Source organism: Ovis canadensis, chromosome 3 (genome assembly GCF_042477335.2).
Source record: "Ovis canadensis isolate MfBH-ARS-UI-01 breed Bighorn chromosome 3, ARS-UI_OviCan_v2, whole genome shotgun sequence".
Taxonomy (NCBI): Eukaryota; Metazoa; Chordata; class Mammalia; order Artiodactyla; family Bovidae; genus Ovis; species Ovis canadensis.
Genome location: NC_091247.1, coordinates 10,829,563 through 11,071,352, shown reverse-complemented (window position 1 = coordinate 11,071,352; position 241,790 = coordinate 10,829,563). Strand labels below are relative to the sequence as shown.

Here is a 241,790-nt window from a genome sequence, read left to right as displayed (position 1 = left end):
TGGACCAAGCATCACTGTTTACACTTTACAAAGGGAAAATAGGGTTCAGAGGAGAAGTCACTAGAAGGACACCCACCCCTAAACTGTTCACAACCAATCCTTGTAAGAAGTGAGGCGGACACTTATGTCTTATACATATACATACCCATATTTTGCAGTCAGCATGTATTTTAAAGCATTTTAAAAAATTAAAAACATTGGTTCGTGTGCTAGGAATAAAGCTGATTAGAGATGTAACAGGGCCCAGCAAAGGCGTAGAGAAGTCAGACCCAGGTTCAATGTACTGTGTCTGCCTCATGACCTAGGCCTGCCCCTTCCACCTCAGCAACAACTCTGGAGTCGTGGTGGAACCACGTGCCACCCCAAATCGGCGTAATTGCAAGCACAGGCCTCACCTGAGGAGTAACCGCGGCTGCAACACTGGAGGCTTGGGAGAATGAGTGGCTGTCCTGTCCTCAGTCGAGTCCTTTTAACACTGTTGTGTCCAGGATGTTTTAAGAATTAAAAGAAAAATGAAAAAGAAATTAAAGAAATGAAATACCATAAAACTGTTCTTTGGCTAGGCTGTGGCCCAGACTCGACAAGCCAGGAGGGCTTGTCACTGAGGCCCTGCTGGCTACATTCCGTTCTTGTCTGGGTCTGGCATCAGGAGGGTGGTGAGTTCGAGACCTCTCTGGGGCTCGTCCCAGGGTCCCAGAGGTTTCTCCCTCTCTGTGAGAGTCACTGGACTCTCTGTGAGAGTCACTGGAATGTGGGAGAGGCCCACAGGGCCTGGGGGTAAGCGTCCTTGAACCTGAGAGCTTGGAAAGCAGGCATGAGGTCACAGTCCACACTGGGGACAGTGGGTGGTGGTCAGGCCCCCTGAGATTCTTGGGTTCCTTCTGGCGCCTGGGTCACGTTGCTACCCAAATGGAAAAAAGTCTTAGAAAATCCACACTAAAAATATTACAAAGTAAATAAATAAGACCAAGTCTCTAGGTCTAGCAAACTACCCCAAGAGAGCCCCAGTGGAAGGTGTGACTGACACTATAGAGGCAAGAAGTCAGGAAAAAGAAGTCCCACTTTTCTAGGAAGGGTGAGTCCCCAATCACAGGCCAGTTAGCCCATCATTAATTGCCAAACACTTCTGGACAGATCATTTGGTAGTGCTTTGAGAGGGCTCAGAAAAGGAAGTGTGACCAGAAATGCCAGCAAGGGTCACCAGGAATTCAATCAAATTGCTCTTGCCTCTCTGCTTTAATAACAGGATGCTTTAATAACCCAATCCAGATACACCCGGGTTTCTGTAAGGCCTGACAGCTCATCACCTATCTTTGGGACTACAGCGGGAAAATGTGGACTCATGACGCAATACTGCTTTAGTAACACAGCTGACCAACTCAGAGCACTTACTGTACACAAGGTGCTATGCCAAGCACTTTGCATGTGTGAACACAAATGCGTGCAATACATGCAAAGGGTCTGCCTCAAAGCAAACCCTACAAGACGAGCATTAACCATCTTCCTAAGTGTGGGGAAAAGGAAACACCGAGCCGTTAGGCAACTTGCCTGAGGTCACAGCTGGTAGGTTGCGAAGTCAGATTTGAAAGCAGCTGTCTGACCCCTGAGCCTATAGGTGCATAGCTGGTTTTAAACCAATCTGGAGACCCCCTTACTGATTAACAGGGAAGGGTGGAGGTGGGGATGGAAGTCCAAATCTTGTGGGGATTGACAGTTAAGATGCCCCGCACTGGCAGAGGAGCGGGCACGCTGGGTCAGTCACTTTCTCCAAAGACCTGGAAGCATCCAGGATTCACCCTGAATTCTTAGCCCTGGTTCCTATCCTTTCCCTCTGATTTACCACTCCCCCCAACCTTGCCATTCATTCCGTTCTCCTATGGTCCCTTTTGGTAGTTGATGGTTCTTGTTATTTACAACCAGAGAACTTTGGTAGAGGTAGGATCACATCACTCCCCTCTCCACTCAAATCTACCTTTAAGGAAAGTGGGTTCTCCCCCATTAGTGATGGGTGTGGATGGGTGCCAGAAAAGTGAGAATCCAGGGATAGACCACAGGGCTCTGTCCTTATCCTTATCTCGCTGACCATCATGTTCACAGTTTGGACTCAGAACACAGAAGGCCTACTCATAAAGCTCGCAGCTGCCACAGTGGCAGAATTAATGCTTTGTGCAGTGGCAGCCAGACTTACAATGCTTTCAAGACCAGACTGCTGGATGAGATCCAGAAAGATGACATTTAGCCAGCGTAACGTAAGGTCTTTCGTGTTTCCGAAGAATCCATTGTGCAAGTAGCACATCAGGGAGGGAGAGTTGATTGGAGAGTTGTTCATGGGAAAAAGCTCCCACTGAAAACACAGTGAGTCACCAGATTAGAGTAGCTGTTGAAAACAAGTGACTCTAGTAAGGCAGGCTGCGTTACGAGAGTTTGAGAAAACTGGAGATGACAGTATATTTCAACTTGGCACTTGTCAGCCCCGCCAAAGAGCATGTTTCCTGTTCTGGCCTTCACACTTTAGGAGGGACAATGACAAGTACGGTGTATTCCAGCAAGGGTGGTCCAGGTTGTGGGGAAAGGACTGAGACTGGAAGGTGTTGATCTCCCCTAGGTGATCCCCATGTGCAAGGGAGTCCCAGAAAGGAGGTCCCAAAGGCATAACATCGGGGCACCAGCTGTGAAAATTCCAGAGATATTTTAATCAAAGCCCTTCAGGTGGCAAATAACCTAAACCACACTGGTGCTCACTCAGCAAAAAAAAAAAAAGGAATGTACTTTAAGGAAACAGGTGTATTTTAGGACAAGGCAGCCTTGAGACTGGAGCTAGGAGTTGGAAAGCTTGCAGGAAGCAGGGCTTCTGACTCTCCACCTCTCTCTCCTGACTGCTACAAAAGTTTTCTCTGCTTGCTGGGGCACTGTCTGAAAGTTCATACTAGCCCTGACACCGCATAATCCACCAAACTGCTCAGGACTGGGGGTGATGGGGACAAGAAGTGAGGGAGAAGGTGAGGAAGCCGGGAGAAGGCAGGAGAGGCGGTGGTTGCTGTTTAGTCTCTAAGTTGTGTCCGACTCTGCGACCCCATGGACTGCAGCCCGCCGTGCTCCTCTGTCTATGGGATTTCCCAGGCAAGAATACTGAAGTGGGTTGCTATTTCCTTTTCCATGGGATCTTCCTGACCCAGGGATCAAAACCGCAATGTTTCCGGTATTGACAGACAGATTCCTCACCACTGAGCCACCAGGGAAGCCAGGAAAGGAGGGCAGGGTCAAATAGGCAGAGCCAGTTATTAAAGAATAATCCAAAGGACACCTGGGTGCCCGCTGCCCAGCTTCAATGCCAGATATTACAGGAGCAAGTGCTCTCCAAGGCGGCTGAGTCCCTCCCGCCTCCTCTCCACAGCCGACCCCTCTGGAGGGCTAGGAGTTGCCCACTCCTGCTTTTCTTTATGGCTCCAGTGCATATGGATGTGTGCCTGAGAAACGGAAGGCAGTCTTTGGTGTGTCGATTTTTATATGAGGGGGATTCTCCTTGTAGTGCCTTCTGCCGTGTTGCTTTTTCGCTGGGCGTTTTGTCAGATGACCCTTCAGGTCGTTTCCAGCCTTCCAGAACGACAGTACCAACAGCACTGGATGTGTCCCTGGGAGTAGAAATGCAGAGAGGCAGCCCGGGCCTATCTTCCACTCTGTTAGACGGTACAAGGCAGATTCTGACTCACTGAGGATTTTCTAACACCACGATGGGAGAGGTTGTCCTGCAGGATAGTGAGATCTCATTCACAGGGGGTGAGGGCTGGGTGTTGGGGCAGAGGCTCATACCCCAGGCTCCCCAAACTTTATTGAGTGCCTGGTGCCAGAAATGAGCTGGGGGCTTAGGGGCTATTGGACATGGGTTTGAATCTCAGCTCTACTACTCTCCAGCTGTGTGATCTTGAGCAAGTCATTTTCCTTTCAGAATCTCCAGTTTTCTCTTTAAAATGACTGTGTATCTACAGCAGGTTCAGAAGGAACTAAGGAGCCTGGGAAGGCTGGTACTTGGAGGAAATGAAGAGAAGTAAATCTGGTCCCAGAACTGTGGGTTATTTTCAGGAGATGGGGTGAGAGTGCAGAAGCTAAGCACAGAGCCCCCTGCCCCAGGCAGTTGGGGCTGAGGGAGAAGAAAACGTGGCAGGCTCTCGGAGAAGGAAGAGACAGCCAAAGGGTGGAAAGTGGCCCCCAAGACTCTCCTGGAGAGGCTGGATTCTGAGTTACTCAATCCCACTGAGCCAGTGAGATATGAAATACTTCTGCTGCCGCCATAACTGTGACCCCCTCATGCCCGCCCCTTTCCCATGCTGCCACAGACCACATCCTGCAAGCTCAGCCCCTGCCCAAAGCCAGGGTTTGCCACACCTTCAGCCCCTGCTGCGCATGAAGCCAGACAGCTCCTGATTACAAGGTCTTCCCTACATCATGAGGTGTACCTGGGCTGTGGGCCCTTCAGGTGATGACTGAGGGCATTGGGAGCATGACAAAGGGCATTCGGAGCTTTAGCCTGAAATGACAAAGATGGATATCAAGTCCCCCTCCCCTTCTCTGAGCACTTTCTGCACACCAGGCACCCTTAACAGGTACCGTGTCACCAACTCCCGACAAGGTAACCACTGTCAGCACTCCCATTTTACAGATGAGGAAATCAAGGCACCGAGTGACCAGTTAGCTTACCCAAGGTTGCAGAGCCAGTAGCTGGCGGAACCTGGATTTAACCCAGAATCATGGCTTTAGTGCCCCATCTTTGGGGCAGGAGCTCTGACTTAGTCTGGGAACTGGGCAAAGGACGTCCATCCAGGGGAAGCATCAGGCCAAGAGGGTGGGAAACCCCGTGTGCACAGGCCTAGGGTGGGATGCAGGGAAGGAGAAGGGCCCCCTGTGGATAAGTTCAGGGAGTTAGATGGGCCAGGGGGGTCGGGGAACAGGGGCAGAATGAAGCAGGAGAGGTGGATATGATGCTTGGTCCAAGGGCCCTGGAATTCTCTGTGGGTGATTCCAACCACAGACTCCTGGGTTAAGCAGAAATGTTTTAACCCCAGCCACACTGCTACAGGCTGAGTGGTTGCAGGGCCTGGTGGACAAGGTCTATCCAGAGCGCTCTGGGAGTGACGGGCTGAGCTCAGGAACATGTGCTTCTGGGTACTTCGGGTAAAGCAGGAGCAACTAGGTGGCTGTGGCATGGGCTGCAGGGTGCCTAAGCAGAGAGAGGGAGGAGAGGGTCTGGGGAGTCAGTGATGGGGGAGCCGTGTTCAGGACCCAAGTCTGGAGCTGGGGCGGGGCTGGGCCAGAGGTGGCCCTATGGGACCAGAGGAGTCCCTGGGGAGCCAATTCACTGACCTGGGTCCTTTGGGAGTTAGAGTGGGGGTGGGGTAGCCTCAAAGCCACCATTGTCGCCCCCTTGTCCGCCTGACTGTCTAGGACCTAAAATAGAGCAGGAGAACAGCAGATCTCCGTGAGAAGAATTTCTGGCAAAGAGGTCTGGGGGGAGGGGTGTGAATCACCACTGGGAACACTTCACTTGAGTTTGAAACTCCCAAAGCCCAGCTGCCCCAGCCGCACCCTCAGGGAGCCACTGGAAAGTGGGAGAGTGGGGTATCTTAGTCCCACCCCTGTCCAACCGTGGGGAGAGGGCTGGGTTCTGCCCCCAGCTCTGCCAGGGAAATGCTGGATGACTGGACCTAGTTTGTCCCCCCAAGGCCAGTTTCCCAGATGTACCAGGAGTCAGATGCTTCATCTGCTGTGAGGCCACTGGAGTTCATGGCAGGTGATCCTAATATAGGCCTCAGGGTCAGAGAGACATGAGATGAGGTCCCAATTCCTTTCCTATTGGCTGAGTGACCTTGAGCAAGTCCCCCCACCTCCTGGAGCTTCAGTTTCTTCATCTGAAAAATGCACATTGAAACCAAGTCCTGTTCTTTCTGGTTTCAGCTGAGCTATCCAACAAGGATCTTGACAACTCCTGGGGCCTCCCTCCACGTCCTCAGTTGGAACACTTCGTGCTGCTAGGAATGTCATCAGAGACTTCACTTTTTAATGTCCTGTGCTTTGCATACTGCCTCTGGCTCTCCACATCCTGGAGGGCCCAGATGAATATCTAAATATCATATCGTTTCCAGCGGTTACATGGGAGCATTTCAGCCCCGGTACTCGCCACTCCTGGAGGAAAAGGGTCTTTGGTCCAGAGTGGGCCCTCATCGGCACCTATCTTGTGTCATGCCTGGATCCCTGGGGGGCAGGGATGGGACTCCCCATTGGGCAGATGGGGAAACAGGATCCTCTCCAACAGGCTTGTGTGCCCTCAGCACTGTGCCTGGGTTCGGTGCAGCCGCAGAGGCTGACGCGGTATGTGGTGCTGGCGTGCCCTCTAGCGGCCGCCGGGCGCCATCCCGCCCCGCGGCCAGAGCTGCCCAAAGTCCGACTGCCCGCGGTTAGGGCACGGAAGTTCCTTCCTGGAGCCATCCGCGGTCCAGCCTGCTGCTGTCCCACTTCCCCCGGGCTGGGAACAGTCTCTCCCAGACTCCCTTCTCATGGCTTCCCAGAGACCCCAGAGCGGCTGCGTGCCCCGCCCCGATTGCCATGGAGACCGCTTGTACACAGTTTCCCCCTTCCCCTCCACCTTGTCCTAAGTCAGGTCCGCAGGCCGGATCAGCGCCCGCCTAGGAGGGAGCCCGCCAGGGCAGGAGGCCTCAGGTCCATGAACAGCAAGCCCCGAGGGAAGCTGGCCGTGGGGAGAGTGAAATTCTTCGGCCGGCACCGTGGGGAGGTGAGGTTCTGTCGACCTTTCCCCAGACAGACCTTGGGCTTCTTGGCTTTCGAGTAGTTTCTGGTTCTGCGTGGTTCGGGAGCTCGAGTGTTCCCCGAGCTCCGGTTGCAGAATGGGGTCTAGAATTCTAAGCTGTGGTTCCAGAGAGGGTTCAAACTCCTAGCTGATTCCAGTGTTCTCTGGACTCTGGCTTAAGAGGGAACTCGGCACAGAGCAGATTTTAAGCTAGTTCTGGACTCCAGTTCTAAAACGGGATCTTGGCTTCTAAAGAAGGCTAGCTCTGAGCCTCAGGCTCTGGTTTTACAAGACAGCAGAGAAGGCTCCAAGCTCTTGACTCGACTGCAGAGTGGTTCCTGGGTTCTGGTTGTTGAGAGGCTTGAAGTCCAAGCTCCGACCCAAGCTCTTGGGGCAGTGTTTAGGGCTGGCTCAGGAGTCTGGAGTTAGGCATGAGCAGAAAGTGTTTCTTGCCCCACGATAGGCCTTTTGTACTTTCCTTCCAGGTCAACTCTTCTGCCTTCTCTCCTGATGGCCAGAGGCTGCTCACAGCCTCCGAGGACGGCTGTGTATATGGCTGGGAGACCCAGAGCGGGAGGCTGCTGTGGAGACTGCGTGGCCACAAAGGTGAGGCTCTTCAGCCCAGATTGGGAGACTGAGGCTCATTGACCTGTTCTGCATTCCGCAGAGTCTACCAGCATTTGAGCTGGGCGTCCCAGCAAGAAGCACCAGTAGGGCTGGGGTGGGAGGGCAAGGAGATGGGAGCTGGTCCCTTGGGTCCGAGCCTGACTGACAGACCTGGACTCAAATCCTACCACTTAAATCTAGGTAATACCACATTCAGTTCAGTGCAGTCGCTCAGTCGTGTCCGACTCTTTGTGACCCCATGAACCGCAGCACGCCAGGCCTCCCTGTCCATCACCAACTCCCAGAGTCCACCCAAACCCATGTCCATTGAGTTGGTGATGCCATCCAACCATCTCATCCTCTGTTGTCCCCTTTCTCCTCCTGCCCTCAATCTTTCCCAGCATCAGGGTCTTCTCCAGTGAGTCAGCTCTTCTCATCAGGTGGCCAAAGTATTGGGGTTTCAGCTTCAACATCAGTCCTTCCAATGAATACCCAGGACTGATCTCCTTTAGGATGGACTGGTTGGATCTCCTTGCAGTCCAAGGGACTCTCAAGTCTTCTCCAACACCACAGTTCAAAAGCATCAATTTTTTGTTCAGCTTTCTTTATAGTCCAACTCTCACATCCACACAGGACCACTGGAAAAACCATAGCCTTGACTAGACGGACCTTTGTTGGCAAAGTAATGTCTCTGCTTTTTAATATGCTGTCTAGGTTGGGCATAACTTTCCTTCCAAGGAGTAAGCGTCTTTTAAGTTCATGGCTGCAGTCACTTTCTGCAGTGATTTTGGAGCCCAGAAAATAAAGTCAGCCACTGTTTCAACCATTTTTAAGTGTACAGCTCAGTAGCATTATGTTCACTTTCTTGTGCAACTGGTCTCCACAACTCTGTACCCCTCGAACTCATTTCTCCCTTCCTCAGCCCCTGGCAACCGCTGTCCTGGCTTCTGTCTCCAGTTTAACTAAGTACCTGGTGTAAGTGGAATCATAACAATATTTCTTTTGCTGACTTACTTCACTTGGCGTAACGTCCCTTATATTCGTTTACCCACTTTTTTGACTATGATCGAAGTCGTCTTGTCTCTTTCTCTGTGCCTCTTATTTCTTTAGAATGGGGATAATAGTCACTATCCTATAGAATGAGATTCATGTAAAGTGCCTGGCTCCCAATAACTCAGTAAATTATAAAGACAAGGAAAATCTGATAGTTATAGGGCAAATTGGTTCATGTTATACTAGGCAAAGTCCAGGGGCTGGGGAGCTCAAAGAGGATAATGTAGAACCTAGGTTGGACTGAAAGGAGTTTCTGGGAGGTGCTTTTATTTGTTCTTCCAGATGGGCAAACCAAGTTGGCCATTTCAGGCCAAAGGCACGGAAGCCCAGGAATTTTTCAGCTGGTTGGAGGATAAGGGTTAGAAGGGTGAAGGGAGGCAGGCAGTGAAACTGAAGAAATCAGCAGGGGTTTAGACTGCAAGGGCTGGAGGTGGAGGGTAGTACCCTATTCCTTGACCATGTCTCCCCGCCCCAGGCCCCGTGAGGTTCTGCCGCTTCTCCCCTGATGGCCGCCTCTTTGCCAGCACCTCCTGTGACCGCACTGTCCGCCTGTGGGATGCCGCAGATGCCAAGTGTCTGCAGGTCCTAAAGGGTAAGTGGGCTGGGGGGAGACTGGGAGCCAAGCAGCCAGGCCTGGGTTCCCTTTCAGACCTTGCTGTGTCCTGTGCCACCTCGACTCTCCTTGACACTTGGCGGGTGTCTACAGGTCACCAGCGGAGTGTGGAGACCGTCAGCTTCAGCCATGACTCAAAGCAGCTGGCCTCCGGTGGCTGGGACAAGAGGGTGATGCTTTGGGAGGTGCAGGTATGTGGAGGGGCAGCCAGTGAGGCCTGGGATCCCGAGGCCCTTCACACTGGTCACCCTTTCCCAATTGGGAAAGGTGGTTCCATCTTCACCACTGTCCATGTGCACACCTGGTGTTCCACTCCCTTGCACCTAGCTGCAGCCACCTCCCCAGATGCCCTCCCAACCACCCTTGTACCTCCTCTGCCATGAAGTCCCCTCTCTTCTGTCAAGGCCTTGGAAGCCCCTCCAACCCCTATACGGCATGACACTACCCAGGCAGGCCTGCACAGGGTCTGACCCATCCAAGGTGGAGCTCTTGGAAGCTCAGGGCTCTCTTCTCCAGTCAGGCCAGGTGCTGCGTCACTTTGTGGGACACCGAGATTCTGTCCAGAGCAGTGACTTCGCACCCAGCTCAGACTGCCTGGTGAGCCATCTCTGCCCCGGCCCCAACAAGATGAGGCAACCGGGAGCCCAGCCCCATTTCCCGACTTGGGCCAGAGTGGTTAAAATCCCACAACTTGACTTAGCTTTTCTGAGCCTGTCCCCTCCCTAAAATGGGGATTCTGCAGGTGAGATGGTGCCTGCTTCCTGTGGGCGTGGCCAGCTGAGGAAGCAGGCTCCACACTCAGGGCAGCTGTCTGCAGGCCACTGGCTCCTGGGATTCTACCATCCGCATGTGGGACCTCCGGGCAAGGACCCCTGGGATCTTCCACCAGGAGCTGGAGGGTCACAGAGGCAACATCAGCTGCCTGTGCTACTCACCATCTGGCCTACTGGTGAGCTGGGCTGCCTGAGTTCCAGGGTGGCTGCCAACTGCAACTCTGAGGGTCATGGGCCACTTAGGGGGCAGAGGATGCAGTCCCCAAACCTGTATGCTTAGAGCTGTCTGCTGTCCAGGCATCTGGCTCCTGGGACAAGACCATTCACATCTGGAAGCCCTCAACCAGAAGCCTGCTCATCCAGCTCAAGGGCCACATCACCTGGGTGAAGAGCATAGCTTTCTCCCCCGATGGGCAGCAGCTGGCCAGCGCTGGCTACTCCCACATGGTAACCCCTCCAGGCCTGCCTTCCTGCCAACCCCTACCCCACACCCTCCCAGAGCCCTGAGCAGGTCCAGAAATGTCCACTTCCCTATCTGCCCTCAGTAGGCTACCAGGGGTAGAACCCAGATACCAACCACTTCTGTACCTAATGCCTGGCACTCATGTCTGCACTGGCCCAAATATTAGTACTGCTGACATTTCGGACTCAACTTCAGGGCAAAGAAAATACTGCACTGAATGTCTGTGTATTACGCAGCCCTTGTTAAACACACCTCACGGACAACAAAATTTTGTCAAAGACACCAGCCTGTAAGACTTCCCTACCCTTCACCTTTTTATTTCCAGGTCAAAGTCTGGGACTGCAACACAGGAAAGTGCACCGAGACTCTGAAGGTAAGGTCCATGGCCGAAGCAAACAAGGGTGCAGTGGAAGGTCTGCTGGGGAGGCCTGCACCCCCAGAGCCCAACATTATGCTTTTGGCAGGGGGTTCTGAAAGTGGCCCATGCCTGTGCCTTTATGCCAGACGGGAAACTCTTAGTGTCTGGAGCTGTTGATTAGACAAAATGTCAAGTCCACCACAGATCACCTTGACTTGCTCAAACAGAACATCACCATCTACAGCCCTCACACCTTCTACCCCTGCCTCTCCATGCCCAGGGGCACAGGCCCAAAGTAACCATAATAGAGCACCCAACAGATCCCTATGGCCAGGGCAGCAAGCCTCCTGGAATCCATCGGGCACCTGGTAACCACAGCCACTTCCCCAACAACTGAAGCCCCTATAAACACAAAGCAACGCCAGCCAGTGGTCTGTTTTATTGACAGCTGGATGCTCAAGCCTTAACTGCATACTTCCGGAGGGGGTACAGCCGCTCCTTCCGCTGCTGCTTCTTGGTCTTCAGGTTCTCTTCATGCTTGTTGAGCCGGCGGCGCATGGCACGTGTTTTCTTGGGCCGCAGATCCAGGGGCTTGTACTTCTTGCCCTGGGTGAAGAAAAGCAAGGGGAACCTGAGGACCAGGGTTTGGGAGCTACTGCAATACCTAAGTAAGCCCTGGAGGTTGGAACTGAGGTGCCAGGAAGTGACTTGAGCAAAATGTGTGTTGGGGAGATGTCTGCTAGGTACCTGTGGTGACAGTAACACTGAAAACATGCATCTAAGGAGAAGATCTGGCTTGGCCAAGGCCATCCTGCTATGAGGGGCAAAGCTCCCCACCCTGGCTCCTGTTCTCAGGCCTTTAACAGGAGATGGGTCATCTCTCCATCTCTGCTCTCACTCCACTCCCTCCCCTGTCAGTCTAGGCTAAGGCAGCTGTGATGGTCCCCTTTGTTCTGCAAAGGCCCCTTGGGGCCTCTTTCATCTGAAGCACTGTCCTGTGTGCTGGCTTAGCCACAAATGAGACCTGCTCCCTGCTCAAGGAGTTCCCAGCCCACCAGAAAACAAGTGGTGCGTTGGTGTGGAGAAGGAAAGAGATTGTGGAAGGTTTCACCTCACGACTGACAACAGCTTCAAAAGCGAGAAGCCAGAGTGGCCATAAAAGCCCTGGAGAGTGATAGCTCAGGCTGGGAACTGCCAACAGCCTGGAGGGGTAGGCACAGGGCAGGTGGGTGTGAGTTAACAGGGTTCAGTTTATGAACAGCCTTGGGGCAGAGAACTGCAGGGAAAAAGCTACACAGGAGATGAGGGCAAGCTCTGAGGAAAACCTGAAGTCTGCCCATCCACACCCCTCATACCAGCTGATACAGGTCAGGGCTTCTTGCTTTCAATCTGCTAAGCACCTAGAGGTCTGCTTGTCCAAGAAAGCAGCCATAGCCACACACGCTGTTTAAATCCTCCAGTCACTATAACCATGTAACAGGCACAGGGGCCAGAGGTTAATGCATCAAAAAGTGCTGACACAGAGACCTCATCTCTACCCTCCGGAGCCCTGCCTGGCTTGTATGGTGGAGTGTACTCACTGGATGTTCATGGAGGCAGTTCTTCCAGGCCATACCTCTACACAGTTCCCTCAGAGCCTGATAAACATTCCAGACCCAATTCTCAGAAACACCCCCCCCAACACGCACAAATGTACACAGGTCCAGGGATGGCAGCAAGCCTAGCACACAGTGGCAACTTTGACATGTCAAACCCTCCAGTCATTCAAACACTAATTGGGTGTTGATGTGAAGCCATTTTGCAGTCAAAGCCCCCTAATCAGTATTCTTTAAGAGATTATAGAATAATCTGTGTGGGCCTGCTTTAACCAGCGGAAAGGCCTTAATGGCAGGGATGTGGCTTTCTCCAAGAAATCCCACCTGAGGGCAGCAGCTTCAACCAAATCTTTAGCTCTGCTTGCTCAGGATCATCTCTTCCGGACAGAGGGCACCTCCTCCTCAAGCAAACAAGTCATTCCCTTGTAGTAAACCAATGTGTGCATGAAGTGAAAGTGAAAGCCACTCAATTGTGTTCAACTCTTTGCGACCCCATGGACTATACAGTTCATGGAATTCTCCAGGCCAGACTACTGGAATGGGTAGCCTGTCCCTTCTCCAGGGGATCTTCCCAACCCAGGGATTGAACCCAGGTCTCCTGCATTGCAGGCAGATTCTCTACCAGCAGAGCCACAAGGGGAGCCCAAGAATACCAGAGTGGGTAGCCTATCCCTTCTCTAGCTGATCTTTTGGACTCAGGAATTGAATCAGGGTCTCCTGCATTGCAGGCGGATTCTTTACTAGGTTCAGCTTTGTAGTTTAGTTTTAGGCACAAGCCCCAGAAAACAGTTGTTAAAAACTCCAGGCTGTGAGGGACAGGTACCTGTGGCAATCTCCCAGAAGCACTCAATCCACCCCCACCCTATGGGTTGGAATCTCAATCACTCCATCTATTGCATGTCAGTGATGCCAGGCAACTTAACCCAAGTCTTGAGGTCCTCATTTGAAAAATGAGAATGCCAGATACTTGATGGTGACTGACACACCAAGACAAGCAAAACATTTAAACAGTCAATCCTCATAGACTCCCCAAACTCACCCAGCTGGTGAGGTTTTATTCAAAATCCAACTCTACCCAGACTCCCACACCTTTGATTCCTTGACAACTGCAGCCGCATGCAGTCTGCATGCCATGTGCTAGAAGGCTCTAGAAAGCCCAGTCCCAAGCACCCCAGCCAGAGCTCACCATACCACCTCTCGGGCCTAGGGAGAGCTGGAATTTTGCTCCCTGTAGCCAAGCACCATTATCCTTTCTCCACTAACCTTATAGAATTTCCTGAGGTTCTCTTTCTGAGTCTGGTTAATGACGGTCAGTACACGGGCAATGGATTTACGAACCACTCGGCTACAAAACAAGAGACAATCAATGAAGATGTGTAAGACACACAGCACTCCCCAAGGTATCTATTTCAGGGCCTGACCCAGATGTCACAGGGCAGGGGCATTCCCCATCAGCTCACCCACATTCACCCAGGAGGTGCCTAACCCAGCCCAGGAGGGTGTTCTGGAGGCAAGAGAAACAATACATGAACATCCAAAGAGAGGGGACATGAAGCAGCTGGCACAAACAGTGTTTTCCAAGAGCTGTGAGGTTTTCAGTGAGGCTTAATGAGGGGAAGTGAAGGAAGACCTTTCATCCCTGGCCATATATCCTAAGGGCTACAAAGAAGACCTAAGCAATGTGGATCTGAATAATCTCACTGGAGGGAACCATGCCACAAGCTGGGCCGCTGGGGGGGGGACAAGGCTGAAGATAAGAAAAAGCTGGGGATAAGTGAAACATGTCCTCAGGCTGAACAGGGCTGATCAGTAAATGGTTGTAAACATCGTCTTGATTCAGCATGCACCACCGGAAAATTACTGGGGGCCAATTTTATAGGAAAGGAGAAAAACATGGGTGGTGTGCCAATCTGCACATGAGGTAAAATGTGGCCGAAGTGGAGTTTATGCCCCAGCTGACTAACTCCAAACTAATGTCCCTTTCTCAAGTTTTGATTCTTGACCCCCATACACCAGTAAGTTACACTACAACTAAAATAAAGGACGCAAGGGATGCCTCAACCAAGTGAAAGAGGCTTGGGAAAAACCTCAAGTGTTGGTGGGAGATAGAGGAATGGGGTCAATTAGACATTCAGAGGAGGCGTTAAAACGGGACTTCGGGGGCACTTAATTCTTCCTCTAGACAGTCAAACCGTTACATCAGGAAAAAGGACCACAGATCAAAAGCAGGTAAGGGCAACTGGTCACCAGCGCCTCGCCGTGAGAAAGAGGCACCTAAAGAGGCTGAATAGAAACGGCGCCACGTTGTGACCCACGGAGCCATGGAAAGGGCAGTTAAACGGACAACTCCTCAAGGCCCGTACGTGTGTCCCCGTACTCTGGCCGCCAGTTCACTTACATCTTCGAGAGTTTGGAAGCCGCGCCGCCTGTCACTTTGGCCACGCGCAGCTGGGACAGCTCCACCTTCAGGTCTTCCAGCTGTTTCAGCAGCTCCTCCTTCTTCTTGCCGCGAAGGTCTCGAGCCTTAATCTTGGCCTGCCCGACAGAGCAGGTCTGCGTCAAACACCTCCCCTCCACCTGCATCGTAATCCGCCTCTCGAGGCCAAGTGCCTTGCCCCGGGCCAAGGGGGCTCTGGAGACCCAGCACTACCCGCCTCGGGCACGGCAACCCAGACCCCAGCAGACGCGCCCTCGCCCAGTCCTGCTGCGAGGCTGGTCCCCTACTCCCATTCCGCAGACGGAAAGACGGAGGCCCCGGGAGCGCGCGCATACCTCTCGGGGCCCGGGCCTGAGGTGGGGAGAAGACTGAGGTGGCGCTAGGCCACTTCTCAACGCGTCCCACAGGTCAGGCTGGCAGATGGGGTCTCAGGTCTTGCCACACGCCCTCCATCCCGGCCCCTGAGCCCCACAGTACGCGGATGGCGGCCGATTTTTCCACACTCACCATGGCTGTAGAGTCTGCCTCCGCTGCCTTCTTGGCGGGAAAGAGGAAGGGGCGGGGCTGACCTCCGCAACTACTGCCGGGTGGCGGCGGGCGTGGTCAATAGAGCGGCGGCTGGGGAGCCCTGGCTCCGCCCCTACCATCCCGCGCGGGCCCAGCCTCCCCACCCCCCGCCGTCTGGAGCGCTTTGGTACCGCCCACTCAGCCCCCGCACAGCCCTGAGGAGCCGAGTCCCGCCCTGGGGAGCCGAGTCCCCGCCCCGAGGAGCCGGAGTCGCGCCCTCCAATGAGCCTGTCTCTCCTGCGCGCTGAAAATTACTTTGTTGTAGTTCAGTCGCAAAATCCTATCAGACTCTTTGCGACCCCATGAAGTGCAGTTACGGCACTCTTTCCTGTGCTTCCCTATCCCCCGAGTTTGCTCACTCATGTTCACTGAGTCGGTGATGCTATCCAACCATCTCATCCTCTATCATCCCCTTCTCCTACTCAACCTTTCCCAGCATTAGGGCCTTTTCCAGTGAGTCGGCTCTTGGCATCAGGTGGACAAATATTGTAGCTTCAGCTTCAGCATCAGTCCTTTCAATGGATATTAAGTGTTGATTTCCTTTAGGATTGACTGGTTTGATCTTCTTGCTGTCCAAGGGACTCTCAACCATCTTCTCTAGCACAATTCAAAAGCATCAATTCTTCGGTGTTCAGCCGTCTTTATGGTCCAACTCTTACATCCATACATGACTACTGGAAAAACCACAGCTTTGACTATATGGACCTTTGTTGGCAAAGTGTGTGCTCTGCTTTTTAATATGCTGTCTAGGTTTGTCTTGGCTTTCCTTGCAAGGAGCAAGCATCTTTTAATTTCATAACTGCACTCACCATCCGCAGTGATTTTGGAGCCCAAGAAAATAAAATTCTGTCACTGCTTCTACTTTTTCCCCATCTATTTGCCATGAAGTGATGGTACTGGATGACATGATCTTTGTTTTTTGATTGTTGAATTTTAAGCAAGCTTTTTCACTGTCCTCTTTCACTGCCATCATAAAGGCTCTTTAGCTCCTCTTCACTTTCTGCCATTAGAGTGGTATCATCTTCATATCTGAGGTTGTTGATGTTTCTCCTGGAAAATTACTGAGATTTGGTCTGTTTCCTGCAGGGCAGTGGGGAAATTTCACCCTGGGGTGAGAGGCAACCTATTTGACCAATAAGACTGGAGTTCATCCACTCGTTGGTTCGTTCACTCATTCGGTACTTTTGCAGGCTGCCCAGTCTGGGCTACTCCGAGCTGGGTGCCACTGTTCTGGAGGGGTCCAGGGGGTGAAGGTTGAGGGTTTTAGAAGGTGAATTAACATGGCCTCTGCCTTGGAGGAATTTAAAGGCTATGGTGGGTGGGGAGTGGTGGGGTAGACAGCTATAATGACAGCATGTGTTATTTAGGGGGAAAGGCATTCATGGCCTTTTGTTAGTGAACCTGATCCGGTTTCAAATTCTTACTCTGTTGCTTAGTGCTAGCTGACTCTCAGCAAATCCCTTCCCCTGAGTCTCAGTTTTCTCACCTGTGAAATGTAGTGTTTAGGAAGATCAGGAAGATAACATGTAAAACTCTTTGCACATGACCTGATGCATAACTGCTCAGTATCATTGATATTAATGTTCCCAGTTGAAATGAACACATAAATTGGCCCTGAAAGTTAAAGGGGGGACTTCACAAGGCAAAGTGCTCAGGTTTTCTGACTGAACAGTTGCATTTTTTGCCCCCAGCAGCAAGCATGAATCAGTGCCCTAGTGTCACTCCACTGCCACTAACAAAGGCACACCCACGCCTTAGAGCTCTATTTAAAGCCAGGTTGCCCCCTTGTTGCTGTCAGATGTCACCTCCAGGAAGCCTTCTCTCAGCCTCTTATGGGTTTCTGTTAATGAATCTTTAGCATTGGAGTAAATTGGGACAAAACCTCCCCTTGTTGATCTCTGTGCAATCAAACCTCTCTCTAACCCCAAATATATTGAATTAGAATGAAATTTATACATCTGCCTCCACATTCAACCTGGAAGTTCCCCAAGCAGAACCATAGCTGACAACTAGTTTGGTTTTTCTCGCCTCCAGACCCAGCACATGGATACTTGTTGGATGAATTGAAGTGAGCTTTGTCTCAGATCACAGTGAGGCAGGCTTCTAGGAAATGGAGGGAAGTGGGGAAGAGAAAGCAGAGGGCATTCTTGGCATGGATTAGTCATAAATGGAGGTTGAATGGGGCACAGGGACTTGGCTATCATAGTTTCCAAATGCTTATAGTTCTATTAAAGTTAATAATTGTGTACAGCTTTTCTGAACTTTATCTATTGTTCTTGTTCAATCGCTCAGTTGTATCCAACTCTTTTCGACTCCATGGACTATGTCTGTCCTTCACTATCTCCCAGAGTTGCTCAAACTCATGTTCACTGAGTCAATGATACCACCCAACCATCTCATACTCTCTTGCCCCTTCTATGACTGCCCTGTTTCTCTTACATGCCACATTCAACCCACCCCCAAATTTTATAGCTTCTGTCAGTGGCTCAGACGGTAAAGAATCTGCCTGCAATGCGGGAGACCTTGGTTCAATTCCTGAGTTGGGACGATCCCCTGGAGGAGGGCATGGCAACCCACTCCAGTATTCTTGCCTGGAGAATCGCCATGGACAGAGGAGCCTGGCAGGCTACAGTCCATGGGGTCACAGAGTTGGACACGACTGAGCAACTAAGCACAGCACATCTTCAAAATACCCAGCCTCTTCCTACCACTGTTATTGGCACCTGATAGACATTGAGCCACCGTTGCCTGTCTCCTGGACCATTATTGTCACCTCATAAATCACCTCAGTTTGCTCTGGTTTCCATTCTCAGTAGAGCTGCCAAAAGGACCTTTTTCAAACTGAAGTTAGATCATGTCTCTTCTCTGCCCAGAATTTCCAGGGCTGTCCTGAGTTAAGACCACATCCTTTTCTCACCTTCAAAGTCCCACAGCACCCGCCACTCCCTCTTCCCTCTTCCACGTTGTGTTGTTTCTTCTCCTAGGTTAAGATTTCTTTGCATTTCATAAAGTGAAGTGAAAGTTGCTCAGTCCTGTCTGACTCTTTGCAATCCCATGGACTATACAGTCCATGGAATTCTCCAAGCCAGAATACTGGAGTGGGTAGCCTTTCCCTTCTCCAGGGGATCTTCCCAACCCAGGGATAGAACCCAGGTCTCCCACATTGCGGGTGGATTCTTTACCATTTGAGCCACAAGGGAAGCCCCATCTTGTTTCTTTTTACTCTTCTGCTCCAGTATGGCCTTGCTTTTTCTGGAACACACCAAGCCTGCTCTGTGTTTGAGCCTTTGCTTGGCTCCATCCCTCACTTCCTTCAGATCCACTTCAGCATCACCTCCTCAGGGACACTTCTCTTAACCACTTTATCCAAGGTGCTCTCAGAAACTGCATGTTTTTGTTTTTTTTTCCCCCTCCTCAAAATGCAGTCATCCCTGACATAGTGTGGATTTTTAAATTTCTGCCTCACTGACTGGAAGGCAGATCGACGGTCATAAACAGTGATATTATTTACTAGTTTACTTGGGAGCTATTTCCTTACTTGTAAAATGAGCATTTCTGGTTTGAAACTCCTTCTGATCAGAATGTTCTGGGGATATGAATTTCTGTTAGCTTGTTGCCTGCCTTGGTCACAGATTTCTTCCAAGGTATGGAGCTGATAGGCAGGTCTCCCAAGACCCTTGAGACTTTTATTCAGCACCTGTTTCCCTGTAGGAATCTATCTTTAGCACCCAATATTAGGTAGCACCTTAGCTGGGCAATATTTTTTGATCTGTAGAGAGTTCAATGAGAAATATTTGAAAAAATGAAAACCCAGGCACATTTCATTAACTACTGGTCTTTATGAAAAGGAATACCATTATATGAAAACAAAGACCCAATGTAGTCTCAGGCTAAGGCTATTGTGACTTCCCTCATAGCTCAATTGGTAAAGAATCCGCCTGTAATGCAGGAAACCCCCGGTTCTATCCCTGGGTTAAGATCTCCTGGAGAAGGGATAAGCTACCCACTCCAGTATTCTGGCCTGGAGAATTCCGTGGACTGTACAGTCCATGGGGTTGCAGAGCTGGACACAACTGAGCGACTTTCACTTTCACTTTGTGGCTCAGCTGGTAAAGAATCACCCCGCCCCCCTCCACCTCGGCCCCAGGCAATGCGGGGAACCTGGGTTCGAGCCTTGGGTTGGGAAGATCCCCTGGAGAAGGGAAAGGCTACCCTGGGATAGTGGGTGGGAGCCTATCCCTTCTGGCCTGGAGAATTCCACAGACTGCATAGTCCATGGCGTCGCAAAGAGTCGGACACGACTGAGCAAGAGCCCCTCAAGCAACAGCCCAGGCACCTAATCTTGACACCACAAAGTTGTCCTTGACTCTGCCCTATTTCTCCCCACCCTCACTTCCCCCACTTCAGATTCTCCGGATTCCTTTCCTTCCAGGATATGCCTTTCCAGCCAGTCAAGATTTCTCAGTCCCCAGGACCTCTTCCTGCCAGGATGGTGGTCACAGGGTCATCCCCCTATCCCTGCCCTCTACACTGCGGGTCAAGGAGACTGCTACACACGCGGGACGCCGCACTCAAATCTAAATGTCTTCACTGTCTTGTCAGCACCCTCGATACATTTTAAACGTCTTGAAAGTCTCCCAGTCCATTAACAATAGGGTCACTACAACAATAAGGTCAGATGCAACCTCCTCTGAGCTCCGTGCGGTGGCGTCCTAAAGTCTTCAAATTCGAGACTTAGGCTCTCCCACTCAACATCACTCTCGGGGCATAAGAACTACTACTCATCCCTCAGGCCTCAGCTCGAAGCTGTCTTCTCCCAGAAGCCTGCCCAGCACTCGACAAGCAGAGCAGGGCTCCTTCTTCTGGAGGCCCCGTGCCCCCTCAGTCTGGGCAGAGATGACTCCCGGAATCCGCGACTGTGCCGGCCCCGGGCCCTTCCAGCGCCAGGGGTTGCCCGGGTGCAGGAGGGAAGCCGAAGAGCGCAGCTGTGGCATCCAGGTGCTGGGCCTGCGGAGGACTGGCCGCCGCTTCTCAGAAGGGGAAACTGAGATTCCATGAAGATTACTAGCTCCGCGGTGGTCCACAGGTTAGCCTTCCACGTCCGTCTCTCAGTGCTTCCCGAAGCGACACACCCCATCCCTCCCTCCCTCCTACCAGCACTTCCGGTTCCGGCGAGAACCGGAAGTGGGCGGGCGGCAGCGGCTGCGCGCGGAGGAGGTGGAGGAGGTGCCGGGCTGCCGCTTCCCGCCCCCGAGCCGGAGCCGGTTCTGAGCGGAGTAGAGTGGAGGTCCGCTCCGGAGTATAGCCGGTTCAGCGGGCGCTGAGTCCCCGCCATGGCCCGGAACACGCTGTCCTCGCGCTTCCGTCGGGTGGACATCGATGAATTTGATGAGAACAAATTCGTGGACGAGCAGGAGGAGGCGGCGGCGGCGGCGGGCGAGCCAGGCCCGGACCCTAGCGAGGTGGACGGGCTCCTGCGGCAATATCCTTCCCCCGCGCGGCGGCCCGGGCTTCCCTGTGGCCCGGCCTTCCTACTTAACTCATCCCTGGCTCTGGCCCCTCAGGCCGGCCTCTCCGCTCCTCTCATCCCCGGACCCCCCAGGTCAGTCTCTTAACTCCCTTCTGATCTGGCTCTCCTCGGGCAGGCATCCTCAGTTCCCTTTCAGGAACTCCCTACTCCCCTTGTCCTGGTCTCGGGCCCCCTTGTCCTGGTCCCGGGCCCCTGGACCTTCCCTCAGCAGTGCGGCCCCACGCGGCTCCTGGATCCTGGTGGGCTGGCTGGCTCGGCGGCCCCAAGAGCATGCCGGACGGACCTCCAGCCCCGCAGGCCCTTCACTGCCCCGGGAGGCCTCTCCTCTTTTCCTCCCTCCGTCCCCTCAGGCTGGCGCTTGCCTGGGCTCCCGATCACTCCATCTCTCTCATGCAGGAAACGGGGCCTTACTCGGGCTTGATCGGCGGGAGGGGCCAAGGTGAGCCACCGCTGAGTAATTGAGCAGCCAGGGCGGCTCCCAGGCACAGTCCTTTCGGGCTGGATTGCAGCACCACTTGAAAATAGGTGGTAGATGGCAGTTCTTGGGAAGAAAGGACCCAAGGGGGAGCGAAGGCTGCAGCCTTAGTCCAGCCCTGAGGTCTGAGATTTCACCTCGCACCTCAGAATCGTTCTGACCCTTCAGCTTAATGCCACTCTTCCTCACCTGTTCTTAGTTTCCTGTGACCATTGGGTTTCGGACCTCAGTGGTCTCAGTCACGTTCAACAAGTGAGTTTTGGCTCCCTCCCCCCGATAGCCTTCTTGTGCAGGAAGCAGTGGAAAAAAACTAGTTGTTTAGAGCTAAGAAAAACCAAGCAGCATAAAGTGAGATATAAAAGTAGAGCCCCACGATTGGAAATGACTGTTTGTGGTCACAGAAAACAAGCATTTAGAAAACAAGATTAAAAATAGAGGTGGTTGTCACAGCCTGCTTGGTCCTGTAGCACTTTGAGCACAGGAAACTGACTTATTCTCACAGGAAGGATTTTTCTTTATTCAAATGGTGTTACAGGAAGTGCCTCCACCTCCCCCTTACTGGCCAGGACAGGGTTGGAGGCTCAGGCTGTACTGTATATAAATCAGGTTCTGGGTGTTTTATCAGTTGACTCAGCTTGGGAAGTCGAACCCATTCACTGCCTTTGGGAGGAGTCCTGCAGTGTTCCTCCAATGTGCCTTTGAAACAAATGTCTTCAGCTTTTCTTTGTTTGAACAGAAATGTATTTTCAAAGGTGGGGATTCGAGCTTGTTATTTCCTGCCCCGTCAGGATCACCACGCTTTCCCCATTGGTGAAGTGAGGTCATGAGAATGGCCCCCATGAGGGAAGGTTGATTCTGCAGTGTGGTGCAGAACCCGGCTCATGGGCAGGTACTGGCAAAAAGACTCCAGCATCAGACCTGTGGCCCAGATCATCCACTGAAGGGGAGCGCGGGGTCTGGTGGTCTGCTGTCTTGGTCCCAGTGCTGCAGGGACTTGTTGAAGGTCACCTCTTGGTACGCTCCTGACATGATAGGTTCCTTGAGGCTGCTTGGAAGCCTAGGCTTAGCACACCGGGATGGTAGTTTCTCCACTAATGGCAGTGTCAGAAACCTTGTTACCATGGAGCGTGTACCTTTTGGGATTTGGGAAAGAGAGGTTAGCAAATGAGAACTGAGCAGGGCCCAGGAAGGGAGGAAGAAGGAGCTAATATTTGCTGAGTCCCTACCGTGTGCCAGGTATTGGATCTAGATTAGATTATAGAACTGTGGAGCAGGCTTCTAGGAGTCTTGGAACAGAGGTGGGGGGAGTAGGGATAGGGGTTGGTTGATTGGAGTGGGAGAATGTAGGGAGTAGGCCCATCCTAGTTCTGTTACAGGGAGGCTAGTCATGGATGAAATAGAGCATGAGCTGTGCACCCACACAGACCCAACTCAGTCATGCTATAGCTGTGTGACTTTGAGTAGGTCAGTTACCCTCCCTGAACCTTGGTAGCCTCCTTTGTTAAAAGGAGAACCAAGCTGGGCTTACAGGTTCCATGGGAGCATTACTAGATAGCATCCCAGAAGGCTTCAGAATGGTACTGGACCCACAGCAAGCATCCTGGGCATGCCAGTTGGGTCTGGGGTGGGGGGAGGGGAGTGGCTGCAGAGGGTTGTAGAAAGAGCTTGACTTTGGACTCAGGCATGCTTGGGTTTGAAGGCCATCTGGACAGCTTAGCTTTGTGACTTTGAGCAGGTCATTTTCCTTCTCTGAGCCTTAGATTCATTGCCTTTAAAATCAGAATAATGATTCTTGTCACAAAGAACTGTTAGCAGTAATGAGATGACATGTGAAAACACCTGGGTACATATCTGAGACTTGGTTCCTTTTCTTCCTGCTGAGACCCCTTCTGGTCCTCTGAAGCGAGGATCTGTCCAGAGCAGAGTTTTGAGTGATTGTGCAGTCTCCTCCCCCTGAGGAAATTTGTCCATGTTTGGAGATACTTTGTGGGGTGTGCGACTAGAATCTAGTCCGTGGAGGCCAGAGGTGCTGCTCAATATTGTAAGATGCACAGGACAGACCCCACATCAGTCATCTGGTCTAAAATGTCATTAGTGCTGTGGTTGAGAAACCCTGATCTAGAGGAGACCTGGAGCTGGGCACCGTTCCCCAGCTTCCGCAGCTGGTTTTCTGGAAGGGGCTAAAGCTGTCCTAGACAGAGGCCAGCTTGATAGATGGTATGCTCCTCCCTGCTCCCTAGTTGCCTCAGCTCCTGAAGGCCCCTACCTTTCAACACTACAGTGAATGATAGGCAGAGGGATGCTGCAGAGATGAACGCCAGGGCCATGGGTCTTTTTGCCTCTGTGGACTGGTTACCCTACCCTTACCTATTCATCTTCTGAAGTACTGTTTCCCAGCCATGCTTGGTTAGTGGAGAGTGCCAGTTGCGCTCCTCTGAAGCTTACTGGGACTCTGCTTACTGCTCTGGGATGCCAAATTCACAAAGAGTTCTGAGGTAGAAGTTTTATCAGTGACTGATAATCAGACTGGCCCGCGCCTGGCTGGGCGAAAGGATTCCAAAGCTGACAGGTACAGGGTGTGAGAGAGTGGACCACAGCCCTGCAAGGTGCTAGGGGGCTCCACCTTGGGGGTGTGGGCCCAACTCACTGAAGATGGAGGCCACAGTGGGGCAGACTGGGCACTCGGCTCTGCTCAGGAGGTTCTGGCTGTTCACACGTGGGTATCACTGCATGAACAGGAGTAGAGACCCGATTGGGCAGAAGCCACCTCTTGTTCTATTTTTGAAGCTTTTTGGCTGAAGCTGATGTTTCGGATGAGGAAATGAAAGTCAGCTGATGTAATTCAGTTTAAAATAGGTGTCACCTTTAGGGACCTAACCCAGATTGTAATTTTCTTTTGCGTGCTGGATATTCAGAGCTCAGCAAAGAGTGTGTCAGGACTCCAGCTAAGGTTTGGGGAACAGGGAGGGGAAGCTTGGTTCGTTTCCTTGGCAGACGGTTCTTTGAGATTGTTAAATTTCCCTCCGTTGGGACCGCACTGACTTGGGTAGGTTTTGGAAGATAAAAGTTTTAGCACATCTTAATTTCTTTAATAGTTTAACACACTGGATTAAGAATTAGGGACCTCCATCTGTGCCTTCGTTCTTCCCTTTGGAGAATGAGAAGATGAAAATGATAACCTCACACAGTGGTCATGAGGGTCTAGCAGGGCAGATACGGGGCCCGGTGCCAAGTAGGTGTCAACCAGCTTTGTCAGATATTGCTGCAAGTCACCCTGCTGGGGCAGCAACTTCATTCCTCCTCCTGGGAGGGAGCGAGTCCATGTCCAAACTTGCTTTGAAGGGGAAGGTTAGGGGCCGCAGAAGGAGAGGCTTGGCAGAGGTGCCCCTCCCGCCTTCCTTGTGGCTAAGGAGAGCTATAGACTGCCCTCTAAACAGGTGGTGCCCACGGGGAAGCCACAGTGGGTGGGGGCTGGATGTGGATAAGATGGCACTTGTCACTACTCCCTTGAGCTCTTCCTGAAATGAGTTTGTTAAGAAAAGCGCGGACACGCTGAGGCGAGTTGTCCTTAACCACCAGTGCACAGGGGACATGCTTCGGGCGTTTCACGCAGCCTTGCGGAACTCTCCCGTCAACACCAAGAATCAAGCCGTGAAGGTAAAGGGGGTCGAGCTGCTGGGCGGTGTTGGGACCAGGGCATGAGCTTCCCGGGGCTCTGGACAGCAGGTGTCTCATCTCTTCATCAGTGGACCTCTACCAGGGAAGCGAGCTGGCTCCGCGCAGTGTTTCCTCAGAAGCTGCCTGGCGCCCCTGACACCAAAGCTGTCAGTGTTCGTAGTAAACACTCCCCAAAGAAATGTTCATTCCTCCCCAAGGCCTCATGGGGTGAGAAGTCAGCCCAGCCCTTCCTGATGAACAAAGTTATAAATTAGCTTGCCTCATGGGACTTAGTGGTTATGCTTTTATAAGCTATTGAATAGGCTTTATTTGCATAAGGATTTTCAGTGCTTTTATGATTTCTGCCTCTTAAAAACTAGGTGAGATGAGACACTTGGGCAGACCGCATCGGTTAGGCTGCCTAAAATCTCATCAGTGAGGCTATCTAAAATTTGGTCCGGGAAAAGGGGTCTCTTTAGAGCTGGGGTTTTTTCTGTGTTGTGATGGTATCTTGATTTAATCAATGACTGCACCTCTCAAAAGTGGAGGGGAGTGGCCCCTTTGTTCCACTGGGCGTGAGCACAGAAGGTACAGCCAAGGAAACTTGCTTTTTGCTATGTGGGGGTTTGTTGTTTGTTTTTTAAATATGGGAGTTGAATTTAAGGCCTTGCTGGCGTCATCAGAAATAGTGATTCTTTTCCCAGTAAACTGCTTATTTCCCCTCAGATAAGTGGAATAAATCATTGGCTTTGAATACTTTGGGATACTTTGAAACTTAATAAAAAAAAATTTCACTATATATATATATATTTTTTTTTTTTTAAGCATTGCAAATGAATTAGAAATTGGGCAATGTTCCTAATGAGTTCTGACTACTTGGTTTGCTGTTTCAGAGCCTGCAGTGCGGGACGTGGGTACGCCTGGGCCATGGCTCTAGACCCCATTCCCTCTCTCTTTCCCCTGTAGGAGCGGGCCCAGGGCGTGGTGCTGAAAGTGCTTACAAACTTTAAGAGCAGCGAAATCGAGCAGGCTGTGCAGTCACTGGACAGAAACGGCATTGACTTGCTAATGAAGTACATTTATAAAGGGTTTGAGAAGCCCACAGAGAATAGCAGCGCAGTGTTACTCCAGTGGCATGAAAAGGTACGTGAACACATTGCCCGCTGGCTCACCCCAGCCCAGGGTTCAGATCAACAGGCCAGGCAGTCCCAAACACAGACAGGATGGTCTGATAGGCCGTTGAGAATGAGGGCCACGCCTCAAGCAACCTGGAACATCTGAGCACTTTCCTCTCCCAAGGAAGCACTGGTAGGGGTCCACCATCTCTGGTCATTGCCATTGCTTTAGCTGAGTTTGTGCCGGGGAGGCCTTGGGGCCTGTAACTTGGCTGGTGAGGTTCAGGTAGGCTTGCTAGTGGCAGGGCTTTGACATACTTTCTTTGGGCTGGCGGAGGTGGTGATCCTGGGCCTTAGATGCAGGCTGAGCCCTCCGGTTAGCTCTGAGGGCTTCCTGCTCCAGCCTTACCTCACCAGCCCACATAGAAACAGTGGTAGATACCTTGGCAGTCTCTTAATAGGACCTTCATCCTCCTGAAGCTGGAAAAGCTGGGCCTGTCCTTTGTTTTAGTACAAGGTGTTGGGGGGTGGAGGGGGGTGGAGGGAGGGCCACCTCTTGTCAAGCCAGTGTCCCTCATGAAAGGCTCTGCCGAGTACTAAGGGAGTGGCCCTTAACTGAGGGGTCAGTCACATGGCCAGCCTCAGGCCTGGGCTGAATTGTGGCCTTTGGTCCTGCTGGTGGGTGTTCTGCCTGCCCTGCCAGAAGGTGAGCTCCTGGGCTTCGTAATGGAGGTGGCCATGGTGCTTGGGAGCTGAGCAAAGCCCTTGGAGTCGTCTGAGGGGCCACGCTCTCTGGTCCCTTCATGGCAGCCGGATGCATGAGCCTGTGGACATTTCCACTGCAGTGGGCTAGTGTCTGTTTTAGGGCCTAGGGCTGTTTCTGGATACAGTGAGCTTGTCAAAGGGAAACTGGGGGGCTCTGTGAGCTTGGTGACAGTGTTGCAAGCCCAGTTCTCCTGCCTTAAAGAGCCAACAGCTTTTGGGGACCCTTTGTTCCAGGAAAGGGCTCGATCCGTCGAATGCAGGCCCTGTTGACACCTCTTCTGTGCTCTCGCAGGAATGCTTTTTCAGAAGATCTGTGACATGGTCAGGAGTGTAGTCCTGTCTCCCCTGGCAAGAAGCTAGGAGCCCCTTGGCCAGCCAGGTCTCAATTGACACCTTTTCTTTTGCTGCCCCTACAGGCATTAGCAGTAGGAGGACTAGGCTCCATTATAAGAGTTCTTACAGCAAGAAAGACTGTTTAAAAAAAAAAGAGAGAGACTCATGTTACCTCGAGAAGAATTTTGGATGCACAGGCTGTCGAAGAAGGGATTGACAATGGGCCGCCTGTCTCGGAACTCCCAAGTCAACTATTTCACGACCTGCATCCGCTGAAGTGTTTTATTTTCAAGGTGGAGGGAGAGATCGTCTTACTGTTTTCATAAATCCTTTGCAGGATCTGATAGTCTATGCCTTTGTCCACGAGTAACGCAGAACTGACATTGTGACTCTACCAGAGTGGCTGGCCCGCCTTGGTCCGGGGTACCTGTGTGCACTGCCTGTTTAAAAGGAGGGAGGGGTGGTTTGGGCAGGTGCAGATCCAAGGGCTGCGGTAAAAGGGAGAGCTAGGTTTTTTTTTGAAGCGGAAACCCCCGAGGGTTTGTACAGACACCCCGACCTCCCAGAGAAGGCGGGCTCTTTTGGGTTCATTGTAAAGTGCCTGCTGCATCAATAAAGCTCTTGGCTTATTAGTATATACTCTGCCGTGTGTTTCATGTGTATAAAAGGAACGGGAAATAAATGGGATGGTCATGGATCAGAGGTGGCCTGTTCTGGAAACTGGACGTGGAGTGGTAGACAGACAAAACTCCCTGCAGAGCTGCCTGGGAGCGAGCGTGGTGTTCTCACTCTGGCTGCAGCGGTCCCTCGAGCCTGGGCCACAGTGCTGCTGGCTGCTACACAGACATGTTTTGCTGAACAACTATTGTTTTTACTCCTCTGATTTGTATGTAGTTTTGGAGCTTATTTAATAAAGTCTTCAGTTTGTGTGATTGCACTTGGGAGTCCTGGGAGTGGGCTCAGGTGTGCCCATCAACCCCTCCGGACGCTGGGCTTGGCTGTTCGCCAGGAAGACTGTGATGCTGAGGGGTTTTCTTTACAGGAGGGAGAGACAAACAGGTAGGAACAAGCCTGTACACAGACAAGGCACATTTTGTTCCCTGTAACCGCTGACAGTGGGCCTGTCTGAAGAGCAGATGCTTTTGTTTCCTTTTTAGCAAGCACATGGAGCTGTAGTCTGCATTCTGTTATGGGTTAGGACCCCATTCGTATTCCTGAAGCTCTTCCCAGTCATGCGGGCCTTGGAGATGGATGTTGACCAAAGTGACAATCCTCCCAACTCCTCTGCAGGACCCCCACCCTTCCTGGGAGGTAGGACTAGGCTGCTGGCTTCATTAAATTACAAATATATTTACTCACCCAAACCTAACCTGGGAAGGTTCTTTCTGAAAGACAAATGCTCTAAGGTCCTTGAAGCTAGCCTTGAAGTTTTCAAGTAAGACACAATGTACTAAATTTAACAAGTCAAAAAGGAGATGCTGACACACCAACCGATGACAAGTAAAATGCACTGCATCTGGGTTGAAGGGCTTTAATCAAGTGTATTGCACCACAAATGAATTTTCTACAGCAGTTTTAGATAATACGATCCCTATTTACAACATGGAGGGTGAGATCAAGATCCGATGCTCATATAAAGGGCTCTATGTACTGTCTAGCACAGAATGTTCTATACAAGTGAAAGTGCATTAAATCACTTGAGTACTCCACTCTTCCTCTTAAAGCTGAAGGAAATTCAACATGCAGGAGGAAAGCCTAATCAGAACGAATCCTCCCTGTGCAAGTACAGACCAAATAGGGGGCCCCACAACTGTGTCTAAAACTGCTGGCGGGTGGGGGGTGGGGGGCGGCGAGACCAGCTCAAGGGCTGGGGAGGCCACAGAAGAGTTGGTGGGGGCTCCCACGGCTGTGCTGGGATCGCCTCTGGCAGCCCTAACTACCCAATTTAAGGAATTGTTTAGCTGGAAGAGCTACTTCCTACTTGTCAAAATGATGGAACAGAAGGGACTCCTGGTTTGTGTCCCCACCAGATAACGGGAAACGGCCTCCTAGGCACGGGTCGCATCTGCCAGGGGAGCTGCAGGAGGAGGCAGGTAACAAGTGTCACTGGGCAGCAGAGTCCGAGCTGGGTGTGGGTAATGCTGCCCTTGCCTGGTACTTCGAGGGCCATGGAACTGTCTTACGTTAACTGCATATCCTTGCTTTCCTGTGAGATATATTTTATATATATTTTAGCCCTAAACATAATTGAGAAACCTAACATCATTGGGTAACTGATGATAAATCTAGGAGCTCCAGTTATTAACTCAGTTTTTTATTTAACCAATAAAACTTTCATCAAACTATAAATATACAGTTTCCCTTTAGATCTGAAAGTGTGCCTTATCCAAGGCAAGTATTTCCCTTTTCTTTAATGATGATGAATACGAGTTTTCATCAGTCACTTCCAGAGCCATCTGCATGTCGTCAAGTACTGCAGCCAGGCAGGGGCCACCTGGACGCCACACGTGAATGTAGTGTCATCTTAAATATCCAGGGTGGGGGGGATGCGGTGATGGGGAGATGGTGGCTCCACTTACAGGGCAGTCCACCTCCACCATTTTGGTCAAGGCTGGGGAGAGGCAAGGAGCAGCTGCGGCTTCCTTTGAATGCAGCAGACTGTCCTCAGTAGTAGAAAACATTGATTAGCATTTGCTCAGTGTTATAACAACAGAATTAAGATCTAAGCAAGTGAAACACCACCACTGCTTCAGAGGGAGGCAGATTGGGACACGGATCCCAATCTTAGAAATGATTTCCTCTTGATGCTCTGATTTTCCTTTAAGAACACAAGTTAAATGGATTTTGTAATACAGAAGACATGTTTATAATAGTGAGGAACTTTAGCTATAAAAAATAGTTTAAAATGGTTTACCAGCAACCTATCCACCACAAGTACATTCATTAAAAAGGCAATTGAGTGTATTTGGTACTAAGAATCTTTTTACACATTTGCTAGTTTTCTTCAGTAAAATGAGATACTGTCAGAAAGGTGCACATATTCATTAATCCACACTGGCCCCGGAGTACCTTAGAGATGGACACATCTGAAGTTCCAGGATGTTTGAGTACCAAGGTGCAATAACGTTTCCTTGGGTGGAAGTGTTTAAAAGCCTCTTCTAACTCACCTGAACCCAAACATACGAACAGGGAAAGGGAGTTGAAAAAAGCCAGCCTCACTGAGTTGGCTCTTTGTGGCAGAAGCAGGTGGGTCTGCCCTGCTGGGCACCATGTCGAAGGCCTGTCTGTCCAGCGTCATCACCACATGATGGATTGGCTGCCTCCTCTCTGACACAGGCTGAGGGCTTCAGCTTTAAGTGGTAACGTTGAAAGAGGATTCAGGTGCAGGTGGGTGCTGGCCAGAGCTGGGATTTTAGCAGCACTGTGGCAATGTGGGTTGTGCCAGGGCTCTCCGGAAACTAGGATGTCAGGATCAGCGACCTCCTGAGATTCGTATCAGTCTGTAGGAGTGGGCCTTAAGTCTTGTAAACAATGTTCAGACGCTTGTACAAAATACTGCAGTTACAGTGATTAAAAACCCACTAGGACTGGGGTGTGTCAGTGTTCTTTTCACAGAAAAAGTGTCAGCCCTTGGAGCCCCCATCCCTGGGTAGTGCCACCTAGGACCACGGTGTCCGAGGGTTGGAGATGGATGGCCGGATGCTGCCCTTGGGAGCTGGCTTGGACCCAAACCACGACATCTGTGTTTGAAACAAAAAAGGCTCCTGAGATGAGGAGCCAGGACTGGGTGCAGAAGGAGCTGAAAGAGGCCCCCTCCCATCCTGCCCTTCTGGCCCCTCCTGCCCTCCACGCATCCTGACTCTGGCTGGGAGCAGCTCAGTGTTTTCTATTACAGCTTTTATGCAGGTACTTTATGAGTATTTTTTACTTTTTTAAAAAGTCTGGGTGCCAACCAGACCTGGGGCTGTTGATGAAGTGATACCAATGAAAGTGCTGTCACAGGCCTGTTAGTCAAATATAGCAGAGACCTGTGGGCACAGAGCGGCTTCTCAGTCAGCACTGCCCCAGTCAAGTTCATCATCCAGAGGCACCTTCCAAGGTTAACAAGGCAGCCGTGCACTGCTCCCATCTGCCAGGGCTGGGATGACTGACTAGTTTTTGGAAGGCAGACAGCAGACCAGGAAACCCTACCTTATACTCCAGGGTTTCTTTGAGCATGTTCTCCTCCTCTTGTGAAAAGTTGAGCAACACTGACACAGCTTTTATAAGATGAAAAGCCTGAAACAAATAAGTTTGGTTGCCATGGGCCTCGGTGGGAGTTAGCAGGCGGCCAGCAGCCAACTGGCAGCCATCTCCCAGTCCTGCTCCTCTGGGCACTCCCAGCTTGGTCAGCAAGGACCACGCAGAGGGTGGAGGTGGGCATTCTGAGGGCTGCTGGCTCTTCTCCCCTCCCTCTTACTCGGGGACTGGCAAGATCACCAGGACAGCCACGGCAGCTCCCTGCTCTTTGGCAGGAGGCAGGACCGCTGGGCAGAGGCAGCACCGCTGGGCAGAGGCAGCTCCCTGGACTCTGGCCTCAGCATCCAACCCACATCTCCTCCCAGGAGCCAGCTCCCTACTTGGAGTCCCCTGCGGGCTGCTCAATCAGCGGGTCAATGCCAGCTGGAGACATGACTAAGTGTCCATACTTGTGGTCAAAGTGGCTCGTGGAAGAGGAAGAAAGAAATGGAACTGGTGGGAAGCCAGGTGAAGCCTGGACAATGAACCAGGCAGGCCTGGGGGTGGAACTCAGTACCCAAAGGGCAATTCAAAAGCCCTTTACCTCAGATTCGCGACAGGACATGAATTTTAAAACCACGTGTTTGAGGTACTCGAAGTTGATCTCGCGAGCGTCAGTCAGGTCAGCATTATTCGTGACTGAAGGTGCCATGTTTGACATCTCAGGCCCAGGCTTCTCTCGGACTTCAAAAAGCTCATTATCAGGTCTGATTTTCTGAAAAAACAAAAGATGCTACATTGAGCCCTTCAAGACAGGTCTGAAAATGACATGGGAAAGTCACCCGGCCTAGGCTGTCATCACCGGAAGCTCTTTGCCACACGCTGCACACAGCAGGGTGACGAGGGCTCAGCTGGGAAGGAAGCGCCAGCACTTGAGAAGGTAGGGTGCTGGCTGGGAGGAGGCACGAGGGCCATGGGGAAGTCCGGCCATCTCCTTTATCCGGCTCAGGACTCGTCTCCTGGGGGTGAGCACCCGACCTGGCCTTGCGCACGCGTGTGTGCTGCGCACGCCGCCTCACTGACCTCACTGGCTCACAGAAGGAGGGCTTGTGCCAGGGCTCACAGAGCCACTTTCCAGAAGCACGGTCAAGCTGGCAGGACCACTGTTCCGCCAGCCCACATCTGGCTTCCCAGAGGTCTGTGGTTCCGGGCAGGAAGGGAGCACCCTCAGGCAGCGAGGGCCCTGGGGAGGACCACGCAGCCAGCAGGGCTCGGGCGGCGGGGAGCAGGGCCACTCACCAGCTCCTTTTGCAGAGTCTTCTTGAGCTCCAGCATCCTTTGCTGCATCTGCTTTATGGTCTGTGATCAAAGTCCCACCCCGACAGAAAGCCATCCATTAAATGCACATTCCACCATCTCTAAGGTGCCAAGGACCACAGCACAGACAGAAACCCCGTGGGTCCCCATACACCTGTCAGACGCCCCTGCCTCATCTCCTGCGAGGCTCGTGCTGACGACACACCTGCCGCCTCTCCCCCCCACCCGCTTCTGCTCTGCACACACGTGCTCTCTGGGCCCTGCCAGGGCCACCGCCCCAGCGCCGCCCCCACCATGGCCTGGGTCCTCAGGACTGCTTCAGGCACTTGCCCCTGTAGGTGGCAGAGCTCGAGATGCCTCTGCACAGTACGTTCTGTCCTTTAGAATTATATTTACGTGCTATCACCCCCAAGGAGGATACCTGGGCCAAAACTTAACAGGTCTCACCACTACCACTGATCTCCTGGAATACCCTAAGAATTCTCAATGCTGATCTGGAACAGTGTAAGAGATCATGGCTTTTTGGCATAACCTACCAACGTTGGGTTTTATAGCTTTCATTTATTTTCCTATTTTTGGTGAGTTTAATTATTAGTATTACAGGCCTTAAATATAATTTATTACACATTCCATTAATAACCAGAAAGGCTGAACTTTGTTTTCCAATTAAAACATTTACTGTATAAACAATACAGGGAAGAATTTTAAATAAAAATTTCTCTAAAACCTCACAACTCTAACATATCAGAGATTTTCCTGTGAACTTCTAGTCCATATCACCATTCTTGCACTGAATAGCTAGAACTCTGAATAGTATTTTGCATTTATCAGAGTTTCCACAGCTTTAGTTTTCCTCATAGTAACTTTTAATGTGACAGTAATTCTAGGGGATGCCCCATGTTGTCTTATATAGCCAAATTTCCTTTTTTTTTTTGACCACACTGCCTGGTCTGTGGAATCTTAGTTCCCTGACCAGGGACTGAATCCACTGGCACGGCAGTGAAACCGCCAAGTCCTAACCACTGGACTGCCAGGGAGTTCCCTGAGCTTCCATGTTTAAACAAAGCTGTAATAAGCTTCATTTTCTCAAGAGTGGTATGTCCACAGTCCTCTAGGGGAACAAGATGGCTGGGTTGGGGGATGTGAAAGCGCCTCCAGCTCCCGTGAAGCACGGTACACTGCCTCCAACACCTCGCTGACAGAAGGGTGACATTCAGTTTCACTGTGTATTCTCCGGTTGACCATGAGGCTGGGCATTCCCCCAAAAGTACACTTGCTATTTTATGTTACTTGATTTTCTAGGTTTTTGACTCATTCATTAATTTACCCAACAAATACTGAGTCTCTACACTGGCCTAGAGACTGAGGAAACAGCAAAAAAAAAAAAAGGAAGAAAAAGGAAGAAAAAATGTCTGCCCTCTGGAGGGAAAAAGTTAACCAGCAAATCTACAGTATATCACAAGGTATAAGAGGCTGGAGAAAAAGAGGAAGGTGAGGGGACAGGAGTTTTGGTGGGGAGGGCCGGCAGAACAGCAGGGGAAGCCTCACCGAGAAAATGACACCACATAAGAGGCCAGGGAACTGGGGAGGGCCTTCCAGACAGAAGGCTCAGCAAGTGCAAGGGCCTGAAGGCGGGAGGGCGCTTGGGCTTCACAGAAAGGCAAGGCTGCTGCAGCGGGAGCGGAGGGTGCAGGGTAAAGGGCAGTAAGGAGCCAGACCACTCAGAGGGTGCGGGTGAAGGGCAGTAAGGAGCCAGACCACTGAGGCTTTGTGGCCACTGTAAGGACTTGGGCTTTTATGGGGACAGTGAGTCATCAGAGGGCTGGAAAAGACAAGTACAGGGGAACCAGTTAGAAGCCCACTCCTGTCCTCCAGGGAAGACAGGGGGTCACTGGGTCGCAGTTGGCAGCAGGGGCGGGAGGAGAAGCAGCTCATTCCGCGTATAGTTTAAAAGGAGAGCCCGAGGGATTTTCTAATGATCTGGACGTTGGCTGTGAGAGAAACAAGGGGGTCAGGGATGGCTGCAAGGTTCTGGCCATTTCCTGAGATAGGAAAGATGGCAGCAGATGCTAGAAAGTGCGGTCAGTCTGAAGTCGGGCTCTGAATGTTTCCAGTTTCAGCTGCCTTTCAAGACACTGACACAGAGAAATATGGTAGATACAGAAGTCTTGAGTTCATGGGTACTGTCTGGACTTGAAGCGGGGGTAAGGTGCCAGCAGCGCACAGGACGGGTGAGATCGCCAAGGATGCGAGTGTGATCTGGAGAAGCCGAGTGAGGGCAGGGCCTGGGGACACACAGAGTGCGTGCCTGTATTTCCCCACAAGAGATGAGTGGGTGTGGGGGAGGGGAAAGGCAAGACAGGGAGGGAGGGAGGCGGGGGTGGGGAAGAGAAAGAAGGAACACCTTTTCCCGTGTTAAAGAGCAACCACACAATTTGCACGCAGAATTTCAGGCCAGAGCACTAACCAGGCCATACATTAACTTCACAGGACACAGTAAACCCAGGCTCAAATGAGCCCCTGCATTTACAGGTACAGAGGCCAGGCAGGGTGGGTAGAATCATGACATTTATTAAGCCTCTATCAAATACCAGAAAATTTACAGGAAACTAACAGTTTCATTTCATCACCCAATACCCGCCCCCTAAAACCCCCAAACCGCTTCAAGGCAAGCATCAGCGCTCTCATTTCACAGCTGGAGAAGAAGGTGCAGAGGCCAGGGGACTGGCTAGGACCGGCTGGCGAGGGCAGAGGGGGCAGGGACACCAAGGCCTCCTACTGTCCCAGCCCTGACACTCGGGATGCCACCTCAGGTCAGCGCTGGGAGAAGACTTGGGGAGTGTGAAACGAGAGGGCCATGCACGAGGCAAGCAAGCAGAGAAGAATCAGAAGGAAGCCCTTTTAATGGAAGAGGTAGGCAATGGCACCCCACTCCAGTACTCTTGCCTGGAAAATCCATGGATGGAGGAGCCTGGTGGGCTGCAGTCCATGGGGTCATTAAGAGTCAGACATGACTGAGCGACTTCACTTTCACTTTTCTCTTTCATGCATTGGAGAAGGAAATGGCAACCCACTCCAGTATTCTTGCCTGGAGAATCCCAGGGTCGGGGAAGCCTGGTGGGCTGCCGTCTATGGGGTCACACAGAGTCGGACACGACTGAAGCGACTTAGCAGTAGCAGCAGCAGCAGCAAAGCCGCCCCCAAGAGGGGCCCAGGGCATCAGCACAAAGCCTGAAGAAGGGACTAGAGGGTTTTAGGCACAAAGACGGGAAAGGAGACATAAACAGCTGAGGTGGGGAGCATCCTCACCTTATTTTTCTCTAGAAGTTGCTGCTCCAAGTCCTGTTTTTCCTTCTGTAGCTGCCCCAGATCCATGGCTGCCCCCATCTCTCCGTTTGGTATTCCCTCCACAGCTGAAAGCTGGTACTCGGGGTCTTGCCCGGCCCTCGAGGTCACCTACAGGGTGGTGGCAGCACAGGTGATGGTCAAGCTAAGCCACCGACCTCACTGCAAAGGGGACGACTGACGTGTCCGCCAGGCACCCAGCAGGAACCAGACTGTGGAGATCCCTGCAGGGCCCTCTGGGGGGCAATCAACCTCCCACACAAGGAGCCGGCTGGGAAGGAGGGCTTCAGCACTTGAACGCAGACAGGTGTCGTCACATTAGATGGGCTCCTCAATGCTCACAAATCCCTCGTCAGGGAGGTACCCTCCTGTTGAAGAGGAACCCAAAGCTGCCCAGCGCCCCCCAGGCCTGCCCACTGCCTCTGCCCATTGGTGACATGCTGCCCCTCCCACTGCCCCGCACCCTGAGCAGCTTAGGCGGGACTCACATGGGGCTTGCTGGCTGACAGCAGCAGGGGCCGCTCCTGGCCCGTCAGCCTCAGCAGGTCCTCCCGCGTGGCTGCGGCCTCCGCCTCCTCGGCCCTCAGGCCCTGCAGGGCCTCCAGCTCGCTCTGCAGCTGGCGTGTCTGCAGCAGTGCAGAGTCGTGACCTAGGCCAGGCACAGGAGCAGTGAGCACCCTGCCTGGGCCCCTCCAGGCTGGGGTCCCCAGCAAGAACAGGCAAGAAGGCTCAGCCAGGGGCAGGGGCCTCACCTTTCTTCAGCTGGAGAATCTCCTGCTCTTTCTGGAGAATCACTTCCATTTTCTCCTGCAGACTCTGCTCCTTCTCGCCCACCACGGCTGTCAGGTCAGCGGCCTTGGAGAGAAAACCCAACATGAGAGAAGGCTAGGAGTAGCAATCACGTCTTTCATAAAGGAGTCTCCACTTTTCCATTACCCAGGGTCCTCCATGAATCCCTCCCTGAAGGCCACAGCCTAGAACATTTCCCAAGCTAACCTCTGCACCTATTAACAGAAAAAAGCACAGGTCAGTTCTCTTCGGCAGGCACAGGGGCAACTGCCCCCACGGCTCCCTGCCTGCAGTGGGCCCACCACAGACATGGTCATTATGCCCAGCCTTCCCACAAGCTGTCACGACTGTAACTTCATGTCCTGCGTGCCTGTGACGTGCCCAGCATGGGATGCACACAACTTCACTGTTGTGGTATTCATGAAGGTGTGATTATCACAGGGTCTTTTCAGAGGCAACTCCAACAGACCTGTTAAGAACCTACCACAGCCTTAGAGCCAGTTACCCAGACCTGGGGCCTGAGCCTGATCCTGTCCTCAGAAGACGGCTTCTCCCACCCATCTGGCTGAAAGCTCAACTGTGGTCTCTGGGGCCTGCAGCCAGTGGGGCCCACCTCCTAGAATCAGAACCTGGGGGTGGACTTGCCTCCAGGTAACGTTTATAACAGTAACCAACTATCAAAATTTTAAAAGGTTATCCCATGGGGTGAGAGTTTCTTTCCTCTTGTCTTTTCTTGGCCACACCACACAACATGTGGGATCCAGTTCCCTGACCAGCGGTCAAGCCCACACCCCCCGCACTGGAAGCACAGGGTCCTAACCACGGGACCACCAGAGAAGGCGGGAGGGTTTCTAACGGTTTCTCCTACCTTCCTAGAGACATCAGGAAACCAAGCAGCTGACAGCATCCCTAGACCTGTGTCCGCCCCCTGCTCCCAAGAGGCGGGAGGGAGGTCAGTCCTGGCTGGGGCTGATGCGGGTCGCATCCCACGGGGCCTACCTGCTGCTGCAGCTCTTCCCTCTGCTTCCGCACCTCCTCCAGGGCTTGAGCCATCGCCACACTCACGATTTCTCTTTGGCTACATTCTTCCTACAATCCAGAAAACGGGTAGGAGATTTGAGTCCCAAAACCCAGTTCCCACTTTCTTTGCTGCACACATCACATGACGCCCACAGAGAGGACTGTCTCACAGGAACAGACAAGCGTGTCTCCTGCTCCCGAGGTTCCCAGGCTACCTTCTGGCCTCACGGCCTTCCGTTCCTCTGTGAGAATTGTCCCAGTGCACAGCCCACTAACCCCTCTGGGCACAGGCACACCGCTGAGGGCTGTCATCCCCTGAGTACGCCAGTCAGTACTCAGGCCAAAGGCTAGGGGACCCAGACTTGAAAAGCTGCTCTAATAAAATCAACACAGAACCAGATGACTCAGGCCCATGTGAACAGAGCAGCAGACTGGAACAATTTGATTACAGAAATGATAACAAGCAATTACTAAATTTTAATAGAGCAAATGTCAGATTCATCAAAATCATCCATAGTACAGGAAAGAAAACACAGACTCTGAGAGGTCATGTAATTTGCATGAGGTCTGAGAGTGAGTAGGTGGCAGGGCCAGGTTTTAAGCCAGTGCCTGAGCTCAGAACCAAGCCTCTGGCTGCTACACTCTACCACCCAGGCCCTTCTACCTCAAGCAGGGCTGCTCCACTGGCCCTTCCCAGATCACGGCGCCTCTTTCCTGACAAACACATCAGTCCTCTTCCCTGACATGATGCCGGGCTCACTGATCAACCCCCAGATGAATAATAATATGACTTCTCAGGTGCCTGCACACGGGTCAGGAATGTCTACTGTTTCTATCTACCCACAACCACCCCTTTTGGGGGTAAGAGCCTCATCACTGCTATTCCCCACTCCCACCCTGCAATTCCACATGGTTCTTGTAGGGCTGCCAATAATGATGCCCCCCGTTTTGTGGCTATAGGAATAAGCATGTTATTCAGGCCTGGTCAATCATAGTACCTCATCCCTGTGGCCAAATCAATTTGTCCAAGGGTGGCTCTGCCATCCAAGATGAACCAATCAAATCCTTTTTTATATCAAAATCCATTTTTAGTATGGTAAAGTTGAGCGGGACATGTCTTCATTACCCTGGGGTTGCTAAGTTGGAATGTTATCAGTGTGGAGTTGCTGAAGTGATGTCCTATCAACCATCATGGAGGAATGCAAGGACAAGCTGGGTGACTGACAGGGTAAGTCAGGTGAGGCAAGCAAGGAGGAGACCCGAGGCCGTGTTCTAGTCGGACAAGTCTTTCTGGTTCTGTGAACTACTCAGCTCCACCTGTGGAATCTCCTTTTCCAATTACACAAGCCAGGGGGTGAATGGAGGGAGATGCCAACCTCACGGCCTGTCCCTTCTGACTTCTACCGGGGAGCTGTCTGAATTGACTTTCCATGAGTCCACCTCTAGTAGAGAAGGTAAATTGGTGCTGGAACTCAAGAGGCTGACAATGGGACCTTGAACTAACCCAGACAATCCCCTGCATAGGAGAAGCTCTGCTGATACAGGAGAAAGAACAAGGGGTTTCAGGCTGAGCCGAGCTATGAGATCCTGGCCCTGCAGGCCCAGGTGCTGGGACGGGTGACAAGAACGTCCTATGTCTACAGGTGCCTTTTCTGGGGAAGTTCAGGAGAGACACTATGACTGACGCTGTCTTAAGGGACAGGAGGCGGGCTGTGAGCAAGAAAACAGCAAAGCGTGTCAGGGCAGGAAGCAGAGGCTCAAAGCACCTCCATGCCAGGAACTGCACCTGGCACTTTTCATCCACGGTCACGCTTTATCCTCACGGTATCATCCTCTTGAGGTCAAGGGTCAACACCTTCAGTGTGAAAAAAGGAAACTAGATTCCCTCAAGGGTCAGCTCGTGAGGGGCCAGGGTGGCACCCAGAACTGAATCTACGTGGTTCTAAAGTCTGTGCTAGTGCTACAGAAACACACGACCCAGGAGCTGAGGCTGAGCTCAGGGCCACTGAGCAAGTCAGCAGGCCACCCACACGCACAGTTCTCTGTCCCTGGAAATGACTTTCCCAGAGGACTGCTCTGAAAAATATGGGTCCAAACAATACCAAAAAAAAAAAAAGTGTGCACCTAAAAATAGTGTTTCAAAACACCTGAAGCAAAGATTGACAGAGGGAGAGAGAGACAAATCCACGGTCATAGCTGAAGATCCAGCACCCCTCTCAGTAAGTGATGAGACCCACAGACAAACAAACAAACAAACAAAAGCAGAAGACCTACAGAAATCTGAACAATACTGTTGACCAATTTGACCTATCTCGCACTTACAGAACGCCCTCCCCAAGAGCGGACTATGTATATTTTTTCAAGTGCATTCCGTTACTTACCAAGATAGACTATAAGTTGGGTCATAAAGTAAGTCGAAATAAATATCAAGCACTGAAATCATTCAGAATATTATCTGACCATAATGATACTAAGCCAGAAATCCAAGACATTGAGAAAATTCACCCAAACATTTGAAAATTAACCACACTCCGAAAAAGCCTGTGTGTGCTGTTTTTCAGTTACTGCCTCAGCCCACACCCAACATTTCATATTCTGCTTTTAGATGCTGAACCTGGGATTCCGCAAACCATGTTTCTCTCTCCGGGTCCAGCTGGCTCCATATTTAGATACTGATACATACTCATCTCTGCCAGCAGGGGGAGCTCCAGGGAGACTGGAATGCAGGAGGAGGGAGGAAAAGACTGCTCCTTTTGGTCAGATTGCAGTTTCTGTGAGCAATGCAGCTTGGCCCTGGCAGCAAGTTCTTCCTGAAACAGCAGCTGCATCCACTCTGCAGTCTTCTGACACCTGCAGCTGAATTCATTCATGGCCCTACTGCCCGGCACACACACCAGCACCACTGCAGTACAGAGCCCCCTCTTCAGAGGTCTGACTGGCAAATCTGTGGAGCTCCTCTTAATTCCTAAATTTAGTAATTCCAACTTCTTCACTTTCTTCTCTTAGTCCTACAGTTGGAAAGCTGAGTCCTACAGTTGCTACCTTTGTGATATCTTTTAACTGTTTCAGCGCTGGAGAAGAAACTACCTTAGAACATAAATTCTCACTCAAATATCTGGGGTGGTTCTTCTCTCCTAGCTGGGCCGTGAACAATGTGCTGTGCATCAGATCTTCTTCCTGGTCACATACTTGCAATAAGCCCTGCTATCCATTCGTTCCTCCCTCTTTACCTTTTCTGTACATCTAGAATTTTCCTCCCAGTACTTCCTTTAGTGCAAGTCTGTTATCAACTAATTCTTTGTGTTTTGTTGCTTTTCTTTTTGTGCTACTACAATGCGGTGTCTGGGTATGGATTTGAAAACTTGTGCTGTTTGGATCCGTAACAACTCTTATACCTGTCCCTGTGACTCGACAGCTTTCATCAGTCTGAAAAATTCTCACCCATCATCTCTTTAATGCTTCTCAGTTTTTTTCATTGCCTCTGAGCTTCCACTGACACATAATAAAACATCTCACAGTATCCTGTCTTTTATCATTTTTTCCCTGCATTTCATTCTGCCCTTTCTCCCATTACTTATCTCTTTAGTTCCACTCTGCTGTTAAGCTTATTATTTGTTTTTTAGGAGCTTTACTTAAGTATAATTGACAATAATAAACTGCACATATTCAAAGTGTACAACTGATGAATTAAGATGAAACCAATACCAAAATAAACAGTGAAAATATCTATTCCTCCAGAAAGTTTCCTCAGGTCCTTTGGAAATCTACTGCATTTTTACTTTCAGCTATTGCACTTTTCAGTTTTGAAATTATTTGATTCCTTTTCAAAACTACTGTCTTTTATAATAATTTCTGAATCCCTGCTAAAATGTTCACTTTTGCCTTTATATTCTTAAACAGAGCAAGCACAGCGATATACAAGCCTCCTCAAAGGTCTTCCTGCTTCTGTACTTGCCTCCTTTACAGAGCATTCTTCATACAGAGCCAGAGTAATCCTGTTAAAACTTCTCACATGTTCCCTCGGCTTAAAACTTCCAGTTGCCCCCTTGACAACCCCCTATCATCCACAAACGCTAGTTCCACTCCTTCTCTACTCACAGTATAGAACTTTCCCTTGGCTACTCCACATGCACACATAAAGACATGGCACCTGGACTTCCCTCATGGGCCAGGGGTTAAGAATCTGCCTGCTAATGCAGGGGATGCGGGTTTGATCCCTGGTCTGGGAAGATTCCACACGCAGCACGGTGGCTGAACCCATGTGCTGCAACTACTGAGCGTGCACACCTAGAACCTGCGCTCTGCAGCAGGAGAGCTCATTGCAATGAGAGACTCTTGCACCGCAATGACAAGTAGCCATCACTCACTGCCTGCATGCAGCAACAGAGGCCCAGCACTGCTGAAATCAGACATGACATGGAAGTGACACAATTAGATAAATACCTTCAGCTTCTTTAGCTCAAGCTGGTGATGCTGTAAAGAGCACTCACATTCATTCTTACTTTCTTTAAGGGCTGCATTTTCTTGCTCCAGCTTTCTCTGCAAATTGAGGAAAGTATGCATAAAAGAAAAGGTCTTTACGCTATTTCCCCTGGGTGTAGGCCTCTTTGACATGTAACCTTTAAAACTGCCCCTTTCCCTTTTGTTGCCACTGCAGGGGTGGGACAGGAGGATAGGGTTTGGGATCAGAAAGGGAGAGTCACCTGACACTCTCCTCACAAGAACTAAGGCACTCGATTCTGAAGCCTATGGAACAAGGAGGGAGGCCAGGGAAAGGCGGAAGCCATTAGGGATGGGCAGTACACATTTTAGGAAGACAGGAAAGCAGCTGATGGGACTGGTCAGGAAGTCGACATGCAGCTCAAGAAAAACCATCTGCTTGGGGTTTTTGTAAAAAGCAGTCTTTTTACAACTAGTCTCATGAGCAGGTGTGCTGTTAAAATAGAAAAACTCCTCTAAAAAGTGGTGCCCGAGTTCAGAGGCAGGCTGGTCTTCTTCCTGTCAAATGGCCTGGCTGCGTGTGAGCGGGGTGCTCCCAGCCCCTTTCCTTCCCTCGCTCACCAGCTCCCGCTCTGCGGCTGTCAGGTCAGCCACTCGCGCTCTCCCCAGGCCTGCGAGCTGGGCCTCCAGCGCGTGGATCTGCTCCGTGCGCTGCTGCTCCAGCGCGAGGGCCTGCTGCTGGGCGCGGCTGCTCTCTGTGTTCGCGGCGGCCTGAGGGGGCAGCAGAGGACAGCTACTCCTGGTGACACGGGCCCTACCCTGTCTTCCAAAGATGAGTGTCCCATAGAAACAACTCTCCTTTCTGACCTTCTCCAGCATGGGTGCTGCTGAGGTCCCCTGGCCTGCTCACGAGCTGGGGCTAGGGGACAGCTTTAGGCACCAGTCCTAAGACACAGCCCTCCTTCACTCTACTCAGTGCTGCCCTCTGTGGCTGAGGCGCTTCCCTGGGGAGGCACACAACACAGGGATGAAGAGCAGGGGCTGTGACCTCCGGAGGGTGCGGGTTCAGCCATTTCCTAGTGGGGAGACCCTGGGCTGGTGGCCTGGTCATCTTCCTGAGCCTGCTTCCTCTAGTGAATGAGGACAGCAGTGCACGGCTCTGAGGTCTGCTGCCAGGACTAAATGGAAACACATGTGGGAAAGAGGCAACCAATGTCTTCACTTCTCTAGTTTCTAGCTCCACACCCAACCTGGGGCTGTGACTATGGGCTGAGCCCTTGCTGTCTTCTCCCCAGGGCCTGGAGCTGTTCTCCATAGCCCCCAGCTGCAAGATGAGGTTTGACCACCAGTGGTCACACAATACTTAACAGTTCCAGAATTAGGCCGGGCCCTGCAGCCAGCTGTTAGGTGGGAACTAGCCAGTCACCACCTCTCCCGGTAACTCAGACCCTCCAGCAGGTCCTGACTCCCTCTCTCTGCAACTGCCTGTCTGCCCACAACTGTATCTAAGGTCCAGATGCCATTCCAGGAGCTGGGAATGAGTCTGGGGACTTCAAGGGCACAAAGGAAAGAATCAGGGGCCTAGAACACAGCAGAGCATGATCACCACTTACAAGCTCTTGAATTTGAGCTTCCTGAGCTGCCACCACGTCACTGCTCTGCTTCAGCTTCTGCTCAGAGGCCTGCAGGCTCTGCTCTAGTTCTTTCACCTAAGAAGGAAAGAGAAGTATCCTTTTGTTCAAAACAAGCTGAATAGTAACAAATGGCTTTTAAAATAAAATTTATTTAAATCATAAAGCAGGTACACTAAAGAAAAAATTTTAATTAGAAAAAAAGATGCTCATAAGGCAACCATTATAAAGCACTATCATTCTAACACAGTTTCATTGTTTTCACTTTTTTTTTTACAACTCTGTATACAATTCTAGTAAAACTGTGTATTTTTCCTCCGTGCTCAAATTTCCTTCTATGTTTCCATGTAGTCTTCAAACCTTAGATTATTTCCTCCAAGGATGTTGTATAATTTCCTGAACTGCTGTCTACTGTCCAGGTAACTCAGCTGTTTTCCGTTTTGCAGATAGAATGAGGCAGCAGTTGACATCTTCATGTAAATATTGTTGATCTGGTTTGAATCACTTGCTTAGGTAGGATACATTTCCAGAAGTGGGATTATTGCCCGTGAGACAAACTTAGGTCTCCCTTGCTCCACACATGCCGACCAAGTCTGACTGTGTCTCTGGCACTGCCCCAGGACACGAGGCCCGCAGGGGGTACAGGATGACACAGCACCCAGTGCTGAGAGAGACTCGGCCTCCAGCACGATCTTTCTGTCTGACTCAAGCGGACTTTGCCAATTTCTCCTACAAAGATTCTGCTGAGTCAGGTCTTCCCTAGGGGAACTTTATTATTAAAATACAAGCACATAGAAGGTTGCAGCTTTGTCAAGGAGAGGGAGGTACCAAATGAGAAAAGAATGTTTTTAGGCCTCACGGTTCCTCATATATGTTCAGAAGTAAGTTTTCATGGAAACAACCCCACAAGAACAGTGTGAGCCTTCCACAGAGGAAAACAGTTATGTCATTTGCTCATGATCACAAATTTTATCAGTGCAGAGCCAGGACTGAAACTTGCCTTTTTAAACTCCTGGATTTAGCAAATATCTATGCAAGTTCCAGTTTGCAGGCAGAACTCAAGAAAGATTCAGATCCTCAAAAAGCTATGCATGGAGTTATCATATGACCCAGCAACTCTACTCCTAGGAATATGCCCAAGAGAAATGAGAGCATAAGCCCACACAAAAACCTTGTTCATACACTAACACTCACTGCAACAGTATTCACAATAGCCACAAGGAGGAAACAACCGAAACATCTACGGGCAAATGAATGGATAAATAACATGCTATATCTAGAATGGAATTAAGGTCTGAAAAAGGCTTGTTCAGTCTTAAAAAGTAATGAAATTCTGACATATGCTATAACATGAATGAACTTTGAAGACATTACGCTAAGTGAAGTAAGCCAGACCCAAAAAGACAAAAACTGTATGATCCCAGTTTTTGAGGTGCCTAGAGTCATCACATTCATAAAAACAGAAGGTAGAATGGTGGGCGCCAGGAGCTGGACAGAGGAGAGAACCGGGAGTTACTGTTTTAATTGGCACACAGTCATAGTTTGAGAAGATGAAAAAGTTCTACGAATGGATGGTGGTGATGGTGTGCAAAACATAAATGTACTTAATGCCACTGTACACCTAGAAATGGCTGAAATGGTAAATTTTACATTTATGTGTATTTTACCGTAATAAAAAAGATGATTGAGAAATAGAGCTGAATTACAATAAAGCTAACAAAGCTGTAGTTAGGAAAAAATATAGCTTTACATATATTAATACTGACCAAGAAACAAGAAAGACTTTAAAAATGAGTTAAGCATTTGCTATGGCCTGAATATTTGTGCCCCCCAATTCCTATGTTGAAGTCTTAACATCTGACGAGATGGTGTTAGCATGTGAGGTGCCTGGGAGGTACTTGGGTCATGAGAGTGGAGCCCTCATGAACACGATTAGTGTTCTTATACGAGGCCTCACGGAGATCCCCTGATACTTCTACCACTTCACACTTGTGAAACTGGCAAGAAAACGAAAAGGCTGAGGAATGCCAGTGCTGGAAAAGACAGAGATGCATCGATAGGAACTCTCTCGCATCCTGGGCAGCCCTCTGGGAGCATTCCTGTCCTACCGAGTCACGTTAAGTCACACACACTCACTATCCTTCTTAAGGCAACAGAAATGAGGATGTTCACTGCAGGGTAATCTGCAGTGACAGAAAGAAGGTGGCAGTCTGGATATCTAGCAGGAGGTGAGAACAATGAAGTGGATATAGAAGATGGAGCAGTGCAAAGTAACGAGGAAAATTCATGTACAGCAGTATCATTTACCTAAATTAACACACACATAAAACAATGTTAGCTGTTTTAAGGTTATCCAGCAATAAAAGGGTCTCTATTTACCACACTAGAATGGTTTCCTATGGGAGGAAGGGGAAAGAAGATAAAAGGGAAGAAACAGAGAAGAGAACAATCGTCTGTGGAAGAACGATGCTAATGTGGCAAGAATGGAGAAGACGACTACCTCAGTTCTCTACAAGTAAAACCCCAAAGAGAAACCCTTTGGAAGAAAATCTCTGACGCAGGGGAATTCTCAGTCACAGCCATGTCATCTAAGGGCACCAGGGAGCCACCCAGACACAGGAGTGAGGTCAGTACCCGAGTCTCCAGGTTGTTGATGGTCTTGGCCTGGCTGCTTCTGGCTGCCAAGAGCTGCTGCCTGGTATCCTCCAAATTCTGCTCAGCAAGTGTTTTCTGTAAGTTGAAAGAAGAGAAAAAGGAAACAGTCATTTCTCCATTGCATATACATTTACTGATATCTACAACACATTATTATTTGTGCAAGGCATGAAGGACATGAATATGCACAAAAAACTTCAAAATAGTAGAGAGAAAATTCACATATTGTAAAGTATACAAAGATAAACTTGACAGGTTTTTGACTTTGAGGCCGCGGCAAAGACTAACCCAAGAGAGTATATAACAGAGTGCAACAGTGCGCACAAAGCGGCAGCAGAGAGCAGGGGATGCTCGCTGCCTCAGGAAAGGAAGAGGCTTTACTCTCCAAGCTGACCAGGGCCGAACCAGAGCACCTGGGCAGAGGCAGGACACACAGCTCAGTTCAGTTGTGCATGACTCTTTGCGATCCCATGACTGCAGCACGCCAGGCTCCCCTGTCCATTACCAACACCTGGAACCTGCTCAAACTCATTTCCATCGAGTTGGTGATGCCATACAACCTAACCATCTCATCCTCTGTTGCCCCCTTCACCTCCTGCCTTCAATCCTTCCCGGCTTCAAGGCCTTTTCCAAGTAGTTAGTTCTTTGTATCAGCTGGCCAAAGTACTGGAGTTTCAGGTTCAGCATCAGTCCTTCCAATGAATATTCAGGACTGATTTCCTTTAGGATTGACTGGTTTGATCTCTTTGCAGTCCAAAGGACTCTCAAGAGTCTTCTCCAACACCACAGTTCGAAAGTATCAATTCTTTGGTGCTCAGCTTTCTTTATAGTCCAAAACTCACATCAATTCATGATTAATGGAAAAACCATAGCATTGACCAGACGGATCTTCGTTGGCACAGTAATGTCTCTGCTTTTTAATATGCTGTCTAGGTTGGTCATAGCTTTTCTTCCAAGATGCTTGTCTTTTAATTTCATAGCTTTGCAGTCACCATCTGCAGTGATTTTGGAGTGCAAGAAAATAAAGTCTGTCACTGTTTCCACATCTATTTGCAATGAAATGATGGGACCGAATGCCATGATCTTAGTTTCCTGAATACTGAGTTTTAAGCCAGCTTTTTCACTCTCCTCTTTCACTTTCATCAAGAGGCTCCTCCATTCCTCTTTGCTTTCTGCCATAGGGGTGGTATCATCTGCATATCTGAGGTTATTGACATTTCTTCAGGCAAACTTGATTTCAGCTTCAGCTTCATCCAGCCCGGCATTTCACGTGATATACTCTGCATGTAAGTTAAATAAGCAGGGTGACAATCTACAGCCTTGACGTTCTCCTTTTCCAATTTGGAACCAGTCTGTTGTTCCATGTCTGTTGCTTCTTGACCTGCATGCAGATTTCTCAGGAGGTAGGTAAGGTGGTCTGGAATTCCCATCTCTTGAAGAATTTTCCCGTTTGTTGTGATCCACACAGTCAAAGGCTTTGATGTAGTCAATAAAGCAGATGTAGACATTTGTCTGGAACTCTCATGCTTATTCAATGATTCAGCAGATATTGGCAATTTGATCTCTGGTTCTTCTGCCTTTTCTAGTTCTGGCTTGAACATCTTAAAGTTCATGGTTCATGTACTGCTGAAGCCTTGCTTGGAGAACTGTGAGCATTACTTTGCTAGCGTGTGAGATGAGTGCAATTGTGCAGCAGTTTGAACTTTCTTTGGCATTGCCTTTCTTTGGGATTGGAATGAAAACTGACCTTTCCCAGTCCTGTGGCCACTGCTGAGTTTTCCAAATTTGCTGGCATATTGAGTGCAGCATTGGACTTTACTTCCATCACCAGTCACAACCACAAATGGGCGTTTTTGCTTTGGCTCTATCTCTTCAATCTTTCTGGAGTTATTTCTCCACTCTTCTCCAGTAGAATATTGGACACCTACCAACCTAGGGAGTTCATCTTTCAGTGTCATATCTTTTTGCCTTTTCACACTGTTCATGGGTTCTCAAGGCAAGAATATGGAAGTGGTTTTCCATTCCCTTCTCCAGTAGACCATGTTTTGTCAGAACTCTCCACCATGACCTGTCCAACTTGGGTGGCCCTACACAGCATGGCTCATAGTTTCATTGAGTTAGACAAGCCTGTTCCAAAAAATAGCAAGGAGAGATAAGAAATCCTTCCTCAGTGATCAATGCAAAGAAATAGAGGAAAACAACAAAATGGGAAAGACTAGAGATCGCTTCAACAAAATTAGAGATACCAAGGGAACATTTCACGCAAAGATGGGTTTAATAAAGGACAGAAATGGTATGGACCTAACAGAAGCAGAAGATATTAAGAAGAGGTGGCAAGAATACACAGAAGAACCATACAAAAAAGATCTTCATGACCCAGAAAACCATGATGGTGTGATCACTCACCTAGAGCCAGACACCCTGGAATGTCAAGTCAAGTGGGCGTTAGGAAGCATCACTATGAACAAAGCTAGTGGAGGTGATGGAATTCCAGTTGAGCTATTTCAATCCTAAAGATGATGCTGTGAAAGTACTGCACTCAATATGCCAGCAAATTTGGAAAACTCAGCAGTGGCCATAGGACTGGAAAAGGTCAGTTTTCACTCCAATCCCAAAGAAAGGCAATGCCAAAGAATGCTCAAACTACTGCACGATTGTACTCATCTCACATGCTAGCAAAGTAATGCTCAAAATTCTCCAAGCCACACTTCCACAGTACATGAACCATGAGATTCCAGATGTTCAAGCTGCATTTATTAAAGACAGAGGAACCAGAGATCAAATTGCCAGCATCTGCTGGATCATGGAAAAAGCAAGAGAGTTCCAGAAAAACATCTACTTCTGCTTTATTGACTATGCTAAAGCCTTTGCGTGGATCATAACAAACTGTGGAAAGTTCTTCAAGATATGGAAATACCAGACCACCTTACCTGCCTCCTGAGAAATCTGCATGCAGGTCAAGAAGCAATAGTTAGAACCAGACATGAACAACAGACTGGTTCCAAATTGGGAAAGGAGTACGTCAGGGCTGCATACTGTTACCCTGCTTATTTAACTTATATGCAGGGTACATCATGCGAACTGCTGGGATGGATGAAGCACAAGCTGGAATCAAGATTGCTGGGAGAAATATCAATAACCTCAGATATGCAGATGACACCACCCTTATGGCAAAAAGTGAAGGAGAACTAAAGAGCTTCTTGTTGAAAGCGAAAGAAGAGAGTGAAAAAGTAGGCTTAAAGCTCAACATTCAGAAAACTAAGATCATGGCATCTGGTCCCATCACTTGATAGCAAACAGATGGGGAAACAATGGTAACAGTGACAGATTTTATTTTCTTGCACCCCCAAATCACTGCAGATGGTGACTGCAGCCAAGAAATTAAAAGATGCTTGCCTCTTGGAAGAAAAGCTTTGACCAACCTAGACAGCATATTGAAAAGCAGAGAAATTACTTTGCCAATAAAGCTATGGTTTTTCCAGTAGTCATGTATGAATGCTGAGAGCTGGACTATAAAGAAAGCTGAGCACCGAAGAATTGATGCTTTTCAACTGTGGTGTTGGAGAAGACTCTTGAGGGTCCCTTGGATTGCAAGGGGATGAAACTAGTCAATCCTAAAGGAAATCAGTCCTGAATATTCATTGGAAGGACTGATGCTGAAGCCAAAACTCCAGTATTTTGGCCACCTGATGCGAAGAACTGACTCACTGTGAAAGACCCTGATGCTGGGAATGATTGAAGGCAGGAGAAGGGGACGATGAAGAGGATGAGATGGTTGGATGGCATCACCGACTTGGATATGAGTTTGGGGAAGCCCCAGGAGTTGGTGATGGACAGGGAAGCCTGGCATGCTGCAGTCCATGGGGTCGCAAAGAGTCGGACACGACTGAGCGACTGAACTGAACTGAACTGAGTGTAGCACTTTCACAGCATAATCTTTTAGGACTTGAAATAGTTCAGCTGGAATTCCATCACCTCCACTAGCTTTGTTAACAGTGATGCTTCCTAAGGCCCAGTTGACTTCGGACTGCAGGAGGTCTGGCTTTAGGTGAGTCTGGCTCTAGATGAACCAGCCAGGATGTCTGGCTCTAGGGAAGACACTAGAGGTGTGAAACAGCAGGAGACATCTGGGGAACTACAGCTTCTTGAAAGTCACAGTGATGATGGGTTCAGGTCATGAAACAAGACTGGAAAGTTAGACAAAGGGCAGATCATGAGAAAAGCCTTTTATGTTACAGAAGGAAGCTTGAACTTAATTCTGTAGGCAGTATTTTCCAGAATGGAGTCATTCAGACAGCGGCATTTGACTTTTCTGGGTTGGGGTGGGGGATTTAGGTTTGAGGTTTACTCCAGACTAGTTACCTCTTTCAGAAGTTCCTGCACGTGTTCTTCCCCTGAGAGATTCTGCTCTAGTCTCTTCTCCAGGGAGGCAACCTTCTCCTGCAAATGTGTGATGAGTTTTTCTTTCTCCTGAGTTTCAGCAGTGACCTGCAGGTGAAAGCAGAGGTTATGTTACACTCTGCGTCCCTCCCTAACCATGTCCTCTAGAATCATCATGTTTCTCTGAAATTCTGTTTCCAACTGCATCCTAGGAGAACCATACAGCCAAGAAATCTTCCCTGAAAATGGACCAGAAAAGATACAAGATCAGAACCCAACACCACTTGGGTATCTGTTTCAGGCCTAGTGCAGTAAACAGCAAATGCTCCAATTTAAACAACTGACAAATGGGAAGGGAGGATGCTATTGCCTCTGTGAAATCTAGCCAGGACCCTGCAAAGATGTTCCTCCTCTCTAAAATAACCTTTGTATTGTCATGATTTTCCAGCTAAAGGAATGCTCCTCCCACTCCCATCAAGCATAGGTTTAATTCTATTAATCCAGAGTCTAACAGGACCTACAACTTTATACCAGATGCCAAGAACCAGCAGAGCTAATTCCACTCAAGCTCCTAGCCAATCCTATAATGACCTACAGAAGAATATGCTTGGAAACAGGGGGCTAGATGAAGCCTTATAATGACAGTCTTATAATGACAGCTGTCTTCAGGTTGAAGAGAGAATTGAAACAAATGATGGTATTCACCCTGGCTCACAACACAGGAATCACAGGTGAACCACACACAGCAGCACCTTACACCACGGCCCCAGGTACACAGCTGCCCACATATTTATTTCAGTCTACCTCTTTAGCAATGGTGGTAGTGGTGGCGGTGGTAGGTTGGGACTAACTTTGTTCCTTTCACTACTGCCAATCTTTGATGCTGCGCAACATCAAAACTGAGGATCCAGGAAGCTTTCATTGTATCATTTCTCAGCTCCTCACTGGTCCTTACATCCGCTGAAGATGCCCATTCTTCACTCCAAAATAAGGTCGTACAGCATCGACATTACACTGCGAAGACTAGAACCTCCTCACATATAATTCACTTCCTCAAATTCCCTCACTTTATGCTCTGCTGCTCCAACTCAAGCCACAAACTTTAGACTGCAACTCAGCCAATTCTCTCCTCAGAATACGATGCAGCTACTTGGATCCAAGGTTTTAGAAAGAAGCTTTTGCCATTCTGATTTCTCACAGGGGCGACAACATATATAGTAGAGCAGAAGTTTGAAGAATGGTTTCATTCTGCATCATTCAATAAACTTTGATCAAGCCTATACTCTTTGTGCTGTCTCCCACGGATATAATCAGCTACAGCTACTGACCCAAAGAAGCATGGAGGCTGGTGGCAGAGATATACACGTAATTAATTATAAAACAATACAATCGTGCTCCAACAGAGGGACATACCAGGTGCCATGAGACATCAGAGGCAGAAGGGATTAACCCAGCAATCTGATCAGGCCTCCTAAGCAGGCAAGTCCAGGTGGAAGGTGGGGAAGAGAAACAAGCTTTCTGTGTAAAAGGCAGTAGGTGTAAAGGGGTAAACAGACAAGTTCAACATGACCAGGAGGCTGGGTGGAGAGGAAGAAAGAAGTGAAGACAACTCCTAAGTCTGTGGCTCAGATGCCTGGTTGAATGGTAATATTACGCAAGGCAGAGAAAACACGGCTAAGAGGGAGTTTGACAGGAAAGAAACGCAGTTTTGGCCAGGCTGACCTACCTTTAATGGGTCTCTTACTAATAATGTTGACAACAGGAATAAGAAACAGGATGGTGCAGGAGCAACTACAGTTTGCAGAGCATGTGCAGGCACTTTCCACTCCTCTAGTCCTTACAACCACCCTTTACTTGACCATTTACAGGGCAACTGAAGCTTAGGAACTAGCCCAACAGCACACACCGTGCTGACAGAATAAGGGTTCAAAACCCAAGCCTTCCTATTCCAAAGCTTGTACTACATCCACCACACATCAATATGAACTTGAGAGATACAGCTGACCCTTTCTAGTAAAAACCAAAAGAACAAGTCAGTCTCATATAAGTCACTGTGTAGGGCAGAGTCAGGGAAAGAAGAAAGAATCAGTTGCCAATTTCCAGTTAGTTTTCTTGTGCCCTATATCCCACAAGGAGTGATTCCCCACCTCTGGATTTTCTACTTCAAGCCCTCAGCACTTAATGTGCTACAGCTAACACCACACTTAATGGTGAGAAACTCAAAGGTTTCCCACTAAGATCAGATACAAAGATAGGATGTCCCCTCTTCCCACTTCTTTTTAACATCATCTGGAAGTCTTTGCTAATGCAATGAGGCGAGAAAAAGAAACAAAAGGAATGGAGATAAGAAGGAAAACATAAAGCTGCTTTTGTCTGCAGATGATACGATCATCTGTGTAGGAAATCCACATGAACCAACAACAACAACAAAAACCCTGGAACTTAAAAGTGATTATATCAAGATGGCAGGAAACATGGTTCAGTCAGTTCAGTTCAACTGCTCAGTCATGTCCGACTCTGTGATGCCACGGACTGTAGCATGCCAGGCTTCCCTGTCCATCACGAGCTCCCGGAACTTGCTCAAACTTAGGTCCACTGAGTCGGTGTTGCAATCCAACCATCTCATCCTCTTGTCTCCTTCTCCTTCTGCCTTCAATCTTGCCCAGCATCAGGGTCTTTTCCAATGAGTCAGTTCTTGCATCAGGTGGCCAAAGTACTAGAGCTTCAGCTTCAACATCAGTCCTTCCAATGAATTCTCAGGACTGATTTATTTTAGGATGGACTGGTTTGATCTCCTTGCAGTCCGAGGGACTCTCAAGAGTCTTCTCCAACACCACATTTCAAAAGCATCGGTTCTTTGGCGCTCAGCTTTCTTTATAGTCCAACTCTCACATCCATACATGACTACTGGAAAAACCACAGCACTGACCAGATGGACTTTTGTTGGCAAAGTAATGTCTCTGCTTTTTAATATGCTGCCTAGGTTGGTCATAGCTTTTCTTCCAAAACACTTGTCTTTTAATTCCATGGCTGCAGCTACCATCTGCAGTGATTTTGGAGCCTAAGAAAATAAAGTCTGTCATTGTTTCCACTGTTTCCCCATCTATATAAAATTCAATTGTATTCCTATATACCAACAATGAACAAGTAAAATTTGAAATAAAAACACTTACTATTTATAGTAAGACTCCAAAAATGAAGTATTTAGGTATAAATCTAACAAAATATGTATAAGATATACATGGGGAAAACTAAAACTCTGATCAATGCAATTAAAAAAAACTAAATAAATGGAGTGATATTCCATGTTCATGGATAGGAAAGACTCAATACTGTCAATGAATCAGTTCTTAACAAGATCAGTTCTTTTTTTAATTTTTATTTTTACTTTATTTTGCTTTACAATACTGTATTGGTTTTGCCATACATTGACATGAATCAGCCACGGGTGTACATGAGTTCCCAATCCTGAACCCCCTTCCCACCTCTGTGGATCATCTCTCTGGATCATCCCCGTGCACCAGCCCCAAGCATGCTGTATCCTGTATTGAACATAGACTGGTGATTCGTTTCTTACATGATCTGATACATGTTTCAATGCCATTCTCCCAAATCATCCCACCCTCTCCCTCTCCCACAGAGTCCAAAAGTCCATTCTAAACATCTGTGTCTCTTTTGCTGTCTTGCATACAGGGTTATCATTACCATCTTTCTAAATTCCATATATGTGTGTTAGTATACTGTATTGGTGTTTTTCTTTCTGGCTTACTTCACTCTGTATAATAGGTTACAGTTTCATCCACCTCATTAGAACTGATTCAAATGTATTCTTTTTAATGGCTGAGTAATACTCCATTGTGTATATGTACCACAGCTTTCTTATCCATTCATCTGCTGATGGACATCTAGGTTGTTTCCATGTCCTGGCCATTATAAACAGTGCTGCGATGAACACTGGGGTACACGTGCCTCTTTCAATTCTGGTTTCCTTGGTGTGTATGCCCAGCAGTGGGATTGCTGGGTCATAAGGCAGTTTTATTTGCAAGTTTTTAAGGAATCTCCACACTGTTCTCCATAGTGGCTGTACTAGTTTGCATTCCCACTAACAGTGTAAGAGGGTTCCTTTTTCTCCACACCCTCTCCAGCATTTATTGCTTGTAGACTTTTGGATCGCTGCCATTCTGACTGGTGTGAAATGGTACCTCATTGTGGTTTTGATTTGCATTTCTCTGATAATGAGTGATGTTGAGCATCTTTTCATGTGTTTGTTAGCCATCCTTATGTCTTCTTTGGAGAAATGTCTATTTAGTTCTTTGGCCCATTTTTTGATTGGGTTGTTTATTTTTCTGGAATTGAGCTGCATAAGTTGCTTGTATATTTTTGAGATTAGTTGTCTGTCAGTTGCTTCATTTGCTATTATTTTCTCCCACTCAGAAGGCTGTCTTTTCACCTTGCTTATAGTTTCCTTTGTTGTGCAGAAGCTTTTAATTTTAATTAGGTCCCATTTGTTTATTTTTGCTTTTATTTCCAGTATTCTGGGAGGTGGATCATAGAGGATCCTGCTGTGATTTATGTCAGAGAGTGTTTTGCCTATGTTCTCCTCTAGGATTTTTATAGTTTCTGGTCTTACATTTAGATCTTTAATCCATTTTGAGTTTATTTTTGTGTATGGTGTTAGAAAGTGATCTAGTTTCATTCTTTTACAAGTGGTTGACTAGTTTTCCCAGCACCACTTGTTAAAGAGATTGTCTTTAAACCATTGTATATTCTTGCCTCCTTTGTCGAAGATAAGGTGTCCATAGGTGTGTGGATTTATCTCTGGGCTTTCTGTTTTGTTCCACTGAAGATCAGTTCTTGATCTATAAATTCAGTGCAATCAAAATTAAAATCCCAGCAAGTTATTTTACGGATATCAACAAACTTATTTTATATGGAGGGGCAAAAGACCCAGAACAGCCAACACAATGCTAAAGAAGCATAATGTCAGGACTGCCACTATTTGACTTTAAGACTTACTACAGCTACAGTAATTATGACAGTATAGTATTGGCGAAAGAACAGACAACTAGATCAATGGAACTGAGTAGAGCACCCACAAATACAGTCAACTGATCTTTGACAAAAGAGCAAAAGAATACTATGGAGCAAAGTCAGCTCCTTCAACAAAAGGTGTTGGAAGAGCTGGATACCCACATGCAAAAAAAAAAAAAATGTAGACACAGACCTTACACTTTTCATAAAAATTAACTGAAAGTGGATCACAGGCCTAAATATAGAACTCAAAACTATAGAACTCCTAGAAGATAACATAGAAGAAAATCTAGGTGGTGTTGGATATGACAATGATTTGTTAATTGTAACACCAAAGCCGTGATCCATGAAAGAAATAACTGACAAGTTGATTTCATCAAAATTAGAAGCTTCTGCTCTGCAAAAGACAATGTCAAGAGAATGAGAAGACAAGGACAAACCAAAGACTAGGAGAAAATATTTGCAAGAGACACATGTGACAAAGGCCTTTATCTAAAACATATTAAAAAAAACTCTATGATTCAACAATAAAAAAAAACCCTCAAAAATAAGAAAACAAACAGCTCAAGGCAAAGACAAAGAAGGTACAGGAAAGAAAGAAAGAAAGAATCTTTATTTGCAGATGAAATGATTGCTAGACTCTATAGGGCTTCCCTGGTGGCTCAGAGGGTAAAGTATCTGCCTGCAATGCGGGAGACCTGGGTTCAATCCCTGGGTCTCCCACTCCAGTACTCTTGACTGGAGAATCCCATGGATGGAGAAGCCTGGTGGGCTACAGTCCACAGGGTCGCAAAGAGTCGGACATGACTGAGTGACTTCAGTAGCAGCAGTAGCAGTATAGATCCACTGTTAAGCTTAATAAGAGTTAATAAGTGGTGAAAAATTAATACATAAATATTTCTATATGCCAGCAACCAATACAAAAAATACTTTTTAAAATTCAGGTTTGGTGTAAAAAATAAAGCACCTAGGAATGAATTTAATGCTAACAAACCTTTATGGGAAAAATGAGAGAACGTTGTTGAAAGTCATTTTTAAAGAAACAACAACACTGAATATCTAGAGTCACAGAGGCCATGTTCTTGGATAAGAAAACTCACATGATAAAGTAATCAATGCTCCCCAAATGCATCTTCAGATTCAATGTACTTCCAATCAATATCCCACTGGGTTTCTTTAAAGAGCCTGACAGCTTGTTCTGTGGGAGAGCAGTGGGCCAAGGATATTCAAAATATCCCTAAAAGAGAACTGAGTTGGGAGGCTTATCTCGTCTGTAGCTAGTAAGGCAATGCATGAAAGAAAAGTGAAGTTGCTTAGTCGTGTCTGACTCTTTGTGACCCCATGGACTGTAGCCTACCAGGCTCCTCGGTCTATGAGATTTTCCAGGCAAGAATACTGGAGTGGGTTGCCATTTCCTTCTTCAGGGGATCTTTCTGACTCAGGGACTGAACCCGGGTCTCGCGCATTGTAGGCAGACGCTTTACCGTCTGAGCCACCGGGAAAGCCCTGCACTGCCAGGAAGGCAATGCACAGCATTGTGGAAATACCACAGTGGCATACACCCCAAAGTCCAGCAGTGGTTCCATACAACCGACAAAGGAGCATGGTAGCCAGTATATATATAAAGAATTCCAACAATTAATGAGAGAAAGACATAAATGCAATAGAAAATGGGCAAAAGATTTGAACCAGCACTTCACAGAAGAGTGAAAACGATAGATAAACACATAAAAAGATGCTCAACTTCATTAATAATCTGAGAAAAGCAAATTAAAATCATGGTGAGAGGGAATTCTCTGGTGGTCCAGTGGTGAGGACTCCTTGCTTTCACTGCTGAGGGCCTGGGTTCAATCCTGAACTAAGATCCTATAAGACGTACAGTGCGGCCAAAAAACAATCATGGTAAGAAAATCTGAAGATGCATTTCATGTTCACCAGACTGGCAAAAATTAAAAGTCTGACAATATCCCACCTTGTCAAGGAAGCAGAGCAACCCAAATTTTCATACTCCATTGGTACAAGTTTGTAAATAACTACCACTACTATGGTAGTTATCTAATAGAGTTGACCCAAACTTTTAACATCTTAAATAGACCCCAGAGTTAACTCTTTTTAAAGAAAAATTTTTTTAATTTATTTGGCTGTGCCAGGTTTTAGTTGTGGCATGTGGGATCTAGTTCCCTGACCAGGGATTAAACCTGGGCCCCCAGCATTGGGAATGTGGAGTCTTAGCCACTGGACTACTAGGGAAGTTCCCAGAGTTAACTCTTTCACAGGCAGACAAAAGTTCACAACAGCCTTGTTTGTGAAAGTAAAGAAGCTGAAAAAATGTTCATATCAATAGAACAGATAAATAAACTCTAGTAATTTCACACTATACAGTTGAGAGAAGATTAAATTATAGTGGCATGTGTCCATATGAATGTGTCTCAGGAATATAATCTTGAGCACAGAAAGCTAGTGTTAGAAAAATACCTACAGCATTTTATTTAAGCCTGGTGAGCTGCAGTCCATGGGGTTGCAAAGAGTTGGACATGACTTGGGGACTGAACAACAAGCATGATACAGGAAAGAAGATGATGTTTAGGGATAAAATTATAAAGCAAAGCAAAGAAGTGGAATAATTTCTGGATAGGCTGACTTAAGAAAGAAATGGGATAGAACAGACAGGGCACACTGAGAATCTCAAAGGTAAACATTCCTTTTCTTAACATGGCAGGCGGGAATAGTAGCTACGTGGGGGTTCATTAGCTTGTTACACTTTTGATCTTACTTACGTGTCATAAATACTATTTTGTATCTACTCAGTGTTAACAAGGACAACACAGAAACTGACTCTAAACTCATTTTTATGAGAAAACTGCCCTTCCTCTAGTGCTCTCTTAGCCTGATAACTGACAACATTGGCCACTTAGCTGATTAGGCTAGAAACCCAGTAATCACCCCAACCTTTACTCTCGCTCTTCTCCTATATTTACCACGTACCAAGTAGGTCCGTCTCTTCACTATTTCTTAAATTTGTCTTCTCTCCCATTATTTCCAACCCCCACTCTTGTCAAAGCCACCATGTTATGCCTGGACAATGCAAGAGCTTCCAGCTGGAAACCCTTTCAGTGTTTCCTCTAACAGCCAAGCAACTCCCTCCCTTGCTGTGTTACCCTTCCAGCCTTCTTCCACTTCCCTGAAGGTGCCACTCAATTTACGGCCTCCAGATGTCTGGGTTCATGGTTTGTGCTATTCTCTATTTAAAATTCTCAGCCATCACCGCCCCCACCACCCCGCCTGCCTGCTTCAGCAGGTCATCTCAGTTCAAGCATCACTTCCTTAAAGGAAGTGTTCCGTGACTTCAACGCTAGACCTGATTTGATGCCCTCTTAAAAGATCTCACAGCATCCTGCAGTTTTCCTTCACAGCAGGCATTATAGTTTGCAATTATCTATGTGATTATTGATTAATGTCTCACTGCTCCTCTAGACTAAGTTCCGCAAGGGCAAGGGTGATTGATATCTGTTTTTCTCAGCCTAGTATTTATAACACCTAGCACAGAGCACAGTGCTTGACACATAATAAAGCTCAAATTATAGTTTTAGAATAAATGAGTTAACTTAGTAGGACCAGAGTCTGGAAAGTTAGTTTTTCCAATTATGAAATGAGTGGATGGTTCTAACTGATACCAAACAGTTCCACAAACCGCAAAGCTTTATGTCTGTTATCCTCTCCACTCTCAAAGTCCCAAATGTATTCTGTACCCTTCTGTCTTTTTTGCTTTCGGCCTGTTCTACCCATCCTTGAAATTCCAATTACGCCAGGAAGAGTTCCTTGATTACTGCACTGGAAATGCACTCTCCCTATGGCATACATCCTGCATTTGAAAAACCTAATTCACTTATTTGGGACTTCTTGAGATGTGAATTTTTTTCTTGTCAAACAGAAAGTTTTGACTTCTATAAGGAAACAGTAAGCTTCTGAGACAAAACACTATAGGTATCTAGATTTTCTGTTTGATGTAGAGATGAACCTTGTATCACAGACATTCATTTATGTAAGATCTATTCATTGGGTCCTCCTTGTTGTGAGGCAACTAAGCCCATGTGGAGGCAGACTTGTTACACCGGGAACTAGGGCACTGTGGGTTGCACGAGAAACAGAAGCTTCACCAGACACTCTGGTGCAGAAATTTTTGCAGGTTTAGTTTTTACCCCATTCATGAATCCTAGGAACTCGGGTCCATTCCTGGTACTCTTACCTTTTGCAAATCAGTGGAAAGGTGCTGAATGAATGCTTGGAGCTCCTGTTCCTTTTGCTCCAGGACTGTGATCTTATTTTCTGCACCTGTTTTCGAAGCTGTCACATGATCTCTTCATTGAAAGAAAGCAGATAATGAACAAATTTGAATATCTCATCTAAGACACATTCTTCCACAGGAAAAACACACATGGTTCTTTACATGTCAGGGCTGCAAACATTAGCCATGTGAAGATTATCCATGGATAAGACTCCCTGACTCTCTCTGAAGCAGAAGTCCCAAGAGAAAAATTCCACCCAGGTTTGAACAAGAAATCCTGATCTGCCTTTAGCTACTCAACAGTTTAGCAACTAAAACAATCTAAATTGCTTGGCAGGGTTGGAGGTGTTCTGAGCTTGGCAGGGTTGGAGGTGTTCTGAGCTTGGCAGGGTTGGAGGTGTTCTGAGCTTGGCAGGTTAGAGGAGTGAGGGGTTTGGGAATGGACAAACCCCGAAGACTGTGCAGAAACTAAGATCAGAAAGTGCCACAGTGAGCAATGGGGAAAGACAGGTAGGCTCAAGCCAGAGCTACACTAACACCGCTTCCCATGGGCCCCACAGACCAAGCAAGAACCTCTGCTCTTCCAGCGCTGAGTAGTGTCTCTGCAGTTCTTCCAGCTTCTGGCTTAAGTCTAATGAAATCTGACTGGACGTCACCAATTCCTCCTGGGTGCGACTAAGTTCTCTGGTTCGTGCCTCCAATTCTTGCTCCATTTTCCCCAAGCTTTCTTCTTTTTTTAAAAGCTGATACAAAGACAGAAAGTTTCACTGGGGTACTACTAAGAAATACCCTTGCAAAAAAATCTGGACCAAGGACTTCCCTGGTGGTCCAGAGGCTAAGACTGTGCTTCCTATACGGGAAGCGCCCAGGTTTGATCCTTGGTCAGGGAATTAGATCCCACATGCTGCAACTAAGAGTTCACAAGCCACAGCTAAGACCCAGTGCAGGCAAATAAATAAATAAAAACTGAAATTAAAAAAAAATCTGGACCAGTAAGGCAAGTTTTTGTAACATTTTTGTGAGCTTAGAAGGGATCTTGTAGGCCCAGCAGTTTAAAAAGAAAAAGGAAAGACATATCAAACAGAACTTCTCCATTTTAATAAGTTGAAAGACATACAAATATGATAAATATCAAAGACAACTAAGGTATGTTTATCAGCAGTTAGAGTCACGACTAGCAAAGTCAGAGTAACTAATCATCTACTGAGGGTTTAGCTTCTAAGACAGAAATGCGCACCATGTGCTTTACTTTACTTAGCTCCTGTTGCTGGAATCCCTCTAATTCATCCATTTCATCTCTTCTTTGGAAAAGATTCAAACTCTGATTCTTCATTTCCTGTAACTGAGCTGTCAGAAACCTTTTATCCTATCCAGAAGAAGAAGACATCAGCTCAGGCAACCAGGACATGAGAAATTTGTATTATATAACCAGAATTCTTAACAATGGAAAACATTAAGGCAATTTCTTGTCAGTAGCAATAATACATGGATAATGGGAAGCTTTACAGTAATTATTTACAAAATTACCTACAAATTTTTTAAGGTAGAAATAGATTTTTTTTTAAAAATGATAGTTGTGCAAAGAGGAAGAAGAGCTATAAAAGCTTAACATTTGAAAAGTGCTTCCATTTGGTTAGCAGTTCCAGATATCCATTTGACAAGTCTATCTCAGTGACATACTGAACTGGTTGAATAACATGCGTAACTGGAATAAGACTGATTCTCTTAAAACATTAGATGCATTTACGTAGAACTAGTTTCAGTTAGTACATTCAGACAGCAAGTCAACAAAAACTAGACATGACTAGAGTTGGGAGGTTACAATTTACTAAAGAATAGCTTCCCAAGATGAATTCTCTTCAGAACAAACTCTGGCTATTGCAGTTTCCAATTCTTGATTGAAAAGACTTTAAAACACTCTAAAAGTAACATTTCCAAAGATCACTATGGCTTAAAAGACCTACATAGATGTCTGATTCTTCTTTCCTGGTCTGAAATCTTTCCCAACTCCTCCTGTGGCGGTGGGGGAGCGGGGAGAAAAAAGCTCTTAGGGAACCGAAGTAGATTTTATTTACTTCAGTCCTATATGCATCCCCCTTTACCATAATCTTAAAAGATGAAAAAATAGTTCAATGAGAATTTAACTGCTACAATCTTAAGAGCTTCCTTTAAGACAAGAAAATTTTAACCTAACCCATACCTTTATATTTAAGAAGACCATCATTAACACCACATTTATACATATGTATGTGTGTGTATATATACATATTTCTTTTAAACACAAGTTTCTTTGGGAGATAGCTTGATTTTTCTATAATTCTTCCCTTACATAAATATGTTAAGACATTCTGATAGCTTGCATAATCAGATTTCTTTAGAACACACAAAGAAAACTGCTGGTTTAATTGGTGTTTTATCCCAAGAATGGTGCAATAATAAAACTCATTATTTTAATAAAATTAATAGTAAATATATTATATAGTTGAATATATCAATCTGAGAAATCATTTTCTATCATAAAGAATAAGTACTGAATGAAAAGAAGGAATGAATTAGGAAGCAGCATATAATTTGGGTTGAGCAAACTGACAATTGATTATTTTAAATTAAAATGTGTTTCTAATTGTAGGTGTGAAATTTCATTTTCCTGTTCATGTCTCAGAGCCAGGAACACATTACATAAGGCACCTACACAGTGTCATGGTGCTGGAATAATCAATTCTTCTCATCTATGTCTAGCTAAGAAGTTCTCTTATCTGCTCAGCATTAAGCCTTCAGAAATGCTCTCCTTCCCCACTGCATCCTCAAAAAGTATTCCCAGTGTTAACACCGTGTCAATCTGGGCTCTAGCAGGAAGCAGACTCAAATTAGGGATTTTGGAGAGTCTCATAGCGACTTTTCAAAGCTGTGGGTGGGGTAAGAAAATCCAAAAGAGATAATGTGCTAGTAGCATTGGGCATAAAGGGGGCAAAGGCATAAAGAAGAAACACAAGAAAGAGACAAGAAACACAGAAAGAGAAACTATATAGCTGAGGGTGAACCACAGGTAAAACTGAAGCTGTGACCTTTGGCCATGGGATGCAATCAAATAGAAGGGACCTCACGTGGAGATGGCTGGGGGAATAAACTTCTGATCACACTCTTCCACCTAGTTCTTTTGGTGTTCCCCACTGGCGCCCTCAATTACAAGCCAGAGGGCAACGGAGCCCTGCTGATGCAGTCCCTATGGGCCTTCAGACACACAGAGAAAGGCAGGAGATGGGTAGAGAGTACACCAAGAGGGGCAAACAACAGATCACAACTATAAACGAAGACAAGAGCTTTCCAAGTCAGTGTCTAATCACCTGGCACCCTGCTGCCAAGAAGTGGTACCAGTGGACTAGGTACTGGAGAAAGCATTTTCCAAGCCCCAGAGAAGAGGCCAATATTCACAAGGAGACAAAAATAAGATGAACTAACCTTTTCAAGCTGATCCACTTTTTCTGACCATTCCTAAAACAAAACAATAAAGAAGTACAGTTTCCAGGCAAGAGTATCAACAAAATCAAGATTTTCAGAAAACAAAATAACCCTCCCACCTCACCCAAAGCAACATATCAATCAAACAAAATAGCACATTAAAAAAGCCACGATGTTGGCTTAACAGTAAGAAAGCCAAGAGTCCTAAAAGGAGAAGAAAATGAATTTTATATAAAATTCTAGAGCACAAATATAAGCCAGAAAACTTTTACAAAGCAGAGCACATAAAGCTATATAGCTCTTCTGATGCAGCTTTCACCTTCTTTCTGAGTCTCTGTCTCTGAGTACTGTTATTATTTCTTAGGAGTGGGTAGCAGGGAGCAGCTGAGTTGGTAACTCTGCAGTTGACACTTAAAAATTAATTTACTGAAAAAGAGGTGAACAGGGTGGTCTTCAGGAGTCCCTGATCATTATTTTCCTTCTCATTTTAATTTTTACCAATATCCTTCATGCCATCTGATAAAAGTTAAAGAAGAAAGGATTATGCCTCTTATTCACCAATCACAGAAGAGGGTAAAAAATAACCACTGGGACAAAAGGCTATATCCTAATTGCCTACAATCAAGTCCACCAATGCTAGATTATTTCTTCATTTACATTCACACCACAGTTATTCACTAAATATTGGTGAATGATGTTTTTTCCTAGCTGGTTAATGTCTGAGATGACTAATACACACTGTAAAACAAGTGTTATCATTATAATGCAAGCATGCTAAGTCGCTTCAGTTGTGTCTGACTCTGTGCGACCCCATAGATGGCAGCCCCCCAGGCTTCCCTGTCCCTGGGATTCTCCAGGCAAGAATACAGGAGTGGGTTGCCATTTCCTTCTCCACAATCATTACAATATTTGATGTTTATCCTAAATTTAAAATGCCACTGAACAAAATAAACTTTATAATTACTGTAATAACCAGTAATAGTATTATTTTCCTTTTCTACTGTCATTTATTCAGCATCTTTCAATGGATGGTTCTATTGAGGTTACAGAAATTCCTCTCAGTCTAGCTGGCTGGGGAAGAAGAAACTTGGGACAAAGGTTGTAAGAACTATGTACATCATGGATGATCGCTAGCTTAATAGCACCTTCTCCACTATATCAAGGTAAGTGCTTTGGGACAGGCTTTCAGACAGGTTTTTGGAGGGCAGAGATTCTTTTTTCCCTCATCTTGGGGGGAGCTCATCACCAGATTATGGACATACTACTTCTTTTCCTTCTCTATTTTACACAGCTACACAGTTGGAAAAGGATACTCACATATGGACACATTCTACGATCACAACTATAAAGTTTCTGGATAATTTCCCACCCTACAGCCAAATGAACTTTCAAAGAACTTACAAAGCACAATCCTTTTCTCCTAGATTGTACATATTTCCTACCAGGTTTATGGCATGAGTTTTGAAAGCATGTCGCCAAGTGAGACTTTCCCCCCAGTCTGGGCAGTGCCACACGTTAAATACCTGGTCCTTTCTGGCCAATGCCAAAGCCAGCCCTTCTGCCATTCTGGCTCTGTTGGCCTGGAACGTCTCATTCTGCTCTTGGAATTTCCTCATGGAAGCTGTTAATAAAGAGGCTCTCTTTGAGATATGGAGATATTTCAGAAACAGCGTGACAAACAGCCCATGTGATTGTAACACCTAACAAAAAAGGCCACGGTCACAAAAGTGGATTATGAGACTGGGAAAAACCTGACCCATCTTGACTTTCCCAGAAGCTTTCGGCCTTAGTAATAGACCTCGTTCTGTTTTAGCTTGTTTCCTATTGGTTGCTGTTGTTGCTGTTGTTATAGTCAAGTATACACATTTAGGAAGATGTCAAAGGGTACTTTTAAAATGATACAGTGATAGAACACTGAGTCAGGTAGCCTGCCAGAAAACACCAGTGCTATTGCTAAGTGATGGCTACTACTATTTAATAGAATTAAAACAAAAGTCAGAACAAAGCAAAACAAACCTTTCTTTCACTTTATTTTCCTTAAAAAATTATTTTTTTTAGCACATATTATACCCATAAAAAATAACTTTCTACTTCTACTAGCATCTTTCTTGGACTGAACCCAAAGGAAAACATATAACTTAGGGTAAACTAAACAAAATGTATGTCCATTGTTGGAGGAGTGATGACAGAGATTTCCCCCAGTTATTGAACATAGCAGATACGGAGCTATGGCTAGAACCAAAGTTTCTTAATCTAGGCCCATGGACAGGCCCTAGATTTTCCTAAAATCTAAGGGCAGCCCACAAACCAGTTAACTGGATGATACACATAATATCCTTCTCCTAAGAAACATGCTCATAAGACAACATAAGTATGAATTATATGCTTATAGCTATCAGATAAATGTTATATCAACTCAATTAAGAAGTGTGCTGCTGCTGCTGCTGCTAAGTCGCTTCAGTCGTGTCCGACTCTGTGCGACCCCAGAGACGGTAGCCCACCAGGCTCCCCTGTCCCTGGGATTCTCCAGGCAAGAACACTGGAGTGGGTTGCCATTTCTACTCATATTATAAAGACTTGAGCTATGATGAAAGGCAAAGTTAACCATACACTACTGTTTTGTTTCAAAAAATTAAACCCTGGAAAGATTGAAAAAAGCAGGAAAAAAAATACGTACAATCCTGGTGTTTTTCTAAGGCAATTTCAAGCTTCTCTTTTATCTTCTGCAAGGTGCGGACCTGTTCAGCATAGTCTTGGGTGAGGAGTGTGACGCACATACCAGGCATGGACAAACATCAGGAAAGGAAGTTAATTAAACAAAACAAACAAAAAAAATGAATGAAAATGATGATGATTTTCTCAACCTGAAAACCATTCCTGTTAAGGAAAGCTGGGCAGACAGCCTCCCATTAACAATGAACAACACAGGCAAACAAGTATAGTACAAACTACCCACAGTGTAAATGTTAACTACAATCAGGCAGATTTGTTTAGCCTGGAGAAAAAATAAGAATTGGGCCTGGTCTGGTCATCACAGATGCCCTGCCACAAAAACCACTATTATCTCATTACTGAAATTCAAATCTCAGTTTACACCGACCTTCCCACTCTTGGCAGTAGGACAGATCAAAGGGAATTCATTGAACAGCTCACTTACAGTCCACACAACTGAGTGACAGTGGTCAGGACAACAGCAAAAACCTTACCACAGCAGTGCCTCTGCAATAAAAGCACTGAACTCTCTAGAATAAAGTCAGCCACAGAACTGAGTGGCCTATGCCATATTAAAGGTGAAAGTCAGAATTAATTACCTGGGTAGCCAAAGAAGATAGTATGGTGTAGTGGAAAAGTAGGCAGGCTCTAGTTCAAATCCCAACTGAGTCAGTCCTTAGCTGAGAGACCTTAAGCAAATGACTGATCCTAAGTATTAGTTTCTTCATTTATGAAATTATGGTATTAACTGTATCTACCAGAAAGGATGTATTAGATAATAAATGGAATGTTCTATTGCCTTAATTAGATAATAAACTAAGTGCTTTAGGCAAGTGGGACACAATGCCCAATAAAGGGTAGCTGCTACTGTGGTTGTTCTTCTTATTCATACTGAGCCTAGGACGTAAATGCACTTAATTAATGTCAGTCTTCTTGCCTGTCCCTTCTCTAACATCAGTCAAGCCCAAACAATTTAGGGAAGATGCATATTACCTTACAGCTTCCTCCCCAACATTGAACAAGTGTAAAGTTATTTCACCTCTGTTACTGATACTGCTTACAGGCAGAGGTCACAGGATAATAACACTTGAGTTTCAAGCAGACTGTAGTGAAAAGCAGGGACTCTAGCATCAAGCAAATCTGTGTTTGGATTCCAGCTCTATCACCTACTACTTGTGTGACCTTAATCTCACTAAGTCTTGTTAGGCTAGAGTGAGAACAAAATGAGATAATGGGTTGTCTAGCAGCTGTGAGTTACACTACGGGCCTTGATAACTACACACACACAAATACCTCACATATAACTTGGCGAATTCTGTAGTCTGTTGCTTTCTTTCCAGTAAAATGGGCATAAGGCCAAGGGACAAAAACAAACAGAAACCACTGACCACTTCACAGGCTGAAGCTTTCAAAATGTATCCACTGGCAGAAACCAAAATAAGAACTCACAACTCTATTACAGACATGCCCTGCTCAGGCAAAGAATATAATGGGAGTTGTGTAAACTGTAAACTGCACACAAAAGACATAATGAGAGTTACAGCTTCTATAAAGGCGCTGAAGTTTGAAATACCGCTAAAAAGTAGCCCCAAGACCCAGAATGATATTACACAGGTGATATGCGTCTGAGCAAGTGGCAATGTAGCACCAAACCGCGTCGGGTGCTGAAGAATCCAGTATCTATAGACCAACCCATGAAAATGCTATCTTTAGCCCTTTCCGCCTGAAGCAAGCTCGGCCAATGGGAGAAAGGGGGCTAAATCTACATACAATTTTTAATACATTTATATCCACAGCTAGAAATCTCAGGAGCAGAAAAACGTAAGTTATTTTAACTTTAAAACTTCAGTTTTGGATTTACACTATTCAATACACTAACAAAAGAAGGGAATAAGGAGGGTACAAGTTGCTCCTTTTTGACTAAGAAGATCAAAATATGTCAGAATAACTGTAAGGTTATGCCATGTGGCTTTTAAATAGGGAGAGAGGGTCAGGTGCAAGGCAATTTTCCCTTGGTTGCTTCTTATAAGTTCCTGGACATACCAGAAAGTCTGGCCTCTAGTTTCCGTATCTGTTCATTCCTTCTCAAAAGCTGGGATGAAAGATCTTCTCTGGAGCTGCTTCCGTCAGAAGCCTGTTGAGACAGAGACACTGTATTCATATATGGATTTTCAGCAGCGTGAGACCACATAACCAGAAACAGACATCTCTTATTTCAGGTTTGGTTACCCTTTAAGGAATCACCTAAAAGCTTCTCTACCTATAAAGAAGCAGCAACAGTCTCTCCATCTATAAAGTGAGGAGATACAAGATGCAAGACAGAGAAACTGTGTCTGTGTGTGTACATGGTATTGGAATACCCGGTGGGAACAAATCCATTATCTTCCCGACCCAGGAATTGAACTGGGGTCTCTTGCACTGTGGGCAGATTCTTTACCAGCTGAGCTACCAGGGAAGCCCATGATCACATTGTACCAAGTACGTAATACAAAAAACATATTTTCAGATAAAAAAGTAAATCACTTTATTTTCCCAAAGGTAAAATCCTGGGGTAAAGGGAGGAAGGTTCTTTAGCAAGGGATTGAAGGCTGGATGGTCTGGCACTGGGACTTTACTGGTGGTCCAGTGGCTGAGAATCCGCCTTCCAATGCAGAGGATGTGGGTTTGATCCCTGGTCCAGGAACTAAGATTCCACATGCCCCAGGGCAACTAAGCCTGTGTGACAAAATGAAAGATCCCAAACACCACAACAAAGATCCTGCATCAGACAACTAAGAATCAATGCAGCCATAAATGAATCAATATTTTAAAAAAGAATCTATCACTGACATTGATAAAGTTTCAGTATCTTCATCTATAAAACAAAGGGATATCAATCTATGGTTCTAAAATGAGTCAAAACCTTTAGCAGATAATATATATTCAGTTAATTATTATATTAATGAGACATCAAATTTTCCCAATAATCTAGACTATTAAAACATATGGGTACTATTATTACTTTGGGCAATGTTTACTACTGCTAATAAGTAAATCACTTTATCTTCCTACATTTGATTATGAAATTTTAAAAATACAGAAGAATAGGGAGAGTTGTTTACTTAACATTCTCTACTTTAACAACTGCTGATTTTTCCCATATTTGCTTCATCAAATTTATATATAGTACTTTAAATCACTTTTGACAAACACTTATAAAACATAAGAACATTTTCCTTTATAGCCACAATACATTATACCTAAAAAAATTAAAAATAATAGTATCTAATATCCAGTCCTCAGTCTTCCCCATTTATTGCCAAAATAATGAGTGGTTCAAAAATTCATTTAAAATATTTATTTATCCATCTACCCATTTGCTCATCCAACATTTATGGAGACCCAGTCACAGGAAGGGTTAAAGGGGCTTTCAGGAGGTGGCAGGCCCAGGCTGGAAGTCACATCATCACCACTTATAATCTATAAGAACTTGGACCAGTTGGTCAACTTCTCTGTGGACTGGGTTCTTCACATGTAAAATGTGGTTAACAGACATAATCGGCATCACAGAGCTGTAATGAGGAGGTAAACAAATCAAAACCTGTCAGGCCTAAAACAGAGCCTGGCACATAATTAGCTTTAATACACAGTAGTAGAAATTATTATCGGTACTGAGACACCTATTCTTAGTATTGTTTTCAGCACTGCGAATAGTGATGAAAAGCAGTCCCTGTCTAAAACAGCAGCACTTGCAGCAGCTACTAATTACTAAGTGCTTAAGAGCCAGGCACTACTAAGTATTTTATACACTATGCAGAAGAGTTCATGTCGTAGGCCCGAGACTGCTATCCTTGGCAAAGCCGGCTTGTAAGGGGAGCCCCTGGCTAGCCCATGGGAACTTAGATTTTGCAAGGGTTCCCACCATTCCTGATAAGAATGGCTCATGGTACCTAAACCAATTGTGCAAAAAATGTGATTTATGCCTAACATGTGAAAGGTTGCTGCTACGAGCCGTGAACAACACTGGGATTCATGGCCTCCAGAGGAGATGAATTTGATCTGGGACCAGAGACGAGGCTTGATCACTCAGAGCTTTTGTGCAGCAAAGTTTTATTAAAGTATAAAAAGAGATAGGGAAAGCTTCTGACATAGACATCAGAAGGGAACAGAAAGAGTGCCCCCATGTTAGTTTTCAGCATGAAGTTATATATCTGTTAGCAAGCTGCAGAGTTGCACCAGGGCCCCTCACCCCCTCACTCCAGCATGCATTTTGAGATAGCACTGAAACAGGTGAGTCACCCCCACCCCCCATAAAACAATTGACATGAATCTTGAAGAAAGGCAGATTTCCAAGCAAATACAAAATTCATTAACATGGCTTAGGAAAGACATTTCCATGAGAAAAAAAGCATTGGTTAGCTCAAGGTTTGAGATAAAGTTAAGTTCAGGCAGAACCAGCTGTCGCCATGATGACACAGGATTAAAAGAGAAAAGAAAACGGAAAAAAAACGTTTGCCACTGGTAGTTTATTTCCTCCTGCCACTTGGGGACCTCTGGCCTCCCTACTGAGGCTATTAACCCTCTCAAGTGTCCTCCTTCTAGAAGTCTGGAATTGTGGTAAATGCTAGGCAGAAGGTGCCTATATGACTAGCCTCCAGTAAAATTCCTGAGCACTGAGTCTCTACTGAGCTTCCCTGATAGACAACATCTTATCCTGTCCTGTCACAGTTCCTTGCTGGGGGAAGTAAGTGTGTCCTAGGCAACTCCCCTGGAAAGGACTCCTGGAAGCCTGTGCCTGCGTCCCTCCAGATTCTGCCCATGCACATTTTCCCTTTGCTAATTATGCTTTGTTATAAATGTTTTCACTGTGATAAATGATAGCAGTGAATAAAACTATATGCTGAGTCCTGTCAGCTCTTCTAATGAATAACTGAACTTAGGGGAGAACCCTCCCCCCACGACTCTGCAACACACTTACTTTAATAAAGATGGGTATTGTTCTTATTTTATAGATGAGGAAACTAAGGCATAGGAAAGTGAAAAAGACTCGCCCAAGGTCACACAATGACAGGAGAGCCATCAAACCCAGGTCTGCCTCCCTAACCTGACCTGGGCTCCCAACCGCTACTCTATTGCCTCTCAAGAAGCTCCCAGTTTAGTGGAAGAGACAAAGAAGCAGATCATCAGGAACAATGCAGTGTAATAGGTGCTATTACAGAGGATGAAAGGGTCAAGAGACTAGATTCAGCCAGGAGGGATGAAGGTTAGAGGGGGTGAGGGGGCAGGTCAGGGCTTCCTGGAAGCAACATGTGAGCCAAGTCTTGAAGGATGAACAAAATCTGCCAGAAAAATGCAGGAGTGAGAAGATGGGATAGGAGAAATTCCAGAGAGGAGACAGCATATGTGAACATTTGTAGGCATGATGGGAAGTTGTCTGTTCCATAAAGTACAGTAAGTTCAGTATGGAGGGAGCACAGGGTGTAGAAAAGTAGAGTGAGATAAGGTGGATGGGTGAGCTGTATCACAACCACAGGGGTTAACCATTATACGTAACAATGACTTTGCACTTCATCCCGAAGATGATGGGAAGCCACAGAGAAGTTTTAAGCATCGGAGAGACATGAACAGATCTGTTTTGGGGAGTTAATAGAGGCAGGGAACCCAGATAGCCTAACACATTTGTCCAATTAAGAAAGACAGCTTAAAATAAAAAGAAAGTAAAACTTCCTTGGTGGCTCAGCTGTAAAGAATCCACCTGCCAATGCAGAAAATACAGGTTCGATCCCTGAGTCAGGAAGATCTCCTGGAGAAGGAAATGGCAACCCACTCCGGTATTCTTGACTGGGAAATCCCACGGAGAGAGGAGCCTGATGGGCTACAGTCCATGGGACTGCAAAGAGTCAGACACGGCTCAGCAATTAAACAACAACAAATGGACTACCAGTAAGTGGAGTACAAAGGGTAAGTTTGAGACAGGAGATGGAAACCAAAATACTTGCTGACAGAAGAGACACCAAGAAGTGAAGAAGAGTCTACAACGTTGCCAAGCTTTCTTGCTGGTGACCTGGGGGACAAAGGTACACAGGTGGAAAGAGAGTTAATGAACTCAGGACTTGAGATACCAGAGGAAAGGTGCCTGGTTGGAGAGAGATATGTAATGGAAATCAAGGGTCTGGAGACAGGGAGTGAGGATCAGAATCAGAATCTGAATAAATTGAAACAGATAACTTCAGAAGTCACACAGCAAAGTATTTCCTGGATTCAAGCCAATCTCTATACCTGGAATACGTTTGAGATGAGAGACTTCATTTAGAGAGTCAGCATGATGCCAAGGCAAGTACCTCTGCCAGAGAACTCAGCATTAAAACTACATCCTCAAATGTGCATTTATGTTTCCTGTTGAATACAGGAGCCAATGATAACTTAGATCTGGTAATCTATTGTTCCACCCCAATAACCTAATAGCTTCTGCCATGTAACCTGACCTCAACAGGTAGCACCAGAGAGGAGGTCGATTCATCTGACCATGGAAACAACTCAAGTATCTATCACCAGTAGAAGACAGAGACAAAGGCCAGAGTGTTACACAGCAGTAAAACTAAATGAACCATGGGCAGTGCATTGTTCTTATAAAGTCTGAAAATAAGCAACAGGTTGTTTATGAATATACATGTATCTGGCAGGATACTTTAAAAAGCAAGGGAACGACATACACAAACTGTAGGACGGGTTATCTGAAGGGGAGGCAAGGGAAGGGAACCAGGAAGGAGGAGCACACAGCACTGATAAAAACCTAGTTCTCTGCCTAAGTGACAGACTTACAAACCATCCATTTTATTTTTATGCCTTATACAATATATTTACATTATCTACATTCTTTTACATATATCAAGCATTATAAATAACTTGTTTTAACTTATCTGACTTTAAGAAGATCCTGTCATATGCCACAGACACAATTTTAATCCTAAGGCATGATACTTACTTAACACAGCATTCTCAAATCTTTCCAACTACAAAGGTACTTTACAAATAAGGGACAACGTGCAGCCATCGGTGCCATCTTTTCATCAATTTTCCCATAAAAACAGTGGTAATTCCCTGGCTAATTCCATGCCAAATGCACAGACTTCATTAAGTAACAATGACTTAAAGTATATATATATGTGCAGAGACAACAGGCCAAGTACTCTGAGAAACAAAATACAAAAGATGATGCACAAGGCTTTATATAGATGGAAAAAAGAGTACAAGAGGAGAAAGTAGAGAACATGGAAAGAGACCAGTGGAAAAAAAATAGAAAAGCACCTCAGAGTAAGAAGAATCAGATATAAACTACAAATCATCTTTGCAATTTTAAAAGAAAATACTTACTGGAATGATTTTGTGAAATACTATTTTTTAAATATAATGAGGCTGTACCAAATATTAAGAACTACGAAAGGTACTTACAAAGTCATCTCCTGAGTCAGCTCCCATGGAGGCAACGGACTCTTTGCTCACTGATCGTGGGATCCTAGTAGCACCTCCTGGCCTCTGAGTGACAGCAGTCTCTTCCGCAATTTTCTTCTTCAGTTTTGCAAACATTTTGCTGTGTGGCTATCCTGCACTTATGACCAGTGCTTGAACCGCTACAACAATCGTTAGGCCAGCAACCAGGAATTCCGAGACAGGTGCCTAAAAAGGTCCAGTTATCCAGACTAGCTGCATTCCCACTGAAATGTGGGCCAAAGGCTTGTGGCACAGGAGTATCTATAAATCAGATGAAAGAGAGCTCTAAATTAAACATCAGAGAAATTTCTTATCTGGGTTGCTTTGTTAAGCTTAGGTTTCAAAATTAAGTTTCACAATTTCACATGCACACTTACTAGGACTCAATTACTAAACATTTACAAAGCACTCAGGTGCGACAGGCGCATATACAGATAAGAAAATCCAGTTTTAGGGAGGTGAAGTAATATGCCAAAGACTGTGTGGCTAAAGTGCAGTGCTTTGGAACCCAGGAACCCACAAGTCCTTACTCTTTTTTTAAATTACATCACATTGGCTGTGGCACACAAAACATTAAGTAAAATTTCCCAGGGGAAACATTAACATAATGTTTTTGAATTCTTCCCCTAATAATATTAAGTATGACTACAGTTTAGACAAAAACATGTAACTCAACACAGGGAAAAGATGTAATGTTCTGATGTTCCAAGATGGTGTGGAATCAGCTGTTCACTAGAAAATGTTGACAACTTTTTTCTAAAAAAATATAGGAAAGCCAGCCAACTACACTGTATCAGGAAACATCCTTAAATGTTTCCTGGAAACGTTGTGTGGTTTTCTTAAAGAGTGATTAAAATTACCTCAAGTTAGTTTCTTTTTTGTACGATGTTTACTATGATACTACACACCAGATTCAAACATCTTTTCCTCCTATTATGCATGAAACATTAACATTCTGGTTCCAACCTTATGTATTCTGGCGGATATCTAAGCTCTACTCTAAGACCTCTAATGATGAAGCTCTAAGAGCTACAAATGACTGCTTACCACTTGTGAGCATCCATTTAAGTCTGTACAATTCTTCAAAAGTTTACCGTCAATGTCTGTAAACCACCTACTCACCTGGCTTATCTATTAGATTTAAAACAGCTTGGAGGTCAAAGCTTTCTGTCCTGCATGAAGACAAAGATAAAATGCATTGGATATTTCCTCTCAAGTGTAAGGTCAAAATGTTGGGGGGAGGGGCAGAGTGGAAGAAGAGGGAGAAAGGATCAAGGCGGGGGGTGGGGGGAGAGAAAACCTGTTATTACCATAATCCTCAGTGGTCTACGTACTCTCTCACTCTGGTTTTTGCATTTGTGATTTGCCTAAGAGTTTCACTTAAAGGCACAAAGAACAGAATCTCTCATTGTAGTAAGCGGGTAAACTCATTTCGCCTTGGGAGCCGTGAGCACAACAACTTCAATGAGATTAAGGTTTTCCCAGGGCCAGTATTTATTTCAGTTGATTCTGACAGTCACACACTGTTTACCTGGCCAGAACCCCAGAGCCTTGACTCACATTCAGAAAATCGCTGATTAAAAGGACGGCAAAGTTGGAAGACGGCTGCCAAATGCTCGGGGGGCCAGACACCTGCCACGGCAGTTTGGATCCCACTCACTCAGGCTCCTCCCAGACCCGCCCGTACGTGGACTGTCAAAGCCAGGAGGAACCCAATGTCTCTCCCACTTGACAGCAGGGAAACTGAGACCCAGAAAGGAAGAGTGACTTGTCTAAGGTCGCGCAGGTGGCGGGGGGCAGTTCTGGGACCCCAGGTTCCAGATTCCCAGGCCGAAGAGCCCGCCTCTGCCCCCACCCTCGCCCTGTCCGGCACCCTGGCACTGCCCACCCCCCCTCCTCCACGCCTTGGGTCTTGGGCAACCCAGTCGGCGCCGCTTTGGGGGCACACCGAGGCCACCGAGGGAAATAGAGGCCTGCTCCCGTCTCCGGCCCCCACCCCCGCCCACCTGCCGCTCTCTGGGCAGCCGGCAGAGCCCCGCCTCCGGGGCCTCTCGTGAGCGCCGGCCCGCGTCACCAGCCCCCACTGCCGGCCGGCGAGCAGAGCAGCGACCCGGAACCGCACTTCCACCAGCGCGCCGGAAGTGGCTGCGCGCGGGGCCGGCCCATCGCGCGCATGCGCCTGAGCGCGGCCTCCGCCAGCTTCGGGAAGGCGGTTGGACCGGAACCGCTGGAGGGCGCGGGCACAGGCGCGGGGCTGGCCGCTCCCTGAGGCCGGCCGGCCACGTCAGCAAGCGGCCAGACCCGCGTAGGAACAGTGGGTACCAGAAGCCTTTCTTTTCCTTTTGTTTCCAAAATAGGGGACGGTGCGGAGCAGGGGGAGTGGTAAGAGCCTGGTGGCAAAAGGGAAAGAACCGATGGCTGCGGTGGCGCCAACTTGTTTCATAGAAACCTCAGGCCGTGGCTGCGTTGGGCCGACCCAGAGTTTCATTTCCTTTCTGCACCCCAGTCTGCACCCTGCATGTCCCTGTCACCCTCCTCACTCGGGAGCCTGTGGCTCCATACATCAGTGTGGGGAGCTCGCCCTTTGTCTCTTGTGTTTTGTGCCTGTGGTCTACTGTAGGCTACACATTTTATATTGCAATCCAAGTCATTGAAAGAAAAGTTTTCAGAATCTTCAGTCAGTTCAGTCGCTCAGTCGTATCCGACTCTTTGCCACCCCATGAACCGCAGCATGCCAGGCCTCCCTGTCCATCACCAACGCCCGGAGTTTACCCAAACCCATGTCCATTGAGTCGGTGATGCCATCCAACCTCTCATCCTCTGCCGTCCCCTTCTCCTTCTGCCCTCAATCTTTCCCAGCCTCAGGGTCTTTTCAAATGAGTCAGCCCTCTGCATCAGGTGGCCAAAGTATTGGAGTTTCAGCTTCAACATTAGTCCCTTCAATGAACACCCAGGACTGATCTCTTTTAGGAAGGACTGGTTGGATCTCCTTGCAGTCCAAGGGACTCTCAAGAGTCTTCTCCAACACCACAGTTCAAAAGCATCAATTCTTCTGCACTCAGCTTTCTTTATAGTCCAACTCTCACATCCAAACATGACCACTGAAAAAACCATAGCCTTGACTAGATCAACCTTTGTTGGCAAAGTAATGTCTCTGCTTTTTAATATGCTGTCTAGGTTGGTCATAACTTTCTTTCCAAGGAGCAAGCGTCTTTTAATTTCATGGCTGCGATCACCATCCGCAGTGATTTTGGAGCCCAGAAAAATAAAGTCAGTCACTGTTTCCCTATCTATTTGCCATCAAGTGGCATGACCAGATGCCATGATCTTCGTTTTCTGAATGTTGAGCTTTAAGCCAACTTTTTCACTCTCCTCTTTCACTGTCATCAAGAGGCTCTTTTACCATTGTTATTAGCACACTCAATCACTAGAAAAACCACACTAGTGTCAGCACACTACTGCGTTCATTTCACTAGTCACGAATGAGCCTCCAACTTTTGACAGATGAAGGAAGTCCAGACAGGTAAAACTGCCTTGTACAAAGTTATAGTACAAACTGGTAGCCTACATCGGGTCTCCGGACTCAACGCCAACTGAGGCAGACATTCCACACTGAAGCTCTATGTGTTTCTGCCCAAACCCAACTCCAGCCAGAGCGCCAGCAGCTTCATCTCAATCCCCTGAAACAATCCCGCCCTCAGCATGTCCTAGTTCTGACCACGAGGAGCTGGGCAGGGAAAAAACCAAGACTAGGACTCAGAAGAAATTTACAGATTGCAACAATACCAACGAATCCTAAACCTCAAATTTTTCAAGTGTCTGAAGAATTATCTGAAAGAAGCAAACCTTGTCCAGTTTACCACTTACGTTGTCAGCAATTCTGAAGTAACAAAAACTTTTAAGCAAATAATTTTAATGTTTATTTTTATATCGATGATACACTTAATATATATGTGAATTCAAGATACAAAATTCATTTACAAGAGTTCACACCTGATGAATGTAATCACATTCCTAGAGAGAACATTTATCAATGCAAAAATGTCTTCAATACACTGACAACAAAAATCAAATCTTCTGCAATCCTGTTATTCAATAAACATCAAAACAATGTTTAACTCTTCATCCTCTAGTATTTAAGTGCCCTCAAGGTGGTAGGCACCATGTAACAGAAGAAAACATTGGAAACTCAAGGGCCTACTGAATCCTCTGCAGAATCACAGTGTTTACTCTGAAATTCATTTAGTGAAGTAGTAGAAGGCTTGCTATCCTTTATGACAAATCACATATCACACAAGAGTCAAAAGTGATGATCAGGAAAATAAACTGTTCTGGTAACTTCTTAATTTCTAAAATCTATGACATATTAACCATAACAGACATAGCAGAAAAAGGCTGCTGAAAAGGAACACAATAAAAAAATCCTTAAGAGTATGTATGGCTTAAGCAATTTAGAAATACAACAGGTAAGACTTTTACAATACCACAATTGTTCAAGTCAAATGATATTGACAATATAATTTTCCCCCTTAGTCACTGATAGTAAATAGCCCCTTCAAATTTAATTCTATTGAGAACACATATAAAACTAGTGAATCCAAATGGTTAGTTGGGCTCACCGAGCTGAGATGATGGATTTTGTTCTAAAGTATTAACCCACAATACCCAAAATTTAATATAGATGAGCAACAAGACTACATTTCAAGGATTACAGTGATTTGTGAATAGCTAGATAGGCAACCAAATAGTTTCATCATTTGCACAACAGATTAGCAGCACTTGGTTTAAGTACGGTTACGTGAAAATTATTGTGCTTCAATCTCTCAAAGAGAGCTAATAAATATAACTCTAGAATCCTTATAGTGTTACAATTCTATAACATTTCAGTTACAGACAAGCACAATTTTTAAAAAGTATTTCACACCACTAGAAAATCAAATAATTATATTTTCCAAATGTAATTTCTTCTATGATCGAAACAAGTGCATTTCTGCCTAATATCCATAATATAGACAATAGGTTCACCATTATTTTCAGGGAAAATAGATCAAGTATAACTTATTTTAATTCCTATTTGATTATCTTAACCCTTAGTGATGATATAAATAAAAAGATATTCAACCTTACAATGGAAAACTACTTGGAGAAAATAATGTCATTTTGGCCTGAAATGACAAAATTCTTTAGAGCTAAGTAGGAAATGACTTAAAACTGCTTCATCACATTCAATGATTAATGAAACCACTACTTTTACTGGTGCTACACAGTGAAGATAAGCTATTTGAATAAATCCTTTCACTTGTAAGCTCTACTATGAAAATGTAGGACATTGCATCTGCCTTTCTTATTACCTAAAACCTTTCTACTTTGACAGGAAGAAGCCTGCAAAATATATCTGACTGTTGAGTGGCAAGGTTTATTAAAAACAATAAATAAAAATCAGCTGGAGAACTAGCCATATGATCTATGGGACAAAAGGAATGTAACCACGTAACTATAAAAAGCCACAAACACAAAATTCTAAGATATTTTACCGAACCATTGAGTTCTTTTAAATAAAAGGTAAATAAAAGAGTTTTTTCTTAAAAAAAAAAAAACCTCATTCTGCAAGAAACAGGAATAAAAATTATTGCCCTAAAACATTTTAAGCAATTTTTCCTGCAGATTTTTGATGCATCACAACACATAATCTAGAAAAGAGTAACATGCAAAGAAGTGTAGGAATAAGATTTTTGTATTTAGAGTGTTTATTTTGATATGGTTTGGAAATGATTACTTTGGGTTAACATATATGACCATTTTGTATTTTACAATGGTTGATCTTACTGATTTGATGTTTGAGAAGACTTAGGGGTCAAATCGTAATGTTTACAAATCTTAATTTTCAATCATAGATAAGTGGACATTCACGACAGTGTCAAAAGAGAAAAGAATATTAGTGATATAACACAAGATTTCAAATGTTTACTGCACGCCTAAAGGAAGGCTAGCTATAATTTACCATCTCATTCCGAAAAGTGACATAAACCCTCAGGCTATTAACTATTTCATAAGCCTATCAGAAAAGTAAAATAAAATTTGAACCCTGAAATTACCAACATCTCAATAAACAATACTACATCTAAAAAGATGATTGTCTTAGGATATAGACAGGAATTAACCACCAAAATAGGAAAATATTCCCAATTTATAGTTTGTTCTATGACCAAATTCAACCTTGATGATTAAGTGAATCTGGAGTGCAGAATTACTATATCTCAAACTACTAAACATCTCTGAAGTCTTGTTCAAATATGTTTTAAAAAAAAATCATACTGCTTAGAATAGTTTGATAATTAAAAAAATTTTTAAAAACACAAATTAACAAAAATATTTTTAAATTAAGAAATGGTGCTTCAGTTATTAAGGAACAATGTTATATGAAATGGAATTTTTCTCAAAAGTCAATATTACACCAAACCAATAAAGTGAAAAATATCAATTTTAGCTTAAGAAAACAATTCGTATCTACAGAATTCCAAAGGAAATATTTCTATGGCATCAACAAACTAATTCCACTTAATACATTTGTCTTTATACTCATTTAAGGGCATGTCCCTCCAGCATCATTCTGACATCCTTCCCTTCAAAAGGTGATTGTTTCCATTCACACATCAGTTATTCTTCCTTAAACACAAGGCATGTTTAATAAATCTCTGTGTTCAAAAATTCAGTGAAGCTGGAACACAGTATAATACTATGTTTTGAAATTCTAGTTTGAGTAAGATGAATTGCCTTAAAAAAAACTTTTTTTAAGGTAAAGTGGTCATGGTATCCAGTGACAGACTGGAGGCACAGCGTGAGCAGGTATAAAGTATCAATGTCTAAGACAGCAGGAGAACGGGGAGAGGGCGTGGTTTTCTAAGCAATTTTTTATTTAACTGCAAAGTGACTGGCTTGACAACTGTCAGAGCCAGAGGTCACAGTCACAATGTCAACCTCATCTACTACACTTTCTGTTGCTGCTCTCCTCAAATCAATGTCCACGTTAAGCTGAGTCAGTTCCATGAATTTTAAATAGCATAACATCTGCTCTGCTACTCTCCAGTTGCAATAAATGACTTGGTTACTAAAACATCAGACACTATGAATGTTTTCACTGATTTTCTCAGAAATAGTACACTGCCAAATTTTATGTGTTTAAGAAAAAAGCTATTATAACTATTTAAAATGTAATATTTTAATTGAGAAATGTTATGAGTACTTGGCTGTTATATTAAAACTACAGTGAAGAGGCAAATGTAACATATTGGGGGATGGCAGAATTGATTCCTGACTTTTTAAGATAATTTCAAGTTGGATCAGATGGACTTAATCTTCTGAAGAAAAATAGGGTAAACAGTTTTTTGCAGTTATACTTTATCATGCAAAAAAAAACCCCACTTAATTTTTGTGGTGAATATATTCAAGTGTATATTAAAACATCTCCTACACTCTTCCATGCAAATGAACATGCCCAGTGAAGACAGGAGGAGCTGAGCGCTGATCTCTGTGATTTTCCATAGGTTTACATATTGGCGGCACATACCAACTATCCTCTTAGCCTCCCCTACCTGTCATTCTTGGGAGAGGCTTGAAGGCCCTGCTTTTACATATAGCATGCCACACACCTACTGTTAAGAATCCTGCTTCACGTGTGAATATATCAATTTGCAGAACACAGTGGTCTCACAGAGACAAAGAAATACATCTGGAGGCATTTTATTCACTGGAAGCATTTTCGCAGATGAGTGGACTCACCTTTGATATGCAATTCCAATTAAGAAAAATCTATAGCTAGAAATGCCAAGACAGAATTTAATTAATCACAGCTGCTGCAAATATACAGGTTTATTAACCTCCTGTTCCTCATTAAATTCAACCCCACCTAAGTAAAGCCTTCTCCTACTTAATGCCCCCTTTTTTGCCTCATAGAGACATATAAAATGAGACACACTAGTGAAAAAAAAATTCTTCCAAAATTAAACTGTGGTAGCAGGTATTAAAATGGCAATTAGGAACATTTCCCTATTAGGACATTTTCCTATTTATTTTGAAATGTAATCAAAGTAATTTTTTCCATTGCCCCTTGATTCTCAATATAAATACATATGTTACTAAGTAATAATACCCAACTACAGTCAAGAAAATAAAGGACTAATATAGCTTAAGAACCTGCTGGTGTCTCAGTTTCACATACTTAGGTTTTTCACGTTTATATCACTAATTTATCATTAGTTTAAATGAAAACTGGCAGATGATTTTTAAAGCTAAGAATATCCAGCTTTCTCTTAAGATCTTCATATCCTAATTTCAATTCCAAAATAGCCCATTTTACGCAAACACAAGCCCCTCAAAATAGAGGCTCATGATTGAGATACAACCACAACCTAATACAGCAGCATGAACAATGCCACTATGATGTCCTCACAGAACTTAAATAAATTCAGCCCACAATGGGTATGGGTATATAATATACACATACTGTATCATTGCATACCATATATTTACAGCTATGTACATATATACAAAAAGTATACACAGAGATTGCATTCAGCATCACCAAAATATATACATGCCATTGCAAATAAAATAAGAATTTCAAATAAATAAGGACAACGAAAGAGCCCTCAATGTAAATATCCTTAATACTCTCCAAACACACATACAGGAACATAAACACCCAAAATATCACCAGGAGATTCATAACATTCATATTCATATCAAATCTATTTACTCACTTAGGGTGGGGAGGTGGTACTGAATCACAGGCAGTAGCCAAGTTTGCAGACCTTGGTACCTTACTACATTTCCTGTCTACAATGTTCTCTATCAGACTGATTACAAGTCTCTGTGGATAACTAAGTACAAGATTTTTCAACTGAGTCCAAAACCCTTCGAAGACACAGAAAGTTACTAACTCACACAGGTCAGAGATTAAACTGGGAAAAGAATACCAACAAAAGCTCCCCTAATTGATATATAAATCAGATTTGTTGCTTTTCCCTTTACCACAAAGAAATTCAGTTCAATAACCACCTAATGTCTTACAGGGAATTCTATTACAAGAAGAAAACAAAGCATAGTAGCCACAGTGAAGAAAAAAATAAAACTCAGATCCTTTACTAGGAAAATTTCAGTCATGACTAGATTGCACTTTCCTTTTATAATCTCAAAACATTTCAACTTGGTAAAAATATAAAGAGAACAATAAATTCTATGTGCTTTGAGAGGTTTTTGAGAGCACCACTTCCTAGGAAGAAATCACACACATAAACATACACAACAAATATATCCTGGCTAAAATCAAAGATAAAATGTCCGACTTGTCGATTTTTAAAAAATAATTAATAAATAAAATTTTGCTAGGGCTGACTGATTTACTGGTTTCAATATTTGATATATTAAACAAATACCATAACTTTTGTGCCAAGATCTAAATCTCTAATTCTTTCTTTCTTGTTTGTCATAGAAAGTAACCTGAGCTACCGGGAAAGACTGGGCTGAGAATAGGAGATCTGAGTTTTAGTTCTGGCTCCATCTTTATGGAAAAAACTGACAGCTTTTGAGGGTCTCAGTTTTCTCTTCTGTAAAACAGAGAAGACAGCTGCTTTACCGACTTCAGAAACATATGGATAAAGAAAGATTGTTTTGTATTTAATTTTCATTTTGTTTGTACATAACTTACTTCTTGTACTTTTACACTACTTTGTTTATAGTGATTCTTAAGTGAGGTGAGAGTCTGTATCAGAATCTCCAGGAGGGGAGTTTGTGTGATTTGAAAGCAAAAGAAGTGTTCTTTCCTATTGCTTTGCTTTTCATTCCAAAATTTAAATTTCTATGAATTCTAAAAATAAATAAAGGATTTACCATTTTAATATTCATAAAGGGGGGCAGGACACATTGAAAAAAAATGAGATTCTTCTCTGTCACTGCCATCTTGCCCTTACCATTAAGTGATTGTCCTTTTTCATTTCTTCTTCCTTGATTAAAGTAAGGCCTTAAAATGTGGACTTCCCTGGTGGCTCACACGGTAAAGCATCTGTCTACAATGTGGGAGACCTGGGTTTGATCCCTGGGTTGGGAAGTTCCTTGGAGAAGGAAATGGCAACCCACTCCAGTACTCTTGCCTAGAAAATGCCATGGACGGAAGAGCCTGGTAGGCTGCAGTCCATGGGGTCACTAAGAGTCAGACACGACTAAGTGACTTCACTTTCACTTTAAAATGTAAAGGCTGGGTAATGAATCCAAGAGCATTCATTAAACAGTGTGTATGTTTCAAAATTTCATGATTAAAAAAAAAAAAAGATAAGACAAAGGAATATGACATGTTTGCACAAATGTAATCTTTCCAAGAAGGCCTACCCTGATCAGTCTTTGAAACTTTATTCTCTCTCTAAAAACAAACAAAAAAAATTTTCCTTAGCACACTCTTGAATTTTCTTCATCCTGTTTAAAACTTTCTAACATAAATTATGTATTGTATTTATTGCCTGATTTCTTCTACTAGAATATAAGCTCCATGAAGACAAGGATGTTTAAGTCTACTTTGTTTGACTAACGCCTAGGACAAAATCTGGAAAACAGTTGTTGCTCAGTACATGTGAATGAAACAATAGTTTAGAATTTTCTAGTATAGCTTTGCTCTCAAGATCAGTTCACTTTAAATTTTTAACCACTGGTAAGGAATTACAGTACTATTAGCTTAAGGAGGAATGTCATCATCTAAACACTGGCTGTGATTTCTAAGATCCCTTGTTCTTAGACAAACGTGTTTCTACTAACATAGCTTCTAATTTTTTCCAGAAAGTCTCTCTGAACTACTTTCTACAACAAATAAGTGGGACCCAGATATTTTCTTGAACAAAAACTAGGTAAAAATGATCTAGGAAAGGAAATATTGTGTACATCAAAATAAAGGAAACCAATTTTCCAAGCGGCAGGGGCGGGAAAATCAGTCTTTCAGAACCAAGAATTCAAATTATAGAACCAGAGAACTGGATTGAATCTTGGGCCAAGGCCTTCATTTTATAGGCAAGAGTGCTAAAAAGCAGACATGAAGACATTTATCAAAGGACAAGCAGCTAGTTACCAGGAAAGCCAGGATTACAACTCAGATCTCCCAGTTCTCAGGCCACTGTTCTTTATGTTAATCAGGTGAGGATAAAGCTCAGGGTGATAAATATTATTTTAAGCATCAGAGAACAGGACAATATGTGTTGTTAGGAACGTTACTGGCACAGAACTTCAGGGGAATTGAAACAAGAGGTCAGATAACTATTGCTGTAGTCCAGGTGAACAGTTTTGAAAAGAAAGCTATGAAGTTTAGTAAGGTACTTGGGGAAAAAACAGGAAAGTAGTCTTTATCCGACAATGAAAACCCACTTGCAAAGAAAATCTCTCTTTGGGGCTTTTCCAAAGACTTCTGAAATAATGTTTAAAATAACAAACAAAAACGACTTTTAAAAAGTTAATTAAAAAACCCACAAAGTCCCCCCAACCCAAGAACAATAGCTTTAAGACTTCAGATGAAAAACCAACAAATTGGAACAGGTATATGCATAACTTAGATCCAAATAATTCTCTATGTCAGAAATAAAAACCAAGCTTAAAATATTACAGTAAAATTTCCCTAGGAACATAGGAAAGAGGCACCAACAGCAAACACCTCATTTCCCCTGGGACTGCCAGAGGTAGACTGTGAGCCTGTATGGAAAATTAGGTAGAAGGGATTTTGATTCATAGATTTCTCAATCTGAAAGCTGTGGAGTCAAAAGAGGGGTAAGAAATCATAGCTAGTGCCTGTGAATTTTATGAAGGGGATAAAAAGGAAGACAATAACTAAAATATCTTTATAAATATTATACACTGAGTCCTATATAAAATAATTAAAAAAACTTGTGCATGAAGTAGAAAATAGTGAATATAAGGAGTTTCTAAAATCCTCAGTTCCAAATTGCCAATGCAAAAGCAACTTCCATTTTAGGTTAAATAATAAATTCAGTTACCCTCAACTAATATTAATAACATCTCTGACTTACTTTGAAGTTTCATCACTCTGAACCAGGCAAAAAGATGACCAACTCTGCAGTGTATGCCACAAACTTCAATCTATATAGCCTTCCAACTTGATCTCATTAATAAGAGTTTAAATGGAATTCCTAAGGAAACACTGGATCATGAAACCAACAATCTGATTTTTTGACGGAAAGATTTAAAAGCTGCTCTTTTTCACTTCCTTTTTACTTCCAGCATTCAAAAACTACAAAGAAAACAAAATATGCAAATATATCTCATGATAGCACAGGACTCACACATTCCAAATGATATTTATCATCTAAAGACCCCAATTAAAGATTTAGCTTTTCAGATACAAATCAATGTTTTACAGTTTCTGAAATTTTGACGGCATTTAAACGAATTAAATACTTTCAAGAACTATAACTTGATTATGCTTCAAAGAATCACACATTTTTCTACCTATTGATACTAACTTGGAATGAAAAGAAATATTATGGAAGGGCTATGATCTTGATTTTGAGTAGTCCATGCTGGCTAGTTTCACCTCTGTGAACAATTATATATTTTCCAAATCCACACATTTAAGGTCCAAGTATAAGAGTTGGATCTTCCTCATTATACAAAAATAAATGATTTACTCTTCTCAGGGTGAGAATAGTAACTATTTGAGTGCAGGATTAGATGTTAGAGGTAAGTACCCATACCTCAACACCAAAAAATAAAAATTCCAAGATTAATCGAGGTTTTAATAAAACACCTGAAAGACTGTATTTTAAAAGTTACCCTAAAAGTTTGAACGATTTTTTTTTTCAGTTTGTTTTTAAAATGGTGGTCCTAAATTGAAAAATAAAAACTAAATAACACCACTATGTATCTGTCATCACATTAGAAAACTGCACCATTTAAAATCTGTGGCAAATGAAAACGTGTTTCAACAAGAGGATTTTTGCTTTAATAGTCATCTATGGTATTCTCAAGGAATACGTTTCGCACATCCAGAATGGATGCTAATTCCAAAATGTGCTTCTGGAGATGAGGGTTCTCCACTGTTTCATCCCTTGGCAGTTGTGGATATGATTCTGGATAATTCCGTGTTTCCTGGTAAACAAATAAGAGAAAAGTCAAGTTACATAGTTTGAAGAAAGAGAAATTTTACACATTAATATTACTGTTAGCATTAATTATACACATTAATATTACTGTACACATCTTAAGTTAACATACTTGTACTTGAACTGTTAACATACTTGAACTTGTCATTAAGTTACTATTTAAGGAGTAACTTAATATGTATTTTTCTCCTTCATATCAGAAATATTTTTGTTGAGTATGCAAAATTGTTGACATTTGACCATTTTGACCCTAGAAAAACAATAATTTCTTATGGTTCAACCCAATATTTTCATTTAGTGAGTTATTTCACAAGTATTTAATGGGACCTATCATTTCTATGTTATATTATGGAAACTACATAATTCCTACTTGTTGGGGGGCAGAAATGCTAGCACATATAGAATTTAAACAAGTATTTATTTAATGAATAAATAACTGAATGTTATAGTGGAAATCTGAATGAGAGAAAAGACATGAGAAAGCTTGAAAAGGTCAAATTAACAGACCTCTGCATTTTAATTATAGGAGAAGGAGGAGTCAAAAATGACAAAGATTTCAGGAAAGGATGGCTCAAAAGAAGAGTTGAGAGTTACTCAGAGAAAAAGAGATGTAAAGGAGGAGATATTTTGGGGATAATATATAACTTTCAGGTTTTAGGTATATTTTATTTAAGATAATGGGCCATAAAAGAGAACTACCCATCAACCAGAATTTGAAAATTCAGGGCTGTATCTCAGAAGACAGGTTTGAGCAGTCTGTCATACTATTTTTATATACTATTCTATATGCATATATATTATTCCATATGCACATATATGTATGCATATACTATATGTATACATTAATAAAAACACTGATATAATCTGTATAAAGATAAATACTAGAGCTATGGAAATGGCTGGGATTTCTGAGCATATTAGCAAAGAGAGTGGAAAAAAAAAAAAAAGAGTCCCTGGAAAGAGAGATGAAAGATCATGGGGGAAAAAAAAAGGACAGAAAAGGACCAATGTAGTTTTTGTAATTACATGGAAGCAAAAGGAAATAATTTCAAGAATCAAGTGATTCTCACTTGGAAATTCATCTTCATTTGGTACTTTATATAGACTACAATTTTGTCAAACATTTAAAATTTACTGAAAAACTGAATAACTACTTTTCTATACATCTAATATGACAGTCCATATATTCTAATGTCATTTATATTTCTCTTCTATCGGTAGCCATCAGTAATTACATGTTACAGAGACCAAATTTTCATTTTACCACACTAAATACTGTGAGGAGTAACAATAATGAAAAGTTCAAAATTCCTAAAAAAACAAAAAACAAGAAAACAAGAAAACCAGGAACTGGTAGGGAATTACTGTACTCTGAACAATTCTCCCAGCTTGCACAAGGCTCAGACACATCTAAATTCTGACCACACACCTCTAGAGTGGAGAATATGTGTTGAAACAGGGATATATGAAAGAGAACGCAGAAAAATAATAGGCTGAAATAAGCCTGCACCTGTATGCTAAACATCACTTTACTAAAGTTCCCCTTAAAAAGCTTAAAAACAAGCCATGGAAACATCAAAGAAATGTTCAAGTAATTTAACTCTTGCCAGAACCAAAGCCCAACACTCTTTAAAGAAAAACAACAAAATCCAGAATTCAACATTAGAAAATTTACAGTGCTCACAGTCTAACAAAAATTACTAAACATACAATTATAAATGGGACTCCTGACTAATTAAAAAAATGATAAAAACAAACCTATAAATGATAGAAAATATAGTATTAGTAGGTAAAAACTTAAGCTATTCCCATTCATTTAGAGAACAAAAGAAAAGATAAATATGAAGAGGAGAAAAATGGAAAATATTGTAAGAACACAAAGAACTACAGATGAGAAAAATATAATCGCTGAAATGAAAAACTCAAGGGTTAGAGGATTAAAACCACATTAGTTACTGCAGAAGAAAACATCGGTAAAGTTGAAGATAGCAGCAGTAACTTAGACAGAAAATAGACATTTTTTAAAAAATGAAAAGCATCTAAATAAACCTTTCACTTTAAAACAGAAAAACTGAAGTGAAAATCAGGACCTGAAGGACAATATTAGGTCATTTGACATGTATGTAACTGATGTCCCAGAAAGAAAGAAAGAGAGGAGTGAAGAAAAAAGTTTGAATAAATTATGGCTGAAAATATTCCAAATATCTTAAATAGGTTGATATTTAGACAGCTTCAAGATGCTAAACAAACCCCAAGCAGGAAGAAAACAACAAAGAAATGCATATCCAGGTAGTACATCATAATCAAACTGTAGGAGACTAATATAAAACCTTAAAAATAGCCAGAGGAAAATACACATTGTACGTTGCAATAATAGAACAATCATTCAGAAAATCAGTAAGGATATAAATAATTCAAATAACATAAACCACTGTGATCTAACAGATATTTATAGAACTCCTCATACAACAGTAGCAGCATATATATTCATTTCAAGTATCCCTAGGGAGGTGATTGGGGACTTCACTGGCAGTCCACTGGTTAAAATTCTGCTTCCAATGCAGGGGCCGTGGGTTTCATACCTGGTCAGGGAACTAAGACTGCACATGCTGTGCAGCCCTCCCCCCACAAAAAAAGAGTAGGTGCTTGCATTAAAAGAGAAAAAAGATTATAGATCTAAGTTTTAAAACACAGAAATTAACAGAGCAAATTAAAATCGAAGTAATCAAAAAGAAGAAAACATAAAGTATTAATAGAAATAAATTAAATAGAAAAGAGACAAATAGCAGTAAAAAAAAATCAATGAAAGCAAAGCTCTTTATTTACAAAGATCATTAAAATAAAAATCCTTTAGCTAGACTGAAAAAGAAAAAAGAAACTTAAGAAACACTACCAATACAAGGCATGAAAGGTCACTAGAGACTCTACAGAAACTAAAAGGATAATAAAATATTACCAAAAACTTTTTGGCAATAAACTAGAAAAATGACTTGCAAGACATAAGAGATTAAAATTGACTATGAAGAAAAGAGAAAACATGAATAGTCTTTGAAATTGAATTCATAATTTAAAACATCCCCCAAAAGAAAACTCCAGATCCAGATGGTTTTACTGATGAATTCTATCAATCGTTCTAGGAAGAAATAATGTCAGTCACAAACTCTTTAAGAAAGACAAGAGAATCAAACACATCCCAACTGAATTTATGAAGTCAGCACTACCTTGATAACAAAATCACATTAAGACATCACAGGAAAAGAAAATTAAATACCATAATTATTCATAAAAACAGACACAAAAATCCACAATGAAGTATTACCGAATTGAATTCAGCAATGCAAAAGGATACATGACCACAAAATATGTTTAGCTCAAATATACAATGATGGTTACTGTTAGAAAATCAATCAATGCTATTCACTATGTTAACAGAATTAATATATATCAGAGTAATGCAGAAAAAAGTATCTGACAACCTTTCATACCCATTCCTGGTAAAAAAACAAAAACTCTCAGCAATAGGAACAGAAGTGGAAAGAGTGACAGATTTTCTCAGGCCTCAAAATCACTGCGGATGGTGACTGCAGCCACTGCAACTAAAAGACACTTGTTCCTTTAAGAAAGCTATGACAAACCTAGACAGTATATTAAAAACCAGAGACATCACTTTGCAAACAGAGGTCCATATGGTCAAAGCTATGGTTTTTCCAGTAGTTGTATATGGATGTGAGAGATGAACCATAAAGAAGGCTGAGCATCGAAAAAATGATGTTTTTGAATTATGCTGGAGAAGACTCTTCGGAGAAGGCAGTGGCAACCCACTCCAGTACTCTTGCCTGGAAAATCCCATGGACAGAGGAGCTTGGTAGGCTGCAGTCCATGGTGTCGCTAAGAGTCGGACACGACTGAGTTACTTCACTTTCACTTTTCACTTTCCTGCATTGGAGAAGGAAATGGCAACCCACTCCATTGTTCTTGCCTGGAGAATTCCAGGCACAGGGGAGCCTGGTGGGCTGCCGTCTATGGGGTCGCACAGAGTCGGACACGACTGGAGCGACTTAGCAGCAGCAGCAGCAGAAGACTCTTGGGAGTCCCTCGGACAGTAAAGAGATAAAACCTGTCGATACTAAAGGAAATCAACCCTGAATATTCATTCGAAGGACTGATCCTGAAGCTGAAGCTCCAATACTTTGGCTACCTGATCCAAAGAGCTGACTCACTGGAAAAGACCCTGATGCTGCGTAAGATTGAAGGTGGGAGGAGAGGGGGACAACAAAGGATGAGATGGTTGGATGGCATCACCAACTCAATGGACATGAGTTTGAGCAAACTCTGGGAGACACTGTAGAACAGGGAAGCCTGGCATGCTGCAGTCCATGGGGTTGCAAAGAGTCAGACATGACTTAGCGACTAAACAACAACAGTCAATCTGAAAAAGGATATCTATGAAAAACTAACAATTAACATTATAATTCATGGTATATGATTAATCTTCTCTTAAAATCAAGAACAATGCAAAGCTAATTATTCTCATTACTTCTATTAGCCATTTCACTGTAACACTGAAATAAATAAAGCACATGTATATATAAAATAAAACACAAACAGATTGGAAAGGAAGAAGTAAAACTGCTTTCGTCTGAAGATGACATGATCATGTACATAGAAAAATCTTAAGGAATACATTAATACTTCAATTTAGCAAGACACAGGATACAAGGTTAATTTACAAGACATCAGTATGTCTATGTCTTAGCAACAAAAATTGGAAAGTGAAATAAAATATATAATTCTACTTACAAATCATCCCCAAACTTAAAATACTTCAGAATAAATTTAATGAAACATATATAAGACCTATATGATAAGACTCACAAAATATTGCTGAGAAACTAAAGAAGACCTAGATAAATAGGGAGATATACCATATTTACTAACTGGAAGACTTAATATTATTAAAATACAACTCTCCAGAGATTGATTACATAGAATAAATGCGATCTCAATCAAAATGTAAACCTGATGCTAAAATTCACATGGATATGCAAAGGATCTAGAACTATTAAAACACTTAAGGTGTTTTGGTGGTATCAGGGCCTTAGAGTATAAGGATTTCAGCACTTACTGTAAAGCTGCAATTATCAAGGAAGTAGTAAACAGGAGAAAAAAAATGCTAGTGGCCAATGGAACAGAATTTAGAATCTAGAAATAACGCTATACATACATGGTTGAATGATTTTCAAAAAACAACAAAATTATCTCAATGAAAAATGGATAATCTTTTCAACAAGGGACACTAGAACAACTCCACATACATACTGAAAAAAAATTTTAACCCTTACTTCACATTGTAAACAAAAGTTAACTCAGAACTAAATATAAAAGCTAAGACTATAAAACTCCGAGAAAACATAGGAGAAAAATCTTTGTGACTTGGAGCTAAGCAGAGATTTCTCAGATAAAACACACCACAAAAGGAAGAAAAAACAAGATCAGTTCAAATTTCATCAGAATTTTAAAAGTTTGGTCTTCAGAAGCCACTGTTAAGAAAACAAAAAGGCATACCACAGAACAGGATAAAATATAACTAATAAGCACCTGAAAAGATGTCCAATAGCCTCATTCATCAGTGAAATGTAAGTTTAAACTACACTGAGATACCACTATAAATCCACCAAACTGGTTAAAATTTAAGACTGACCAGAAAGAGAAAAACAAATATCATATACTAATGCATATATATGGAATCTAGAAAGATGGTACTGATGAACCTATCTGCAGAGTAGCAAAGGAGACACCCTGCTTATTTAACTTATAAGCAGAGTACATCATGAAAAACGCTGAGCTGGAGGAAGCACAAGCTGGAATCAAGATTGCTGGGAGAAATATCAATAACCTCAGATATGCAGATGACACCACCCTTATGGCAGAAAGTGAAGAGGAACTAAAAAGCCTCTTGATGAAAGTGAAAGAGGACAGTGAAAAAGTTGGCTTAAAGCTCAACATTCAGAAAACAAAGATCATGGCATCTGGTCCCATCACTTCATGGCAAATAGATGGGGAAACAGTGGAAACAGTGTCAGACTTTATTTTTGGGGGCTCCAAAATCACTGCAGATGGTGACTGCAGCCATGAAATTAAAAGACGCTTACTCCTTGGAAGAAAAGTTATGACCAACCTAGATAGCATATTGAAAAGCAGAGACATTACTTTGCCAACAAATGTCCATCTAGTCAAGGCTATGGTTTTTCCAGTGGTCATGTATGGATTGAGAATTGGATTATAAAGAAAGCTGAGCACCGAAGAATTGATGCATTTGAACTGTGGTGTTGAAAAAGACTCTTGAGAGTCCCTTGGATTAGGAGATCCAACCAGTCCATCCTAAAGGAGATCAGTCCTAGGTGTTCATTGACGGGACTGATGTTGAAGCTGAAACTCCAATACTTTGGCCACCTCATGTGAAGAGCTGACTCATTTGAAAAGACCCTGATGCTAGGAAAGATTGAGGGCAGGAGGAGAAGGGGATGACAGAGGATGAGATGGTTGGATGGCATCACTGACTCAATGGATATGGGTTTGGGTGGACTCTGGGAGTTGGTGATGGACAGGGAGGCCTGGCATGCTGCGGTTCATGGGGTCACAAAGAGTTGGACAAGACTGAGCGACTGAACTGAAAGGAGACATAGACATAGAGAACAGATTTATGGACAATTCTGGGTTGGGGAGGAAGGAGAGGGTGGGGATGTATAGAGAGTAACACGGAAACATAACATACATTACCATATGTAAAATAGATAGCCAATAGGAATTTGCTGTATGACTCAGGGTTCTCAAACCCAGCTGGGTAACAACCTATAGGAGTGGGATTGGGAGGGATGGTCAAGTGGGAGGGGACACGAGTAAACCTACTGCTGACTCATGCTGATGTTTGGTAAAAACCAACACAGTACTGTAGAGTAATCATCCTTCAGTTAAAAATAAATAAATTAAAAAAATTTTAAGGCTGACAACATCATGTGTTGACAAGGGTACAAAGCAACTTTCATATGTAGTTGCTGGGAAAAGAAAGCTAGTTTGAGGAAAAGGTCTGGCAGTTTCTTATAAAACTAAAGACATACATATCCTATGGCCAAGAAAATTCAAAACAGAAGTCTTTGGAAAAAAAAGATTCCTTTGGGAATATTCGTGGCCTCTTTATCTATAAAAGTCAAAAGTTTATATCTGTCCCAGTATTCATCAAAAAGAGAAGGCTTAAATAAACTGTGACATATTCAGAAAATGGAACTACTCAAAAGAATGAGTTACTTCTGCATGAAACAACACAGATGAATCTTAAGAATACACTTGATCAAAGAAGGTTTACACAGTGTAATTCAAGTACACTGTAAATAGCTGATACTAATCTGAAATGAAAATTTTAAAAAAAGCATTGCCTCTGGGATAATGGGTAGCAGGCTAACTAGAGAGGGATATGGAGAAAGTTTTCTGGAATGATGCTATTGTAAAACTTGACTGAGGTTTGAGTTACAAAGGTGTATGTAGTTTAAAAATTTTATTTATTTTTATTGAAGTCCCAAGATATATCTATTTGTTAAAACTCACCTAATGGTACACTTTAGTTCTGTGTATTTCATTATATGTAAAGTTTACATTAAAAAAAAGAAGTAAAAAAATAAATACATAACTATAAAATCCAGTTATTTATTTGCATGATGAAGTGTTGAGGGGTAAAGTCCACAGTTTACTTCAAAATGCATCAAAAACTGAGATGAACTGATGACTGAAAAAAGAGATTGATAAATGTTACATGTTAATAGTTACATGACTACACAGAAACCAAACTACTTAGAGCAAAATAGACCAAAATCTTGAACACACTCTTCATAAAGAACACATATGAAAAGTTGTTCAACTTCAACAGTCATTCTAGAAATGACACTTGGAACCACAAGGACCTACTACTTAACACCCACCAGATTCACATGAAACATAAGGAATAACAGCAACAGGTGTTGGCAAGGATTGTTGTTATTTAGTTGCTCAGTCGTGTCTGATTCTTTGCAATCCCGTGGACTGCATAACACCAGGCTTCCCTGTCCTTCACCATCTCCTGGAGCTTGCTCAAACTCATGTCCATTGAGTTGGTGATGCCATTCAACCATCTCTTCCTCTTTCGTCCCCTTCTCCTTTTGCCTTCAATCTTTCCCAGCATCAAGGTCTTTTCCAATGAGTTGGCTCTTCGTATCAGGTGGCCAGTTTTGGAGCTTAAGCTTCAGCATTAGTCTTTCCAATGAATATTCAGGGTTGATTTCCTTTAGGATTGGCTGGTAGGATCTCCCTGCAGTTCAAGGGACTCTCAAAGTCTTCTCCAGCACCACAGTTCGAAAGCATCAATTCTTCAGTGCTCAGCCTTCTGTACGGCTCAACTCTCATGTCCATACGTGACCACTGGAAACAGCAACTCTTACACACGGCTAGTGCAAGCGTGGACTGTACAGCCAGGCCTTTAACTAGTAAGGCTGAATACACCTGTACTGTCTGACCCTGTAATCTACTCCTAGGTACGTTCCCCAGAGAAAATCTGTATGTGTGCCAGGTAACTGATGGAAGATTTCACAGTGGCATCATTTTTAACAATAACAAACCAGACACAACCCAAAGGGCCATTATCAGAAGATAATGAGTGACATGTGACAAAACTATAATGACAATTACAAAATTCAGGGTTTTAGCTTCATTTGAGAGGGAGATAAGATCAGGAAGGCCCATTGAGGGGCCTCAAAAGTAACGAAAACTTTCTGCTTCTTAAACTGAGTGGCAGATACTCAGATGTGCCTGATACTGTTCATCTTCATACCTTACATATTAATGTATGAATATTATTTTGGATCTATTCAAAGTTTACTTAATGCAGGTAAAACATGATTCTTAAACACCTAAAATGGCAAGATTGATCTTGTTTGCCTACCCGAAAAATCTTGTGCATCCTCATGGTGGCTGAACAAAAGATAAACCTTGTGAGAAGCAAGCGAAGAAATTCATCTCCAAAAAACTGGAGAAATGCCTGATCTGCAAAGAGGAGAAAAGTGATAGTAAAAGGATACTTAAGTGGAAAATACATTTCAAAAGGGAAGACACGTTCAGGAAAACCTTCTCAACTTTCCTACCTTCAACAAATACCATTACATCAAACAATTTAAACAATTTTAAACCAGGATAGTACATTTTGTTAAGTGTGCAGTTATAGTAGTAGGGTACCTATTGAACGTGAATGGGTCAGTAGCTGGGCAATGTCGCGGTTGATTTTTCGAAGATATTCTTGACACTTTTCCCATAGGCCTCTACGCATGCTTGACAGTCCAGAGACAAATAGGAAGGCCATTAGAGGATTGTTCAAAAAGAGAGTGAACAGGCTACCTCGTTGAGATTGATCTGCAATAACAAACATGTTAAATATATAGAAAACAGTTTCACAAAAGAGAGGCATTTGAGGAACATGTTAATATATATGTATAAGATTAATGTTAATTATAATAATGTTAACATTAATAATGTTATATATAACATTCATAATATATATATGAATATCATTAAATTATAATTCAGCCAGGTAGATTTGGCTTAGAACTACAAAAGCAAAACCCAGGTATATTGCTTTCTGCTGAACAAACTTAAGATAGAGCCTCATTAACTTAAGAGAAATGGAAAATAAACATATTCCTTTGCTTTTTGCCCTCCAGCTAACAACTTCCATGCAAATATGGTAAGCGCTGGATCATGGGCAGCTCCTGATGGAACCCTCTGAGGAGCACTAGAGCTGCCAGCCACCTTCATTCTCCTTTGTTAGTTGCTCTTTCTTTACCTATCCCATAAACATCAGTATTTTCTCTCTCCACATTGTTGATGTCCCCTATGCACATGACTTTGGTTATCACTTATGTGCCTACTAAGTCAGAGTTCTCTAGCTGCAGCCTAACTGAGCTCCTTAGGTCCAGAATGGCACTGTTCCACAGCAGCCACCAGGCACTTCAAAACAGTGTCCAAACTGACACACACTGTGAAGTGTAAAATATACATGGGATTTCAAAGCCTCAGTACAAAAAGATTCATCGTTAACCTTAATTTCACCTGTTTGTCTCTAAAGACTTTAAAAAAAGGTATTTCTAGTAGCTACTAGAAAACTTAAAATCATACGTGTGATTCCTATATTTCTACTGGACTCAGTAGCCCCTGATTATGACATTTAATGTAACTCTCAAAGGTAACCTCAAACTCAACACGTTAAACTTGAGACTTGGAAGCAGATTCTTTCCCCCTATTTGTTCTCTTACAAATCTTATCCAGGATCATCATTGCTACCATCACCTAAGCCAGAAACCTGGAAGTCCATGCTTCCCTCCTCTCCTTGATTCCCTCATCCTGTCCATCACCAAGTCCTCTTGGTTCTCTGGAACGATTACCTTCTGGAGCCAGCTAATAAGCCATTGTCTTTAATCTGGCCACCATCATCTCCCCATTTTCATCAAACCTCCTCTCCAATTCATTATTCACATGCTCACATGCTATTTCTTTGCTAGAACACTCTTATTCAACCATATTTCACTCCTATCTACCTGTCTAATTTTACACATCCTTCAACTCCACTTGAGACATCATTTCAACCACTTTCATAGTACAAAAGATAGGATTCTGGACTAAGACACGTTAAGGGCACATATTTAAATTAAGCACATTATAATAACGACAATAGTTAACACATATTGACTACTTACTGTGTACTCAGAATTCTTTAAGGAGGTAGGTACTATTATTATCTCCATTTATTAGGAAAGACACTGAGGCACAGAATGCCTGAGGAACTTCCCAAGGTCACACAGCTTGTAGGGGGCAGAGTTGGGATTCAAATATGATCAATTTGCCTCTAGAATCTGTGTTTTTACCCTCTTCACAATAAAACCTTTCTGATTAAATAATCATGGTATTAACCCATTTGTTCATGCAATTTAAAATAAAGCTGTTTCATCATAGGAAAAAACTGACAGCAAAAAGTACTCGCCATTGGAAGGGGCTTACATTTCTTCAGAAATGGTAAGAAACAGGTTAACCAAGTCCTCAAAGCGGGAGAGCTTTACCGTTGTTTGAAGGTAAGTTCTATCCCTTAGTGATCTGTCTTCTAGATACATGAACTTAGTGTTTCTACACGCTCTTCTCTGTGAAATAGCAGAACTTACCTTAAAACAACGGTGAAAAGTCTCCAGCTTCTCTCGGGCATTCAAATGCTGACCATCACCTCCTGTGTCAAACTATATCAGCAGACAGGACTTCTGGCTGGGAAGTAGCAGTAAAATGCCATCCCCCACAGAGACACCAGCACTGTTCACGGTTAGGAAGATAGTGAAACAGTGACAAGTACTGCTAAAACAGGAGTAAGGTTTGTTTAGTATTTTACCTAGTTTAATGACTAGGCGTTAGAATCAGATTTTGTGTGTTGCTTACTGAGGACAAATTATTCAAGACAAAAAAATTTTCATTTCTCAGCCACTTGAGAAACCGCACAACACTGACCTGTCTCTCTGGCACACTGAGAAGAGGTTTTTTTAATGTTAAAAATACAGTGACGTAAAAATGTGAATAAAAGAAACCTTTTAAGTTGTGCCAGCTAGGTTATCCTAATCCCTTGGGCATGGATTAAGAGGTGTCCTAGACCAGATTTCTCATGGTCTTAAAAGATACTTAAAATATAGAGCCAGACATAGAAGAAATCATACTATGTGGATGAAGACAAGCACACCTATAAAACAAATTTTAATATTCACAAATCTTAAGTTCCCCAATAGCAAGGGAACCAAAACCACTCTCTTCTCAAGGACGTTTTATCATTTCTTTTAGACCTATCTCAAGGCCTAACTGGAGCCCATTCAGGAAGTCTGATTGTTGGCAAGTCTTCGTGGTTTATTTCAGACTGATACTTGCCACATTAAACACTATAAACCTAAACCTGACCACTATAGATGGGGGAGACAAAGATCAGATCAGTATTATTCAAAATGAAGACATAATTGATTTGTGACCTATGGATATAACAGGGAATGAAAGAACATACCTTGTAAAGCTTTTGGATAGGCTGTAGGAGAAAGCAAGCAGACTAGTGGCTGTCCAAATAAGTTTGTGAAATTCTGTAATGTACAAGAATTTAAAACTTTCATTAAAGATTTGACCAATGACAGTTACTCAGTAATTTTCCAAAGCATATCACTAGTGTATAGATCAGGTTCTTTTACTCATAAGTAGATGCAGAAATATCAGTAATGGCTCAAGAGGCTGTCATTCAAGTATAACTAACATGCATAATAGGCTTTCTTAAAATGGTGACATTCATTAAGTGAACTATTGATTTTTAAAGGCACATACATGGTTGCAGTGTTACAAGGAGAGGTCGCTTGGCTGTTTAAGAGGCCACTCCACTGAGCAGCACACCTAGGATTTACAAGGGCAGATTTGCCAAGATCTAGGAACTGGCTCTCAGCCTCACAGGCTGTAAAACCTGACTTACAGGTATGTGAAGGCTGGGTTCGTCTCTCGCTGTGAATCATGTTAATAGATCGTACAGAATGATGCATAAAACCAGAAGGTCAATGGGTTAATTTATGGTGAGAATTAAACTGACGCTCACTACTCCTGCATGATTAATACTGTCCTTTCCATAAAGGCAGAGCTACATGAGAAGTAAAATCATAAACTGTGTGGTAAAGCAACAGAGATAAAACTCCTAGGAGTAAACTTAAGAAGTGAAAAAACACCAAAACAACTAAAAAACTACTTCTGAATGATAAACATGAAGACTTGAACAAACAGGAAGACATACTATGTTCTTAGAGGGAAACCCATTCTAAAGATATCATTATACTAATTTATTAAAATTTAAATCAACCTTAACAAAAATGGCCACAGATTTTTTTTTTCCCCTGTACAATTCAAAGAAATTAGAAAGTGCATTTGGATAAGACACATTAGCCAGGAAATTTCTGAAAAAGAAGAGCAGGGGGACTTGCTTGGTGGTCCAGTGGTTAAGAATTCCTGAATAATGTGCTTCCATTGCTGGGGACACAAGATCAATCCCTGGCTGAAGAACTAAGATCCCATGTGCAATGTGATGTGGTCAAAAAATAAGTAAAAATGAAGCTAAAAAGAGTAAAGGGGGGAAACTAGACTTATCAGATATTAAAACATATTTTAAAACCTCAGTAATTAAAAATAAGTGCCTTAGCATAAAAAGGAGGCAGAAAAACCAATGGAAGAAAATGAAGAGTTCAGAATTAGACCCCGAAATAGATGAGGCTTAAGGATATATTATAAGGATGATGGTTTGGCACTGGCAGGAAAAACTGACATCTATCTAGAAAACTCCATACTTCATGCCAAAATCAAGGATGAATTTCTAATATAATCAATTTAAATATAAAAAATTAAATAGCAACAGTGCTGAAAGAGAATATAAGAAAATAAGGGTAATTTCTCTAATCTAGAATATCTTCCTGACGGTTGTAGTTAAGACTGACAAACCCATTACAAAAACCAAAGGCTTGTGAATTGTAAAATACAGCATAAACTAAAGCAAAAGCCAGAAGATGAACTGGGGAAAATATCTGCAACTCACTTTGCAAAGGATTGATCTCCTTAATATAGAAAGAGCTTTTCCAAATCCGTAAGAAAAAGACCACTGTTTCAACAGAAAAATGGGTACAAGGTAACAGGGAATACAATATTGACTGATTTTCATATATGTAATCTCCTTTTTCAGATAAACTCTTTTGGCAGATGATTCTATTAGTAGGTGTATTTGCTGCTGTTCAGTTGCTCAAGGTCATATAAATGTCTTCTGGCCTGTTATAAATAGGGTATTTCTGACATTTTACACTGCTCTAGAATTGTATAGATTATAAAAGTTTAAAAGAGCTTATTGGTGAACTCAACTTTACAACTTTAAAATAGTAAGTACATAGTACCTTTTCAAAGATCTCTTTTCTTCAATAGATACTCATTGAACCTACAAATTAGATACTGTTGTAGGTGCTAGGGGTATTGCAGTATGAAAAAACAAACCAAAACAAACAAAAAACAGATTAAAAAAAAATCCTGTCTTTCTGGAGCTGACATTTAGATGGGGGTGGAGGTGGCAGGTAGCGACCTGCAGTAAACAAAATAAATAAAGTTATATAACATTACGGAGGTTGACAAGTGCTACATATGCAAAGACAGCAGAGTACACCTGGCAGTAAAGCAAAGATTCATAATCAGAATGTATTTCAATTCCAAATCAGCCATCTTCTGCCCTGGTTTTATCAGTAAAACGGGGTTAACAGAAATAACACATTGGGTTACAAGGGTTAAATGTATTAATATTTGTAAAGTGCTTAAAATAGCACATGGTAACAGAAGCTAACTGTTATGATTATGAGAAAAATAAAGATAGGTGACTAGAGTGCTGGGGAGGCATATAATTTTAAATAAGTGAAAGTGAAGTTGCTCAGTCGTGTCCGACTCTTTGCAACCCCATGGACTGCAGCCTACCAGGTTCCTCTGTCCATGGGATTTTCCAGGCAAGAATGGGTTGGGGCAATCACAAAAAAGTGAACTAAAGTGGATAGGAAATGGGTGAATTTAATTCAGATGATCATTATATATACTACTGTAGGCAAGAATCTCTTAGAAGAAATGGAGTAGCCCTCATAGAGTCTGAAATGTAGTACTTGGGTGCAATCTCAAAAACAACAGAATGATCTTGATTTGTTTCCAAGGCAAACCATTCAATATCACAGTAATCCAAGTCTATTCCCCAACCACAAATGCAAAAAGCTGAAGTTGAATGGTTCTACGAAGACCTATTAAGACCTTCAAGAACTAACACCCAAAATATATGTCCTTTTCATCATAGGGGACTGGAATGCAAAAGTAGGAAGTCAAGAGATACCTGGAGTAACAGGCAAGTTTGGCCTTGCAATACAAAATGAAGCAAGGCAAAGGCTAACAGTTTTGCCAAGAGAACGCACTGGTCATAACAAACACCCTCTTCCAACAATACAAGAGACAACTCTACACATGGACATCACCAGATAGTCAACACTGAAGTCAGATTGATTATATTCTTCACAGCCAAAGGTCAAGAAGCTCTACAAAGTCAGCAAAAACAAGACTGGGAGCTGACTGTAGCTCAGATCATGAATTCCTTATTGTGAAGTCAAGTGGGCCTTAGGAAGCATCATTATGAACAAAGCTAGTGAAGATGACAGAATTCCAGCTGAACTATTTCAAATACTAAAAGATGTTGTTGTTCAACTGTTGCACTCAATATGCCAGCAAGTATGGAAAACTTGGTAGTGGCCACAAGACTGAAAAAGGTCAGTTTTCATTCCAATCCCAAAGAAGGGCTATGCCAAAGAATGTTCACACTACCACCCAATAGACTCATTTCGCAGGCTAGCAAGGTCATGCTCAAATTTCTCCAAGTGAGACGTCAACAGTTCATAAACTTAGAACTTTCAGATTTAGAAAAGGGAGAGGAACCAGAAATCAAATTGCCAACATCCACTGGATGACAGAAAAAGCAAGGGAATTCCAGAAAAACATACACTTCCGCTTCATTGACTACACTAAAGCCTTTGACTGTGTTGACAAACTGGTGAAAATTCTAAAGAGATAGGAATACCAGATCACCATATTTACCTTCTGAGAAGCAAAAGTTAAAACTGGGCATGAACAACTGACTCGTTCAAAATTGGGAAAGGAGTATATCAAGGCTGTATATTGTCATCCTGCTTATTTAACTTATATGCAGAGTACATCATGTGAAATGCCAGGCTGGGTGAAGCTCAAGCTGGAATCAAGATTGCTGGGAGAAATATAAATAACCTCAGATATGTAGATAACACCATCCTAATGACAGAAAGCAAAGAGGGAACTAAAGAGTTTCTTGTTGAAGGTGAAAGAGGAGCGTGAAAAAGCTGGATTAAAACTCAAACCTTCAAAAAACAAAGATCATGGCATCTGGTACCATCACTTCATGGCAAATAGATGGGGAAACAGTGGCAGACTTTATTTTCTTGGGCTCCAAATTCACTGCAGATGGTGACTGCAGCCATGAAATTAAAAGACCCTTGCTCCTTGAAAGAAAAGCTATGATGAAATAGACAATGTATTAAAAAGCAGAGACATCACTTTGCTGACAAAGGTCTATACAGTCAAAACTATGGTTTTTCCAGTAGTCATGTACAGATGTGAGAGTTGGACCATATAGAAGGATGAGCACCAAAGAATTAATGCTTTCGAACTGCGGTGTTGGAGAAGACTCTTGAGAGTCCCTTGGACTGCAAGGAGATCAAATCAGTCAATCCTAAAGGAAATCAACCCTGAATATTCACTGGAAGGACTGATGCTGAAGCTGAAGCTCCAATACTTTGGCCACCTGATGCAAAGAACTGATTCACTGGAAAAGACCCTGATGCTGGGAAAAATTGAAGGCAGGAGGAGAAGGGGACAAGAAAGGACAAGATGGTTGGATGGCATCACTGGCTCAATGGACATCAGTTTGAGCAACTCCAGAAGATGGTGAAGGACAGGGAAGCCTGGCGTGCTGTCGTTCATGGGGTCACAAAGAGTTGGACACAACTGAGCAACTGAACAACAACAAAATTACGGAAAGCTCTATTAAGAGGCTTCAGCCTTTGCACAGGTGTTTGACCCCCTCCCCCATTGCTGGCACCCGAAATAACAAACTTTCCTTTCCACACCTGAATTCTTTTTTGGCTTTTGAGCAGCAAGCAGCCAGACCCCACTTTCAGTTACAATAGCCTTCTTATCCTGTATAGATTGAACCAGAAGAACTGGTAGAAAAAGGGCAAATCATTTGTAATAAGCTTTTAAACAAAAAGAGTGGATTTTGGTGGGGGAGGAATGTGTGTTATTTAGAGATGGAAGAAGAGCCAGGAATTCCAACAATTAAAATGATTTCCTTTAAATACTCTGGTTAACTGTGTTTTACTGCATGTGGCCTGTATCTTTCAAAGCATAAAATATTTCTTTAAATTACTGAAGTAGTAGTTAGAGGGAATGGCGTTTGAGTCTTTCATCACGTTTTAGACATCGACAAGTTGTGATCTGTCTGGTATATAACATGAGAAGGAGGAACATTGCTGGCAGTATTCTCCTGTTCAGGCTATTCTCTCTTTCACAGTGAACAAACTGCTTAAGAAACTCATGGTTTAAAGAGGAAAGAGAAATATGTCTTATAAGAAGATGGGGATAAAGAAAATGGCATCTTACTGTGTCCTAAAAAATAAGACAAAATTATTTGGAGTAATTAAACACATAGAGAAAGAGAAGATGAAGACGTATGGGCCAGGCAAAAAAAAAAAGAGGCTTCAGTTAATTAAACGCCTGGAAAACAAAAAGTGTTCTTTGGAAGAGGATTCACAGTTGAAGGAACAGAATACAAAGATCCTAAGCAGAAGACTGCCAGGTATGTTTGAGGAAGAGCAAGGTCTGTGTGGCTGAAGAGAACTGTGATAAGGAGACCACAAGAGAAGATCAGAGATGCATTTGGGGGGTGGGGGAGAAGCATGAGAGCAAAAAGTATGAAGCCTTTACCCTTAGTGAGATGAGGAGCCTTCAGAGTAGATAAGTGACATAATCTGATTTACAGGCACACCCTGCAGGGGAACAAGGGCAGGAGGAGGAAGCCTAGTTATGAGGCTACTGCATTAATTCAGGGGAGAGATGGTGGTGGCAGTGAAGGTAGTAAGATTCTGGGCATATTAGTTATAACCAAGAAACCATTCTGAAGTGGATGTGGGTGTGAGGCAAGGAAAAGTTCAGAATGAAACTAAGGATTTGGGCTCAGTTCAGTTCAGTTGCTCAGGTGTGTCCGACTCTTTGCAACCCCATGAATCGCAGCATGCCAGGCCTCCCTGTCCATCACCAACCCCCGGAGTTCACTCAGACTCACATCCATCAAGTCAGTGATACCATCCAGCCATCTCATCCTCTGTCGTCCCCTTCTCCTCCTGCCCACAATCCCTCCCAGCATCAGAGTCTTCTCCAATGAGTCAACTCTTCGCATGAGGTGGCCAAAGTACTGGAGTTCCAGCTTTAGCATCATTCCTTCCAAAGAAATCCCAGGGTTGATCTCCTTCAGAATGGACTGGTTGGATCTTCTTGCAGTCCAAGGGACCCTCAAGAGTCTTCTCCAACACCACAGTTTAAAAGCATCAACTCTTCGGTGCTCAGCCATCTTCACAGTCCAACTCTCACATCCATACATGACCACAGGAAAAACCATAGCCTTGACTAGACGGTCCTTAGTCGGCAAAGTAATGTCTCTGCTTTTCAATATGCTATCTAGGTTGGTCATAACTTTTCTTCCAAGGAGTAAGCATCTTTTAATTTCATGGCTGCAGTCACCATCTGCAGTGATTTTGGAGCCCACTGTTTCTACTGTTTCCCCATCTATTTCCCATGAAGTGATGTGACCAGATGCCATGATCTTCGTTTTCTGAATGTTGAGCTTTAAGCCAACTTTTTCACTCTCCACTTCCACTTTCATCAAGAGGCTTTTTAGTTCCTCTTCACTTTTTGCCATAAGGGTGGTGTCATCTGCATATCTGAGGTTATTGATATTTCTCCCGGCAATCTTGATTCCAGCTTGTGCTTCTTCCAGTCCAGCGTTTCTCATGATGTACTCTGCATAGAAGTTAAATAAGCAGGGTGACAATATACAGCCTTGACGCACTCCTTTTCCTATTTGGAACCAGTCTGCTGTTCCATGTCCAGTTCTAACTGTTGCTTCCTGACCTGCATACAGATTTCTCAAGAGGCAGGTCAGGTGGTCTGGTATTCCCATCTCTTGAAGAATTTTCCACAGTTTATTGTGATCCACACAATCAAAGGCTTTGGCATAGTCAATAAGGACTATAGTCATTAACTGGTATGGGGAAGCTGGACACAGAAGAGGTCTAGAAACTGTCCTGGGCATGTCAGCTTTGCAATCTCTATTGGAGTCACCAATGAGACATGTGGAGTATGTAGATTATATTCGAGTCTGGGGTTAACTGAGAAAGATTTGGGCTGGTGATAGAAATGTGGAAATTGTCAGCAGAGAGATAGTAATTAAAGTCATGAAACTACTAAGGGCATCTAAGGAGTCAGCTGTAGCTAGAAAAGAAGAACAAGGATGGGGCCCAGGGATACTCCAGTGATAGGTCAGAAAGATGAGGAAAAACCTGTAGAGGAGACTGAGAAAATAAGCTTGACACCAGGCCTTTAGGATTGATGCTCAAACTGAAGCTCCAATGCTTGGGCCACCTGATGTGAAGAGCCAACTCTTTGGGAAAGTTCCTGACGCTGGGAAAGATTGAAGGTAAGAGATGGGGGCAGCAGAGGATGAAATGGTTAGGTAACATCACTGACTCAATGGACATGAGTTTGAGCAAATTCCAGGAGATGGTGAACAACAGGGAAGCCTGGTGCGCTGCAGTCCATAGGGTCGCAGAGTCAGACACAACTTAGCAACTAAAGAACAACAAGGCCTCACCTGCCCTAAGGCAACTGAACCACTTGAACTTAGATTTTGAAGGCCTTACAGAGAAGGGGATAGAAGTCAGAGCTCAGGGTCTGTCTAAAATGAGAGTCTAATAGAAAACCAGCCTTGCTAAACTGGAATCCCAAAGGGCTATACTCTTAGTCTATGTATGTATGTGAACGTCGCTCAGTCGTGCCTGACTCTTTTTGACCCCATGGACTATAAAGTCCACGGAATTCACTGTTAGGGTGAGCGAAATCCAAATTTCACACTTTCCCTAACTGCCATGACCATGCCTCAACAGATCACAAGGAAAATTTTCCTGGTGCTGAGCAGAATAGAGAAAGAGCAAGCAAAGGAACCAAACAGCCCTAAGGGTTTTAACTACAAGCCAGCCCTCTTGCATGTTTGCAGCCCAAATTTATACCACCTAGGTAATCCCAAACACATAGTCCCCGGGCAGCGCCTCTGTAGCAGAAGCACATGCAGATCCTCTCTGGATGAAAATATCATCATTCTAGGGTTCAGCGAATTTATCACAGAGAATTTTAAGGATACAAGAATAATCTAATCAAAGATAATCAAGCATACTGGGATACAGAAACAGCAATGGGCATCTTTGGGCAGCAAAAGCAGATTTCAGGTGTAAGAATTACCAGATGGATAACAAATAATATGATAAGTAGGCCTATTAAGTTTAAAGAAATAAAGAAGAAACTTGAAAACAGAAAACAGGGAACTATAAAAAGGGCAATGAATCACTTGAAAAAAGAACCAACTAAAACTTTCTGAAATGAAAAATACCACAACTAATATAAAACTCAATAAATGAGTTTAATATCCAAGTTAGTCACAGCTGAAAAAAAAGGAATTTGTGAACTGAAAGCTAAATTGAAAGAAATCATCCAAGTTTCAGCCAGAGAAATGAAAAGATGGAAAATACAGAAGAGAGGTCAAGAGACGTGGATGACACAGTGAGAATGATGTATGTAAAATCAGGTCCAGAAAGAGATGAGAGAGAAGCCGAGCATGGCCAAGGTCTGAAGAGATAATGGCTAAGACTTTTCCAGCAGTAATGAAAAACTCTAACCTACAAATTCAAGAAGTCCAGCAACTCCCAACAGGTTAAATATAAAAGAAACAAAACCTAGATAACCACACAACACAAATGAGGCGATGGTCACACACAACACAAATGAGGTGATGTGGTAGCAAGGAGGAAATGGAGTGTGGCTGACTGTCAGTAGAACTCTTATGTAATTTTGTGTGTATGCCTTCATAGACCACAGCAACGTACAGCTATCAAACACTTTAGGACAAAAACTGCTGAGATAAATATGACTGTTTTGACAAATGTATAAGTCATGCTCACTGGCAGGCATCCAGCTCTGTCATAAATAATTAAATACTCAAAGGATTTTCTTCTTCCAAAGTGGGGGAAAAAAAGCAGAACTGAAAGAAATGTTGGCCAAAATGATAGATGTTGTTTTTTTAACCCCACTAGTACTACATCACTACAGATGAGGCCTAGACCCTGATGGAAATTTGAGAGTCAACATGTGGGATACACTTGTTCTGTTAAGAGATCTTGGCGTTTCAATCCATCTCCTCTGAAACGAGACTCAGACTAGCATGAAAAGCACCTCTCTTTCTAAATGCAGAAACAGCCTGAGCGCTGAAATGAGCAAGACTGCTGGAGTCAATCAGGCGAGATATTTAAGCTCCATGGGCAGTTTCCTCAACTGTAAAATAAGGATAATGGTGCCTATCTTCAAATAATCATTCAACATACATTTACGAAGAATTTTTAAAGTATGAGGCACTGGGTATATAAAGATACATGTATAAGCAGATATTAATACAAACTCACACAGACTTCAAGGAGAACAGAGCATAACGCTAATAGATCTTTACATTCTGGGCAGAACAGTTGAGTCTGCTCCAGTGAGTATGACCCGATCAGGAAGAAAGACCTAAACATACTGACACCCGAAATGATTCAACGAAAAGGCCCAGCTAGATCAGCGGTCTCCAACCTTTTTGGCACCAGGGACCGATTTCGTGGAAGACCAGGGGTGCAGGGATAGTCTGGGGATAATTCAAGAGCATTACATTTATTGTGAAATTTATTTATAATTTTAATGCTGCTGATGATCTGACAGGAGGTACTGGTCCATGGCTCCTGAGCTAGATTGTCACACTGAGCAGCTCACTGTGATGACCCTGCCCACAACCTCAGAGATTCCAACCATTTTGCTAGCTTCCATTCTTAAATCTGATCAGAAAAGCAAAAATTGAGTCTCTAAAATGAAATGTGAAGGAAGAGCACTAGAAGCAAATCATAATGGAGGAGAGAGATACCATGCAGAGAGAACTTTTAAAATGATCCTTGACATTCTCAAAGGAAAGACAGCGTATTTCAACCAGGATAAAAACCAATTATATATGTGCATGTATATGTTTCACACACACCCGTCCATGTCTTCATGAAAGAAACATCCAGAAAACAAATGAAAAGCTCAATAAAAGGTTTAGAAGATAAAGGCGAAGGAATTTCCTAAAGAGCAAGACTGGAAGTTGGAAAATAACAGGCAAAAAAAATCTAAGGACTAGACCAGAAGGTCCAAAACTTGAATGACAGAAATTCTCAAAAGAAGAAAACAGAGGGGAGGAAATCACTGAAAAACTCAAGAAAATGCGCAGAATTTCCAGACTGAAAGGACTCATGAACTACATGCCAAGTACCACAGTTAAAAGTAAAGCCAGACCAGGGCACTCTGTTAAGTTCAAAACACTAGTGACAAAGAGAAGAGCCTGTATGTTTCCAGGGACTGAACAAAGGTCAGATGAAAGATCCAGAATTAGAATGCTTTGTACTTCTTAAGAAATATTAGGGGAAAAAAAGAAAGAAATACTAGAAATATTGAAGATAGAAAACAATGCAACAATGCTTCCCAGATTCTGAAGGGAAATAACTTCTGACACCAAAACCATCATTCAGGTGTGAGGGTAAATCAAAGACATTTGCAGAAGTATGAGACTTCGATTGTTTTATCTCATATTCATCCTTTCCCAGAAGGCTAGATTTTGCTAGAGATGCTGCACCAAAATGAAAGAATAAACCAAATGAGACAGTAATAGAGTGTCCAAGAGGAAGATAGGGGATTCAGGAAACAGGGGATCCAATATAAAAGAGAGAGAAAGAATTCCCAGAATAATAATGAGAGATTCTGGAATGAGAGCTGTATAGTATGTGTAGAGGGCACCAGTCCAGAGGCTCTGGGAGGTAATTTGTCCCAGAGATAAAATGATGCATCTGAACAACAGGAAAGATTAGACGACTGGTGAGGAGCTTGGGGTTGAATTTGTGATAAGTTCAGGGGGAAAAAAAAAACAATAAGGAGCAAAGATAATATTATTTGCTCCAGGCAAAGTAGAAAGTTGCACAGGAAAGAAAAACTTTACTGTGTGGCTTAGCTGTTAAAACCATTGTACAGGACTTTCCAGGCAGTCCATTGGTTAAGACTCTGATTTGCCCACCGCATACGGGCTCCCCATTTCATTTCTAATGATCAGTTTGTTCTCAATAATTTAATTTTTTAGAGGAGTAATAGTGCATGTGCCATCAACACCAAACAAACACAAAAATCTTTCCATTATTCCACTGTTATCCTGAGGCTCAGGGTATAGAAATCTAGAATTAAATCATGATATATAATTCCAATTATGCGCAGTGGTGTTTTTTAACAATCAACATCCCATACTCATTCTACATCCAAACGACACTGGAAAGAACAGGTACATAACATGAATGACATTCATGAGATTATAAAAGACGGTATCAAATAATGTCCAATTAAATTAAGTAGAAATTAACAGACTGCTAAAATACTTGTAATGCACACTAAATCATAGTAAGCAATTCACTTGATCTGGTGCATCAACATACTGTGTTACATCATTAAACAGAAGCAAATGACTCCTTTTCATTGACAAAGACACAGAACACTTTTCTGAACACTGTGAAGACACAAAATGCCTGGACTCCTCTGGCTTATATGTTTAATTGGGGTAGCGAATAAACCTTTTCCTTCAGCAACTTACCGCTCTCTCAAAAAGATTAAAAAAATGACAACAGCATACACAGGATTTAAGAAAGTACACAGCTAAGTTTCCTAAAAATCAAAAGCTGTAATGTTAAACTGGACAAAATGGGTGGCAGGAAACATGCTGAACAACTTAGGGTGGATTGGATGCTCCTGGAATTCAGACTTTAGAAAGTGAAACTAAGCATGAAAATTCGATGGAAACATATGCATTGGGCCAGTTTTCTTGGCTAGCAGACATTTCTACTGCTCTTCTGATATAAACCTATTAATGTTTGCGTCTCCATTTATTTATATGAACACCCACAAAAGAAATAACTTTAATTGGCTTATCAGTGTTTCTAGCATATTTCTGAGCATACTGACCACTAATGAAATATTTGAACTACATAGACTCCAAAAACTCTTGTTTTCATTTTCCTATAAAATACTATAGTTTGAATTATAACATCCAACTTTAAAGGGTCTTGCTGCTGCCATTCTTTACACAACCACTGAAAATCTGTTTCAATAGCAAAATATAAAACATGGAATTTTCACATTTGGTCCCTCTACTTATTTCAGCATCATTTCAGGGTCATCATTTTTCACTTACTGTCACAAATTTAAAAAAAAAATTAAGTGCATCTAAAACAATTTGTGTAGATATTCAATGACTGTAACTACATTACATGGGATAGAAATTTCATTTAAACTAGAGTAGCTCAGTGTGTAGAGGGGAAAAAGTATGAAAACTGGAAAAGAAAATTTGCCCATATACTTCCACCTCTATAAAAGAAAATATTCTGCGTTATATAACAAAAATAAACCTCCCACCAGAGATCTTGGAAATCTTGAATATTTTTTTCCTGCAGGAGGATTTATTATTTTCCACTGAGTGTCCATTCATGCGTTTTCTTCTTGTTTCTAGTCATAGCACCAGATCCTGACTAGCATGCACAACCTCAAAAGAAAAGAAAGACTAAATACAAATTGTGTAAAATTAAATAAAATAAAGCAAAATAAAAAGGCACACGTTCAGGTTGGTTACCTCGGGGTGGTGCTGTAGCGTCTAATGTGCGATGGAGTGCGCAGAACTTACCTTGTAAGCAACACTGTTGGATGAATCCACAATGATGAATAGCGGCTTCCTTGTGAAGGGGTAGAGATCTCCAGGATGGAGGCTGGGAAAACAACAACGACGGTAACAATGAATGACTGTATAACTCTATCGGCCGAGCCTCAGAAATCTTATTCTTCAGTTTGGTCTACTCACATCTCTTTTTCATCACAGCACTGAGAGAAAAACAAAGGTTAACTAAGCAGAAGACCAAAAAAGTCTGTATTTATTGGGGTAGACAAGTGAGCAGTTTTATTTTGGGGGAAAAAGAAAAAAAAAAAACCAAGACATAATAATTATTCAAGAATATTCAAGCTAGGGACTTCCCTGGTGGTCCATTGGTTAAGAATCTGCCTTCCCATGCAGAGGACGTGGCTTTGACCCCTGGTCAAAGAACTAAAATCCCACATGCCACAGGTCAGCTAAGCCCTTGTGCTACAACTGCTGAGCCTGCCCGCTAGAGCCCATGAGCCATGACCAGGGAGACACCTAAGTCTCACAATGAACACTTCGGCATGCTGTAAGAAGACCTGGCACCGCCAAATGAGTAATAAATAAATGTTTTTTGGAAGAGAATATGCAAGCTGAAGAGAAGTCTATATATTTAGAGATGGATTAAACACACATGAAAATCTCAGAGGGCAGCATTTAGGGACTTATCTAGTATTTTAAAAGGCTCCTCCTAAGAACAGGTGAAAGTGAAAGTGAAGTCGCTCAGTTGTGTCCTACTCTTTGCGACCCCATGGACTGTAGCCTATCAGGCTCCTCAGTCCATGGAATTTTCCAGGCAAGAGTACTGGAGTGGGTTGCCATTTAACACAACCAGATTTCTATTTCAATGAGTCTTTTAAAATCCATATCCAATTTAAATATTTTTCATGTTTTAAGCCACCGGTCCCCAAACTCTGGGATCTAATGCCTAATGATCTGAGTTGGAGCTGATATAATAATAATAGAAATAAAGTGTACAATGCATGTAATACGCTTGAATCATCCAAAAACCATCTCCTCCACCTCGTGCCATGGAAAAATTGTCTTCCACAAAACCTGTCCCTAGTGCTGAAAAGGTTTGGGACGGCTATTTTAAGCTATATCTCAATTTTGCAGACGGTAAGTGAGGGCTCCCCTCTTATTGTTGCCTACATTTCCTCTGAACATCTGCATAGGAATCAGCTGGGGTGCTTGTTATAGATACAGATTCACTGGTCCACAGAAGAACTACTGGACCCAAAGTCCAGTAACATGCATTTGAGGATCACTTCTTAAGATCACAATATTGGTGTGCATGCTCTTTCCCAGGGTTAGTGGACAATGCATGTATGTGAATAAATATTAATGTAAATATACAAAATGATGTGTCAATGAGCAGTAACATCAAACCCCAAGATATCTCAAATACAGGTTTTTCTAATATATATCACTTACAAGTAAGGTCAACTATAGCACTAACACATGGCTTGGGGAATCTTTCACTATTACATGTATAATAATTGAAACATTTCCTTCCTCTGCCCTTTAATTTGAAGAGCTATGTTTTTATGTAAAGTGTTATTAGAAATGCAGTTTCAAGCAAGGTAGTTTCCTCTATAATAAAATTGCTATCTCTCAGCTAGAGAAATCCTAGAGCTACAAACAGCCCAAGCAGTGAATGTGTTGAGCAAACTTTCATGGATGAAATTTACCTGAAATCATACAGCTAACTTCAGTTTTGTTGTATTATACCAACAGAACCTTGTATTAAAATGTTTATGTTGATATTAACATGCATCATGTCCTGAGTTATTATTTATGTACTTATCTATTGCCTCCTCCAACTTGAATGAACAGATCTCCAGGGACATAATGGTGCCTGACATGTAACAGATACTCAATAAAAATTTTTTAAGTATAAGCCAACAATTCTAAACATCTAAGGTAGTCAGAGCCTGAAATATTGCTGGAATCCAGATAAGTGTTATGAACAGTTGTCTCAGGGGACATTTCTAGTACTAGAAAATAGTCCCCACTTCACTTAACATAAGATATAACTTTAATTTTTATAATAGGAAAGACACCAGAATACATACCAATGCATTTCCTTGTGGGACTGATTTCGTTTGTGGATGGCATCTCCATTTATAATATCTCGGTTACTATTAGTAAGTACCCCTCCAAAATCATAAGGACCTATAAAAACAGAAGGGAAGAATCCTAGACTTCAGTTGAAGAGTAACACTAACATGATGTTCAAATACAAAGGTACCAGGTGAATTTCTCACTGATACAAGTGGAAGATAATTTAAAAATTTTTTTATTAATTTAAAATTGAACACTTCAGTTAACACAGAATTTAAATATTTCAGCATGTTGCCTGTTTCAGCATTTTAAAAGATCATTGTCATTAGTTCTTCAGATAATAATGAGAAACAAAACAAAAATCTACTGTATCCCATTATTCTGGGTTAAAAAAAAGGGGGGATGGAGATCTGGGATGTTCAAAATGATCTTTTCATTTTAAGCAAAATTAAAATCTCAAGTTCAACAAATAAAATTACTTAGATAAAAGAGTTGCAGAATGAAGTCCTAATGATTTTTTAAAATATAATTTTAGGGCTTCCCTGGTGGCTCAGACAGTAAAGACTGCCTGCAGCATGGGAGACCAAGGTTCAGTGATTTCTTAATTTTAAGTGAGTCACTAATTGTAAAAAATGTAGTGACTTGAAATAAGACTTGAAAATTCTCATTGACAAAAACTTCATGTAAGAAAAGAACTATCAAATATCAGTGTAGGGGAAAAATCCATTATCATTACTATTTTATCAACCACTGTAATTCCAGTTCAGGAATTAGCCTTTTCCCACTGGTGCTATCAGTTAGTTAAACTCTTGTGTAAATGGAACAGCAACTATGAGATGTAAGAAATAAATCTCTCTCAAAGGCCCATTCAGTTAGTACCTACTGTACTTTGAAAAAAGTAAAACAAGAGATATCAACATGTTAGGTGGGGGTGCAGAATATTTGATTTAATACCATGTTATAAGACATGGAAATAATTATTTACAAATAAAATCACTAACTTTATTACCAAAAAATTAGTTCATGATTTTGCAACACTTTTAATATTCATGTTATGCTTTATCCCTTAAAAAACTACTGCAGTGAAAAGATTGAGATTTATTTTGTTTTGTTTTCATTTTAACACTTTAAGAGGATCTGTAGGTCATGCAAGGAAGATGGCAGGGACATGCATTGTATAAAGGAATGCAAATTTCAACAAACAAATGAGGAGGAAAATGCTAAGGATGTTAAGAAAAAAATTTCTGTCCAGATAAAGATTTAACTGCCTTGTTTACTTCCAATTTACTTATCAATTTTGACCAATTTCATATATTCTAAACTCATATGTTCTGGACCATTTCATGGTTTTATTCTGAAATAGCATCCCAAATTTCTACAGATTGAATTGGTAAGATCAAAGAAAGGACACAAAACAAAATCATGTCAAGGACTTGAACTTTCACAGGTACAAAAGTACACTGATTTCTACAAGACTGTCAGCCACAGTGAAGCCTCTGACCAGATTCTCTAACGCACAAAAGGCTCAGAAAAATTCAGTGATGTGAAGCAGTAATTGGTTAGTCCCTGTATAATATATATATGTGTTTGCTTTTAGCAAATTTGTTAGTAACATATGTATGCAGCATGTGAATTTACTGATGATTTTTTTAACTTCCATGAGTAAGACTTCAGCAAATAAAATAGGTATCTACAAGACTGCCAATTCAGCAAATAGACCAAGTTTCAAATTTGGGAGCCTCTCTAGAAAGCGTGAGATGGTTCGTGGGCTATGGGCCATCGCCTTGTAGAAAATAAAGAGAATTCAAGCCCTGCTCACAACAGGGAGCATTCCTTTATTGTACCTTCACTATCAGAACGACCTGTGGGGAAAACGCCAGTGGCTGACAGGTAAATCAGAAGCACGCTATTGGCAGGCAGCTCCTGAAATGGAAGAAAATCACACATACAAAACGACAAACAGAAAACAACAGTTTCATTGAAAGTTCGTGACATTTTACAGTTGTGAGGAGGGCTTCCCTGGAGGCTCACGGGTCAAGAATCCACCTGTCAATGCAAGAGACACAGGTTCGATCCCTGGTTTGGGAAGATTCCATGTGCAACTAAGCCCGGGGGCTTACTAAACCATTCAATCGGTAGTAGCGACGGGCGGTGTGTACAAAGGGCAGGGACTTAACGCAAGCTTATGACCCGTACTTACTGGGAATTCCTCGTTCATGGGGAATAACTGCAATCCCTGATCACCATCACTAATGGGGTTCAATGGGTTACCCACGCCTGCCAGCACCGGGTAGGCACATGCTGAGCCAGTCAGTGTAGTGCGTGTGCAGCCCCGGACATCTAAGGGCATCACAGACCTGTTATTGCTCAATTTCGGGTGGCTGAACGCCACTTGTCCCTCTAACCACAACTACTGGGCCCGTGCCCTCTAGAGCCTGTGCTCTGCACGAAGAAAAGTCACAGCAATGAGAAGCCCAAACACCACAACTAGACAGTAGGCCCTGCTCACTGCAAGTAGAGAAAAGTCCGTGCAACAACAAAGACACAGCACAGCCAAAAATAAACCCATAATCAAGCTGCGGGGAAAACGAGGACCTAATTTAACACACTATGGTCGTCTTCAAGAGAAAAATCATTCTTGTTACTTCCAACTTGCAATTGTCTACACAGCAGAGATTCATTATTAATCTATAACTACGGCCCAAAGTTTTACAGGTATTCTCTGTTTCAAAAACATCATTTAAAGAATGTTCTCTGAAAACTTAAATCGGAGACATAAAGATCCCAACTACAGGTCTAAAAGACAAGCTTCCGTCTGTGCCTTTCTATATATAAACTGAGCGGAATCCCCTATTCTGTGGTTCTTTCAGATGACCAAAATGTTTCCCAGAGTAGCCTGAATTTGGAACACACCTATACAGTCTGCTCCTGCTTTTCAGTTCTACATTGACTGTTAGGCCTAAAGCAGCTGAGTTAGAAAAATCCAGATGAAGTAGAATGATAATTAATCAATATTCTCATTAATTAATGGTAGGGATCATTCCTAATGTCATATGCAATTTCTACTCCAAAAATAGCTATGATTAGGATATTCTAAAGGTAGTTTTCATTTTCATATTTCTCCTAAATTCTTGACTCAAATATTCGAGGGAAGAGTGACTCTCAGATTCCATTTAAGCCATATCTTTCCCTTACATAGTAAGAAGTACTGGATGATATATACCTTAAAAGATGCTGCTAAGAAAGTGTATAGTTGGCTGAAGGTTGGTTTGTAGAGCAGATACTTGTGGGGGTTTTCTCGCCTGGTAGGCTTGTCAGCTGATTCCTATATTTACACACAGAAAACAATGCAAACACAGTTGGTCTTCTGCATCCGTAGGTTCCGCATCCATGGATTCACCCCACCACAGATCAAAAATATTTGAAAAATATTTTCCAGGAAGTTCCAAAAATCAAAACTTGAATTTGCTGTGCACCAGCAACTACATACATAACATTTACATTGCATTTATAGCTATTTACATATAATTTACATTCTGTTAGATGTTATAAGTAATTTAGAGATGATTCAATGTATATGAGAGGATATGTATAGGTTATATGTAAACATTATGCAAAAACTTTACAGGAGGGACTTGAACATCTGAAAGTTTTGGTATCCAGAGGGTTCCTAGAACCAATGCCTCGTGGATACAGAGGAATGACTACAAAACGTACTTGACGCGTAGATTATCAATGCCTATTTTTACCCTCCTCTTTATCAAATATCTTTTTAAAAACTGTCATTATGCTGATGTTTCTCTCCTGTGTCTCATCAGAGTTCTTTATTCACACTTGTGGCATTTGGTGAATAATAGCATTCCATGAGGAGCAGAAGCAGCAAACTGCAAATGTAGGGAGAAAAATCACCTGCATTCCTGGTTTATTCATCTGGGAAGCTAAATTCATTGGCTCCCTTTCCAGGGCTTGTAACATCCGGAACATGTCAACAGTTAGTTCACTGAACTTAACCTGCAAGGAAAACAAGTCTGACCGTTAATGTAGTACACAGACCTTAAAGTGTTTAATCACATTGTTATTTTTGACTTTTATATGTACCTGATGACACTGGATATTTTATTCTCCAGCATTTTATTATGAAAAAATTTAAAAGACAGAAAGTTGAAAACAGTGACACCCAAATGCTCAATAGCCAGATTCTATAATGTTAACATTTCTTTATATTTGCTTTGTAACATCTTGCCCTATCTATTAATCCATCAATTTCCAGTTTTGTTTTGTTTTTTTTTTTTGCACACCACACTGCATGAGGGATCTTTCCCAACCAGGTATTGAAGTGGAAATGCAGATCTTAACCACTTGGACCACCAGGGAAGTCCCTCCACAGGCAGATTTTTTTTTTTCTTTTAAAAAGCAGTCATGTAAACACAGAGACCTGTATTATATCCCATAAAACATGCTGGCTGTTGGCAAAACAACGAGGCTGAAGTATGACCATGGCCCATTTTAAAATCACTTTATTACATTTTAGCACTACATAATGTTTAAGTCTGTATCCTGGGAATCCACTGGCAGTCCAGTGTTTAGGACTCAGCACTCTCACAGCCAAGGCCCTGATTTCAATCACTAGTTGGAGAACTAAGATTCTCACAAGCCACATGGCATGGCAAAAAAAAAAACAAAAATAAACAAACAAAAAAAATTGTATCCTTTTTCATATTAAATAGTACTTCTACAGAACTTCATGTAGGCAAGGTTTTAATTTTGGCGGGGTTTGGGCGGTCTTGTGGGATTAAGATCTTCAACCAGGGATTGAATGGATGTTAGGATATTTACAAGGAAATCATAATTCTGTAACAATCAAAAGCGCTATTTTTTAAGGTGACTTTTAAGCATAATTCCTTCACAATTCTTTACCTGGTTATTACAATTACCAATAATGAGTGCATCAGCCAGAGACAACTGTCCCACAATCATGCCTTGTTCCAGCAATGGGGCTCCCGTTTCAGCAAGGCGATTAGATGTGATAACAATGGTATTATCATCATTTAATACCATTACAGGGTCCGCCTGGAGAACAAGCAATACTGTAAGTGGTTTATTGCCAAGACAAAACATCACTGTAATAAACTATTCCTTCTTTTTTACATATCCACATAATAAATATGTACACCACACATGCATTTACTTATATAATTCTGACAACCTTTCTTGTCAACTGACCTCAATGAAAGCTGCTACTTCTTGAAGTACCAGGTTCCATTCCACTTGATCTTCAGTATTAAAGCGGTGAGTATAATCTTCAATTTCATCTGACAGTTCCTGATTTCACAGTATCACAAAGGAAAAATGGTTATAGGAAAAAAAACATAAAATAGATGCCTATATTGTACTAAAATCCTGATGGAAACTGTTATAGTTAATAAGTTTGATTATTATCAATATACAGTACCAATTACAACCAAAACAAAGAGTGAAAATTACACGAACTTGCTTCAAAATCAAAAATTCCAAAATGATACACATCAATAAGATCTTCATAGAGACCTAGTGACGCACACTGCTCAGTGCTAATCAGCAATGGCTTTATTAAAAGGAAACTCTTAAAGGTAACCCCCCCAATTTCTAACATTAAAAAATGAACATAAATTCTTTGGGATTGATATTATACTGTTTCTTTTGGAAACAGTCCTATTAGTAACTGGGGATAGAGAAAGAAAGTTTGTCAAAACTAGCATGTTATACTGAATCACTTTGCTAGATACCTGAAGCTAACACAATACGGTAAATTAACTATACTTCATTAAAAACAAAAACCAAAACACGAGCATGTTATACTGAATCCCTCTGCTTTACACCTGAAAATAAGACAATACTGTAAATCAACTACACTTCAGTTAAAAAAAAAACTAGCATGTTATACTTAAACACCAAAAAAATCAAGACGTATGCCATTGAAATCACTAACTGAATAGTGTAACCAGAACGTAGCAAGGAATAATTACAGATATTAAGTGAATATCTTTATTCAGTTAACTCTGATTACCTGAATCATGAAGGACAGAATGAAGAAGAAGGAATAACCAAAACTCATTCGTATCACCTTTATAAAACATTCTGTACTTGTTCTTAACCTAATTTTTCAATTATTTTATCTTAAACTAAATATTTTAACTTTTGTTTGCATTTGCCAACCACTCATTAATGAGTGATGAAATGTAAAATGAGCTGAGGGGACAAAAGCAAGAAATTAATACAATTATCTCTGGTAAGTATGTTTGAAACATGAAGAGAGCTGCAAAAATTTTTTATCATTACCCTTGACAGAAGTTACCATGCTCTGAAAGTTGTAATGATTTTAATTATCAAAATTATTTTAACCTTATCTATTTTAAAAAACAAAATTACCAACAAATAATCAGAAATCAGGATTTTAATTAAAATACATTTACCTTTACCAGATCCTTCACAACATCCATTTTGTTGAGAAGAAGACAAACTACTATAAATCTTGCATAGTATCGTAGCTTCTTAACTACCAACTCAGGTCTATGGTAGATAAATGGAAAATTATTCATTAGATTAAAAACAAAATTACGCGACTTGATTTTTCTAACTTTCTGATCGTTTTTAAACTCTTTTGATCCTATTTTGCACAGTTATAAACACTGTTTCATATAATCTATAGTTTTTTAATATATTTTTTACTCAATGATTCATTACATTGTTCTTTCATACATTAATTTATTCAACAACTATCTATTGAAACTTAGATGCACCAGGTACTATGCTAAATAGTAGATTAAAATTATTAGAAAAAGAAACTATAGACATAGTCCCTTCCTCACAGATCTTATAGACAGAAATGTATGTAAAATATAGAGGAGACAGATAAATACTTAAAACAGTGGAATAAATATTACAATGATAGTGTTGCAGTTAAAAGGAAAAGAAGAGGAATGTGTTTTTCTTTTCTTTCCTGAGAACAAAGAAGAAAGAGAAGAGGGAGCAGGCCTGGTCACACCTAGTTTTTATTTTAACCATTGCTAATTCAGCAAGTTTGGAAAACTCAGCAGTGGCCACAGGACTGGAAAAGGTCAGTTTTCATTCCAATTCCAAAGAAAGGCAATGCCAAAGAATGCTCAAACTACCACACAATTGCACTCATCTCACACGCTAGTAAAGTAATGCTCAAAATTCTCCAAGCCAGACTTTAGCAATACGTGAACCGTGAACTCCCTGATGTTCAAGCTGGTTTTAGAAAAGGCAGAGGAACCAGAGATCAAATTGCCAACATCCGCTGGATCATGGAAAAAGCAAGAGAGTTCCAGAAAAACATCTATTTCTGCTTTACTGACTACGCCAAAGCCTTTGACTGTGTGGATCACAATAAACTGTGGAAAATTCTTCAAGAGATGGGAATACCAGACCACCTGACTTGCCTCTTGAGAAATCTGTATGCAGGTCAGGAAGCAACAGTTAGAACTGGACATGGAACAACAGACTGGTTCCAAATAGGAAAAGGAGTACGTCAAGGCTGTATATTGTCACCCTGCTTATTTAACTTCTCTGCAGAGTACATCATGAGAAACGCTGGACTGGAAGAAACACAAGCTGGAATCAAGATTGCCAGGAGAAATATCAATAACCTCAGATATGCAGATGACACCACCCTTATGGCAAAAAGTGAAGAGGAGCTAAAGAGCCTCTTGATGAAAGTGAAAGAAGAGAGTGAAAAAGTTGGCTTAAAGCTCAACATTCAGAAAACGAAGATCATGGTATCCCGTCCCATCACTTCATGGGAAATAGATGGGGAAACAGTAGAAACAGTGTCAGACTTTATTTTTTTGGGCTCCAAAACCACTGCAGATGGTGACTGCAGCCATGAAATTAAAAGACGCTTACTCCTTGGAAGAAAAGTTATGACCAACCTAGATAGCATATTGAGAAGCAGAGACATTACTCTGCCGACTAAGGTCGGTCTAGTTAAGGCTATGGTTTTTCCTGTGGTCATGTATGGATGTGAGAGTTGGACTGTGAAGAAGGCTGAGCGCCGAAGAATTGATGCATTTGAACTGTGGTATTGGAGAAGACTCTTGAGGGTCCCTTGGACTACAAGGAGATCCAACCAGTCCATTCTGAAGGAGATAAACCCTGGGATTTCTCTGGAAGGAATGATGCTAAAGCTGAAGCTCCAGTACTTTGGCCACCTCATGAGAAGAGCTGACTCACTGGAAAAGACTCTGATGCTGGGAGGGATTGCGGGCAGGAGGAGAAGGGGACGACAGAGGATGAGATGGCTGGATGGCATCACGGACTCGATGGACGTGAGTCTGAGTGAATTCCGGGAGATGGTGATGGACAGGGAGGCCTGGCGTGCTGCAGTTCATGGGGTCGCGAAGAGTCAGACACGACTGAGCGACTGAACTGAACTGAACTGAATCAGCATCCTGTAACTAAATTTGCTTTTCTGCCCCAGATTCTTCACGGGGTGGCGGGACAACACAGTTCTGGAGGCAGAAGCCTATTGTGTTCTCCCCTAGGCTGGCTGAGGACTTTAAGCCACCTTTCTATTTCCTCAACTCTGTCTCCATATTTTTTAAATTCGGCTTCAGAGGGCAGAGAAAGTAAAGATTTTATCAACAGGAGAAACAAAACATGCTATTTGAGCCCACAGGACTGGATCTTGGTGAGAGAATGCTTCCCAGAGAGAGTAATGTTTATATTAAGACTACAGAGAGGAAGACGAGAAGACAGTAGGCAGGAAAATACGAGGTCATCCACTCAATACACTTGAGAAGCAATCCTATCAAGCCTGAAAACCTGAATGACGGCCCCTACCTTTCTGCCTGCTGCAGAGGAAGAAGTCCTCTGTGAATCTCACTGGGAAGGGTCCATATCAAGTCCTCGTCATAGGCATCAAGACTGGGATGTGGCCAGGTTTTCAAGCTCAGATCTACATTTTCCACTATCAAACAAAACTCCAGTACTGTCACCACCAGAGGGGCCATCAAGATTCTCTCTGACAAAGTCCTTTTGGCATGCCAGAATTGCAGCCTTGTCCAACCTGCTAGGACCACTAACTGTAAGATGCTGACTCTTGACACATCTGCCTGAGAAATTGTTTTTCGAGGTGGCTAACTGCAATGTCTTCCTGCAGCCTCTGTGCGCTCAGAAACTTCACCTTCTCCGTATCTTAACTCTAACCAGGTTCAGCCTTCGTCCTTCATAAACACTGGGGCTTATAGCTCGGACAAGTGATTATGTGCAAATGTCTCCTCCACTCAACAGGACAGGCCATGGAACAGAGATATTCTGAAAGCTGTTTGTATTTGGTGACAGGCAGTCACTCTGGTGATCGTTGGAACGTACCACTCCTCCTGGCTTTGACATATTCCTTCCCTACTGAGACAATGCAGGCAGAGCTTGACTTCTGGAGGAGAGATGCCTCTTAAAGCAACTGTGAAATTGTGGAATACTTTCTTACTTTGTTTTAATCTACCAGCTGTTGGTTTTAGCAGCTGTCACCAACTGCTATCTTGATGGCCCCCTAGCCCTGTGTGAACTAGGAAACAACCAATTTTACCAACTGAACAAACTCCTTCCTATGGTACAGGGAACAAAACCAAGATTTTATATACTGAAGTGTCCTTTGATTCTAAGTTAGTTTGATACTAAGCCTATGAGATTTCATCGTCCTGGTTCCAAGTAATTCTAGCTCTGTCCATCTGCCCCCCTCTAGGAGGCAGCACAGAGAAACAAGTCACATGGGCTAGTTTGCTCTTAGGACAGAAAGTGATTTTATTAAGCCAAACTATTGGGTTTTAAGCCAAGGGACCTAAGAACAATTTCCCTTGTGTCAAATTAGAAAATTCATAAAAGTGAATTATACAAGGTATTTTACTATTGCTTAAAATAGTTCTTTGCTTATATGTATTTTTCACTCAATAAAGTGTTACATACCCCTTCTGTATTTTTGAGAAATAATTTACCTCACCCAGAATTCAGAGAAATTATACAACAATAATGCAAAAAAAAGGGAGTTGGAAGAAATATATCTGTAGTGAAAATACGTGAAGCAAGCCGTAAGAAATTCTGAAAGAAAAGTAACTGATGCAACTTCATGAAGTAAGGCAAAGCCAAAGAGACCTTGGGGGAAAATGCAGAATTCAGCATCTACATAACTTTGTTTCAAGAAAATTTCTCCAGACAAGTCTGAACAAGATTTGCAAGGGAATGAAGGGGATTTACCAGAGTGGGGCTTTCCCAAAACTGTTGCTGTTTAGCTGGAAAGCTTATGACAGCCAGCCACAAAGTATTCTCTAGAAAAATGTCAAAACTACATTATTCTTTTTCTAACAGAATATAATCTTTTCACTTAGATAATGACAGTGATTTCTGTTACTGGGAGTAGGGAGAACATTCAGATCTTTCAACAATTCTTGAATCATAGCAACAAAGATTCTCCAGCAGATTTCTGATTTCAACAACTCTATTCTCATCTGAATCTACCTGTACCCTAAATGTGTCTGAGACTCCCATGAAAAGGTAATCATCTAAAAAGAAAAGAGATACTTGTCCAGCTTCTTTTCATTTTCTTCTCCCACCCAAGCCAGACACATAGTAAGTGGGGATGAATAACTTTAACATGATTTTTTTCCATAACAGTAAAGCTGCTGCTGCTGCTAAGTTGCTTCAGTCGTGTCCGACTCTGTGCGACCCCATAGACGGCAGCCCACTAGGCTCCCCCATCCCTGGGATTCTCCAAGCAAGAACACTGGAGTGGGTTGTCATTTCCTTCTCCAATGCATGAAAGTGAAAAGTGAAAGTGAAGTCACTCAGTCGTGTCCGACCCTCAGCAATCCCATGGACTGCAGCCTTCCAGGCTGCTCTGTCCATGGCATTTTCCAGGCAAGAGTACTAGAGTGGAGTGCCATTGAAGCTACATGACTGCAAAATGGTACTGTATTTATAAAAGACAAATGGCAGTTTCCAACAGGTTTTGAATGTATACAAACTAAGATGATATAGGCTACAGAACAAAGGTATCAGCTAAGCCTCATTTTGGAGCTGTTTCTTTTCTATGAAACTTCATATGCCCCAATCTCTCATAAAGAAATAACCCACCCTTCTTTGGGCTCTGACCCTACCCTGGTATTGTGACATCTGTCACAACATCCATGATATTTACTGCTTTTAGGTAACACACTTCCATATGCTTAAGAAGGCCTCAAATATAGCAGGCACTCAATAAAGCCCATTAAATGAATAAAAGTTACAAATAAATGTGTGCCTTTCTGCCTAATTTCCACACACTAAAAAGTTTCAGTGCTTTATCTTCCTCTTTCTAAAAACAGTAGGTACATACCTGTCCTCTTTATTGACTTGAGAATAGTAAGATCTCTGTCTGATTGCAGAATAGAAGGAGAAAGCCTCATTCAGATAGCTGGTCTCAGATGTGCGTAGGCTACGAGAGAGAAAGAAAATCTTAAGTATGACAGTGTCTCAGACTCTTCATCATGATAAATACTTGTTTTGTTACTCCTCTCTTCCTCTACTGGAAGGGATGTGAACAACTGCACTAGATTTGAATCACCAAAGCAATAATCATATCACCCTTAAGATGTATGAAAACAATAATAATTATAATTTAAATTTAAAAAAATACCTCCCCTCTGCTCCCAAGCCTTTTTTGATAGCAACCCAAAGTAGACATTATTCTCATTCTTCAAAGGGCCTCTCCAAATAGCATTCTACTCACTTAAATCTTTCCTGGGGTTAAAGGCCTGGGACCAGTGGACTGAGAAATAGACCCTGATACATATTAATCTTCACAGGATGCTGATTAGTTGGATTTCTATTCAACATTTCTGTTTTTTTTTTTTTTAATTGAAGTATAGTTGGTAGCTCAGCTGGTAAAGAATCCACCTTCAATGCAGGAGACCCCGGTTCAATTTCTGGGAAGATCCGCTGGACAAGGCATTAGGCTACCCAATCCAGTATTCTTGGGATTCCCTGGTGCTCAGATGGTAAAGAATCCACCTGTAATGTGGGAGACCTGGGTTCGATCCCTGGGTTGGGGAGATCCCCTAGAGGAGGGCATGGCAACCCACTTGAGTATTCTTGCCTGGAGAATCCCCATGGACAGAGGAGCCTGGCGGGCTATATAGTCCATGGGGGTGCAAAGAATCGGACATGACTGAACAACTAAGCACAGCACATAGTTACACACAATAACATTGCTAGTTTTACAAGGGATTTCTTAAGAAAATATTCTACCAGGAAAAGTGATTTTAATGGTGGGAATCTGAGTGGCATGCCAAAAGACAGGAAGAGGAAGGAATTTTCTGGCCAACTAAACTACAAATGGTCCAAGCCTTTTTATGAAATGCCTGATACAACTTAATGATAATGTGATGTCTGGATCCTAAATGGAGCTCTCTTCTTTCATTGACTTATGGGTGGGACTATACAGATGTAGTCAAAAGTATCTTTATTGACTTCACGTACCCTTTTAGACACAGCATACAAGGACTGGTTTTAAAGTATTCTCCTGAAAACCATTCATTCAAACAAACATACCAGTTATGTTATGTCTCCGTAAGGGATCAAGATTCAAGTGAAGCCATTAAGAACCATAAATTCATTTAGTATTTTTCTTATCTAAAACCAAGGGTCATACTCTAAGTTTACAAATGAATCTGACCGAATGAACCGTTCGGAAGGTAAGCCTTTGAAGCAAACAATGTCACTTTGATTATGGAAGGTCACTTTAAAATGCTGTCTTAATCAAGATAATCTGAACTATTAGAATTTCAAGTGTAACTCATCTGCTTTCCCTCCTACCGGATATGTATTGATGCATACTTCTGCATGCTGTGTTTAAATCAGGAGAACGCTTTATTTTTCCCATTTGCAGTTCACTTACTAATAATGGTAGTATAGCTGCCCAATCTTAGAAGCAATTTCCCCTATTTGCCACCGCTTCAAGCCATATCGATTATCCAAGACTTGTCTGTTTTACATAGGAGATAAGAAAATAGAAATGAGAAACTATAAATTTCAAAAATAACCAAATCTGTTAATTTCACAGGATAAAGTATCACCCAATTCATCATGAAATTCTGAGTACATAAATTGAAATTCATGAATTTTTCATGAGATTTTAACATAAGCACTCAAATTCAAAAACCATTTATAAAGTGTCTATTTAGAGTATGCTGAAATATAAAAATAAACTTCTCTGAGCTACGTTCACAGAAATTAGAAGCAACCCCCTCCCCCAATAGCTTTGGCCAATAAACAATACCTATTTCAGAATGAAATCACGAATCTGCCTACCTACTTAATCTGAATCATTTCAAATATGATATTGTCTTTTAAAATCAGATACTATTACACTTGAAAAAAATAAATAGGGGGAAAAATCAATTTATTTTCTTTTGGTAACAAAGATGAAATGAGATACACAAACAGATAAAAAGCACTGAGGTAGTAAAGGTCAAAACTGACTAACGTAAAACTTTAAAAATCCTTTACCGATGCTGCTGCTGGAATTTCCAGAGTTTGGTGTATACATCAAAAGTTCTTCCAAAATAGGACTGCCACTGCTTCTGTCCATATTGTGGCAAATCTCTGTAATGACAAGTAAACATCTATTAATTTTAAAACCTGTATACTCCTTGGAAATTAAGTCTTGTGATAATACAAACTGGACAGATTTAAAGCATTTTGCATTCAGGCTTATTTATTTTTAAAAGTTACAATTTTTAGAGCAAAAACAGTTGTATTGTGGGGGTCCAGGACACGTTCTTTCCTGTTTCTCTTTCCTGGTTCTGACAGTTCATTCTTCATCTCCTCTGTAGATCTTCTCCCATGGGGTTTCCAGCTCTATCTCCCCTGACCTTGGGTGATCTTATATACTGTTAACTTCCAAGTCTGTCTTCAGCTAAGAACTCAGCACTTGGAAAAGCACTGCTTTAGGGACTAAATCTAGAAGTGGATATGCAGGTGGTATTGTTGTTCTCAACTGTTCCTGCCCCTCCCAAAAATGAAACTATATATCCTTGTCCTTGGGCTTGGTTATATAACTTGCTTTGGCCAATGAAATGTAAGTTATCTACAACATGTCTGAGAAGAAGATATAAGAGGTATTACATGGTTCAGCATTTTTACTTTTCTCTCCGAACTAAGACCAAGATAAGGCTGTTCCTCAGCCTGGAACACACAGTCAAACACATTTAATGGGGCCTTAGAACTGCAGGCAACTTGTAGCTATAACATGAGAGTCAGAAATAAATCCCTAGTAAGGTACTAAAATTTTGGAGTTACTACAGTAGCCTTATTTAGGAAAAGCTGCTAAAAAAGAAACCAGAACCAGGACTGGCTAAGAAATATGTATGGGACACCGGCACTGCGATTAAACTGCAAGAAACTGTTATTGAAGGCTAACATATAAAACAGAGGCGAAATGCATTTGCCTGCAATAACTTGGAAAGTAGATAAGGTGACTAATGAACTTGTGGATTTATACAAATAAACCAGGGAACAGTATGCTATTAGACACACTTCACAAAATACCAGAAAGATAAACTCACTAAAGAACTAGCTGCAAGTAGGCTGAAAAGGAAAAGAGGAAATCCACAAATTCCAGAACTTTCCATACTGAAAAACACAATTTTTAATGTGTTAAGTGTAAAAGACCCAACTGAGAAATGATAGCTATAAATGCCACGTAAGACAGTCTCATCCCTAGGGGAAAACCTCTGCATGAAAGCTTGTGAAAACATTTACGAAAGTGGCCCCAAGTACATTCTTTCAAAGGGACAAAATAGATGTGGGGAAAGAATCAAAGGATTTGGCTGTCTTGTAGAAGCCTGATAAACTCAAGGTATTTGTAACAGAGTCTACAAGAGAGCGAGGAAAGTGTCTCAAAATATTGTGGGTTTAGCTATTGGTACACGGAGGCTAACCTAAATCAAACAAATAGAGCCAACAAAATCTTGAGAGCATTTTGTATCATAAAGGAATAATAATCATTCACTGATTAGAGCATGGTATACTTATCTCACTCATGCAACTGTGGACAGCTAGTAGTGGATGGTCTCCCTTGAATGTATAGCCTGGCTGGTGGCTAGGGTGCCAGGTCACGTGTTTCTCATTATAAAACAGGCTACCTCTGTTTACATGAGGGTCGTTGCAAGGATCCCAAGAGTAGCAAAACAGAGGGTGGCTCTGTTGTGCAAGTTTCCTTTCAAGTCTCTGCATCATATTTGTACTGTCCCATCAGCCAAAGCAAATTCATGGCCCAACCCAGTGTCAGTGTGAGAGGGGATAACTCATGGGCATAGACAAGGGGAAGGGAATGGCTTTTATAAACAATTTGTAAGAGACTTTATCATTTTCTTTTTCTTCAATTTTAAAAATAAATCTCTTAGAAAACAAAAATTCTATACAGTGTATAAAACAAGAAATAAAAAAACAGCTTACTGCTTTTTCCTTCTAGTCCCCAGAAATAACCACAATTAAAAATGCATTTTCTATATGCATTTAAATATGTCAGTCTTTCTATTATTTTACATAAGTGGAATCACACTAAATATTCTGTAACATGCCTTAATTTAATATATCACATTTCTTTAATGCATATAGAATTATATCAATATTTACTGTGTATAATATAGTATAATGAATCAATTTACTCAACCAATCTCTTCCTGATGGACATTTACACTGCTTCCAGCTTTTCCCTGTCATAAAAATGCTGCAATAAACATTATTCTACTAATAAACTTGAAGAGTTATATGATTTGAATAATAGGCAAATTTCTGTAAGTGGAATGAGTAAAAGAAGATTTGCATTTCTATACAAGATGTTAAGACAATGAGGAAAAAAGCAAAAGGTTTTTCTACCCAAACTTTTCAGATACTACATTACAAGAATGAGCTAGTAACTTCAGTTTTAAATTTATTTCCATTATCCTTAGGATAAGGAGAAACTCATTTCAGATTACAGGTTAACTATAGATACTATTGATAGTTTCTAGATTCATCCCAAGTTTTTACCTTTTTTACGTCTCCATGGATCTCTTGTGAGAGGTTGCATTACAAAGAGCTAATAAGTTATTTTTAAATTGAAATTGCTGCTAGAATCTTTAAGACTCTTATCAAGTAGTTACTGCTAGGAAGACTATTTTATATAAAAGCTTTAGGCAACATTAAATTCAGGAAAACTGACAACCTTTGAGTGCTTCTATAAAGATACCATGTAAAGTCTCCAGGCAAATTTTCAACTAAGCATTTGCCTACAAGTTATTTTGCATTTTCAAAACTGACAGATTTAATAAACCTCAGTAATACATCATATTAAGGAAGAAAACAGAATTAGAGCTCAGTATTTTATTTCACAACTACATAATTTCAGGTGTTTAGTGGAAACGGTTTTAGGGGAAAGGAATTCGCCATGAAGGCTAAAAGCACAAAAAAGTGGTCTAAAAGATTAGAACAAGGTTCCAAACATAAGTTGTAATGTACAAGTATTTTCTGATTTATAGCTGTGAACAATGTTGACTAGATTCTATACTATTTTCATTGAAAGAATTTACAGAATCTACCACTCCAGTATGAAGTATCAGCTATAAAATAGACAGCAATTTCTTTTTCAAAATAGGGTTTAAGTTTTTAAAAAAAAAAACCTCCTAAAGGACAAGTCCCATGGTCACACTTTTTCTAGTGAAACACACCACAGAAGCTAATATTCAAACAACTCTCTTATGATGAGTCTAAACAAAATTAACTAATGTACCTTATAAAGAGTTTTAGATAAATTCCTCTACTATTCAGAGCTTGATTCTAGTTTTTAACTCTGAATATATCATTTGGTCATTATTACTGTCAGTAGAGATGGGAAATTAATGGTCCATGGAATTAAATTAAATGGGGCTGTGTGAATTAGCCCATAAGCTAAATGACCTTATATTTCACATTTTGCAAAGGCACCTATGTTATAAATTGGCCAGTCATATTCTTTTCATGTCTTGAGAGGAAGCTGAAAGTATGACACTAATCTCACTCTCTTTTAAAATCCTCAACTCTATCAACAAAAAGTTGGGAGAACATGAGAAGAAATGTAGTAGAGATTGATGATTCAACCTACTTCTGAGAGATGATTCAAATGTAAAGTTGAGATGTCAAATCATAGGAACTTTCTTACAAGTTTCTACAAATCAACCATCTTTACTAAAGTAAATTAGCTAGAATCACTGATACCTGTGGCATGCGTGCATGCTAAGTCACTTCCAGTTATGTCCGACTCTTTGCAACCCCATGGACTGTAGCCCACTAGACTCCTCTGTCCATGGAATTCATCCACACTGATGCCTACTGACACCTAAAATCCAACAGCCATTTTCTAGTCCTCAGATCAGTCCTCCTTAGAGGGTTACCTTCCTAGAGGTTCCCTATTGGCTCACCACTTCTTCAGCATCTTGTAATCCTTTCTTCTTTCTGTTCTAATGGTCTCTTTCATTAGCTTCTCTTTCTTTAGTCTGGTCCTAAATGCATGCCTTCTTCAGCAAAATGTTAGTTGCTTCAGTCATGATCAACTCTTTGCGACCCCATGGACTGTAGCCCTCCAGGCTCTTCTGTCCATGGAATTCTCCAGGCAAGAGTACTGGAGTGGGTTGCCATTTCCTTCTCCAGGGGATCTTCCCAACCCAGGGACAGAACCTGGATCTCCCGCACTGCAGGCTGCCGCTGCTGCTGCTGCGTTGCTTCAGTCGTGTCCAACTCTGTGCGACCCCACAGACAGCAGCCCACCAGGCTCCCCCGTCCCTGCAATCTCCAGCACTGCAGGCAGATATGTGCAAATATATGTAAATACACATACATACTAAAATAAGAAGCAGAGAGCTTAAATGGGTTGCCTGGGAACTCATGGCCAGTTAACTGTTGAGCTATGACTGAAATCCATAACCCTTTTGAGTCTGTAATCTAATACTCTCTCCTCTTTGCCATAGAGAAAAATAACCCAGATTTTGATTTTACATTAGTGAAGTCCTTCTCTGGGAGCTCACTCTTGGGATGCCATTGACAGCAACATTTAGACTTGTTTTGACAACAAGTTGTGTCCTAATAAGCAGGAGACTGGGGCTCACACAGAGTCACCTAGGATGCACTTGAGGCCAGAGCAAGAAAATGGCCATTTGTAAACCAAGGAGAAGAGGCCTCAGAATGAACCTACTCTGCCAACAAGTTGATCTTGGATTTCCAGCTTCTAGAGCTGTGAGAGAATAAATTTCTGTTGTTTAAGCTACCTAGGATGTGGCATTTTGTTATGATAGCCCTAGCAAACTAATATAATAAGTGATAAGGTAACCTTCAAATCCCAAAATACGAGTGGGTGGGAACAAATCACCAATAGCCAAAAGACTTAAAGGCTATCGGCACCTGTGCAGAAAGACCAGAAACCACGGGGACAGGGGATGGACCGTGAAGAAGAAACCCCCCAAAATAGCCAGCATGTATTCACCAGAAAGCACAGTGGACCATTCTGAGGACAGAAGCTAAAAGGGGGAGGAATTTTGCCTGGGCCAATAGCCACGTGTGGCTACTGAGTACTTGAAATGTGTCTAATTTGAACTGAAATGTGTGAAAGTATAAACTATTCAGTATACTTCAAAAACTCGGTATAAAAAAAAAGAGTATGTAAAAGATCTCAAAACTTTTTCTATATTGATTACATGTTGAAAGAAAATATTTTGGATATACTGAATCAAATAAAATATACTATTAACATTAATTTCAGCTTTTTTTCTTTGTTTTACATTTTGAAAATCTGGCTACTAGAAAAACTTTAAACCACATCTGTGGCTCATTAAATTTTTGTCAGTCAATGGTCTTCTAGATCACAGGATCACGACATCTACTGCACCCTGGTGGCCGTCTACCTCAACTGCAAGTGCAACTGTTTCCGGGTAGCAAACCATACAAAATAAAAGCAGGTATCCCAAGCTTGTACAGATAGTTTAGGGTATTACTTCTGAAATAACATGCACTTTACTATTACCTGTCCGTGGAAATTTCTCTCTAGGAAAGCATTAATATTGTGAAGAAGGAAGAGAAAGAGGAAGAAAAAGAGAGGGAAGAGAGAGGAAAGAGAATGAGGGGAGAAGGGGCACAAAGGGAAAAAACTGTTAATCCCTCACTTATCCTTTCCTACCTACACGGCAATCAAGGCATTCTAAAAGTAGGATGTTGAAGAAAGCACTGGTGATGATTTCTTCTTTATTCTGAAATATTAAGGAGCATGTTTAATAAAAATTTCTGCCATAATTTTTATTTCAGACAATACACTTCACTTTGGTGCACTTCTTTGCATATGTATGTATGTATGTTTATTGCTTCCAACATTTATTTTGGCTTTGGGCATTTAGTCCCCTGGGGACAAATAATTAGTGGCTATGGGCCTGTGCTATTTCAAAAGTCAAGGATACTACTGGTAGACACAGCTGCATATCCCAAATACATGTCTCAAGACGCTGCCTTATATAATCCCACTAAGTATTCCATCCTGCTTCGACAGTCTTAGTCACCATGGTAACTAGAACCCTGCAAGCGCTTAGGCTTTTGATCATTTTCTGACAGTCTTCAAAGCTATTTCTAACATCATTCTCACTTCATTACTACTGTAACTACATGCAAAAGCTATTATAAGCAAAACACCATTCATTTTATCCATTTCTCACTCTCTGGACTGTGTTTTCTTACACAATGAGTGGATAGAAGAGATTATTTATTATGTACATATTACAAGAAGGTACTTTCAGTCAGGAAAAATACTCCATTAAGATATTCATGGCTGGGAAAATGAAAAGGCTCTGACAACTTGGATGAATAGCTTAATATGTATATGGCAGAAAGATACACCTTCAAGAGTAAAGAGAAAGTTTATTGTATCCCAATAAGACAATATATAGAAACTCTAGCCTTGCATGCACTGAAACTCACTTTTTCACTCTGCTCATATACAGTTAAAAAGCCCAAAGGAGGGAATACAAAGGGGTTGCTGCTGTGCTGTACGTTCTATCATTCAAGTACAAGCCCCATGAATATGTTCAGTTTGCAAAGATTATACTTATATGTACTTTTCTGCAAGTGTATTACACTTCAATATACAAACTCAAGAAAGAAAAGAAAAAACACAAAGGAAAGTTAACCAAAAGACAGGCACTAACAGTGATGGGATGGTGGGCAACCAGAGGTGCCATGTTAAAAGCTGATGCTATTTTGACTAGACTCTACTTCACCGCTTTTCCCCAAGTTCCAAAGCTGGTAGCACAGAAGCACTACCAATATATTTCTTGTTCTCTGTAAGCACTGAGATCCTGTTTTCTATTCAGATCAACACAAATATGGGGGGCAAGGGCAAAAAAAGAACCCTTCTTTTAGTTATTCCCAAAGAATCTCTTCTATTTCAAAAGAAATGCACAAAAACTACATCAACACTTGAAAGCAGAAACATTTAATTTCCATAAATCAAAGAGCTTCTTTGGAGACTAGTGTGGGGAAGAATGCCACACATACCTCCAAGCTACCACCACAGGCAGCTAACACAGACCTACAGAACTGAGCAAGAGAGACCTCCCAATCGCTTTCAATCAAAGCCTAACACTGAACAGAACACTTGCATTTATACAAACAAGCACAGGAAATACACACACTCACATGCACCAGACACTGAGAAAATCAGTACCTAGAAAAAAGACCAAAAGCTGAGAGCAAAGAGTCCCCACGAAGAGTTAGTATGACTCACAGAATGGAATTCTGACAGAGTTTCTGATAAAGCAAGATCACGTAAAACATTTTCACAATTTGCTTTTTAAAATTTAACTGTATAGTGTGGTCGACTTTTCATTTTTATCTCCACCAACATCTTTTTAATAGTTCTAGGAAATTTCCTGGTGGTCCAGTGGCTAAGATGCCACACTCTCAATGCAGGGGGCCCAGCTTCAATCTCTGGTCAGGGAACTAGATCCCAAACGCAACTAAGGATCCCATGTGCTGCAACTAACACCAGGCGCAGCCAAATAAATAAATAATAGTTCTACATTATTCTGTGTGTGTGAAATGAAAGTTCTTTCAAATTGAAAAGAGTATTAATCTTTCAGTAAACTGCAGGCCTGCATTGCCACTAGCCACATCCCTCTCAACAGAACCCCAGGAACACAGACAGAATATATCTATGTTACTCATCTAAGATATATTTTTTGTAGAAAGAATTAAGGCTTGTTTAAAATGAAGGGAACCCTTCCCACAAAACACTGCAAATAAATCCCTGGTGAATTTGCTTACCCACTTTTCTCAGTCAAAATGATACCATGAAATGATCACAGTAAGTCACAATAATAACACCCATTACCTTAACAGCTACAAAATTTTTTTCCTTGTGATGAGAAGCTTTAAGATCGACCATTTTAACAACTATCAAATATACAACACAGTATCACTAAATAAGAGCCAAATCATTGGAAATGACCTTGATGCTAGGAAAGAGTGGAGGGCAAGAGGAGAAGGGGGCAAACAGAGGAGGAGATATTTGGCTAGCATCACCGACTTGATGGACATGAGTTGAGCAAACTCCCGGAGATAGTGAAGGACAGGGAAGCCTGGTGTGCTACAGTCCACAGGGTTGCAAAGAGTCAGAAAGCTTAGCAACTAAACAACAAAACCGTAAACTATAGTCTCCATGGTGTACATTACATCCCTATGATATACTTATGTGTGAATATAGCTGAAAGTTTGTACTTTCCAACCTCCTTCCCCCACTGCATGCGTGCCCCCGTCTCCTGTCTCTGGCACAATCTCCAGTCTGTCCTCCGTATCCATGAGCTCAGCTGTTTCTTTTGCTTTTTGTTCTGGTTTTTGCTGTTGTTGTTTTCAGATTCTACATAAAGTGAGATCGTATACTATTTGTCCTTCTCTGTGTGACTTACTTCACTTAAGCATAATGCCCTCAAGGTCTATCCAGGTTATCATAAATTCCAATGTTTCCTTAATTTTTAATGAAGAATATTCACACATATATATTCTACAACTTCTTTACCCATTCATCTGTTAATGGACACATTACTTCCATTTCTTGGCTATTATAAATAATGTTTCAGTGAACATGGGGGTGTATATAATTTTTCAAGTTAGTGTTTTCATTCTCTTTGCATAAATGTCTAGAAGGAGGATTGCTGGATGCTGCGGTAGTTTTAACTTTTAAAGGAACCTCTACACTGTTTTCTGTGGTTACTGTATCAATTTACATTCCCACCAACAGTGTGCAAGGGCTCCCATTCTCCACACTAACGTGTTATTTTTTGTCTTTTTGATAAGCCATTGTTTTTGTAAGCTGTTCTTACAGGTGTGAGGTGGTATCCTGTGTGGTTTTGGTTTGCATTTTCCTGATGATTAACAATGTTCAGAGCCTTTTCATGTATCTGTTGGCCATCTGTATATATTTTTTTGGAAAAAGAACAAGTCAGATCCTCTGACCATTTTCTAATCGGACTGTTGGTTTTTTTGATATTGAGTTGTATGAAAAGATAAATCCCTGAATCCAATATTGTTTTAGGTGCTCAGGTGTTGCAGGAAGGGGGACCCATTCCAGGGCCCAAAAGGGGGCTCTTGTCTAACACTGGAAATGAACTGTCTGAGGAGACACACATGTTGAGAAAGCAAGAGACTCTTGGTGGGTAAGGGAACCCAGGAGGACTGCACTGCTCTGCCACGTGGCTTGCAGTCTCGGGTTTTATGGTGACAGGATTAATTTATGGGTTGTCTTTGGCCAATCATTCTGACTCAGAGTCTCTCCTGGATTGCTCAGCCAAGATGGACGCCAGCGAGAAGGATTCTGGGAGGTAGTAGGACATGTGGTGTCTCCCTTTTGACCTTTCCTGAACTCTTCCAGTCGGTGGTGGCTTATTAGATCGTGTTCCTTACTGGGACCTCCTGTCATTAAGTAACTCATGTAAATGGTTACTATGGTGCCTAGCCAGGGTGGACAGTTTCAGTGTTTTTCCCCTAACACAAGAACTAAATTGAAAAAGGTATTCTAAGCTGCAGCCATGAAATTAAAAGACGCTTACTCCTTGGAAGAAAAGTTATGACTAACCTAGATAGCATATTCAAAAGCAGAGACATTACTTTGCTGACTAAGGTCCGTCTAGTCAAGGTTATGGTTTTTCCTGTGGTCATGTATGGATGCGAGAGTTGGACTGTGAAGAAGGCTGAGCACCGAAGAATTGATGCTTCTGAACTGTGGTGTTGGAGAAGACTCTTGAGAGTCCCTCGGACTGCAAGGAGAACCAACCAGTCCATTCTGAAGATCAACCCTGGGATTTCTTTGGAAGGAATGATCCTGAAGCTGAAACTCCAATACTTTGGCCACCTCATGAGAACAGTTGACTCATTCAAAAAGACTCTGATGCTGGGAGGGATTGTGGGCAGGAGGAGAAGGGGACGACAGAGGATGAGATGGCTGGATGGCATCACGGACTCGATGGACGTGAGTCTGAGTGAACTCCGGGAGATGGTGATGAACAGGGAGGCCTGGTGTGCTGCAATTCATGGGGTCACAAAGAGTCGGACACGACTGAGCGACTGAACTGAACTGAAGCATTATAATAAATTTCTCTGACAGTGAATAAACAGCCCTAAAGATTAGATCTCAATTTTTCCATGTATTAAGGTTTCCTCCTGTTTCCATAGACACAAGTTCACTCTGCAGTTAGTTTAAAAATAAATAAAACCTGTGTTATACCTGTGTTATGGCACTTTAAAAAAATCAAAATGAGGGAACTCCCTGACAGTCTAGGGGTTAAGACTCAGTGCTATCAGTGCCATAGGCAGGGGTTCAAGCCCTGATTAGGGAATTAAGATCCCAAAAGCCACAAGGTGCAGTCAAAACAAACGAACAAACAAAAAATAAAAATGGTAACAGGTCTGAGCGGGTAAAATATATTTACATAAGCAAAACATTGAAAAAGAAGGTGAAATAGAACAATTCATTTCTAGGCAACATATTTTTGGTATGTGGCCAAAGGATAAAGATGCAGCTGAAAGTGATTTATAAACTGTAGAGTGCTGTGTGGATATGTGTTCTGTCGTTACTATTATAGCAGCCGCAGGGTGACTGAGTCCAGTAGAGTCTCCAGCGGGAGACCACTTGAACTTTATGATTCATTTATGATTCAGAATCAGATCAGGAAAATAATTCTAAGACGAGAAATGCCACTGCTAAATTTAATATGCTTCTCAGACATACTAAAAAACAATTTCCGTTCACAAACACATCAAAATTTCTAGTGTCTGTCTTATTTGCATATATAGGTAGAAAAGTTAGTAAACTTTGGATCAAATACACAATATCTGGTTTTTTCAAAAGCAGTCTAGCAAAAACCACTGATACGAAATGCTAAGTTGAACATGCTGGGTGTATTATGGGAAAATTGAAGACATTTTCTAAAAATGCTGAGAAAACGAATAGAGATGAAAATCAAAAGAGGGTAGAGGTTCTAGGGGATTTAAACTGGAAATTCACTCTGAGCATTACAAGTATGAACAGGTAAGGAGAAACAAGGAACAAACAAAGGAAAAAAAATGAAAGAAATATAATCAACTGTAAAAATATGTTTTCTCACAAAGAAATGCCTACGATCTCATATCATATACAAAAGCTAACACAGAATGGTTCACATATCAAAGTGTAAGAGCTAAAACCACAAAACTATTAGAAGAAAACATTTCAGTGACCTCAGGTCAGGCAGTGATTTCTTAGCTGTGACACCAAAAGTACAAGTGATGAAAGAGAATGACAAGCTGGACTTTATTAAAATGAAAGCATTTGGGCTTCAGAGGACAGCATTAAGAAATTGATGAGATAACCACAGAATGGGAAAACATGTATCTGCAAATCATTACACATCACAAGGGACTTGTATGCACAATATATAGAAAATGACTACAATTTAAAAATAAAAAGATAAAATCTATTTGAAAAATGATCATAGGATTAGACTAAACATTTTCTCCAAATAAGACATAAAAATGCCCAATAAGCACATGACAAGATGCTCACATCGTTAGTCATTAGGGACATGTAAAACAAAGCCATAAGGAGATACCACTTCATACACACTAGGATGGCTATCATCATAAAGACAGACAAAAACAAGTGTTGGAGGATGTGGAGAAATTGGAACTCCATACATTGCTGGTGGTACAGCCTCCTTGGAAAAGTCTAGAAGTTTCTCTAACGGTTAGTGTACCATATGAACCAGCATTTTCACTCTGAGGTATATGTATTCAAGAGAACTGAAAACACACGTCCATGCAAAACCTTATACTCAAATGTTCATGCGGTATTACTCATAACAGCCAAAAAGTACAAATAAATGTTCAACAACTCATGACTGGATAAACAAATCTGTACCAGGGTATATTAATGTCTAATAAAAGGAACACAGTACTGATACATGTTACTACATAAAGGAAGGTGTCAGAGTTATTATAACAATGATAATGTTTTAAGAATTGAGAATAAGGAGTTTGAGAGGCACATGTCAGAAGTTATGGTAGGGATTTTCATGCAAACTTTTAAATGCTTTCTTATTCCTTAAATCTACCAATGCTTTAAGTTTTCTTACTGCCTTAAGAAGCAAGAACATGGAGATATGCAGGAAATTTGCTTAACAGATAGGGTAAATCTGACACTAGCATTGAGTAGACTGTGGCCATGGGCTTGAAGGGTTGGGTTTTATTTTTCTTTCTATTTTGCATTTTTATAATTCCTTCACAGATTATTTGAGGGCAGGGACTGTCAGTTTTATTTTCAAATTATCTATACCTAATATAGAATATGATACATACTGGAGGCTAAGTAAATGTTGAAAAAACAAGATAAACCTGGATAATGAAGCGGAACAAAGAAAAAAACTTTAAGTATGCAATTTAAAGTTCTACAATATTCTAGGAAAAAAAAAAAGACTTAAAACCTGGGCCTACAGGGATTGTTTTTTGAATTATAATAGTGAAAGTAAATAATTCTTTAAAAAGATATAATTAATCTATAAAGCAAAAGAAAAAGCTGATCCCAAGGATCTCTTCTGTAGCACAAAAAGGCAGCAGCAGAGTGTAGGAATTAAAAGCACTGTCTTTGGAACCCTTCATTTAACAAATGTTTGTGAAACACTTGTAATGGGCAAAACCCTGGCTTAGGCAGAAGAGAAACAGTGACACACAGGGTACTGGTCCTCGGGACATTTCATTGTAATGTAAAAAAAAAATCATAAGCAATAAATAAGATAACTTGAAGTAGTGATGACTTTTATGGAGAAGATTAAATGAATACAGAGATGAGAGGGCAATTGAAAGCAGAGCTTTAGACAGGGTGGTCATGGAGGACTGATCTGATGACCCCATATTATCTTTCTGACTGTAAATGTTTTTTAAAGACAAATTCTTTAAAATAAACTCCTCCAGTACAATTCCAAATAGCAGAAAACAATTATAAACTATGTGAAAAGATTGCATTTTTATTCAGAAATAAACTGCAAATTAAAAATACCTCACTAAATACAACACTGTAAATCAACTATACTTCAACAAAAAATAATTAAACAAAAATAACTCACAATCTTTACAATTATTCACTCCCATAAAAAGTTTCCCAAAAAACCCCACAACTATTTATCCTTAGTATTTTACCTATAGAATGAAGCGTTAAGTCTGAAGTAAATCAGTATCTTAAGAATCTCATGAACTGAAAATATGGCTAAACAATTTAAATAACACAAAATGGTACAAAATTATTTACCTGCCACCCACAAGAATACACAATTACAGTCACGTTTTGACAAAAATGCATATAGCTTCTGCTACTAGTCAGCGTATGCACAACTAAAGGAAAGACACTATCTTGAAAAAACTCCATCACTACTTTAGTCATTATTACTTTAGATACTTTATCCTAAGAAAAAGAAAGGATAAAACAAGTAAGCAAATAACCAAGTACACAAAAAAGACGTAACAAAAGAGAGGCCCCAGGTTCACTTGCACATGCATCCCAGGCTCCTTAGATATTACAAAGTGTAAAATCAGATGTAGAACAGGTATGATGTGCAGTAATGTACACAAAACCATCTTAAAAAACAGCTCACTCAATCTGAGTAAAACAATATAAGATATACTCTTCTCCTATTGTTTTTTCGTTTGAGAACGAAACAACCACCACTAAAAACATAAGCATTTCTAGAACATATATTTATATAACATTTTATCCATAACTTTCAGAAACTTACCACACATCAGCCATGGGGAAAAAAAGATACAGAACTAGATAAAGTTTAAGGCATCAAGAGTCCACTGACCTTAACCCATTGAACAGTTGCTTAGATTTATCCAGAAGGTAACAAAAATCTGTCACTGTTTTCCTCTCTCCCTGTGGGATGTCATCTTCAGCACCTCCAGAGGACATGATTTCTTTAAGAGCAAATTCAGTTCTGCAAGAAAACATGTGTCCATTTATCAAGCAGGCAAAAATAAAAGAGAAATAGACCTTACATATATTATCTGATAGCATTTTTTTTAAAGATAGAGACATCTTCTGATTACAATCAAATCATCAAAAAATTATAGGATGGTGCAGAACAATCTCATCTTGTGTACAGTAATCAAAATTGGTACATCCATATTAAAAAGCAGTTTTTATAATATTTTTCCATCCAATAAACATTATTTGAATGCCTAACATGTTTCAGGCACTCCTCTACATAGTTAAGAATAAAAAAAAATCCTTTAACCTATTTATCTATTTGATCCATTCTGTAATCCATCCTGGAAAAAAATCCTATTAATACAAATGGAAAACCCTTTGTCTCTAACGGGTTTATTTCAGTATCATAATATTTAAAAGCTATTAAGAAACTAAAAAAAAAAAAAAGAGGAACTGGCTAAGTACGTCACAGAACATGAATGACTACACTCTATACCCTATCACTAACTTACAATTATACTTAAGGTGATAAGGCAATAATATATATATAGTTCATTATAAAAGAGATATAAAACCAGACGCACACACATACTCATCACTTACACATGCATATATTTTAAAGCTATTCACTACTGAATCCAAGCTATCTTCCTGTGTAATCAATCATGTAGCCAATTTAAAAACAGCAAGTTGCTAGATCATATATATAGCATGAACCTATTTTAAAGAAAACAAAAATCATTTGTGTTCACACACAGAAATCCCTGGGACAACAAAGGGAAATTCAGTCCCAGTACAGAGTGAAAAAATAGGCAGGGAAGACAAGGACCAGACACCAGAGTTGGGAGTTAGGGTGTGGTACAGTTATTTTGGCAAATATTTTTCCCTCCAACAGGCTCAGACAACTGTGGCTGCAAGGCAGGAAAACTGTCAGCAAGCCTAGATCTGTCGAGGGGCTGCAGGGTACCATGTGGGTGGCAGCGGAGTCAGCTGGTGGGAAAGTAGTTTAGAACCTTGTGGGCGTCACTGGGTGGTCCCTACATGTTCACAAGTTTCCTCTTCCCACCACCTCTTTCTATATTCCATGCACTAGGTGGTCTTAATAAAGGGAAACAGACCCGGAAAAGTGCAGAGTCTGGGAAGGGATTCCATACTATAGTGACCCTGGGTAAGTCATCTCCCCCAAGCAACTCCCCTACCCTGGCTTTACTCTTTAAACCCAGAAAATGATGCACAAATTAGGCACAAACTGGGCTTTCTCCACCCCTCACAGAGTTCATGAGCCAAGGTGTCTATTATCCCCAGGACACAAGAGTTCACAAGAGAAAATCAGAAAATAAAAGTTCAAAATAAATTCAACAGGAAAGGATATCAGATACAAAGCAAGAAGAAACTATCACAATGAAGCAAATAAAAATACTGTGTATGAAAAACATAACCAAGGAAATACACTGAATAGATTGAAGAGCAGAAAGGATACAGCTGAACAAATTAATGAGCTAAAACACCACGTTTAAATTAATAAGACACCACCACGTCTTCTACTCTGCTAGAAGACATCAGAAAGAGATAACATACACAAAAGAAAATTGAAGAGATAAGGAATAGAGAAATGAAGGAATCGACATCCATATCACAGAATATATAGAAGAGAAAAAAGTATATGAAGGTGATGAAATACTAGCAGAAATAAACTTCTATAAACTTTCCAGAATTAGAGAAAAATAAGACCTCAAACTAAAAGGACTTGAAGAATGTTAAAGAAAAAAAGAAAGAGAGAAAAAACCCCACAGCCAGAAACATTAAAGTGAAACTTAAGAATCTAGAGAGGCCCTCTCTCATTCCCAGACAGTCCAGTCCTACAGCCTGAGGTAGGGCAGAGGACAGCAGATAACCACACAGAGGGTGGCCTGCTGGATATCAGAGCACTGACTGCGAGGAGACCATCCACATCCATGCTAAGGGCCGGCCTGCATGGGATGATGGAGCCTGGGAGCACCGAGGAGTGTTACTGTGAGGGGGGGACTGGCCGGGGGAATGAGAGCCTGAGCAGGGTTAGGAGGGCATCTCCACATGGAAGAGTTCAAAGGTGGAAAGAGATTTGTCGTACACAGGGGATTCATCCAAGAAGAGAATCTAGGGACTTCCCTGGCGGTCCAGAGGTTAAGTATCTGCCTTGCAATGCAGAGGATAACGATTCAGTCCTTGATGGGAGAACTAAGGTCCCACAGGCTGTGAAGCAGCTAAGCCCGCATGCTGCAACCAGAGAGCCCGGGGAGGCCGTAACAAAAGATCCCACGTGATGCAGCAAAGGTCCCTCCTGCTGCCACTGAGATCCAACACAGCCAAATAAATAAAATTTACAAAGAAAAAATAAGAGAAAATCTATCAGGGAAAAGGGGACCCAGAGTTCTCTCTGTAAGACAAAGGAAACACAAACAGGGAAAGGGAAAAGGTTACAATAAACACTGGGGGTTGAAGCTGGAGGTACCAGTGAACTAATGGATTTTTGAAAGGAGAGACATATCTCTGGTCTTTGCTTAAGCACATCCTGTGTGTGGTTTGCGTGCTTTCAGAGAGAGGAAGGCCCTTCCAATGCATGACAGACTGGCTACACAGACAGACTAGAGACTAATGAAAATGAACGCACTACAACCACCTGCAATAATATGGATGGATCCAGCATAATGCTGAGTGAAAAGCAGCAGATCCAAAAGAACATCTATCATGTGACTCCAGTACACAAGGCACAAAACAGGTAAAGCTAGAGTTAAGGTACTGACACGCTGGTCAGGAGTGGTTACTTTCAGCCAGGAGGGAGGAAATAAGAGGGATGCTAAAGATATTTTATTTCTTGACCTGGAGTTAACACTGTGAAAATTCACTGCGCCATACATTTATTATGCACAAGAAAAGGAAGAAGCAGCAGAAACACCTGACTCAGGTGGTTTCAGAAGTGAGTTTTATCAAATGTTTAAAAAATGTAACACTGAACACACTTCCCTTCCAGCATTCATTTTAATAAAGCTAACACAATCTTGACACCAAGGGTTAATAGAAGAGCAATACAACAGAGCAAAATTATAAGACAAAGTCCATATGATATGAACCAGTTGTCATTGTCTCCAATGTTTGTGATATTAATAGACCATGGATAATTGAAATTTTAATATAAAGTATTGAACACAATTTCACTGGTTTACTACAAAGTAGATGGCAAATTCAGACTTATGAATGAAATATATACATATCTATATCAATTATGGGAGGGAAAATCCATACGGTAATCTGTAAATAAGGCTAGTTCTATAAACGTTTATGGAAGCATATGTATAAATATACCACATGGGTAACAATAAATGCCGAGACAAAGAAAAGGACATATTTTGTTATGGGCTGAACTGTGCCACCAACCAAAGATATGTTGCAGTCCTTACCCCTTGTACCTGTCAATGTGAACTTATTTGAAAACCGTATGTTTGGAGATACAATTAAGATGTAAGTTAACATGAGGCCCTATTGGAACAGAGAGAGCCTTTCATCCAATATGGCTGGTGCTTTTATAAGGTGAGGAAAAGAGATGCAGAGACACTCACAGAGAGGAGAATGGCATGCAGAGTCACAGACAGAGGGAAGAGAGCCAAATGAAGAAAGAGACAGACAGAGACTGGATTACACAGCTATTAATACAAGCTGAAGAACTGATGCTTTTGAACTGTGGTGTTGGAGAAGACTCTTGAGAGTCCCTTGGACTGCAAGGAGATCCAACCAGTCCATCCTAAAAGAACCTAGTCCTGAATATCCACTGGAAGGACTGATGCTGAAGCTGAAGTTCCAATCCTTTGGCCACCTGATGTGAAGAACTGACTCATCTGAAAAGACCCTGATGCTGGAAAAGATTGAAGGCGGGAGGAGAAGGGGACAACAGAGGATGAGATGGTTGGATGGCATCATCGACTCGATGTATGTAAGTTTGAGCAGGTTCCACGAGCTGGTGATGGACAGGGAGGCCTTGCGTGCTGCAGTCAGTGGGGTCGCAAAGAGTTGGACACAACTGAGTGACTGAACTGACTGAATACAAGCCAAGGATTCACCAGAAGTGAGGCAGGACACATGTTACAGATTCTCCCTCTGAGCTTCTACAAAGGAACCTATTTTGCCAATCCCCTGATTTTGGACTGATGGCCTCCTGCATGTAAGAACACAAGCGCCTTGTTTCAAGCCACGAGGTTGGGAGGTGGTTTGTTACAGCAGCCCTGGGACACCAATCCCTACACAGCACAGTCCTAACATGACAACATGAGCACAAGAAGCAAACAGCACAGATGCTCAAAGACCTAAGCACAGAGCATCTGGCAAATTATGGACCTGCTTTGTTTAAAATTTCTTTTTATAGGAAGTCTTGACAAAGCTACAAGAGAAACTGCTACTCTGGATTTCCCTCTAAGTAAACAGTGGGCAATACGAAAGCATGAAGGAAATGCGGAGAGAAAATGACAGGAACACATTATAACAGGGAGCAACAGCAGTGGAAGGGCCCCAGGCTCAGATAAAAGAGGCGATCCTGTTCCAAACATTTTCTAACTTTGTGACTGTAAACACACAAGTAACTTTAGCTAACACTTAGAGTTTCAGGTTTTTAATTCACAAAAAGAACCAATTTACACTTGTTCTGCCTACCTCAGATAGCTGTTGTGAAAGACAGCTGTGAAAGAAGTCTGAAAACACTATACAATGTATAACATCACCATCATTATTCTGCAGCTTAGTGATGTTTCAAAAAGATAGGAAATGACCCTGTGATTAGACTTAAAAGGGACATAGGCCCAGAGGAGAATGGAAGTACACAGGAAGTGAAACCAAAATATAATAAAAAGATTTATTCTGACAAAGCAGAGATGATACTTATAGAAATCGCATGGTAGGAAAGAGATCGTTTTCTTATGCATTCAGATTTTTTAAGAAGGTAAAAGACAGGAAATGGTTACATAATTAAGCATCAGTATTTTTCTGATGTCTCAGAAAAGAAACACAAGTACATTTTCTCAGCTATAAAAATGGAATATTAATAATTGCTTCCTCATAAAGCTATTGGACAATAAAATGAACTAATGGATATAAGACTGCCCTGTGAATTATAATGTACTGTAAAATTGTTACAAATGCACTCAAAACAGAGTATAAATTGAAAAACACCAAGTACAAATAAATGTTGAATGTGTTTATGTGGGGGTGATGATAATGGTTTTGCTACATTCAATGAAAAAGGAACAAGAAGCTTGGTGCAGACGGCATTGCTATATATAATAGGAACCAGGGTGCAAAGCACTTTCATCTATCAAAGAGAGCAGAAAAATATCCTAAATTATATATAAATTACTTTCTGAGAACTATTTTTTCTGACTTATTCCAACATGTGATAGTAGTTATATTCTAAGCTATAAATAACAACTGTAAGAGAAATGCGCAGGTACCAAGCTTCTCATGGTTCAGTACAGATAGAAATTGGATGAACTGAGGGCAAAGAGAGGTTAAGAAAAAAAGCCAAGGGAGTGAGGCCATGGAACAGTGGTGATGCACTTACACAGAACCAGAAGGCCATTTGTAAGATATTGTCCAGGAGGCTACAAAGATACCATTTTGCCTGCCAAATGCAGAGAAACTGAAGTGTTTACCTAATATGTACGCATACGAAAATTCCAGTACTTATTTAACTGGGACACAGCACACAGCCTAACAAACAGGAAAGGAAGTCAGCCGCTCAGGCAGCCATCTTAAAAAAAACAACCATCAACAAGATACATGTAACAAATTATTGGTGAAGCTAATGGGCCAAGAAACACAAAACTATACAAAATGAAAGAAACAAATATTTATACCCTGGAGAATGATGTGAGGAAACACAACTTGAAGCAGCCTGAGGCTAATAAATCATAAAAACTGTCTTTGGTGGAAAACCCACAGAGGCAGCAGTCAGATACAACGCAGCTTGATGTAAATAGTCACTTATCCACAACACAAAAACTCAAGAGGAAGCAAGACGTTCAGGCAAGAGTCTCAATCACTGGCTAATGTACTCCTCCTAATCAGGGCACTACTCCTATTCAATAGGTAAAGAAGTGCAGGCCACACAGACTTTTCCTTCTTAATCACAAAGCTGGCAGGAGTCAAAGGTCATGGAGGTAGGAAGCTAAAAATGGGTACTATAGAAATCATTTGAGGCCACCCAAAACCCAACATCTCAGCATATCTGAGAGAAGACTGTTAGACAAGCAAATGTTAGTCATGGCTACCTGATCTGTATTGTAATATGAAGACTTTTTTAAAAACATCAAAAGATACTGGTGATTTATACTGTAACAATTTTGCTTTCCTAAATTGCATTTTTTACCCGCAATAAGCTGGAAGCAGAGGAAAGAAAATAATAAACTTTTCAACAAAAGAGGAAGTTATTGTTTCTTTCAGCAATAACTGGAGATATATATATATATATATGTAATAAATATGTTACAACTTTAATGAGTTATGACTTTGGTTATCTGATCATCACATCAAAGAATGAGTGAAATTCCTAGACTTTTGAAAAGGGAAAAAGTAGAAGCAGTGACATTTTATTTTCTTGGGCTCCAAAATCACTGTGGACAGTGACTGCAGCCGTGATATTAAAAGACGCTAGCTCCTTGGAAGGAAAGCTATGACAAGCTTAGACAGTGTATTAAAAGCAGAGACATCACTGACAAAAGTCGCTCAGGCAGCCATCTAGAAAGAACAACTAGCAACAAGTGGCTAAGGAGAACTATGAAGAAAACACAACGGAGAGTGCGACAGGGGGCTAATTGCAGGCAGGTTCTTTACCAGGGAAGCCCCAGCTCCTCATAAATAAATGTAAATAGGATTCATGGCTACTGCTTTTCAAGCACTACATAAAAGCAGCAGAGCAGAGACTGGAATCCAGATACTCGTTTCCCAAGGCCAGTATCTGGTGGGCGCCAAACCCACCCACTGCAGGTGCAGGGATGCATTTTTCTGATTGACCAATCTACCCAGAAAGACAACTGTAAGAGGAATGCCCAGGTACCAAATTTCTCAGGCCCTTCTTCCAGACTAATGACAAACCGAGACAGCGTATTAAAGAGAGATTGATTTTTTCTTTCTTTTTGGCCATGCCACATGGCTTGTGGCATCTTAGTTTCCTAACCAGGCATCAAACCCGGGTCCCAGCAGTGAAAGCTCCCAAGTCCTAACCACTGGACCACCAGGCAATTCCCAAGACTGCCCTTTTCTAATCTGCACATAGGTTCCAAGGAAACCCCTTGGAGCTCCCTCCTCCTATAGGACTTTCATTTAGAACAATTTATTGGATCTACAATCATCAAAGTGGTGTTAATATGCCTGTCAACTGAAAAATGGAAATAGACTAATTATGTTAAACTAGATTCTATAATGATATTCATTAACAAAGAGCTATAATGTGAGACAATCACAACTTTCATTGTTCCTCTTCATTTTGATAAAAATTTTAATCTAGTAAGTTAACATGAGGCTGGGTGATATATACTGGATCTGGACTCTGAAGACCCAAGTCTCAATTGTGCCATTTTCCCCAAGTCATTCAGCTGGCAGTTTAACCTAACTTCAGATTACTCACTTGTAAGGTAAGGATAACAAATATTGCCCTATCTCACCACTGTGAGAAATTCTGTTCAAATGGAAATACTTTTTATTTTTTTATTTTTTTATTTTTTTAATTTTAATATCTTTAATTCTTGCATGCTTATTAAGACATCAAGTAAAAAGAAAAAGCAAATACAATTATATTAAAATAAAAATAGACACTGGTATTAGAGGAAAAAAATCCTGTATATATATGAATAGACAGTAAACGCTAAAGGTTTTTTTAAAAAAATCAAATAACATCAGGCTTCCATATTTTAAAAAATCAAAATCTTTGCTGCTGAGGCACTCCCTCTGTCCTCACTGCTTCCAACCCACCTGGAGGGTCCATGTGCCATGACGATGATAGTGATGTCACAAAAACAGAGCAACATTGCTGACTGAGGGTTTCCATGAGAGGATCAAGTGTCAAACTGATCTGAGTCCTCTCATTTGGGCTGATCAAATCTTATTCTTCTACAGCCCCCTACTCTTGCCAAATTTCAGGTCTGGATGCAGCAATTTTTTTTTTTTTAGCCAATTTAGAAGTCATTAGACTGACTTATGTGTCTCCATCTTCTCAAAATGTTCCTGATCAACACTGTCAGAAACTTTTTTTCTTTGAACTCTAACTTACTCTCATATTATAGCTCAGCTGCCAGATACCAGTTATTCATCTACACTCACTAAATTGTAAGGGACTTGAAAGCAGTCACTGTCTGAAATCTCTTTCCTCAAAGCACCTTGTGCAAGGGCTTTGAATATTGTTCCCACACAACTCCAGAAAATGAACTGATCAAAGGTAGGTGTGTGCTGTATGTCAGGCCCTGTTCTGGGTGCTGGAGGGTGGAGGGGTGGTGGTGGTGGTGGTGTGTGTGGGGGTGGGGGTGGTGGTGGTGGTGGTGTGTGTGTGTGTGTGTGTGTGTGTGTATGTGTAAATTTAAGATACCCAAGATGACCAGAAGAAAGAAAGAAAAAGGTGACTGCTGCAGAGACTTAAGAATCTGCAAGAGCTGGAGTTGCTCATCCCATGAGCATCAAGAATGCCAAACAGGTGGCACCCAGAGAATGAAGGTAAATGTTCACTCTTCTGAGAAAAAGTTTATAATCAGATTGTTGTAGTGGTACAAGTATATTGTGAAGACAAGGAGATCCCTCAAATTCCCTAATGCTTCACCAGACTTCTGATGTAAAGATATGCAGATTAACAGGAGACTGACTTCTAATACATCAGCATGTGTTCTACAAAGATATATTTGGGTCCAGCATGGAGGCGACATAGCAGAGCAGTTAAGGACACTGGTGCTGAACTGCCTGTGCTTAGATCCTGGCTCTGTCACTAAGTACGCAAATAGAGCTGCATGACATTAGCCGAGTTACTCAACCTCTTTATGCCCCAACTTCTCCATATGTATAATGTGGACGAAAAAGGATCCACCTCTTCAGGATTTCATGAGGATTAAATGAGAATGCATGTAAATAAACTGTTCCAAAGAGAGCCAAGGGAAAGTCGCTCAGTCGTATCTGACTCTTTGTGACCCCATGGACTGTAGCCTACCAGGCTTCTCAGTCCATGGGATTTTCCAGACAAGAGTACTGGAGTGGGTTGCCATTTCCTTCTCCAGGGGATCTTCCCGACCCAGGGATCGAAGCCGGGTCTCCCACACTGTAGGCAGATGCTTTACTCACTGAGCCACCAGGGAAGCCCAAGAAGAAAGGCTAGCCAGGCACACATTAAATGCCTTTATCGTAGGATGACCATTTAATTTACCATCTAAACTGGGACAATCTGGTGAATGAAAAGGGACGACATCAAGACTGCAAAAACTTAGACTGCATCAGGCAAACCAGGACATATGGTCATGCCATGAGTTAAGTGTTAAACCAGAGACTGTGGCTGGAGGAAGCAGAGCTCCTTGCTTTGCCTCTTTACATGGAGGTCACCCACAGACGCAGATATCAAAGGTACCTGAATTAGAGTCACCTACAGTCAACAGGCACATTATTGTTTAGCTGCTACGTCACGTCCAGCTCTTTTGCGACCTCACAGGCTATAGACCTCCACACTCTTCTGTCCATGGGGTGTCTCAGGCAAGAACACTGGAGTGGGTTGCCACTTCCTTCTCCTGAGGATCTTCCCACTCAGGGATCAAACCTGCATTTCCTGCACTGGCAAGTGATTCTTTACTACTGAGCTACCTCCCTGCTTCACCTCTTTGCATGGAGGCCGCCCACAGATTCAGATACCAAAGGTTAACAACTGAATTAGAGTCACCGATAGTCAACATGCACATATGCTGAAGCTAAATGAGCATACTTAGTTTTTCATTGTAAATGGTTTCAATGGTAATATACCAATCAATATCTGCACAACCCTCAAGATGAATAACAAGCATCCAACAAATACCGAGGACATGATAATGGCAACAAGCAGAAAGGTTACCTTGCTTGTTAGGTAAGGTAAGCTGTAAGGTAAGACTTGCTCCTAGCCCTCAAGAAGCTAACCACCAGTTAAATGATCCCTGCAGGTAGCTTCCTCCACTCGTCCCCAGAGGCCACCGCTATAGCAAACACACCAAGGCGGGAAGCAATCTCAGAGAAATACTGAAAAAGATGAAAAGACGACTTGAAAAATAAACACAGCAAAAGAGAGAAATAAAGTATTTCATTATTTTACATGGCATTGCCAAATAGTTTAAGACATTCTTCAAAGGAAAAACAAAATCCACAAAAAAATGTTTGTGGCAGATAGCTTATGTTTTGGCCTACGCAGCACCCACTTCTTTCTTTGCACAATTACCGCTCTTCCATTACATGAGATCTCATTAGAAACAAAAAAAACCCAATTTGGAAGAAAACATAATTCAAGAGAGAGAGAGAAGGAGAAGGAGAGAAAATGAATCAGGGAAATTAAGCGTGCCTGATAATGTCTAATGTCTCAAAAAAAAAAAGAGTTATCATGTTTTAGAGACAGGTATTGAAACATTTATAGATGAAATGATGTGATGTCTGGGATGTGCTTCAAAATATTCAGGGTCAGGGAAGTGGGTGTGGATACAGATGAAGTAAGATTGGCTATGAATTCATCATTATTGAAGCTAAGTGATAAGTATACTGGAGTTAATTATTCTATTCCATTTAAAATTTTCCCTAGATTTAAAATTTTTCAAAAAAAAACCATTTAGTTCACACACAGTATGGCCTTAATTTTATAAAAGTACGTCTCTTTTTCTTTCCAGATAGCATGGAAAGCTATCTGGGCTAATGTTCACCTCGTGTCAATGATTCCTGCATGGTGAGATCTGGGACAGCTTCGTCACTTTCAACCTTGAATTTTCTACACTGTTTGAACTCAAAGTAATAATTATGCATTACTTCCCCCAAAATAATGGAGTGATATCGCTTAAATCGAAAGCCTAAAGTCAAATGTGACAACAAATATGTTAACACTGGTTAAATTTGGTGTATGGATCATTATTTTCTATTTGTATTTTCTGTATTACTTTTAATGTAAACATTAATCAAGTACTTGTGAAGATTCTCTAACATAGGTTTCTCAACCTTGGCACTACGAACATCTGGGGCCAAATGATTCTTTGTTGTGGGTGGCTTTCTTGTGCACTCTCGAGTGTTTAGCTGCATTCCTGGCCTGTACCCACTAGATACAGTAGCACCACTACACCCTTCCTGTCGTGACAACTGCAAACACCTGTGAAGTGAAGTGAAGTGAAGTCGCTCAGTCGTGTCTGACTCTTTGCGACCCCATGGACGGAGTATCCTGCACCAGGCTCCTCCATCCATGGGATTTTCTAGGCAAGAGTACTGGAGTGGGTTGCCATTTCCTTCTCCAGGAAATCTTCCCGACCCAGGGATCGAACCCAGGTCTCCCACATTGTAGACAGACACTTTACCGTCTGAGCCGCAAACACCTGTGGGCATTACCAAATGTGCTCTGGAAGGTAAAATCACCCCTAAGAACCATTGCTCTAACCTACCATGTAACAGCCTAAGCATTCTCCATTCTGCAAAACACAAATTCCCCAATCCTTAGATATAGCCTGCATATCTAAAAATAATTTTCAACATTGTATCATTGCTCTCTTACTCTAAATACTGGTAGTTCAGACTACCTCAAGTAGATAAACCAGTTTTGCTGCTGCACATTTAGTGATTCAATAAACATTATACTACTTTTGACACTTATTTAGCTCCAAAGCCTGAAACTAAAAGCCTCAGGCTATATATAGTACTAAAACCTTCAAGAATATGGGGAAAAAAGCATTAAAAGGTTACATAATCCAATCTTCTTAAAATTGACTTCCCAACCTTTGGTCAAACTAAACAGTTCCCAAACATGCCCCAAGGGAGACTAACTCACACAAAGATGAAAGCTTAAAGAATAATACAACTATCACCTCAACTATCACCTTCTCAATGAGATCTGCAGACCAGAAACATCAGCATCACAGCACAGCTCATCAGAAATGCAGAATCCCAGGCTGCCTCTCAGACCTACTAAATCAGAATCTGCATTTTTAAAAGCTCCCCAAGTGATATATACACACATTAAGTCTGAGAAGCAGTGATATAGCTTTATAAAAACTTCCTCAAAGCTGAAGCTTAGAAGGCTATATTCTTGTAATACAGAGAACAAGTTTCTTATACTTAGGGAGATGAAAGAAGAACAGTATGATTACAAAACAGTAACAGGGTAAATCCCTCCCAGCAGCAGGGTCTTTTCCAATGAGTTGGTTCTTCCTATCAGAAGGTCAAAGTATTGGGGCTTCAGCATAAGGCAAAAGCAGAAGGGGGCATCGGAGAATGAGATGGTTAGATAATATCACTGACTCAACGGGCGTGAATCTGAGCAAATTCTGGGAGACAGCGGAGGAGAGAAGAGCCTGGTGGGCTGCAGTCCATGGGGTCGGATATAACTTAGCAACTGAACAACAGCAACACAGGGTGAAAGAAAAATGAATGGAATCCACCTCTATCACTCCCCTCAAAAAAAAAAAAAAAACTATCTGGATTCTTTACCACTGAGCCACCTGGGAAGCCTAATCTTATGAAACTAATCTCAAAGCCTTATTTTAAAATCAAGCTGAGAAATTCAAATAGTAATCTATAATGGAAATCTTATATTAAAACAGACGAACTTTGTCCTTGAAAAGAAATAGCTCATCTGAATAACATAAAGCTACAGTTCCTAAAGTGAAAGTGAAGTCGCTCAGTCGTGTCCGACTCTTTGCGACCCCATGGACTGTAGCCTACCAGGCTCCTCCCTCCATGGGCTTCTCCAGGCAAGAGTACTGGAGTGGGTTGCCATTTCCTTCTCCAGGGGATCTTCCTGACCCAGGGATTGAACCCGGGTCTCCTGCATTCCAGGCAGACGCTTTAACCTCTGATTATCCCAGAATATTTATTTTTTTAAAAATAAAGATTTCTGGAACCTACTTCCAGATATCATGATTAAAAACAGCTGGGATTTCCTTTTTTTTTTTTTTAATTGTTTGAGCCATTTCTGATGATTAGTTCCACTTAAAAATCACTGTCTTAGGAGGATTTTTTTTTAAAGATACCATTTTCTTTCTCATTACATTTTTAAATAATGGGTATGCATTTGGCCTATTTCAATAACCACTATATTATAAGAGAACAAAGAAGGGGACTAATGAGTCCTGGGGGAAAAAGTTTAGAAAAGTGAGAAAGTGAGATTCAGTTCAGTTCAGTTCAGTCGCTCAGTCGTGTCCGACTCTTTGCGACCCCATGAATCACAGCACGCCAGGCCTCCCTGTCCATCACCAACTCCCAGAGTTCACTCAGACTCACGTCCATCGAGTCAGTGATGCCATCCAGCCATCTCATCCTCGGTCGTCCCCTTCTCCTCCTGCCCCCAATCCCTCCCAGCATCAGAGTCTTTTCCAGTGAGTCAACTCTTCACATGAGGTGGCCAAAGTACTGGAGTTTCATTAGGTGATGTCAATTCACCACACCTAGAAAAAAGGTTGGTGAGCTCGTCAGCAATTGTGTAGTGGCCTGGAAGAAAGGAATCATTTCTAAGTGTCCAGACGTGAACTCACTTCTAGAATGACTACAGCTAGCAACCTCCTTTAGCAACTCAGTGTGCGTAGTGGAGCTTAGAAGATTTTTCTTAATGAATTAAGGATTTTATGAAATACCTACTAGATTTGTTACACTACTCTGTGCAAGATAAGACTGCATCAAAGCCTCTAGAAAGGTATGGAACTTAGAAGAAAAAGAAGGAAGAGAAGTAGGAAAAGAGGAGGAGAAAAGGGGAGGAAAAAGGACGAAAAGGAAGAATTTTTCCCCAAAAAAGAATTTCAATAGCAACTGAGTGGGCTACGTCATGAATCTGTCCATTTCTTTTTCTCTCTGTTGTCACTATCCTAATCTAAATCAATATCATTTATACTGCAGTCTCACAACTGGTTCTCCCCACTTCTACTACTGAACTCCTTACTGCCTTCTTGATCAAAGAGCCAGAGTAATCATTTAAAGTTCCCTGAGATAGAGCCAGACCCAGAAATCACTAAGTTCAGAAGTCATTCCTACAACAGGTGCACAGGCAGGGTTCAGAAGGGTGGCAGCAGCGCCCGTCTTAGTCCACCTGGACTCCTACAAGAAAATATCAGACTGGATGGTTTATAAACAGCAGACATCTATTTCTCACGGGGCTGGAGGCTGGAAGTCTGAGACAAGGGTGCCAGCATGGCTGGTTGAGGACTCTCCTGGGTGCACACTTCCTGCAGCATCCTCACACTTGGAAAGGCGCTAAGGGATCTCTCTGCTGCCCCTTTTACAAGGCACTAACCCGTGAGGTCCCACTCTCACGACAGAGGCACCTCCCAAAGGTGCCACCTACTAATACCACCTTTGGGGGTTAGGATTTGAATGCATGTATTTTAGGGGCACACACTCAGATTGTTACAGTATCACTAAGCATACAGCTCTCTTCAGGTGGTATGACTTTGGCAGTAATTCCAGGCCTTTAGACAAAGTCTCTTGTTCCTGCCTGTTTTCTGAACTAGATCCTCCAGTCTTTTCATCAAATGCTATGAAGTACTTGACAATCTTCCAATAAATTCCTTTTCTGCATAAGCTGGCTGGAATCAGAACCTGTAATTCTCAACCAAGAAAACTTTTTGGAACAATGCCGTGCCTTTTTCCTTTATAAAATGACCTGTCACTAAGTTTAGCCTTCCAAAAATGGGTATAATTAAAAAGCTGACATTCTAAATACCATGCAGGTCACTAATCTCCTGAAAACAGCTTTCAAAATGAACAATTCCCATTTTATTACTTGATTAAACACCTACTCTGAGCTTGCATCTGGTCAGCTAACTATGGCTGAAGAAAAACAGACAATCAAGCTGACTGGTCTCATTTTCAATTTATGACCTCAAACCGGGCACTCCACTAGATTTCCCGAGTCCACTCACCATTTACTTCTCGACAGCATTATGCCACACCTTCTCCTTGCTCCTCAACATCCAACAGCACATCCCCATCCTCACTTTGCAGCTGATGGCAAATGTTCTATATTTCACCGAAAAAAGAGGCGATCAGGAAAGTACGGTTCCATAGACTTTCAAACACATCTGCACCAACCTACTTGCACCTGTAACCATACACGTTTCTCAGTCTTCCCTTCTATTACCTTGACTGAACTGCACTCATCTCTATTTATGTGTTAGCTTTCATATCCCTATTATTGTTTAAGGACATCAGCCCAGCAACTGTTCTCTTTCTGCAGCATCACCAATCACGCCTTCTAAACTGCAAAACTGTTATCATTACCTCCCAACTTAAAAATTCTCAGCCAAAGCAATCTAAAGAGAGAAGAACAAATCTGGAGCATCATGCACTTCTAGTTTCCAACTACAGTAAAAATCTATAGTAATTAAAACAGTATGGAATTTGGCATAAAAACAGACACATATGTCAAAAGAACAGAGAGCCCAGAAATAAACCCACACACATATGGCGCGCGCACACACACACACACACACACACACATTCCTTATGACAAAGCAGCCAAGAGTGAATAACGGGAAAAGAAGAGTCTCTTTAACATATAGTGTTGAGAAAATTCAACAGCCATATGCGCAAGAATGAAACTTGACCACTACCTTACACCATACACAAAAATCAACTCAAAATGGATTAGACTTGAACATAAGACCTGAAACCATAAAATTCCTAGAAGATAACATACGCAGTAACTCCTTGACATAGGTCTTGGTGATGATTATTTGAATCTGACATGAAAAACAAAAGCAACAAAAACAAAATTAAACAAGTGGGACTATATCAAGCTGAAAAGCTTCTGCACGGCAAAGGAAACCATTAAGAAAATGAAAAGGCAAATGGGAGAAAATATTTGCAAACCATATATCTGCTAAGGGGCTAATATCCAAAATTAGAGAGAACTCATACAACTCAATAGCAAAAAAAAAAAAAAAGTGATTATAAAATGGGCAGAAAATCTGAACAGACTTTTTTCCAAGGAAGACCATGGCTAATAAGTATATGAAAAGATGTCCTCATCAGGGGGAGAAGGAAATGGCAACCCACTCTAGTATCCTTGCCTGGAGAATCCCAGGGACAGCGAAGCCTGGTGGGCTGCCGTCTATGGGGTCACACAGAGTCAGACACGACTGAAGCGACTTGGCGGCAGCAGCAGCAGCAGCCCTCATCAGGGAAGTACAAATCAAAACCACAATGAGATATCACTTATCATCTGTTAAAATGACTATCAAAAAGACAAGAAATAACAAGTACTGATGAAGATATGGAGAAATGGGGAGCCTTGTGTACTGTTCGTGGGAATGTAAATAAGTGCAGCTACTATGAAAAACAGTACAGATGTTCCCAAAAAACTAAAAAATAGAACTACCATATTATCTAGCAATTCCATATCTGAGTATTCATCCAAAAGAAACAAAAATACCAACTCAAAAAGATATACGCACCCCTGTGTTCACTGCAGCATTTTCTACGATGGTCTAGACATGAAAGCAACCTAAGCACCTGCCGATGGATGGGTGGATAAAGAACTGTGGTGTGGGTATACACACAACTGATCATTATTCAACTATAAAAAAACAGAAAGGATTTTGCCATTGGTGACAACATGAACGGACATCGAAAGCATCATGCTAAGTGAAACATGTCAACCAAAGAGACAGCCCAATGCAGAACAATTCCAAAAGGCCACTCTAGCTCCAGAGCTCCCTGTGGAGGCAGCCTACATGTGGTTTAGGACTACATCACAGTTCAACTTCTCTACTTGCCAAACCCTAACTCTCTCCTATTTCTTCCACAGGTGCTGAACATCTGGACACTCCTTAACATCCCATAGATTATACTCTGTCTCAAATTCTGCTTCCAGGAGACCCCAACCTGTGACAGTTACAAGAAAAGACAGATGCTTGCTGCTGAAACTAAAAAAAAAGAACAAGTCAAAAAACCACATCCTATGAAGTAGAAATGAACATCCTTGTAATAGGCCTATAAAATGCATTCTCTCCTCCTACAGAAAAGGCTGCATAATAAGACTCCTCTATTTTCAACAGAGCATAAGGTCAACCGTAAAAACTACTATTCTGGGTATCCAGTTAAATGGCAACCCACTCCAGTATCCTTGCCTGGAAAATCTCATGGACAGAGGAACCTGGTGGATTGCAGTCCATGGGGTTGCAAAGAGTTGGGCACAACTGAGCGACTAACACACACACACACAATCAAGTTATGGCCAATCTGATTTGAGCTGAAGTGATGTGTATAACCTCCAGAACTTGTCCTTAGAGGAAGTAATGTGCCTTCTACCTCTGATCTTTCTCCTTTTTGTGAACAGGAATATGGACAAAATGTTCAGCATCTTGGACCATGTATGCAGGCAATAACCCGGTGATGCTAGGGCAACAAAGCAAAAGGAGCCTGGAACCCTGTGGCGCTACCACACTAGCCCTGGACTGTTTATGCAGGATTACTGTATCAGAAAGAACTCTCCAGCTTGTTTAAACTTCTGTAACTTGAGTGACAGCTCACCTGCTTTCATTCCTCTATTTACATCTCCCCTAACCCGGTGCTCTCATTCCCAACAGCCAGCACCTGCAGGTCTCGTAGGAGGGCTACTCTCAGGCTGCCCGCACGTTTATCCACTTCTCCCCATCAGGACGGGTCCTTCCGCAATGACGGACGGGGACAGAAGTATAAAGTCTCTGCTTTCTTTCTTTGCCCTGATAGTGGCAGCATTTAGGTATAAGCTCCAGAACTCCCCGGAAAGACTTAAGCCAAAGTTGTCCTCCTTGGGGCTTTGCTTTACACTTGCTTAGTACCCTCAGCTTCCTTTTCCTCACTCTCTACCAGGTTTCCCTGAAACTATTTCTAGGGAAGTCATTGTCCCCTGAAACCTCATCCAAATTTCTGCTTCTGGGGAATCCTACCTGAGGCAGTAGTCATTGAATATTATCAATGAGTACCATCTCAATTCTCTAGGATGACAACTGTATACCATTCCAAACCTTTTTCTTTGCATGATCAAATATATGGTGATTCTCTTAAATGAAGATGGAATATGATACAAACTATTCACCTTGCCTTTTTCACTTAAAATATTTCATGGATCATATTCCATGATAGTAAAATTTATATACACTTCAAAAATTTTAAAGATGCATGGGTTGCCTATAAAGTATAAATCAGTATCCAAAAAAAAGTATTTTGGGGGGATAGAAATAAAGAAGGAATTTTTAAAGGAGAGGGGGAGAATTCTTTGGTTTATCTCTGTAATTCTGCTCCTCAATAAGAACAAAAACTACTAACTTTTAGGAACAGTGAAAAAAGAAGCAATGCAAAATTTGCTAAAAATAGGTAAATTTTATTTTCTTAATTCTACATTTAATACATGAATATTTAATATACCTAGATATATATGTAATTCATATTAAAGATCAGGATGTTATTCCTTCGAGTCTTGTGACTTAAGGAGGCAGGAAGAAGAGAAAGAATTGTGTGAATCGTATGTGTATTGTTAGTCTACTCTAACTCCTATTTGAAGTTTGGTGCCCCCAAGGAATAGCCTTTTCTTCCTGGCAAAAAATATGCTGGATATTTCACAAGGATATGTTGCTTAAAATATACCTACATTTCAAGGAAGAAGAGATTACAGATGCTGCATAAACCATCAAGTAACAGCCAACAAGCAATAGAAATTTCAACATTTCAATATCAACATTTAAGAATATAAACATATTTAGAACATAACGGAAATGTAACAATAAAAATGATCTCTTATTGGATGTTAAACCTGGATTAAAAGAGACTTACTAAAGCACCGTAACATTTATTTACTATGAAATAATTATACTAGTGCACAAAATCAAACATAAACCTTCAAAGATAAACTCTTTTCAATGACAAGATTGTTTTTATCATTTGGCACTGTTCAATGTTATAACCAAAAAAATTTGGTGGCCCAATAACCCAAAATGCTAAAACTGAAAAAGAGGCATGGTGGTAAGATGCTGGTAAACTAAGAAACAGAGGATGGGGGAGGGATACATTGGGAGTTTGGGATTAGCAGATGCAAGATGTATGTGTGTGTGTGTATCTGAATCACTTTGTGGTACACGAGAAATTATCACAACACTGTCAATGAACTATATACTTCAATAAATTAAAAAAAGAGAAAGAAATGGAGGAGGTCAGATGTGGGAGAGAACTTCTTTGGTGGTGTTTTTCCTATTTGTTACTGCAAAGGAAACCTCCAATCTAGTTATTAACTTTCAGTCTATCTGAGGTAATAGCTATTATGCCAAAAGCAATTACAGAGGCTAGAACTGAAGCTCTGAGGGTTTTGTTGTTGTTGTTTTAGCTGAAGATAATTCCTGGGTTGTGTACATGTGCTTTTATCCCTTAATCCGTAAACATATTTCGATTTCAAAATTCTCACTGCTGCTGCTGCTGCTAAGTCACTTCAGTCGTGTCCGACTCTGTGCAACCCCATAGACGGCAGCCCACTGGGCTCCCCCATCCTTGGGATTCTCCAGGCAAGAACACTGGAGTGGGCTGCCATTTCCTTCTCCAATTCAGGAAAGTGAAAAGTGAAAGTGAAGTCACTCAGTCATGTCCGACTCTTAGCGACCCCATGGACTGCAGCCCACCAGGCTCCTCCGTCCATGGGATTTTCCAGGCAAGAGTACTGGAGTGGGGTGCCATTGCCTTCTCCACAAAATTCTCACTACTTTTTCCCATTTCTTCTCTATTGGAAAAATCATAGATTAAGAAAAACCATTACCTTGGATAAATGTATTCAATATTATTTTTGATGTAAACATTTTTAGACAATTTTTAAAAAGCAGATCGAGTAAATGAACATGGGAAGATTACATGCATGTTAGTAAGGGGTGTTAAATTTATATTAATCCCTGGTAAAAAATCAATTATTTTTTGTTTATGAGCAACCGTCTGATTGGAACAGTATCTGTAGTTTAAAACCAGTCTAAAAAATAAATAAATAAATAAACCAGTCTAATGACCTTTGTGAAGCTCTATAAAAACCATCGGGCTTCCCTAGTGGCTCAGACGGTAAAGAATCCAACTGCAATGCAGGAGACCTGGGTTCGATCCCTGGGTTGGGAAGATCTCCTTGAGGACAGCATTGCAATCCACTCCAGTATTCTTGCCTGGAGAATTCCCATGGAGAGAGGAGACTGGTGGGCTACAGTTAACGGGGTCACAAAGAGTCAGACACGACTGAGTGACTAAGCACAGCATAAAACCATCAGTAAAGCCTTTGACTGCTTTGTGGTAACTGTTAAATATTCTAATGTGAGTGGTTTTCTTGTGTTTGTTTCACTGTGGCTATACAGAACATAAAACTTAGCCATTTTACCCATTCCTCAATTATACGGTCCAGTGGTGTGGCATGAAGGTCATTCACACTGTTGTGAAACCATCACCACCATTCACGTCCTAAACTTCTCCATTTTCGGAACCAAAACTCTGTACCCACTGAGCAACTTTTTATTTCTCCTTCCCCAGCCCCTGGCAACCACCATTCTACTTTTTGTCTCTATGCATTTGACTAATCTAAGTACCTCCTATCAGTGGAATCATGCAATATTTATCCTTTCGTGTCTGGCTTATTTCACTTAGCATGATGTCTTCAAGGTTCATTTATGTTGTAGCATGTGTCAGAATTCAATTGCTATGACACTGAATAACACTCCACTACATGTGTACAACACATTCCGTTTATCCATTCACTCGCACATGGACATTTGGGTGGTCACCACCTTTTGACTATTGTGAATAAAGCAGGGTGTGAATGAACACTGGGGTCTATATCTGTTCAAGGCCCTGCTTTCATCTTTTGGGTATACACGGAAGTGGAATTCTTATATCACGTAGTAATTCTATGTCTAAATCTTTGGGGAACCACCACACAATGTAAGATTTTAAAGCACAATTATTGGTGTTTTCTACAGACCTATGAGAAGTAGCTGTTATTTTCTGTGTTGATTGTTCACATTGCCTATATTTACCTCAAAATTTCAACTTGTAACACACTTGTCAGAAGTGTCCCAGGATTTCACATTTGAAAGTGGGGAGAAAACAGTAATAATAGCAGCTATCAGCTGTTGATAGATTGTGAGCTAAGAGCTTTATGTATAAGGATGAACACACAGTACTAGCCACACAAGAAATTAAAGTATGATCTTTTCCTAAATGTATTTCTCAGAAGGTTAAGTCATTGTAACAGGGGTTTGGGGGAGTCAAGTTGGTCAAACAGTTTAGATTGTCTCCTGAGGATTTTTCCAACTTTAATACACCCTGTGACTTTCTAGGAGGGGATACATTGAGCTGATGTTCAAGCGTTTTGCCTTTTGTTGAAGATCACGCTGCAGAAACGTTCTGATGTAGGGCAAGGTTTCCAGTGGCAGCACTCTAAGCACTCCTGATCATTCTGTGATGGGGGAGGCTGTCTTGTACATTGCAGCAGGCCAGCAGCGTGCCTCTCCTCCACACACTAGATGCTAGGAGCATACCCCATCAGCAACGTCTCCTGGACCTCCCTGGTGGTGCAATGGATAGGAATCCGCCTGCCAGTGTAGGACACACGGGTTAGATCCCTGGTCCAGGGAGATTCCACATGCCTCAGGGCAACCAAGCCTGTGGGCTACAACTACGGAAGCCCGCGCACCCTCAAGCCCATGCTCTGCAACGAGAGAAGCCACTGCAATGAGAAGCCTGCGTGCTGCAACTAGGCAGTGGCCCCCGCTCGCCACAACCAGAGGAAGACCACGCACAGCAATTAAGGCCCGGTGCCACCAAAAACAAAAGCACGCCTCCGGACACGGCCAAATGTAGAATTGTCCCGGGTTGAGGCCCGCTGGTCTAAGATCAGTGAATTTACCATCTGTTTCCCCATTTAAACAGAGGTCATCAGACAGGAATGTCCTCTTTCCCTCCTGCCTCACACCTCCCGTGTCCCCTGTCTTCCTCTTCTGCCAAAGGACAGCTGCTCCTCTCAGCCTCCACCCGTGCACTGGATTCCATTCCTACCTGCCTCACACCTCCACCTGCCCACCATGTATCCTCTGGACAGTACGTTTAGTTTCTCCCTCAGACTCCAAACATGCTCACTTTTACCTTTCCTAAGCAAAGGAAACAAACCCAAACCCTTTCTCCTCCCCCTCAAGTTGTCTCCCTCCTCTATGCAACCAAATTTTCATAAGGATCCACCTTGTACTCATGGCCTTCACTTTCACTACTTTTATATGTTTACATTTCTGCCCAAGAAAATCTGGGTCTAGAGCTGTTTTTCTATTCTCTCAAAGATTCCACCTGCCCAGTTCAGTGGTCTCCTCAGGGTCCTTCCCTTAATTCACATCACAGGGTGTTTAAATATTTTTTAATGAACTTCTGGAGAAAATATTTGACCTGGTGAGCAATCTCACCACGATGTTATTCTCCTGGTTCTCTTTTTCACCTTAGTGATGGCTTTTTCTGTTTCTTCTGCATCCCTAAAGACAGGTACCTTTAGGGATGGTTTTTCATTACTACTCTTCTAAATGATCTCCATGACTTCAAATACCCCTAGGAATTCCCTGTTCATCTCCGAGCCCACATTAAATCCTGAGCTCAAAATTAAGATTTTTTTAACAGCAAGGTGGCTGCTATATATTCAAAATTATAATTTTGAATAAAAGGAACAAAAAGTAGTTATTACCATGAACAGTAACTGCCACCGAGAAATGACTTCTACACACAGGCACTGAAGAAAGTGCTTTACAAATACTATTAACTCATCTAATTTACTCCTCTACAATCCAATGAAGTTGGCTTACTATTCCAACATTATAAATGAGGTTACGATCTCAAAGAAGTAACTTTCTCACATAGCTAGTAAAATTAAAGTATAGCGTGGGAACTAGATTTTACTTCAAAGCCAGTTTTTAAAAATCAAGTGTATTGTTTCATATTATCTTTTAAATCTCTCCTCAAAATTCAATTCTCTTAGCTCTTCTTGATTTTTACAAACTTACAGGATAATTAAAATCAGCGCTGGAAACTGTGTACACTTGGACCTCTGGATCAAAGAAAATAACTATTTTTCTAAGAATCCTAGGGCTGAAAGAAAGTCTACGTTATATAGTTCCTCTCCAAGCCTGTAGGCAGAACTGTATCTAGACCATTCCAGACAGATGGATATCTTCTATTTTTAATGACATCTAGGAAAGGAGATTCTCGCCTACCAAATTTAGGTTGTGAGCCAAAGGAAGGAAGTGGATCTAATTTTATGCTCCATATAGCTACACCTTCACATACAATTGGCAATATGCACCCTAACAGGATATTAGAACAAGTAGAGAGGCACACAAAAATCTACAATATAAGGCCAGTCACTAGAAAGGGCTGTGGCTAGCTGTCAAGTTGACAACAGACCAAAATCATTCTAGTCCAAAGTACAAAAGAACTGACATCATAGTCTTCCTATTATGTTAAAACCCATCTGGCAGAGTAACAAGAAAAATGACAAAGGAGTTTCCAGCAGGCAGTATATCCATTACCTGACTGTAGCTAGTTACAAACAGTTAAGTCCAAATCTTAATGAAGCACAGTCATGAATGCACCTTAAATGAGTAACTTTTTTTTTTTTTTAATGAGTAACTTTTTAAGGCTTCCAGTTTTACCCTTGCCAATACTTCCTTGAGGCTCCAGGCTTGAGGATCCAAACATTTCACAATTCCCCCCCAAAGATTTCCTAATTCTGCATATTACAGAAGAAAGTTAAAGTCACTTTAGGATAATTATCTCAAAGATACTGACTAGAGCCAACACAAAGGTTTAATTGGACCTGAAGTCAAATACTTTCCCAAATTAACCATTTGGACATGCATCTTCACAAAGTTAGGAGAGTTTTGGCATTACTTCAAATAACATAACCCCATGGGTCAAATTGTACTGTAAAACTAAGTTCATTTTTTTTAATGATTAAGGAAACAAAGTGGATAATCACAAGAGTATAAGTTTTGAATTTCATTATCATATTAAAATCTAGTACAGACTAGCAATAAATGAAAGTTGATAAAGCTCAGGAAATGTCTGTATAAAATTACAATAGCAGAGTTGGTATAATTCCAAAAACCCAGGTCACTGCTCAACCATTTTTTAAAACAAATACTCATCAGAAATAGCAAATGTCAAAGATAAAAATAGCAACCTGATCCAATCAGGCAAATCACCAGATAACTTTTTGAAAATAATTCAAGTTGCTTCCCAGAAGACAGCATCTATTTCTACCTATGCATTAATGAGGTAGGACATTTGTGACCAAAACAGTTCTTTCTCTCATTTGTTTTAGTGAATGATTTGACAACAAAAAGAATTAAAAATACAAGGTTTCATCTTGTCACATAAAACATTGTCATCATTGTTTTAACCCACCCAAAAACCTCTTACAAGCACAAAATATGTATTTCAAACTCCGAACAGTCTTCAATGTAGATAAAAATTGCCTATCCCCCAAAAGTCTAAACTAAACAACAAAAATGCTACCTTATGTTTTATCAGACAGCAGCAACTCTATAATGCCAAGTTTTATTTGGGGTCTGCTGGAGGCTCATGCAATTTTTTTCTCAGCTGCTTCTCAGTCATCACCTGATCTGGAAGTGGTAAGTGGTTAACAGCTTTATGACTCCAATTCACATTCTATCATGAGCAATCTGTGATTAGTAATTAGTAAGCTATTTATAACACTCAGGGTATTTTTAATAACAGCTCACGTGAGATATAAACCACTATGCCATATAGCGTAACTCTTTAAACTATCCAACTCATTGGTTTTTTAATTTTCACAAAAATTCTACATCAGCCATCACTACTTAATTCCAGAATATTTTCAACACCGCCTAAAGAAATCTCACACGTTACTCATCACTCTTCACTTTTCCTTACTCCTAACCCTGGCAACCATAATTTACTTTTTCTCTAGTGATTTGCCTCTACAGGGCATTTTATATAAATGGAATCACACAATGTAGACTTTAATGATTGGCTTGTTTAACATAACGTTCTGAAGATTCATCAATATTGTAGTGTGTGTCAATACTTCATCTTTTTTATGACTGGGTAATACTCCGTTGTATAGAAATACCATATCTTATTTCACTATTCATCTGTTGATGAACATTCAGGTTGTTTCCACTTTTTGACTACTATGAACATGCTGCTTTGAAAATCTGTGTACAAGCCTTTGTGTGAACATATGTTTTCACTTTTCTTGAGTATATACCTAGAAGTGGAGTTGCTGGGTCACATGCTAACTCTATGTTCTTAACTTTTTGAGGAACTGCCAAATTGCGCCAATGCAGCTACATCCCTTTACAATCCCACCAGGCCTGTAGTATGGGTACAGTTTCTTCCTATCTTCACCAACCCTTGCAATTGTCTTTCTTTTCTATTATAGCCCGCGTAGCAGGATGAAGTGGCATCTCATCGTTCTGACTCAAATTCCCCTAGGGATCAATGGTGCTGAATATCTTTGCATGTGTTTGTGGGCCACATACGTGTCTTCTTTGGAGAAATGCCTCAAATCCTTTGTTCATTTGTGAATTGGATTATTTGTCTTTTTACTGCTTAGTCATAAGAATTTGTTAATATTCTGGATATGTTCCTTATCAGATGTATGCTTTGCAAAATAATTCCCCCATCCTGTGAGTTGTCTTCTCAGTTTCTTAAAGGTGTCTTTGAAGCAAAAAAAATTTTTTTTAATTTTCACACAGTACTAATATATCTATTTTTTCTTTTGCCATTTGCACTTCTGGTGTTAGATCCAAGAAACCACTGCCTAATTCAAAGCCACAAAGATTTACTTCTACGTCTTCTTGACAGATAAGACACCATTTCATCACCAATTTCTCCTCGCACTCCTGTTGAAATCAGAGATGTACAGGTTTCATTTCTGGGCTTTCAATTCTATTCCATTGATCTATATGCCTATCTTTATGCCAGGACCACAATGCTTTGATTACTGTAGCTCTGTAGCAAGTTTTGAACACTTAGGTTTTTAAGGAATACATGAAGAGTATGTTTAGACTCAGAAACTCCAGTTACAGGAAGACTTCTTTTTTCCTGATTTCAAACTTACTCTCGGCAAATTTCAAAAGAAATCAGCATGTTCAGCTACTTACATAACACATTTTCAGAGGTATGTGTTCAGCATACTCAGTTTCATATACAAGTCTTTACTTCTTTTTCATTTGATTTCATGCAAGCACTAGAATCCTAGCTGCTCTGCTGTATAGGCTATAAGCATCTGTCTACAATGCAGGAGACCTGGGTTCGAGCCCTGGGTTCGGAAGATCCCCTGGAAAAGGAAATGGCAATCCCCTCCAGTACTGTAGCCTGGAAAATCCCATGGACAGAGGATCCTGGTACGCTACACTCTATGGGTCGCAAAGAGTTGGACACGACTGAGCGACTTCACTTCACTTTACAGGCTATAATACACCTGCCACCTGAGTTTAAAACAAAACTTTTTTATAAAAAGAAAAATTTCTCAAATTAAGTGACACTTTTTTGGGGTCTCTCCAAAAATTTCTTTAATGATGTTACGAGTTGAATACATTTCTTAAATTATTAATATCAATATTCTATGACCCAGAAGTGAACCAGACTGATATTAAGTCTTGCCGTAGGGAAGAGTTCAACATACAGTAGTCACAAAGACTGCATATAACTGAAGTTACAGGACCATCTATATTCCTTTTAGTATATATATATATATATAACATGAGTCTAAAATCTATCTGTGAACCTCAAAGGGCACACATAATTTAAGAGAGAAGAGTGTGTCACCAGGGGAGAAGCAGCCTAGAAAGCTTAAATAATTTCATAATAACTTACTCTCAATTTTAAGAACTTAAAACTACTCTAATTTAAAGCATCCACACTGTTGCTATTTCCTAAACGATAATGACATTCAAAGGGGCTTGACAGTTTTACTTTTGCTGGCAGCGACTAAAAACAACACCCCAACTTTGAGAAGCCATCTGGTGGTGAGGAAACCAAGCCATCACCTCACACGCAAAATGTCAGATAACTCACTAACACAACAGTAATTAAGGAAATGTTCTATTTCCCCAAGCGCTAAAAACGCTCTGTTCCCTTCAGGACACTGGGTGAACTATGTGGATCTCAACAGACCTGCCCTGTCTCTCCTCCCCAGAAAATAAAGCAATCCCAATAGATGTTCCTTCAAAGTCTTTTAGGCTCAATCGTTCTGTATAGTAGTATATCTGAATGTGTACAGTGGAAATGGGAATGTTGTATTTTAGAAGCAGAACCACAGATAAATACTTTGGTATAACTGCCTATTTATGTTTTCTGTATTTCCATTTTTGGCACAGAAAAGAAACCTGCTTCAACTACTTACTCTATTTTATCCCCAGGAACATAAAACCCCTCTCTTAATGCATTTCCAAATCCTAATCTCCAAAAATTAAATAACTCATAGGAAAAATATACAAATAAGTCAATATTTATTCAAATGATCTTAGAAAACCTTGATTTAAATTTTTTTAACAGTTTAAATTACTTAAGTGTAAGTAAATCTGGTTGTCTATTCAACGTAGTAAACAACGAAAAATACAAGAATTGGAAAATTCATTTCCAATGGCCTAGCCATCCAGTGAAATCTTTTCTAGCATGATAAGCTTTATTTCCGGCCTGACATCCTCAGGGATCTAGTCTGACAGCTCTCCTGCGCAATTTCTACTACAATACTTTTCTGGCCTCTCTTGGCGCATGTAAACTGCTGTTAGGTAATATTTCTTTTGGCAGCAGACTACATTCTTTATAGAAACAGACCTTCAACTGAACCCTCTCCACTTCAAACTCACATTCTTCCCTAACAGGTGAATCTTAAACTAGATCTACTATAAAAGGATGGACACATTTTAAGGTATTGAAATGTCAGATAGTCACTAAATCTCCCTGATAATAGAATTCAAGTTACAATCTCTCTTGAACAGAAATAAAAAATGGTTCTGGTAAATCATATTCTGAACTAGAGTTATTTTTCTTTCTTTCAATTGCCCTAGAATCATACATATATGTCTATTCTAAGTTTTAGGAAATAAATAAAATTGAGTGAAATCTAGAAAGAATAACTAAAATAATATAAACAGTACTTCCAAAATTTAAAAACTATACTTTCAATTCATTATACCTATCTTTTTATTCAATATATACTCTATAAACATTACCCACAGAAAAAGAGGTAAAATGTATATTTCACAGACTGACAGCGCACAAATGAAGTACTGAAACAACCACTTAAATAAATTTCTCTCCATTTAAAATCCAATAAACCCCAAGTATGCTTTAATTTGGGCTTCCCAGGAGGCGTTAGCAGTAAATAACCTGCTGTCAAGGCAGGAGATGTAAGAGACCTGGATTTGGTCCTTGGGTCGGGAAGATCCCTGAAAGAGGGCATGGCAACCCACTCCAGTATTCTTGCCTGGAGAGTCCCATGGACAGAGGAGCCTGGAGGGCTACAGTCCATAGGATCTCAAAGAGTCAGACACGACTGAAGAGACTCACCACACGCACACACACACACACTTTAATTTAATTCAAACATTTATTTGGTCCAAAGCTTCAGATGATACTGAGTTTTATCAGAGATAGAACCAGCTTGCTAGTTTACTATCTACTGGAGAGGATAAAAAAAAAGTATCCAAATTTACAAGTATATATTAAGATGATATGACATAGTTTGAAAAAGCACAGGATTGGAAGGTTTATTCATTTCTAGATGTATGACCTTGAAAGGCTCATTTGTTTTCCTAGAAAAACAGCTGACCAAAACTGAAATAAAAATTTAAAATCTTAATTAAAAAGATATAAAAATCTCAACAGTCCTATATCTATTAAAAACACAGATTTGTAATTAAACAGTTTCCCAAATAAAATCACCACATGGTTTCACCAGAGAATTTGTCTAACCATATATGGAAGAAAAAGCACCAATAGTAAGCAAAGTTTTCTAGAGAAAAAGAAGGAATGTTTCCCTACCCATTTCATAAACCAGGACAGCCCTGATGTTTAAGGAAGGATAGTATATGAACACAGACACAGATGCAAAAGTCCTAAAAATATACTGGTAAATTGAACACAGAAATATATTAAAAAGGATTATATATCATGAGGAAGAAGAGTTTATTCCAGAAATGTGAGGTTGATTTAACCTCGGGGCCGGGGGGGAATCAATGTAATTCAACACAGATTAACAGGGGGAAAAAAGAGAGAAAAAAATCAGACATAGAAAAAGAATTTCACAAAATTAAACACCCACTAAGGATTTAAAAAAAGATTTCAAATACTGGCCAAGATGTAGTAACAGGGACCAGATTTACCTTCCTACATTAAACAATCAAAAGAAAGCAGACAAAATAGATAAATAATGGTTTTTCAAGACACTGTGCATCAAGCAACAACAACAACAAAAAAACCCAGTGACCTCTGAGGACAAAAAAAGTGAGTTCTCTACTTGCCCCCAAATCACTGCCTTGAGAGCATTTCCAGGGTGTGGTTCAGGGAAGGAGAACCCAGGCAGAGCCCAAGGGATAATGTCAGGGGAAAAGACAGAGCTGAGAGTCCAGGGAGACCAAAGCAGCTAGAGTTCACAGGGCAGGATAGCGCACAGGGAACAAAGTGCTGGAGATCTTCCGGGAGTTCCTCTCCAGTATTCCACTGAACACACATCAGCCTACGAATGGAAAAAAACCACCAAAGAGAAAGGAAAGAATCATCAGAGAGCATTAGAGGGAACCATGCCTGGAGCTTACACAGGGCCAACAATGGTGTCTTCCCACCAGCCAGACTTGGAAAACCTTCTAATTCCCAGGTGGAGTATTCACAAGGGTCTTGCCGCAGAAGTAGAGAATGATAAGCCATAGTGACAACAGCAGTTCCACTCAACAAAGCCTAAAACCAAGCCCCAAATGGGTCAAGATAATTCCAAATAATTCGACTGCATCTCTGGGGAAAATCTTCAAAAATTTTCAAGGGAAAAAAGAAAAAAGCAACAGAACAAAATTTCAAACCCTCCACGGTGTCTGGCACCCAGTCAAAGATTATCAGGCATTTCCAAAGATGCAGGAAAATATGACCATCATTGATGAGAAAAATCAACCAATCAAAACCAACCCAGAACTGACAGCAAAATAGTTTTCATAACTCTAGAGGTATGCAAACTTGTCCTATAAAGGGCTTGATAGTAAATATTTTAGGCTGTGTGAGTCATACACTCTCTGCTACAACAATTCAACTCTGCAGTTGGACAAAAGTCTTGAACAGGCTTGTTACATAACAAACAGGATACACAAACAACCAATAAACATATATAAAGGTACTTGACCTCATCAATCATCAGAGGAATGCAAATTAATTAATACCATATGTACCCCAGCAACAAATACCATCCTCTAATAAAAGGAAACAAGGCTCCTTGGAGAAATGTCTGATTCTACAACTGAGCCAAGAAATACACAAGATGAGCCTGGAGCATCTTGTACTGCTAGACAGTAAGAAAGTGATCTAACAAAATTTATTTCATTTTATTAATAAACTCACAATGGCAGGAGTATGTCAAAAGGATACAGCAGCCAACTGAAGAGCTCTCAATTGCCAAGCTGGAACTATTCAGCAACAACAAAAAAATAAAACAGTAATGGATTATAACCCAAAGTATCAAAAAAATCCATGAGTTCAATTATACAAATAGTTGAACACATAAACAGATAAGTAATAAATGGATAAATGAGAGAACAGACAAATCTCCCACAAAGAAGAATTTAACATAATTCATGTACTTTGCCTTCAAGGAAGTGAGGCATGACACCCATCCTTTGAGTGTGGACTGCACGTAGTGACTTCCTACCAGAGAATACAGGATTAAAGGGGGGAATAAAGGAATAGTGCTACAATGAAGAACTCTGATTCTCAGCCAGATGTCAAGATTACCATTAACAGTGATTTATGTGGATACCTGGGACTGTGGATAGCATGAACCCTCAATATGATGTGATAAGAATGGCATTTTACCCCTGTGGTTTTCCCCAATTGAAAGACAGCTGAAAAAAGTACTTGACCAATATGCTTCAAAACTGTCAAGGTCATCAAAAATAGGAATGACCTGAAAACTGTCCCTGTCAAGATGCCTGAGGAAACATGATGACTAATGTGGTATCCTATGTGGCACAGAAAAAGGGCATTAAGTAAAAACTAAGAGGAAAAAAAAGTATAGACTTTGGTTAATAATTTATTTTACAAACAGTACACATATAGTATCTTTCCTGATGTCTCTTAAGTGTTATGTGCTCATTATAAAAGAGGTATAGAAAACCCAGAAAGTATAAAAAAGTAAGCAAAACTCCTACTCCCTAAAGATAACCATGATTAATATTCCGAGGCCGTGGTTCTCAAACTGTGCACTCAACACACCTCAGGGCACCACAGAAAACACACAAGGATGCCATGGGCTATTTTAAACTTCAAGGGAAACACAGCGACATCTGTCGGATACTCCACAAACTACAAGCTCAGGGTTCAGTAGCTCAGTGTTAACACGGTATCGCTCTATGTTCCTTTCCATAATGCCGTCTCTTTATAAAGCTGTTTTGTTTTCAAGAAATTAATTTATTTAATTGGAGGCTAACTACTTTATAATACTGTAGTGGTTTCTGCCATACATTGACATGAATCAGCCATGGGTGTACATGTGTTCCTCTTCTTGAACCTCCCTCCCACCTCCCTCCCCATCCCACCCCTCAGGGTCGTCCCAGTGCACCAGCCCTGAGAGCCCCGTCTCATGCATCAAATCTGGACTGGCGATCTGTTTCACATATGACAATATATATACATGTTTCAATGCTATTCTCTTAAATCATCCCACCCTCGCCTTCTCCCACACAGTCCAAAAATCTGTTCTTCACATCTGTGTCTCTTTTGCTATCTCACATATAGGGTCATTGTTACCATCTTTCTAAATTCCATATATAGGCATTAATATATTGTATTGGTGTTCTTCTTTCTGACTTACTTCACTCTGTATAATAGGCTCCAGTTTCATCCACCTCATTAGAACTGATTCAAATGCATTCTTTTTAATAGCTGAGTAATATTCCATTGTGTATATGTACCACAGCTTTCTTATCCATTTGTCTGCCAATGGACATCTAGGTTGCTGAAGCTGGTTTTTTCAGAGGTTGCTTATTATGAAAAAATAACCACCACATGAAAATCGTGTGGTACAGGAAATGAAGTGATGGTGTCCAGTATGACCCCAAGGCTGGAGAAGCAGTGAGGTGCCCAAGAAGTAATTGTGGTTAAGAATGAAACAACAAATGTTTTCTTAAAACACACACACTCAGAGGAATATTATTATATACATACCACAACAGTTAAAATTTTAAAACAGCAAGTGCTGGCAACAAAGTAGAGAAACTGAAACTCTCACAGTAGAGGACAGACCTATAAACTGGTACAACCACTTGGGAAAACGACATCAATGCTGAGTTGACAAAACCCAACGACTCAGAAAGTCTTTAGACATTTACCCTAAAGAATCGCTTTCATAGGTACATCTAAGTTCATTACCTTAGAAGCAGTTCAGTTACTCCTAGATCAGAGAATGGATACTTGTGGCACAGACACGTAGTTGAGTTCTACATAAGGTTATACGTCTACATGTGTCAATATGAAAGAATCTCAAGCTCCTAATGTTGAATGAATGAAGCAAACTGACAAGAATACAAGCAGTATGATTTCATACATTCATATTTACATACATATATACAAGCAGTATGATTTCATATATTCATATTTACATACATATATACAAGCAGTATGATTTCATATATTCATATTTACATACATATATACATATATAGGGGTCGCAAAGAGTCAGATACAACTGAGCGACTGAACATCATCATCATATATATATAAAGTTCAACAAATCTAAAACTTAGCAGAATATTTACAAGTACATTGTTGCTGTTCACTGTTAAATTGTATCCAACTTTTTGTGACCTCATGGATAGCAGCACGCCAGGCTCCCTTGTCTTCCACTATTTCCCAAAATTTGCTCAAATTCATGTGCACTGAGTCGGTGATGCTATCTAACCATCTCATCCTCTGCTGCCCACTTCTTTTGCCCTCAATCTTTCCAAGGATCAGGAATGAGTGAGCTCTTTGCATCAGGTGGCCAAAGTATTGGAGCTTTGGCAACACTCTTTCCAATGAATATTCTGGGTTGATTTCCTTTAGGATTGACTGGTTTGATCTCTGCGAAGTTCAAGGGGTTCTCAAGAGGGATTCTCCAGCACTACGATCCGAAAGCATCAACTCTTCAGTGCTCAGCCTTTTTTATGGCCCAACTCTCACACCCATACATGACTAATGCAAAAAGCATAGTTTTTACTATATGGACCTTTGTTGGCAAGTTTACATCCATATATGTAAAACCATAAAGAAAATTCAAGAGAATAAAAACCATTTTCAAGCAGTGATTGGGAAAGGAAGCAAGTGAATGTCACAAAAGAGGCATAGAAGGAACTTTCAAGAATATTGACAATGAACTATTTTTAAAGTTGGCCAGTAGAAACAAAGATTTTTAATTAATTATTCTTTTAAAGTGCACATACGTCATATATGCTTTTTGTATGCATATTAGATTTCATTTTAAAATAACTAAACATTATTTAGTAAACAAAACATTTCTTGAACACCTACTATGTTCTGGATATTTTGAGTGCTTTTTGTTTTATTCTTACCCGCACAGAGCTAATATTCTATTATATGATAGCCAAGGACGAAGAGAGAACATAAAATGGGCAATGAATGAATGTGTGTCGCCCACCAACATGTACACACTTTTTTTTTTAATTGTAAGAACACAGAAAGAGTTATCAGGAGTACGGATAAATGGTAGCATGAAATACTGGATTTCACCTGGGATGTTAAGAAAAATATATATATATATAGCTTCTTCCTTTCCATGTAGGAAAAATCCAGCTCTTCCCTACTATTCCTCTCCTATGAATCTCCTTTACTGTTCACACAAAAACTTCATTTCTGGTCACCAATTGTGTGGAAGTTTGCCCCCACACCACCAAGCAATTCCCTGTCACCTGAAGGAATTCCACTCAATTCCGACACTGTCTACCTGGAGCAAGCATCAGATTGCAGAGGTGAAGGGCTCAATTCCAAGAGACTGCACAAGTCACCCCCCATGCTTTTGACCGACCAGCTACAGACTAGGGGTTCCAATGACCCGCCTCCTTGGGTTTGATTTATTTGTTAAGCGTGGCTCACAGAACTCAGAGAAACATTTTACTTACTGGATCAAGTTTACTGTAAAAAGATACAACTCAGGCCAGATGGAAGAGATGCACAGGTATGGAAAGGGGTGTGGAGCTCCAGGCCCTATCCAGGGGCTTCCACACCACTCTCCCGCACTTCCCGGTGCTCACCAGCCTAGAAACTCTCTGAACCCCATACTCTGGGGATTTCATGAAGGCTTTATCATGCAGGCATGACTGATCATTAACTCCATTTTCAGCCCTACTCTCCTCTCAAAGGAATGGGAGGCAGGGCTGAAAACACCAAGCTTCTAATCATGGCCTGTTCTTTCTGGTCACCAGCCCTCACCCAGGAGCCCAACCAGTCACTTCATCAGAACAAAGACACTCATCACTAAGGAAATTATGAAGGTTTCAGGGGTTCCATGTCAGGAACTGAGGGTAGAGATCAACAGATATTTTCTGTTATTATCTCACAGATGTTTTAAATTTTTATCACAAATAAAAACTCTTAGATTTGCACCAGTTTGTTAAGAAACTAAGAGATGAAACCATCAATGATATATTAAAACTATTCTCTATTTTCAGGATTCTTGAGAATGTCAAGTAAATTAGTTACCCATTATAAGTTCCCAGAAGTAAAAAAAAAAAAAAAAAAAAAAAGCCTGACATATCTAAATACTTTGAGAGTATCTACTGAACAAATGATTTTCTGCACATGAAATCTGTCTTAACTATCTCATTTTCTGTGCTAGCATTTTTCATAAAATAAAGAAGCGAAGTTTTAAAGAAAATGGTGAATTCTCATTTACTCTTTCACATACTATATGTATTTCTTTATCTGATGTCAATTTCAAATAGAACAACAAAAAAACAGAACATGCTGCAAAGAATAAAGAAATCCCCACATAAAACATGAGGGAAGAAAGAAAAAGCTGGGCCATTCAGGAACTCTAGGCTGACTGAATTAGAGACTACATTCCTGTACCTAAAGATGTTCCTCACGTGGTAACATGGCAAATTACTTGTCCATCATCCAGTCTCAAGCATGAGGCTTCTGGCTGTTATCCAGTAGAATGAACATCACTTAAAATTTTCTGCTTTTAAATCCTGTATCTACAAGTCCTGCAATAGCATGAAATGTCCTGAAACAGGATTCTTTTCGTTCTTAATGGTCTGTACTTTCTTTGATGCTTGAAAGTAAAAATGCACTAAGTTGCCCACAACTACTTTAATCTAATTACCTGAACCACTGGAGAGGAACACTTGCTAAAACTACATTATATCAATTATAAAAATTGGCAAAATAGAAAATACCAGTTTTAGACGCTATAAGGAAGTCTGAAACATCTGAATCCAGAAGACATCCACATCAAGAATGGTTTTCACTTTCTTATGGGACTTTAATAAACCCTCATAGGAAATTACCTCCAGCAAAGTTTAAAAAAACAAATTCCAATGTCACTCTTTCGGTCTGTAACAGGAAAAAAGATTTACAGAGTCAGACAAAAACTACTCTCCCTTGACTGTGCCACTTTCTAGCTATGATACTTTGGGCAAATCACTTTATTTTCATGAGCCTCAGTTTCTCTATTTATAAATGGGAATGATAACATCTGTCTTCTAATGAAGAAAAAAATATAAATGTGATCTGCTAATAAGCACCAGAACCCTAGGGATTAGGCTATCTTCCCTAGGTCTCCTTCCTCCATTTAGTTCATTTACTCTACTCTGTAACCAACTGAAACACTAAACAATTCAGAATTGATAAAAACACACACTAAACTGAACACTTTCCATCTATACATTTTACTGTATGCAAAGTATCCATCAATAAACTGAAAGAGCTTGATTAAAAAATAAACTAGTGACTACAGGTAATATATTTGAGACATCACTGCCTAATCAGTAAATGCCAGTCATTATCAAGAAGTCCAAAAACCAGCATCAGTCCCTCCCCATTTTTGAAATTTCTCTACCACTGTCTCTCATCAATTTTCCCAAAGGTCATTCTGCTCTTCACCTTTCATGTAAACCTTTAAGCCTTGAAAAATCTAAAACATGTTAAATAATTCTCAAGTCCCTTCAGGCTTCCCAACATCCCTCTGTGCCTAACTTCTCTGGAGTATTCACTCCATCATTTCAGACTGAAATCTTTCTGTTGGTTATCCTTCCCCTCCCTAGTCTAAAAATAATAGTAAGGCCAATAACAGCAGTAGTGATGGGCATAGTAATGAATAGCCAGTATTCTGTGACAGGCACTCACTGCATGTGTATTAATCATTGAAGTCTCTTGACAACCCTATGAAGTAGAAACCATTTTACAGATAAAGAAACTGACTCACAAAGAGGATGCTGCTTTCCAAGGTAACACATCTGACCTGAGTCATTTCAAAGTCACTGTATATTACTAACACGCCATAACCTTCTGAACTACAAGGACACGAGAATGGAGTTATCTGGGCAGGGAGATTACTGTTCAGTTTTGCTGTTTTGTACTACTTACTAATTTTTTAAAAACCAAAATATAATAAACATGTAAAATGAAAGTCAATGAGATAAAAGTCTATAAACAAAGAAGATAAAGAATCTGTTTTTCTTCTGATACTGACAGTGCTCCTGAAGGTAGAAATGTATCTTATTCTTAAAATTGAGGCTGGTTAGTATATAACATGGTCTCTACTCCAACCTCTGGCAAAACGGAATGCCAGTTATCTTCTGTTATACAACCTAGTGGCTTAAAACAATCTTTCATTGTGGTTGTGAGTCGGCAACTTGGGTCGGGCTTGGCAAAGACAGCTCTTCTCTGCTCTCTGTGGGCACTCACTGGGGCACCGGGATGGGGATCTGGAGGATTACGACCCGCTTTTAGGACCAATGCTGATGGCAGCTGGGAGCTCAGCTGGGGCTGAGGGCCAGGAGCTTCAGCCACTCACTGGGGCTGGAAGCCAGGTTCTAAGCCCCTATCCCAAGAGAGGAAGGTGGAGGTACATGGCATTTCTATAACCTTGCTCCAGAAGTCACATAGTGTTGCTGGAGCCACGCTCTATTGGTGGAAACAGTTGGAAGGGCCTGTGCTGGTTAGGAGACGGGAACACAGACCTCATCACTGGGTGGAAGGCAGGTCAAGGTCACACCATAAGAGCATGTGGGATGAAGGACACACCTGCAGACATCTTTGGGAAACACAGTCTGCCATGCCAACGGAATGGTTATGTTCAGAATATACTCAAGTGGACTTTGTGTTGGTGATTATTGGTTTTTATTAAATAGACTTTTCCTGCAAAAAACAATGGGTAAAGAAATTGAAAATAACCTTGAGCTTCTCCTCTGCGATGAAATGAATTCAGTGGCCTGAGAGTCACTATCTTCAGGGCCAAATGATATAGAAAAAGAGACGAAAAGATCCGCAGCTACTTCTCAGAATTTAAAAAAAAAGATAAAATAAGAAAGCTGATCAATCTCTCACTGAAAATTAAACATACGTGAGTTGGAAGACACTCTGACATCACTTAGTTCACTGCTTTAATTCTAGCAATTACCAGAAAACTGAGTTTTTCTCATGTACCTTACAGTGAAGATTAGGGAAATCTCTTCATTTTAGTAAAACTCTAATTCAAAAATTTGTAAGTTTTTGTGCATTCAATTCACTCCCTACTGTCACCGAGAATAAAACATCTGTAAAAATGAAAATGCATCAGATACATTCCGAGCAACAGGGTAAGGGAAAAGCTGAGGTACCTGCATCCTGTTTCAAGGAGGGTTTATGGGCAGAGAAATCATCGCATAATAGTTGTGGGGGGCGGGGAGGAGATGAATCAAATCCCTGAGGTAGGCAAGGAAAAAAAAAATGAAAAGGGGTAGGTAGAAACCAGGCAAAGATCTGGGGGTTTCACCAGAATGCTACACTATATACTCTTTGAACACATTCATACAAAGACTCCATCCCAGAACCACAGTCCTTTCTTCACAAACTAGAGCTAGAAATAGCTTCAGAGATATTTAATTCAGTGGTTTCCAACATTTTCAAGTATAAGAACCCTTTTTTAAAAGTAAAGCTCCTGTGGCCATCCATATGAAAATGGTTGTGATTTTATTATCTGGTTATTGAGAAAAATCAATAATGGCAGAAGTACCACAAGTTCACTAACACCTCTACTGAATGGAACTGGTCTTGTTACAAGGGCATATATATGCAAGAGCACATACATGAGACATTCAGGTGATTTAGGTGAAGATCTTAGGAAACAGGTGTTGGTAAACACAAAGTAAACCATATTTGAAGAGACTAAGGTATTTTTCAGGACTTTCTTTTCAGGCATGTTATGGTAGGGTTTCTCCTGCTGTGCTTATGGTTGGACTTTAATCTCTTCCAATACAAATTCTAGGATTCTTTTATAAATTATTAAAAGCATTTCCCTTCTTTATAACTTATATCTTGAAGATTTAAAAGTGGTTTGGGAAGGACTTCCTTTGTAGTCCAGTGGTTAGGAATCTGCCTTCCAATGCAGGGGAAGTGGGTTTTATCTGTGGCTGGGAACATGCAGATCCCACATGCAGCAGGGCAACTAAGCCAGCAGCACAGTGAGAGAAACCCCCACACGCCACAATGAAGACCCAGTGCAGGCAAAAAAAAACCAAACGTAAAAATAAACACAAAACTGGCTTAGGACAATACAGATGCATGTTCCTATTTTACAAAAAAGTAAGAATCCTCTTACTTGTGGATGACACTTTTATTATCACCAGCCAGAAGTTACTCTAATAGGTAAATGGCTTGATATCAATTAACAAGACAGGCTAATGGCAATAATGCCAAATCTAAAATCTTCAGTTTTGACAGCTGTTCTCTAAAAATCTATATGTAATAACTCTACAGTTTGGAAATGATCACAATAGTTTAAGAGTTCTGACAGCCACTTTGCAAGCTTTTGGGAAACCATGTGTGAGCACTGTCAACATGGGCCCCCCATCCAGGAAGAACTCTCAGGATACTGCCAACAGGCACATATGCTTTCAAGGCCCATGGAATACACGGAGAGAACTTGACTGAAAGAAACCCAACTGTAAAATGAGAATATAACGAATGGTGCCTAGCTTGAGAGTGAAATGCTTCCAAAGGAGCAGCCACGTTCATGAAAACACAAGCTCAGGTGGTGGTGAAGATGACCATTTCACGGCAGGCTGCGTCCACGAGTGAACCCACAGCTGGTAACGCAGAAGCTACGACAGCTTAAGGAGCATTATGGAAACCCAGGTACGAAACAAAGGACACAGAAAAGACTAGGCTTGTGTATTAGCCCGGATCCTGCTGAGAAACAGAAGCAAGGAGGGGTGTGAGTGTGTGCAGATAATAAGGAACTGGCCCACACGACTAGGGAGACTAAGTTCCAAGATCCTCAGTCAGCAAGCTGGAGATCTGGGAAAGCTGGTGGCATGATTCCACTCTGAAGGCCTGAGAAATGGGAGGGCTGATGGTTTAAATTCCAGCCTGGGAGCCAGCCGGCTCAAGATCCAAGAAGAGCGAGGTTCCAGCTCGCATTCAAAGGCAGGAAAAGATTGAGGGCCCAACTCAAGCAGTCAGACAGGAGGAGTTCAGTTGGTTTCAGGACTTCAGTCGACTGGATAAGGCCCCACCCATATTGAGGAGGGCAGTCTGTACTGCTTAAGACTATGGTTCAAAAGTTAATCTCACCCAAAGACATCCCAACTCTCCAGGAATAATGCTTGACCAACTATCTGGGCACCCTGTAGGCAAGTCAAGTTGACACATAAAATCAGCCACCATCACAGCTTACTTGACACTGATTTGCCTGCTCTTCCCAGACAACTAAGAAAGAGCTGAAACAGAGTTCAAAATCCAGTGACAGGTACCAGGCAGAGGAAAACTGACCCCTTCACTGGGCAACTTGGAGAAGGAAATGGCAACCCACTCCAGCATTCTTGCTTGGAGAAGTCCATGGACAGAGGAGCCTGGCAGGCTGCAGCCCATGAGGTCACAAAGAGTTAGACATGACTGAGTGACTAACACATACGCTTTCACTGGACAACTACCTTTTGCTCTTCCCTTAATAAGAGTGAATGTGAGCAGGGGACTACCTCTCAATCTGTGGGACCAAAGTCCAGGGAAAGAACAAAGACTCTGAAGACGACAATGCACAATTGGCTGGAGATTGATTATTAGCACAGAGACACATCACATCACTGCCTGAAAGTAAACTATCCTTCAATGCCTTTAATCAAAAGACAGCTGTTTCCAAAACACACACATGCCCCACCCCACCCCACATCAGAGACCTATCCAGAAAGAGAAAAAGCTTGAGAGAGAGACTAAGGTCCTTTGGGGTACAATACAGCCAGTGCTGGAAGAGATTCTTAAAAAAATATCATGGACTCATGTAATTCAGCCCTTGCGACGCCAGGATAATAAGTCAAGCTGTTGGCGAGGGCTATAGTCATCTCAAGGCTCAACTAATATAGGATCCCCTTCCAAGCTCACTCATGTGGTTGCTGGCAGGCCTTGCTTCCTTAACATGTGGCCTTCCCCATAGGCTGCCCAAGTGTCTCCACAACATGGCAAGTGGCTGTCTCTCACTATGGCAGCCAGCGTCCACCAGAGGGAGTCAGCCAAGAGTGAGAGAAGGAGGAAGGAAGGAAGGAAAACGGAGAGAACACCCAAGAATAAAGATAAAGACTCCTTACAACCTGATATGGGAAAGGACACCTCATCATTTCTGTATTCTATTCCCTAGGAGTGAGTCACCAAGTTCACCCCACACTCAAATGGAGAATTAAGCTCCATCTTTTTTTTCTTTCTTGGCCATGCTGTGTGGCATGCAGGATCTTAGTTCATTGGCTGGGGATTGAACCCACAGCCCCCGCATTGGGAGTGTGGAGTCTTGACCACTGAATCACCAGGGAAGTTCCCAAGCTCCATCTTTTAAAGAAAGGAGAATTAAAGAATTTATACACAGTTCTTTAAAACCACCACAGGGAGTAAAAGAATTATTGAGAGGGAAAAAAGAAAAAAATTAGGTAGCTGGATAAGTTATTAAGACACCAATGGATGTTTCCCCAAGAAAACAGTCCCTGCCTCAAGGGAGGTTTGTGTTTGTTTTCTGAAAATGTGAACTCCTTGAGGAGATTACGCTGAGGGAAAGGTGGAAAGAAAGTACCTTTGAGGGCAGAAAGGTAGAAATAAAAAGGAAAAAAGAGGGTAATTTAATTGGGAAGGGGAAGAGCTTTGGGACTCACAAAAAGAGACTTGCAACTCCACTTCCTAGCAATGTTCTAGGAGTTGACAAGTCTTTACAGGGAATCGGGTGTGCACTGTACCTGGGAAAGCTGAAACCTCTACACCAGATTCCCCAAACCTGGCAAAGACTTTTCACGTCAGTTATAACCATTAGAGCCACCAAACATGAAGGACCCACACCCACCTAGACAACCGGCTTACCACGCACAGCCACAGAGGACTGAAAACTAACCTTCCACCCTTCTTCTGGTTTCTCACAAGCCTCTCAGACGCTGTACAACCCCGAGGAGGGGTGGATACCATTCTTAATCCCTGAGATTGAATTTTTCATGAGTTTGATAGAATTGGGGCAGAGGGGATGTCTCAAGGTTGGATTTAATTTCGTTTAAAATAAATAATGCAGAACTTCCCTGGTGGTGCAGTGGATAAGAATCCACCTGCCAGTGCAGGGAACACAGGTTTGATCCCTGGTCCAGGAAGATTTCACATGCCACAGAGCAATTAAGCCTGCCAACCACAACTGTTGAGCCTATCTGCTGCAACTACTGAGGCCCGCTCACCTAGAGATTGAGCTCCATAACAGAAGCCACCGCAATGAGAAGCCTCAACATCACAACAAGAGCGGCCCCTGCTTGCTGCAGCTAGAGAAAGCCCATGCAAAGCAACGAAGACCCAGCACAGTCAAAAAGAAATAATATATATACAGTAATGCTTCATGGTTACCTGATTTTGTGAGATAAGATTCATACTGCCTATGCTGCTGCTGCTAAGTTGCTTCAGTTGTGTCTGTGTCTGTGTGACCCCAGCCTACCTGGCTCCCCCGTCCCCGGGATTCTCCAGGCAAGAACACTGGAGTGGGTTGCCATTTCCTTCTCCAATGCGTCAAAGTGAAGTCGCTCAGTCATGTCCGACTTGTAGCGACCCCATGGACTGCAGCCCACCAGGCTCCTCCGTCTATGGAATTTTCTAGGCAAGAGTACTGGAGTGGCTTGCCATTGCCTTCTCCTGACTATATGGTCAATTAATTTACTACTTTATAGATATATTTTACAACTCACTAATCTTGGTGGTTTCAGAAAAATTCCAGACAAGATGCTCCATCAAAATACTAAGATTTTTCCATCACTAATACATTATTCCCAAAATTTTCCAGGTTATACTCTCCTACTGTATAGACTATTAAGCAATTAGTTACATGACCATGTGTATCTGCCTGAATTCATTATCCTCCCTGCAAAAATCCTGGTCTTGCAGGAAAGCCACCCATTTAGATTGGACCCACAATTTCCATAGTAAAGAAAAATCAGGTCTACTGCATGATCGCAAGTCATTTACTTAATCTCTCAACAGATCCAACCATAAACAGCATTGCAGATTACCTGTATTTCAGGATCTTAACCTAAAATATGTCCCAACTGTGTGCTAGTCAACTTTTATAAAAAAAAAATCTAAATGAAAAAATACATTTCTGATAGATTATGAAAGAATATATTATATAATCCATTCTTTTGGATTTGTTGTTTTCAAAACTACTTGTAGGTTCTACAATCCTTTCTTTCAGATAGACTCTCAGAGTTAGAAGTTGACAGATGCTAGAAAAAAAGGCCTCTCTGTGGAACAGTTGATTCTAGGCCTGAGCAGAAAACAGAAGATGGGTCTGGAAAGAAGCTGCTAATGTCTACTGGATTCTTCTCAAAAGAATCCAAGAGCCAATTTAGAAGAGGCTTCCACTGGTCAATATGATCATCAAGAAAAATAAGCACAATGGGTTGAAATTTACTGAAATGTCTATATCCATGAGTTAATAAGAAGAAAGTCAGTCACCTTTGAAGCATGCCAGGAAAGCAATTCATACTGAAATCTGGTATAAATTATAAAAAGGAAAGGGTAAGGAGACAAGCTTTTATTCTGCTTTTCCTTTTACAAATTGTACCTAAGGAAAATTAAACAGTCAATGAAGAATTGATCAGCTGCCAGGGAGCTGGGGGTGCAAGGAGGATGTGGCTCCAACAGTACAGCAGAAGCAAGTTCTGCGGGTAATGGGAATGTTTCATATTATTCTTGCAGTGGTGGTTACAGGAATCTGTACATGTGTTAAAATGTCATAGAACTTTTCATTTGACTGTATGTTAATTTCAAAAATAAAATTTAAAAAAAATTTAAGAAAACTTTTTATAAAAGCATTCCAGCTAGCAACGAAGAAGGAATGAAAGATTTAGAATGTCACCATCTGTAACCCCAAGTGAAATTACAGACACTGATTACTATGAGTTCCTAACAGCAAAACAAAAAAACAACAAAAAAAAAGAGGCCCTGAAAGAACTACATACCACCCCTATTAAGCATTCTTTCAAAAAAAAAAGAACCAACAAAACCTGAATCTATAACATCAAGTCTCTAAAACTAGTTCTAACCACCAATTTATAAGACACACAGGGAACAGAGAAACATGCTAAATGATACCACGGGGACCAAATCAGCAAAATTTCAGACTGTGAAAAAAATGGTTGGTGGTTGCCAATTGGTCAGTGGGGACAGAAAGGAATTTGGGGGAGTGATGAAAATGTTCTATATAATGATTGTAGTGGTGGTTACACAAGTGTGTGCATTTGTCAAAATTGACAAAGCTGAACACTAAAATAGGTGAGTTTCATCATTATAAATCATACCCCAACCTTTTAGAAAATTAAAAATTCAGATTGTGGTAAACTCTTAATAACAAGCATGCTTTCTTTAACAAATAAGTAGCATGGGGGGAAAGAGATGAAGTGGGCAAACTATAGATTAAAAAAAAAAACCTTAAGATCTAATCAACAAATTGCCAAGTCCTGATTTATCTAGATCTTGATTTGAACAGATTTTTTAAAAATGATAAGTCAACCATGGATATCGGAACACTGATGAGATATTTAATGATACTAAGAAAATACCGCTAACTTTTAAGTTATTGTTAATGGAACTGCAGTTATGTGAAAAGTCTTTATCTTTCAACAATACATATTAAATCTTTTACAGATGAATAATATGTATAGAATACGCTTCAGGTGGAGTAGGTAAGTGTACACATGAAATAGGATTGAGCTGATACTTGTTCAAGCTGGGTGACGAACAATTCAGGTTCACTGTACTATTCTAAGATTATTATTCTAAGATTATCTATTATTATTTGAAATTTTCCATATTAAAAATATACAAGAGGACCTCACTGGTGGTTCAGCGGTTAAGAAACTGCCTTCCAATGTGAGGGACACAGGTTCAATCCCTGGACCGGGAAGATTCCACATGCCACGGGGCAACTAAGCCCGTGCACCATGACTACTGAACCCCTGTGCTCAGGAGCCCATGCTCTACAACAAGAGGAACCACTGCAATGAGAAGCCCGGACAGTGCAACGAGACAGTAGCCCCACCTGCCACAACTAGAAAAATCCTGGGCGAAGCAATAAAGATGCAGCACAGCCAAAAAAACAAATTAACAAAATTTAACAAAATACAGACACATACATACAGAAAAGTAGATCTAGAGTCTTGTAGGCAAGTTAGCCTGCTTAATCTTCTTCTGCCTCCTCCTGGCACTCTAACCTCCAGGAGCCCTTGAATCACAGCCAAGGAACCTCTGGGCTCTTTATGAAAACCCTTGAAAACCACTGCTTGAGCTACTCGAGGTATAATTCTTGAATAAAATATTACCATGGAAATATTGACTACTTTGACCATCCACTCTTAGGTACCCCCCGACCCCGAGTGTGCTTTCACAGAATTTAATTCTGGCATTTCACCTGAGGTTCTCACGGACACCTGTCCACAAGAAACAGCCTGATCACGGCCACTGCCTTTCCGTGGGGATACTGCTTAGGCCAACGTCGGCACAAAGAAACTCCCTAAAATTCCTAAATTTCAATGTAGATTGGAAGACATCCCCCCAGTTTTCCACATAACTACCTCCAGAATGTGTTTCTCACCAAAGAGTGTACCCTTTGTACAGAGATCTGTCTCCCCAAAATAGACACTCCTCGTTTGATGACCACCTACAGAAAGACTGCAGCGGACAGATAATGCAGCAGAGAGACAACATCTAAGAGACAAGCTGGGCGGCCTGCTTCCTCACCGTGTGCTCACGGCAAGTCTGCTGCCATCCGCATGCCCCACCCTACACGGTCTCTCTGGCTTGTCTCATTCCTTTCCAGGACTCGGATCCCTAAGCATCTGCTGCTGACTTCTGAATCCGCATCTCAAGCCCTAATCGCTCCTCGCAGCTCCAGACCCCTGTTTTCATTAGCCTGTTAAAGATGGCACACTGCAGCACTTTATGCTCCATGTAGCCAGAACAAATTCACGCTCTTACCCGAACCTAATCCTGGAGCTGCTGTCTCAATTAAATGCGTTCCCATTCAACCTACTATTCAAGCTAAAAGCTCCTCAAGATACTGTGAAAAAAAGGAAATGGCAAGCCACAGAAGGGGTTAAAAAGCTGCAGAACATATACCTGATGAAGAATTTTCAGTACAATATAAAGAACTCCTATAACCATATAAGAAGGCAAACAGCTGACCAAAAAAATGGGCAAAAGATCTCAACAGGAAAACTACAAAAGGACTTAAAGGAATGCCAAACAAAAACATAATGATGTCACTACACATCCCCAGAATGGCAAAGGGGATACATAAATGCCAAAATTTATCACTGTACACTTTAAATACAGCTCAAAGAAAGAAAGAGAAGTCGCTCAGTCGATTCCGACTCTATGCAACCCCATGCACTGTAGCCTACCAGGCTTCTTCATCCATGGGATTTTCCAGGCAAGAGTACTGGAGTGGGGTGCCATTTCCTTCTCCAGGGGATCTTTCCGACCCAGGGATCGAACCCAGGTCTCCCGCACTGCAGACAGAAGCTTTACGATCTGAGCCACCTGGGAAGCCTTATATGCAGCTTACTGTATGCCAATTACATACCTCAATGTAACTGGAAAAAGAATACCAAGTCCTGACAAGGATGTGAAGCAAATAAAATCCCATACATTCCGTTAGTGGGAATGCAAAATAGTACAGCCACTTTGGATATTTCTTAAAAAGTTAAACTACCCTTACTATGAGACCCAGCACGTCCACTCCTAGGCACTTACTCATGAGAAGTGAAAACATATGTGTGCACAAAGACTTTAACTCAAATGTTCATAACAGCTGTATTTGTACTAGCCAACTAGAAAGGAAGCCAGATGCCCATCAGCTGGTGAATGGTAAGTGTAGTAAAATCAAACAACGAACTGCTCCTCAGCAATAAGAAGAAATTGACCACAATTACAAACAGTAACACGGATGAATCTCAAAAGCATCATGCCAAGTGGAAGAAGCTAGACACAGAAAACCATATACGGAAGGATTCACTTACACGAAATTCTAGAAAAGACAATACTACAGTGACAGGGAAAAAAAGACCAGTGGTTGCCAGAACCATGACTGCAAGGAAACATGAACAAATGTGAGTCATACAAGAAGCACAGGATACCAATGTTCTATATCATAACTGCAATGGGTGGTTATACAACTGCATACATTTGTCAAAACTCCTCAAACTGTATCCTTAAAATTAGTGGATTTTATCATATGTAAATAATACCTCAATAAAGCTGACTTTTAAAAATACTGGAAGCGAAGGCAAAATAAAGAGATTTAAGCTAAGGATAGACACAGCGATCATACTGAGTTCTTAATGGATGTCAGGTAATGGCATCACGTATTTTACACTCATTACTTCAGTGAATCCCTTCAATAAGTCATTCATTGAATTATCCAACAAAGAGTGACTGAGTATCTATTACATGTGAGGCACTGTTCTAAGTGCTGGGAACAGAATAGTAAGGTAAACAGACAAGTTTATATGTTATTAGAGGAGGGTAATAACTCCACAAAGTGGGTACTATCATTACCTGCATTGGGCAAAACAGCAAACAGGTTCAGAGGTTAAATACTTTATCCAAGAGCCCAAAGCTAGTATTAGGAAGAGCCAGGATTCAAACTCTAATTCAGGATTTCTCAGCATCAGACAATGTGAGCAGGACAGTTCCTCGGCTGGGAAGCTGTCCTTTATGCTGGTGTTTAGCAGTATTCTTCAACTCAACCCACTAAATGCCCTGATTTATACAACTAAAAATGTCTCTCAGTTCAGTTCAGTTGCTCAGTCATGTCTGATTCTTTGTGACCCCACGGACTGCAGCACGTCAGGCTTCCCTGTCCATCACCAACTCCCAGAGCTTGCTCAAAGTCATGTCCATCGAGCCGGTGATGCCATCCCCACCTCATCCTCTGTCGTGCATTGCCAAAGGCCCCTCGGAGAGAAAATCACCCCTCGAGGAGAACTACTGCGTAATTTCTAAACTGACATCACAGCCCAAGCATTTAAAAACGTCTTTCTTCCCACACCTAACACTTGTTCTGAATTCATCTCTCTTAAGACTTCATCACTAGGGCTTCCCAGGTGATCAGTGGTAAAGAATCCACCTGCACTGGCAGCAGATGCAGGTTCAATCCTTGGTCAGGGAAGACCCCCTCGAGAAGGCAATGGCAACCCACTCCAGTATTCTTGCCTGGGAAATCCCATGGACAGAGGAGCCTGGCGGGCTGCAATCCGTGGGGTCACATGACTGAGTGACTAAACAACAATGAAGACTGCGTTATTACTCAGCCTACATCCCAGCTCTAGCCTGTCATTTTCAACAGTCACACTACTGCCAAAATTTATCCTCTAAACCTTCACAGTTTAGATGAAATGTCTGTAGAAGCTGCCCTCATTACCAATACGAAGAATTACTATAAACTCTTTGGATATATACAAAGTCAATTACGTCATCTCATTTTTATGTGTCTGTCTCCCGGACAAGATATGAGCTTTTCCTCAGCAGGGGCCAGATTCATGTCTATATCCCTAGTACCCAGAACTAGAAAGCATTTAAAGGTTTTGTTTTCTTGTGTTTTTTGAATTCAAATGTAATTTAAACAAATTACATACACCACCAAAATGTATGGATCCTTTTGCTTTAAATACATCACACACACACACACACACACACACACACACACACACATATACACAAAATCCGAATCACACAATAAAGCTTTAATCAACATTAATCTTATCCAAACAAATGGGTCCCGTTCCTAATAGGATCTGAAAGGATTCTCTAATTCATAATCCAGAACTTATTAGCAGACATATTGAAGCCTTTGGAACTTTTCAAAACCAGATAGAGATTAAGTTTCCTAATCTTAAAACTGCTTTCAGCCAAGTACAGTTTTTCGGGGGCATTAAACAGTATCACATTTTTTTGACCACCAAAGCCCCATCCCGTACTAACTCCCTCTTACCACCGATTCATCTGTTAGTTCCTATGTTTTTATTGAGCACCCCTCAGTGCTGGGGGTACAAAGAGGAACTAAAACAAGGAAACAAGACTTTTAGTTGGGGGTGGTGGGCAGGCAGAATGAACAAAGAAATGGTAACAGTGAGTGATGAGGCGCTTATCTCAAGTCATCCTAAGTTCTTCTTCAACTGTCTTAGTCTACTAGGAATGTTCTCAAAAGATAACTCAGCCACTAACTACTGTCTATCAAAAAGAATGACTTCACAGGAACTATCCTAAAATAAAAACCACACCTGGCAACTGTTTCCTAAAATGGGATAGGATATACAGCATAACAGTCCACAACTCAACACAGCAGGCCAACTCAAAGGGATACTTACAGCTACGTCCAGCAATTAACTCATATTGAAATGTTCACCAGGAAGTTCCATCATTTGATATTGAGGATTTTATGGCCACAGTATACAACTCATAAAAACAGCTATAAATAATATCTGGCTACAACCATTATATCCTCTCTCTATAATCTATCTTTAGATCTTGCCCGGCCATTATTTTTTATACCTTTAGAGCAATCCCAGAACTGTTTTCTGAGAAAAATCTTGGTCCTGCCCACAGGATCTCTTTAGAGATACATACTGGCGGTCTATTCAGGTCAAAATGCTGACTTGATCAGGATCTAACCTCAGATATGCAGAATGTGTGCCCTCAGGATTCCTGACTGAGAACAAGAATTTAAAACTCTGTGCTGCCTGATGCTTACCAAAACTTGGTTACAAGAAATAATATTCATGAAACCAATTATCTAAGGATTCATTCATTCCAAAATTCAATCCAACATTCTCTAGGTGCCAGGAACCATCCTGGGTGCTGAGGCGCAGCAGAGTGCCGGTGGTTGATGCATCCCTCCTTGCCTCTGAACCAAGCCACACCATCAGCAGGCAGTATATCTAAACCCAGGTGCTTTGGCTCTCTGCAGAATGTTCACTGGTACCATCTAAACCTGGACTGAGCAGCATTATAAGAAGCAATCTTTAAAAAAAACTCTCTAGTATATTTATCACTGGGGATTTCTCCCCACAAAACCAGTGTCCCCATTATAAAAATCAATGAGAGAAATTTTCTCTAAGAGTCAAAAGAAAGCGTGCCTCCCTTGAACATGTTTTTGATTTTACAGATTGCACGAATCTGGAAGTTGAGCCTTATTTTCTTCTTAGCTTTGTTCTAGGAAAACTGAGAGCTAAATATGGAACCAACCTTTACGAACTGTGAAGTACTTTCTAGTCTATATACTAACTTCGCCACTGATTTAATTTCATTATTCTTCTCTCGTGTCTTCTTTGCCTTAACATCTTTATTTTCAATGCTTTTACTATATATGTTTAGAAAAGAGGTGGGAAATAAAAGGCATTTAATGTGCTTTTTAACCTAAAATTTATTGGATACTTTCTATGTGCCAAGCACTGCACTGAACACTTAATGACCTTATCAGGGTTGAACTATTATTATTTCCATTATATAAATTAAGAAGCTGGGGTTCAGATATACAAGTTAATAAACTTGTATATCATCTCAAAACTTGTATTTGATAGAGCTAGGATTCAAATTCAGCCCAAACCATTACACGTGGGTGTATCTACAGGCTATCATAGAAACAAACGAAGCAAAGAAGGTGAAGGACAGGGTAGAAAGTCCGCATGGAAGACGCAATGTTTGAGGGAAGTCTTAAAAGGGGGGAGCTTGCCAAGGAATGAACAGAAAGTATTCCAGGGAGAAAGAGGAATCGTGCAAAAACCTAAACATAAGTTCTGGGAATGGCGAACAGAACACAGAGTTATATTCAGCAATTAATTCACTGCGAAGGGCTCATCAGAAAGTTATTTAATACGAGACGTATAGTAGCTCCTTTACAGAGAATTTTCAAGGCCACAAAACTCAGCTGTGGCTGGGAAGACAGGGAGGCGTGAAATAAAGCAGTATCTTCTTTTTTTTTTTTAACTGAAGCATAGTTGATTTACAATGCTGTGTTAATTTCTGCTGTATAGCAAAGTGATTCAGTTAAAATTATATATATATACACACACTCATTTTTAAAATATTCTTTTCCTTTATGGTTTATCATAATAGAGGGCAGTCTCTTTTCACGATGACACTAAAAAGTCTGAATTACATTCAGTAAACAAGGGGAACCACATAAGGACCTTAAGCTTGAGAATTACAAGATCAACTTGCATAGTATGTGAATCAATTACAGATTCAAGGTAGGGAACCCAGTCAGGAGGCTACTCTAAGAGTCTGGCAATGGGGTAATAAGAGTTAAACAAGGGTTACTGAAAAGAAAGTAAATGTAAGCCATATTTGTGATCTTTAAATTCCCAGTAATGTTAGAAAAAGTAAAAAGAAAAAACTGAAATTAACTTGAGTAATAGTTTATTTAATCCAATATATCTAAAATATTATTTCATGAAGTGATCAACATAAAAATTACTAATGAGAAGTTTGCCATGTTCTTTTTGTACTAATCTGAAATTTGGTGTGTTTTTTAATACTTAAAATATATGCCTCACCTTGGACATTAAGTTTTCATTGGATACATTTGATCCGTGTTTAGATTTCAGAATTTACAGATGAAAAAGCAGATTCACATACCCAAGTCGTTCCAGATATAAACATTTTCCAATAATTAAGTATCCATTTTTAAATTTAATTACAACTAATAATATTAAAAATTCAGTTTCTCAGTCATTCGAGCCACATTTTGAGTGTTCAACACCATTCATGGCTACCATATTGCCCAGTACAGGCCTAAAGAGTGACAAAGGAACTTTGGCTGTTGACACTTTCCACCATCAGCATTTCGTATCTACTTACTGTTAAGGTTTTCCAGGTACTGACATGGATAACTTAGCAAGTACCATTACAGTGGTCCCACTGGTCACATACTCACTACTGTAACTTACTTTCTCTAGGCCAATACCAACATCTGTGAAAAAGAAATCTTCAAATGACTACACAGAATTGCTATAAAGTACCTGACAGGTGGAATGTGCTCAGAAAATAGAATGGACGCTGGGAATAATGCACTTGCTGAGGACTATTTTGTATCTATTTTCCTGTGGTTCAGCTGTTTATTACACTTCATGTACAATGTATTTTTTAAAAGTTACTTATTTTCAATTATTTATTTATTAGAGGCATTACACTATAACGTTAAAAGCTTCAGCTCTGGAGTCAGACTACCAGGCTTCAAATCCTGGTTCTATCATTTATCAGATGTATGATCTTGGGGAAATGCTGTTTCCCTTAAGTCTCAGTTCTCTCCTGTGTAAAACAGTGACTATCTGTACACACTTCCTTGGGGAGCTTCAAGGATTACAGAAGATAATACAAATAATCACCTGCACATCGCACCTGGCACATAGTAGGTGTTCAATAAACCTTAGCTTTTTAAACAGAGCTGGTGAAGAAGTTGAAATTACGGCTAACATTAAAAAAAAAGGACTTCTCAATTATCTATATCTGTTTGCCATATAATCTTAGATACAAAAAAAAAAAAGTGTACAGGTTAATACTTTGAGGTCCTCAGAAGAGAGATCCTGCAGACAGCTACACTCATTAAGAAAGGAGCTAAATAAAAAACTTCATCTGACAGCGTATAATTATGCAGTCTAGCACAGGTGCACCCAAGCAAATGGAAAAATACGAAGAAAAATTGGGAAGGCATTTTTGCCTTACCTGCTTTTCCGTTTTCGGGGTGGTTTCTCCACTGTGCCAGTCAGTCTACAGACCAAACAGATAAGATGGTAACTAAAAGTAACATACCAGAACACATCTGCGGGCCATACTGTGCCAGTCAACAACTCAACGGACCGCGCTCGAGAACCCTGGACTCGCTAAGCCCATGCCTGACCTTACAAAATGCCTTATGCTCTGTTTCCCTATTAACCCGAAACCCAGCGACCCCCTAATATCTGCTTTGCCCAAACCCTGCTCTGTCTCCGGGTCTCTCACTCCATCCTCGTCCTTACGCGTCACAGCCCATCTCCCCAAAACCACCCACCACCTCCTACTCATTGTCTGCCTCATCAACCCCGCACACCCCTCCGCTTCCCCTTCCCCATGCCCACCCCCTCCCGTCCGGGCAGTGCCCCTCCGAGCCCCGCCCCTCCAGGCCCGGCGCACCCCGCATTCCACGGCCCCCTCCACCGGGCGCGCGCGTTCCTGCCCCTCCCGGCCCAGCGCCCCGAGTCTCACCCGTCGGCGCCCCTTCCCTCACACACCCCTCTCATCCGGCCGGGAGGGTGCGACCGCCGGCCAGCCCGCTCCGCCGCCCCCTAGGCGACCCCCGAGTTCCCCGAGCCTGAACCCCCCGCCCCACCAGTCTCGGCGCCCCCGAATGCCTCACGGCCCCAAGCTGCTGCCCTGGGCCCGCTCCCGCGCCCCCGCCCCATCCCCAAGCCCGACCTCCATCCAGCCCCCGCCCCACCTGGGGGCCAGGCGACTCCGCGGCTGCTGGGGCTGCCGGGCTCCTCTGACCATCCGGCTCCTGCTCCGCCGCGGGAGCTGCTCCGGCGGCCGTAGGGCTCGCTCGGGAAGCTGAGGCGGCGGAGGCTTGGAGTAGGCGGAGAGGCGGGCGGAGGGCCTCGCGCCTCTGCCAGGCTTGCCGCGAGACCCGCCTCCTCCGCGCCTCTCCTCGGCTCCCATTGGCTAGAGCTGTAGTGTAGCCGAAAACCTGGCAGCCGATTGGGCTCTCGGGCCGTCACATCCCGCCACCTAGAGTTTGGTTGAGACTGCAGGTGGCGGCGGAGGTGCCTTAGAGACTGCTAGCAAGGCGGGGGATATCTAAGCGCCACCGTGCGGTCGAAAGTAGAAACTGCGTCTTCGGCGCCAGACACCTGCGGGCAAGTTCTTTTGGCTCAGGTTCCTGCATCCCACACACCTGCTGGCGCCGCCCCCCCGCCCGACACTGCGCTACGCCAGACCCAACAACCAAGCGCTGCAGTTTCCCAAACTCTTCTGGCAGGTGCGACAGTGAGCGAAGTCTCCAAACTGAGCTTCATTTTGAACCACCTCATATCCGGTCCCTGACTACATCATGCTGTAATGGTCAGAACTCAGAGGCGCTTCAGAAAATCCAGCAAGAAAACTGTAAGAATCTTATCAAAATAAAGCGTGGTTTATGTGCTCAGTACGCTGCAGAAAAGATGACAGCTCGGGTGCAGGCTTCCAAGAAAGCAAGAGGTTTATAAAGTAAATTACCAAGAAAGGAAAATCAACCCTGCAAACAGAATTAATGCCATAATCAAAAGCAATAGGCTCCGTTTTCAAATGCCTATATAGAATTGACCCCTGAATGTGTTGCTAACCATCTTGTGATACTGAAGGTAATTGTAACCTCTGCTCCAGCTAATCGATTTTAAAATAAATTTCTTTGCATTTTTAGTATTGTCGCCAGACCTAAGCATGCAAGACTACCAGCACTTAAGCATAATAAATGGCAGTCATCTTTTCTGCTTTAACAAGACCATCCTTCAAAATAAGACATAACTCATTAACATACTAACAAAATTCTTCCTTTTTGGTGGAATCCCCTTCCCCTTGCTGCATTCCTCTGTAGTTTTTGTTTGGTAGATCCTCAGAATCTATTTGGAGCTGAGAGGAGGCATAACTCTTAAGCTACTTGTTTCAGTGAAACATGCTTTTGTGCATCAATAATATAACAGCTTAGAGTTATACACACCAAAAGGCTTGGGACAAATCTCTTACTGATCACAAATGGCAAAAATATTAATTTTTCATAAAGTCAAATTTATTTGGTGTAAAGGACTGTCTTTTATTCCGAGACAGCTCTTTGTACATACTTCCTTCAGTGAAATGATGGTAAATTGTAATAGAACCTTTAAAATGGCATTGTCAAGGAAAAACAATTGAACATGTTGGCTCCCCAAATTAGTATTTTACATAATCCTCAAATTACAGAATCACAGACACCATATTCCCAACCAGTCGTATCCACCCTATTACCAAGCCAGAAAAAGGAAAGAACCCTAGAATAATTTGTCAAAGACTGGGGAAGATGGGGTAGGAGTCCTGGTGAGATCAACTTACTAGGAAGACTAATTTTGAAAGTCATTCACTGTTTCTCAAAACATGAATTAAAACTATCCTGCCTGGTTTTCAAGGTTTTTCACAATTGACCAATGCTTCTGCAACACACAGTATTGTCAATAGAGCTGCAGCTATTCATTTCTTAAGCTTTCTCAAGAAGTACGTACCCTCAATTCTATCTCCGAATCGTGTCCAAGTTCTAGTAATCCCTGCTTCTGTGCTTCTACTATATGAAATGCATGGCCCATCATTCTGGTTCACGTTCCTCTTTTAATTCACACTTCCTCTTTTAAGCCTTCCCCAACTACTCCATCCTAATCAAACATTTCCTTCTCCAAATTTGTTGTACTTATATAAACTACACTATGTCAGCAATTATTATTGCCTTGGATTACTCTTACTTCCTAACTACAATGGATTTGGGCAAATGGCATGTAAGTGTGCTCTCAATAAACTGCAACTTTGGGTCAGGGACTGGGTAATTGAGTGCTGTTTTTAATCCTGAGACCAACCCTGTACGATATTCTTAGACACAGAATTTGTAAGATTAGAATCCAACTTGCCCGGGTGTCACACAGCTACAGTAACTAACATTGTGTAAGATGTACTACTCTAGGATGCCCTGGGGTTCAGGTTCCAGCTCTCCTGTGCAAACTTGGGCAAGCTTCCTATGATTTGTTTCCGCATCTGAAGAAAAAATGAACAAAGACCTAATATAGTCATCGAGCCATTTTAAGGATGACACAAAATAGGGCATGTACAGTAGTATTCAGTTAAGTGTGCTCAATACAGGTCAGCTGTTCTTACTGCCTGGCAGACCTGAGGTTCTTACCTAGACTGATCCCCAAACCTGTATTCTTTCCACTATTCCATAATGCCTGCATTCAGTCTTTAATAACACATTTCCATTTATATAAAAAAGAGCAAAGTGCCGAGAACAGTGGATCCCCAAGGACTGAGTGAAATATACTTACGTAATAAGTATTTCTGTTGACACACATGCAAAAAAAATTCATAAACTTCATGCATTTTTGAATTAAGAAAACATCTGAATGGTTCAAACCAGCATAAACTTATTATCACAAGGGTGAAAAAGGCACATATTCACTAAGTGATTAACAGGAAAACTAGTAAGAGGGGAACAGGTTCCTTCCCCAAGCATCTACTGTGTTTGGTTTCATGCTAGGAGACTTTCCAAATGCTTCTGTTTGGTGTTTTACTACTGTATATTTCATCAGCATGACTTCACACTGTTTAATTATGCAAGTGAAAGAGTTGTGACGATCTCATGAAGCAGGGTTCTGGGTAGTGGATCCAGGACAGAACAATGAATGTTGCCTTTAAAGAACTGGGACACTTGGAGTCAAATGCAGAACAAGAAAAGTTTCACTTCTGTTTACTAGTCAAGCAATCAAGTAAAGGAATAAGCATTTTTTTAAATTGTGTTATATAAAATGCTAACTTCTTGTTGGGACATACTACAGACTACATTAGATAAAATTTTTTGACAAACTTCCTATAATCTTTTTATTAATTTACACTGAGAGAATATAGCACCTTTCATCCAAAGAACTGAAGGTGCTTTACAAACATTGGCATTTAGAAAACAAGTACATTTAAAAATCTGGATTTTTTCTGATAAATCTCTTCCACTCCAGATATACAATTTTTTGGAGGCTGATGGAAAGCAATTCTATTTCTGACAATGAAAGAGGCTCAGAAGAGAGTTCGGATTTGCTTTCACAGTACAGGCATTTTCCAAAACCTGATGCTGGGCTTACAAAGCAAAAACACACAAATCTTAATACGAAGAACAGTATTTCAAACCTTATTTCAAAAGCAAAACCCAGGGTTTAAGACATCAAAATCGTCCAACAGTTCTAGACATCCAGATGGAGTAGGAGCTGATGCAGGCTGCATATTAGAGATGTGCTCTTGATCCAGGCTTTTTAGGATCACACTCGAATAAACACATTTAAAATAGTGAGATTTTTCAGGAAAAAGCATTAACCGAGAAAAAGCTAGCCAAGAGCATATCAGAAAAATGAGGAAAGGGGAGTAATTGGCAATTAAAAGTAGACAGTTCTCACTAGAGCCTAGGACATTTTATTAGAAACCAAGTATATCATCGGCAAATAAAAATAGTTATTACCCCCATTAATACAACATAAGGGATTTTACATTCAGCCTAGACACAGGGAGTAACAGAGCCTCCTGCCTACAAATCTGTGACTTGCAAGTATTTTCCACCACATGATTACTCTAAATAGTACATAGCCCTTTTTATTAGAGGGATCCAAATATTCCTTTTAGGCTTACAAAGTCCAATACATTCACTCTCTCTTCCCTTTACATGTCTAATATTAAAAACTTTTTTCATGCAAAAAGCCATTATTCGGTTGAAGAGAAAAAAATCAGGCAAAACAGAGATGGCAGTTAAGGAATGGACAGAAATATTGGCACATGCCCAACTAGTGACAAACGAATGCAGTACACCATGACTTAAAAATAAAAGTCACATTACATGGATAACTAAAACAACTACATCGATCTAAGCTAAGCAGTGTCAAATGTGAAGGGCTGAGGGTTACTGATTTTATTGGTACAACTTAAAAGCAGATGAGAGCAAGCACTTAAATACAATTTATGGTAACAGAAAAAAAAAAAAATACTGCAGAGAGCTGTCCAAGACCACACCAAGTTGTCTGCATCATTCATTTCCAGTGTTTCACAATTAGTAAAATACATAGCTACATATCCCTGTAAGATAAAAAATACCTTTCCCCCTGAATTACACTGGGGTCAGGGCAGTAACACAAAGCTACTGACCCAACAGTTCAAGTGTTTGCAGCAAATGTCTTAGTCACTTCTTTCTTGCAGCTATACAATTAAAAACTATACAAGGAGCTATGTGGTTAAGGGGGTCAAAATTAACACAGTATTGTGCTCATTTAATAAAGGAAAAGCCCTGATGAAAAATTATGTGCCAAGAAGCTTAGACTATAAAGACTTTTATTGCATTTTTAGGTAACCTGGAAGTTCTTATCCTGAATGGGAAAAAGTTGGTTTTCAAAACTACCTGAACAGATGCTAAAGTGCTTTATTAATTGGCTGGCTTCACAAAGATTTCCTGGAATGACAAAAAATTAATTATAGTAGTAAATGGATACCAACTATTTCACAAAATGGTGAATTCTAGCATCATTTATGACCAAAGTCATAAGAGACACTGGAACACTTGTCCTTATTAAGCGGACAGTTGCGTATCAAGAACCGATCATCACAACCCTTTGGATATTCAAATTACTTACACAAAGCCAAAACATGGTATCACAGACCTTTACAAAAAGGACAATTTGGGTATTTTTTCTACACTTTAAAAAATCTGCTTCAGAGTACAGTCCACAAATACAAGAGTCCTGACTTTTCAACCTTTCCAGTTGCAGTTAAAAAAATGAACACTTTCTAAAAGTTAAGGTCAAGTGTTACAGCAAGAAAAGAATGATTCCCATTGAAAAGTACATATATTTTACTTAATGATACTCATGATAGACTGTAAACTGGATTGATCACATTCTACTCAACTGGTATCAAATGAACACATCAATATTACAAGTATTAAATGTTTTTCTATTACTAGAGAGGATATAAACCAAAACATTAATATGGCAGTTATTTATTTAGGCACAGTTTAGTGATTTTTTAAAAATAAATAGTACTGAATTTCAGTTGAAGTTTTAAACTTAATAGCCAAAGGGTCAAGAACTCTGATTAGGAAAAAAGAAAGAATAACTTTAAGCTAACAACGTATGCTGTTTAAAATTTCTAACACTTTAACCTATCTGAGTTTTTTTTAGGATTACTTTATTAAAAAATACAAGGAATCTGGAAAAAGATCAATACAATTACCATAATGTACAAAGTCATAAGCTATAGCAGTTTTAAAACTAAAATTTAAAAACACAACAAAGGGCAGCCCTTTAGACCAATTTATTTTATATCCATTTAAAATATCATCCAACAAAGGACAATGAAGTTTACAGCTGGGACGGTATACATAACTCGAGTCATTTGCAGTCCATCGTGCCCACTGGATAACAACTTTGCTGCTGAAATTTCTTAAAACTTACCAAACTAAAACAGAAGACTGAATAATACAAAAGGAAGAGTATTTCAGAGCAGTCTGTTCTGTCAATTGGCTTTTTAAAAAAGGAAACACATTCTGTTTCCCTCAGACCGGTAAATAAGCAAGAGCTACATGCAGCAGTGTGAGTATTAAGACATTTCTCAAGTCTTCTCAAGTGAGTCCAAGGCGGGGATGGGACGGGGGAGAAAACTGATAGAAAAACGTTGCTATAAACACCATAACAAACAATAAATTTAGATAATTTAAAATTAAAAAAAAAAGGCAAGAGGCAGCATTTCAGCAGCAAAGTGCTCAATAAAAAGTATATTGTAGAGGGTAATACACAAAAGTTGGGGTGAGAAGAGGGCAGAAAAATGGGTCAGCAGGATGGGGCGAAGGCCTCAAAGAAAATACGGCGTCGTCGTTCTGGGAGGAATAACACGTTCTGAATCTGGAACTGCCCGGAATAACTTTGGTTCTCTTGTATTTACATCTTTGAAGACCATGATTGAAGCAATATTTCCACAACGATAGCAGTAATTAGGAGCAGACCATACTGTTACCAGCTTCTCATCAAACATAAACTTATAGCCTTCATGCACTAACTGATGTGCTCTGCAGATGAGTTTTAGGTTGTTGATATGAACAAACTGCAATTTAGAAAGGTTCCGTTAAGTACCCAGCACATTTTAAAAGAAATCAACCTACACATATAAGAAAATAAGCATTTGAGTAAAGTATAAATCCTGTATCTACTAAAACTCTCATGATAATAGAACCCATTCTACTGTTATTCCCCACTAACTTCCGTAAGTTAGCCACTTTGGCCTGAGTTATAGAAATAATCACATAATTAGACACAAGTTTCTGAAAGAAAAGCATTCTTTAAGTACAATCAGATATGAAGCACAGTTTTTTACGGTTTAATAATAAATATATTACTATCAGTCTGCATCCCAGGTGGCGCTAGTGCCAAAGAATCTGCCTGCCAATGCAGGAAACACAAGGTACATGGGATCAGGAAGATGCCCTGGAGGAGGAAAATGGCAACCCACTCCAGTAATCTTGTCTGGGAAATCTCATGGACAGAGGAGCCGGCAAGCTTCAGTCCATGGGGTTACAAAGAGTAGAACACGACTGAGCACACACACATATTACTATCAATATCGATCATTTACTGAGGCTTCAGTATGGCTCTTAAATTTCAAAAAAGATTTATTATCCTTCTCTTGCAACTGAAAGAAACAGAGGCTTAGACAGGATAAATCTAGCTCTCTGACTCCACTACGCTGGATCAGTTCACCCTGTGTATGTGTGTGTATTTTTAAATGAAAATAGTTGAACCTCAAAAAATCTGCCTATTCTCAATAAACACACATATCAAATCATTATGTTGTATACATAACTAATACAATGTTATATGTCAATTATATCTCAAAAAATATATATATACACACTAAGAAATACATATTAAAAAAGCTGCCTATCTTGCCCTTGTTATCTCATTACTTGCACTGTTTGAAAGACAAGGGAAATTTATTTTACACATAGTACCAGTGGATGCTAAAGGAGGTGCTTTTATTACATGATCTCATCTAACCTTAAGGAAAGACATATGATAAACCAGACAAGAAATCTGATATCCATAAGCACCACAGTTTCGGTAAACTAGACGAGAAGCTTGGCATCTTTAACACCCATAGTTCTTTACATATGCCATTAGCACCAACAAACCACTTTTACAAAAATGTTGGCTTTACCTCATTTGTGACCTTTGCGCCAAAAAGCCAACCTGCTCCTCGGGGACTGATTGCCCAAGTATCCACATCTTCAGGATCTGACCAAACCAGATCACAAAATGCTCCTTTATGGGGAATTTCCTGATTCCGTTCAATGGTTCGAATTTGATCCAGTGTTTTGATATCAGGAGATAAACCACCATGAACACACAAAATCTGCTCATCTATTAACTAGCAAAAAAAGATAATGAAGAGTTGAATATATAACAATAAACTCATTCATACCTAAATTCATCAATGAGTGCTAATGATAGCAATATAATTGAGATGGCAATTAGATAAACATATGCAAAGTGTTACTGGCAGAAAAATACTTAAGCTTTTTAAAAGATTTACGTAAACTTACAGCTGCTACTGTGAGCATGTCAAAAACTTTGGTACAGTATCTCCAGGCATTAGCATTTCCATATTTGGTTTGGCACTCATCTATGAGAGAAACAGAGTTCTCATTAATGAAGTTCTGAATATGCTGATAAAAATAAAGAATACAAGGGCATTCCCTGGAGATCCAGTGGTTAGGACTCAGTGTTTTCATTGCCGTGGCCTGGGTTCAATCTCTGGTTGGGAATCCTGCAAGCTGTGAGGCGTGGCCAAAAAGTAAATAAATGAAATAAAATAAACAAAGGACATATCTAACACTAGGACAACAGAGCTGGTGCTTAAACTAGGGTGGCAAGTTATGACATATTTAGCCCTGGGAGACCCTCCATGTAGTCAGGAGACTAGTAGCTAACTGGTCTAGGAAAGTGGCCCTAAGGAGCAGCTGAAATTATTGGTCAAATGCTATAATCAAGAAGAGCTAAATATTAATTTCACATAACCCAGAGCAAACATTTTTGTCTTATCATTAACACTGGGAGTAGTTCCCTGGTGGTCTGGTGGTTAGGACTCCTTGTTTTCACTGCTAAGGGTGCAATTTTGATCCCTGGTCAGAGAACTGGGTCCTACAGGCCATGTGGCATGGTAAAATAAATAAACTTTTAAAAAATTCTGGGCAATCCCATCAAACACAGTAACATATTTAACGTGACTACATTACGCTAGCAGGATAACCAAACACATTAGAGGACCCTTAATCACAAGAACATGGGTAATCCCCTTTCCAACATTTCTCTGACCTACGTTGTCTCTCCTGAGACTTTCTGCAGATTGTGCAACTACACACTTGAGTTCTAGTAAGTACCCTGGTAGTTATCACTAGGTCTTCTATATTCTCAGCGGAACATTCTCTGCTATCTACAACAGTTAATAGAGTATATTAATCTCTTCTCTCAGTTAATACCAAGGAAGCTATGCTCTTTGGTTTCTTAATTTTGAAAAAAAAAACACATATCACTATTGACACTGTGGGGTACTGTCAACCCTCATAATTTTCTAAATTGTATCTCTACGTGAGGCAGGATCCTTATGTAAACGTCTCAGGAGACATCTCTAACACTGAGCACAGTTTACCAGTAGGAATCAACTTGTCAATTTTTCACCCTGACACATAAGCAAAGCACTTGGTTCATAATAACTGCTAACTACAACCATGTTTATCAGGATGAACTGAAGGCCCAAGATAACAGCTATATGTGGACATTTTTACTTTAAAGTCAGTATGAAGTTCCATGATGACTACGTCTATCTTCCTCCTGAGGAGCAGACAGGCTTCCTCTTACTAAACAAAACCATCTCTGAGCACCAGAGCACAGCCTGGGATCAAAACCATCCAGTACATTATGTTGTGCAGCCGTCATTTTCTTCAGTCAAGGCATCATGATTAAAATGTCCTCCTTCCTCTCCCCTTGTTATTCCTTTTGCCCTACAGTGATAATGCTGGTCAATTTCTGGGGTGTAAGTATATGCATAATAGTAATCTTGGACAGCTGGAGTCAGCTGCTTTCACTGAGCTAACAACATATTATATGTTATCCAAAATAGTGATTATTTTGTAAAAGCATCAATCAGTTTTATTCCAAATGGTATTTGGCATTTTGAGAATGTAAATAAGAAGTAACTTGTAGAAAGGAGATAAACATTAGCCATCTAACTTTTCAATTTCTATTAACAAGGTTACATAAGCAACAAATTCTCAGGGAGTTCCCTGGCGGCCTAGTAGTTAGGATTCCAGGCTTTCCCTGCCACGGCCTGGATTCAACCCCTGACTGGGGAACTAAGGTTCCCCCAAGAAACAAAGGGTGACCATAAATAAATAAATAAATAACAATAAATTGTCAAAATTTCTCAGTTTAATAATTGACAATGGCTGACAAAATGAGCAGTAAGAGAGTTCAATTTATCTTTACAATGACAGAAGATAATTCAAAATATAAAGTCTAAAACTAAATGGGTATGAGATTAATATTTTTAAATCTCTCAATATTTGCCTTAATTGTGCTCAAAGAAAATTCATATTAATATCTCAACAGTTCTATCTACCTCCTTTAAAGAGCTCCAAATCTCATTTTTTAAAGCTTTCAATCATATAAAATTTTATAGAAGTAGCTATTTTGCTTTTAATGACTTGAGTTCCAGTATTCTCTGGAGGAAGTACACAGATTTACAGTACATCCATAGTGTATTACAGTGCAGCTATAAAAACAACATTAATGAAGTGAAAAAGCTGGTCACAATATTAAAAAACCAAGTATGATCACATTTTAGCTTGATGTGATGTATACATACACAGATATGTATACAAACACACACTGTATACAGAATAGGCTCTTAAACTGAGTGTGCAAAACATTCCTTTTCAGCAGATTCTAAGGCCCCACCCCAAACGGTCTACAGCAGCACCCAGCAGTCTACAACTTTAGCAAGAGCCCCCGATAATTCCAATGAGGGAAACTGAAGGCTGCATTTTGAGGCACTGATCAAGAAAGACATACACCAAAAAGTTAAAAAGGGTTCTCTCAGACTACTATATATAAAATAATAAGCTACAAGGATATACTGTACAACACAGGCAATATAGCTAACATTTCAAAATAACTTTAAAAGGAGTACAATCTATAAAAATATTGAATCACTGTGTTGCACATCTGAAACTAACATTGTAAATCAACTATATACTTTAGTAAAAAAAGAAAAACTAGAATGGTTCTCTCTACGAAGTCAGATTTTCAACTGATTGAGGGGAAAATGGAGTTAAAATGAGAGTGAAAAAAGATTATCTGTCTTTCTAATTTTACTGTTAAAAGCACATGCATGACGTACGTGGCGTTTTTTCCCCAAAGAGGAAGGTAAGACAATATTCAGAGTCAGAGAATGGAAAATCTTACCATAAAATCCATACACCTGTGTTATCTGTCTACTCTCATGATTTCCTCGCAAAAGTGTAATACGATCAGGCCATTTAGCCTTTAGTGCAAGAAGGTAAGTGAAGGTCTCCAAACTATAGTAACCTCGGTCTACAAAATCACCCTGTAAAGTAAAAATTTACAGTTACAAACAATGTAATAGCAACAATATTTTAAAAAAATTATACCAAAGTGCACAACTCAGAGACACAGTACAAAATAGCAAAATGAAGAGTCACACACTGAATTATTTGGAAACTGGGTTTTAACAAAAAATTGAAACGGAAGTAAATAAGCTATTCCAACTAAATGTTTGTGCTAGTCTTATGCTACAGAAGGCTTACAGCAACTGCTGTGCATTTCTCTCAAGGACTTCCTCTATAAAACCACTATTTTTTTAATTCTCTATTACCTACATTAATAAATGTTTGTAAAAAAAAAGTGTGAATCAAAAAACTTTAAATGAATTTCAAAAATCTTTTTAACTGTATCAAAAGAGCTGTCAATTTGAAAATAGTTCTTTTTTCTCAGAGCAAATATCATTAACAGTGTTCTACACTCAGCTTTGTATTTAACAACTGCATATAATGACATACTATCTACACTTCCCATTTATGTTCCTTGGGCCAACATCAGACCATAGGAAAACAGCTAAAAGAATAAGAAAGTAACCCAGAAATTTTCAGAAGGAAAATAACAGAACTCAAAAAAAATTAAGCAGTAACATTTTATTCCAGAAAGAAAGCAAGTATCTACCTTAATAGTAAATGTGTAAATGTGTACATTCTTCAATCCAGATTAATAACAGATGAAAATGAATGTTCAAAAAAATGACAAAATAACAGTAAATTGAAGATTTATGCTTTAAACCTGAGGTTCCAAGCTATTTTGTTTTTGCCTAACCATTACTGAAGGCTATAACCCAGTCCTACCTGCACAGCAGTTTACAAAAATAATTATTCTCAACTAAAGGACACAGGAAAATGTAGCAAAGTACTGAATCACTTTCTCACATATTTAAATAGTGACTGTCACATGGCAATGAAAGTATTATATAATCTACATGTAGTAACACAGATCTCCTCCATTTAAAATAAGTAGGTGAAAAAATATAAAATAAAGTAAGTAGTTGATATCACTGGAGTTTACATACCATAAATATGTAGTTTGTGTCAGGAACCTGACCTCCAGTTCTGAATAGTTCACAAAGGTCATAAAACTATAAAAGAAAGGCAATATATGCTGATTACAAATTCCTGTGAAGGAGTAAAATATGAAACTGAGGCCAAACTGTGTAAAGAAGCGGTGAATTAAGACTTCAAATATGTACATTCATAAAAAGAAAGAAAGCGCAAACTAAACTGCCAAGCACACAGCTTCCAAGCTTTAAAAAAAAAAAAAAAATGAAGCTCTCGGTTATCACTAAAGTCATTCCTAGCTCATCAATGTCATAGCAAACCCCTCAAATTTCTTTCATACATCTCCCCGTCTATCACTAGAGAGTTTGAAATCATGTATCAGCTACCTAACTGTTGATAAGCTAACCCAATCATCTTGTCCCTCATTCTGCACCTATTTTAGAGAGACAAAAGTTAAGGAAACAAGTGGATAAGAATTTCTTTCAAAGAATGAGTCTACATGACACTTCATAGTGTCCTACAGAACAGATAAACCTACCTTCTTATACTCTGCTTTCAGAGATGTGTACCCTTAGGCTCTACAGCTGTAGAGTCTTCTGAATAATCAGTATGTTTAAAAAAAAAAAAAAGTATATTTCATCATACTCTATTTGCCTGAAAATTTAAATGACAAAAAATGTGTGCTTGATAACTTCAGTCAACTGGATTATCCTAATCTTACTTTCTAAAGAAAATATCACAGGTTTTCTGAAAAAGAATTTTGGATTAAAGGTGTTGACTATACCAACTACTATTAATAATTTCCTTTACATCTGTTGTTCACATTTGAAAGTAAAATTTACATAGTCATATTACTTCTCACTTCCCACCTCACATACATGTATGCATGTGTGTATCACATATGCATAAACAATCACACACAATATAAGCAGTAAAAAATATATATATTTATACACACACTTGGTGTATATATGTGTATATGTAATACACACACACGTAATTTGGCCTAGTAATTCCACTTCTGTGATTATATCCCTAAAGGAGGAAAAAACAAAGGTATGTAACATAAAGAAAATGCATCACAGCACGATTTCTAATAAGAGAAGAAACAACCTTCATGAGCAACATAGGGGAATATTAGTAAGACCCAGACCTCACACAGTCATAAATAATTATTATAATGGAAACTATGTAGCAAAGTGCGACAGAACACAAAATCACACCTATAATATAACTGTACAATTTTACTATGTAAAATATTGAGTATGTACACACAAGTCTGAAAGGAAACATGTAAGTTATATAAAATAGCTGTTTCTTTTTTTACATATTCAATATAAATTTATTTATTTTAATTGGAGGCTAATTACTTTACAATATTGTATTGGTTTTGCCATACATCAACATGAATCCGCCACAGGTATACACGTGTTCCCCATCCTGAACCCCTCTCCCTCCTCTCTCCCCGTACCATCCCTCTGGGTCATCCCAGTGCACCAGCCCCAAGCATCCTGTATCCTGCATCGAACCTGGACTGGCGATTCGTTTCTTATATGATATTATACATGTTTCAATGCCATTCTCCCAAATCATCCCGCCCTCTCCCTCTTCCACAGAGTCCAAAAGACTGTTCTATACATCTGTGTCTCTTTTGCTGTCTCGCATACAGGGTTATCATTACCATCTTCCTAGATTCCATATATATGCATTAGTATACTGTATTGGTGTTTTTCTTTCTGGCTTACTTCACTCTTACTTCACATAATAGGCTCGTTTCATCCACCTCATTAGAACTGATTCAAATGTATTCTTTTTAATGGCTGAGTAATACTCCACTGTGTATATGTACCACAGCTTTCTTATCCGTTCATCTGCTGATGGACATCTAGGTTGCTTCCATGTCCTGGCTATTATAAACAGTGCTGCGATGAACACTGGGGTACACGTGTCTCTTTCAATTCTGGTTACCTCGGTGTGTATACCCAGCAGTGGGATTGCTGGGTCATATGGCAGTTCTATTTCCAGTTTTTTAAGGAATCTCAAGACTGTTTTCCATAGTGGCTGTACTAGTTTGCATTCCCACCAACAGTGTAAGAGGGTCCCCTTTTCTCCACACCAATAGCTGCTTCTTTAAAAGTACTGTAGAGGAGTCAGTGTCCTTAGACATTACTCTGGATGTCTGCAGCAACATGTTCTTGAACAAAAGCTTTGTAAGTTTCCATTTAATTTATATATATTTAATGGATGACCAAAAATTCTGCTTCAGGGACCCATAGTTTCTATTCCACACTGAAAGTTTTATCCAAAATTCTTTAATATAATAAAGAATTACTATAGTGAGTCAGAAAGAGAAATATAAATATTGTATTCTAACGCATATATATGGAATCTAGAAAACTGGTACTGAAGAATTTACTTAAACAGGGCAGCAGTGGAGAAACAGACCTAGAGAACAGACCTGTGGACTCGGGGAGAGGGGAGGCGAGGGGAGGGAGGCGAGGGGAGGGAGGCGAGGGGAAGGGAGGTGAAGCGGGGCAAGGGGAGGCAAGGGAGGTGAGCTGGGGCGAGGGGGGGTGAGGGGGAGATGGATGAAGAGAGTAACATGGAAACTTACATTACCCAATGTAAAATAGATAGCCAAGGGAATTTTCTGTATGGCTAAGAAACTCAAACAGGGCTTCTGTATCAAACTAGAGGGGTGGGATGGAGAGGGAGATGGGAGGGAAGTTCAAAAGGGAGAGGATATATGTATACCTATGGTTGATTCAGGTTGAGGTTTGACAGAAAACAACAAAATTCTGTAAACCAATTATCCTTCAATAAAAAAATTAAAAAATATCTATATAATAAAGAGTTACTAAAGACATATGGAGACAAGTAACTGTCATGCATTACTGGGAGCACATCGCATTATTTCACAAATAATTTCTACCACCTAGTGTATGTTTTTCACATCACACACGCTCTGTAAGTGCTCTTATTTTAAAACAAAATGAACCTTGAGATGTGGATTTTACCCCATTATTAGAGGCAAGGAAACAGTTGGCCAACTCAGTAGTTTTTAATTTTTCTGGTTTCAGGACTCAAGAATAGTCTTAAAAATTACAGGTCTTCAAAGGCTTTTGTTTTTACACTATATGAATCAGTATTAACCATATTAGAATTTTAAAGTGATCATTTGCTAATGTTTAAACCTCAGATATGCAGATGACACCACCATTATGGCAGAAAGTGAAGAACTAAAGAGCCTCTTGATAAAACTGAAAGAGGTGAGTGAAAAAGTTGGCTTAAAACTCAACATTCAGAAAACTAAAATCATAGCATCCAGTCCTATCACTTCATGGCAAATAAATGGGGAAACAGTGGAAACACTGGCTGACTTTATTTTTTGGGGCTCCAAAATCACTGCAGATGGTGACTGCAGCCATGAAATTAAAAGACGCTTATTCTTTGGAAGGAAAGTAATGACCAACCTAGACAGCATATTAAAAAGCAGAGACATTACACTGCCAACAAAGGTCCATCTAGTCAAAGCTATGGTTTTTCCAGTAGTCATGTATGGATGTGAGAGTTGGACTATAAAGAAAGCTGAGCACCGAAGAATTGATGTGTTTGAACTGTGGTGTTGGAGAAGACTTTTGAGAGTCCTTTGGACTGCAAGGAGATCCAACCAGTCCATCCTAAAGGAGATCAGTCCTGAGTGTTCATTGGAAGGACTGATGTTGGAGCTGGAACTCCAATACTTTGGCCACCTGATGCAAAGAGCTGACTCATTTGAAAAGACCCTGATGCTGGGAGGGATTGGGGGCAGGAGGAGAAGGGGACAACAGAGGATGAGATGGTTGGATGGCATCACTGACTCAATGGACATGGGTTTGAGTAGACTCCAGGAGATGGTGATGGACAAGGAGGCCTAGCGTGCTGTGGTTCATGGGGTCACAGAGTCAGACATGACTGAGCGACTGAACTGAACTGAACTGAAATTTATTTTAAAAATCGGGGAGGGATGAATTAGGAGTTTGGGATTAACATATACATACTACTTACAATAAAATAAACAGTAAGGACCTACTGTATAGCACAGAGAACTCTACTCAATATTCTGTAATAACCTATATGGAAACAGAATGCATATATGTATAACTGAATCACTTTGCTGTACATCTGAAACTAACATAACATTGTAAATCAACAATACCCCCAAATTAAAAATTAAATTTAAAAAATCAATTACTAAGTGGTAACATACACATATTTTTAATGAAGAATAAACTGTTTTCCAAAGCAAAACAAAACAAATTTATGAAAAGACTGGCACTGTTTTACATTTTTTTAAATCTCTTTAACACCTGGCAAAAAAAGAGCACAGCTTGGGTTCCCATAGCCTGCCTCTACAGCCAATCTGAATATTCAGTTCTGAATATTCATTGGAAGGACTGATGCTGAAGCTGAAACTCCAATACTTTGACTACCTGATGTGAAGAACTGACTCATTTGAAAAGACGCTGATGCTGGGGAAAAATTGAAGGCGGGAGGAGAAGGGGATGACAGAGGATGAAATCGTTGGATGGCATCACCAACTCAATGGACATGAGTTTGAGTAAACTCCAGGAGTTGGTGATGGACAAGGAGGCCTGATGTGCTGCAGTCCATGGGGTTGCAAAGAGTCAGACATGACTGAGCAACTGAACTGAACAGCCAATCTGTTGGGATATGCTGTTTAAAGTATACAAAGAAAATCCAGCTTCATATAGGTATGTGTTACAAAAGGGAGGAGAATTTTAATAACCTTTAGAGATAATGGTGCATATTTTTCTTCTAATACATCAAAACTGGACAACTGGTCTCTTCTCAAACTGTGTTAGATAGGTTGGTCTAACATTTTGAGTGGGTAATATACTCTGGTTATTTGGAAAATGAAAAACAGTATTTCCTTATAATCATTAAAAAAATATTTGTTAATATTATCACTCATCTCATCAGAAAAGTCTTTTAGGTATCAGAAGCTAGGAGCTTCATGGTGGTGAATTCAAATTTTCTAAAATTCCAATTATTTTCTTGAAAACTCAAATTCTGGCATCAGCAACAAATATTATCAATTGTTCCTCTTAAAGTGACTGGCTCACTTCATTCACTTTTGCAAAATAGTTGCCAAATACTCATAGTTTGTCATTCATTCTCTCAAGTAAAAATAGCATTCCATTAAAAAGAAAAAAAAAGAGGCTATTTCAGATGGAGATACAAAACTGCAAAAGTAATCTTCTTCTGAGGAAACCATTTTTCTTTGACATGCAGGAGATGTGCTTTATGCATACTTCCTACTTCATCACAGGGGCTGTTCAAAAGATGTAGCTCCTCAATGGTTAAGAGTTACTATTAATTAATATTACTAGTTCATCAAGGACATTCTTAAATGAGACTGGCATTTTATTTTACTGTAAATGCATGCATGCCAGTGAAGAATACAAGGACAGCCAGCATAGGATGGGTGACACTCCCTGGATCAGGGTGGCACCAGCAGTTTTACCCTCAGTTGACTCTGTGCCATCTTACAGATCCTCAAAGGTCCACATATCTAAAGAACTGAAGAGCTAGCTGAAGTGGCTTCTTAAACAGCTATTATGTACCCAGGCAGGAGTTAAACCAAGCTCTGTCTGCCACTGAACTCTGCAACCTCCTCACTAGATTATACTGTTTCAATACTTCCTGGCACTGTATGCATGCCAACACTTTCCATGAGTTTATTTATAGTCATAATCCAATCCTGCAATTCCAGAACTGGCCCAAGGGAAGAAAACTGTACAAGTCCCAAAAGACACATCTTACATTTGACTTTACAGACATTTAGAAGCTTCTCAAGTCCTATGCTTTCGATGAGCAATTGTTTTAAAGGGTCAAGTATAAGAGAAACACTGTTCAGTTTGGTGGCAGTCTTAACATGGACTGGGAGTTCCCTGGTGGCCTAGTGGTTAGGATTCTGAGCCTTCACAGATGTGGCCCAGGTTCAAATCCCAGTCAGGGAAGTGACAGCAGGTGGGTAAGCAAACTGTGCAGGCAAAAATAATAATAATAGTAACATGGGCTATTGGGCGCCTATATGAGTTTCAAATCTCAGCTCTGCCTTAGTAGCTATGTGAATTTAGGCTAATTCCTCAATGTTTCAGTCTCAGTCCTTCTCCACAAAATGATCCAATGTCATGGAACCCTTAAAAAAAAAAACTGACATGGAATTTATGAGAAAGCATAATTTATTTATCTCATAATTTATTAATCTCAAAACACAAGGTAAATGAAAGCAAGAGTTGTACATTTGACTGAAGGTATATATATCACAGAAGTGTAAATTTATTAATTAATTTTAGTAGTATGAAGTTGTCTCTACCTTCCAGACCTTTGACCATGACTGTAATTCATATACTGAAAAGTCTGTGGGGAATTTCCTGGTGGTCCAGTGGTTAGCACTCTGCACTTTCACTACTGATTGAATCTGAGGGCGGATTTAATCTGTGGTCTGGAACTAAGATCCCACGACCTACACAGTGCAGCCAAACACAGGTAACCCCTCAATTTTAATATTATAATCAAAGGAAAACACTGCTTGGTTTATTCCAACTTTTACAAATATGTTAAAGGCACTGCCTGTATTAATACCTTTATGTTAGCAAAATAGAAATGTTTATTATACTTTAGGAGAGAAGTTACACAGAAATCAAGAACTATGCTCCTAATGGTTTACTTTAGAGAACTAGAATTTTAACAGATCAAATATGACATAATGGGGTTTCTATTTAGAAGCTGATAACATGCAGATGTCATTTACTATAACCTCAAACATCCAGCGAACAGATTGAAAAACCCAACTCAATCACAAATAATCTATACACCTTTCTGCTCCATTAGGCAGTCATAGTTAAAGTCATGTTGGCATTCATAAATCTAATGTTGTTCACAATATATTATTATTATAATTATATACTATGTCACAATATATTAGCCCCAACTCCACTGCATGCATAAAGCAGGCTATGAGTGTTTTGTTCAGCTTTCATTACCCAGGAAAAAAAAACACACTCCACAAATACACAGTTTCCTAATCAGGCTAAACATTGACAGTAAGAGTCCAAAAATGAAGTGTACCCCTCCTCTCAATGCTCTGAAATTCTTAAAAACAAACAAAATCCCAGCAGATGAAAAGGTGAACTGTCTTTCTCATTCCATTCTAGCACAGAACTGCTGTGAAATCATGCACCAATAGCTTTTCTGAACAGTTATTCTCATCCCCACTAAGGAAATGATGAATTTTCAATAAAATATGACATTAAGTGAACAGTATGAATACAACAGCAATGCGCAGAATGAACAGAAAATTAGTGCCCCAAACCAAAGCATCTCCTATCAACCATAAAAAACTATGAGCAGTCAGTCTGTAGTTATTTTCTATCTCCTCCTGTCCACAGAACAATAATGCTTCACTCAGTTCACTTCCTAAGTGTGATTTCAACAAATTCCATGAATAATTTGACTACTGCTTTTATTTAGTTTAACAGTAACCAGGAATCATTAGTGTCACACAGACCAAGGCATCCTAGCCAACGACTAGCTGCCCCCCTCCCTTTTTTTTTTTAATATTTTACAGCACAAGTAGAAACACACATGGACTACGGACAGATGGTACAAAAGCTAAAACTCTGCTCATGAAATTTTACCTGTCCATGTATGTCTCCACACACTGTTACTGGTGTTGATACTGGCTGGACATTTGATTCTTCCAACAGGAGGTCACAAACGTAGTCACACAGCCGCTATAAGAAGAAAAAATAAAATGCAATCTTTTACTACAACATCAAAGCTGAAGACCAAGTGCAAAAAAGACAAGAACTAACACATGTAATAACTCAACATTCAAAAAACTAAGATCATGGCATCTGGTCCATCACTTCATGGCAAACAGATGGAGAAACAATGGAAACAATGAGAAACTTTATTTTCTTGGGCTCCAAAATCACTGCAGATGGTGACTGCAGCCTTGAAATTAAAAGATGCTTGCACCCTGGAAGAAAAGCTATGACAACTCTAGAAAGTGTATTATAAAGCAGAGACATTACTCTGCTGACAAAGGTCCATATAGTCAAAGCTATGGTTTTCCAGTAGTCATGTAGGGATGTGAGAATTGGATCATAAAGAAAGGTGAGCAGCAAAGAACTGATGCTTTTGAACTGTTGTGCTGAACAAGACTCTTGGGAGTCCCTTGGACTGCAGGGAGATCCTACCAGTCAATCCTAAAGGAAATCAATCCTGAATATTCACTGGAGGGACTGATGCTGAAGCCGAAGCTCTAGCACTTTGGCCACCTGATGTAAAGGGCCGACTTCTTAGAAAAGTCTCTGATGCTGAGAAAGATTGAAGGCAGGAGAGGGGACGACAGAGGACGAGATGGTTGGATGGCATCACCGACTCAATGGACATGAGTTTGAGCAAGTTCCAGGAGATGGTGAAGGACAGGGAGGCCTGACGTACTATAGTCTATGGGATCGCAAAGAATCAAACACGACTGAGCAACTGAACAAAATACATGTATTGTTTCACAGAAAAGGAAACTACTCTATGACGACTCTGGGATTTGATCTGTCAACTTTCACCTTCCTCTCACAATGCCTATTCCAAAATGCAAACTCCCTGGCTACACAGGTTTAGTTCAGTTCAGTTCAACTGCTCAGCTACACAGGTAACAGGTTCTAGAAGACAGACAGCTTTGCAAGGAACTGTCAGCTGATGTTTTTCACACACACACACACACACAAGTAAAAGTCAATCATTTTCAAAGAAAAAAGTTTTTATGTGCTAATTTTTTAAGTAAATTACAAACCATGCACTTAGCAAATATGATCCAGCAACTGCACTCTTGGCAATGAAAATTTATGATCACGTAAAAACCTGTACACAGAAGTCCACAGAAGCTTAATTCATGACAGCCAAACACCGGAAATAAATCAGATGTCCTTCCACAAGGACTAGTTAAGTTATAGTACATTCACACAATGGAATACTATTCAGAAATAGAAGGCAACAACTATTGACACATGGCAATCTGGATAAATTTCAAGGGAATTATGCTCAGTGGGAAAAAAAAAACACCCTACCCCCACAATGTTACATACTATATGACTCCATTTATATAACATTCTTGAAATTTAAAAATTTACAGAAATGGAGACCAAACTGGTTGACTGCCAAGGGTCTAGGAGTTAGGAGCAACAGGAGGGAAGTGGGTAGAGTTATAAAAAGGACAACACGTGGACTCCTTGGGGTGACGAAACGGTCTTAAAGGTTGTATCAGATGCATGAGGCTATAGATGTAGTACGACTGCAAAGAACTAAATATACAGGTAAGTACAAGCAAAACTGGAGAATGATGAACAAGATCGTGGGGTGTATCAATGTCAGTGTCTTGGTTGTGATATCTGTTCTGCGAGACGTTACTGCCAGGGACAACTGGATGAAGGGAGACTTCCCTGGTGGTCCAAGGGCTGGGACTCCCAGCTCTCAATGCACGGTGCAGACGCCCGGGTTTGATCCCTGGCCGGGGAACTGGATCCCACATGCTGCAACTAAGAGTTCACACGCCACAACTAAAAACCGCACAGCCAAATATATAAATAATTTTTTAAAATAACTGGAAAAAGGGTACATGGGATCTTTTGGTATTATTTCTTACAAATGCATATAAATCTATGATTATTTCAAAATAAAAAGGTTAACAAATTAATTATAAAATATAAATCTGAAATTTATATTGAAGAGTCACTCTACCTTTCAAAAACAGCTCTAAATGTCTGCATTTTAAAAATATTTGTCCTCTGAAAGCACTCAAACCAAAAGATTTCACAGAAGGAAAACAATTCTAACAACAGTTCTCTGGAGAAGGAAGGGTACAGTCTGCTGTGTAAAGAGAACTGGAGGGGAAACCTCCTTCCATATGAGACTAGTTAATACTAGTCAGAGGCTGTATTAAAATTAAAATCTCATAAAATTAGATTTTAAGAAGGTAAGCCAAGAAAGGACAATTAAACTACACAAGCATAACGAAATGATTTTAAACATTAATTATGGAACCTAAATGCTATGACTTACTTAAATGTAGCAGAGACACACTTAAACAGTTATAGCCACAATACTTTATACACAGGTAAGCACCAGAGAGCAGCCAAAATGAGAGGAAGGAGTAAGAAAAGAGGCCCCGAAAAGAAAATGAGGAGAAACCAAGCTGTTTAGAAACGTTCAAAATAAAAAGAGTCTTTCTTATTCCCAGGATAAGTTCTGACCTTCAGTTAGCACCTCAAAGGAAAGATCTTCCTTTTGGCCTGGAGTCCTTCTGGCCCTGGAGTAGCGAGCTCTTTCTTGTGCTGAATTCCCTACAAACCTCAGAGGCTTCAATAAACAGTCCTTAGTCTTGACATATAATCCATTCATTATTCATAGCAGGAAAAGATACTGATGAATATCTTCAGTTCTATCATAGTCCTTCAGTTCTATTTTGCATTTGTTAAAAAAAAAAAAACTCAGTTTTTTCTTCCCCACGTAGGGAGAATCTCAGTTCTTCCCTACTGTGCGACTCTGTCTTATAATCTTCTTTCCTAGTTACACAGAACACTCATATTTCTGACATTTCTGGTCACCAAATGTATGGAGGTTTTTTTCCTCCCTACAATATGCAATTCTCTGTAACATCAGCTGAGTATCCTACAATTTAACTCAACTCTGACACTATTTATTAGAGATAGTGTCAGATCTTACAGGTTAAGAGCTCAGACCCACAAGACTGGCCCCCTCAAATCCCCAACCAACATACATACACACACACTTCAAACACCAGCTGCAAGCCCAGGTTATATCACCTGCACTTTTAACAAACCAGCTATAGATCAGAGGCTCCAAAGACCTCCTCCGTGAGTTTGAATATTTGCTAGAGCAGCTCCCAGAAGTCAGGGAAGCACCTGCATTTATCAGCTTATTAAAGGATGTGATAAAAGGATACAAATTAACACCTAGATGGAAGAGATGTTTAGGGCAAGGTATAGGGAAAAGACGGAAACTGATCTTTTCACTATCACCTGGTTCTGCCTTTACTAGAAGGTCATGTAGTTGGAATCATACCTATGTTGCCTTTTCAGGTTGGCATCTTGCACGAAGTAATATGCAGTTAAGCTTCCTTCCCGTCTTCTCATGGCTTGATCGTTTCTTCTTAGCGCTGAATACACTCCATTGTCTCAATGTACCCCAGTGTATCCATTCATCTACTGAATGATACTTCGGCTGCTATCAAATTTGGGCAATTATGAATAATGCTGCCATAAACATCTGTGTATAGGTTTTGTGGTGGACATGTTTTCAGTCCATTTGGATAAACACCAAGGAGCATGACTGATACAACATATGGTGAGGGTGTTTAGCCTGGTAAAGTGAAAGCAAAAGTCGCTCAGTTGTGTCCGACGCTTTGTGACCTCATGGACTTTTCCATGGAATTCTCCAGGCTAGAATACTGGACTGGGTAGCCTTTCCCTTTTCCAGGGGATCTTCCCAACCCAGGAATCAAACCCAGGTCTCCCGCATTGCAGGCACATTCTTTCCCAGCTAAGCCACAAGGGAGACCAAGTATACAGGAATGGGTAGCCTATCCCTTCTCCAGCAGATCTTCCCAACCCAGGAACTGAACAGGGGTATCCTGCATTGCAGGTAGATTCTTTACCAACTGAGCTATCAGTGAAGCCCAAGTGACAAAAGATCTTCCAAATGGCTCAAGTCTGCATCCCCATCAACAACTAGCGACAGCTTCTGCTTTTGCCAGTGTTGTCAGTGTCACAGGTGTGTAGGAGTTACAACCCTGTTATTTTAATTTGCATTTCCCTAAAGACGTCCTGGAAAGTGAAGTCAAGTGGGTCTTAGGAAGCATCACTTCAAGAAAAGCTAGTGAAAGTGATAAAATTCCAGTTGAGCTATTTCAAATCCTGAAAGATGATGCTGTGAAAGTGCTGCACTCAATATGCCAGCAAATTTGGAAAACTCAGCAGTGGCCACAGGACTGGAAAAGGTCAGTTTTCATTCCAATCCCAAAGAAAGGCAATGCCAAAGAATGCTCAAACTACCACACAATTGCACTCATCTCACACGCTAGTAAAGTAATGCTCAAAATTCTCCAAGCCAGGCTTCAGCAATACATGAATTGCGAACTTCCAGACATTCAAGCTGGTTTTAGAAAAGGCAGAGGAACCAGAGATCAAATTGCCAACATCTGCTGGATCATCGAAAAAGCAAGAGAGTTCCAGAAAAACATCTATTTCTGCTTTATTGACTATGCCAAAGCCTTTGACTGCATGGATCACAATAAACTGTGGAAAATTCTGAAAGAGATGGGAATACCAGACCACCTCACCGGCCTCTTGAGAAACCTATATGCAGGTCAGGAAGCAACAGTTAGAACTGGACATGGAACAACAGACTGGTTCCAAATAGGAAAAGGAGTATGTCAAGGCTGTATAGTGTCACCCTGCTTATTTAACTTATATGCAGAGTACATCATGAGAAATGCTGGACTGGAAGAAGCACAAGCTGGAATCAAGATTGCCGGGAGAAATATCAATAACCTCAGATATGCAGATGACACCACCCTTATGGCAGAAAGTAAAGAGGAACTAAAAAGCCTCTTGATGAAAGTGAAAGAGGAGAGTGAAAAAGTTGGCTTAAAGCTCAAACATTCAGAAAATGAAGATCATGGCATCTGGTCCCATCACTTCATGGGAAATAAATGGGGAAACATTGGAAACAGTGTCAGACTTTATTTTTTTGGGCTCCAAAATCACTACAGATGGTGACTGCAGCCATGAAATTAAAAGATGTTTACTCCTTGGAAGAAAAGTTATGACCAACCTAGATAGCGTATTGAAAAGCAGGGACATTACTTTGCCAACCAAGGTCTGTCTAGTCAAGACTACAGTTTTTCCAGTGGTCATGTATGCTTGTGAAAATTGGATTGTGAAGAAAGCTGAGCGCCAAAGAATTGATGTTTTTGAACTGTGGTATTGGAGAAGACTCTTGAGAGTCCTTTGGACTGCAAGGAGACCCAACCAGTCCATTCTAAAGGAGATCAGTCCTGGGATTTCTTTGGAAGGAATGATGCTAAAGCTGAAACTCCAGTACTTTGGCCACCTCATGTGAAGAGTTGACTCACTGGAAGACTCTGATGCTAGGAGGAATTGGGGGCAGGAGGAGAAGGGGACGACAGAGGATGAGATGGCTGGATGGCATCACCGACTCGATGGACATGAGTTTGACTGAACTCCAGGAGTCGGTGATGGGACAGGGAGGCCTGGCATGCTGCAGTCCATGGGGTCGCAAAGAGTCAGACACGACTGAGCAACTGAACTGAACTGAATGACATATTCTATTGAGCATCTTTTCATATGCTTATCCGTATTCTATATATTTTCTTTGGTGAGGTACCTGTTCAGGTCTTTGACCCATTTTTAATAAGGTTTAATAGGGTTGTTTGTTTTCATACTGTTGAATTTATCAGATACGTCTTTCACAAATATATTCTCTCAGTTCATGGCTTACGTTCTCATTCTCTTGACAGTGTCTTTTGCAAACCAAAGTTTTGATTTTAGAAAGCCCAATGCTTCTCAATTATGTTTTCCTAAGTAGATTGTTTTGATTTGTTTGGGTTTGGTTTGAGTGATGAGGAACCAGGAATTTGAGGGGTCTTTTTAACAACTTCATTGAGATAAAAATCACATATCATAAAATTTGCCCCTTTATTGTGTAAAATTCAATGGTTTTTAGCATATTCGCTGTTGAGCAACCATCATCATAATCAATTTTAGAATATTTTGATCACCCCAAAAAGATCACTAATGTACTCAATAGCATCCATCTCCCAATTCCCATAACCTCATCTGCTGTGTCTACGGACTGGCTTCCTTCACTTAATATATGTTTTTAAAGTTCAGCCACATTGTAACACGCATTATTTCTTTGTTCTTTTTTATAGCTGAATAATATTCCATTGTATGTGTTTATCACATTTTGCTATCAATCCATCAGCTGCTGGACATGTGGGTTGTTGCCACTATTTGGCTGTAAGAACTTGATTTTGACACAATAAGTCTGTGATGCCTATGAGACTTCAAGGTACCTAAGACATGCTTTAAACAGCTGATCAAATGAGTCCTGTTTTCAAGGAAAAGTATCCAAACTAGAGAGACCAACCTGGAGACTGTGAGAAAATATACAGTTCAAGTATAGAAGAAACAACCTAAAGTGGCTGCTTATAAACAGAGAAAAGGGTAAGTTCAAAAAAACAGGAGTCCTAACACCTCCCATAGAAGTCAGTGGGGGGGAACCAGCAAAAGAGACTATTTGATGAGGTACAAAGGAAACCATGCGAGTGTGGTATTATGGAAGTTCTATGAGGAAAACACTTCAAAAGCGGAGTGATCAACTATGTTCAGCGCTGATGGAAGGTCAAATTTTGAAGAAACACAGTAGGGCCAAGAGGGAAAACTCCTTTATTCCTAAATCAACAAGTATCACTCAGAGAATATCATACACAAGTAATACCATGGCACAGTTCAGAGGTTAAGGGCACACTCTACTTCTTACTCCTTGTTACTTAGCTCACTGTCTGTTACTTAGCTGCATAACCCTGCTAAGTTACTTGATCTCTCTGTACCTCAGTTTCCTTGTCCACAAAACAGAAATACCAACCAGGGGATATTCTAAGGATTAAATAAGGCAGTGCATGCAAAAAACACTATGGAGCTTTACATACACAGAGTCATATACAAAACCCACTACATAAAAGCATACACTGAATTATCAAGTATGCTGCTGCTGCTGCTGCTAAGTCACTTCAGTCGTGTCCGACTCTGTGCGACCCCATAGATGGCAGCCCACCAGGCTTCCCCATCCTTGGGATTCTCTAGGCAAGAACACTGGAGTGGGTTGCCATTTCCTTCTCCAATGCATGAAAGTGAAAAGTCAAAGCGAAGTCGCTCAGTCGTGTTAGAAGAATATATATCAAACCCCAAACAGCAGTTGCTGGAGATGCTAAACAAAAGGAACTCCACCTTCATCTTTATTAATTTCACTTTTTAAAAAAGCCTGAAAGGGACTTTCCTAGTGGTCCAGTGGCTGACTCCATGCTCCCAACGTGGTAGGCCCAGGTTTGATTCCTGGTCAGGGAACTAGATCCCACATGCCGCAACTAGGAGTCTGCATGCCGCAACTAAAGAAGTACTGGCGTGCTGCAACTAAGACCTGGCGCAGCTAAATAAATAAAATAAATATTTTTTTAAAAAGGATAAAAAAATTTAAAAAGCATGAAAAAATTTTATTCTTGGTGGAAGGAAACAGGTATATTTTAGGTTATCCTTCATATTTTCCTGTGGATACTGCATTTCTTGAAACCAGAAAACAGCCTTAATTGAAAAAATGCAGAATAACATATATGCTACCTCCTTTATTAAAGCAAAAATATATATAGTATACACATACATAAATACACACACTTGCTTATATTTACTTGTCATGCCTAAACTGTTATTTCTGAAAGGATCCATAAGAATCCTAATACTGGCTATCCAATATGAGGAAGGGAACTGGGTGACTGGGTGGTAGGAGGCAAGAATGGGAGAATGATGTAACTTTTATATAGTCTTTTACACTGTTTAAGTTTGGAACCATATGAATTATTATCTATACAAAAAGAATGTTAAAAATATGTTACCAGGAATAACAATATTTTCAACTGAGGGTACTAAAACAACTGCATTTCCACAAAAGAATGAAGCTGGACCCCTACCTCACATCATATACAAAAATTAACTCAAAATGGATCAATGACCTAAATATAAATGCTAAAAACTATTAAACTCTTAGAAAAAAACATAGGGATAAATCTTTACGATCCTGGATTTAAGCATGAGCAATAAAAGAAAAAATAAACTTCATCAAAATAAAAAAATTGTGTGCATCAAAGGACATTATCAACAAAGTTAAAAGATAACCTGTAGAATGGGAGAAAATATTTGGAAATCATTTATCTGACAGGAGTTTAATATCCAGAATATGAAAAGAACTCCTACAACTCAACAACAAAAAGACAACCTAACTTAAAAAATACGAGGTGACTTCCCTGGTGGTCCAGTGGAAAAGATTCTGTGCTCCCAATGCAAGGGGCCCAGGTTCCAGGGGCCCTGGTCAGGGAAGTAGATACCACATGTCGCAACTAAAGATCCAGCATGCCGCAGCGAAGATCGAAGACCTTGTGCGCCACAACTAAGACCCAGGGGCAGCCAAGTAAATGAGTAAATAATTTTTTTAAATGGACAAAGGACTTGGATATACTTCCAAAGAAGAAATATAAATGGCCAATAGCCACATGGATGTTCAACTTCACTAGTCATAAGGAAAATAAATATAAATCAAAACCAAAATGGGGGGATTTCCCTGGTGGTCCAGTAGCTAAGACTCTGCACTCCCAATGCAGGGGGCCTGGGATCAATTCCTGGTCAAGGAACTAGATCCCACATGCTGCAACTAAGACCCAGTGCAGTCAAATAAACAAAAATAAACAAAACTTAAAAAAAAAAAAACGGGATACCACTTTACACATACTAGGATGGCTATAATTTTTTAAAGACAAAAAATAACAAGTGGCAAAGATGTGAAGAAACTGGAACCCTTACACATTGCTGGTAGAAATATAAAATGGTGCAACCACTTTGGAAAAGAGTTTGGCAGTTCCTCAAACACTAAACACAGAATTACCACGTGACCCAGAAATTCCACTTCTGGGTACATGCCCAAAAGAACTGAAGGCAGGAACTCGGACAGACACCTGGACACCAGGGTTCACTGCAGCATTATTCACCATCGTCCAAAGGGGGAAACAACTCATGTCTATCAGCAGACGAATGGATTAAGAAAATGTGGTATACCCATACAATGAAATATCATTCAGCCACAGAAAGAAATAAAGTACAGATACATGTCACAACATAGATGAATCTTGAAAATATGCTAAGTAAGCTAGTCACAGAAGGCCACATAATATATGATTCAATTTACCTGAAATGTCTAGAAAAGGCAAATTCATTAGAGGGGAGGGAAACAGGAGAGAGGGAGGGAAAGAACGTGGGTGTACCTATGGCGGATTCTTGTTGATGTATGACAGAAAACCACAAAATTCTGTAAAGCAATTATCCTTCGATTAAAAAAATAAATAAAAGTGGCAAAATATATACATATATAAATAAACTGAAAACAAACAAACAGAAAAGATATAGAATAGATTAGTGGTTGCTTAGGGCTGAGGTTTGAGGGAAGGGGAAATGGGGAATTTCTATTAATGAGTATAGTTTCTCTATGGGGTGATAAAAATGTTCTAACATTGATTATAGCAATGGTTGCACAACTCTGTAAATATACTGAAACCCAGTAGAGAAAAAAACCTCACTGAATTATATACTTTAAAAATTTATTTTATGTGACTTATGTCTCATAAAGCTATTATGTTTTAATTAGTAATATATACTACCTATTTTAAAATAATAATTACCACCTTGATCTTAACCACTCAAATCTACTTTTTGTGGATAGAGGTAGCTGTCCTTCCAGTCTCAAAAGATCAATGTTGTACAGCAACCTATTTCTATTTTAATCCAGTAGACTTGTGATATATAATTTCTCATTATTTGTAGTTGCTCCCAAAGTTTACATTTTGCATTTTTAAAAGCCCTAATTCACTTCCATCTAGCTTTAGGATGGTTCCAAAGAACAAATATGCCATGATTGGCCTATACTGTTTCTATAGCCTTCCATTACAACCTCGCTTCTCAATCAGTCAGAATAAAGAGCACTACTTTTTCTAAGTTAGCCTAGTAGAGAAGCAATTTATACTTTTAAATGTAGTTTCTGAAACTATATAATTTTTTAAATTTATTCATTTTTTAATTGAAGGATAACTGCTTTACAGAATTTTCTTTTCTGTCAAACCTCAACATGAATCAGAGGGGATATCAGTATGTATATATCCCCTCCCTTTTGAACCTCCCTCCTATCTCCTGCCCCATTCAGTACCAAGGATAACTGCTTTACAGAATTTTCTTTTCTGTCAAACCTCAACATGAATCAGAGGGGATATCAGTATATATATATCCCCTCCCTTTTGAACCTCCCTCCTATCTCCTGCCCCTCTTCAGTACCATTTTTCTAGATTCCGTATATACGCCTAAGTATACAATATTTATCTTTCTCTTTCTGGCTTACTTCACTCTGTATAATAAGCTCTAGGTTTATCCACCTCATTAGAACTGACTCAAATGTGTTCCTTCTTATGGTTGAGTAATATTCCATTGTGTATATGTACCACAACTTCTTTGTCCATTCATCTGTTGATGGATATCCAGGTTGCTTCCATGTTCCAGCTATTGTAAATGGTGCTGCAGTGAACAATGGGATTCATGTGTCTTTTTCAATTTTGGTTTCCTCAGGGTATATGGCTAGGAGTGGGATTGCTGGGTCATATGGTGGTTTTATTCCTTGTTTTTTAAGGAATCTCCATACCATCTTCCATGGTGGCTGTATCAATTAACATTCCCACCAAGAGTTCAAGAGCGTTCCCTTTTCTCCACACCCTTTTTAGCATTTACTGTTGGTAGACTTTTTGATGATGGCCATTCTGACCGTTGTGAGGTGATACCTCATTGCAGTTTTGATTTGCATTTCTCTAATAATGAGCGATGTTGAGCATCTTTTTGTGTTTGTTAACCATCTGTATGTCTTCTTTGGAGAAATGTCTGTTTAGGTCTTTTCCCCACTTTTTGATTGGGTTGTTTGTTCTTCTGGTATTGAGTTGTATGAGCTGCTTGTATATTTTGGAAATTAATCCTTTGTCAGTTGTTTCATTTGCTGTTAGTTTCTCCCATTCTAAGGGTTGTCTTTTCACCTTGCTTATAGTTTCCTTTGCTGTGCAAAAGCTTTTAAGTTTAATCAGGTCCCACTTGTTTACTTTTGTTTTTATTTTCATTACTCTAGGAGGTGAGTCATAGAGGATCTTTGATTTAGGTCACTGAGTGTTCTGCCTATGTTTTCCTCTAACAGTTTTATAGTGAAACTATACAATTTTTAAAAGAAAACATCTCAGGAACTCACCCACTTTTCTTAGATCTAATGCCTTGCTCAATATTTGCGATTTTTTTCAGGTACACTCACCAAGCCTCCTCAAAGGGAATTCCACCAAGGTTACCTGCAGAACTGTTTTGCTGTAATTTGTACAAGAGTGGGCAGTTTTCTGTTTGTTGCCAGGACGTTCTCAGGCACTTGTCCCACCGAGTCTCCCTTTCAGGTTTCACATCTTTTAAGAACAGGCCTAACTTTCATCAGAGAAGGTCAAAGCCCACACGTAATACAGCTTCTGTTGTTGTTTAGTCGCTAAGTCGTGTCCCACCCTTCACAACCCCATGGACTCTAGCCTGCCAGGTTCCTCTGTCCACGGGATTCTCCAGACAAGAATACTGGAGCAAGTTGCCATTTCCTTCTCCAAGGGATCTTCCTGACCCAGGGATCGAACCCGTCTCCTGCACTGGCAGGCGGGTTCTATACCACTGAGCCACCTGGGAAGCCATACATCCCTTTAAAGGACAGATATTCAGATGTTACCCAAACAAACCAACCTACTTATAAACTCGGTGAATTAAGCCAGACTGTCCTCTAGAGAGGCCTGTCCTCACCCTGCGTTACACTGCTTCCTTCCTCAATTGCTTTTTCCCAAATTGCACTTTAATGTCATGCCATCAGCCTGTACGCAGTAAAGGACTAGGAAATAGTCCCCTACTGAGGTTGTCATTGTGTGGACTATAAACAAGGCGCATAGGATGTTGTGATTAAATAGCTGCCTTCAAAGAGGACTGGTGGAGGAACATCCCTGTGCTGCTTCTATCAGGAATAGATGTGAGTTCCCTGAGATTATTTTTTATCATCTTACAGATTCTGTAAATTATTTCAATTGATCAGTTTCCATCTTTCTCTAGGCTCCTAGAAAGTTTAAGGCCTAATCTCAAAGAAGCAACTTGGTCATCATAGCTTTTGTTTTACAGGTACTTTTCTTCCTTTTACAACTGGCCACAAGTTCCTATTTTTATTTTCTTTGTCTCATTTTTCTTACTTATTCTAAAAATAACTTATCTTGCTATATTGAATGCTTCTTTGTAAAGCACTCTGTATCTTTTTTAGAACAAAGTGAGTTCTCATTTAACATTCTGAAACTAATCACAGCACAGATTCATGAGGGACTCCACAGCTCCCATTATGAATGTGCCAGAATTTGCACCCAAATATGACTGGCTCTCCTGACCCATAGTGCCTCCTGAACTGCAAGTCACCTCTGGTGACCGGCCCATACCCCCCAGCGCTGATCTGAGAGTAGCAGCAGACCAGAAGCTAAAGAGCATCACTGTGAAACCCTGTCAATCGTAAAAGTCAGTGAGCGTCCAGGGAACCATGTAAACTACCTAGGCAGCACCTTCAACCCGAGGCCAGGCACGCTAACTTGAGCAAAGGAACAGCTGTCTCCTATAACTGCCACTTCTGCAGTCCCAACTGAGGATTTAGAGCACTAAGCCTCTAAGCCAAAGCCATGCCTCTCATCTCTCCAGTTCAGCAGCAGCTTATAAATTCATGTGAAGCACACATAAAAATAAGTAGTCTGTGAAATCTCAGTACAAATTCTACGTATGTCAATCAACGACACACACAGAGTCCAACCCTGCCATGGGAGAAGCTCCTCCAAAGTCTTCACAGATTTGTTTTGCTGCTCGGTTTGTAGGAAGCCTGGTTTCTCTTTTACTGCCCCAAACAGTCACTGAGGCAAGATTCTTAATCTTATCCCAAATTTAGGGCAAACTATCCATTTCTCCCCACGGTGACTAATGAATTCCTAATGCCTGAAAAAGCAGAGGCTGGGACTCCCCTGGAAGTCCAGTGGCTGGGACTCTGCACTTCCACTGCAGGGGGCACGGGCTGCATCCCTGCTCAGGGAAGTCTCCTATAATCGAGGGACAGCCAAAAATAATAATAGTAATAATAAGCAGAGGGTCATGGACCTATTCTTAGGAGACCTTTTCTCCCTCCTCTACCTTTTCCTCAAGATACCTGTTTGCCACTCCATTCCATCCTCTGCTTGTCTCCCTGTTCCCTCTTGTTCCCTCAAATACTCTAGGTTTTAAAGTTTTGTAATTCTTTGTTTAGCTGATCTTGTTATATAAAACATACTATTTCCTTTATTTACTTTTACATACTGGGATTTATAAAATTTCTTAAGAAATAAAAATCTAAGATTATATTTTACACAGCCTTCGAATAGAGTCTCTGCTGCTGCTGCTGCATCGCTTCAGTCATGTCCGACTCTGTGCGACCCCACAGATGGCAGCCTACCAGGCTCTACCATCCCTGGGATTCTCCAGGCAAGAACACTGGAGTGGGTTGCCATTTCCTTCTCCAATGCAGGAAAGTGAAAAGTGAAAGGGAAGTCACTCAGTCGTGTCCGACTCTTAGAGACCCCCATGGACTGCAGCCCACCAGGCTCCTCCATCCATGGGATTTTCCAGGCAAGAGTATTGGAGTGGGGTGCCATTGCCTTCTCCGAATAGTCTCTACTAGAATACAAATCACTGGGAATGAAGAGTGGAAATCCAAGATGATAATGACATCCACACTTTTACAATCCATAAGGAAATATCTGTATCTTCAGTAAAAATCAGAGTTTCTCAACCACGGCACTACTGGTAATTCTTTGTTGTGAGGGTCTGCTGAACTGCCATGCTGCGCAGGGCCACCCAACCGGCCATGGTGGAGAGAACAAAATGTGGCCCACTGGAGAAGGGAATGGCAACCCACTTCAGCATTCTTGCCTTGAGAACCCCATGAACAGTATGAGGAGGCAAAAAGATAGGACACTGGAAGATGAACCCTTGGCTCCAAAATCACTGAAGATGGTGATTGCAGCCATGAAGTTAAAAGACGCTTGCTCCTTGGAAGAAAAGCTATGACCAACCTAGACAGCATATTAAAAAGCAGACACTACTTTGCCGACAAAGATCCATCTAGTCAAAGCTATGATTTTCCCAGTAGTCATGTATGGATGTGAGAGGTGGACTATAAAGAAAGCTGAGTGCAGAAGAATTGATGCTTTTGAACTGTGGTGTTAGAGAAGACACTTGAAAGCCCCTTAGACAGCAAGGAGATCAAACCAGTCAATCCTCAAGGAAATCAATCCTGAATATTCACTAGAAGAACTGATGCCGAAGCTGAAGCTCCAATACTTATGGCCACCTGATGCGAAGAACTGACTCACTGGAAAAGACCCTGATCCTGGGAAAGATTGAGGGCAGGAGGAAAAGGGGATGACAGAGGATGAGATGGTTAGATGGCATCACCGACTCAATGGACATGAGTTTGAGCAAGCTCCAGGGACTGGGTGATGGACAGGGAAGCCTGGCGTGCTGCAGTCCACGGGGGTGCAAAGAGTGACTGACTGAGCGACGTCTGGCCCCTACATCCACTAGATAGCCACAGCAACTCCAGCTGCGAAAATCTAAAAACGTCTTCAGACATTGCCAAATATCCTCTTGTGGGGGGCACTATCACCTCCAATTAGGAACCACTGATCTAGACCTTTCTCGTGAGTTTAATACATTAGAACAATGTCTGCGGCACATTTGGCAATCAACGAATACCTGCTACAGAACTGACCCAAGAGTCTTCTCAACATTTCTAACTCAGTGTCTTGGCTTGGCAGCATCTCCAATTCAGTATGGCCCAAACCAAATTCCCTCGTATTCCTTAATCCAGGTATCATATTTACTAAGTAATCCATGCCAGAAACTAAGAGATTATCCCGAACTACTCTCTCTCATAACCCAGATACACACTCTGTCAACAGGTCCTATTATACCTCCTTCATGTCCTTTTAAACACCACAGCCACTTGACACTGGCTTACTTCAAAAGCTCTCATGTCACCTGGTCTACTGCTTCGACGGCATTTTTGTCTCACTCCAGTTCAAAGTCCACAATGCTGCCAGAATATTTCTAAAACCTGTCACTGTCCCCTTCAAAACCCTTTCAAGGACCCTCCGCTATGGTTGGTGTCTGTCTATGTAGTGTTTCCCAAATTCGATTCAGACATCACCTCTGATTTTGTCACATTCCTACTACATACAATAGTGTATCCTTTCAACGGTTTTCTTTCAACCTACTTTACTTTTTTAGTTAGCCATCTTTTAAAAGATAGCACAAAGTCACAGTATGATTATTTGTTTTTCCCTAAAATATAAAAACATTTCAAGGGACTTCCCTGGTGGCCCAGTGGCTAAGACTTCGCGCTCCCAATGGAGGGGACCTGGGTTCAATCCCAGGTCAGGGAACTAGATCCCATATGCTACAACTAAGACACAGCAGAGCCAAATAAGTAAACAAATATTAAAAAAAAAAAACTTTTGGAAGTGTTTATCCATCTAAAAGATAAAAATGCACGTGTATCAGCCTAGTCTTCCATGATGCGGCCTCTGCCTGTCTTTGCGGCACCGCCTCCAGCCATACCAAACTACGTCGAGTTGTGTTCCTGGGGATTAAGCTATACCACTGTACACGGTATTTCCTCTGCTTCACGTTCTTTCCTTCCTGTTCTGTCTACCTGAAAAAACTCAGCTCATTCTCTCATTGCTCCTCTTTTTGTGAAACTATGTGTGGCTTAAGAGTTAAATGCTGCTTCTTCTATTTCTCTGATATGATGAACAGCTCTCTATTTTAGCACTGCCACACACTGCAACGATCACTTGTTTACCCTTCTGTCTCCTTTACTGTATTGAAAGCCCCTCAAAGACATTGAGAAGTACCAAATTCTCTCTCAAGAATCCACCGAGAATAATATTTGACACAAGGGGACATTTAAAGAAATGTTTGTTGTAATGCAGTACATACAAGGTAGTGTTTAAGATTGTAGAGAATACCAAAATAAACAAGATATGATCCTGGCCCTTCATAAAGCTTGTAGTCTAATGGTGAAGACAGGCATACTTACTATCATACAAGACAGAACCATATAAGCGGTAGTAAAATGGAACAAAAAATGCTACGGGGCAAAGGTCAGTATAGAAAAAGAATGGAATTTCTTTTTTCTGGCCTTGCCAAGTGGCTAGCAGGATCTTAGTTCCCCAACCAGGGACTGAACCCAGACCCTGGCAGTGAAAGCAGGGACCCAAGAAATTGCAGAATGGAAATATTTAATAGCAAATAAATTCAGATATGTACTCTGCTGAGTCACTGGGGCAAAAATCACATAAACCTTATCAAGTCCTGGCTCTGATATGTGTTCTATCACAGTGGTAGAATGGACAGAACGGTGCTCTGAAAACTAAGTAGCTGTGTAAATTCTAACCATTACTAATCATTCTAACTGCAGAATCCAAGAGCCCTGCATGGAGAAAGTGACATCTGAGCTAGAGCTAAAAAGGGACACGGAGGGGAATTCCCTGGCGGTCCAGTGGCTGGGACTCAGCTCTCTTATGCTGTGGACCTGGTTCAGCCTCTGGTGAGGGAACTAAGATGCCACAAGCCACGTGATGAGGCCAAAACAATTAATATTTTTCAAAATAAAATAAAGGGGCATAAAGGGTGGTGTATAAAGGAAGCATAAGTGGTAGTTATGGATGTGAAGCCTAGTGCCAGCCTGCCTAGGTTTGCATCCACGCTACTCCACTTACTTATTACCAGCTATATGACTTGAAAAGTTACTTAATTTGTCTGTGTTTGAGTTACCTGTCTGTAAAATGGGGCAAATGTTAACACCCAACTTACACAGTATTAAATAAGTTAACATCTCTGCTATGTAAGTATTAAGTAAGTAGGTGAAAGAAACAGACTCAGCAGAAGCAAAGATGCAGGGAAGTACAAGGCATATAGTCAGAAGAGAGTACTCCAATGTGCTCAGTTCAGTTCAGTCGCTCAGTCGTGTCCGACTCTTTGCGACCCCATGAATCGCAGCAGGCCAGGCCTCCCTGTCCATCACCAACTCCCGGAGTTCACTCAGACTCACGTCCATCGAGTCAGCGATGCCATCCAGCCATCTCATCCCCTGTCGTCCCCTTCTCCTCCTGCCCCCAATCCCTCCCAGCATCAAAGTCTTTTCCAATGAGTCCACTCAGAATGGAAAGTAAAAGAACGTGATGAAGTGGAAGACATAGTGTTTAGAAAAATATGCTATTTGCCACCCTAAAAAGGTTATTAACTATATCAGAAAGAGCTCTGCACAAAGAGGCTTTCAAACTTAATTCCTTATTAGTTGGACAGCCTCAGGCAGATCATGAACTCTACGAAGCCCAGTTTCTCGTCAGCGAAGTGAGGATACAGAACTAGGTAAACACTGATTCTCAGTTCCGAAATTCTAGAAAAGGGGCTGGGGAGTCATTAGAACCGCGCACTGTCCCACAGGAAACCTACTGCCACATGTAGCTACTGAGCACCTAAAATGTGGCTGATCCAAATTGGGGTGTGTTATCAACATAAATGTAAAATATATATCACATGTCATAAACTTAATACAGAAAAAGACAAGATATTACACTAGTTATTTTATATTACATGTTGAAATTGTGTTAAATAAAATACTACTAAAAATGGATTCCACCTGTATATGTTTTTACTTTTAAAAATGTAAATATAATTTGAGGCTCACATTTATGAGCATTTTCTTTCTATTAGACAGCACTACTACAGACTATTTTCAGAAGATTGGAGAGAATGTGATTCTATGGCCAAAAAGACAAGACAAAATGTCAAGCATTATCAGAAGGAGTTGAAAACACTATTTTAGCCCTATACAAAGCCATGGTCTATCTCTAACTGCTGTACTGTGCTCTGTTTTCCTTGCAATACCTGAAAAGATAATATGCAAAACCAAATAACTCAGGTAAACAGAATGATCAATAAGACAGGCAATAAGGTGAGTGGCAAGACTAACAGGCTTCAAGCCTAGAAGGATCATGACTACCATATATGAGAATCTATTAAATTAGACAGAGTGGGCCGAACAAGGAGGTACAAAAGGTTCTCCATCAAATCTCAGAAAAAAGCAAGGGAGGATTCTCTGAGGCTTTATGTAAGCATTTCGAACAGAGGTACAACTTTGCAGAGCAGGTGGTCTTACATGAAAAACAGATGGCTCAGAGTAAACATAAAAGTGAGCTTCAAAAAAGATTGCATTAAATTATTAATCCATAGAAGTGGTTACTATTCCTGTGTTGTATGTCTGACGCAGACACTAGGATTCTCCCAACCCCGACCACAGAAATCATCTTCAGTTCTTCAGTAAAAAAGGAAAAAACTGAATGTCAACTGGATGTGCCACTTCTTTACTTACATGGCACCTTTAAGAACTGTCAGAGAGATCAGACAATCTCCACTTTACAGATCCTTTCTCATGCCAAAATATTTAAGTGTAAGTATTCGGTAAGCCTGTCTTTTATCATTCCTTCTTCCACTTGGCCAGATATGGAATCTGTGTCTTCTATGATCCTCTCTGAAATCTTTATAGTGGGTGAGAATCACATGAACTCTTTTTTTAAGAAAGGTTACCCTGTGGTCCGCACACTTTCACATATCATCCTTATTTCTTAAAACAGTTATGTACTTTTGATCCAGGACTAGTGATCTGACCACTTCCAAGGTAGATGCAGAGAGATCATGACTAGATCTAGAACATCCTATGCATTTATTATTTTATTTAGTATCTCCAACTTCCAGTCAATTCAAAACACAGGTAAATTTCTATTTTCCTACCAGAACAAAACTTTTCCATAATGATCATTAAGTGGCCCCAATGATTTCTTTTCTTTCTTTGATAGAATATTTTATTTTGGCTTTAAAGCGTCAGAAGAAATGCTCCTGGAATACTTTCTTGGCCCACCTAATTTTAGTTTGCACTTCATGCCAAGAGGGAGAAACAGAATTAAATTTCTTTAAATACACCAGAGATGCAGCACAAGAAAATTAATCTGATAAAATATCTTCAAGACAAAGAAGAAAAGCCTCTACTTACATAGAAAAATTTAGAATTCTTTTTTTTCTAGTATCGGCAGGGGGAGGGGGTGTGGATTTACTAGGAAACAGATACACACTAAATACAGTCCCATTGTGCTGTAAAGGGAAATGAAATGGTTTAACAAATAAATTATTTTAGGCTGGGAAGGAAATCTGATGTTTATAAAACTAAGAGGTCAAAGAAAACTAAGCTGACCTATCTTTCCTATCATTTCAATACCCAAGATCAAGATATGTTTCATAATAAGCAACACCTTACTCATTACAAACATAAAGGTTAAAACTGCTTAAGAACAGAAAATGCCACTTCATTACCAGGACATGCAAAAGCCAACTTCACCAATGGAATTAACAATGCTACTAAAAGACAACTGATTAGTTTTCTAATGAACTGGGTCGCAATGTTGGGTGGTTTTTCTTTTTTTTTTTCCCCCCTTAGGAAAATTCCTGTTTTCTAAAAAGTCATACAGCAGAAAGAAGCTTCAAAATGACTCTCACAAAAACATGGACTTCCCTAGTAATCCAGTGGCTCCCAATGCAGGAGGCCTGGGTTCAATCCCTGGTCAAGGAACTAGATTCACATGCCACAACTAGCAGTTTGTAGGCCACAACTAAAGACCCCACATGCTGCAACTAAGACATGGCACAGCCAAACAAATAAATAAAAATAACTTAAAAAAAGAGCATAAAAGTTAATTTTTATTATTACTGGCTTTGTCCCTGTTTTAATTAAATTATCCTGCCAAAAAAGGGGGAAATGGACAAGAATGACACTCCTATCAAATAGCACATATAATTAACATCTAAGTACAAATAAGTTATATTCACAACAGCTCCTGTGGCCTCAAGCATTTTGCACACTGTTAGCAGATGTTCAACTCCCTGTACCAAAAGATGGAAAAAAGTATCTTCCTTAAGAGAAGAAAACTCACAAAGATAAACTGCTTTAAACTCACCGCTTAAAGAATAAAATGAACTCAAAACTATCAACAGTTTATCCACTTAGCACACAACAAATCAACTTAAATGAACAAAAAAACAGGCACTAGCAGTAACCGGTAAAGACTACTAGTGGCCTAAGAACTGGTTTTAACAAACGCAAAGAAACACTTGTCAAAAGAGCAGTAGCCCAAAGATTTACATTCCTTTATTCTTACACTCACTCCTTTACTCAAACAGAGGTTTACTGTTACTCGAACTCGGCAGTACAAGGAACAACTCTCCTCCCTTGGAAAACTCTGAAAATTCAATCTTGAGCTAAGAAGAGATTTCGGGGGAGGGTGGACTTGACAGAAAAGTATTTGTATTTATTGACAGCCCCCTACTTTATCCACTTAAACTACAGCCCAACGATGTACTTGAAAACGGGTTCATATTGGAATTAGCAGGAGAAAACCAACACTCTGAGAAAGTAACTGGGAGAAGCGCTCGGGAAAGAGGGACGACCTGACGTTCTCACATCACCACCAGACCGCTCGGGACCCCCCTGCCCCTTCCCATACCCATTCCTCAGGCACCTGAACACACTGGGGCTGCGCTCCGGGAGCCGGCGACATCTCCTGTCAGACGCCGGCCACCCCGCGCTCCCGTCACCGCCCCTGCAGGGGATGACCCCGGGCCGCGAGAGCCGAGATCGGGGTAAAAGGAGAGATGCCTTGCAAGCAAAGCCGTGAGGGCTGAGGGGGAAACCCGGGGGCAGAGGCCGCGACATCCCTCGGGATCCCCCCCGAGAGAACCAGGACAGCATTCGGGAGTCTCGGGCTCCCCCCGCCCCGCGCGTGACACCAAGTCGGACCCGGTCGCCTCGCATCGCGTTAGGCCCTCCACCCTGATAGGACGGGATGCCGCGGGAGGGTCCCGTGGAGAGAGGAAGGGCGGGCCGGCGGGCGCCCCACTGCCGGAAGGGGCGAGCCCCGAAAGCAGCGCTCCCGCCCCGGCCGGACTTACCTTCAAGTCGTTCTCCGGTAGGTATTTGCATAGCCGCGCTATCTCCACGTACTTGTCCAAGTCCAGGGGCGCCATTTTAGAAATAAGAAGCCCCGACGGCGGCAGCGGTATCCGCGGCGGTACCAGCGGCGGCAGCGGCGGAGGCCGAAGCCGGAACCCTCCCTACGTCACGTCCGGCCCGTGAGAGGCGTCTGCGCAGCGGCGTCAAGCTTGACCCGATTTTCCCCACTGCCTCGACACGCCCCACGCCCTCTCCCGCTGAACCCAGGCTGCAGGCCCCCCAAGAGGCCCCGTGGGTCCGGGGAGCGGAACCCGCTGAGACCCGTAGTTATCTGCCGCAGGGAGTGCTGGGATTTGTAGTTTTCTGTAGTGGCTAGCTGCTCCTCTTTTCCTTTCCTTTTCTTCGTCTTGACTTTCACCTCTTTGGGGACCCAGGGAGGCTTTTACGATGCAAAACGGCAAAGCAGGTGACGTTAGCCATTCCTTGGTTTCTCACTCCTACTCTTTTAAGCAGTCTCTTCGCCAGAATATCTTCAGTTAAAAATGGGGTAAGCCTGGCCAGAGAGTAACCTGTTTGCACGGTTGCCAAGGCAGTATGAAAACCTTGCCTAAATAAACCTTTGGCAGAGATGTCAGGCTACCAACTTTCCAGCCTGGAAAGAAAGGAAACAAATGTTTAAACTCTTCTTATGCCAAATACTATACAGATGCTGTTTTTCTGTCTAATCTTCATAACACTCGATAGGAAAGGAAGGCTCAGAGAGGTTACGTAACTTGTCCAGCTCTCACAGGGATAGGCGGGAGAGGCAAGGCTGAAATAGGTCTGGGTGGCCCACGAGGGCTGAGAGTTTATTGTATCCTCAGCACCTAAATCAGGACCTGGCACTTAGAACACCTTCAACATTCCTTCACTCAACAGCTATTAACTGAACACTTCTTATGTGCTAGGTACCCTGTAGGTGCTTGGGGTATCCAGCAAACAAAATAGACAAAGATATCCTCATCCTGTATCTATTTTCTAGTAAAGGAGACAGAACATAAACAATAACTATAGTAAATAACTGTAGAGTATATTAGAAAGTGGTAACTGCTGCTGCTGCTGCTGCTAAGTCACCCCGGTCGTGTCTGACTCTGTGCGACCCCATGGACTGCAACCCACCAGGCTCCTGCATCCATGGAATTTTCCAGGCAAGAGTACTGGAGTGGGGTGCCATTGCCTTCTCTGGTAACTGCTAGGGGGAAAAAAGGAACACAGCAGAGTAAGGGAGATGTAGTGATGCATGTTTAGGAACCAACAAAGAAGCAGAGGAGATAGCTCTCTAATTACTTGAGAAAAATTACAAAGACAGCTGATGCAGAGACTCTGATTAAAAAAAAAAAAAAGCATGTCTAGAATCTTAGGGAAATGGCAAGAAGATTAGTGTGGTTGGATCAAGGTGAGAGGAGTAGAAGAGAAGATGAGAGAAAAGAACACTGATTTTTTACTTTTCATGCAATGAGGAATTATTGCAGACTTTTGAGCAGAGAAGTAACGATCTAACTTGTTTTAAAAGGATCTCTCTGGCTGCTGTGTAGGAGGCAACAACTGCAGCTGAAAGACCAATTAGGAGACAGTTCTATAACCCAATAACAGCAGGTGCTCCATAAATATTTGTTGTTCGACTAATCCTGGATCCATCCTCTGGCCCTAAAGTGTATTTTGATGACATTTTATTGAGGTATCTGGGTGAAGTTCTTTGTATTATTCTTGTAACTGTTCTGTAAGTATGAAGTTGTTTCAAAGTAAAATTAATCCTTAAAAGTTTGTTGCAGAATGGCACCTTCATTTATTCAATTAATAGTTATATAGTACCTGTGACTGTGGAGAAGGGCATGGCAACCCACTTCAGTATTCTTGCCTGGAGAATCCATGGATAGAGGAGCCTGGCGGGCTACACTCCATAGGGTGGCAGAGTTATACACGACTGAAGCGACTTAGCACGTACACACCTACGATATAAATGAAACATATAAGATTCCTGCCCTCTGGGTAATACATTCTAATAACAAAAATAAATGAGCAAGAATTAATTGCAAAGTATTATTCATGGTAAAAAGGGAGAAAATGGGGTGCCACGAGTAAGAAAAATGGAGTAGAAGAGGCCTACATTATGTTGGCAACATATGGACATCACGTGTGCAGACTCTAGCACCAAATGGCTAAAGTTCAAACCCAGGTTCTAGTCCTCCCTGTGTGACTTTGGTAAAGTTATCTATCCTTTCTGTGCTCCAGTTTTCTCAGTTCCAATGTGGAGATAATAACAGTGCTTGCTTCACAGGGAGTGAATAAGAATACTTACCTTCCCCCTCAATATGTAGGGGAAAAAAGAATACTTATCTTCTAGGCTTGTACTGAAGTTTAATACAGTTGGTATATAGAAAGGGTTTAAAACAATGTTGTGTACAGTGAATACAAGGTGTTAGCTCTGAATATTGGCTGAGCAGAAAACATCTTTCTAAAGAGGTCACATATAAGACTTTACGCAGGGGACTTCCCTGGTGGTCCAGTGGCTAAGACTCTGCTCTCCTAATGGAGGGGCCCTGGTTCCATCCCTGGTTAGAGAACCAGATTCCACACACCACAACTAAGATTAGCATGCTGCAACTAAAGCTCCTGCATGCCATGACGAAGATAGAAGTTCCTGCATGCTGCAACTAAGACCTGGTACAGCCAAACAAACATTAAAAAAAAAAGAAGATGACGACTTTGGGTGGGGAGTATAGAGATAATAGGCTCAGAGTTTTTGGAAGAAAAAAAAAAATCCCAAAAGAGGAAGCAATGTTATTGGTGTTTGACATTTTTTTTTTACAGTCCTGTTTGAAGAAACTGACAATCACTTTTCATCTCTGAACTTCAATAACTGGGAATTAATCCTATTCAAGATTTCTCCTCAGGGAATTCCCTGGTGGTCCTGTGGTTAAGACTTCACACTCCCAGGGTGGGGGCCCCGGTTCAATCTCTGGTCCTCTGGTCAAGGAAGTAGTTCCCGATACCACACCTAAGACTCAGCACAGGCAAATAAATACATTTTTAAAAATTAAAAAAAGGTTTCTTCTCAGAATTGGGAAGGGAGAAAAACAGGGGAATAGATATGAACATTCTTTAAAACAATAAAATGCTTGAAAGGAAGGTGTCACGAGCCTCATTGCTTCCCTTGTCGATAAGTCAGTGAACAGGTAGGTAATGAAGGCAGATGGTATCCCCTTCCAGTGAAAATAAGAGGCAGTCTTCACATTACCAAACTGTCTGGCAGTTAGAAGCTCCCTCCTGGCAGACTCACCTCATTCAGAAAAACTCACTCTTGACATTCTCAGTGTTGGATGAGTTCTTAGAAGAGTTGACGGGCACACTGGGTGGTTTGCGACAGAGTGTACAGAGCTTGCTGACTGGAATATGTTCTTAGTCTCCCTTGCACAAAACAGGAGATCTGGGCTCCTGGTTCTGCCATTTCAGTGGGTTAGTCATTTTAACTTCTCTGGGCCTCAACTTCCAGTTTACAAATAGATCTCAAAAGTTCTTTCCAAAAAAAAAAGTTCTTTCCAACACTTTCTGAAATGTAATTTCTAGTCTGAAAGGACAGGTCCCACAATGAAAACTGGTTGTAGCAGGGTGGGAGGGAGGCTCAAGAGAAAGGGGATACATGCATACATATATTAATAGCTGATTCACTTTGTTGTACAGCAAAAACTAACAAAACATTGTAAAGCAGTTATATTCCAATAATAAAAAGAATACTTGTTGCTATTTTGCCCACAAACCTCTTCCAATTTTTCTTGTTTATGTGCAACTCCAGCATGGCACCTTGAAACAGATTTATCTCAAAAACACAAGGAACATCAGAGCAATTTGCAGCTGTGAGCAGAAATCTCCATCTAGATGCACATGGACATATGGCAGAGCCAACCTGGCCTTTAGTTTTCTTTCCTGAAGGAGAGCAGGAAACTCCTCTTTGGCAGTCATGGAAATTCTTCCGTTAAGAAGGGAACTCACAAAGACTTCAGGTGTTTGGAATAGATACACGAACTGTAGAGAGAGCAGCAGACTGCAAATTCCATTTTGTCAATAAATTTTTGTTGGAAGGACTTCCCTAGCAATACAGTAGTTAAGAGTCCACGCTTTCAACATAGGTGGCATCGGTTTAGTCCCTGGTCAGGGAACTAAGCTCCTGCATGCCATAAAGTGTGGCCAGTAAATAAATAAATATATGTCTGTTATAGATTCAAGTAGCAAAAAGATTTACCAAGTTGGTCCTTCACCTGTACTATTAACTCTCAACTACTCCCTCTTTGAGGTAGATAATTTACATTCCATTTAAATATTTAGATATTTCCATTTTAGACATGAAGAACCTAGAGCTCAGAGAGGATAATGAACTTGCCAAATGCCAAGTTTAGATGGTTAGCACTGGAGCCTGTATGTGACCCCAAGTAGGTCTGTCCACTTCCCACTCCACTAGCATAGCTTGAAGCTCTGTACCACAGGAGCTCCTGTGGTTTCCTTCCTTAGCTGTTTCTTCCAGTTCCTGGGATATAACTCAGTCCTCCTGATCGTGGGTTTCTCAGGAACATAGACACAGTTGAACCAGCTCTCCAGTTTCTGGAAAGCCACTGGGAACCTGTGGTTATGAAAGAGACTAACAATAATGCAGATGAACACTTCTAACTCAGAACTGGTGTCTAGAGTTCATTTACAGCTAGGAATAGCATTACATTTTACAGACACTTTCAAATTGTGGTGCTGGAGAAGTCTCTTGAGAGTCCCTTGAATGCAAGGAGATCAAACTAGTCATTTCTAGAGGAATCAACCCTGAATATTCATTGGAAGGACTGATGCTGCAGCTCCAATATTTTGGCCATCTGATGCAAAGTGCCAGCTCATTGGAAAAGACCCTGATACTGGGAAAGATTAAGGACAGGAGGAGAAGAGGGCAGCAGAGAACGAGATGGTTGGATGGCATCATGGACTCAATGGACATGAGTTTGAACAAACTCCGGGAGATGGTGCAGGACAGGGAGGCCTGGCATTCTGCAGTTATAGGGAGGCAGAGTCAGACACGATTCAGCTGCTAAACACTGAACAACAAGCTCTGTGTCAGTCACTGGGCACTAAGCACTTTATAAACATTAGCTCGTGTATTCCTCAGCATAGCCTTGTGACAGAAACCTTATTAGCTCCATTTTACAGACTGGTGACACTGGGGCCCAAAGAAGAGTAACTTCCATGAGAATAGATACTCTTCTTGATGAACTTTTTGTTCCTTGCACTTTTTACGAATGTACCTAGTTATTGGTTTTTCTGTTTCATCTCACTCCCTCCTTCCTTCTGTCTCTCTCTAGTTAAGACTGTAAACTCCAAGAGGCCGGGGGCAAGTTTGCCCTGTTCAGCATTGTTCTTCAGATGCTCATTTGCGACCCCATGGACTGCAGCAAGCCAGGCTTCTCTGTCCATCACCAACTCACCAACATGCTCAAACTCATGTCCATTGAGTCAATGATGCTATCCAACCATCTCATCCTCTGTCCTCCCCTTCTCCTCCTGCCCTCATCTTTCCCAGAATCAGGGTCTTTTCCAATGAGTTGGTTCTTCTCATCAGGTGTCCCAAGTATTCCAGCTTCAAC

General features: G+C 41.5%; 6 protein-coding genes across 12 annotated transcripts; 2 read left to right on the top strand and 4 right to left on the bottom strand.

The window, feature by feature from the left end:
- Positions 1-6,381: 6,381 nt before the first annotated feature.
- Positions 6,382-14,590, top strand: WDR38 (WD repeat domain 38). Of its 3 annotated transcripts, none has more exons than XM_069582460.1 (9): positions 6,382-6,784; positions 7,285-7,405; positions 8,934-9,050; positions 9,165-9,262; positions 9,588-9,668; positions 9,889-10,020; positions 10,142-10,291; positions 10,633-10,680; positions 14,443-14,590. In XM_069582460.1, the coding sequence occupies exons 1-9, from the start codon at positions 6,716-6,718 to the stop codon at positions 14,491-14,493; spliced, it is 867 nt and encodes a 288-aa protein (XP_069438561.1). In that variant the 5' UTR covers positions 6,382-6,715; the 3' UTR covers positions 14,494-14,590. The 3 variants fall into 3 exon arrangements, with proteins under 3 accessions (XP_069438561.1, XP_069438562.1, XP_069438560.1); XM_069582461.1 differs by lacking the exon at positions 14,443-14,590 and adding an exon at positions 10,772-10,933 and having other exon boundaries at positions 6,383-6,784; XM_069582459.1 differs by lacking the exon at positions 14,443-14,590 and having other exon boundaries at positions 6,383-6,784; positions 10,633-11,089.
- RPL35 (ribosomal protein L35) lies at positions 11,086-16,754 on the bottom strand. The gene is made up of 4 exons (XM_069582462.1): positions 15,205-16,754; positions 14,659-14,795; positions 13,524-13,605; positions 11,086-11,271 (listed from the first exon to the last, which is right to left on the bottom strand). The coding sequence occupies exons 1-4, from the start codon at positions 15,205-15,207 to the stop codon at positions 11,122-11,124; spliced, it is 372 nt and encodes a 123-aa protein (XP_069438563.1). The 5' UTR covers positions 15,208-16,754; the 3' UTR covers positions 11,086-11,121.
- Positions 16,755-20,510: 3,756 nt separating this feature from the next.
- Positions 20,511-27,774, top strand: ARPC5L (actin related protein 2/3 complex subunit 5 like). The gene is made up of 3 exons (XM_069582463.1): positions 20,511-24,926; positions 25,893-26,069; positions 27,223-27,774. Exons 1-3 carry the CDS (start codon positions 24,861-24,863, stop codon positions 27,283-27,285), a joined length of 306 nt encoding a protein of 101 aa, XP_069438564.1. The 5' UTR covers positions 20,511-24,860; the 3' UTR covers positions 27,286-27,774.
- Positions 27,775-28,656: 882 nt separating this feature from the next.
- Positions 28,657-76,044, bottom strand: GOLGA1 (golgin A1). 2 transcript variants are annotated; one of them, XM_069582457.1, is made up of 23 exons: positions 75,898-76,044; positions 75,014-75,063; positions 73,853-74,152; positions 68,465-68,555; positions 66,387-66,461; positions 65,233-65,330; positions 63,710-63,742; positions 61,488-61,616; positions 60,824-60,993; positions 60,212-60,323; positions 50,917-51,042; positions 46,534-46,629; positions 43,882-43,977; positions 42,890-43,039; positions 42,272-42,367; positions 37,808-37,897; positions 36,772-36,874; positions 36,508-36,668; positions 35,984-36,130; positions 32,657-32,716; positions 31,962-32,132; positions 31,331-31,417; positions 28,657-30,879 (listed from the first exon to the last, which is right to left on the bottom strand). In XM_069582457.1, exons 3-23 carry the CDS (start codon positions 73,985-73,987, stop codon positions 30,799-30,801), a joined length of 2,307 nt encoding a protein of 768 aa, XP_069438558.1. In that variant the 5' UTR covers positions 73,988-74,152; positions 75,014-75,063; positions 75,898-76,044; the 3' UTR covers positions 28,657-30,798. The 2 variants fall into 2 exon arrangements, with proteins under 2 accessions (XP_069438558.1, XP_069438559.1); XM_069582458.1 differs by lacking the exon at positions 42,890-43,039.
- A 7,532-nt stretch (positions 76,045-83,576) lies between these two features.
- On the bottom strand, positions 83,577-195,261 carry SCAI (suppressor of cancer cell invasion). Of its 4 annotated transcripts, XR_011255494.1 has the most exons (19): positions 195,064-195,259; positions 194,313-194,357; positions 141,289-141,420; positions 127,415-127,510; positions 126,804-126,890; positions 125,244-125,342; positions 120,328-120,424; positions 119,099-119,197; positions 118,793-118,945; positions 117,785-117,886; positions 117,099-117,200; positions 115,720-115,798; positions 113,887-113,986; positions 111,803-111,884; positions 99,146-99,218; positions 98,274-98,415; positions 96,301-96,474; positions 96,011-96,111; positions 86,860-87,028 (listed from the first exon to the last, which is right to left on the bottom strand). XR_011255494.1 is itself a non-coding variant. In XM_069582421.1 (18 exons), exons 1-18 carry the CDS (start codon positions 195,114-195,116, stop codon positions 86,882-86,884), a joined length of 1,821 nt encoding a protein of 606 aa, XP_069438522.1. In that variant the 5' UTR covers positions 195,117-195,261; the 3' UTR covers positions 83,577-86,881. The 4 variants fall into 4 exon arrangements, 3 of the variants coding, with proteins under 3 accessions (XP_069438522.1, XP_069438523.1, XP_069438524.1); XM_069582421.1 differs by lacking the exon at positions 98,274-98,415 and having other exon boundaries at positions 83,577-87,028; positions 195,064-195,261; XM_069582422.1 differs by lacking the exons at positions 98,274-98,415; positions 117,099-117,200 and having other exon boundaries at positions 83,577-87,028.
- Positions 195,262-198,771: 3,510 nt separating this feature from the next.
- Positions 198,772-237,509, bottom strand: PPP6C (protein phosphatase 6 catalytic subunit). Its single transcript, XM_069582420.1, has 7 exons — positions 236,133-237,509; positions 214,740-214,835; positions 207,048-207,113; positions 205,877-206,018; positions 202,957-203,036; positions 202,572-202,781; positions 198,772-201,461 (listed from the first exon to the last, which is right to left on the bottom strand). The coding sequence occupies exons 1-7, from the start codon at positions 236,205-236,207 to the stop codon at positions 201,213-201,215; spliced, it is 918 nt and encodes a 305-aa protein (XP_069438521.1). The 5' UTR covers positions 236,208-237,509; the 3' UTR covers positions 198,772-201,212.
- Between the last annotated feature and the right edge of the window lie 4,281 nt (positions 237,510-241,790).

Bases quoted from the DNA above. Each gene is read 5' to 3' on its own strand.
- GOLGA1 (XM_069582457.1), bottom strand. From the start codon at position 73,987: ATGTTTGCAAAACTGAAGAAGAAAATTGCGGAAGAGACTGCTGTCACT. The intron at 37,898-42,271 runs GTATTTATCTAA...TCTGGATTGTAG, and splicing joins TTGAGCTAAAGAAGCTGAAG to GAAGAATGTAGCCAAAGAGA. The intron at 36,669-36,771 runs GTGAGGCCCCTG...TGCCTGGCCTAG, and splicing joins GATTCTCCAGCTGAAGAAAG to GTCACGACTCTGCACTGCTG.
- WDR38 (XM_069582459.1), top strand. From the start codon at position 6,716: ATGAACAGCAAGCCCCGAGGGAAGCTGGCCGTGGGGAGAGTGAAATTC. The intron at 9,051-9,164 runs GTAAGTGGGCTG...GGGTGTCTACAG, and splicing joins GTGTCTGCAGGTCCTAAAGG to GTCACCAGCGGAGTGTGGAG. The intron at 10,292-10,632 runs GTAACCCCTCCA...TTTTATTTCCAG, and splicing joins GCGCTGGCTACTCCCACATG to GTCAAAGTCTGGGACTGCAA.
- SCAI (XM_069582421.1), bottom strand. From the start codon at position 195,116: ATGGTCAGAGGAGCCCGGCAGCCCCAGCAGCCGCGGAGTCGCCTGGCC. The intron at 120,425-125,243 runs GTATGTACCTAC...TATCTACCATAG, and splicing joins CAAGTCAATAAAGAGGACAG to ACCTGAGTTGGTAGTTAAGA. The intron at 96,112-96,300 runs GTACCCTACTAC...TCCTCTTTGCAG, and splicing joins GACCCATTCACGTTCAATAG to ATCAGGCATTTCTCCAGTTT.
- ARPC5L (XM_069582463.1), top strand. From the start codon at position 24,861: ATGCTTCGGGCGTTTCACGCAGCCTTGCGGAACTCTCCCGTCAACACC. The intron at 24,927-25,892 runs GTAAAGGGGGTC...TTTCCCCTGTAG, and splicing joins CCAAGAATCAAGCCGTGAAG to GAGCGGGCCCAGGGCGTGGT. The intron at 26,070-27,222 runs GTACGTGAACAC...CTGCCCCTACAG, and splicing joins TACTCCAGTGGCATGAAAAG to GCATTAGCAGTAGGAGGACT.
- PPP6C (XM_069582420.1), bottom strand. From the start codon at position 236,207: ATGGCGCCCCTGGACTTGGACAAGTACGTGGAGATAGCGCGGCTATGC. The intron at 206,019-207,047 runs GTATGTAAACTC...TTTACTTTACAG, and splicing joins ACACAAACTACATATTTATG to GGTGATTTTGTAGACCGAGG. The intron at 202,782-202,956 runs GTAAGTTTACGT...TTTTTTTGCTAG, and splicing joins ACATGCTCACAGTAGCAGCT to TTAATAGATGAGCAGATTTT.
- RPL35 (XM_069582462.1), bottom strand. The intron at 13,606-14,658 runs GTAAGTGAACTG...CTTGTTTTGTAG, and splicing joins GCTTCCAAACTCTCGAAGAT to CCGAGTGGTTCGTAAATCCA. The intron at 11,272-13,523 runs GTTAGTGGAGAA...TTCTTCACCCAG, and splicing joins ACCTCAGGAAATTCTATAAG to GGCAAGAAGTACAAGCCCCT.